This window comes from Tubulanus polymorphus, chromosome 1, assembly GCF_964204645.1.
Source record: "Tubulanus polymorphus chromosome 1, tnTubPoly1.2, whole genome shotgun sequence".
Classification (NCBI taxonomy): Eukaryota; Metazoa; Nemertea; class Palaeonemertea; order Tubulaniformes; family Tubulanidae; genus Tubulanus; species Tubulanus polymorphus.
The window spans coordinates 10,082,070-10,301,716 of record NC_134025.1 but is presented as its reverse complement, the minus strand read 5'-3'; the positions used below and the strand labels follow the sequence as shown (position 1 = coordinate 10,301,716).

General features: G+C 38.3%; 23 protein-coding genes and 1 non-coding gene across 35 annotated transcripts in view; 9 read left to right on the top strand and 15 right to left on the bottom strand.

The window, feature by feature from the left end:
- The window catches only part of LOC141901502 (uncharacterized), a 10,809-nt gene extending 6,673 nt beyond the window's left edge, over window positions 1-4,136 (top strand). The window contains exon 4 of the mRNA XM_074788821.1: window positions 2,206-4,136. Coding sequence (XP_074644922.1) covers window positions 2,206-4,136 — 1,931 coding nt within the window. The remainder of the gene's footprint in view (window positions 1-2,205) is intronic.
- A 7,897-nt stretch (window positions 4,137-12,033) lies between these two features.
- Window positions 12,034-16,072, bottom strand: LOC141914860 (LETM1 domain-containing protein 1-like). Its single transcript, XM_074806185.1, has 9 exons — window positions 15,984-16,072; window positions 15,349-15,602; window positions 14,745-14,857; window positions 14,300-14,382; window positions 13,981-14,164; window positions 13,311-13,412; window positions 13,018-13,152; window positions 12,839-12,935; window positions 12,034-12,448 (listed from the first exon to the last, which is right to left on the bottom strand). The coding sequence occupies exons 1-9, from the start codon at window positions 16,067-16,069 to the stop codon at window positions 12,360-12,362; spliced, it is 1,143 nt and encodes a 380-aa protein (XP_074662286.1). The 5' UTR covers window positions 16,070-16,072; the 3' UTR covers window positions 12,034-12,359.
- Window positions 16,073-17,563: 1,491 nt separating this feature from the next.
- Window positions 17,564-24,248, top strand: LOC141915002 (transmembrane protein 163a-like). Its single transcript, XM_074806358.1, has 9 exons — window positions 17,564-17,682; window positions 20,148-20,344; window positions 20,767-20,895; window positions 21,097-21,140; window positions 21,585-21,679; window positions 22,099-22,195; window positions 22,719-22,830; window positions 23,528-23,669; window positions 24,053-24,248. The coding sequence occupies exons 2-9, from the start codon at window positions 20,227-20,229 to the stop codon at window positions 24,141-24,143; spliced, it is 828 nt and encodes a 275-aa protein (XP_074662459.1). The 5' UTR covers window positions 17,564-17,682; window positions 20,148-20,226; the 3' UTR covers window positions 24,144-24,248.
- A 13,759-nt stretch (window positions 24,249-38,007) lies between these two features.
- Window positions 38,008-44,242, top strand: LOC141910850 (NAD-dependent protein deacetylase sirtuin-2-like). Its single transcript, XM_074801704.1, has 15 exons — window positions 38,008-38,097; window positions 39,194-39,244; window positions 39,454-39,481; window positions 39,570-39,740; window positions 40,255-40,361; window positions 40,451-40,507; window positions 40,708-40,776; window positions 40,898-41,021; window positions 41,359-41,418; window positions 41,753-41,808; window positions 42,337-42,413; window positions 42,630-42,684; window positions 43,005-43,072; window positions 43,154-43,220; window positions 43,315-44,242. The coding sequence occupies exons 2-15, from the start codon at window positions 39,194-39,196 to the stop codon at window positions 43,426-43,428; spliced, it is 1,104 nt and encodes a 367-aa protein (XP_074657805.1). The 5' UTR covers window positions 38,008-38,097; the 3' UTR covers window positions 43,429-44,242.
- Window positions 44,243-45,158: 916 nt separating this feature from the next.
- LOC141898291 (NPC intracellular cholesterol transporter 2 homolog a-like) lies at window positions 45,159-48,506 on the bottom strand. The gene is made up of 4 exons (XM_074784138.1): window positions 48,349-48,506; window positions 47,145-47,261; window positions 46,241-46,419; window positions 45,159-45,754 (listed from the first exon to the last, which is right to left on the bottom strand). The coding sequence occupies exons 1-4, from the start codon at window positions 48,425-48,427 to the stop codon at window positions 45,668-45,670; spliced, it is 462 nt and encodes a 153-aa protein (XP_074640239.1). The 5' UTR covers window positions 48,428-48,506; the 3' UTR covers window positions 45,159-45,667.
- Window positions 48,507-48,872: 366 nt separating this feature from the next.
- Window positions 48,873-58,306, bottom strand: LOC141898281 (sorting nexin-6-like). Its single transcript, XM_074784127.1, has 14 exons — window positions 58,208-58,306; window positions 58,069-58,116; window positions 56,995-57,099; window positions 56,370-56,480; window positions 55,920-56,041; window positions 55,367-55,490; window positions 54,995-55,096; window positions 54,179-54,284; window positions 54,017-54,092; window positions 53,752-53,791; window positions 53,463-53,645; window positions 53,100-53,163; window positions 52,628-52,713; window positions 48,873-52,332 (listed from the first exon to the last, which is right to left on the bottom strand). Exons 1-14 carry the CDS (start codon window positions 58,211-58,213, stop codon window positions 52,279-52,281), a joined length of 1,227 nt encoding a protein of 408 aa, XP_074640228.1. The 5' UTR covers window positions 58,214-58,306; the 3' UTR covers window positions 48,873-52,278.
- A 1,953-nt stretch (window positions 58,307-60,259) lies between these two features.
- On the top strand, window positions 60,260-62,240 carry LOC141901429 (mitochondrial genome maintenance exonuclease 1-like). The gene is made up of 5 exons (XM_074788690.1): window positions 60,260-60,350; window positions 60,470-60,686; window positions 61,325-61,457; window positions 61,800-61,945; window positions 62,228-62,240. Exons 1-5 carry the CDS (start codon window positions 60,260-60,262, stop codon window positions 62,238-62,240), a joined length of 600 nt encoding a protein of 199 aa, XP_074644791.1.
- Window positions 62,019-78,693, bottom strand: LOC141901350 (cysteine-rich motor neuron 1 protein-like). Its single transcript, XM_074788580.1, has 15 exons — window positions 78,313-78,693; window positions 74,414-74,668; window positions 74,018-74,132; window positions 72,581-72,705; window positions 70,748-70,936; window positions 70,016-70,121; window positions 69,941-69,984; window positions 69,652-69,768; window positions 68,679-68,939; window positions 65,752-65,979; window positions 65,071-65,283; window positions 64,719-64,937; window positions 64,108-64,293; window positions 63,575-63,622; window positions 62,019-63,061 (listed from the first exon to the last, which is right to left on the bottom strand). Exons 1-15 carry the CDS (start codon window positions 78,608-78,610, stop codon window positions 62,694-62,696), a joined length of 2,772 nt encoding a protein of 923 aa, XP_074644681.1. The 5' UTR covers window positions 78,611-78,693; the 3' UTR covers window positions 62,019-62,693.
- Window positions 78,694-79,106: 413 nt separating this feature from the next.
- On the bottom strand, window positions 79,107-88,175 carry LOC141904755 (dihydroxyacetone phosphate acyltransferase-like). The gene is made up of 14 exons (XM_074793411.1): window positions 88,000-88,175; window positions 87,147-87,352; window positions 86,554-86,730; window positions 85,881-86,010; window positions 85,212-85,415; window positions 84,415-84,566; window positions 84,120-84,250; window positions 83,428-83,648; window positions 82,783-83,043; window positions 82,306-82,385; window positions 82,054-82,194; window positions 80,949-81,145; window positions 80,740-80,801; window positions 79,107-80,099 (listed from the first exon to the last, which is right to left on the bottom strand). Exons 1-14 carry the CDS (start codon window positions 88,049-88,051, stop codon window positions 80,017-80,019), a joined length of 2,097 nt encoding a protein of 698 aa, XP_074649512.1. The 5' UTR covers window positions 88,052-88,175; the 3' UTR covers window positions 79,107-80,016.
- On the top strand, window positions 81,524-81,610 carry Trnastop-uca (transfer RNA opal suppressor (anticodon UCA)). Its single transcript has one exon. It is a non-coding gene; the product is annotated as a tRNA-Sec (tRNA).
- A 216-nt stretch (window positions 88,176-88,391) lies between the features above and the next one.
- Window positions 88,392-93,379, top strand: LOC141904774 (adipocyte plasma membrane-associated protein-like). 3 transcript variants are annotated; one of them, XM_074793440.1, is made up of 10 exons: window positions 88,392-88,426; window positions 88,496-88,736; window positions 89,087-89,188; window positions 89,276-89,391; window positions 89,506-89,604; window positions 90,096-90,218; window positions 90,713-90,884; window positions 91,021-91,155; window positions 91,435-91,627; window positions 91,753-93,379. In XM_074793440.1, the coding sequence occupies exons 2-10, from the start codon at window positions 88,549-88,551 to the stop codon at window positions 91,963-91,965; spliced, it is 1,341 nt and encodes a 446-aa protein (XP_074649541.1). In that variant the 5' UTR covers window positions 88,392-88,426; window positions 88,496-88,548; the 3' UTR covers window positions 91,966-93,379. The 3 variants fall into 3 exon arrangements, with proteins under 3 accessions (XP_074649541.1, XP_074649550.1, XP_074649532.1); XM_074793449.1 differs by having other exon boundaries at window positions 88,401-88,736; window positions 90,099-90,218; XM_074793431.1 differs by having other exon boundaries at window positions 88,401-88,736.
- Window positions 93,380-93,788: 409 nt separating this feature from the next.
- LOC141904766 (2-oxoisovalerate dehydrogenase subunit alpha, mitochondrial-like) lies at window positions 93,789-99,851 on the bottom strand. Its single transcript, XM_074793420.1, has 9 exons — window positions 99,743-99,851; window positions 98,386-98,592; window positions 97,955-98,150; window positions 97,333-97,494; window positions 96,895-97,039; window positions 96,425-96,486; window positions 96,039-96,180; window positions 95,333-95,504; window positions 93,789-95,033 (listed from the first exon to the last, which is right to left on the bottom strand). The coding sequence occupies exons 1-9, from the start codon at window positions 99,830-99,832 to the stop codon at window positions 94,854-94,856; spliced, it is 1,356 nt and encodes a 451-aa protein (XP_074649521.1). The 5' UTR covers window positions 99,833-99,851; the 3' UTR covers window positions 93,789-94,853.
- A 239-nt stretch (window positions 99,852-100,090) lies between these two features.
- LOC141904787 (deubiquitinase DESI2-like) lies at window positions 100,091-107,481 on the top strand. Of its 2 annotated transcripts, none has more exons than XM_074793462.1 (6): window positions 100,091-100,193; window positions 100,807-100,989; window positions 101,074-101,146; window positions 101,438-101,531; window positions 101,644-101,785; window positions 102,377-107,481. In XM_074793462.1, the coding sequence occupies exons 2-6, from the start codon at window positions 100,912-100,914 to the stop codon at window positions 102,590-102,592; spliced, it is 603 nt and encodes a 200-aa protein (XP_074649563.1). In that variant the 5' UTR covers window positions 100,091-100,193; window positions 100,807-100,911; the 3' UTR covers window positions 102,593-107,481. The 2 variants fall into 2 exon arrangements, with proteins under 2 accessions (XP_074649563.1, XP_074649571.1); XM_074793470.1 differs by lacking the exon at window positions 100,091-100,193 and adding an exon at window positions 100,221-100,303.
- A 727-nt stretch (window positions 107,482-108,208) lies between these two features.
- LOC141905844 (autophagy-related protein 2 homolog B-like) lies at window positions 108,209-146,413 on the top strand. The gene is made up of 39 exons (XM_074794908.1): window positions 108,209-108,441; window positions 108,821-108,998; window positions 109,481-109,630; window positions 109,933-110,035; window positions 110,356-110,563; window positions 111,148-111,300; window positions 111,389-111,485; window positions 111,762-111,950; window positions 112,993-113,118; window positions 113,335-113,439; window positions 114,208-114,478; window positions 115,128-115,317; window positions 124,594-124,707; window positions 125,188-125,358; window positions 125,756-125,859; window positions 126,110-126,279; window positions 130,856-130,967; window positions 131,733-132,047; window positions 132,532-132,701; window positions 132,941-133,104; window positions 133,680-133,830; window positions 134,145-134,344; window positions 134,737-134,817; window positions 134,934-135,040; window positions 135,443-135,535; window positions 135,632-135,702; window positions 135,799-135,866; window positions 136,574-136,732; window positions 137,231-137,602; window positions 137,900-138,274; window positions 138,785-138,952; window positions 139,431-139,532; window positions 139,737-140,017; window positions 140,113-140,182; window positions 140,314-140,396; window positions 140,477-140,598; window positions 140,688-140,842; window positions 141,186-141,332; window positions 143,697-146,413. The coding sequence occupies exons 1-39, from the start codon at window positions 108,274-108,276 to the stop codon at window positions 143,928-143,930; spliced, it is 6,297 nt and encodes a 2,098-aa protein (XP_074651009.1). The 5' UTR covers window positions 108,209-108,273; the 3' UTR covers window positions 143,931-146,413.
- On the bottom strand, window positions 116,366-121,717 carry LOC141905853 (uncharacterized). The gene is made up of 2 exons (XM_074794921.1): window positions 121,456-121,717; window positions 116,366-120,946 (listed from the first exon to the last, which is right to left on the bottom strand). Exons 1-2 carry the CDS (start codon window positions 121,472-121,474, stop codon window positions 118,266-118,268), a joined length of 2,700 nt encoding a protein of 899 aa, XP_074651022.1. The 5' UTR covers window positions 121,475-121,717; the 3' UTR covers window positions 116,366-118,265.
- On the bottom strand, window positions 126,207-128,723 carry LOC141905862 (UDP-glucuronosyltransferase 2C1-like). Its single transcript, XM_074794934.1, has 2 exons — window positions 128,634-128,723; window positions 126,207-128,197 (listed from the first exon to the last, which is right to left on the bottom strand). Exons 1-2 carry the CDS (start codon window positions 128,721-128,723, stop codon window positions 126,617-126,619), a joined length of 1,671 nt encoding a protein of 556 aa, XP_074651035.1. The 3' UTR covers window positions 126,207-126,616.
- Window positions 129,107-130,701, bottom strand: LOC141905866 (UDP-glucuronosyltransferase 2C1-like). The gene has a single exon (XM_074794946.1). It carries the CDS (start codon window positions 130,697-130,699, stop codon window positions 129,107-129,109), a length of 1,593 nt encoding a protein of 530 aa, XP_074651047.1. The 5' UTR covers window positions 130,700-130,701.
- An 809-nt stretch (window positions 146,414-147,222) lies between the features above and the next one.
- On the bottom strand, window positions 147,223-154,822 carry LOC141907120 (uncharacterized). The gene is made up of 5 exons (XM_074796694.1): window positions 154,639-154,822; window positions 152,275-152,637; window positions 151,414-151,542; window positions 149,894-150,123; window positions 147,223-149,420 (listed from the first exon to the last, which is right to left on the bottom strand). Exons 1-5 carry the CDS (start codon window positions 154,664-154,666, stop codon window positions 148,176-148,178), a joined length of 1,995 nt encoding a protein of 664 aa, XP_074652795.1. The 5' UTR covers window positions 154,667-154,822; the 3' UTR covers window positions 147,223-148,175.
- Window positions 154,823-155,022: 200 nt separating this feature from the next.
- On the bottom strand, window positions 155,023-166,369 carry LOC141913139 (serine palmitoyltransferase 2-like). The gene is made up of 13 exons (XM_074804602.1): window positions 166,240-166,369; window positions 165,467-165,640; window positions 163,421-163,575; window positions 162,603-162,748; window positions 162,002-162,126; window positions 161,054-161,147; window positions 160,829-160,934; window positions 160,097-160,316; window positions 159,891-160,017; window positions 159,667-159,802; window positions 158,512-158,641; window positions 158,239-158,346; window positions 155,023-157,692 (listed from the first exon to the last, which is right to left on the bottom strand). Exons 1-13 carry the CDS (start codon window positions 166,357-166,359, stop codon window positions 157,660-157,662), a joined length of 1,674 nt encoding a protein of 557 aa, XP_074660703.1. The 5' UTR covers window positions 166,360-166,369; the 3' UTR covers window positions 155,023-157,659.
- A 530-nt stretch (window positions 166,370-166,899) lies between these two features.
- Window positions 166,900-184,353, bottom strand: LOC141913857 (delta(14)-sterol reductase TM7SF2-like). 2 transcript variants are annotated; one of them, XM_074805025.1, is made up of 11 exons: window positions 184,263-184,353; window positions 176,942-176,978; window positions 173,878-174,183; window positions 173,175-173,351; window positions 172,902-173,088; window positions 172,198-172,392; window positions 171,307-171,530; window positions 170,925-171,093; window positions 170,163-170,243; window positions 169,949-170,071; window positions 166,900-169,389 (listed from the first exon to the last, which is right to left on the bottom strand). In XM_074805025.1, the coding sequence occupies exons 2-11, from the start codon at window positions 176,954-176,956 to the stop codon at window positions 169,229-169,231; spliced, it is 1,638 nt and encodes a 545-aa protein (XP_074661126.1). In that variant the 5' UTR covers window positions 176,957-176,978; window positions 184,263-184,353; the 3' UTR covers window positions 166,900-169,228. The 2 variants fall into 2 exon arrangements, with proteins under 2 accessions (XP_074661126.1, XP_074661133.1); XM_074805032.1 differs by lacking the exon at window positions 176,942-176,978 and having other exon boundaries at window positions 184,263-184,347.
- On the bottom strand, window positions 181,626-183,805 carry LOC141901271 (uncharacterized). The gene is made up of 2 exons (XM_074788453.1): window positions 182,126-183,805; window positions 181,626-181,631 (listed from the first exon to the last, which is right to left on the bottom strand). Exons 1-2 carry the CDS (start codon window positions 183,803-183,805, stop codon window positions 181,626-181,628), a joined length of 1,686 nt encoding a protein of 561 aa, XP_074644554.1.
- Window positions 184,354-185,310: 957 nt separating the features above from the next.
- LOC141915538 (uncharacterized) lies at window positions 185,311-209,929 on the bottom strand. 4 transcript variants are annotated; one of them, XM_074807106.1, is made up of 12 exons: window positions 209,692-209,929; window positions 198,198-198,363; window positions 197,121-197,286; window positions 195,495-195,684; window positions 195,283-195,359; window positions 194,915-195,103; window positions 194,412-194,575; window positions 193,779-193,931; window positions 193,156-193,310; window positions 192,792-192,836; window positions 191,627-191,766; window positions 185,311-191,113 (listed from the first exon to the last, which is right to left on the bottom strand). In XM_074807106.1, exons 1-12 carry the CDS (start codon window positions 209,694-209,696, stop codon window positions 191,091-191,093), a joined length of 1,473 nt encoding a protein of 490 aa, XP_074663207.1. In that variant the 5' UTR covers window positions 209,697-209,929; the 3' UTR covers window positions 185,311-191,090. The 4 variants fall into 4 exon arrangements, with proteins under 4 accessions (XP_074663207.1, XP_074663208.1, XP_074663205.1 ...); XM_074807107.1 differs by lacking the exon at window positions 209,692-209,929 and adding an exon at window positions 209,410-209,477; XM_074807104.1 differs by lacking the exon at window positions 209,692-209,929 and adding an exon at window positions 200,177-200,696.
- A 201-nt stretch (window positions 209,930-210,130) lies between these two features.
- Window positions 210,131-211,507, top strand: LOC141908129 (signal recognition particle 9 kDa protein-like). Its single transcript, XM_074797995.1, has 3 exons — window positions 210,131-210,271; window positions 210,428-210,496; window positions 210,602-211,507. Exons 1-3 carry the CDS (start codon window positions 210,200-210,202, stop codon window positions 210,698-210,700), a joined length of 240 nt encoding a protein of 79 aa, XP_074654096.1. The 5' UTR covers window positions 210,131-210,199; the 3' UTR covers window positions 210,701-211,507.
- A 360-nt stretch (window positions 211,508-211,867) lies between these two features.
- Window positions 211,868-217,559, bottom strand: LOC141908104 (carboxypeptidase Q-like). Of its 5 annotated transcripts, none has more exons than XM_074797963.1 (13): window positions 217,453-217,515; window positions 217,013-217,092; window positions 216,631-216,696; window positions 215,984-216,115; window positions 215,832-215,893; window positions 215,349-215,516; window positions 214,977-215,141; window positions 214,737-214,821; window positions 214,168-214,271; window positions 213,922-214,080; window positions 212,841-212,961; window positions 212,273-212,452; window positions 211,868-212,089 (listed from the first exon to the last, which is right to left on the bottom strand). In XM_074797963.1, exons 2-13 carry the CDS (start codon window positions 217,071-217,073, stop codon window positions 211,983-211,985), a joined length of 1,410 nt encoding a protein of 469 aa, XP_074654064.1. In that variant the 5' UTR covers window positions 217,074-217,092; window positions 217,453-217,515; the 3' UTR covers window positions 211,868-211,982. The 5 variants fall into 5 exon arrangements, with proteins under 5 accessions (XP_074654064.1, XP_074654073.1, XP_074654083.1 ...); XM_074797972.1 differs by lacking the exon at window positions 217,453-217,515 and adding an exon at window positions 217,354-217,427 and having other exon boundaries at window positions 217,013-217,074; XM_074797982.1 differs by lacking the exon at window positions 217,453-217,515 and adding an exon at window positions 217,147-217,311 and having other exon boundaries at window positions 217,013-217,074.
- Between the last annotated feature and the right edge of the window lie 2,088 nt (window positions 217,560-219,647).

The window sequence follows — 219,647 nt, the reverse complement described above, 5'->3', positions numbered from 1 at the left end:
TAGAAATAATTCTGATTTCAAGACTACGAATCAGAATAATCTATAGTTCATTTTCAATGAAACAACTTATTTAAACAACTTGTGTCATTTTCTCATTTTTGGGCGGAACCTACTACAATTAAAGATTCAGCAGGTAGTTTAGTCTGGTCTGCCCTCTACGTCTCTCCACCTCTCTTATTCCCCGTCCTTCCATATCCCTTCCTCTCATCGGTGAATTAATTTAGATCGTCGTTCATTGTCGTTATACTAACAATACCTACTAGACAAAGACCATCTCGCCGGAGCCAGTCATACACAAACACACAAACGCTTAGGTTTATGAGCCGAGGAAAATCGATAGATTTTAATTTAGTGTTGAAATGATTTTGTATTCGAAATCAAATCCTTTTGAGTGAATACATACGCACTGTGAATACAGTTGAGTCCACTTAGTGCAGATTGGGGGATGTTGATCAATAGTTGACGAGTATCTATTGGATTAGTAGGGGAAATACTATTGTTGAAAACAGGCCATAAATCTTCGTAAACCGTAATATTATAGCATAAAGAACAACTTAAAATCGTGTGACTATTTCTTCAAATAAGCAGGGGCAGTTCCAGGGGGACTTGTGACATTTATACAAGTCCATCAAATTTTATTTCTATGAAGATGATTGGTGCGTTTCAGTGCAGGAGTGCGCATTGCCTTTTTGGACATCGAAGTGCTCTTTTGGCCTCAGACAAGTCGTTCAAAATTGGCCTATGGATCTGCTCCTGAATTAGGGAACATATGATTTCATACCACATACATTTTATTTCCCAGTGATTTTCAGGATTATTTACTTATTAAACTGTATTAGGGCCTATGTATATCTGTTCCCAATATTGCTGTTCCCGTTAATCGCTTGCTATTAGGAACATAAGGCTGTGCAAAAAACAACATAATTTTGCATATTTCTAGTAAGGCATCTTAAAAATTGGCATAATTTTATCGCATATTCTCGTTATCGTGGTGATAGCTCTCGGGCAGATTCTATTTCATTTTGCGTGGGCTTTTGTTAAATCGTCGCTTTGCGCGCGCTTCGAGAGTAAATAAACGCAATAGAAATCGACGTATATCTTACTAAATGTAAACATTAATTCATTTCAATTTCATTTTGCGAACGCGACCTGTGCGTCTGTACAGGTATAGATTTTTATCCGAAGAATTTCCGGTATTTCGTAGTATGTACGTCTGGTCTGGTTTTTTTTTTCTTTTAAGTTCTACGCACCTCGGTATGTATGAGTCGATATACCTATACTAGTTTTGTCTAACATTCCGCAAAAAGTTATTCTGATCCAGTTTCTAATACATGTACAATGTAATAAGTAATGAATCTTAGCAACTGTGGCGCTTGATTTTAAGAATTTTGATATTGGTCACTCCGTTGTTTATTTATTTTTCTCGCTTGGCTGTGCATTTTTTCGATCGATTAGGTGTCTCGAAATTCAAAACGGCTTACTATTGTCTAAAGAATAATATATCTATAAGCGGTAATGATATTTTCGTTCCCTCCTGTCTCAATATTTTTCATGTAAACTTAGTGTGAATAGAATGGAAAAAACACTGCCGCCTACTTAACGATCGAACTATTATAAATGTCGGCCGAAATAGTAGGCCTATAGTTTTTGTGTTGATTAAATTAGTTACCAGTTACCCCATAACCCAGTTTTTATCTCTCAATTATATGTAACAGAGACCAATGTATTGTATTCCGTCCATCACTGACAGTTTTCATTGAATCATAAGAAATTTTTGAAAAATATGATTGTCGTCTCTAGGGGGTATCTTGAAGTACGTTCCCATATATCACATGATATCACAATCGTTCTATAGGTTTTAGTCTGAAATTATGACTACAAAACAAAATCTTAATGCACCGCCATTTCGATATGATCTTGGTCAATTGTTAGAGATTCTTATTGCCTCAAGACAGTACGGAAGTCTTAAGATTATTCAACTTTGGTTTTAGGAAGATGGATATTTTGCTGCGATGGGTGTTTCATCAGTGCATGTGTTAACATGCCCTAGTTTGCCCATCTCTCCCCCCCAAAAAAAAGAAAAACGTTGCAGCTTATTGAGGAAACTTTTATAGCGGCAACAGGGTGGAATCTGAAAACTGTTCGGGAACTCGGGTTTCAACCAGTACTCAACTATAACCGAATCTATTCCTCTCTGAATTTCAGGTATGGAAAATAAGCATTCTCACCGACAGGACTTTACGATGGTCTCGTACAATAAAGAACAGAAACAGCTGCACAAGTTGATTCTACAAGAGCACCAACGACAAGGACGCATCGCGCCGAAATCGAACTTGAACGGATCGAAAAAACCGAAAAACGGCGACTTGAGCGACTCGGACTCCGATTTAGAAGTCGACGATTATTACTTTTTGCAACCGGTGCCGACTAGACAGCGACGTATTTTGCTCCGCCAGTCGGGGATCAAGAAGATCGACAACGTCGAAAAAGAGGACTGCCGCGACATTCGAATATCGCGCGAGTTCTGCGGCTGCGACTGTAAAGTGTTCTGCGACCCAGAGACGTGCGCGTGCAGCGTCGCTGGCATCCAGTGTCAGGTCGATCGGCTGTCGTTCCCGTGTGGCTGCACGAAGGACGGCTGCGGCAACGTGACCGGCCGCATCGAGTTCAACCCGCTGCGCGTGCGCACGCACTTCATACACACGCTCATGCGGCTCGAGCTGGAGAAAAAGGGAGAGGGAAAGTCGCCGCAGGTAACGGAGAAACCGGACGCGTTTAACAGCAACGAGCGCGGCAGCTGTTGCGATTGTCAAAACGCCGAGGTGAACAACGTCGTCATGCGCGACGTTCAGTTGACCAGTCACCTAGACTTAGACATGCCGATGTCGAACGCGGACTTCGGTGCGCTTCACTACGACGAGCACGGTTCGATGGTGCAGGCAACGAACGCGCAACAGAACGATTCGTTGCCGCGTGTCATGTTGTTCAACGACGCGAACGACGACGGCGGCGGCGAGTTCCATCAAGGCGAAACGGCGATCTACGACTTCCAGAAAGACGACAGTTCGTATTCAGAGAGCAGCGACTGTTCGAGCGATGCCTCGTGCGACGGACAGCAGCAGCAACAACAACAACAAAATCAGCACCATCATCCGCAGCGGCAGTTTCAGAACTTTGCGGACGCGCCAGTAGCAGGGGTGTCGAATAACGGCCAGTTGAACGGCGCGCGGCGTGATTATTGCGAAAATTCATCAGGTATGTACCTTCCTCCTAACGATAGTAATACGCGTAATACGACGACTACAACGTCATCATCTCCATCATCATCAGCGTCGTCGTCGTCGTCGTCGCAACAGAAATACATCGAGTTAAACTCTTCTTCTTCTTCGTCTGCGTCGAATTCGATGTATAAGTTGGAACCGATATCGGAAATTCTGAGCCCGATACGATTCAATAGTTATCCGGTCTCCGAGAACGGCGGTCTCTGTTCGACAAATGCGTGGAATCCGAACGCCTCGTCGGGCGGCGCCGGCCCCGGGTTTTGTTTCGCGGCGGTGAAGTCAGCGACAACGGCGACCGATAATTACAGTCGGATCTCGTGCGCCACGAATTCGGATTTGTTGCATCGGCATAATTACGAATCGTACGGCGGTGGAACGAACGGCTCGGCTCCGTGTTATGAAGACGTGGCGACTTTGGACATCGATAAAGTCTACTACGATCAACAACAGCCGCACGGCGCGGCGGCGAACGGTCGCGTCGACCACGTCGCGATGGAAACAGTCGTCTCGTCGTCGACCGAACCGACGTTTCACGAATTACGGACTAGTCTCGAGGCGCAGAAGACGAAGCAGACGGTGCGCCGGACGAACATGGCGTCGGCGTTCACTTCCGGTCAGTTACAGCCTTATTGCGAACATTCGGAGTTCGTCGAGTCGACGATGATGGCCGACGACAAGGTGGGCGCGTCGAAGACGTCGTCGACGACGATTAACGGATTCGGCGGTACGAGCGGCGAGTGCCCGGTGGCGGTCGCAGCGATCTGCGACAATCTGGAAAACTCGAAAGAACAAAACAGCCCGTCGAATTTTGGAGAAATAATCAAAAAGTCGATCGTGGAGACTGTATCCGCCTAGTCCACGTCATCGGTATCCCTGCGAAGAATTTAAACCATCGAGCAATATTTGTCTCGCCGCGTATGACCCGTATCGACGACGTAGCAACCGGTTCGTAATAAGAGAGGTCGACCTCTGAGACGTAGTAGTAAAACAGTAGTGAGAATGCGTTTATGGGGATGAAAACCGTTTTTGAGGAGATTTCACTTGCACGATTCTCGAGAATCGCGTGGAGATTATGTTCGGTCAGTCAAATCATCAGGATCTCAAATAATCGAAATCTGAACTCTCGATAATAATGATAATTATTTTCACGGAGAATAAAACATGAATATTTGTAGTAGTATGTATAGATTGTCTAGCCCAGCTACTTTGTGTGTCGTTCATTATGAGTATACGTACAGGTATGTTCATGTAACCGCTGCGCGAGCAAGCAAGGAGCCTGGTGCTGTAGTATTATGATTTTTAAAACGTGTGTTTTAATATCTCGTGCGTCTAGGTGTTCATTTTTGAAAGATGATGTAAACATTATTATTATTATTATTATTATTATTATTATTATTATATATATATACATAAGTGTATGTATATGTTATGGAATTGTCATTATTATCGTATCGTGCACGTACGTGAGGAAACCTTGCATCGCGTTTACTTTTATTGTTGGAGTCTAAAGGCCGTATCTCAAAAACATGAACCGTTCGCCTACATTTCAACAACGATGAGCGAAAAGAAATTGAAAATTTGTGTACCGGGTAAACTGACGAATACCGAGGTTTTGTTTGCGCGCGTTAAGTGAAGTTGAATTCGCGAACTGTTTACGTTTTTAGAATGCTCCCTGACGTAAAATTATATTCCTAAAAGATTATGTGTGTAAATTAATGAATTACGGTTTATATATATATATATATATGTATATGTATTGTTTGTACCGTGCAGTCATATTTTTTGTGAGAGATTGCGTCAATTTTTCCGAGAAAAGTTTCGCGCAAGCGCGCGTCGCCACTGTTTGGTTTTTCGTTATTTTGACGATAATACGTAATAACAATGCAACAATGTGTATATAGTTATATATAGTTATGTTATATAATGTAACTATATCTTGTTCTCTTTGACGGTAACAGTTTATACGTAAGTCCCCCCTCCAACCACCCCCTCCCCCCGCAGATCAAGATATGCATCGTCATCATCATCGTCAGCGCTGGTGATAACGGCAACGGAGATCTCCTAGGACGCTGATGACAAACACTGTCGGTTGCCATGGATACACGAGAATTAATCTATGCTGTATTCATTGCGTATCGATCCGTTGCTTTTCACTTGCGCGATTCAGTTTTTCTCCGAAAAAAAAAACCTGGCAAAGTAGACGCAGAGAAATTGGTTTTTACATCAGCGCGTCTCATTGCTTCGCCCGTCGGCTGTCTAGATTATTTTTCGAGTTCCCATATACATACACGTGATTCGTCGGGTATATGTCAATTCTTACGGGGTTCGTACAGTCACAGTGTTTTCCGTATGCTGGAATTTTAGAGGGGCTGCATTCATTGTTAAGCATATGACATCGTGGCTGCTGAAGTAGCAAGGCTTTCGATCCCACAAAAAATACAGAAAAAATTTAAGCTTAATTTTGATGTAATCTTTGTATTTTTCACTTCGGCTCGATGTATTTTAAAGTTGATAATGTACCAACATCCACTCTGGTATGCAGGGATGAAAATCTTCCGACCATAGACAGATTTCTGACCTTTTCTAACATTTTCTTAATTCCTGAGAACAGTGTAAATCACCTCAATCGCTTTAATCACCTCTATCGCGGGCGTCACATCGGAGCGCTCCGTAGTTAGGAGTGCTCCCTAAGACGGTTTTCGGCAGTTGTTAGCACAACTGTGGAGTCGGAGAAACCAATATGGCGTCTCATTCAAAAAGCGGCTCTAATTCAGGCCCAAACTATTAACATTTTGACCAAAAGGAAGTAAGTTTTTTGGCTAAAAGTTACTGATTTTTGTTCCCCAAAAAAATTCTTTTTTTGAAAATATTTTCCGACTTTTTCAATATGGGCCATTTTCATCCCTGGGTATGGGCAGCGGATATTCTATTAGGGACAACAGAGGGGTGGCTGCCCCTCTAAAACCTGTTGCGGAGAACACTGTGTCACGCTCGCGGGAAAAGTCATGAAAACGAGACTTCGAGAATTCCGTTGTATCTCTCGTATTTATTCAAACGTAGCAAATATAGATTTAAAAGTGTGGTAAATTTCATGCGAATGCGCGTCTTTTCATGTGATTACAGGTGTTTTGGTTCAGTGTCACAAAGAAGAAAATGAAATGATCGCATGTTTTTTCGATCCATTATACTCGATGTGATTTACTATTTCCTGTCTTGTGTGTGTGTGTGTGAATATGAAGTGAAATGCCTGTAGTTTTTTTTAGAATCATGACTCTCGTATCGTAGTGTGCGTTGCTCTGAACCCGGTTCAACTACCATTGTTACAGGGAATATGTTATTTTCAAAAAGTTCATTTGAACTACCTACTCGATGTACGAAACGAAAGTAATGAATAGCATAGTTTTCCAGCACGGGGAATTATCTTCAATTCCATGATGACCGCCTAGATTTATTTCTGCAGATTTGGATGAAAATGCGATACTCATGGTTTTCACGTCGAGAAGTTTCACTAAAGAAATTGCCATTACCGGGTATTGATTGCTTTTAGTTACTTGGTTTTCCAATATCTTAATCAATAAAAATGAAATTTCTAATCATCGTAGCAGAAATGTTTAGCGTGTATTTGTCGAACAGTAGTTCTTCGGGTTTTATTTGCGCACGTATTTCGTAAATGTTTGCCAATTGAACGTTTTTATCATTTTTGATCGATATCTTAAGATGACTTGTCCTGGCGACTGTGAGGCGATTCTCAGTCGCGACTCGACCTACGCTCGCATCGAGCAGTTACACGTATCCATATGTCTCTCCGCGGAACAACAATAGCAATACCAAAACCGATATAAAAACCAACCCACCAGTGATTTTAGATAAAACCAGATTTTGTTATACTTTGTTTTTTCTTTTTCGTTGTTGTTAGTTATTACACTATAAACCGATGTTAAATGCCTTTTTCGTTCAAAATATTCTTGTCTCCTGAATAATGTATTATTAACGAGGTCGGTGACCTTTTGTTGGTTAGCAGTCTATTCTTTCTAAGCAGACATCTATATATATATATATATATATATATATATATGTATATGTATATGTATATGTATATGTATATGTAATGATTAATGAATTGTATTATTAGCCGGTATCAATCTGAATCCCTGTCTCCTCTGATTAGATATGTAGATAAACATTAGCAAGTCTCTTCAGTCTTTAGGTTTTCGCGTGTTCGCCCGGTAAGGTTGAGTCATCCCTTAATCGAGATGTCCGCCCGCGTTTTAACCTCGAATCTGTTTGTTCCATGTTACGAACATACATCTCATTTGAAAGGCAGCTTTTGGTTTTCTCACCTACGTATGTATTTTTTGCCACGCGAGCGATCGGGAACCGCGCGTGTATTAATTACTGTGTTATATCGAGTTGTTAGCTTAGCTTCGTTGGATTCTGAATTTGTTGTTGTGTGCGTTTTCAATGCGATCAGTGATTTATTATGATAATGATTATAGTATTGATATTATTGTATGATAGTTACCATCGCGCGGGGTCATATCTGAAGTAAGCATGAATCTACGGCGGGAGCGGGCAAAAAATTGGCCCCTTCTCCATATGTATCTAATGCTTAAAATAGCGTACATGGGTGTTTGAGGGTGGTTTCATATTCAGAATAGCTGTGCACGTACTTCATGAATGGCCGTGCACGAGAAAATTTGTTGATTTCTATATGAACCATATAGAAATTTCCATGATTATATGTAGCCGGTATTATTTTGTTGAAATTACTATTTTTATTATCAGTTTTTCGTTCGTGTTTCGAAATGTTGTTTCTTTTCATAATTTTTTTTTCTATTGACCCTCGACGTTTACCGTTATGTACAATTGATTTTAAAAAACCATTCGCAGTTATTTTCAAGCCAACATAGATGGTGGATATAAAGCTTTTATCGATCGGTTTAAACATACGATAAAACTCAACTATGAATCGATTCAGTTAGCGCCAAGGGGTTAGAGTTTAAAGCGTAGTATGTGTATGAAGCGTATCGCTCTGTCTAAAGAACACAAGCTCTGCCTCGTCCTCATAATGTGAAGGGACTCGCCATAATATCACCATAGCGCTTGTTTGAGTACCCAAATTATAGAATTCACCACAAGAGCCATCAGTAGAGGTAACATTCTTTATCTCGGCAGGAAAAGTGCCATGGAACTAGATACGTCCGTGGTTAGGCTAATATGCCGATATCAATCTGCATCTTAAGAAATAGTTGTATGTGCCATGGAAAAGGGGGAGTGGAGTTGTTCATTGAAACAGGATCTGTACTATTGTTATGAGATGTGACAACTGCCTGTTAACCCACACCCTTAAATATTCAACACTTCAGGCTAAAAAATGATAGCTTGTTTCTCCTAATCGGCCGGGTACCTTTGGAAAGCTGCAATAAAATTTGTAATCTGTTCATTTCTGTAGCTGGCGGGTCTGTTATAGTAAGCCTGATCATGATTTTAACACAAAAAAAAATATGTACAGGGTAGATAGCTAGGTGGCCAGCCGGGTCAACTTGTAAGCTCGGCAGAAATGAGAAACAAGGTATTAATTTTTGCTAGCCTAATCACCATTCTTTTAATCGATCATCTAGGCTTCGTATGCGTTCTCGGGACTCGAATGGACGAACGAATCTGTAATAAACATTACACCGGCATACTAGGAGACATCACGCAACCAATTGTGAATGTCTATCTTATAGATTGATTGATAAGGATGTAAGGATGTATCGTAGCATTTCGTTATTGGCTTCGAATCTCAACGACTTCTGTTCATCACTGCCTTCTATATCGACTGTAGTTGTATATTTATTTTTCTACTGTGTATTTACTGTCTCTCTTCGATCTCTCTATCTCTTGAATACGGTGCCGCAAATTAAATATTCGTATTTAATTATGTATTGATTTATGTTTTTCGAGGCTGGACCTGTTGTTAAAACGCATGTGTATTTATTTTATCGAACCGCGATCCCGTTCGCGAAAACTCGGTTGAATATCCGAAGTTGGACTTTTTCAAAATGAGCTGATTTTAACTCGTGAGTGAACTCTCAGAGTTGAGTTCTTCATGTGTTGACTTTTTTGTTAAAGTATGTTTGCATTTCATTTCGTCGAAGGCGCGTGTAAAATTGCATCGGTTTGTCAATTTTCATTTGCACTTGTTTATGCAGCAAAGTTCGATATCGTTGTATTTATCTATTTATTTGAATGTTTTCGAAAAAATTTTCCGGGCCTAGTTCTGTATTAATGATATGCATTCTACATAGGCTTAAGTCATTATAATGAAAGTTATATTAACTTGATGATGAAACATCAAACTGGGTCCTGACAGAACTTATTCGCAAATGTATAAGATACTCGTACGGTATTTGATGCAATGAACATATCACCGAATCATCAGGAAGGCTGGTCCCTTCGTGTTTGATTGTCTTTTGATCGAAAATGTTCATAAAGTATACATTAAAAAGTGCGATTAGAGGGTTTGGCGAGAAATATTCTCCACTTTATCTGTGTACTTAGTATGAGTGGTTGAAAACTTATACTTAATGAGCTTTCCGTTAAACATGAATCATCGAAGTAACTGCGTAAGATTATTCAATTCATATCTTATCGATATGGGTTGAATAGCCGCACAATGACGTGGAGAACAGATAAAAAGTTTAAAACAAGCTGTGTACAAAATTTAAAAGATTGAAAGCGAATTTTATTTATCAAAAATTTAAATCAAAAGACCGGACATTTCAAAGTCTCACCTGACGATGATGTCTAGTTAGAGTTCGAAATGTGTCTTTCGATCTTTAATTTTTGATGAATAGAATTTGCTATCAGTCTTTTAAACTTGTTTATATACATGTAGTGGGTTTTAAACTTATTGATATGGGTCTTTTATTTTGTATGTCGTACAGCGTAAAACCCACTTAATCCGGATTATTTAGGACAGATCGAAACGAATCCAGATTATATACAAATCCTGATTTAAAATCATGTTGTACATACGTCGAAGCTTTTTATATTGCCACCCGGTTTAAACGCCACTGCTCGCTTGGCGCCTACATTTTTCACAGTGCATATGCCCGATATAACTTGTGTTTCGTTTATTTTCTTAGTCGCAGTGGTGGCCTTAGGACTTAGTTTTAAACACAAGTGACCTTTAAAAATGTGGCTTGGATTCGATAAGGTTAAAATCTGCTTTAAACCGATCCGGATTGAGGGGCGTTTTTTTTCTGTAATATCGATTGACGTGTTGTTGAGATTTTCAAATCATGATGCAATTTATCGAGAGCTTTGGTAGCTTCTGCTATATTCACGAATTCTGCTATAACCATTTTACTCTACGGATCGAGATTACTGTTATTATTTGTGATGAAAAAATATTGCGACCAAAAACGGAACTTTTTTCGAAAAGTTTTAATTTATAACATTTCTTTTTTTTTGTTGAACCAGTACCATTCAAATGCTGTTTTTCTACGAATGCTAGGAAGTGTGTGGATCTTACCGAATTAGATATTCGTTTGAACTGTACGATGTAATATTTCGTCGGTATAAGAAAGCGTCACTTTCTGTAACTTTTTTGGTGGAATCCCTGCATGGAAATTTATCGTGATCATTTAATCAATCGATGTGAACCTATACATTCATGTTGTAACCTATGTCAAATACGTATCAAAGGTGGTCTTCTAAAATGGCAACAAGGCAGCCTTTATCTCTCAGTCTATCGCGTGCTACTTTCGGCTTCAATTTCTCGTAATCGATTCTCGGCAATAATTGGGACGGAGACGTCCGACTTGGTGTCATGCGAAGGCTACCCAGTTGTTTCTCTCTTTATAGCAGATTAGTTCCATGTAAAACGAAAAAAGGAATTAAATTCTTCAGTGAACACACAAATTATATTCTTTCTCAATATTGTATTACATGTGCAATAATAATAAATGGATTGGCATTTGAAAAAAAAATCAATGTTCTTTCAATACCTAGGAGTGTAGTATGTCTGATGAAGTAATGGAAACATATGTTGATGCATTACCCCAGCCGTGTATTATACTGTAGTACCTACTGGTATCTGGATATATTTCTATCGTCACGGCATTCCATGGTTTGACATTTTCTGTTACAGCACTTTTCTGTGGCGGCGTAAAGATATTGATCTGTACGTGTATGTGTATGAAAAAAGAACAGATGATGTAAGTGCCATCTATCCATGATTTCTCACAATCCAAGGGCTGAAGACGAAGGAAAGGCTGAAACTCGAAACCAATTTCATAGTCCCATGTACTTGGTACTATTACTATCAATTTCAGGGTGGCCTGCTTTTCCGACATGCACATTGTTTTCCCCGACTCGATCTGCTAAGAATCCAATCAATTAACACAGTCAAATATGTACAACATAGACAGAAACTGTTGATTATATGCATGATATAGCAATCTCCACAAATTTCCTTGACTTTTTCCCTGATTTTTAGCTTTCTAACGAAAGCTGGGGTCCGGACTTTAACTAAGGCATTCAAACTAATAAGATCCAAGACATTGAAACTGATGAATTGACTGCATATGCCGGATGACATAAGATATTTAATCATCACACTTTCAATGGCATTAATCATCTAGATTTCACACATGAATGGCAGCTTTCTCTGGGGACGGTACCAGGCTTGAAAATGTACCAGCACCGCACGAGTACCTGCACCAAATTTGATAAACTGAACGAATGTATCTACAATTAACCGGTATTTTATTCTTTGAAATTCCTTCGTCTAGCAAATCATAATACTTTAACAAAATATAATCTAAATGCACCGGACTAGAGCGATGCAAACTATCGACAATCCATCACAATTAAGACAATCACTAATCCGCCATAAGCAGACGATCAACAATCACTTATATATTCCACAACCAGAACAATCAATGATCATTGATTCACAATCAATAATCCACACGCAAACAACCTCCTCCAAGTTCTGTGTACAGAAAAACGTTCATAACTGTATCATATCACAGACGCTGCCTTTTCAAGTACGGTAAGAAGTGTCCCCGAGAAGTGTCCTTTCTTTTGTCAAGTTTTTGGCTCGATATAAATCACGTGATTCGGATGGTTTAGAGTCAGAAAACACGGTAGATGAAGTAGTAGAGAAAGACTCTGGTCTGAAAAAGCAAAATCAAGAAATAGAATTAGATGACAAAATTAAGAAAACATCCAATATGGCTGGATATAATTATGTGGCCACTGTGAGCATGCATATACTACATCAGGGTCCCTACAGATCAGTCATTTCTGGATATAAGGAGTTTGAAAGGAGAAAATATCGAAAAGAACCCGTCTTCACCACTTTGATATGCCAATAACTGTAGACTCGCTCCTAAATCGGTACCGTTTATCTTGGTAAAACCATCAATTTGATGGTTTTCTAAGCAAATTTTTATCCTTAACACTACCTTAACCTGGTTTTTAATTGGGATTTTGGCATAGTTTCAAGCACATTTAAAAAGCATTTTCTGTTCACAAGGAGTTGTAGGGACCCTGTATATACATACCGTCTAATTTCTGTGATATCGTGGTCCACTGTTTAAGATAGTTCAACCTTTCTTCACGGCTGAGGCTGACTGGACTTAAGCCTCGAGCTATACACAGCTGAAAACGAGCAATAACGAATAATATTTCAATGAAAAATTCTCTTGATTTGGGTCTAATCGGATCCCAGCAGCAATCTCACCTGTTCTAATTCCGGGTCAGATATCGTCGACCAGTCTTCCCGTAGCAATGCTTTATCCATCTGCGCAAAAACGATAGCGTCTTCTTTCAGCTTGTAACGAAAGAGTGGCATACCCATACTCTTCGAAAGATGCCTCTGAAATGGAGATTTCGAAGAAGCTGAAGAAATGGTTTTTGAGATATCTGTTTAACAAATTGATTGTAAATTGTAGATACAGTAGAGTATGCATTTCTTAACATAGAAAAACATTTTCCTATGAAATTATAGATTCATTAATGGGGAATTGAACTCACCGAATAAGTTAAACTGATTTCATCGAGGCTGAAAGGTTCAGCCTTGAACATTGGTTTAAGATCTAATATCTCTTCTGTCGACGGATGTTGACCGCTTTCGAGCTGAAATTGAAAAATCACCAAGTTGATTTTAACCCCACAATCTATTTGTAGTGGGTAGCAGATGATCCATTTAACATGGTTCCCACAGTTATAGTTATAAAAGTGGCTTCCCAAGTTTTTCCCAAATAGTTCATAGGTAATTTTGCAATTTTCCCAAATGGAAATTTCATACACCATCGTCCATCATACTACAGTCAATAAAAATGTGATTTTCAAGAAAGATTTCTTAAGAAGCATACTTGCCCTTGGGCATCCCAGAACTATACTACTCGTTGTGTAAAATGAATTCACTAAATATTTCCTGGATTGGACAACAATCAAAATCCCAAACATTTCCAAACAGAACAGAAGAATATTACGTATTTTAAATTTACAAAGTTTTTCCCATAATTAACCTGTACTGTGGGAACCATGATTTATACAGGGCTACACAATGATAAAAGATGAAACTCACACACCATTACAATAGGGAGCGACCATTGCAATTGGTGGTGGTGGCGGTATATAGGTCCATGGAGAGGTTCAGTTGAGCCTATATTACGCACATAAAGCTAATCTTGCTACGAACCTTTTCTAGGATACTCCAGAATTCGTCTTGCAATGGTTTCGGAATGGTTTCGGTGTTAACGTGCAACGCGTTGCAGATTGCGCGATAATGATGAAGCCGGTGCTTTAATGTACGCAGCGTAAAATCCCGTTCCTGATCGGCCGTCCAAAACTGACGAGACAGCAGAAACCTCGGGAAAAAATATCTGGAACATCCGAGAAAAGAAGAAAATCTAAAACTTGTTTTACTATTTTCAAACATAATTGAATAGATTTTGGCAAGATATAGGACAATGAATCAAAAGTGCGAATTCGACACCTGAGTAGCACTGTTTACTTACGCAATCGGGAAAATGAAATATGGTCCGAAAGGTAGAGCAGAAATAAGTAGAACTGGGGCAACTTTCAGCATATCTCTTGGCATCTAAAAATCAAACAAGGGGTTCAGGGAAACCGATGTCCACTTGGTGAAATGCTTGACAATCTCATTATTTCAATATTCAACGCTCCCTGGTGAACAAACGCAGAATCCAATGACCTTGAAACTGATCACAATTATAGAAAATGTCAAGACTCATGACATTTTCTATGAATTATCGTTAAAATTAGTATCAACAAAAAATAATTCTCCAAAGTGTGTAAAAGTTGATTCTAGGAACTGAATGTGATAGCTTTACTCTAAAGGGGACTAAAAAGGTAAATGAACGGAAGAAGTTCAAGGGATGTTTTAAGTTAGTAATTTGTGGCCACAATTCCCTGGGTCATCAAACGATTTAAATGATTTACCTTGCGATATGCATCAAGTTGTCGCCAGGTAAATGTATTCAGCGGTGTCGCCGACCAAACCCCAACTGACACTTTATAGAATTCTTTGAAATCGTTGAAGAAATCTTTTATTCCTGAAATTTGACATCATTGAATAGGTTAGTTTCAGTTTCCTGTACAATACCATCTTTCAATGTGGGCTTTGGGCCTGATGGCATCTAGATACTCATATTTTACAAATCCTGCTATAGTAGATTTGCAATTCAAAAAGGAAACCCAATCTGATTTTTATAATTCTTATCTGCTCTGCTTGAAAGGAAAAACGATTTCTAGCTGCGCACCCGTATAACTAGGGCAGATTCTCCCTCATGATGCCATCAGATTCAGTTCCCTCCAAAGTAAGTACATTTAGTCAGCAGTAACCTGACTGTGGTTTAGTTTAATAATTTTGGATATTTTCACATTTATTCAGCCCTAGTATCTTAGCGGACCTATAAATGGCTTGAGCTTTTTAAATACCTTTCGTTATAGCTTACAGCTTTGGATAAGTAATACCACCAATTACAGGTCATAGTAACATAGTACAGGATAGTATAGTAGGCTACAGAGCAACTAATCAACTTACCGATCTTGAATACTTTAAACATATTTGACGCAGTTGGGAAGCGTTTTTCGAGGAATACCTCTATATACCAAGTGACATAAGACATGTATTTAGTAATCGCGAATTGCTTGAAAGTTTGCTTCTTCTTCGACTTTATTTCAATCTTTTTCGAGGTAGAATCTGCAGTCTGCGGCGACGATTTTGATGGTGCAGCCGCAGCAGGGGAGGATGCTGTTTTATTGGTTTTCGAATCGATTTCATTTTGACAGTAAAACCTAGATGTCATAAAAGATAATCGCACATAGTATTATAATTCAGTCCCTTTGGACAGACATCCATACAATAGCCTAATGTACCGGCATAGGCCTATGCTATAGGTAACTGGGCGGAAGCTGGGGGTGCAATGAAACAATCTGTAGACAGTTGTAGGCTTACCTACTACCTTCAAAATTGCACCCCACAAAAAGTTGCCTTCCTCATTTTGGGGTACAATTTTGTAGGGACTATTTTCTTTTAAAAAAGGCGAAAAAGCTTGCCTTTTGTTTTTTGACATGACAATCCTTACACGGGAGGTTTACTCGCGACTTGGCCTTAAACAAACATTGTTAGGACCCTCAGATATTACACCTGGGTGAATTTCTAAATAAAATAAGAACCTGAATTGTAATAAACGATTTGCCAGTCTGGTTGGCGAATTTAAGCGATGAAATTTCCTCGTAGAACACCAGAATAGTCGGCTCATGGACAGCGCCATTTTGAATACTCGCTTACCACAGTTGGAGACTACATATTCGCGGGATCGAATCCCGATTTCAACTTCATTACAAAATCACTAGAAGGTCCATATTTGATTTTCGCGATTTATTATTCACTTTTTCATCTTATATATTAAACTACTGGTGTTCGTCACTTTTTAGATGAATAATGATGAACTGACGAGCTGATCATTGTTCTTATTCATCTGGATCCCCTTTTTTCATCCAACAGACTTTCAACAATTCAATTCAGTTGCTACAGCGGCCCCGTTGGAAAAATTCGAATCCTGGGAAAAGGACCGTTCTATTGCTGGTCTCAGATTACTCGGTATAGATAATGCTTGATGGAAAATCATAGGAATGATTTTTTCCTCAATATCTAAAGTCTCAACGCCAGGTGAATTGTTACTGTCCTACTAATAATAGATGTTTGATTAATTGAAATATCGTCACGACAGCTTGCTTGCTATATAACGTCGAATTGAATATGGGTAAGCTAGACATGTAGGCCCTAGGCCTACTACAAAATAAAAAACACAAAATCGTGTCAAGTTTTACTAGATTATGTTGCTCTTAAAGCGGAGAGCCCTCGACTGTGCTTTCTACAGGTCGAGACTCAGTAAAGCTATTGACAGAATTACTGAAAAAAAATTAGGCTTAGGTCTGCAGGTCTATCATAGCTCCGTTACTATAGGCTAGCCTATTAAATATGAATATGAATGTTCGTGTAATGGTAAGTTGAAATATTTCATCACTCATTTAAAGAGGAACCGTATAGGTGTGAACACTGTGTGTAAGTGTTTTTCCGCATTATGTTAAATTGCTAGAGGAGATTTTATTTTCAGAATAATGCGCCTTTCAGATGTGTAGCTTTCCAATCAAGAAATAGGGAACGTTGTGAACACATCAGAAGGCCTGATCAGGTCAAAAAATTAGTTTGAATCAGATTTTTTATTCAGCGTTTTAATAGATTGGTTTGTACAAAAATAAGTCGTGGGACTATCCAACTTTATAACATCGACGAGCTAGAGACCCCGGGGCGACTAACCAATATTCTGTCGTATACCGACCAGTAGGGCGATAAAAAGACTGAATTGCATCAACATCATAAAAGGCGTGCATTTAGGCCCCTTTAGAGCCCCTGCAACTGTGGGGACAAACGAATTACTGATAAAGCACACTCTTGCCCACCGGGTAGGCCTATCCATAGAACTTTTTTTTCCACTGATTTAGATGAATGCGTTTTGAAAAATCTCATATTCTGTTCATTAACGATCGATCAATATAAGCAATTCGATCGATTGACACCGGATTAAGCCTTATGCCACAAATTGTAATTATTTGAACGACGAAATTGGAATAGTTTCGGATATGACAGGTGTCCTGGGCGAGGAGGAAATCGATCTAAGCCATTTTGATGAACAGCTAAACATCTGTCCGCGTCTCTCGAGAGCCACGCCACGCAATTGTTACTGCTTGCACAAGCGTTATCATAATAATCATTGCTAAATCGTGAACTCGGTTCATACTAAATTCATTCCGATTTATCACATAGACACGAGAACAACGGGTTGACTATTCGGTTACATTTTCTTCCGAGGTATGTTATATTTGTGCTTTTTTATTTTTCTCATTTATATGCCCAGTTTTTAGGAGGGTGCTATTTCCTCCTCGTCCCAGGCCCCACAAAGCTAATCAAGCTTTAGTTCCAATTTGTCCGAATCTTAGATTTTTGAGAATGAAAAGTTGTCATTAGATATCATCATTATCATTATCATGGATCCAAGGGGAGGGTGCAGGGGCTGCGCAATCCCCCCTGAAAATATCAAGTTGCCCAGGAATTTTACGGCAAAATGAAATACATGTAAATTGAACTTAAACTGATGCCTAAACATGTTTAAATCCATAACCTTTATCTCTTTATTTCCAAAAATGAGTTTATTTTGTTTTTTGATTTTAAGATATGCCCTTTGGGAGTGCGCCTCTCCCTGAAGGCTCTCACTGCTACTTCATTCAGCTGTTCAATTTTCTCAACTATCAAAATCCACGTAAACGTAAATCAAATAAAAAATGAGTTATCATGATTACAAGAGTTGAGCCCATCTTCCGCATCCACAAACTGGTTCCAGGATCGGCTGCACAGACTTAACTCATTTCAACTCTGTTAAACACGCGTTCCGCAATTACTTGAGATACTCGCAAAATTGAGGCGAGGAAACACGTGCAATAAACTATAACATTCCAAATTTCTCTGAGGCTACGACAAACATGAATGATCCGTGATTAGATCCAATAGCAGGGTTTCTTTCATTAAGTCGATGGCGCAAATTTAACTAGTTTTTTTACATTCGATATCGATAGTCGTTATTCAAAGCTTTATCACTTGTAAACAACTTTATCCATCCGTTATCGAAGTAGAATCTAATGTAAATATCGTGGGATTTTATTATCAGAATCGGATGGGATTAGTAAGATTCAGACTTAAACGTTTTGATTACCGAGATGGGACTCGTACGCCACAATTGAAGATAAGTGGAATAGATGTACGCAAATGCTTCAAATAAAATTATGTAGAAAGCAAACCACATAGTGTATTATAATTTGAAAAGCTGAGGTGAGGTGTAGTCCTTTGAAATTTAAGTAGGTATATACATGTATTCCTTTGTAATTTAAGTTGCAAAAATTAATATGGACTGTAATGAATAGACAATGTGCGTGTAAACTTTGAGTTGGCGCCTACAAACAGTTTGATTCCAACCGATAAGGGACTGCGCGTATTTTTTTAAATACATTACGACGCCGTAATCATCATAATTTTAGAACTTGATTATAGAAAAGCCAAGTATTGTAAAAGCGAACAAAATCACAAAAATCCGATGAGGATATTAGAACCTCATGAAATCATACATCCAAATATCAATTTTTACGGTTGGACCACCAGATTGTCAAATTATCGATAGGCCGCATCGTAATGAAAGATCCATATCACCAGACTAACTGCGGAAACGAGACGCAATACACACACATGGACGCGCTTTGTTAATGTAGATTTTATGTCATCAAAACCTGCGTACAGCGCGCGATGAAATCGAAATAATTAGTTTTTTGTTTCGCTATTCATCGAGCGCTTGAGCGTATACATACGCATTGATTTATGCAAATAAATTACTATTCATGAAAAAGAAAAAAGAACAGTACAAATGCGGCCGCAACAGCCACAAGATTCTTGATGATTGTTTGTCTTAAATGAATTAAAAATGAATTAATGACTTTAAAAAATATTGCGTATGCTCTACTTTAATATCGAGTCTTTATTTTCAGAAACCAACGTTCAAACCTTTTATTAAAAGAATCCAAATACACTTACGTATACATTAAAGCATACATAGCATTAAAAATTCATAAAGACTGAATTTTAATAGCATCTATTACTTTACATTTTTACGCTTATCAGTTGAATTGCTGGTAACATATTCAGAATTATGGTCTCTATTTCTACCGCGTGGTCCTGTAAGATGGTCATGGTAATGATATTGCTCATAACGGATATAGATAAGATATTTCGTTTATTGTGTAGGCCTACGATACGCGGATGATCAAAATGAAAATACATATTGTTGAGACAGCTGAATACACTGAAGCCTATTACTGTTCAATCATAATCAAATTATAAACTGCAAGTTTAAAGAAAGATGTATAGGCCTATACATATAGACAGACCTATTCGTGGTCCACCTATTCGTGGATTAAGTTACTGGCCCAAACCTCCTGGCTGATGCTAGTCTAATTTGTACATCATCAATTTATATGCCAGGGACCCTTTGGCGCTCTGCAATTCGAATCACAGTGACCAGATCCGCACGGATCAATATTAGATAGTGAGAAATTCGTCTTCAACTTTCTGACCTGCGAGTTTTTACCATATATATGGCGATAACGTAGTTAAAAGGCGAATGTTATATATATATTACATAATGTGTTTATTTCATGTAAACATATAGCGCAATAATGATGACATCAGTGGTTTGGGAGCCAGAAGAAACTTGACATTTCGTCCTATTTCAGATGAACACTGTCATGTAGTTGCGAGGCGTTACACTTACCATTTCGTGCACACATTCTAATTCACACGCGATCTATATAAATGTCACAAAATAGGGAGAATGACAACAGCAGCAAGGTGGACGAGGGTAAAGGAGCAGCGGCCGTAAACGAAGGCGATGAGAAGAGCGAGAAAGGGGATCGTAGTAAGTCCGAAAAAGGTAACGAGGATTGAAATTCCCAGCTCTATCAGAACTCTTGCAAGATGACGTCATAAATTCTAATTAATTCTATAATTGGAGAAAACATGAACTATAATCTCTTATGAAAGAAAGGCCCCTCGTTCATTGATCATAACATGCTTTTACACCAGTTTGCCTAACTTGTATATCTTTTTATCGAACTTCTGAATTAGATTATCAATGGCGCTCACGAGAGCTCTTTATCTGATTTTGAGAAAAATTACATTCTCGTCAGTCACATTCGATTTATATCTGAAAGTTTCAATCTTTCTTTAGCCGCGCATACTGATAATGTACGCACACATTATACGCGGACATATGAAATAGTCATTTTGTGAAGGAGCAGGTGTTCGTGCGATCATATTCAACTCTGATGATTGATTATATTAATATGATTTCAGATCAACTGATACGGGGTAAAAGTCGCCACAAACTCGACACGAAAGGTGCCGATCAAATGAGGGTCGCCGCGTTGATCGTGTCCTATACATCGATCGTAGTCACGCTAGTCATTGGTATATTCACTTTAGGTATGAAAATGTGATTTCCAAAAAAAAAAGAATCCACGATAATAAATCTACGCGCCCTCTCGAATGTTCTCGTAATGTTGCCTGTGGTTTATAGGATAATTGATCTATATTTAATGATCATTAGTCCGTTCTCATGCCATATTTTTGTCATTGATATTTGTCACATAGTATCTAAGTGCCTATATATTACATGCATTTCAGTTCTGGCCATATTTGATAACAGTGCGGCGTCCTATGCATTTGCGGTAAGAGATATAGCCTCTGCACATTTTATTGAATTACACTCGTGAGATATCGCGAATAGAATTATCGACAAAAAAACTTTCATCAATTCGCCAACTGAATACTATACTGTCGCAAAATTGCAATAAAATCGTATATACGTATATAGAAGCACTGAAAGGTGCAGAGCAGAAGGACAGATGTTAAATGTTAATCAATGAAGATTTGTATAAATTATAGAAATTAAGCATTATGTGAATTAATATTTGCAGGAAAGAAAATTTAAAAAATTAACAAAAAGAAAAAAAAAACATCCTCCACAACATTTGGCGGGTGACATAGGGACAAACATAGGCACGATAGATAATTCCTCAATTTTTAGAATGAAACTTTGTTGAAATCGATTTCGGATTCCCTAAAAAATGATTGATTTATTTTGGTTTACCAGGTTTTTTTTTCTGGTTTAGATAAATTCGTTCATGGACTGTTTTACTTCTGCTGTCGTTTTGTGGCGATTTCACAGTAAAGAAAAGGATATGTACGCGTCGAAACGAGAAGTTGTGTGAGTGAAGGGGAAGTTCTATTTTGTCGTATACACACCGTATATCTTTACATCATTAATGAAATATATTTTAATTTATAAAGTAGAATTTGATTAAATGTTGAGAAAGGCCTTGGCAAAATTAACATTGAACCCACAAATGTAAAGAAAAAACTAAGAGAGTATTTGACATTTCGACTCAATCCTATATTTCTACATTTCAAAACCTTGGAACATTTTCAGTTTTGATGGCTCGTAGAGTTGAGTACAAAACATCTAATACTCTCTTAGTTTTGTCTTCGTGGGTTTTTTACCACTTTTACCTTAGTAAAAATTCGGCGAAAACCGCTTAATTCTGCCCAACCCGAATCGGGCCCTGGGCCAAATCTATAGACCATATAAATCGTTGTTTACTTGTTTTGTTTGTAATATTTTTACAGTGCATGTATCATTCTCGGCGTTTTGTTTTTGTTGTCGTTTTTATCAACGTTCATAAAATCACTACACGATCTAATAGTACAAGTTCACACCGCACGGGTACGTTTTGTTATTTTCTTTACGTGTAAAACAGTTCTCCAATCCAGTTTTTACCATAGTTATCTTATCAAAGGTCGGATCAATCACAGTTAACCATTTTGGAGTAAAATAAGTCAAATCCTGTTTGAACTGAAATTTGATTCGTTAGATTTGACGCTGTATCCCCAACAATTCCCTGTTATTTAACTAATCATTCATATTCCCATAGGCATATTGAAATGAAGTATTAAAGGCACATTGGCACAAAAACACACCCATAAGCCAGTGATTCGGGTCCGGCGTAATTTTTCTGGTTTCTTATTACACCCATCTTGCGAACCATGTATGGTTTATCAGCTCAATATATTAGGTGAATGCGCTTTCTCTAGATGTTGCCACGGCCGAGATCGTTCCATAGTCCAAGACCCGGTGCGATACGGGTTATTCATACATATCCACGAATCTACAGTTCTAAAGCGTATTCGTTTATTTTGTTCAAAATAATACAACATTTTTACTCGCGTATCCCTTCATTTCGGTCTAGGATGCAAATATTTGGCACTTGAGTTTGATAAACGCAATACTATGTTTCGTACTTGCCGGCATGAAGCTGTTCATCGGTTACAAAATAGAAAGTGCGGCAATGGTAACAGACGGTAAGAACGGTCATGGGTGGTGGTTTAATTACATATGAATGAATGCTATAGTTAACAATCCTTCACGATAACATTTATATTCATACATAGATAATAGACTATAGACAATTCTTCAAACATCATTGATAACACATGTTGTATAAGTGTTTGTTATTCTGGTGGACGGCTTTACTGTTCAATAGAATTGCCGATTATCGATCGATACCTATGACGAACAAAACGATGTGAAATGAGTTATCAGGGGGAAACGGATTTTATGATGATGAAAAATACCCTTCTTTGTCCATGAAAATCATTTGTATCATTTTTTTCTATTCTTCTCTATGGATATCGACTACATTTGTTGGTGCATGTATTAAGTCAATTGAGGCGCAGGGAGGCTGCAGGGGCGGATCTATGGTCTGATTCAGGCAGGGTGCACCTCGGAATAGGGCATATCATATAATTAAAAGGGCACCCCGAAAAAAGCTGATCGGAAAATATTAACTCATTTTTTGGTTAAACAGAGAAGCTGATGAATATAGACTTTTTTAGGTATCAGTTTAATATTTTTCATTTTCCTATTAAGTGTCAGGATAACTTGACAATTTTGAGCCGGGCGCACCCTCTGCACTTTCCCCATTGGATCCGCCCCCTCTGAAAACTTAACATGAAGGTATAGATCTGCTCATACAAACTGTGTTCTTTCGAATTTCAGCTTTGAATTCATTTATCGGGTTCATCATCGGTTTAGCCATAGTTATAAGCTCTATAGAATACGACGAGAATACATCGATCTGGTATTTAGATTCGGTCGTCGGTCTTGTCTGTTCGATAGTCATTCTTGTGTACGGAGTCAAGTAAGTTTTCCGATGAAATTCTCTATACAGTTACGTAAATGTCCATCATAATAAAAAACCCAAACGGTTTCGCTTTTTATGTATCTAACTATCTGAACCTTCTACCGAGAATATTCTAATGATATACAGGTAAACACCCGTGAAACTATCGGTTATCTACCAACCTCTACCAACCTCTGAAAAGTGCTATCAGTAACAAATTGAATAAAGCATTTCTTGTTATAAGATAGTAACAAATACTGAAAATCAGGAACTGTTGGCAGCTCTGGGTTACAACGAACATATTTTCTGATCCCGTGAAGTTCGTTGTAACGAGGTTCCGCTGTGTTGTTTTTTATCACGAATATTGTGATCTACCGATTCATCATTATTTCTACTTTCAGGTTACTAGTTGTCTCACAGATAAATTACAAAAACCTCGGTGATAACGCGAACGAAACGGTTCCGATGGTCACGAAGAAAGACAATACCTAACGAATGTTAAACAATCAGACTTAACTTTTTTTCTTGCAAATTGATTTCACTCAAGTCAAGTGATAAATAAGTTCCTATTCTCTATGTAAATTGTGATAAATTATTTTCATCCTTCTAAATATATGTATATTGTATGTTTGCATGTTAATCGAATATTATATTGATATGGGTTTATTTCACAGGGCCACTGATAGTGTGGTTTCTGGATAAGAATCTATGAAAGATTATGCGCATTCCAGGTAGATCTCTAGGCCGAACTGATTCGTGGTCAGTGTAGAATTACAGTGCAACCTCGTTATAATGAACTCGGATACATCGATTCATCGGATACAACAAATTAACAGAATTTCGTCCCTGGTAATACAATTTGAATATTTTCATACTGGATATAAACATGGACTCTAAATTCGTTTTAGAGTTCACGATATGACGAACTATCGGTAATAACGAACAGATTTTCCGGTCCCATGAAGTCCGCTGTTACAAGGTTCCGTTGTATTTCTTCTGAACAAGAATCTATGATGAATTACGCACATTCCAGATCCAAACGTCTCTAGGCCGAACTGATTCGTGGTCAGCTTGGCATTAGCAAGAAATATTTGTCCAAACCAAAGGGTTCCTCGCGGGTGGGGGGGGGGGATATCGCGGGAATATAACGACGTTTCATCGAAAATTTATTCCATCTCCGAAAAAGATTTTTCTTTTTCATCCTCGACGTACCGGTTACGATCGCCAATATCGGATTATCTTAATTTTGGAAATCACTGGCCGATCTGCAGTTCGAACAACGTAACAAACCTTAAGAGAAGAAATATATATTACACAAGAGAAAAAAACAATCTATTTGATTATCGTGAAAGCAGGAAAGTGTATATTTACTTCAACATCAGCCACCAAACATTTCTATATAAAATTTACAATCGTTAAATGTTTAACAAGGTTTTTTTCGTACGAGACAATTTTCGTTACAGCAATATAGAGAAGACCAGACCACATGTCACAAGAAACAGAGGAAAAATGCCACACTATCGTAGTAATACATGTACATTAGCATATAGTAGTGAGATTACGCGGATATTTGTGATAGAAATCCAATTTTCACGCGTCACTGAAACAACAAAAAACAACCACGGGGATCGATTCGGCAAGACACTTAAAACTGGCGTCAGATTACTCCAAGGACATAATACATGGGATAATAATATAGATCAAAAATAATGTAGGAATGGATGTAGATGTGCACGTGACATCACAGTTCGGCAGTTCAGCGCGAATGGCTTAGGCTGAAATGAAATGATACCTCGTTTCTCCTAATTGGCCGAGTCACTTTAGTAAACCGCAATAAATTTTGTAATCAGTTCGTTTCTATCACTGCCGAGTCTGTTATGGTTAGCTTGATCATGATTTTCAAATAAAAGTAATGTACAGGGTAGATACGCTGCCGGCTGGGTCAACTTTTAAGCTCAGCAGAAATGAGAAACAAAAGGTATCAATCTTTTTTTTCGCCCAAGTTGAGGCGGCCATTATGACGCATGTAAATACGTGTAACGTCTGCGCAGTACCACAGATACATCCATCGAGAGATATTTTGTTTCTCCATATTTTTCGATTACAAAAAGAAATTTCGAGAGAAATACCGCCGACTAAGACAAGGGGGAGAGGCTGGCGATCTTTCAGTCGCGAAGAAACAATACTGAATGTAATGAATTAAGTACGCGCAGAATGACGAATGAAAACTATCACAGTAATGGCGCTGAAGGATACTGAAGAGTCACTCTCTGTGACAGCCTGCAGGCAACTGTTCACAGGTCTGAAGCAACTATTAAATTTATGTGACCCAGAGTTCCTAAGCAGAATAGTCTAACCAAATATACTTTGGTGCATTCCGTCAGGGTTAACTCAAAAGCTTTCCAGTTCAATTTCAAAAACTGTTCTCTCTTAAACGACAACACTATGGGACAGGCAACTGAGACAGAACAGGACATGGAGTTAAATGCGCAACACGTTTGGCATCTCAAAGGTTAAGTTCAAACAGCCCTACTAAAAAGTCCACTGCAGTTGATTCAGTTGTTCAACTCTCTAGAAAATTGAACTACGTTTTTAGTGTCTAGTGCACTGACAAGGAATTCAAAATGTTCATGGCGGCCATATTGGAACATGAAACTTGATTTTCATTAGGTGTCATTGGTGGGCCTAACCCATTATGCCTACCATATCAAGTTTAAAAGAAATTACCGGTACACATAATTCAGTGTATGTAGGGTGCTAACAAGGAATTCAAGATGTCCTCCACAGTGGCCATTTTGGAATAGCGAGAAAGTTGATTTTCAGGCACATAGTTACCATCTTTCAAGAAAAACCCTCATCATTTGTAGTGTCTAGAGCACTGATAAGGATTTTGAAAGCGCAAGAAATTAGATTTTCGATAGCTTTTATCTACGGACCTAGTAACATCATACTTGCTAACTTTCGAGGAAATCACACGCCATTTGTAGCGTGCCCAGAGTCTGAAGAAGAAATTCAAAATGCCCTACCGAGTGACATAATAACGCATTCATTTACAACATTATTCAGTAGCGGGCACTGACATTTTACATGAGAGAAACCTTAGAAAAAGAACCACGTTAACGAAGAGGACCGAATAATTTTCTGATAATCAAAGAATCAAGGAATGTCGTCCTGGTCAATTTTCTATACAAATCATCACAACAAAATAAGAATGAAACTTCCATTCACTTGGGACTGATCATGGAAACTATAAATAATTCGTACTACAGTAGAACTCGCTTGAATCGGAATTTTCAAAGCGGATTTTCACTCCTTTCATACTTGGTCCATTAACCCTTTCAGTGCGTCTACACCGCAGTGCGGTGAAAGAATCAGTGATGAATTTTGCTAGTACACCACACTGCGGTGTATTGATTTAATTAGTAATTACTAATTATCTCTCTTGAAAGATGGCAGCACCTGTCGAACATAGTGAAATATTAGTAACTAACGATATACCGCGCCAGGGTGTAGACGCATTAGAGTGCTATTCCCGTTATTCAACACACTAATGGTGGAATTTTTCAGAATTTTCAAATTATCTTCAGCACTATGGGGTATTAATTAGCCAGCACTGAAAGGGTTAAACCTGAAACCATTCTAAACTATTATTCATAATTCTGACAAATCCGGACAGTCCCTAGCAATCCGAATCAAGTGAGTTCTACTGTAGAGTAAGCTATAATTCTCGCCAGTTTTAATTTATAATCATATAACATGCATATATAATGTATACATTGTTCAATGAATTTTTCATAATCTTTAGGATTAAATATTCAATATTCAAATAAAATTAATGAGACCATGTGAAATAAATCACAAAAAACAAATGCACACCTCCTAAATACAACGTGATGGGAAACTTCCCGCTAATTCGATCTACATATCTATACCGTAACTCTCTAGAAATGTGTAGAAAAACCCACAAAGGAAAAGGAGTAACTTCAGTAAAGACGCTCACTGCACCTAATATTCGACCCTAACTTTCAAGTGGTTTTAATTGTCAATTATACACCTGTTAACTTTATAACTTTTTAGCAACTGACTGGATATCTTAACCTTATAGTTGACTGCGCTTGCCTTTCATATCGCGGGAACAATCAGTTGTCCCGAGACATGCAAATTTTGGGTACCCGTAATTCCGAGCAGAGATTGGTCATCATCACGATGAATTGGAGTAAGAATTTCAAGAATTTGTTGTATACCTATATGCTGGGCACGCGATAATCAGAGGCAATCGACTTTGGAACTAACCACTTGCCACGGTACGAAACCCTACCACACTAGCCCCACAGCTTAGGACAAATTCGGTTTTCGTATCTAGTCGACTAGTGGTCGGAACTAATAACCGAATGCGCTTGATTTTCGAACTATTTCCGGAATATAGTTCCGACTAACGGACATTCGTGTTTAGTTCGACCATAGTCGACTAACTCAATGATGATGTCAATATAAGCCAATCAGAAATGCCGTTTTATTTAAGCCCGGGTTTTTCCATTTATAAATTATCCACAAAATTTGTCTTGATAGCCATTATACAACGGGCAAGTTTTCTTGTGGTGGAGATAAATCGAACTCCTAAAGTTACTCTTTTCGTTCGCAAATTTTCCGCTGCATTTCCATATTTGCTCGATCATTTGAAAACCGCAAACAATTTACACGCGAACATAGCAGTGAATAATAACATATAAACTACAAAAAACACGTTTTTTTAAAAACATACACCATTCACGAATCACTTCGACCGAGATAAATATCTTATTTTCTTTATCATAAAGCGGAGGAAACTCAACAATTATCATCATCACAACAGAACGCGAAAACCACATATAAATCACAAACGCACGAACATGCATATAATAATAGTAACATCAGTTGTCGATTGTATACAGGAATGTGAAGAGTAGTTTTAAATATATAGTATCCATACATGATAGCAAATCACGAATAATTTTTTAGGGATCTATCAATCTATTCTATCGGATTGTTCATATCTGGAGGCTGCGCATGAAGTTGAAGGCTCCAACAAAATCTAGCGGCCAGTGTTTCACACAGCAAAATCATGATTAATAACTCACAGCAACCCTATCATTTCAATGACTTCAATAATGTGATATGATTGTAATTAGCATTTGAAACCAGCCGCCAAGTGTTCCCCACTTGGCCAGTACACATTCACGTTATCGATAGCTTTAACCCTTTCTGTGCGTCTACACCGCATTGCGGTGTATAAATCGGTGATGAACTTTGCTAGTACACCGCACTGCGGTGTATTATGTAATTCGTTAACGTTTTTATCTCTAACGAAAGATGGCTGCACCTGTCAAACACAGCTAGATATAAGTAACTAATGATACACTGCACCGCGGTGTAGATGCATTAAAGTGGATGCCTGTTATTTGATACACTTGGCTGAAATTTTTCAAAAATTATAAAATCATCTCCAGCACTTTAGGGTATTAATTAGCCAGCGCCGAAAGGGTTAATGTAGTCTGGATTTTGTGTACGATAGAATAACAACTAAAGGAGGCATCTCGCTTCCTACACAGCTCCCGAAACAATTCGTTTTAATTAAAGAATAAAATCTTCAAATCTAAATGACATCCTCCCGTGTGCCTATTAACGTACGGGGTACGCAATATCGTAATCATATCGGAAAAAAGTATTTCAAATAAAATCAAACGTTATCACGCAACGAAAATCCTCGTTGAAACCGGTAAAATTTTGAGCTATAATAATATAATATCCATATATTACCGGCGTTAACCCATTGAACATCAGCCAGCCAAACTACGCAGCGAAATTTTCATTTTCTATATCCTTATAAACATTTTCCAACCTTGTGGTACGGTATCGTTATACCAGAGGCATTATTGTCCATTGAGAATTCAGTTAGGAACACATTTTCTCGTCAACTTTTACTCGCAAACAGCTACCGGTAAAAGCAGCCATTAAACGAGGAAAGGTATTTTCCGCTAGTGGACGTGCTCGCATTCAAAGGGTTAATCTTAATACTGAGCTAATAATATATAAGAATATATATATATATCTATATATATATATATATATATATATATATATATATATATAGATATATATGAGCTTATGCAAATATAAGTAAGGACTACTACATTCATAACGTAGATGATGACTGAAGATTCTGAACACAGCTGATAGCGTATACATAAAACAGATGATAATAATGATGATATGAGGAAAGTTCATAATAATCATAGACGTACAAATGACCACAGCTAAAACTTGATCCCATCACAATTGTGCATCGACAACCACAGATTACATAAATTACCTTCATTGTATAACGGATTCTTAATACTACAGGAAATTACGGGTATTATCATCTTTCACTGTTGATATGATGTACTCAAGCATTTCAGGGCCGGGTTGCAGTTTCACATCTTGAACCTTAAGAGAGTCGTTTGCAGCCTATGTCTAACCTTTGGCTGAGCCACTGACTTACTTTCAGGTGCTTAAACCGTAATTCTTTTCTTTCATGAATCTGACTCTAACAGAGTCAGCTAAAAGTTCAGTGTCAAAATATAAATGTTACTGCCCCAGTACAGTTTTCTTTCAAGGTTTTTTTAAAGTATTTCTCTACACCGTCATGAAAATTCGAGGTTAAATATCCATGCAAATTACATTAATTACCATATCGATATTTCATGGGTATATAACATTCTTGATTAATTGTCTAAACATAATTTTCAATAGCAAGATAAAAGAAAAAAAAATAGCTTAATTTTTGTCATTAATATATAATCGAAAATAGACCCATGGGGCTAAAATGGATTACACGACCAAATCGACGAAAGATTTACTATTCCATCTTCGATCTAATTTTCACATATTCGACTCAAAACACACCTGTGTAGTAGATACGTACACGTACGCATCATGCGGTTAACGTTTACGGAAGACGTTAATGCAAGACGGTCAAACAATGAAGGCAACAGAGTTCATACTTTCTCTTACATACGTGCAATGAGTTTTCGAGATATTCACAATCAGCATTGTTCGATATACACAATAATTGTCGTTCCAATTGAGGGAAGCTGTCATTCGGGCCGAAGGATCCACCAGATGCGCGCCAAGTCTTTCGTGATATCGGTTTCTTCTACTTATATATTTCAATAAATATCTGACTAGTATTTGAGTAGGCATACATCAATTCCGATAAACAGAAAACTATAGTATCAAACGCCGTATTAAAAGGTCAATCTTAGGCAGGATTCACATACTGAAGTATACGCTATTCGGTGTTTGTTTGACAGGTCAGGAAATTCAACCAGTGCTGTATGTGGACATTTTCTAATCCAACTTATGTAATTTTACCACCATTTTTTAATTTCTTATCACAAAAATGCGAAAACAGCCAAAAGGCAGGAATTTCTCAACCCTGGTATACTGTCTTTCGTAGATAGAAATCATTAGCGTGATGATGAATAAAAACATAGGCCTACATTAAGTAGAACAAAGACATCTCAGCATTTGAAGAGCAAATTATATTTAATTGGCTGTGAATATGCTCGTATAGCAAATACTTCGACGTGAACTCCGCCTTAGAATCAGGGTTTGCACGAAAATTCAGGCCTCGAATGCCAAAAAATCCACTTTTACTACCGGTTATCTCGTGTCAGCTTGCCGATTATCAAATTCTAAAATGTCATCGCGAATGAATTTGTAGTAAAAATACGAACTATTCTATCACGTGAAAACGCTACCGATGTCATGTCGGGTTCTTCAGAATACGTTTCTGTCGGAAATCGTAAACGCGTCGACAAATGAAGACGTTTTGCGGGTCGGAGCTCGTCGGAAGATCGCTTAGTTTCATGTCGCTCGGATGCGGCACCGGTGGCAGACGCTTGCGCTGCCAGTCAGTCTCCATTTTCAAGTGCGCACGGTACCTGCAAGAGAACCAACCGAAAATTATTTTCAACTCAAAACGATAAGATGTTCAGTGCCCAAACCAGGTTTTCACGCATAAAAACACACCTGCAGTACTGGTTAAACGTCAAAACGAAGCATTTGTCTTCGATGCAAGCAATACTGTTTTCATCACGATGTCTCGAGGCGAACAGCTCGCACGCCATATGCGAGGCTAGTCGTCCGGCCTCAGTGTGCTCAGGTCGATAATACCACAGCAGGCTCATCATCATATCACCTAAAAAACATCGCAGTAACTGTAGCTACAGCGGGGTCCCTACGGATCAGTCATTTCTAGATAGATGTAAGGAGTTTTAAAGGGGAAGATTTCAAATTTCGAGGAAGTATCTGCACCATTTTCATATCAAACTCAGTGCTGTTTATCTCAGTAAACAATTAATTCAGTGGTTTCATAAACAAATTTTTTTCCTTTAGCCTACTAAACTCGGTTTTGCTGAATTGGTAAACCCCTAATTGGGTAAAAATAAGCCTGGTTTAAATTGTACCAATTTGGCATGGTCTATAAAACATGGTCTGTAAAATTCTCGAATTGCCTAATTGGTATCTATGAACTTGGTCTGAACAACATTACCATATTACAAGCTGACGCCAAGTCTTGACTTTCAATGACTCTTCGTTTGACTTGAAACAAATGAAGTCAAATTTGGACTCTTTTGATTAAAAGTCTGCAGTGTAAAATGATCATTATCATATCATTTTCATTGCTTACCCTCTGGGCTCTCCCAGAAGCTCGTTATCTTCGCGATATACGGCAAATCTTTCTTCCTCGGCCCAGATTTGATGAGAACGCAATCCCGAACGTTGATAACATCGCCATCGGTATGCTGAATTGCCGAATAACAAAGTTTCTGCACCGGAGGTCCATCAACCTGTACATTAGAAGAGAAAATTGAAGACGTTACAAATACATGGGGTACGTTTGCCAATATGGGGGAAGATATAAGTAGCCAAACAACCAGAAGTAACTTACTGCAGGATACACCGTTTTAGTTTCAGGCTGATCGAGCCACTTCCAACAAGACAACTCGACTTTCTTGCCTAAATTCGACAGCTCCTTCACCCTCGCCGAAGTATTTTTCTTAACGCCGTTTATGGCGACTTTCTTCATCGATGGGAGTTTGGATTTTTTGACAGAGGCAGCAGCAGCAGCAGTTCCCGATTTCTTACCAGTAGAAATTAGATCCTTTTTCGTCGCAGCGTGCACGGTTTTCCTATTCGCGAGCGCGCCGTTTTTCTTGCAGATCGATTCGATTTTCTTACGTACCCGTTTCCCGACGACTTTCTTCGTCGCCAACTTGCGATGATTCGAGCAGGTATTTTTCATCGACGCCGACTTCGACGACGACTTTTCAGTCTTATTGCCTTTCGACTTAAATCCATCGGTTCGAACGACAACTTTGTTCGCGGCGCTCTTTTTTGACTTAGATTTGTCCGACGATATCGTACGCATTTGTGACTTATTCGCGGTTTTCGTTTTCTGCCCGAGAGGTAGTTTAATATTATTGTGAGAAGTTTTCAGCAACGAGTTCTTCTTTTCAGCGATTTTGTTCTTACACGACTTCACCGTCTTTTTCAACTTCGACAACAATTTCTTTTCGTCGCCATCGTCGTGTTTCGGCTTCGTCGCGCCCGTATCCTTTTTCGCGAGCGTTTTCTCCTTTTTGGCGTTGTTCGCTTTTTTCACGCGAGTCTTATTATCATCGTCTTTCGCTGCGGAAGAAAAAAACAACTTCGTACGAGATTTATTAGTTTTACGCGGTGCGACGCACGATTTCTTATCGTCCGTCTCTTTCTTAATCGTCCTTTTCAATTCGACGACGACGGCGCCGCATTTAACGACCGATTTCGAACACGCCTTCAACGAATCTTTCTTCGTCACCTCTCGTTTGATATTCGAACTATTCAACATAGGTTTCGCGCTCGATGTCATGGTTTTTAGCGGTTCGTTGTTACGAAGCGGTTTCATCTGCGTTTTGTTAGCTATGTTTTCGCGCGTATCGGTCGGCTCGCGTACTTCTAATTTGGCCTCCGACGACGTTTTCGAATCATTCGAATCTTTCTGCTTACGAGCGCACGTTTGAATCTTACATTCATCCGTACCGACGACGTCGATGTCGATATCGCTCGACTCGTCATCGACGCAAGTCGGCTGAAGACGTTGATATGGATTTTGTTGTTTGGGAAATTTCGCATCCGCCACCGCCGCGCTCAAATTCATCGACTTCGCCGAAGCTTCGGCCGGTTCGGATACGTTGATCATACAGCCAGCCGGCATACTGTTATACACTTCCGTATTTCCGCTCTGATGATACGAGCTCGTCGACCAATTACAGTTCATTGCTTGTTGTTGACCGTTGTCCGGCTGCCAGTTACAATTCGAATGCTGACTAGACGGCTGCGATTGTTGCCACCCGTACTCGGAATTCTGCAGTTGCCAGTTACCAGGTTCTTGCCAATTGCAGCTCTGTTGTTGAGAAGGCGGCGCAGGCATTTGCCAGTACTCGTTGTTGCCGCCGTTCGACCAGTTACAGTCGTTATTCGCTTGCTGTTGCCATTGGTTACATTCTGCGGCAGTCGCCGACGGAGCCAAGCCCCAGTTACACTCCCCGGCCGGCGGAATCGGGGCCGGATAGTTATTACCGGGGTGCTGGCCGAGCCCCGGCGCGTTTTGGTGATACATTTGGTTCGAACTGATTTCGACTTGCGGATTATACACCATCGATTGTATCGGTTGGTTAATGTTCGACGTGTACTGATGAGTCATGAGGTGGGTCGGCTGTTGCGGAGGTTGCGGTTGGATGCCGGCGGCCGGGGGAATATTTTGATTCGCGTGCGTGTGGTAGACGATCTTCATGTCGGGCTGCGACACGGGTATCGGAACCGGGTGATGAACGACGTAACTCTCCGGCACCGTCTGAATCATCGGACCAGCCGGTTGGAAATAACCTGAAAACATACATAAAAAATTATTTCAAAAGCTTCAAATACAGTTGAACCATAATCCAAGTCAATCTAATCTAGATTACGAAGTATCCACTGGGTCCCGAATTATAGATTCTTGAACTTAGGCAATGAATTTACATGATGCAAGAACAAGTCAACATTTTGAATTACAGTATAATGCTATAACCCTTTCAAGGTGCGGTGTATAAATCGGTGATGGAATTAGCTAGTACACCACATCGCAGATTGATTTTACTAGTAATTAGTTTTTATCTCTATTGAGTGCTGCCAAACATACTGAAATATTAGAAAGTGACTAACAATATACCGCACCATTGTAGACACCCTAAGTAAATCTGTATGCCCATTATGCAATGCACTGGGGTGGAATTTTTTAGAATTCTATAATCATATCCAATGCTATCAAGTATAAATTAGTCAGCACTGAAAGGGTTTTAAACCCGTTGATGTTTAGAAATCATATACATTCTGTAGGGTAGAAAAAATAACAGATGGTAAAAACCGACTTACCATGTTGATAGTAAGGACTATTACAGGTAGCAAATGCACTCTGGTATGTTCGTGGATAGGTGAGTATAGTCGATGGCTGTTGCATCGAATAATTACCGATACTGCCCATCCCGTTGATCGTAAGTCTCTGGCAGTGAGTTTCGCTGGGCACGACTCCCGTCGCCGCCGCTCCGTGCGTGTATGGATACAGCCCCGGCGGCGCCACTGGTGGCGCGTTCGGCGCCGTTGAATTATTGACGAGCGACGAGTGCGATCCGGAAACGGTCGAACAAGGCGTTACTCGAGCGACGTTCGTCGTCGTTTCCGTCGTCAACGACGTCGTCTCCCGTTGCTGCTGCTGTTGCTGCGCGACGACCGGACTCTTCGTGACGCCGCATTTCAGCGTGTCGTTGACCGTGTTGCGCGAACTCGAAGTCACCGTCGACCGTTCGACCAGTTTCTTATTCGACCACTTGATCGTATTCTGTTCGCCTCGTCGCACGAGCGCGCCGTTCTTGCGCACTTGCTGCGTCACCCAGTGGCCCTTGATGCTGTCCTTCGTCGTGATCTTCGTCACCTTGTAGACGTCGGGCACCGATTTCTCGACGGTCGTGTGCATCGTTTGAATGACGTTTTCCGACGCGACTTCGATCACTTCGCGCGACACGGTCGACACGCTGCTGCTGCTGCTGCTGCTGCTGCTGCTGCTCGTGCACGTACAATTCGCCGACGACTTGTTTTCGATTTCGCGCTGATGTTTCGCGACAATCTGCGACGGATGCTTCGTCGATGGCAGGTACTTCTCGCGGCGGAAATCGATGTCTTTACTCGCCGTTAAAATCGCCTGCGCGTTCAAGCTTGCGATCCGGCGCTCATGCGTCCAAACGCCCGGCTGCTTGTCGAACGTTTTAATGAAATGCTTGTCGATCGTTTGTCCGCACGGCAACAAACTCTTCAACTCCCTCGATCGCTTCAGTCGCTGCGTTTTCGTCGGCTTCAAGCGTTTAACCGGCGATTTTGCCGCCGTCTTCGCGTCATTCTTCAAATTCTCCTTTTTCACTTTCACCGTTGACAAATTGAGATTTCTCGGTTTATTACTCGTATTACTACTATTATCGTTTTCTCTCTTCTGCGGCGAAGCGTCCCTGCTCTTCGACGGCTTCGTCTTCGCCGGCGACATGTAGAGAAGATTCATCATCGCCGTCGCGTTCAGACTCGCCTCGCGTTTCACGCGCGATTTCTTCGGCTTGAGATTTTTATACTTGCGCGACAATTTCTTCGCCTGCATTTTCTTCGCCGCGTCGTCGTTGTTCTTACAATCCGATCCGTTCTTTGAGTCGCTCTCTTTTGTTGTCGATTCTTTTTTGCTTTTAATTTTTTTCGTGTCTAACTTCGCCAAACGTATGACGCTTTTACAGATTTCCTTGAAACAATCCTCCAACTGGCTTTCGCGTTTGATGCCTTTTTTCTTCGGAGACTTTTCCGCGTTACACCCCTTCTTGACGGCGCTTCGTGACCGAACATTCTTTCCCGGTTTCAGCGGCGAATTCAGCTCTGTTTTGATAGAAGCAGTCTCACTGTTTGATTGTCTTTTCACGGCAGGTTTCTTCCAATTGCTTACATTATGGCCGATGTTTTGCTTGCTTTTTACGCCCTCGTCTTTCGACGGCTTACACGATTTATCGTCGTCTTCGGAGACGACAATTTTTCGTAATTTGTTCGACGGCGATTGCGACCGCGAGCCGGTACGGCCTCTTTTCAACGGAGTAGCCGTCGTCTGCGACTTCAAAGCCTTGAATCCGAGATTCCCGATATCGTATTCCGAATAATCGGTATATATCGGTGAATCGTAGATACTTCGTCCGGATTCGCTGTAGGTGACCACTCGGTCTGATGCTTGTCGGCTGCCGATGTTATGCCTAGTTTTGTAGTCAACTTTTGTTTTTTTCTTTTTCGTGGTATTGCCATTTTTCACGTCATTCAGACTTCTCGCATTCGGTTTCATCTGTAAACGGAAAGAAATGTTTTATAAGTTTTCGCGGGAAATGGGTACCGGAATTGAAACAATAGGAAGACGTGATCAAATAAAAACTCAAATTTCGTCCCAGTTTCGACAATCTAAATCCTCAAACTGCATTTTTCAACGCACTGTCGGTTATAACAAACTGATTTTCTGGTCGCTTGTGGTCTTTCTGAGGTTCCACTGTATAATTGCAAATTTCCCAAATATGATGGAAAATAGAGTGCCGAAATTGAAAACTAGGTTTTTTCGTCATAATTTGACTGCATTAGTAGTTTGAATTCAATCATTGGCTACTAATGCCAATGATATTCATTAACTCCCTGTGATGTAAATTTAGTGGAGCCTAACCTGACCGTAACCCACAGCTGTCTACGACTAACGATACGTGGATTTGCGAGACGAGAGGTAGCAACTTCTCTCGGATAGTCACAGGGAAGTAAAAAGGCAAAAGTGCGGACAATGTTTGCTTACTTAAAACCGAAGTATTTTGCAAATAGAAGCATAGATATTTGACAAAGAAATATCTTTTAATAGTCAATCGACGCAAGTTTCGCCATTTTTGACGAATATCAGCACCGGCCGGTGCTGCCATCTGTAAACAAAAATCGATATTCTTTTCGGGTCGGGGTCACATATTTTAACGTTTTCGTTCGCAAAAATCGAGGCTACAGGCGCAGATTCTTCGATACACGTAATCATTAATTACCTCAATAGTTTAACTGGCCTTAAACCGGCTTCAGAAGCTACAGCTTTTGGGAAATTCCGAGAAACATCGTGATATTTCTTGGGTTTTTAGCGCGGAGGAGGAGGCCGCCATCTTTGATATAATTCCGCTAATCTGATTGGTCTAAAGTTTTGCGCAGCGCCATCTGGTAGGGCAAAAAATAAACATCAGCTGTCATTTCACCACAAGAATACTCAGAAAACGAATAATCTGCAAAATCTCGGTTTATTGAACTCAAAACGGTAACGCAATTGTCATGGTTATTACCATGAGAAGGCTTGAATTTAGATAAAGATGATTTTGTACCCTCCAGCAACTTGCCTCCTCATGGACGTCAATAATATGTTTCTCTTTTTTTATTGATTTTACATATGTTACTTACATGCTTACATCTAATACATATTATACGTTTAGTTAGTTACCTAATCGTTGGTGGTAAGCTTTTTATAATCGGATGTGGTTTGTGATAATATCCGATCGTGCAACTAAACCACAGTCAGGTTACTGAATAATTAACGTTAGGCCTACGTTTTCTCATATTTGCTAAGACACCATTCAATCATATCATATAAGGCAGGCTATGTCAAAAACAAACTTTTTTCAACTTTGGTGCGCTGTTTAGAAAGGAAAACAAACAGCATATGACGTGAAATATCGATTAATGCTAGGCCTACTACAGCAGAGAGAGAGAGAAATGAGAGGGTGGGTGGAGCGGTCGATGCAGTATCTCACGTTTGCAGTCTGAATTGATGTACCGATTATGATTCCCTTACAATGACTGGAAAAACAACAATGTCAATGGCTATCTAACGGCGATTAGTAGTACCGTACCGGTACCCATTTCACACTCTAGGAAAAACTGGCGCCCTGTGTGGACGGTCACAGTATAGAATCCAGTAGGCCTATATGGCCCAAGTCAGTCATCTAATTGTATGGGGCAATGACCAGGGAGCTTCCACCTTCATAGCATACGACATCCAATAGGCCTACTGTGGCTGTAAAGATGGCCTAGCTAAAGCTTCTTTGCTTAAGAATAGCCTTTACAGCCATATGCGGTGTTCTTATATTCTCTTGGATGACCCCTCACTGCCCAGGTAACGACAATATACCCAGAGGGTTGAAAGTTCTTGAATGATTTTTTTTGTCAATCTGCTCATGTTGAAAGATTTTAGGCTGAATGCATCTGTAGTACCTGCCCACCTGTCGAGTGCATACCACCAAGAATATTGTCTTATCCTTGCGATTCAAATTTGATATGTTTCTTCAATAAGTAAGGCCATAGAACTCGTGGTCATTTTTGCGAATTGATTTTCATATTTTCTTTCTATTTCTGTTCAGATGGCTGAAGCAAATAAAACACCACCAGAGCAAGAAGTTCCTGAAGATGAGGTAGGCAATTTGAGATCCTAAAACGGATTACCGATATTAAGCTATTTCTGAATAAGCTGTTTGAAAACTAGCCTACATTATTTGTTTCACTTATGTTAACTTGTTTATGGTTATGGTTAACTTAACCTGAATTGTAAGGAAACAAAAAAAACTGAATCAGGGCCATTAAAGATTATGTAAAAGTATATCTTTTTTTTTGTAAACTACAGGATACTGATGAAAAAAGTGATTCTATAGGTAGGTCTAACACCATAGAAATGAACTTACTGGTAACTGTGTCAGTAAAACCCAGGTCTAATGAAAATTATAAAAACCGTTTTTTAAGCTGCAATGTTGGCATCTCTGATGCAAAGGCATACATTGAGTGGTGCAGAAGAAGAAAAATCTAAACCTAAACAACTGCTGGAAGAAGTGACGTTCAAAGGCGTGAGTAAATATATCAAAGATGGTTGCTGTAAGAACATAATCGTGATGACCGGAGCAGGGATATCTACGTGTAAGTACGGCATTTTAGTAGCCTGACATGTTTTATAGCTATGTATGCTGATTATACGCTTAATATGATGGCGAAGTGTCGGCTTGCATACATACTTTATGAATTGGTCACCTTGGGTTTAAACATTGGTGATGAACTTATTTTAACTCTTTTTTAAATTGTCAGACTTCAGAACTGTGGAACTTGGTTCTCTTGTATATTTTTATATTACTGAATAAAACAATTGTCAGGGCCCACTTGAATTAATTTTTAATCTTTTTGAATTTTCTTTGCAAAATCATTTTTCAAGACATTCTGGGGGGAACATTTGAATTTTGAAGGGGGTGGACCAGTCCATGTCCCTAAATCCGCTCTTGATATGGTCTGGTGCAGTAAATGGCTGTTAAAAAAGATCGAGTGTATAGCTTTGAGCTATAACAGTTACATTTAGAGGCACCGTCTTAAAACCATTAGGTTCAAATTCCTCCAGAAGGTGCATGAATTACCTGACCTGAAATGAATTTTTCTATTATAGCTGCTGGTATTCCTGACTTTCGAAGTCCTGGATCTGGTTTATATCACAATTTAGAAAAGTACGACCTGCCTAATCCTCAAGCGATTTTTGATATAGGGTTTTTCAAAGTAAGGCTTCCCTTTCATCAACTCTCCATACTCGGGTCAGTTGAAGCAAGCACCACTGTTAATATCCATTTGCACATTGTATTTTGTAGGAGAATCCTGAACCATTTTTCATGCTTGCTAAAAACCTTTGGCCGGGCGTATTTAAGGTTTTTATACTTTTTATTACCTTTTATTGCATATTTGACAATATTACACTACTTCGTAGCTATGCACCAAAACACTTATGTAAATTATAGATATAACTTCGATTTTTAACTACTGGTAGTCAGTATGTGGAAAATATTGCTAGAAATAATGTACCTATGTCGCGAAAGAAGAGCCTAACAACACAGATTTTTAATTTCAGCCTACACCCTGTCATTACTTTATTCGTTTGTTGCACGAGAAAGGAATGCTTTTGAGGACATTCACACAGGTAAATATTCACGTATCTTTGTATTGAATATTGAAAAAACTGTTGGCCTATCCTGATCCCACTTTTAAAACATGGTTTAACTGAACTCATGAACTTAACTGATATTATCTGCACCTTATAGAATATCGACACACTCGAACGTGTAGCCGGAATACCGGGGGATGAAATTGTCGAAGCCCATGGAACATTCCATACATCTCATTGTCTGGGCTGTCGAAAGGAATATTCACAGGATTGGATGAAAGGTAGTGTTAAACTTTTGTATAGTAACAGTTTTAAGTCGTTTTGGTTCTTGGGGCTCAGTTTTCAAGATTTAATTTTGAATCTAGAGTACAAATGCCTGGTAATCGAAAATTAACTCATGTGACTATAGAGTTAAATCCTACTGAATAAACTCAGAAGTGTGTGCAGTTCAAGTTTTACATAGAAAATTTGTTACAAATGGCAACCTTCTTTAATCGCCAATTTCTTCACAGCAATCCTAATTTGCATCATGAAACTAGGTGGTGACCATTAGCAATGAATCAAAAGATGTGAACAGTATACTTTGTTACAACGATTTTCTACTATTTTGTCCCTCAGAGCAGATATTTACCGGTGGGGTTCCGAAATGTACTGATTGTGAAGGACTAGTTAAACCAGGTAATTATAACTTTATTTTATACAACACACGATTTTAAATAGTGAAGTTTTATCTTCTGGTGATACTCAAGTCAACCAGATGAATAGCAAGAAAATATTCTTTATATCCTTTAGACAAAAAATTATTTTGTAGTACAGTATAAGCTTAACTCATTTAATTCGTATTTTCACCTTATTTTGGACTAGAATTACAGTCCCCACTAGGTTATTTCTATTAGGATGAGAGCACATAATTCAGATTTCGTTTAATTCGGACAAAATTTTCCAGTTCCAGGTGATCCAAATGAAGTGAGACTGCACATTCATATTTCACTATGTTCTATTGTGGTTTCAGATATTGTATTCTTTGGTGAGGCACTTCCAAATCGCTTCTTTGAATGTGCAAAATCGGTATGTTCAACTTCAGTTGTAAATCTCCCGGATTAATTTTATGGTCTGTTGACCCCACAGCGGGCTATTGCGTTCACTTTTCATTCAGCTGTAATTGGAATCCAGTTATTTTAAGAAGTCTTGAAGCAGCTTCAATGGATTGTCTTGATATTTGGTTAATGCATGTATCTACACTAAACACATCTGCAGCCTGAAAATTGGCCTGGTCAGAATCAAGATGGCTGTCTGGTGGTCATTATTAGTCTCTGAAATCATCACTTTTGACACATTTTTGAAGTTTCAATTGGAAATGTTTGATGATTTGAGGATGTTTGAAGTTTCAATTACTTTTCTTGGTGTTTCATACGTATATGTGCGGTAATTTCCTTTGGCCTATCATGGTAAAAAAAATTGTGTCTTATTCTGTACACAAAAAGGTCATTTGTGGCCTGAATTCTGAGACCTGTAGTGTCAAGCATTTCACCAAATGGGCGCCCTACTCGTTTCCATTACCACTCGTTTCCGTTACCACTCATTTTCTTAATATAGGATTTTGAAAAGTGTGATTTGCTGATTATTATGGGTTCATCATTAGTTGTACAGCCATTTGCCTCGATGGTTAACAGGTAAGGTTACAGGCTGGGGTCAAAACCCAAATGTTTGATTTGTCTCATTTAAACTTTTTCATACAGTTTCATACCACCAACATATTTGAGAGAATGTTTTTGTGGATGAGAGCTTATGATTTTAAGATCTTGGGCTGAATGCATCTGTAAACCTGTCCATCTACTGAGTGTGATTACCGCCAAAGTTTATAGAAATTTATGGTTGCTGTTTTCCAGAGTTCCAGAAACAACGCCTCGCTTGTATATCAATTTAGAGAACAATGATAGTGGGGTAAGTTGACTATATCTAGTAGACGCAGTTGAACGGTTTTGGGTTGAGATTTTACTGTTTTCCCCATGATTATGTGTAACTTACAATGAATTTGTTCTTGTGTTGCATTTAGGTTATATACCCATATACATTATGTTTGATTTCCTTATAAAAGTTAAGCCTTAACTTGATCTAACTCTTACCCTGGATGAAACTTAATTTTTCAAAAACATTTTATTTAACAACTGCAGAACTGTGTCCCAAAATATCAATTGTTTTCAGTCATTAAGTGGATGAGGCGGTCAATAAATGTTGAATATATCCTTGGTTTATTATTATAGGGTGATCCATTTATGGTAATGCTTGGCTTGAGTTCAGGATTTCAATTCGAAGCTGAAGATAACTATAGGTAAATCCATATACGATATTCAAAATGCAAAATACTGATCAATGCATTGTGCTGTGTCTATACAAAACATTCTATTTCTAGGGATGTATTCTGGCAGGGAACCTGCGACGATGGTGTTCAGGCACTTGCAGACTTAGTTGCTTGGGGGGTAAGTCGGTGTTTATCTACGTATAAGCAATGACTTCTCTTAAATCGACAGTCAATTATTCTAAACTTCTTGCGTTTGCTGTGCATTATTGTAGGACGAGTTGAAAAAACTAGTCGAGGAAGAACACAAGAAAATAGACGCTACGAGTGGGTCAACGACTAGTCTTAAAAAGAAGAGTACAGTTAGTCCGAAAAAGAAACAACTGTAAAAAGAAATTTATCTGCAACGTTATAACTCTTAGGTATGCATACCAGACAACATAGTTCTGACTTTTTCGGAAAGATGCCAATACTTTTGCCCGTTGGTTCGGCTGGTGCACCAGGTCATGGCTCATTGCATTTGCGATGCTGTCGCATTCTTATGGTGGTCAGAATTTTGTAATGATATTTCTAGTTATTTTCATCAAGGAAATATCTGGAAACATCATAATAAATAAGGCCCGATCAAAAATAGATTGTTTTATTTGATCTAAATTGCTTTTTAACTTTTTGACTTGGGGACCCCAGCACACTGCAATGCAACTACGCTCGCAGCAAAAGGGTTAGAGAAATACCATGGATTATAGACTATGATCCACATACAAAATTTTAACTAACGTGTTAATAGCGTCTCCCTTATAAGTCAAATCTAGGTCCGCGTGGAGAACTTGATAGACGAGATATAAGGTTTTATTGTGTAATAAATATTGCTATATCTCGTTTGCTTTTGTTGGTATGGGCTTACTGTTTATTATAGTCCTATAATTTATGTCAAAGTCCTATAATTCATGTCAAGTGCAATAATGATGAAAAATACAAGAATATAACATCCTGTTTCGTTTATGTTTGTTTTGGAAATGGGAAAGCATTATTAATACATGTATAAGTCTGAAAGTAGGATATTTTAGTATTCAGTGAAAATTATAAAACCCCCTGAAACTGATTTGATTATTTACACGCAAAACATTTTCATGATTTACAAGAGGATTGATTTTTCTTTTCTTGAATTAAACAAAATTAATGGTATTTTAACTGCTTCTACATAATGTACTTCAATTGAAATATATTTTTATACATTGAAAAATATAAAAGGTTTTTTTTTAAATTAAGTCTTAATTCTGTTCTGGTGAGGATTTAGTCAACTAAAATTCCATTTCAAGAGACTGCTAGCATTTCAACATCACATCACATGGATTTTTCATCACGTATGCATGCATTGGGTATCAAGCAAAATATATTACTTCAGTACTACGCTATACTGGCAGCAATGCATTTTATTTTGTACTTTAGTTTAACTGGATCGGTTGAATCTTTACTTCATCAAATCTTGATCCTCTAAACAAAGTGGAGATTTAGCTTATTGTTATAATACTCCGGGCTGCAGAACCTCTGAAAAGTGCTATCAGCAACAAATTGAATTCAGTAACATTTCATAGAAATATGGTACATGTGTAGAAAATGTTCAAATTAATCAGTAATCAACAGTAAGACCCTCTGTAACATCTTCCATATTTCTGTTCGAATCAAACAATCAAATGGGTATTTCTCCTTACAAAATAGTTACAAATACTGAAAATCAGGAGCAGTCAGCAGCTCTGATAATAAGTTTTAGTAATTTAATGTCTATGGCGCCCTTGCCACTTAAGAGTTTGACACATTTTTCTATTGGTATTATTACCCCTAGCCTGTTGTAACTCTAGCACTAACCAGTCATCCCTCGCAGTGAGGACCAAGCAACTACTAGGCACTGGAGTTACCATCAAACCAGGTACCCATTTACTCCTGGGTGGAGACACAATGAGGATAACCATGTGAGACCATCACCACTCATCTAAGAAGACTGTTGTTTCAATGTATGACTGGAGGCATCCTAAACCCTGTCGCCATCGTTATCCGTGTAACAGAATAGTCCCATATAGCCAGTAAAATGAGGACAACTACCAATCTATGAAACCCAAGTAGATTTTATTTCTATAAATCGTGGTACAAAATTTGTATATGATAAATAATTGTAGCATCATATACAAAGTCGAACATCTAATAAGAAATAGAGCAGAAGAAAATCTAATCGGGTTACTCCACAGTTGACCATTCGTAAAGTACATACAAAATATAACCCATTTGAACCTCCATTTTATGCATTATATGTGCATGGACAGACAATGACGAACTCTGATTTATGAACTTTACGCATGGCCCCAATGACTGAATTGACATTGGTGGGCTTTCAACATTCAAAGTTCTCTTACTAAATTCCAATTGGGCAAGTCAATAATAATATATCTTATCTTGTTAGTCAGCAAGAGGATAAGACACATGATGTCTCTAAAGTTCATGCAAGTACTGATAACGGTATTCCTGTTAATGTTCTCGATTAGGTATAAGTCATATTTCTTCTGTACAGTGTGTATTAAAAACAATTATTCCGATGATGTACATGTTATCACAGACATTTTGGTCCGTATAAACTTATTGAAGTTCTACCGGGAACTCAATACAAACAATTTCTTCGTTGTCACTGGCTTGCTCTAATTCCCATTTCACAACAGCTTTCACCTGCAGAAAAATTGAACAAGTATTAATTAGAATAACAGTACACATAATATCTATAACCTGCTAAATAAGTCAGTCTACTGATTTGGCAGTAAGGTCAGTCTACTGCAGTTTAATCCAGATTCTGATCTTATACGGACATTATTCCGCGACGATCAATCTATATAAATAGATACCAGTATGCCCGGTATGTAAAATATGACGGTTAATCTCGATTTCTAGTGAATGATTTCATCAATCACATGTACTTCACCGCCTAGACTACCTGATACTGATATCTCTAATTGAAGTAGTTTTCATCAAAAATGTGATATCAAAAATAATCAAAGATGAACTAGACATTATTCTGATTTTGAGAGAGTAGTTTGATATTTTCGGGAGTAGTTGAACTCTTTAAAGAGTTTGCTATTCTCAAATAGTATAGTCCTATAATTCAGGTCCGCACGTAATCTTCACTGGCCAAATGTACTTAGAACATGTAATACTTACCGAAGGATATTTAGACGAGACGAGAATACCCGTCGTATAAGAATATGAAGCCGACGGTTTTAACGGGCACACTAATCCTGACTGGGTGCATCCATCAGTGTGTACACCAGGCCACGGAATCGGTATACCACCGATAAGACCATGAACGACAACAGTAACACCACTTATGGGAGAAGCATCTAGCAAAAAAAAAAAGTTTTACAATTATACTGGTCAAGTGGATACAATAATTCAGGGTATCTTTACGCCATATCAGTAATGAATCGTAAAATAGGGGCCACGTCTAAAGGCCACAAGCGGGTCCCACCCTCGATGTAAGCTTATTTTGAATACACCTAAAAAGACACAATTTCAGTGCGATGAGTATCAAATTTGCAGATTTAAACGAACTCTGTCATGACGAAAAGGACAATTTCAACGAGAAGGCAGGGCTCGGATCGCGATACCCCCTTACACCCGGCCCTGACGAATAAACTAAGGTTTATCTAGTTAATGAACTTCATGGTCCTCTGACATCGGAACAAACGCCGCGCGTCACGGCCATTAATTGTTTAGACTGGCGGGAAAATAAATCGCGCGGCCGCGGCAAGCTCAGTGGCAATATGACTGACGAGTAATTGATAAGCTTGCCAATCCCTGCCAGCAGGCGGAACAATGGGATTACGAATTACGGGCCAGTCACGTTTCCAATCGTTTCTAAGAAAAGGGACCGTGGATACGGCTACGATATACGAATTATCCGAAGCAAGTTAAAGGGAATTACGAAGGTAAACCAAAAATCTGGACCTTTCATTAGGTAGTTATTCGAATTAACCGATGATGAATTAAAAGCGAGGTTGACTGTATGCTCATCGTGAAACTAAGATTGATTTCCACCACGAAAGATAATTCATCCCGTACTTACTTTTAACCATAAAATCGATGGTGATACTTTCATTCGTTCCTTTTTTGAGTATGCATGGGTTGTCAGTCGGTTTGCAGCCACTGATAATTACATCCTTCACAGCTCCGATTTTAGAACCTGTTATATCGTAGAACATAAACAGTTATTACCTGTAACCAAAGGGCTTGAGCCTTCTAACCTAACGAGACGAGTTGGAAACTTGAGCATGCAGGGCTCGATCTAAGCACATGTCCAATTCGGCAATTGCCCGGGACAAATATATTCACATTAGGGCAAGTAGGTTATCATTATCACTTGTCTACCGGGGTAATGCATTTTTATGTCTCACAGTATGGTCCATGGAAAAAATAAACAGCTTTTATAATTGAAAGGGCTCGGAGCATCTCAAAATTTCAATAATTGTGTCAATTAGAAAAGGCTTGTCTAATTTCCCTTTCTAACCTGTCTGTCACACATGCTCTTCGTGCGACGTTTTGGTCCGTAATTTCGTTAATAATCGGTTGATCTGTAAATATTATGCATCAATTTGTTCATTAAGGAATTTGCATTCAGAAATAAATCATGAACTGGCAGAAATTTGTTTGTGTTTTCTTCTATCAGCGATAGTTTACCTAGCATACGCTCGCGTAATGCCGAAAAACGGCTTTTATGGCCCGTCACGTGGCGTCACCTACTGTATTTTGATATGCTAATGAGCAGGTGATGACGTCACTGTAACGTTTCCGAGCGTCCGCGGAGCGGATTTTTCAGCATTACGCGAGCGTATGCTGAGTAAACTATCGCTCATAAATGAAAACAAAAACAACTTAAGTGAAAATTGTTGTTTATTTCTGAATGCAAATTCCTCACTGAACAAATTGATGCGTAATAAAGGTAGATAAACCGATTATTAACGAAATAACGGACCAAAACGTCGCACGGAGAGTAGGTGTGACAGACAGTAACCACCCTTTGATTAGACACATTCCTAAAGCTGAACTAGGCCTACTCTACTGATTTTTTAGAGAGACCACAGACAGATGAGTTCTCTTTTTTAAATACTGACTTGACAACTACGTCACCCAGCACACTTAAAAACAAGTTAGAATATCATGTCATTGATTGATGTGTCGTCGACGTGATGATTGATCTTATTATTACGAATTTATTTAATTCCCTCTTCTGTGCCGTGCCCGTGACTAAAATCGCATATAAAAATACTTACCACAGTCTTTGTATACAGCACTAACTGTCGATGTTATAGATAATAACGATAACAAAAAGAAAATTGCCGAATTCATCATTGTATCGGACTGCTGCAGGCGGACCGACAGGTTCACGAAATATATGAATGAGAATGGCACTTTGTATCGTATGATTGATCATGTGACAATCATGTGAGGTGTAATAAAGTTATTTTGAATTGAATATTTGCATATCTTTGGGTTCGAATGCTAATTTATTTTTTTCTCATTTCTAGAAATACGATCTAATTCGTATAATATCCCACCAAATTTAATATTGGGTTTAAATTGTGTACCAATATTGTGTTGTCTTAAGATGCTACAATGTACTCACTGTAAAAATGATTAAAACATTGTACGTTCTATTTCTAGTATTAACCTCGCCCTGCTGCTTTATGGACCTTAAAAGATTTCATGCACAGTTTCCAGAGCAGTATCCCCATCCAGTAAAAACAAAATCAAATATAGGTTTGAAAAAAGAAAATAACACAAGTGAAAATTTACAATAATATCATTTATCAATTATATTTCATGAATTTTTAAGAGCCTGGACACAAGTGATACCAATAGTTTTACATAAACATGGATGGCTAATTTTCAAATACTCCCAAACTACAGAACAAAGTGAAAAAAAACTCTATATAGATAAAATATTCACCGTAGAGCCTCTTGGATTCATCAAAAGTATCCAAAAATTACATCACTGCGATAAGCTACAAAAATAGGTAGGCCTACATGTCAAAAAATATTGCGCAACTGTGGAAAACTAAAATTGTTGAACAGTCATTCTTGTGTTGAAATTTCAGATATCTATTTTTTGGTGTACTGGTAGGCCTACTTGTTCCATTTTCAGTTCTAGCACATTTCATAATGTTTATCATTAATCATGATGAAAAAACAGAAAAATAACCTGAATGTCTGAAACAATCATTCAAATTCAATACGGTCACCTCAGTGCCAGAAAAAAAAACTTTAACCCCAAAAAGTTTACTCAAAATATCAATTTAGGTTTTAGATACCTTATGTTTTCAAGTAATTAGCAAAAATCCAAACTAAACCTTTTTCATGGGCCTAACATTTATAATCCAAGCAAAGAAAGTACATACAGAACATGTATTCTAATCGTTAGGCCTACTACCTATTCGAAGTGAAGATTTGTAGATGTTTTTTTTTTGCGAAAAGAAGAAATCTTACATTGTTGCGTGGTGACGTGAAATGGCAGTACGTATACAAGATATCACATAACCACAAACATTTAGCACCATAATATATTGCGCAAAAAAAAGAAGATAGGAATGATTCGAATGTTTTACTGCAATATCATTCAATTTTGTATAAAGCTACGATTTAAAAGTTATTATATACAGGCAGAATCATGAGTTACCGGTACTAAGTAACGAGAAAGTGTACAAGCATATTAGAAAACTGTACCCAGTGCGTCTAAAAGAATAAGGTTTTAAGTGTTCATATAGACACTAGCACGTAAATTCTACTGATTGTTTTCCGCTTGTGATTTCTGCGTTGAAGCATCATTCATTACGATGAAAGTTTTCGTGCTATCTTTTCAACTGAACATAGCTCCAGGGGCAGATTTAGGGGGTGGTCTAGGTGGTGGCTTTGCATCGAGGTCGCCCTTTTTGCCAAGACAGTTATTGTATAAACTTACATATCTGACTTTCATCCTCTCGAAAATTGCATCTTTTAGAATGGATTTCTTCAAAAATATCTAACCCTCGATGAAGGTACCCCGCTAGTGGCCCTTGACATAGCTGCATTAACCTGCTTTAACAAAATGCCTTCTCTGGACCCCGGCCTTCCAATCTACCTATATCCGCCTCTGGGCTCATTCCAATAATTTTTCTAAATATTCATCTATCTATAGAAATAACGGTCTCTTGTGGATCGATTGAAAACTGTCGAATGGTTTTTAAGTTCTGGGCACAGATCTACACTGTAATAGCAACTGTAATTGGCATACAGAAAATTAAACATCCCTAAGCTAAATTTAATGATGAAACTGTCTGATACCTAGACAAGAAATGACACCGCACACCCTAAGAGACTAGGCACAAAGAAAACCCATTCATATGTCTGAATTCTAACAACAAATTTCTAGTTTTAAAACTTTGTTGTTTAGAACTGACCCTCATTATACGTTCACAATATAACAATACATGTATATCAATTAGTTAAACATGACAACCTAGGCTGTAGTTACGCTAAAACTGCACATTTATCCACCAGTTCCACAGTTTCGAGATAGATTTTTGACTGTATAGTTAAAACTAATTCATTTCCAATGTTTTTTAAACCCTTCTCTTTAAGGAGTGCAGCTATTCACAAAGCACAGAATAATATGAGGACCCAGACTTGGCTAAAATAAAATGATACCTCGTTTCTCCATATCGGCCGGGCCACTTATATAAACTGTAATAAAATTTGTAATCAGTTCATTTCTATTATAGCTGCCGGGTCTGTTATCTTTTAGCTTGACCATGATTTTTTTAAAAAGTAATGTACACAGTCAACTTTAAAGCTCAGCAGAAATGAGAAACAAGGTACGATCTGTTTAAGCCTTTGCTCTACTTGACTTTCTCACCAATGATTACTATATTCTGGTGCACAAGTAGCTCCATAATACTACAAGTTAGGAGAGTGTTTGTAACATTAGCTATTCATCATGATGTCATGTATGATTCCGAACTAGAGATGCTCAAGTACATGTACTTAACTATCAATTTCGGAATAACGATATCTTGGATAACGATAATTTGTGTCCATTGCAAGCAGTATACAAAAATAAAACAGATTGAACCTAACCACAGCCTATGCAGTCGCATATCGGTCTAATATAAACGTCTTATTCACATAGGATTCTATAACAGACAAGTATATTTATAATAATAATAATAATTATAATTATATTTCAAATAAGTAAAATATACAAAACAATATTTCATTTCATTCGTTCCATTTACAGATTTTCATTTTTATAGAATTTTCCCCCATTAAATTCTCAATCGAATATACATTATTTACAAAGTAGTACTTCACCAGGACAGTCTATACGTAATAATTACAATGCGTTATTAGATTTTTTTTCCAATATAAAAGATACAGGTGGAGCGTCGTCAGCAAAATTCGAATAATGGCTAAGATGTAACGCACAGTGGAACCTCATTACAACAAACTCAACTCGAGTATCATGCCAGAACTTATCTATCAAATATCGCAAAATAGATCTGATTTTAACTCAGGTAGGGTTTACCAAACTGATACTCAATGATTGGATAAAACTGTAAAATGTAACCTTACTGCGCCAGAGCTTCTTGAGATTTGAAGGGGAAAAAATAAATTGATTCCATCAGTATTAGTATTGCCATTTTTGTGTTGTAGCGTTGGTAGCAGACACATTTTGACTGCAACGCAATGACAAAAGTGCTTTAACAATCAATGATAGGCCTACTTAGATTATTAATATCAGTTTCAGGTTCTACAAAGTTTGTAGTAATGTTGTTCCACTTTTTAGATTGAAAAAAAAATAATATTCAGATTATGTTTAAATTATCAGTTAAAATCAATGGTCAACTGAGTTAGAGGTGATGTCCAATCCATTCATGATATTTGAAAGACTTAACTGAAATATATGTGAAATAGAAATTATCTAAATATTTGGATTATCTAGTAAAACATGATTAATACTTCGATAATTCATCCATTTTTTTTCAATAATGATAACAAAAATAGAAGCAAGCGCCTAAGTTTAACAACAAAGTCGACCATGGAATTTCTGTTAGTCGAAACTCTGCTCGTATACAACAGTTCATCCACGCTGCGATTTTTTCCCAGTCGTCTCAAAGTGATCACAAATTCCAGTCCACGAATTATTTTCATCGCCGCGGTTGGTTCATTCATAAATCCTCTTTTATGGAAGCAATGCAATTGCGAAGCAGTTGTACTTGAGCCTAGAAAAAGTACAGACATGAATTTAATTCAGGGCTTCCATCTTCTTCAAAGCGCTATCAGAGACTAGTTTTAATGATTTCAGGAATATCTCATTGAACATGTTAAAATTAATCAGCAACGAATGGTCACACCTTTTCAGTAGCAACTTCCTTACATATCAAAAAAAATCAAATTATTATTTTTCAGACCAAAAGCAGTTAGGAATTTTCATTTCCCATGTCTGCTGAAGTAAAATACTGAAAATCTCATTTCATGATATGTTTCCTGTTACGCAAAATAAGCAAGATTCTTTACCTTGGCATGTCTAAGTTCTAATTCTACTAGATCAGCCATATTCTTCTTGAAGTGTTGGATTCGTCTGGCTTTGAAATCTTGTAATTCTAAAAGATCAAAGAGAATGGTAATTCAATAATGGTCATTGTCTTATTACTGGGTAAAAATCAAAAACCCTCCTTATGCAGTAAATTTAGGCATATTCTTCTACTACAAACTAGACAAAAATTTCTAATTGCCTGAGTTTTTAAAGGAGCTTTGGGGATTTTGTTCAAATTAAAGGAGTTTCAAGCACCGTTAAAAGCATTTTCTGTTAAGGAGGTTGTAAGGAATCAAGGGACCCTGGCATATGTTGAGTGAAAATCACAATTTTGACTGAATGGTATACATGTACTTTTATGTCTACTCACAGCTTAAATACATGCTAAATAATGGCAACAAAAGTGCAACAAGAGATCACCCGCGATATAGGTGTTAAGAAACTAGGCCTCACCTTGACGTGCAGTCTCAGATATATGCTCGAATTTTTCACAACTAATTTGTTGAGCATTCTCAGCCTATTCAAGAAAAATAAATACGCAAAATTAAACAACAATGAACAAATGTAATTGATGCTCAAAAGTGAGTATCATTAATTGCCAGTAATACTCAGAATTCAGACCTGAATTCCCTGATATTTCATTTTGGGGTTGATATCACCACAAATAGGAATAATTTTTTGATACAACAAACTCTTAATTTCTATTGAAATAATTAAGATTTTGAGTATTTCCGACGAATTGAGCTCTTCAAATAGAAGAGAACAAATACAGTAGTGAGGTCTGCAAGCCATTTACGCTAAATCAGCGTGACATACCGCTTGTACATCTTTGTTCTTAGTTCTAGCCTTGTCCAAGGCCTTGTTAGCGTTTTCGTAATCGGCCAACGATCTAGTACGGCGATACAGTAAATCTTTGGCGGCAGCAGAATCTCGCATGTAATATCGTAATGTATCCGACAATTTCAAGTCTTCGTCAGATGCGACTCTGCCCTCTAATTTCTACAAAACAACAATTTAATCAAATATCTTTCTCTATTTCAAAACAGCTCAGCCAGTCTTATCATTATTGTTAAAATTGGTAACTTCATTTAGTTTTCATACTTACACGAGCTTTTTCGAAGCATTCTGCAAGTTTACTAAACAATCTGTAGGAAGAAATACGTGTAAATTATGGTGAGTATAGGATTATCAAAATAAAATGTAAACGTCAAAATGTATACATGTAATTTAAAAATACATGGTGAAAAATATTTGCTACACTTAGAAAGTGGATATTGATCTCCGTGCGATCCCTTTCGTACTAGTGAATTTGTGTCAAAAACCTTCAAAATGTTTTCAAGGACGGCTTAAGGATCAGCAAAACCACTCACTTATCTAATTCGGTATTTTCTAATGTAGCTAACTGCACGAAACCTGACGATATTTTTATGTATGTGTCAGCAACACCTTGAAACGAGAAGAGCAACAATATTACAATATTTTCATTTTCATGAATTTAAGAAAATAAAACAACCACTTTAGCCAGTACTTACATTTATGAGCTCTTGTCATTCGATCTGATTTCATAGTACTGTCTTTTATTTTATTGTAGTATTCTATCAAAAAGCCTTTCTCGCGTTCGAAGAATTCATCAACGTCCTACGAAGAGAATGATCATTTTCAATTATCTGGAATGTTTATCATAAATCTTAGCCTAATAGGGCCTCCTTTTTGTTGCCTCAATCAAAATAACAAAGGCAACACCTATCAATAATGCAAGATTAAATACAGCAAGGAATGGAAAGGCTTGGCTTATCAACTACCTACGGTAGAGTAACATGAATTCATACTTTCTACAAGATACGGTAAGTAAAATTTCCTTTAATGGTCTCAAGATAAATACTACACAATTTTGTATGGTTTATTTTGCCAGAGAGTGAAATTACTAAATTTTTCTTCCTAGGTTCCCAGCCAGATTTAATGATTTATTGTATTTCAGCCAGATATTGAATAGTTTCATTTTTCAACATTTTGGTACATGAAAGGAAAACAAGAAAAGCGGGTTCATATCAAGTAGGCCTGCATTCTTCTTATCATTTTCAATCAAACTTCTAGCTATCCCTAACAATTCAAAATTGTTAATCCCTTAAATCGAATTTAATGAAACTTAGGTGACACTCGTCTATTGTAGGACCTGTCTTTCCAAACTACAACATACCGTCCGTACATTGAGGACATTGAATGTGTCGGTGGGGAAATGGCAAAATGGAAACAATCATTTGAATGGGAATAATTCACACTTATAAAGAAAAACGCAGAGCCTACTAGGATTTCACGCAAACTTACGCACAACATGGGTGACTACGTACAGATACCTTTTGAGATGATAACAACACCTCATCAGCTGATTTTGTGACGCTTTTGAAAAATCCAGTCAGCTTTTCCTTTTTGTTCTTTCCTCTGACGCTCAACTGAAATAGAAGAAAACGTTAAATAAAAGAGAGTAATCTTCAATAATCTTTCTATTCTATTTATTCCATCTTTCTTCTTTATTAGCCAACTACAAACGTATAATCGAGGTGTACTATGGATATGGATTATCAGCGATTAAAAACTATTTCATATATTTACGATTTTTCACAAATGTGTTACCCCCTAAACTAAAATCATCGTATTTAGCCCTGGCCCCAATAACCCTATATATCTACTGTTTAATCTACATTAGGGAAAACAGTACATACTTCTTGATCGTATTCCAAAAATACTTTGAAATTCATGTCATTCCTGAGCACTGGATGAGCGGCTAAACGTTGTAGGAAAACTTCATGCATGGCGACAGTCTTCTTGAAAGTGGCCAAATATTCACTGTAGAAAGAAAGAGCGCAATAATGAGTGAAGCGAATGTTTAAACTAAATATCCACTAATATTCATATTCAGGGCCTCATAATCTACCAAGATTTAAAGACCCTTCGTCAAGTACCATCAACGTTTAATATACAACATTCACGATAGGAAGCAGAAGTAAATCAGGGTCCTTACATATCAATCATTCCTGGATATAAGGTCAAAGGAGTTCAAGTAATTTAAAATCTCGAGGAAGCTCTTGCACTAATTTCATATCCCTATTACACTAGACTCCTAAATCAGTACTGTACTAAGTAAACCGTTAATTCAGGGGGCTTGTAAGCAATTTTCCTTTACACTGGGATTTCAAGGAAATAAATATTCATGGAAATGAAAAACCAGGATCCGATTTTCAAGAACGAATGATATCATTATCGTATCAAACTTACGCCTCTAATTCCTGTTTCATCTTTGTAAATTCCTCTTTTGTCATGGTTCCTTCTCCTTCGCCTAACTTCTGTAGCTTCTCCCGAGATGCATCGAAATCTGGACGGGGAGGGGCTGGCGGAATCTGAAATGTCGAAATAACGTTAACTACGCTGTGAATTGAGCTAGCACAGATAGGTAAAAACAATGAATCACTGAAAATAAAAATTTCTAATCATCAACGTTAGATTATCAGGATCCAGTGGCTCTACTTGACTCTAGTGGGTTCAAACATTGGAGGAAAACCACCAATTTTAGAGCCAACTTTAACTGAATGACATGAGGAACTCGGACCAGGGTCCAGTTTTATGAAAAAGTTCAAGCATAAATCTATTAAGTCTGAATTGTTGTCCTCGTTATTGTCCAACGTGAAGTAGTCTCGAGTTAGTTCGCGTAAATTTCATTAAACTCACTATGATACCGGCGTAGTCTTCGTTTTCTTCATAACGATCATGCAACCACGTAAACTCTTCATGTTGGCGCACCACCGAGAAATCGGGCTCGCGGAATTTCGCCAAAGTCGTCTAAAAACAAGTGCACAACATTCGAAAACATTTGAACGATCACAAAAAGCATATAACAGTATTCTTCCAATGTGTGATTTTAAGTGGCAAGGAGGTGGGGTTCCGGAAGAATTCCGATGCTGCCGAGCAAAGGCTCAGAGACAGACATGCATGGAAAACATACCTTGCGAAGAATAACCAGGTAACTGGGGGCAGTATGAATCAGTACAATACTCGGTTATCGGTAATTGGAATTAGAAGTTACCCCTTTCAGTGCGTCTACACTGTACTGCGGTATATAAATTGGTGATGGACTACACAAGTACACCGCATTGTATCGAAGTGACTAACTAACTAACTAATAAGTAACTAACAATACACTGCACTATAGTGGTATGCCCGTTATTCAACACTGTCACACTGTGGAGGAATTTCGTTAAATTTTCTAACTATCTCCAGCATCTCTTACGGTACTAATTAGTCAAGTGTTGAAATAGTAATGCAATACACTATCGAGGATGAAGAATTCGCTTACCTTCGTGTGTACGGTAAATTTCACTTTATCACGTTCACTCAGAGCATCGGAGATGTCGACCATCAACGATGAATCTTGCGTGAGATCCACTGTTTCTGAACGTGTCTAGGAGAGAAAGCAGATTGTTCGACCGACTTCAAGAGAGCATATTATTACATCATTGCAGTTCGAAATATGAAATCAGTTTAAGTCAGATAGGCTACAAGGGAATTGGCACAAATGTCAGTGACCTCAGTAGCTCAGTGCATCCACTATCAGTGCTGGGTGACAAGAGTGGGTTCAAGTCCTGTTGGCTGCTTATAGTGTGCGGGCAACACTTCAAAGGCCGTCCCGTCGTGAGGTTAAATGAATAATCCAATAGGGTTAGTCCCGGGAAACCAAGATCCAAGCGACGTTAAGCCAAAAACAAATGTCACTTTTAAACGTTCTAGCACATGCACATTCACAGATATAAACATGTCATTTTTTCGATTCAAATCTATAAAATCAAAGAAGCTTTCCATGACCAACTGGAGTAAAACTAGCCTCAATGTTGGCGGGTACGGATAGGCATGAAGTCGGAATACTAACGATAGTATGGATTCGCCAACAATAGGAAAACAGCTAGATGCTCAACTGATAGGCTAATAGTAATCGGCATATTACTCGGATTGAATGAATATTAGAGCATGTAATGCGATATTACGCCAGGGTATGACTGCAGTTTAGGTGTCCCTAATGGTTATGTACCTTACCTTACCATAACACTATTCTTGGAGCAACTGCAGTTTAGGTGTCCCTATTGGTTATGTACCTAACCTGTCCTAACCTAACCATAACACTATTCTGACACTAGCGCCACACAGTGGAAAGGTGACCTAAACTGCAGTTAGACCGAATAGAATAGATATCGCAGTCGTACAGATCAGACCCTTAACTCAGTAAAACAAGTTTGTCCTACCCTGTCCTGACCACAGTACAAACCTCTGTCCTCTCTGGCAAAACAACTCGACTTGTGGCTGTGCTGTGGATTGGTGAACAAGATTTGAACACTCTAGTCTTTAAGTTTCGTTTTATTAACTTGCATATGCCTACCTTTTCATTGTGATCATCTGCCATCAGATCTGGGCTTTCTACTCCGTCCTACAGTAAAGAATGTATAAATCTATGAGGCACGAAACTGATGAAAATCGAAAAATATTTTGACAGAAACAGGAAAAGTTTGTACACCCACCATCATGGCTGCTGCCAGTTGATCATGTGACCTATTCTTGCAAAGGAACTATAAGCTTAATTTCAACACTTTACGTAAGCGTTATCAGACCTGGACACCTAAATTAGTGATTTCAAAAGAATTATTCAATTTAGGGATGTGGAATTAGTATCAAAACTTGAAATCTATGCATTTTAGACTGACCGTCACAGGAGATTAAATTGCAAAATGGCGCCGCCCATGTAGAACCCGGAAGTGAAAATCGCCGCGCTGAATTTATTTTTTGTTTTCCTTAATCATGGAGTTTGGTGTTAGGTCAGTATGTCATTGAGATAATTATATATTGGTTGTTAGAATTTTGAACGTATGTTTGTCTGATCGTTGTACAAATGTGCGAATCTACTATCCATGCTATCCTTTAAACTTTTTCAGTAGTGCTGCCTAATTATTTGTCCAGTCGTTGTTACGGTTCCTGGAACGACGGCTAGGAAATCGACTACCTAATTATCACCCTCTGCCGGGGCCTTACTTGTCATAATTAGTAGGTAGGCTAGTGCTGGAGATAACTTGAAAATGTTTAAAGAACCCCACCCGGGTGGGTGTGTTGAATAAGGGAGCATCTCAAAATTTCAATAGTTCTGTCAATTAGAATAACTGTCTAATTGGTTTTACCCCCCACCCTTCCTTTGATTAGACGCATGCCAAAGTTTGAACTATTGATTTTCTAATGAAAGACCACAGACAAAGATAAAACATTCTCACAAATGTATTTCGATCACAACTTTCAATTGAAAAATAAATTAGCAAAATTACAAGTGGAAACCTATTAAACTCTAATAGACTTTTTTAAACAAAATCAAATATATCTAAAATACCAACAGAGCATACCCCACAATGTATCTACACCGCCCTTTGGTGTATTGTTAGTTACTAGACCCAACTGTAGGTAGGAGCTGCCATCTTTCATTAGAGATAAAATCTATTTACCCGGTACTAATTACATTCAATTCCCAGTAAGTATATCATTGTTAAATTTGCTGATATGAAATATAGCATTTTGGTTGATTTCTTAGTATTATGCTTTGATGCTTGAAATCATACTAGTCTATAGTTTTGATAAATACCGTCTGGAGTTTGGTGACTATAGATACATAATGTAGGAAAAAATGGCCAAGGAAAAAATGGCCAGGAAAAAATGGCCAGGAAAAAATGGCCAAGGAAAGAATGGCCAAGGTATTTGCCTAGGATAATGGCCAAGGAAAAAATGGCCACGGAAAAAAGGCAATTTTTTCCTTTCACCGTCGCTACATACCTACTAGGCTAAGTCTGATACCTACTTGAACTTACCCATAGGCATACCTTTTAGAAATGAAGAAGAACTACTATACGGTAGAATCTGCTTGTTGGCTATCTAGCTTTCAGGCTCTAGTTAATAGACTACCCTACTATCCCTATGTCATACTGCCACTGAGATGGAATCTTCGAATGAATTCTCTTGCATAAATTTTTTATTTTTCTCATTCAAGAATAATGATGATTCCCGAAATAATCAGTAGAAGAACAAATTGTCTCACAGCCGGAAGAAGTGGAATAAACATTAAACGTATGGTGACTAGCTTATTTCAGCGAAATGTTTCATCAAAATCGAATAAGAAAATCCACAAACAGCCAGCTGAAATACACCAGATCAAGGCATGGAACACGGAATCTCTTCGTCTTCATGGAAAACTTCTCGGCAGGGTATCTACATACAACGCATCTAAAGCTAAATCGAAAGGCGTTAAGATCAATTCTAAATCGACAGAATCAACTCAGAACAGTAAGAAACAACTGAATCATGAACAGAATGATTTAAGTCATTTGCTTTTAGGGATTAAGGATAACAATATTAATGCATCGCCAGTGTCTCCAAATAGAGATTTTATGTGCAAATTGAATTTGGACTTTTTGAAAACGATTGAGAGTGTACCATTAGCACCCGGAACTCAGGCTTTTTACTTGCCATCTGACAGTTCAGAGGATCACTATTTGGTTTATAGACGTCCGAGTGTTTCTAAAATCCTCGATATAACGATGCCTCCAGAAGCTAGGGCGGCGTTAGAGAGATGGAAAATGAATCAAATAAGTATTTTAGGATTGGACGGCTTTAACAAAATGCAAATGGGTAAATATCTACATGTGGTAATATAAATTCTCGATTTTTCATTCAATAGACAGGACAAGACAAAAGTGTCCATGCTTCAATGTTTCTCCAAAAAATCATCGATCGCTTGATAATTTCAGAAACTCTCGCACGTGGAAAGAATTTGCATTCAGCCATTCAAGCATTATTCAGTGGCCAACGGGAAGCAGAGCTAGATATTTCTGAAGAACTGTCTCCGTATTGGAATAGTTTGCAACATGTATTTATGGAAGCTCGTAGTGTGAAGCATTTAGAAGGATACGTCATCCATCCTACCTTACACTATGCAGGATATTTTGATTGCATTGCCTACTACAAGTAAGTGCATTTGTATGTAAGCTATATGTATTGATCTATAATTGTTTAGAAAACTTAAAGAATGCACATACAAATCCATAGGGGACTGATAAGTTAATTAAGTCCAGTTTTGTAGGGTGAAGGGTACTTACTTGGCAGTAGGTCAGCAGAGGTTTTGGAATTTTCGATATGTTCGAAAATTTTACCTGGGCTCTGTTGTACAGTCGTTTCTTAATTCCAACAGTGTCCCTATGTTATCCATATAGGAAAAGCTAACTGGCCAAGTGGATTAGTTCTATTGATTTACTGGTTAGCATGCTTGCTTACCATGTACGAGGCGAGGGTCCGAACCCCAGTGGATGCATGTAATTTCACTGTCACCTCTTAATCATTGTTCTTAGATCATGTTAAGTTGGCTTTTGTCTCCTGTGTTAAACTTAAAAACCAATCTCTATGTAGCCTGCGACACTAGTTTTCTTATTTTCGATGTATGCTCTTTTTAATGTACTTGTCATATATGCTGAGCTGTGGGTGAACAAAATGTTTTTTCTTCATGTACCTAGACAGCCTTATGTGCAAGCCCCGGTACAGCATTGTGTATCCAGCTCACGCTATGGCCCTGATTTTCATTTTGTGTATTCTAATATCTTTTGTTACAGAGATAAACTTTGTTTAATCGACTGGAAAACATCCACTAAACAGAAACCATATTTGTCATCAACATTTGATAATCCTCTACAGCTTGCTGCTTATGCCGGGGCTGTTAATAGCGATTCACGTTATAATCTTCAGGTAAACACCTCTTAACTTCTTGCTACATGAAAATACGTTATCAAAGTAGCATATATGTATCAAGAGTGGATACAGGGACCAAGGTTGAATAGTCACATATCCTTCCTAAATGAGTACCGACATTAATATTGTACATTCAGTCCCAGTTCCATATAAGTGAAATCAAATATATTTTAATCTAATTCAAAATTAGAGGGTAATTCCATTTCATATGGATTTGCCTTGTCGATTTTACCCACTTCAACTTCAGCTGAGGGACTTGTCAGAGACACATCTATGAAAATATGTAGTCTGTGAGGTTCTGTATATGATGAGAGTTCTGTTATATATTCATTCCCTCAGATAAAAGAGTGCTTGTTAGTTATCGCGTATGCTGACGGGTCTCCAGCGCATGCACACTTGATCTCGGAGAAGAAATTGCAGAAGTACTGGGAGAAATGGCTTCAACGAGTGAGGGAACATTGGCAACTCGTGATTCCAGAAAGAAGGTAGGGCAAGTTATGCAATCCTATTCAAAGCTTATCCGGTTTCGAAATATGGCAAAATAAGCAAACGTTATCATTTACATGAATGTGTTTTTATTGAAGAAACGTTTTTCTATTTACATAAGAATTTGTTGAATGTATGATACGTAAACGTTATCATGATTATATGAATTATCACTAAACATTATTCATTGAAACCTCAAACAAGATTTCGGCTACAATAACTGCCATTATCAGACAGTTAGACTACAATTAGATCTGATGATGTCTTGAACAATTTTTTAGGCTGAAAACATGATACCTTGTTTCTATTTTCTGTTGAGCATAAAAGTTGACCCGGCCACCTATCTGCCCTGTACATTACTCTTTTCAAAATCATGATCAAGCTAACCACTACAGACCCAACAGCTATAGAAATGAACTGATTGCCAATTATATTGCAGTTTACAAAATGACTTGGCTGATTAAGAGAAACGAGGCATCATTTTTTAGCCTTATCTATGCATAATGTCAAAGATTCATAAGATGAACAATCAATTCTTAGTGTGGGGCTTTGATGATTGATGATTGTGTTTTATGATAAAATACCAGCCAAGACGGTTTTTAGCATTGGAGATAAAGAAAAATATTTTGATGTATGTCCGGAGCTTGGCAAGGTTAGCTATAGATATCATTTTTACATTCTTTTTAGTACAAATATCTGAATTTATCAAAGTACCGCCATCAATTCAGCTCAATCTTCGCCTTTTATTTACACATCGTCGAACTTACTTTTCGATTTGTCATTTTTCGAATATTTCACATCCAAATCGCCTAAGCTTATTTTGCAATAACTGTTCGTATTATTAGCGTCTTTATCACCGTTCAGTATAGGATCGGTTCCTTGTAAGTGCAAATTCGTCGATTTCGGCGGGCGTCCGAGTAAACTCCGCGATTGGTGGTTGTGAGTTTTCTGCGTCGTCAAGTGATTGTGATTCAAAAATTTGATATTTTGCTTGACGAAGCAGTTGTCCCGTCGTGCGAGTCTCGTCACTAGTATGACGATGAGCACCATTAGTATGATGATAACCGACACGAGAATCGATACCATCGTAATATGAAGCTGATCAGATATTCCCCCTGAAAAAATTGTGATGGTAATAGTAATAATATGTAGAGAATCCCACAATAATAATGAAAAGAAATAAGTCCAAAAAGTCTGAAAGCAGGTGACCGTTAGGATATAGTCGAAAACGTTTGAATAAACTATTAGCTGAAAGAAACATTTTCAGACTTTATATTATTCTTTTTTTTTCATTATTATTGTAGGATTCTCTACGGATATAGGTTTTTTTTAGCTATGATTAATGACACGGTATTAATCTTGAATTGGATGGTAGATGGCACATTTCTGGACTTGTTTTGAAAGGGCATGCTACAAACTATGTAGCTGGGTTATTATCCAAAGTAACAAACTGCAAAATGCGGACATGGTATAGAAAAATATTCATTCAAAGGGACTATTTTCGTGGTCTATAAACTATCTCCTAGATTCGCCTCTATGATCAAAGTTTATGAAAAGAAGAGCATTTTATGGGTGCAAAGGAATGTAGCTATGTAGTATGATTGGAAATGAGCGTTGTTTCTACTAACCATGTTTTTCAATGCCTGTGATGTTTCCGTTCACTTTGTAATGTTCACCTGTGTAAATATAGGTATCTATTAGACTTCCTTTCTTTGAAATGCAGTTTTTCTTGTGTAAAGCATTAAGCCCGCAGTGCACTAGTGACAAGTTCGCCGCAACAGGTGCCGTGCAATTTATCAGCAATATTGAAGGTGAAAACTGTTTCCCGCAAACTAGCTTTGCACCTTCCACTATTGTAGCTACAGTGTGTAGTTGGTGCTAGGGGCTGGAAATATTTTCAGCATCAATGTCGCCAATAAAATGCTGCAGCGTATTAGTTGCAGTGTTATGTGGCATACTTGTCACTTATGTGCGGCTGGCTTTATTCATTAATCTGTGTTAGGATTTCAGCCACACTGATGCATTTAAAGCATAGAACTTTGATTTGAGTTCTATGATTTAAAGCTAGTCGGCCCCGGTGCTTTTCTGGTTTGCTTGACTTACAACCCCTTTGTCATTCTATTAACGTTTAAAGCTATATTGTATGAAACGAAAATGTTACCAGTGCAGACTGGACAGCAGTGTCCCGGCTTCTCGACCAACAATTTGCAGTTCGGCGGCGTGCAAACTTTGTGCGTGCATGTGACGTGTTTAGCGTGGCATCGGCAAACGGTGCATTTATCGACGATCCAAACTTCACCGTCCCCGAATACATCGCGCCCGTCAAAGCAGCTATTCCAGTCTTCTTCTTAACACATGAAAAATCATTGATTTGTTGATAATACATTACAATCCTCTGTTCTAAAGTTTGTGAGTAGGATTTTACTATTGATTGTCAAAAATTTGTACATTTGAAGTTGTAGACCTAGGATTAGTATATCAATACACCAAGTGCCGGTTTTATAGACTAGTATTACCATTAACGCGGGGGTCAATTCTTTTTCAATTGAATTAGCCCCGGAGTCTAAAACCAACTTAGTTCTGTAGCCAATCTAACAACTGAAGACCAGTCTTAAGATCTAAGACCACTTTTGGACTTAAGCCATGACTGTGCAACTGGCCTCTGGGTTACAGGTAATACCATTCTATAAAACTGGCCCCTAGACATTTTAGTTTAAGTGGGACCTACCGGTAGTTTTAAGTAGGTCACTGTCGTTTGATTTGTCCACTTACCTATACAATGAGGACAACACTGGCCTTTTTTGAGGACAGAATTTTTGCAGTTCGACTGTTTACAGGATTGTGTATAACAGTGTATCTGACCGTGGCGACAGGTACAACTCTGGCATGGGTTTGATTTCCAAATTTCACCATGTTCATGAAGCTGATGGACTTTTGAGTAACATGGGGTTCCAGGCATTGGTAAGAATGCTCCCAAGTTTGGATCTTCCTCTGAAAAATTCATGTAAATGAGAAATGACTTATTGTCGATTAAAGTGTGACCTGATCTAGCCCTTTGTCCTGCCCTGAACTTTTTCCCAGTTACTGGGTTAATGAATTTCTAGAAATCCAATTCGACGCTTACCTGTGCAAGAAAGACAACATTTCCCTTTGATGGTAACAGGCTTCTGACATAGAACTGGCGGGCATGTCTCAACATCACACATCGTGTTACCGCGATGGCAGACGCAATACGTACATGTATCCATCATCCAGGCTTCTCCCTCTGTATAGTGTTTATTTCCAGAGATGGAGACACAGATTTGTTCTTTTCTAGTGAGAAGAGGTCCTTTTTCAGCTGAAAGATAAGACTTAATCTAAATTCAAAGCATAATCTTGACATGTTGCAATTTTTCTCAATATTCGAGATAGAATTTTCAATACAAATTCGTTATTAAAAAGCAGATGAATTTCACGGGTATTCACGGGCAAATTATGCGTTGTTGATGAGGGCTTACACTTTTTAAACCCAATCAGTAGTTAGAAGACTTAACCCTCTCAGTGCTTACCCAAAAGTGCTGGGGATAATTTGAAAATTTTGAAATCCACCCGTGCATTAAATAACAGGCATACCACACCACATCTACACCACAGCACAGTGTATTGTTAGTTACTAATATTTCACTGTGTTTGACAGGTGCTGCCATCTTTCATTAGAGATAAAAACCATTAACGTGAATACACCATAGTGCGGTGTACTAACAAAGTTTATCACCGACTTATACACCGCACTGTGGTGTAGATGCATTGAGAAGGTTGATCTTACCTGGACAAGACGGGCAGCAGTCTCGTGGTTTCACAATCGGTTGGTCACACTGCAGCGCTGGACAGTGGATGAGAGCGCACATTTCTAATCCATTGTAACAGAAACAATGTCGACATCCGTCAAACCATGACTCTCCGTCTTCAAATATGTCTTCGCCATCAGCTGCTATACACGGCTGCCTGGTAATCGGAATGATTTCTGTAGTGTTACTGCCTTGTTCTTTCGGATCTTGATGGTTAGATGGAAAAATATGAAAACGAACCCGATAGATTACAAATAGATTACAGTTAAGTTTACACGGGGAAAGATTAACTCTTGAGTCAAGACTAATATATTACAGAAGAACGATAACTCGAAGTCTGTTAGATTCATGATTAGGGCTAACATGCAGGCAATATAATGCTATATAGATTACCATTTTGCCAAAGTAAGGAAACCGTATATTCGTAAATATTGATGATAGAAGAGAGATGTTAAGTCGATATGTCCAATAATAATCTCCTAAGTATATACCAGTATACGATTATCATAATTAATGCAGATGGGTTCCGTGGAATTTTGAGATGGAACTGATACTGAAAGATACCGCAGCGTGAATCTACCCGATTAGTAATGAATATATACTGTAATAAGCCATTTTAAAGTTGCTAGTCGCCATGTTGTTTTGGTACTTTCGTCCTGCATTGTTGGGTCGTTTTTTCGCTTTTTTTCAAAACTATTCGTGATGCATGTTTTATTGTATTTCACCGGTTATTTGATGGATTTTGACAGCTTTTTGGCAACATTCAAACCGAATGATTCTCTAATTTTCACTTATATGAAATTAATTTCTCAAATTTGCAACAATGTGATGAGAGCGCGATATAGAAAAAGATCTTTGTGGAAGATGCGTTATTACTAAAAGTATATATATATATATTTTGTGGTGAACAAAAATAGACAGACATGGACTAAACCGCAAAAATGTTAAGTACTCAACCACGATATATACCAGGTATTCATTACAACATAATTAAATACACTACTTGTACTATTGTTATATATATGTATATATAAATCACATTCATTATCACACTTGCATTTCCACACATGTATTGACATAGAAAATTTTAGAAAAAATCCAAGTATCCATGAATGAATGTTTAGTGTATTACGTATATCCGGATTGTATATCAATCCTGTTACATGTTGCAAATGTGTAGAATCTATAATGAGAAGCATGCTTTAACTCGAAATCATGGAATTTTATTTAAAAAAAGCTAAAAATCAGGGATAGGTCAGGGAAAATTTGTTGAGATTGCTAGATCGCACGGTAAATTAAAACGGTTTCTGTCTATGTTTTACTTATTTGACTGTTTGTTGATTGATTGGATTCTTAGCTGAAAACCAACCTCGCATGTCAGGGAATAGTCAGGGCCGGAAAAGTCAGGGAAAAAGCAAGTCAAATATAAGTGGCTACCCTGTTTTTTCCCCATTCTACCACCCATTTTCACTTGGAAAAATATCAATTTTTATTTGGGAGCCCCATATCGTCACTGTTTATGCACCCCCAGTTATGAATATGATATTGAAATTTTCCACAAGGTTTTCACATCACATGGGTCGATCCACAGCTGTAGATTGAGGGAATTACGACTCCAAAAGGGCGGGAAATCGTTTATTCTAGGGAACAGCCATTATTATCAAAAACGTGCATTATTCTAAGCCATTCGGAATTATCTTAGATAAAAAAACAGGGTCTAATTTCCGGTAGGCGGGAAAAGGATGGTGAAATAATAATTTCTCAGAGTAAAAATAGTCGAACTAGGGCAACGTGAGAGAAACTTTTAAGAATACCCTGCATATGATTTAGTCTAGATGAAACTGGCATCGAAGTATTTCATTTTTGCTCGTTATTGATTCCAACACGGATTTGTCCCTCTTCAAGTTATGATGTTTCCACTTCGATGTTCGAAAGAATTTCGTTTATTTCGATTCATAGATCGGATTACGTCGAATCTCTGACCCCTAATTAGGTAGACCGGGGCGCTTCGCATCTACGGTTACCCGATTCATTGTTTTTAAATTCGAGATTAAATTCCGCCGCGGTTTCGAATGCGAAATTCTCCACGCGTTTCAGATAGTTCCGGTTAGGTTTCAGAACATCAATAAAACTTTATTCTAAAAGGTAAACAGGGAACCGCGCTTAAATCACGCAGTTCTTCCTTTGAAATTGATCGGCGTCTGCTCCGGTGGTTGGGGATGTTTTTTAGCTGCGAACGCAACGTGTTCGGCACATTATTGACTTATATACATACCAACGAAAATAGGTGTATTTTTGATACCGGCTATAAACAAATACGTTTTTTGTAAAAGGTATACTGTACAAGCTTACCAGTTACTTGACTCGTCCTTGCTACGAAATGTTTTTAAATGGAAAATTTTTTTTAAATCTTATGTTCTTCATGGTTAATACCAGCCATCGAAGGTGGATCAATCAATTGAGATAAATCAGTTAAAGTCAGATCTTCGAATGTTTCATAACTACCGCAAACATCAACAGACTTACTGATTTACACATGTATAAATTATAAAGCATGTAAAAGATTATATATTTTTAACAATATAATTTAATCTCTTAATAAGAGATATACATGCTCACTTGGCAGGCAGTTTTAGGTTTTGTCAATGAATCGTTTAGATTGTTGTATTTTAAAGGCAATAATGAATGGGTTTTTCATAGGATATATGATCAAATTTGTTTTCTTGGATCTTGGATCATCACTTGAACAAGTCTTGAATCATTTCAAATAAGACTTATATCTATGAAAGTCTTTAATTTAAGCTGCAAGTCTAAAAGGCTCTGAAAGCTTCTCAAAGTGTTTGAATTAAAGTGGTCAGTGATGTTACGGGCATTGTTTTTCTATACCAATACATAGTAAGTTTACCTATACATTTGCAAATTGAGCAGCCATCTTTGTTTTGCGTGTATCCCATCGGACAATGTTGCTGACAAACGAATGGTGGACACGGATTGCAGTGGCAGGTCAAGCAGCCGTTTGACTCGGACTTGTAGCCGTACGTGCAATGTTTATTACAGGAGCTGATGTTCGAACATTCGTAAGGACCTTCCTTACAACGGCACAGTTCCGCATTATTCAGGTTTTCATCTACTTCGAAGCCATACGGACATTCTAGGCTGCAGTTTTCTGGGGGAAAAAAGTGTGAAGAAATTGAAGGAAAGAATTGAGAAATTTTTGGTTTACACAACGAATGTCATTTACACAATGAATCCAAATTAAGTACAAAAAATAGTACAGGGTTCATCGTTCCCATGACCAATTTCATTTAAGGACTTTCAAGGACTCATTTGCCTCTGATTCAAGGACTTTCCCTATACACTTGATTTCAGGTTTTTTGTAATAGGTCACAAGATTTCCAATTTACATTGGGTTGGGTCTATCCATCAGACTAGTAAACTAGACCAAGAAATACCATGATCTGATGAACTGTACACCTTAGCTGATATGCGACCAGAACCTTCAAATTGTAAACACGTGGTGATGTGATGCCATTCCAGGACCGTGACTATGATTTAAGCATTTTAGAACCTACTCCATGATATTGAAGGCCTTGAATTACCATCTTAGGACTTTCAAGCACCGCTATGAACCCTGATAGTGTTTATCATTAATAGTTGATAGCTTCATTCATGAATATCATCTATGCAATTATTGCATAGGCTGTGACTGAATTATATGTTATTTTATGGACTTGCTTAATAAGCTCTGTCAATATTGCTCTTGCTACTACTGGATGGGCACTTGCTGATTTATTAATTCTGAGCAATCTAACTAACTGTTTATTGGCAGGGAATGAGTCACAGAAAAAGTGATGAAATTGATGAATTGCGGATCGTACCAGGTCTGCACTGACATACTGCACAACCCTGACTGTTTTCCATATATCCATGCAGGCACACCTCTGTACACTTGTCCAACGATGTACATAAATCCGGAACGCTGATAATGCTCAAATCTGTAAATAAAATTCCGTGCAATCTTGGCTCATTCTTTATGGGATGGTAGAAAACATCTATTTTTTTGTCATGAAAAAATCCATGCGTTTCATCTATGCGAATGATTTATGTTCGTTGGCAGAAGAACTGTTCGTCGTGGTTACATGTTTCTCCGCCAATCATTTTACTTACTGATGCATACCATCACAAATTGGACAGCATTCGCCGTCGATCCATTTCGGGTACAAGCATTGTGCCGAACACCACGTCGATTGGCAAAAAGCTTCGCCGTCCAAACAGCGACATGTCGTGCAGGAATCTTCTTTCCAAGTTTCCCCATTTTTCCATGTGCTTCCAGATTTCGATGTACATCCTATAGCAGAAACAGTCTTATAGTTTTCAGAAATAGTTCATTCAGGTAACTTGTAAGAGGGTTTATTCAACCCCTGACTACTCCCGACTTTGGACGAGATTATCACCAAGAAACCATCAGTATTTGAGATGAAAATATCCTATTAGTCTCAAATTTCCGAGGCCTTCAAATTATATACCAGTGCTCTCCATATGCCGGAATTCTAAAGGGGCTGCATTCATTGTTAAGTGTATGACATTGTGGCTGCGAAAGTAGCAAGGCTTTCGATCCCCATACTCTATTTTTCAAATTAGTTCAATATGTTTCAAAATAATTATCAGCATTGATAGAATATTGACATCCACTCTTGTAGGGACAGCAGATATTCTATAAGGGGTAACTGATTTTCAGAGGGTGGATGTAAAAATGAAAGGGGTGACCGCGCCTCTGAAACCTGTTGTGGAGAACACTGATAGACCCATCTATATATTGGCCGAGCCTACAAACTTCGTTTACATCGAACAACTAAGTTTATACCCGAGACAAAAGAATGCGTTTTTAAAACAGAAGGCAAACCGAAAAATTTCTAAACATACGGCATCTTTCCTATCGATTAATCACTTACGAAATTTAGCGTACTTATTCACCTTTGCATACTGGGCAACAGCTGTCATTTCGTACTTCCATCCAACTACACGATGAACTTGTGGCCGAACAGGATTCAGTTTGGCAGCGTAATCCTCCGTTTTTACACGTGCATAATGTACATCTATCCGTATAGATATTGTCTCCTTCGTTTATGATGATGCCATCGCGTTCACAGTTCGTTGATATGTCTGTAAAAGAGAACATAAGGTTCATATTCACATCTACCATCGGTATCATCTTTTTTAGTTTTCTGGTGCTGTCCATTTTGCTGGATTGAGATTTAAGTTGATCTTGGACTTCTCTGAAACTGGGCCACTGGGCCACTGGGCCCACAGGATCTTGTCATATCAGGACTACAATTCTAGCTCATATTGGTCCTAATTAGACATTTTCACATAAATAACATTTTATTTGTGATCTTTATCGAAAATAGTCTATTTGAAATAATAAACTATGAAATTTGAGTCGAACCGTTTTTGGGCTCCTGGACCCTAGGTCGGGGTTTAGGGTAGAATGATTGCTTTTGCCATATAGATGATGGGATATGGCTAGAAAAGATTTATACCTTGTTTCTCCTTTCTGCTGAGCTTGAAAGTTGACCCGACCGGCCGCCAAACTACCCGCTACATTACCTTTTAAAAAATCATGATCACGCTGACTGTAGCAGACCCGACAGTCATAGAAATGAACTAATCTCAAATTTCATCGCAGTTTACTAAATGAGGCGGAGGATTGAAGAAACAAGGCATCATTTTCTAGCCTAAACAACTAAATCGAAATGATTTAGCTCACGACGAAACTTTCCACACCTATCAGAATGAAATTGATTATCTCTATAGTGTCTAGATTCTAATGAAATTTAGTTGAACTTTGTACAGTTGTGTACTACTGTACTTCGAAAAGAGAAACGTTAAATCTAATGGCCTCTTATCAAGCAGTTTAGCGCGAATAAGTTGCAGTTCAGGTTACATGTGAAAAAATAATGGGATGATCGTCTTCTAGACTTCTCGCTGTTCGGGAGTTGTTTACTACGTTCTAAACAAGTCTTTCGCTCAAAACATATTTAGATGATAATCTTGATAGCGAGTTTAAGAACAAGTTGACTGAGCATCCATCATGCATTTAAGAAGAACGCCTGCCTCACCAACATGTATATACTTTTTTAGAATTTCAATGATTTTTCTTGTCAGCGGCAAATCTAAAATCACATGGTCCATGGGCCGGTGTTTTGGTTTCATGTTGTAGGGTCATGTATGATTTACGAACTGGAATTATCTAGACAATTTTTCTTTTATATTTCGAATATCAAAGTTCACTTTGACTTTCAGTTTTTTTGACCAGTTATAACTTAATTCCTTACCATTACTCATCTACAATGTAGAAATTACATTATTTTAAGAAATAAGCTCTTAACCCTTTCAGTGCGTCTACACCGCATTGCAGTGTATAAATCCGTGATGAATTTTGCTAGTACACCGCACTGCGGTGTATTAATGTAATAATGGTATTCTCGTCATTCAACACACTAGGTTGGAATTTTTCAAAATTTTCAAATTATCTCCAGCACTATAGGCTATTAATAAACCAGCACTAAAAGGGTTAAGGTTACACCACCTTCAAAATCCTCTAATAGTTGCAGTGTTAAGACTCGCCTCATTGGTAAATTTTTTTAACTCGACTTGAAATGTGTTTTTTTTTCTACTTACAGGTGTGCTGTAGAAGATATAGAACAACAACAATGATGAGAAATTCCACTCTGTTTATGTTCTAAGTAAGAATAAAGATGATAAAAGTAGCGTGAAAACTGAGTAATGAGCAGGTGAACGACTTACTGGTTCTACATTCTGTGATACCACAACAATGCCCCGGTTCTACCAGTGGAGGTATTACCTCGATTCGTAACTCGTCCTCCTTGCATATCACTGCCACGCAGTTTGATTGTTTTTCGCATTTACAACTGAAAAAAAAGATTAACTTGAATTATCATTAGTGATGAAACACTATGTCCTGGATGCCCTTTTTCACAGAAAAATTGGCCCCTGATTGGCTTCTCGATAATTAGGCCCAGGTCTTGAGAAAATTGACACTGACCGTGAATATGTACATGTATAAGTAAGCATCTCCTGATGAACAATTTATTTAATGTTTATAGTAAAAAACATTCTGTTTTATGTTGATGTTTTATTTACCTAGGATATTTTTATTTACACACATAGACCCCAGGTATCGGCTTGTAGTTTAGCAAACCCTTTGATTATGCATTTCCAATACGGGGTGATCTCTGGTTATTGAATCAGAACAGGTTAACAGAATAAACACCGGCTGAATTTCATTTGAGAAAGCTTAGACAAGCATAGAAGTTCAGTCAGTAATAATCATTAGAATATTGATACCGGTACTCTACTGCTAGCGAAATGCTTCAAAGCTCTTTTCCAGTTCAACTTTTACTTCCTTGATTTGGTCAATATTCTGTCAAGAATGCTGAAATGTGAAATTAAACGCTCAAGAGGAAAAAATGTGTCATTTACCGCTGTATATGTACGCAAACGTCGATATATATGAACTAATTAACATGGATAAATAAATTACTGCCTCAGATATGACATGCTGTCGAATCATAAGTGCTCACCGCTCAAATGCTGTGATGTTGCGTATAAAAAAGTATACCTAGTTTAGTAGCTTTCATTGTGTTATTTGTTAACATAGATAGTCCTCTTTGACTGATCCAATGGTCTTCTGGCTCAAATATAAGTCCCTAAGGATGATATTATGTCTCCCTGTGCATTATAGTATTCTAGTTGTAAGATAACTAACTATCAAAAAGGTGTGCCAACTAGGCAGCCACTCCTTTCATTTTTGCATCCACAGCTCTGAAAATCAGCCTTAAAAATATCTTCTGTCCCCACCAGAGTGGATATCGATATTCTAAATAATACTGATAATTGCTTTGAAAATATATTGAGCTTATGTAAAAAGTAGAAGCTTACACCAAAATGAGCTTAATTAACTGTGTTTTTTGGGGTATCGAAAGCTTTGTTACTTCAGCGGCCACAATGTCATGAACTTAACTAAGAATGTGTCCTCTAAAAATTTCCAGCATATGGAGAACACTGAATACATATGCATTTTCAACAGTAATTTGAAGAAAGGTCCAAATGCCATTGCCTGGGGGAATACAAGTTCCTAGACTTGTTTGATGTTATTCTGTTTTTGTTATTATTGAAGACATGTATTTTTGCATTTGGACAATACAGTTTTTGTAAATTTACCCGTGAACAATTTCGCAGCACCCATCATCTGACACGGTGTTTGGTAATTCGACGCTGTCTGCGGGACACTCGGTTTCTTCGTTTTCGGGGCACTTCACATGGTCGCATTTATCTCCTAAACATATGATGCAAAAATATCATTGAAAATGTCAGAAATGTTTGAAAGAAATACCGATTAGTGTACTTTTTTGTCTAGTTTTGATCGGTTACTCTTCAGAAACGTTATCTTTGAATAGACCCTCTTCAACAAACAAACCAGTTACTCTGGAGGCTATTGGAGTATCAATTTCCAGTAGATGAAAGAGCATTTTTTTCTGAAATTCCCCTACTTAAATGAATGCATGTCAAGTATTGGCGTACACCTGAAAAGAAGTGGAAATCAAATACTAAACTCACCCATTTTCCTACATTCGCTAATATCACAGCAATTTCCCGATTCACCCGTTCCGTTTTTCGTGATGATCTTTTCGTAACCATTCGTGCAATTGTGCTGCTCTAAACAGGGTTTACAGACGCAACGCGGAGGGCTCGGGCAACAGGAGCCGTCTGGAATGTTTCCACCATGGACTAAGGAATCTTCGGGACAAACCGGAGAAAATACCACTCGGCATTTTATATGCGCACAGCGCTCTTTTTGTGAGCTCTCAGATTCTGAAAATATCGGATGAATGATTTAATTTTCATGATAATTGTTTGGCTAAAAGCGGGGTCGTTTCAACGTTGTAGCTTATAGAATCACTAGCTCCTAGGGCAACTACAATACTGTCACCCTGATATAAGTCACACATTTTATGATAACATATATCTACAATTTCATAACAAGATGTTCGCAATATTTTATATCTCTTACTACATGAAATACTTAATAATAATCGAAATAATAATAATATTAATATGATATTACTAAATAAAGTATTATTATTATTATTTTGATTATTATTAAGTATTTCATGTAGTAAGAGATTTAGAATATTACGAACATCTCGTAATGAAATTGTAGATATATATGATTATAAAACGTGTGGCTTTTATCAGGGTGACAATAGTCCTTTAGGGACACCTTTTATTTGAAAATTTTGACGATTTCCAGCTGAGAAACTAGGTTAAATCTATCGAAAATACCCGGATTACTTCATCCCTCTTCTAGCGCGAAAAAAATAGTTGGAAAAGTACTTCAGAAAATTACGCCAGTCCGAAAAGAATTAAAGAATTTACAATGTTGTTTCTAGGAATCGCTTAATCGATTCTCGACTCGGTATCAAATGTACAATTCTCTGAAATTTGGAGCGCATGAAATTCGGGTGTAACGTAGGAATGTTGAAATGTAACACCGGTGTATACATTGGATTCATCATCATGACCATCCTTTATCGAGCTTGAATGTTAGAAATGCAAATTCCCTCGAAATGGTAAAAAAAACGATTTTGAGATGATAGCTAAGGATATTCAATTTCCGGCAGTAAGAGCAGTAATTAATAGCCTTTTGTCAGCGCGTAAGAATGGAAGGAATCTCTTCTGCTCGCACTTTTCCATTCATCGGCGGCAATATGAGCGAGCGCGTAGTTTATTCATCCGGAAAACATCTCATTCACATGCTGTATTTTTAGCTTGCGTTGAAAAATTATAAATGATAACCAACCTTGTACAACAAACTCTAAAATAAACAGGATAACAAGTGCGCTAGTTCGTTTAGTTGTTGTATCATAAATACGGCTGACGTTTAGAGAAAAATAGAAAACTCGATGCTTTGATGTCCGAGATAAAAGGTTTGTCATTTTTACGGCGTGACAATCGAGCAAACACAGTAGTAGAAACTACTTCGCGATGAATAATGAACGGGCAATAATGATATAGCGTGGTTTATTTTTTCCTTCGTGAAAATTTCTACGAGCAAAATAAAACGCTACTTCGTGCAAGAAGAAATGAACACTCATTTACGGAATGAAAAGTCAAACGAAATGACAACCTGCCATGTTCACGAAACAACCTCTTAATGGCTATTAGTTAAAGAGTCTTGAACGCTTTCAAATGCTTATCTGAAGTTTCTCTTCGGCTTACATGCGCATGAAAATTGTAAGATTTTCAGGAGTTCCACAGTTGAAACTTAGATTTCGTCTTTTTCGTCGTAATAAGCTTTTATAACGATCATATTAGCAAGGGTTTCGATATTTAGCAGTTCCAGTATGTTGATTTTGTGTTATCGGCCTATTTAGATTCGGAATCATATAAATGATGTCTAGACTCAACACTAGAATCTTTATTAAACCCGAATTAATTTGTACCAGCCGAACTAGATGTTATTATACTTTTACAGGGGTTCAGTCGGTAAAAGATTCTGATTATGCAATCATTGATTCATTATCGGGGAAACACTCTCATTTCCTTATGTCGATTCCGATAATGCGTTGTTAACAATGTCAGGAATTTTGATCTGTATTTACTCCTCGTTGTCACAATAATTATCTGCTGTGATTATTAAGGCAATTATTGCTTGTGGAAATATTGTTATAAGTGTTCACTTATATGGATATCTGTGAACGCATACTAGATAATATGTTACATAATAATCTATACTGTGTACTGTGAATATATTATTTGTTTTTTTCATGAAATTCTGTAACTTCTCGATATGAGGATAGCACAGTTGTCAATGTTTAAATGGTCCGCATTAATTTTGATATTCATTAGTCCAAGTAAAAAAGAATATACGATTTTAAGAATGAGATTACATTTATCAATGAAGATGGATTAGTGTTTGATTTTTAATGGTTATGTCAAGCTTGTGTAAGTCAGACTATGTGACAAAATAGGTACGGCAAAATGTGGTCAACTGAGAAATAGTGCACGCATTCATATAAGTAGGGGAGTAGAGCAATAGTAATTTAAGGATTTTTTTGGAGAACTCTGATGAAAATTTTAAACTTTTACCCGCCCATTTCAGATTAATTGCTCCCTTTTGTTTGATATAAGTTTAGCTTTTTTTCTGTGTACAAGGGAACGTGTTTCAAGAAAAAATAACAAATGTTTAATTTTGAATATGATTACTCGAATGTAATTTACTTTAGTTTAGTATTTTTGCGATTAAATATTTGTCAGATTTAGGGGTGTTTTTTACTTCCGATCAAATTTAGAGATTAGAATTTATTAGGAACATGAATGAGAAAATTCTTAACCTCATTATTTTGGCCGATTTGCTCCGATTAAGGCAGATCCAACTAATGCAAATTTTTCTGTGAATTACAGTGTATAAACTCTGTCTTTACTGAGTAGCATTATTGGTCTGTAAACATATTTCACCGGGTTGCTACAAAGTACGAATTGAAAACCGGATATAAAATGACTTGAGCAGTTGCCTAAGTGGACAACCATCTCGTTGTACACTAGACTCTTCACAAAAGATTTAGTTTATGTGTCTCATGTAGATCAAAGCTATAAGAGCATCGTGCCGATGCTATTGTAAATTTTTTGTGCACATTGTTGCGTTACGCGTCTTTGAAAAAAAGACATCAAAAGAACGAAAGTGAAACACTGCTGTGACTCTCACTTTTATCTTAATGATGCTTTGTCTTCGAGATATTTGTTATGGCACTCGGCCAGATTACCACGTATAATGTAGCCTAATTTTTTCTCATTACGAATTCCTTCCTGTATGCGAAATACGTTATTTTTTTCCTACTTCTCATGAAGAATTTTGTAACAGAACAGTTTTGTATTATTTCTTATTTGAAAAAATGCTTTTTTGTAATAAAATTACAAGAATATTTTCCTATTAACTAATAATGATCTATTGTCTTTTTTAGTTGTCTATGGAAAAATCCTAATTCAATAATTTTCCCAATCAGCAGCTGAGATGAATATGATCGGAATTAGTTCATCAATTTGATGAAATCAGTATAAACTACAGGGCGGCCACTTGCCATGGAAAAAGATAGGGTTTCTTTACTTACAAAAAGTCAGGGAATTTTGTAAAAAAAAGCTAAAAATCATAGAAATTTGATGAAAATTGCTAGATCGTGCGTAAAATCAAACAGTTTTCGTCTTACATCTTACGTATTTGACTGTGACAATTGATTGGATTCTTAGCAGATCAAGACAGGAAAACAATGTGCATGTCAGGAAATAGTCAGCAAAAAAAGCAAGTCAAATGAAAGTGAAAAAATAGAAGTTTGTTTTGTTTTAGCATGCGCACCAAAAATGGCAGTTTCATCAATAAGCTGATGTTGGCCATAAACTGGCTGAAGTCGAAGTGGCCCGCCCTGAACTAAAATTTCGTGACTTTTCCATACTAGACCTACCTTTATCAATCTTCCTACAAATACCACCATTTTCAAATCCATCTTCGTATGTACAACGCAACGAATGGTTACAATGTCCGAAAATTCCGAAGTGTCCTCCGCAGGTTTCGTTCTCTTGCCGTGCGCATTCAGAGCAACAGGCACAAAAATCCAACGTTACTCCACCGGGACAATCGACCGGTTCAACGCATTTCAGCTCGTCACACGCTTCTGGACATGTAAATCCGTCAATGTTGAAATATAAACCACTAATTGTTACGACGAGAAGAAAATATCCCAAAGTCGTCGACAGTTTCATTTTTTATTCGAAGTTTATCGTAAGATGTCAAAAAAATCTATCTTAAAACTAGTTGGAGTCGGGGTCGAGCGCATGGTAGACTGCTTCATATCTCTGCCAGTCTTGTTTGCTTTCATGTTGAAACAAGAATGATTGCTTCATAAGAATGCGAGCCTCAAAACATTAGTTTTGCTTTGTAGAGCGTGCAATTATTCCTAGATGGCAGCAGCTGCAGCCCACAGACTTCATACACACACACCACACAAACCAATACCAAGGTGGCCACTTACCTGGCAATCAGGGAAATGTCAGGAAAGTTTCATTTCTCTAAAAAAAAATGGGGAATAGTCTGGAAATTTGATAAAAAAGCTGAACAAATCAGGGAAATTTGTGAAGATAGCTAGATTGCGCATTAGCAGATGGATTCGAGGAAAGAATTGCGCATGTCAGGGAAAAAGCAAATCAAAGAAAAATGGCCACCCTGTTCGTAAAATAACGAATACAAAATTTTCTAGATGAAAATTAGTTTTATATTTATCCCTTTAAATATTATAACATCTCATTCAAATAGTATAAATAACATCGCGGTTGAAGGAAGCACATATAATATCAAGCACTAGTACCACATACAGACACTCATGTGAAGCAAAATAGTCTTAAATGTTAAGCCATTTGATTTCATCATCAATGTAAATAAAATTGTATTTTTTCGCTGAATGAGAACACAAACGGTAGACAAAATAAAATCAAAACTCATTTGACAATAACCAGTAGTTGATACAGTCAAACCTTGATATACCGCCCTCCCATATACCGAAACCCCGCCTACCGCCAGGTTTTCACGATGTACATCTCTATACAAATACATAGTAAAACACCCCCGATATACCGCCAAACAGTCTCTATACTGCCAAAATCATTCTGCACCGATGCAGGCAGTATATCGGGGGTTGACTGTATAGTAAAGCAGAAGGTATTCTGTATAAGAAAAAGAATGACGGCAGTGTTCAGGAACTTACGTAGAACACACTTAATTCGGACGACTAGACACTGCCTAGATTTCTTCGAATTAAGTAAAATCCGAATCAAAGAGCTAGGTTAAGTAGAACAAATATTTCATCCGAATTAAGTGAAAATCTGGATTGAAAAAACTGAATTACCCAGTAAGCGAGATCTGCTGTGTAATCAGTGGTCAATATATATGTGGTGGGAAGAAAAATATGTGCACGAATCGGTTATATTCGATCCATCAACGACGAAATCCCTAGAAATCAGGTATCTCACATTAAAACGTTCTAAAACATTTTAAGACGAATTGTGAACAAAAGTGAACACGAGTTGAAAAGCTGGAATTCAATCGTACGCAAATCGCCCACAATTCATCGTATTGGAATGTCTCTTTCGGTTCGAGCGATCAGAGTTTTATCTTAAAGCTTGGCAGCGATGCTGACAGAAGTGGTTTTCAGGAGATCACTGGATAGCGTAACGTCTGCATTCTCTATGTATGATTCTGTAACAGAAGAATAGTTTTCATAAGCAACAAACCAGCGATGCCACAACAAGTAGACACAGTGCAATTTATCAGGGACATTTATGCTGAATACTATTTCCCGCAGGAAAATGGTAAGGCATTTCTCTGATAAAGCAGCCATGTCAAAGGCCACAAGTGGGGGTCACACCCTTGGTGTTGATATAATTTTGAAGATACACCGTAAAAGATACGAATTCCGAGAGGATGAGCATCAGATTGCAGGTTTAGAGATGATCTTTGTCTTGGTGAAAAGGGCAACCTCTGGGAGGGCAGGGTACTGGACGCCGAGACCACCCCCTAAATCCACCCCTGATCAGGTAATAGGTACATGACGCATGTGCATTGATACTAAATCTGGCAGCAAGAAAACAGAATAACACGCACATTCAGCATACTGGTTGTGTTGTGATTAAAATATCAAACATGTCAATGATGCAAGTGACAAATAGGCTTGAAAATGTTGACCCCTACACACTATTGACTTCTACACAAGGGTATATGTCATGTGCTTGTCCGTTTCCCAGGGGTTATTTTGCCCAACATCTACTAAAATTCAACTAGCATTGTGAAAAATTCAAATTCAAATTGAGAAAGCAATAAGGAAAGAATGTTTACTAACTGATTTGTTCGGCTATTTTCGGCAATTGCACATAGTTCGCAGATACTTGCTTGACGCCGTTCCTAGAAAAAAAAAATATATAATGAACGTCATATCACGCGCTATTTACACAAATATCAACATTTCGTTTTCGATAACAAGAAGGTAAGCGTTATCGGTAAACATGGAATCTAATAATAATCAGGCGGGTGTGCGTTGTTTTTTCTTACCTAGTTTCCATTATCACAGCATCCATATTGACTAGAGAATGAATAGCGTTGTTGATCATGTCCAACGACAACATTTCGTAATGTTTGACGGCGCACTGTAGCAATAGCTGAGTGATCAATGACTGGACACTACGAGCCATTGTCTTCGGCGGTTTCATTTCATTCGCGGGTAAAAACATCAAATACTGGCAAGTTATCTGAAAGTATGAAAAGTATGAGATTACTGGTAGATATCTCACTCTGATAACGTGTTCCAGATATCTAGACACAGATAGTTGAACTCGTATAAAAAAACTGGTGGACACTACGCCACCTTCAGGAGGTTAAGAACACTAAAGAAGATGTAATAACATCTATAACTGCAGTTACGTGGATTCATCAGCATACGATACGCAGATTGCCGTGAAAAACTGTGTTACAAAATAACATTTAATACCCATGAGGAAATGGTTCAACCGTATCATGCTTATGAAAATATTTTCTCAATGACAATCAAACGTCCGAGAAAACACTTAACAGATCAATCATTGAAAATATAACTATTATATATAATGACCACGGCACCCTTCTAGGTTGCCCGAATGACCCTCAGTGGTCTGGGGTGCAGGCTTCAAACCTGTAGCTGACTAGCGTCAGAGTGGTTCAATTCCACCTTTCGGGCGATTGATAATATTCACACATGATTGGTTGACATTTTACTAGTTAACAAATAGTTTTAGTTCTCAAAAAGAACCCTCTCGACGAAATCCCCGCTTTATGATGGCAACTCTAGATTGAATTCAAGCTAAAGAAGGTTAATCCAAGTTGCACAGGGATTTAAACTTGATGCAATCGAGACCTGGCCACAACATGAAATTTTTTCTTGTGGCGCCAATCAGATTCCCTGGTGATATATAGCTGAGGCAAATTTATGGTTGATTTGTACATAGAAAAACTCAGGTAAAATAAAACCCGATTTCTGATGGGCCAATAACGACATCATCCTGAATCAAGCTGCACATGTACCTGCACACTCGGGCTATTCAGGCAGGGTTTTGTGCCGTGGTGAAGTCTTGCAGCGCCATCTGGTTCAAAACCTTGCCAAGGGATGGCGGATGATTCTTACCCAGTAAGCTAGCAAGAATGGCTCAAACATCTGACTCAGGAAAGTGTTGTATTTATTCGTGGATTTTTTAACGACCACGGAATCGCCTTCTAAAACCAGAACATTACTATTGTTCAAAATCTTAACTGCATGTTCAAAATCCTGTAAATAAAAGATACAAATATTTGCATGCGAATCTCTTCTAAGTCTGTAGTAAACTGTGGACACATTACTACAATCATAACTTTTAGACCAACCGTTTTGAGTACCTACTTGTTTTCTATGTTTAGGGTGGAAGATGAAATCTCTGCCCAACAGCTTTTCCAGGAAACAATATTTAGTGTAAACCTCATCTGCGAATAAGTAAGAAGAGGAACATTTTTTGTTTAAACCCAAATGTTTGATTGTAAGTAAAGTAAACTCAGTAGGGCCGAGGCCAGAAATGTTTCTAGGCGATTCTCCGAGAATTGAGAAATTGGGAGTGCAGCTTCATGTGTGTTCAGATTTAAAGGAGTCAAACCTTTACAAATTGTCAAACGGTTACAAATTTAAAGGAGTCAAACCTTTTTGTGAAACTGGGCAGTTTCTAAATGAAAATAAACTGTCAAAAGGACTACACTTGCCAGATATTCAAAACCATTTAAGTGATTGTCAAGATTTCGCGCCTACAATAGTGTATGTCTTGATAAGGGAGGAAGGTGTTGTGTTCCGGGCTGTAGATTAAATACTGGCATAGATTCACACACCCACCTAAAGGCAGTCTCTCTTGCGTCGAAGCATTGACAATAATCGCCACGAGACCGACATGTACGAAGCAATGCACGAGTTGATTCCTGTAAGACGCCAGAGCCAGATGCGTAGCGCCATTCACCAGGATTTCATCCCTGGCCGCCCTCTTCGCGTGACTGGCGACGACCCGTTTCAGTTCCAATAAGCCGTCTTTGTTCATCGTGACTAGATTTTCGTGCGTTTTGATTTGCTCCAGTGCTACCTGTTCAGGTGTCATGCAACCTATAAACATTTTGTTAAAATTTGTCAATTTAAATGAACAACCACTAGTTTCAAACTTACCAAAACTCAGTAAATTTCTTTCACAATAGATTCAGATCATGTCAGATTTTTAGACAGGCTTTCAAGCATTATTATTCATCTATAGTGCTACCGAGTAAAATCTCATTATCAATTGAAGAATTTATTAAGTATCAAAAATCATCCATCGTTTGTCCATAAAAATCTAGAGATAAAGTGGACGTGCAAAATTTTGTCATAATTCATTTCCATACCAAAAGTGCGTTCAGAGCTAGTTTTAGCTCTAAACTTTTGGTTTACTCGAATTTGTAATTAATGACTATCAAAAACGAATCGCCTTTCACAATGAAACCTCCGCATACTAACCCGGCCAATCAACGTATCCATCGAGGTTGATCACACTGCGTTTCAACCACACAACTTCTCTCAGTAAGTCATTCAAATAAATGCCGTCTTTATTCTGTAATAGTATCGTCGCTATCAACGCCCACGGTGATATGCACATGTGCTTCTGGTGTTCGCGAACTAACGTGTACGCCAAATCTTGGCACAAGTCGGTCTCGGCCTTAGTGACCTTCGACAAATGTCTGCAAAAGGTAAATACCAAGGAAAAGATACAACGATGGTGACAATCAAAAGAACTAGGAATAATTACAGCCAATTAATATAACACATTCACATATCTTTTGCTATTTTTCCAAATTAGGCTGCATTTGACCTTTAAGATTGTTAAAACAACTTATGGTTTAGTCTGGTTTCACTGGGAATCTTATTTACGAAAGTCTATCCATAAAGCATAGAATGGATATCAACAAAGGTATTCTGCTCATTCAGAGACTAAGTTTCCTAACTCCCGGTGGTGAGAACAACTGGTGAGAATACTGTCTAAGAACAACAATACACTGGGCAATCCCAACCCCATGTGAGGAGATGTGTGCTGCGACAGTGCAAACAATTAATTATCGAACATCAAGACTGTAAGTTAAGACATTTTTCAAGACGCACGAGAACCGAGAGCCTAATGATTCTGAATCTTGACCAGAATATACGGTACTCACCTCGGTGAAAGAGAATGTGAAATCCGATCAATTTTGCCATCCGAATACTGTCGAATTGATATCGGATCGTTGAAGAAAAAATGAACTGATCCATAATCCTCCGACAGAATACTTCTAGCTTTGAACAAACCCTAAAAAGTTATATGATGCCAAGAAGTAATTGGACCGTAGAAGAATAAAATGGTGAAACAAATTGCATATTGAATGAAACTAGGCAGAACAAGTCATCACATGCAAAATGTTAATTCATAGAAAACAACAGCTATACTCTGTTTTCCATGAACCGAACACTTACCGATGTGGATTCTTTTGGCTTCGGTATCCCTAACAGCTCATAAGCGTATAATCCTTCCTCGAGAATCCTATCGTGGCTTATGCTGACAGGGAATATCATTATGTCGGACACCTCTGCTTTGAAGTAAGGCTCGAGAGCGACAGAGAGCATGCCTGCGATAAAAAGTCATTTAACTATTACAGAAATGAGAATTTTTCCAATGGTCAGAGCTAGGAACTCATCATAGCAGGAAAACGAGTAGGAATTCACAGTCCCAAAATAAAAGACAAGGGTGTTAGACCTAATTAACCCCAATCAGAATCCATATCTATAACCTGTATCTTATTTCTATGGGCTTTAATTCTTTTATGATAATTATTCTCAGCAACTATACTATATCTAAAAGATCTAACTTCCTACCCAGGGCTCAGTTTTCAAGGAGAACTAAAGGAGAAAATTTCATATTTCGATGAAGGGTCTCATCATTTTTATATTCCAATTACGATATACTCCTAAATCAGTATTGTTTATCTTGATAAACCGTTATAACAAAACTTGGTTTCTAAATTGGGAACCACCTAATTGCGAAAAAGTATCCTGCTTCCAATTGTACTGATTTAGGTGTAATCTAATATAAAATTTCTTAGTATCTGATTGCTTATTTCTCAAAATTGATAAAGTTCTTCAAAGCTTCAAACACCACTAAAAGCATTTTCTGTTTAGTGGTAGTTTCTATGGAATCAAGGAATCGTAGGGACCCTGTTAATGCAAGCAGACAATTGTTTCGGGATGGCCTTGAGGTTGCAATATAACCTCACCTCTCTTCGGGACGTAACTTTTACTAGTTCGGCTTCTCGTTCCTTCGACGAAGAATTCAAGCGGTGCGTCTCCGTTACACAGCTGTGCCTGCACATACTCGGTGAAAACGGCCCAGTATAGTTTATCTGAGCCGAACGTTCGCCTGATGAAGAAAGCGCCGCAACCTCGCAGTACATCACCAACAAATTTCATCGACATAAAATCTAAAATTGACATGATGACGTCTCAATTCCTTCAAGAAGCCTTCAGTTTTTGCCTACCGTGCTTAATGATTCTAAGTAGCCTCCCAGATTCACATTGAAATTCGAAGTACCTCAATCTTAATCGTGTAGTACGTTAATATTTATTCAAGATAGATTTCCAATTTCTAATTGACATTCATTTCTTATAGGGATGACGGATGAAATGGTGATTAAAGGTCGAGTTAAGATTCTCAGCGTCAATAAATGATCAAACTTTAGAAAGGCTGAGGCCTAGAGGCTTTAACAATGGGATTTCATGAACTGGATTTAATGTTATCGGGATGAGTAGACTAACTGAGATACCGCATAGTTTAATTGAATGAAAGCATCAAAATCAGTTAAAAGAAGTAATGCCCTTTTAGCCTACCATCGTGAATATCAATTAACGTAAAGTCAAGTGCATTTATTGAAATACAATGAACTTACCCATGGCAGCAGCGATGACCGGCACTGGTAACTCATAATGATAGCAGACATAAGAGAGCAACAGGAAATCAGTGTAACTGCGATGAGTCGGCATCAATACAACTGGATACTCTTTGATCAACGCCCGTAACTAGAACAGAGAAACCAAAATAATGGTGGACATGAATCCAGGCTAACACTAGGCGTTTACGGAATTTATTCCATCTTTTTTGAACGTGAATTATTCAAGTCTTTCAGAATGTAACGGGTATCGTGCTTGAATAAGGCCATGTTTTGGACGAAAGCTCACCGCTGAAAACCATTTCCCGGCGTATTCTCTAACCTCCTTAACCCTTCCTCTCGCCTATATACCGTAAAATGGGGTGAATTGAAACAGAGGGGAGACTCCGAGTCTTAATCTGAATTCGGCACCAGCGCAGTGCGGTACTTCATAAGCGCTGAATCTAGTGTGAATGCGGTTAATGTAAAATGCCTAAGCTACAGATTATCTGTGACTAAAAACTTCAAAATCTATTCGTGCGGTAAGGTAGATCGCTATCAATGACCACGAACATGAATCAATAACTTTAGAGGCAATCAATGACTTTCAAGGCCTTGAATCGACCCATTTCCATTTCATGACTTCCAATGACCGCTATGAACCCTGGACTCGACACGAAGATCGACTATTTACCTTTTCGATGCCTTCAACGTTTACGTAGATTTTCTTATAAATCGATTTGAGAACTTTCGTCAGCAAATAAGCTACGCCGCGAATAGATCTCATTCTGAAATTGTGCGCCATCTCATTCAGAATGGATTCTGCTTCTTTCGCCACATCAGCCAATGGAATTTTCTTCTCTTTACTGATCTGAAATTTACAAACTGAAGTTTTGGACTTTTTACCAGGCATATACGATAAAGGATTAAAAACTTTATACTGTCTCAGCCTTCAAATCCAGATTGAAAACTTTTCTTCTTGTAAACACCTATGATCAATCTTTTAACTTCTTATAATGTAGCTTCAGGATATAAAGCGTGGTGGTTAAGATTTTGTAACTGCGATATATAATAAAATATATTTTTACTATTATTATTAACTTAGGTCTAACAGTAATTTATTGAATAGGTCTATCTATAAAGTAATATCTAACAGTGTATAAACCATACAAATTCTAGAACAAGGTGCTAAAATACTTTTGAATATTCAAACCCTCCTTTTTGTTTGACCAAAATAGCTCTTTAAAATTCTGGATGCAAATGAATGCCTCTAAATAAATCACGAACCTGTTCAGCAACGTGTGAAACCCTGTCACTTTTCAGTACATGGTCTATCAACTGTTTCGGCGTTCTGGGAATGTTGTATTTAAACGACGGAGCGTTCTTATGGGACCTCGTGACGAAACGGATGTCACTCGAGTGACGCCTTTCATCCAGAATATCTTCATAAGCGTCTTTATGTCTGGATGTCGTCGATGCACGAACCGGATCATCTGAAAATAACAAAACAGATTGACTTTCAAAAAATATTCCCCTCGGCCTCCCTACCCTTTTCACACAATTTTAATCAACTCCTTTTTTCTAATAGGTACTTGGTAGGCCGTTGTTTGTATTGTACCATGGACACAAAAAATCCTCTAAATCAATTTAAGAATCACAAAGAATTCTATCAGTTGAGCGAAATCAATTAACCCTTTCAGTGCTGAGTTGATTGATTCCAGAAAGTGCGGGAGATAATTTGTAAATTTTCAAAGATTCTACCACAGCGCATACCATCACTCATGTGTCTTACACTGAGGCGCGGTGTATCATTAGTGATTTAATAACAATATTCCATGTTTGCCAAGTGCATCCATCTAGATAAATACTCAATACTGATTTAACATCAATACACTGCAATGCGGTGTATTAAATCAGTAGGCCACTGTGCTTAGCAAAGAAAGTCTATCACCGAATTATACACTGCACTGCAGTGTAGATGCACTCGAAGGGTCAAAGCTTTTCATGGATGGGAAAAATCAAACGTTGGAGGAAATACAATCTAACAGATGCAGCATCCCTTAAGAATTACCTCATCAAGGTACTCAAAATGTAGGGTAAGCCTACCAAAAAAAGATTGGAAATTTCTGTCATCATTTACCTTCTCTAATCCAGCTGTCATTCGCTGTTTTTGGTTTGGCGTCATTCACCATTGTGTCTGTGCGAAGTAAGAGAGTCGCCGATATAAATCTAGGACATTCTCGGTGGACTATAACCGGTCTAAGGACAGTGAACTTCACAAGAAAAATCCACCATTACTTATCAAGGGCACCAGAAGGTGCTGCCACCAGCTTAAGACGGCTAACAGTGAAACTAACTCAAACTATCGGGCCTAGCTCCGCTCTTTGTTCAAAACTAGCTTCATGGTTATGTCTATAATGAATATTATTTTTGATGCCTGTAACTTAAATCAAATGTAACATTTTGCACTTATGCTTGTTGCGTTTCGACCATAAATTGATATAGTACAACGCACTATTTCGTGAGCGGTGCGACACTCAGCGGATGTCCTTCGGTCGACATCAAAGGTGTCAAAATCGATGACAATCTTCCAGCAATTTCTGCATCTCTGAACGACACGTCTCTTTTATTTCCAGTTTCAGCCTTTCCTCTTGTCTTCGCTCGTTCTTTCTATCCTTTCGTGACCACTATGGCCTCCGAGCACGACCTACGCCAGAGGAAGATCGGCGGCGGCGGGAGTGATAACACCAGCAATGCCGAAAAGATGAAGGAACTGAGAAAAAAAGAGAAAGTGCCTTACAAGAAGGCTCCCAGGAATGATGACGATGACATTAGCCTGATGAGTCTCATGCCGAAACTCTGTTTTTGGATATTCAAGTAAGTATAACTGTATTCCATGTATCCGATTTTCGATTAATCTATTTTTTGTTAGGCTTTGCCTTTTTTAGGGCTAAGGCCGTAATAAAAAATTTGACAGCTGATATTTTCATTTTGCCGATTCAGCATTATTACTGTTCATGCTGTTTTGCCGATTACTCATTTTGATTGGCTAACTAATACATCGCACGTGCACTCAGGTGTGCGACTAAAAAGTTCGAGGAAAGTGTGGAGAACAGAGATAGAGAAAATAGAGCAGAATATTAGATGTTGATTCTATACGTATAGGCCTGTAGCCACTTAGATTTTAAAACTTCCACCAACTAAACTTATTCTTTTCATATTTTCAGGAAAATAGTCAAGCTGAATATCTATCTATTCCTATTGTCTATAATAGGCATCATACTAGCGCTGTTTCTTGTCACTTCCCCTATACAGCCTGAAAAATACAAGTACGTATTCAAATAGAAATACAATGTAGATTAGTTATGTATGGGTGAAGGTCCATATATAGTTATTGTCTTCGATAATCTTTTCAGCTTAAAACGACCGCGGAGATTTGAAGGCATTCTGAAACCGAACTATATTTTAAGCCATGCCCAGAGATTGTTCGAGTATAGGATCGAAGGCCCGGAGTCTATCGCTGTTCATCCGAGTGAGTTTTTTCTGGAGAAATTCTTCGCTAGAATTCTTAATTTTCGTGGTATCCATATACGATAAAACTTTTGAATCGCTCGTCCCTGAGAGGTTAATATCAATTCATTTTCAGTAACAGGGAAGTTGTATACGGGAACTGCTGACGGAAAGATTTGGGTGTTGGATACGAATGAGATGAAGATTTTGGCAGAACTCGGAGAACCACCTTGCGGTACGGAAGTCAATGCATGAAATGAATATCCTATTCTGTAACCACTGAGGCAGAGTCTATCATCACAAGATGCTTACTATAATGTCATATGATATAAGTTCATTTTCAAATATTGGCCATGATATTTCTTGGCTAGATACAAAAGTTATCGAAGGCCCTATAGTGTATGTATACCGATATAGACTGACTTACCTAATTACCTTTGGTTATATTTTCATATTCACAATCGGAAGATAACAGAATAATAGAAATGTAGTTGAATCCTATCATTAGGAGAAATATATAGGTTTGGTGTTGTTCACTGAATGTGAAAAAAAAATATGTGAAAGACATCGAGTTCACACTAACACTCCTCGATGGATCCTCGATTGCTGTGATAGTATTTCCAGCTGTTCAGTACTGTGTCAATACACATCAGTGAAACAAACGATTTAGCTCCATAAACTTGTTAGTTTCGTATGTAATCAAATGTTTGTTTTTGAATTAATCAGTAGGAGGCGGATGGCATGATGAACTGAATTGTGGCCGACCCCTGGGTATGAGATTCGACGTGACTGGCAGATTGATTGTTGCTGACGCGTATAAAGGCTTATTCAGCATTGACAGAGATAATGGTATGTAAATAGAATTATAGTCATTAACTTTCCTCATTGTTCAGTGGCAAATCTAAAAACGATATAGATAGGGTCCCTACGACTCCTTGATTCCTTAAAAACTCCTTGACGGAAAATACTTTTATAAAGATGCTTGAACCTCCTTTAATCTGAGCAAACTGCCCAAAACTCGTTTAAGATAACTTCACTTCTGAGAAATAAGCAATTAGAAATGTTTGCAGTTGTACAGTAGACTATGTCGAAATCGGTACCGTTGGGACCAGAAGTTTTATTTACCCAAAAATTTGCTTACAAAACCAATTTAGGAGAAAACGATGCAGACACTTCCTCAAAATTTGAAATTTTCTCCTTGAAACTCCTTATATCCAGGAATGACCAATCAATTACCGTGCAAAATTCTTTGGAAATACCTTAAAAAGCGAAAAATTTAATCTTTCAATATCTTAAGCCAGTATTTTTTAGTGTATCCAATTTTTTTAACTATTTATCTAAAGGTGACTTCATCAAGCTTTATTCCTCGAAAGAACCAGTTGATCATAAGAAGCCGAAATTCTTGAACGATCTCGACATCACATCGGATGGTAAAATATATTTCAGCGACTCGAGCGTCAAGTGGCAAAGACGTGATGTCTCCTATTTGGTTTTAGAAGGAAAAGCAGACGGAAGGTAAAAAGACCCATTTTGTTACAGTTGAAAAATCGCGATCATATGTGGTAAAATATCTTGGTAAAAATGAAACTTGTATGTTTTTCCCATTCATTCTAGAGTTGTATCGATTTCTGATTTTTTTTTGATTTTCCAGGATCTTGTGTTTCGACCCAAAATTGAACAAAACCGAAGTGGTTATCGATAATCTTGTATTTCCGAATGGTGTACAGTTGTCGCCGAAAGAAGACTTTCTGCTCATAGCCGAGACTACCATGGCTAGAATAAAGAAGTAAGTTCTAGTAAAGGAAGGTTTGGTTCGGTTCGTTTTATTTTGTTGCAGTGTGCGAAAGTTCATTGAAGTGTCCTAAAAATCTAGGAAAGTTGAACGAAAATTATCTTTTAGATTGTGTCAAATGTTTTTATTATACAAGCTGATAGTATTGCTTTGGCAACTGTTGAAAATAGATGTGTTTCATTATCAAACGAGGGCTATACTGAACATGCTCGGCATTTTTGCACCACCGAGATATTTTCCTGTTTTGATGAAGTTCTACCTCGTTTTTTACAGGTTTTATCTCACCGGTCCGAAGAAAGGTAAACTGGAAACGTTCATCGATAACCTACCTGGATTACCGGACAACATCCGCGCGAGCAGCTCTGGTGGATATTGGGTTGCGTTTGCCGGTGTCCGGCGAAAGGAGAAGTTTTCGTTGTTGGAGTGGGCTTCAACGCGACCCTGGTTCAAGAAATATCTAACTAAGGTAGGCTTTATGCGCGAACTGCATGCACATACCTATTCTTTTACTGTTCGTGCATTGGATTATAATGTATTTGCCTTCACTGCTGTAACTCGTCATAAATAAAGATTCTATTTTGGATTTTGCAGGTGGTTCCTCAGGTGCTTTTGTTCAAAGCGGTGCCGAGCTATGGGCTAATCGTCGAAATAAACCAGAACGGCAAAATACGTCGCAGCTACCATGATCCAGATGCGGAGGTTCTGTCGTCTGTCAGTCAAGTGACCGAGTTCAACAAGGTTCTATATCTGGGATCGTATTATTTACCGTATATCAGTATGGTTGATTTGAATACGAAACCCTAACCACCCGGTGAAACCTCTTATAGCATCTTATTAGCAATTCATGCAGATATCAATCCAAAACAGCCTCGCAGATGTTCACCGTTTGAAACATGAAATATGGACGATTACCAGTACCTTTGAAAAAATAACAGTCAGAAGGCTGGCATATTCAATCCATAACATTGTCTTGGACGAAGTCCATGTAAAATTTCCCTTGCGAGGAAGTGTTCAAAAGTCCTAGAGGAATATATCTGAAGTCAAAGCCTGGATAATTTGAAATTGGAAGATCGGAGAATTGTATTTGAATTTCCATGAGAAATATTCCAAGCCTTGATAATTAGAAAACGGAAGAATGGAGATAAATTTAAGTTTTTAAATGTCTGATGGGGTGGGCCCTGGCTGCATATCTTTGATATCTGCACATTTGCGTCTTGAGGATACATTTCTTTGTTACCGTATTCGTTGATTGGTTTGTGTAAAAAGAAAAACATTGTGAATCTTTTAGACACACTTAGTTTTTTGCATGTTATCTAAATAATTTCATGGTTATCTAAATCATCAGAAGTGACTGTGAAATTGTGAACGAATCCCAACTATAAGAACTTGAAGACCTCCCAAAAGAGACCGAGTGCTCTGAGTGTATTTTAGACATCTTCATGAGCAAGTATCAATGCATGTTACTATATAGGTTTTATTGACATTCCATTTCTTAATTGTTTTGTTGAAATTGATCGGAAAAATCATTGCGCATTTATTTGCTAGAATGACTGAGATTGATGATATCGTCGAGTGTAAACGAAGGTTTATACATAGGTCAAAAGATCATTGACTATTTTGTAATCGAACAAAATAACATGGTGGAGTTTTTTTACATCTAGGTAAGTAATTAATTGCCTATTGGTCAACTCATTTGAATACCAACATTTTTGATGTTACTAAGTAAGACAAAGTCTAACGTAACGAATATCTTTAATCAATTAACATTTGTTTAGGAATAAGCTAGCTTGAAGCTGATTAATAATGTATATGTGTATATGTAATATATTTACATAAATAGCATGGCTATACTAGTAATCAAAAGGTTGCCAAATTTAAACGTCAATTGTTGTCAATATTCTGGGATCCAGTTTCAGAAAATATGCGTCTTAATTCCGTTTATTTTATTTAGTTTTTACGTTAAATCTTTTCTGAGTTCAGACACTGGATCCTGACTGTTAAGTGTTATCACTTTTATCGATATTTTGTTGAAGATTAATTAGTTAATCATGTATTCCGACCCTCTCTCGAGGGAGGATGGTATTCAATTCAAGAATGCATTTAATAAATGATTATATATGTGTATTTTTGCAACTATGCATAACATTTTCATAACATGGTCTATACATATATGCCACAGCAGAATTTATGAAATAAAGATCAACAAAACACTTAATTTATTTCTCGCAACTGTTTGCCGTCTCTTGTCGATTTGAGGATGCCATCATGGGAAATCTTGTTGAATTCCAAGGAAAATTCACTCACTACACTGACGACTTTTGACGAGGAATATTTGTGCCGGCTTTTTATCAAATCAGGTTCCCTACAGATCAGTCGTTCCTGGATATACCTAAAGGAGTTATAACGGAGAAAATTTAAAATTTTAAGGAAGCGCCTGCATCACTCATATCACAATTACTGTAGACTCCTAAATCAGTACTGTTTATCTCTGTAAACCGTTGATCCAGTGGTTTTATAAGCAAACTTATCCTTAAGACTACCTAAACTCTGTTTCTTATTTGGCACTGCCTGAAAGGGTAATAAATCGCAACTGTACCGATTTAGGCATCCACGGTTTCAAGCACCTTTAAAAGTATTTTCCGTTCGAGAGTTTTTAAGGAATCCAGGAGTTGTATAGAGACCCTGCAAAGCTGTAGATACACAATGTAGCAGCACTGTCCTCAATGTTCGATCCATTATCTTCAAGGTATCTTGTTCAAATCCCTGCAAGGGACGATGCCTTAATTCGTGCTTTGATCCATTTGATAAACATATACAACTACTTCTATCATATCAGTAAGAATTCACTAAGTATTAAAAAGATACCTTAGGTTAATTTATTTCCATGGAAAATAACATAATTTACATACTTGAAAGTATCGACCCATGATTTTTCATGTATTTTAATCGAATACAATTACTGTACGTAGAGTACGTTAACTGGCATATTCCTAAAAATCATCACAGTCTTCTTTATTAACTAGTTCCAAATACCGACCTTTTTTTGAGAAAACATCATATTAGATAGAAAGGCTAAATGCTATAACCTCAGGTGTGATTAGATTCAATGACTTTTCAAAAATTAATACTAATATCCAAACAATTTCAGTGCCAACAGTCAGCAAGTAGGAAATTCCTACTTCTAACTATCTCATCTCAGCTGTTGTTCTCGGCCTTGTTATTATAATTCTGATATCGCAAAATTGTTGTAACAAGGCCTTACTTGATGTCTATACTAGAATTTAAATACTATGGACAATTGTCTTAGACAGAAATCAGAATTTTGCCTCAGGCTTATTAAACCATAATGCTGTAGTGAATGGTGCTCTTGACCTGATTAATCTTACCGAACATTTGCATGAAATATTGCAGAAAAATTAACTACAATATTCAAAATTCGACGTTTTCAGATAGATGAGAAAAATTCTTACTTCAAAATACATGTAGCGTTAGAAAATACACCATTTCAAGACGATGAAATAAACCAGGGTTGAAAAAATTCTAGTACAGACGTAGCTTAAAAAACAAACGCCAAGCAGCACATGAGCTACTACGACGACTCTGCAATCACTTAATAAAAACCCACACTGCAATGTTCATTTTTCGTTAAGAAAATGAAGTCGATATTCTAATCAAACAGCGAACGTAGTTCATCACGAAGACATCGGCTCATGTTTATCCAGAGGATAATGTTCTTTGTACATTCTCACGTGTTCTTTCATTTCGTTCATTTGTTGTTGAACGCGTTTCGGCATGTTCTTGTAAACGTCGGTGAACAACAACTCCGGATTCGGTTTGAGATTTTTCTCCGCTCGGCTAAACGCTTCCATCACCTGAATGAGATGCGACGTAAGAAACTTCATTACTTAGGCTAAAAAGATGATACCTTGTTTCTCATTTCTGCCGAACTTGAAAGTTGCCCCGGCTGGCTGCCTATCTACCCTGTACATTACTTTTTTTAAATCATGATCAGGCTAACGGTAGTTATCCTGGCAGTTATAGAAATCGAGCGTTTTATCGACCGCAAAGTTTTTGACATCAAACTGAGTGAAAATATTGAGTTTACTGGTCAAGTCAGTAAAAGGGTAAACCTACATGACATGACCGGAAGCAAAGGAGAGATTGATTTTACCTTAGCTCGACAATCTTTCATCCACACTTTCTCTTTATCGTTATCCCACCAGCCCTGATTAGTCATGTACATGCGTAGCCGCGATATCGGGTGGTCGTGTTTATCCCAATACGACACCTCGTCGACAGATCGATACGCCGAACTGTCGTCCGACGTACTGTGATGGCCAATTCTGTAAATACCAATAACCGTGTAGTGTATTCATCGAAGCTAACCATTAATAACAACTTAGAGCATGCATGAGAGTATATACAAAACAATGGTATTCATAAAGATTCCTCTGGAATCTGCAATTCCCGACTTTTCCCTGATTTCAAAGGAAGAAGCCCAGATTCCCTGAATTCTGAAATTCCCAGATTTTTCCTGTTTTCCATGGTCTGTACGAATCCTGACAAATGAATCACAGCAGATTCCATTTGATAGGCATCATTTGGGACCAAGGAAAAAAGTCTGTTTCGCGGATATAAGAAATCCTGATTTTAATTCATTTTTTACATTCATTTACGCAGGTGGAATTCAACAAATAGTCAGTATTACGGTACATCAAAATCCACTGCTGCTTAAGCTCAGTGTCCTTTATCCCAAACTAAAGTCACATAATTTAAATCAGAAATTTAAAACCCGGAAATTTAACGACCTGTATTGGTTAAAATGAAATAGATATCCAGATCCCCTGTATTCCGTTGCTTCAACTTACTAATCTTACCGATAAGTCATAGCTTCGATTAAAACTGGTCTCGACTCGTTAATAGACATCTCACGAGCTGCTTTCGTCGCATTGTAAACAGCAAACACGTCATTGCCATCTACGCGAATGGTAGGCATGCCATAACCTGGTCCACGAGACGCTGAAAAAAAACATTTCATAAATTCAAATTTCGATTACCACTGCGTGTATCCTCCTTACTTGGTAGGTACCAGTTAACCCTTTGGAAGTCAGGGATTTCTAAAATTCTTTCGAACCTGTCAATTTTCCCAAATTCTCAACTATGTAGTATTTATTTACAGTCCCCCCAGATCCTGCTGTACATGGATAATGACTTCAGGTATATATTACACTGTAGGCAAAGCAACTGCAATGATTTTACTTACCTATTCCATCACCTTTATACTGTTCACTGACTGGTGTGGAAATTGCATAGCCATTATTACGACTGAAATACAAATATTTCCCTACATTATCAGTCCACAAACACACACACACTTCTACCGTAACCTCCAAGAAAATTAACAACACATCTAAAATTTCTGAAACTGCCTTCTACCTATGGCATGAAATCTATTCACACAAATTAATGAAAAATCTCATACTAAAATAAAGGTTTTCTGCCATGATAATTTTGAATCAGGATATCTGGGTCTGCAGCTGTTGCCAGTAGGTGATATCTCACATTTTGGCATCTGCTACTATTGCCAATGGAAGCAAACTCTGTTCCAACCTCATTGAACAATGTTAATACTCATTGCGAAGTATGGAACAGTCAACATGTTGTTGCGACAAGGAAGGAACCTGTCAGAACAGTTAATATCCAGTAGGCCTATCTTATGTGAATTAAACCTACCAGAAGAATATGACTGGACATTCGAGAGTTGCGGCAAAGTTCAAGGCAGCGTGCGCGTCGCCTTCCGATGCTGCTCCGTCGCCGAAATAGCAGACAACGCAAAGACCATTCTGGGCTCGTTTAAATGCGTACGCCGCTCCAGACGCTATTTGGATAGAAAAGATACAATAAATTTATCTATCAATAGCTTCTTCATGGGTTGATAAAACATAATCAAATCTGATGATTTTCCTAATCAATATCTATATATGAGTATCGATTAATGTATCACAATCGTGGTGTCCGCTTAAGATTAGCAGGAATGGTACCAGGATGATCGAAATTGACTTGCTTAAATTCTCGGTTTCATCAAAATTCTTAAACCAATACGCATGTTTTTTTTTTCTTGAAAGCAAGTCTTCAGGCATTAACAGAAGGAGTAGCATTTGCTATACGTACCGTGAGGCATCTGCGTGGCCAATGTCGATGATATGGTGACAAAATTTAGATCTTTCGAGCCGTAGTGTACCGGCATTTGACGACCTTTACCCCGATCTTTGGCATTCGCGTAACACTGGTTCATGAAATCGTCTAACGTGAAACCTCTCCACATTAGAACACCTGGAAATATTCACAAAACCAACACTTACGAATCATCTCAAATGATTCATCAAAAACAAGAAGCGCATAGGATATTGAATTCTTATTGAATTCATAGTATATAAATTGAAAACTTAGTATATAAATCGAAAAACAACTTAGGCCCATGAAATATTTATCTTACAATAAACCCTTCTCACCTAAGGTTTAGCAGTTTGAACCGGTAAAATCTCGCTATGTGTTGACAAGTGTGATTTGTAGGTTTATAAATTTAGAGGATAATGCAGAAAATAATATTTCAACGGACAATGAAAATATATTCAAACCCGGTTCCACAAAAAATGGTGTTTATTTAACACCCATAAAATGCATTATTTTGAATTCGCCTGAAACTAAACTAACTGTAAACTCCTATCCCCTTCCATTAATCAGGAATCACAGAGAAAAACACGATGTCGATTGACGCGAAAAAGATAATTACCCGCTTCTCGATATTGACCGAATAGAAGATCTTTAGGATTAAGGGCGGCAGCTGATCCGATATGTGTACCTTCCTCGCCGTAGTTAGTCATGTAGAATGAGATGCGACCTTGTCTCTGTGATTCGTACAGTATACGATCCATTGTATTGAGCATTGTGGCAGACTCGTACATCTTTATCACGAATTCTTTCGAAAACTATTTCAACAAATAAAATAAATACATTCGCTAAGGAAGGTTTTACTCTAATTTCCTGTAGTAATTTTTTCCATTTGTCCTCCCACTATTCTAATGAAAAAATCTGTACCCCAAGTAACCTGAAAGGCCTTAGTTACGAAAAATAGGCTGGTACAAAACATTGATTTGATCTTGAAGCATCTAGGTCCTATAACGATTTTAAGTTGTACCTCATCTATCCAATGCACATTTTTACCTTAGGATCTTGACTGGGATCAATGATGTTTCCTTTTTTGTCCATGACCCGGTAGACTGGAATTCCTTCATACTGCTCTGGTAAAATGAAACTACACTTCTCGGTCCATTGCGACCTGGATCCTGGAAATACAGGACGGTCTTCCGGTTCAATGGGCGACGATGAACTTGTAGAAGAATGTCTGACTGCACTGGAGAGTGTTACAGGCTGAAATAATGATTGGAATACGATATAGGCCCTATTACTGCGCGACTCCAGAGGAATCAATACTTGAGTGCAAAAAAACGGTCGCAGTCATTAGGTTCAAGCATCACTTGAGGGGATAACCCTCCTCTGATAATATATGAAATCGCTGATAATTGTTTTATAACTTTCAGTTTTATACAGCAGAGGTTAGTAGTGTGCAAGGCGTAAGCGGGCATTAGGCAAGCTCAATTTTCATTCACCCAGTCCTGAGAATGGCCGGTTCGCGGAGCTCCGTATAGTGCCTATAATAAAGAGCTCGCGTGAACCACCCACCCAGTCACGTAGTCGTTATTTTACGTCGAAATTGCCAACTGGCGCTCAGTTGGCACTTTAACCACTCGGTACTCGGCAACTACTCATCCAATTTCAATAAATAAACTACCTACACTGACCTTATGTTGTAATCTTTTCATTGTTTACACTCCAAAGAATATATTTGAAGTTCAAGTGGCTGGAAATTGCCTCTAGAAATATTTTAGTACCGCTTTTGTTGTACTAAAAAACGGTTCCTCGCGAGACTCACCCGCATGAAAAAATCAATATCTTAGCGACACAACAATAGATACCGCTCTGCGCAACTAGTGGATATTTGAAAAGTCATGAAAAATCGTTTCATACACAAAATATGATGATAAAATGACTAAATAAACACAACAGTAAGAACAAGAAAGATCAGAGGTTTGCAATGATGGTTTATTTTTTGAAATTGTTTGAACGAGAGCTGAGAAGTGATGATATAATTAGAGTTGAATTCAAAAGAATTTAAAATCACACTATATGGCTTCCGCGACTTAGTGTCAGGGGTAGCGTTAGCGATATACCACTAACACTCTAAGGTTCTAAGTGAAAACTTTCATCGAACACCTCTGGGACATCAACATGATGCTAGGGCCCAAGGTTTGTAGCAATGGACTGTGAGTGGAGTGACTCTCGTGGTACATCCAATAAAAAGCCAGTTGTTGGCAATTGATTGGGTTATTTTTTGACTGACTTTTTTTGGAACCGCTACACGTCTCTAGCGAGTGGGTGGGAAGGTGACCAAATTGCAGTTTAGTCCGCTCACTGCGCGCGGTATATAATAAACAATATTAATAACATTCATTTTACTTACCCGAAAGAGAGACTTCGGGGCATTGCGACAATGAACAAAACCTCGACAGAGAGTAGAAAAACAATTCATTCGCACTACTACTGCAGCCATCCTTACTACTTTACACCGTGTGTGAAAAACGTCATCGAAACCGGGAGAAAATTAAGACTTATCAAGGTTCTGAAACGGCTGATGAAATAAAACTAAATATTTACTATACAATAGCAAATTTTCCACTTCTGATAATTTTATAATTAGTAAAATACTGATGTATATTATCTTTTATTCTTTTATACAGTTTTTGAGAAAAGACTATCAAAAAAGAAATTAACAGCGTTCCGTATAATATATTCGGATTTAGTAGTTACGCGTGAAGACGGAAATGACGTTTTTCCCAAAGTACGCACTGGCTTGATTTTGCTGTTGATTCACCTTTTCTCCTAAATATCTACGTCTTTCAATACTTTATGAGGTAGGCTTAGTCTATTTTGATGAATTTTCACATTTGGATTTACTTAACGGATTTAGCGGACTCTTTTGTAATTAAGAATTGTGAATTTCAGAGTGAGCTAGGACAAAAAAGTATGGTATTTTTTTCAGTAGGGCTAGGTCTAGGAAGGACAGTCTCATTGACACTTTAAAAATTGTGAAAAGGTTGGAGGCCAAACCTAGGGTAGTAGAAAAGGCTTTCCTTTTATGATGGAGTCCTGAGGCAAGGCAAACTTTGATCAATTCCAATATTTACGATTTACAGACTACCTGAAACCCAAGTCGAAGTCTAGATCCATTATTTAATAGCGAAGATAATACGGTAGCGAAAATAGCGAAGAATAAGTTGATTGACCTAAAAGTCAATGAGTACTATGATAAAAATGCATAAGATCAAATTATAGTCCATTTGATTTGTTAGTCCAGTCCTGACCACTAGTTGATTTACTATGAAAACACAAGTTTGCCCGGGACGAGCTGAATTTAAGTGAATATGTTCTTCATGTTCGGACTGGCAAATATTCACTGTGAACGGCTTAACCATCTTCAGTGAATTCTAATTCAGTTTGATAATTAGTTATCTCTATATTTTGTAGCAAATAAGATAACGTCAGACAAAAGATCGCTATTGGTAAAAGGGCAAATTCGTACCCGTATGTGATGGCGAATCAATAAACTTATTTTGTGTTTGTCAATGTGCAATGAAGCTTCGTCTCAACAATAGTTCTAGATTATCTGCAATGTCTGGAGAATCGATTTATGTGAATGTCTATGATATGGTGAGCGTTTTGAGAAATGATTCTAATAACGTCAAAATTACCTCGATTGATCCTAATCAAAAGTTTGTTTTGTCAAATTTTCAGTACTGGATCAATGAATACACAGCTAATCTCGGATTTGGTGTTTTTCATTCCGGTGTTGAAGTTTATGGAACTGGTATGTATAATAGAGTAACCAGATATAGGCCTACTTTGCTACCGGTAACTCAGGATTCCTGCGACTCATTGATTCCTTAAAAACTCTGTCTAAACAGAAAATATTTTTGAAGGTGCTTGAAACACATTTATTTAGAGCAAAATACCCAAAACTTCAATTATGAGAAATAAGCAATTGGAAATGTTTGAACTTATACAGAAAACTACGCCTAAATCAGTACACTTGGGACCAGGATTTTTTTCCAAACCTGTTACTTTTAGTTTTGAACAAGTATAATGAATTATCTTGCAGAATATGCTTATGGAGGCCATCCATTTCCGTTCAGTGGCGTTTTTGAGATTGAACCTAAGGACGCTGAAGACTTGGGGGAACATTTCAAATTTAAGTAAGTACTAATAATTATATATTGGAATTGAAAAAGTTGTAAAGTTCATTGCTCTTAGAAGTTAGTAGAAGATCTACAGATTCTATATCAATTTTTTTCCGTCGCATTTTAGAACATCCATTTTTATCGGGCAAACCGATTTTAATCCGGAAGATGTGAAAAACATTATCGAACAACTCGGAAAAGAATTCCGTGGCGATCAGTATCATCTGCTGAATAAAAACTGTAACCACTACACAGAGGCCTTAATTCAGGTCAGTATTTTGAGAAGTTCCGTTTTCATCCGGTGATTACTGGACCGTTATAACCAGTTTGTAATGGAGCTTTTAGGGTGGAAATAGTGACAATGTTGCAGTTGTATGGTAAAATGGGTAGCACAGACACTTTTGTAACGCTACATACTGATAAAAGTGCACCGGCTCATACCTATGTATTACATGCATAACGTTCATTGAAAAATTAATGATATTACTGTTCTCCACATCAGGTTTTAGAGGGGTGGCCACTCCTTTCATTTTTCACATCCACCCCTGAAAGTCAGCAACCACTTATGTAATATCTGCTGACTCTACCAGAGTGGATGTCAATATTCTATCAGTGCTGATAATTGCTTTGAAATCTATTGAGCTTAAATATGTGAAAAATAGAAGATAACACTAGAATTTAGCTTAATTTTCTGTATTTTTCGGAGGGATATCGAAAGCCTCGCCACTTCAGCAGCCACGATCTCATATAATTGATGTGATGAATGCAGTCCCTTCAAATTTTTCCAGCATATGGAGAACACTGAATCATTTAAGCATTATACCACATAGAAGATAACCAGTTGAACATGTTATTTTCAGATCTTGTGCGGTAAAGAGCTGCCGAGTTGGGTGAACAGATTGGCTTACGTCAGTTCGTGTATACCGTTCATCGAGCGTGCGATACCCAAAGAATGGCTGACGCCGGTCGCTTTACAGACGGTGATCAACCACCAAGAACAGCACCAGCAACCAGAACAACAACAGCAACAAAACCAGTCTGATACGACCTCGAAACGACACTTCACGCGTCTATAGCAATAGGCATTTGTTATATTGAGAGAAGAATCCGCCGCATTCGTACGTGAAAACTTCGTGGCCTTTTTCACGTGGTAATGCGCGCAGATTGTTATTCTCTTTACGCGACATGCCATCCCTCCCTGTGATTGCGAGTTTGTTTATTCATTATCTATCGCGCGTCGTCAAAATTGTGTTTTATTCGGAAGGTTTTTAATCCGTTCTACCCACCTTCTACGTCCTGTGGTTCGACAGGTTTATCCGAATGTGGAAATCCGACGATGGAACGTATGTATCGGAAGGATATGAATCACTTCGGAATGCATAGCGATAGTAATTTCCTACTGAAGCGGATACTTCAGATACTACAAAATGTTACTGTCAGCGCCATCTAAATCTGAACTGCTCATCATCTAGTCATTAGTAGTTATACAGTTAGTATTTGTCTCCTACTAAGCTTTTCTTTGAAGCCTGGACCCAAAAGTATTCAGATAATACAAACAAAAATTTCACTGTATATATTTTGAGTCATTTGTTCGGAATCATGGGTCATGAACATTTCAGGGTTCTTACGGGTTTTGGAAAATGGGAATTTTTTCAAGTCCTTATGGAAATTTTTTTTTTTTCGCTATGGGTGTGGAAAATCCGAAAATGGTCGCGTCCTTCTATTTTAAATTCTAGGCTATGTGCATTTTGTCTTACTAATGATTTGATTACAACAGGGAGTTGTCACTATACAGATGAAAATATTTTGTCATTAGTATTGATAATTTGGCACTTATTTACTTTCAATGGGCCTACATTGCCTGTTCTGGTTGGCGATGTTTTGTTATTTAGGGGTATGGAAAATTTATAATCTGGGTATGGAAAGGTATGGACAATCAAATTGGACAACCCATAAGAACCCTGACGTTTGAATGCTACCGGTAATACATGTGTCTCTGGAAGATAGGGTAGGCCTTAGTTTTCACGACAACAAGGCTGCATTAGCTTTCGCTTGTTATTTTCGCATTTGATAGTTATTATAGTTTCCGTAGAAATCTAGTTTGAAGTTTGAAATGTACGTATACGTAGAATCGTTGGAAATAAATCCGATCTTTGATCCTTTTGGTGCTTTTATGATTTACTATCAAAAATGTAGCTTTAAAATATGAAGTATTAATCATGATATTTTAATTTAACAATCAATTGATGTTCATAAAGCTGCGATTTTTCGTGCTTCAGCTGAATTTATTAAGCGTTGAGGCTACGACATCTACGTATTTGTAAACGCACTTACAAGGTATTAATTCGGTAGTTAGGTGTACAAATTCATTATAGGTTAATAACGCTTGTATTCAGCCGGATTAGACAAGATCTTTGTTTTACTAGTACTTGATCTCTAAAATTTCTCGGCTGTATCCCCGAATGGATAAACGAATCTCATTTCGTAATATATCCCGAATTGTCCGTTGCCATTTTACTTGATTTCAAGTCTTTTTGATGAATTTACCCACTGATATTATTCGATCGCGGTCGTGTGAAATAACCGACACATTTTTTGACGAAATGAATGAATTCCCCAGTGTTGAATTCGTTTGGCAAATTGGTACGCAGATGTACACGGATTGTGTTATTTCAGAGCGATGCTTTATTTTGACTTGTCACAAATTCGACTGCATTTACTTATACAATCTCAATTCGTCGTGTTTTTCGCGTTTTGAATCGAAGAATTTCGTTCTGTATTTTCGCAGCGGTAATCTTTTACATGATTCGAATTTGAACTGTACATATATAAGATGGAACTGAGTAGAATAGTACATATCCGAGCACGCGAGGGTTTAGGGCTGTATTTTTCGAAGCTTTGTAACTGCCTGTCATGGTGGTGACTTATAAATAAAAACAATCTCAGGAACTGAAGTCATAGATGAATGGGTCGGTGGGTTTTGTGTAAATCAAAAAAATGATGATAACTATAAACCCATTTTGTAATCAGTTTTGTAAAGGTAAGCCTGGCACTTCATCAGCTTTTCTAGCTACAGAATCATAGGATAGAGTGTTGATACAGTCAACCCTCGATATACCGCCCACATCGGTGCAGAACGTTTTTTGCGGTATAGAGAGTATGGCGGTATATCGGGGGTGTTTTACTATGTATTTGTATAGAGATGTACATTGAGGAAACCTGGCGATAGGCGGGGATGGTGGTATGCAGGAGGGCGGTATATCGGGGGTTGACTGTATTTGATGAACAATAACCAATTGCGGTTTACCATAGGGTAAAACTGTGTCCTGCTAGAAATATACTGTAAAATCTGTTCGACGTAAATGGAGTAGATGGTAATGCTTTGAAGAATGCTGCCTTAAACGCCTCTCGGCACACACGTGTACGTCGTAAATCAATGTTTACCAGACGCACAGTAAGTTGAACCGTGGACTCAGTCGAAAAGGAACAAGACACGCATAGAGCTGTAGAAATTCTGTGTATCAGTCTTCCTTTGGTCACTGGACCTTCATCAAAGCATCTAAGAAGTGCTTTGGGGGAACCCCGGGAAATGTTAAATCTTAATTCCAAGCGGAGAAAATCAATATACGGTAAACGACCTTTATAATGCCACTGTCGGGACCAAGTGAAAAATGTGGCGTTAAAACGAATTCGGAGTTATTAAGAATGGTATTTTCATTGAATTTGAGTTGGATTAAAAAAATTTTTTCTCCGTAAATTGTGGGCAGCATTAGTGAGCAATGGCGTTATAATGGACTTTGACCGTAGATGCTGATCTTAGCTCCGATGACATTCACGTATGGCAATATCGTTAGGGCAATCGGAATATCGATTCTGGGTTCCGTATATATTATGTCTGGTAAATGAAGCTAAATGTAATCGGTATTTTTATCTAGAAACAGAAAGATAGTTTAGTACGAAATAAATAGAAGTAGCTCAAATCATTAATAAGCGACAGAATATTGTTCGTTCTGTCCGAGTCTTATTCATAGTCGGAAACTGTAAACTACACCGGTACTGAACGCCGGGACTGGCTGCAGAGTTTTCGTAAAACGACATATATGTTTTAAATGCTGCATTTTTATGAAACAAAGATCTGTACATATATATATTTATATGATGACTAGGAGTTTTCAAATACTGTCTAACGAACGAACGCGGACTCTTTAATAGCGAAACAGGAGGAGTCCGTGGTTCGACTATGTTCGGTATGTGTGATATTCGTATAGAATATCGTCGTTTCCTAATCCTTAGATGCGTTTATAACAGTACCGTCTTCATCCAGATCAATTCCATCGGCATTTTTACCAGATCGGCGCATTGAATTGTAAACAAAAGAAAAACTATTTTCAATTACAGATAGCATTTCAGATCCTATCCTGTCGTAAGTTCCATTATCGATTTTTGATAAAAGCTAAAGAAAATTGAAACCTTGTTTCTCCTTTCTGCCGAGCTTAAAAGTTTACCCAGTCAGCTGCCTATCTAACCTGTACATAACTTTTTACAAAATCATGATCAAGCTAACAATAACAGACCCGGCAGCTATAGAAATGAACTGATTGCAAATTTCATTACAGTTTACAAAATGATCCGGCCGACTATGAGAAACAAGGTACCATTCTTTTTAAGCCAAAACATTGATCGCTAATGATCTGGATTAAGCGGAAATTTACTTAGCATGAAGTTTACACAAAAAGTACATTGAAGGGGTAGTAGTGTCAGTAAGTAAAGTGGATAGTATTTCACAATGTACGCATTGGTCAGATTTTATATTACATTTCGAAAATCACAGAGTATAAAACAATGATCACAAGTTGTCGAACGTGTGCCAGTGGTGAACTACGTACATACTGTTAACGGCACTTAGTACAATCTGATTCACCTTCAAAAAATAGAAATTCGTCAAACATTTCCAGAAGAAAAAATGATCCTCAATACCACGCTGACCTCACACATCGTGGCTGGGTTACTGGCGATGTTTTTCACCTCTAATCGGCATTCCCCACTCTTGTTGTATATTTGTTACGTGGTAGTAGTTTCTATAATAACTCGTGATAACTATATCGAAGTGTATATCGGTTTCTCTACGTATCGAACCTTAGTGTATTTTATATCGAGAGTATGTTTTGTTTTAACGTAAAAACCAGCTCCCGAAAAACACTTCCATTTAAATGTAGATCGCGATCTGGAACCACTGCTCGGAGACGTTCATCATTCATAGTCACAGTCACAGTGTGGAAGTCTGGAAAGGAGCTTCCTTGAAAGTGCGGTTATCAAATTGATCTTGTTCATCTATCAAACCAGAACCACAGATTACCACCAGATATTCATTAACCCTCTCAGTGCGTCTACACCACAGTGCGGTGTATTCATCAGTGATGAATTGATATTATAAGTAATTAGTTTTTATCTCTAATGAAAGATGGCAGCACCTGTCAAACTTAGTGAAATATTGTAACTGATGATGCACCAAATAAAAATTGGAGGAATAGTGATAGAATGACTGAGAGGTGGGTCCGCACAGCGAATTGATATCTGCATTAAGGGCTGATGATGCGTCTGCCGGTATATCATGCCCCGATACTGGTTTGGAATCATCGATGTTCAAATAGAATCCTATAAAATGAACATCCTCATCGTTTACTGCTGTTGATATTTAAAATCAGTATGTTATCAATTCACTTCCAGTATTTGTGCTCAAAACGCGTGTACACCAATTTCGTAACCAATTTTGGGTCGGGTCTTAAATCGAAGGAATATCAAACTGATCGTTCATCTGTCTGACCATTAGAAAAAAGCAAAGCACATAGAATAGAAAAATAATTTGTATAATCAATGTAATTGTAACCTAGCACAATTCGGAGAGATGTAAATGTTTGAGATGTTTATAATCTTATAATCTTTAAATCTGTCAACTTGGTGTATAGTTTGCCATAATATAATAAAGTTAAGTTATACAAATAACTATATTATTTGAAAAGGTGTTTCTTCGCTGTGATGTTTTGTTGATGGATGTTCTTTTCTTCTCAGACCAGCAGGACTTAAACTATATATATTTTTTTGCGTTTGGAAATTATGGTCGCGCTATGCCCCAAGGATTTTCGAGCACACATCACTTGAGTTGAAAAAGTCAAAGAGGCTTGTAACATGAAGTTTGGGAACATGAAGTATTTCTGCTGGTATCCAAGCATACTATAAGAAAAATGACATCTCAAAATTTGATTAAACATTAATAACTGTCTAACAGACATAATACACCCAGATGAGACATGTAGCGTGAAAGGGACATCGCATTCAAGACAATAGCATCCTAGCAGACACCTAAAAAAGTAAGAAATTCATGAAGTCTTGATATCTAAACACCAATGGTAAGGTCATTTATTTGATGAGCCCGACTAAGGCAAGCCCTTCTAGAAAGGTCACAGTGGGTCGATAGCAGTAGCGTTGGGAAATTTACCAGTTAGGGTCACAGCTGTTTAAGGTCAACTAGGCACTACTACTCAGGCGTACAAGTGCGTTTGACAGCTGTTTGTTTATAAACAATAGCACGTGCTTCGCCTTACAGCGCCGCCTGGTGGGTTTGACGTCAGATGATATTTACAATATGGCGTAACTTTGTTTTGACTTGGATTGTGGAGAACGTGGTACAAAAAATGAAACGTTTTCGAATATTCGACGAGTTTTAGCGCGACACCTGATAGAAACTAGTGATAGAAACATGCCTTGGTTCTTCCCCTGGTCGGAGTCGATCAAGAAACGCGCCTGCAGATACTTGTTACAGCACTATCTAGGCCAGTTTCTGCAAGAGAAATTGACACTCGATCAGCTGAGCGTTGATTTATACAATGGCACTGGTACAATTAAAAACCTCAACTTGGATGTTTGGGTGAGCAAGATTGAGAGTGATTCTCAGTTGACGTTGATAATCATTTTAGGCAGTAGGGATTTTATTGCTTCTGTCATCAAAAGTTTGAAGTGGTTGATCCTATTTCTCCGTAGTTAGTTACTCAATCCAGCCGGAAATACCAGAAATATGATATTTTCTTTTGAAAACTAAGACAACATAGGTTTTAAAAAAAATTCCTTTGTTTTTGGTGGAATTCCCATGGCAGAAGCTCCAAGAAATATTTTTTAAAAGCCTGAATTATAAATAGGCCTAAAAAATTAAGTGGTGCGATTCAAGAATAGGGGACTATTTAATGAATCATGAATTAGCCACATTTACATTTGGCCTCTTTCTATTCTTTTTCTTAATTGTTCTGCAGTCCCTGAATGAACATCTCGAAGCTAACAATGTACCTCTGGAGCTTGTCGACGGATTTATCAGCAGTATTTGCGTGTCGATACCTTGGTCGGCGTTGACCAATGATAATACGGTGATGGAAGTGACCGGTTTAGAGCTGACGCTTCAACCGAAAGAAAGAGTCGAAGCCGGTCCTGCGAGTAAGTAAATGATAGGCCTGGCCAATCTAGCAAAGCAATCCCCACTTAACTGTTGGCTAGAAAGCCTGAAGAATTCCCGCAGTAGAATTTTAGATGATAGAATTTATTGAAATGAAACCAAACGTTTCGGACGGATAGTTGACATTGACAAAATTCATTGTTACTATGGTATTTATCTGTTGGTTATCTTTAACCATCTTGTGAGCTGGCTGTTGACTAACAGCCATCTCAGTGCACCATGATTTCATCTTCATACGTTATTGCAAATGCGAGAACAAGTCGATTTTTGCGCCCCAAAAGTAAAATGTACTCAATTGATCCTGATTGTACTGACCCAACATCCTTACATCCTTATATTAGGCCTATAGGTCTACCAGCAGTCTACACCCATACGGTTGAACCAATTTTTGAACGATTGGCCCCTGATAAATACGGTGCTGGTCCAATGAAAAGTCATGTTATCGATTCCCGTATTTTTACAGCTCCAATGTTCGACTCGATGATGAGCATGACAAGCAGTCTTCAGTTAGCGCAGGAATGTCTGAAACAAAACACAACTGACGGTGAATACCAAGCAGAGGCAGCGCAGCCGTTCGAGGGTCTAGAAATGTTCGCTCAAACTATAGAATCTGGTAAGTTATCCGCTTGTTTTTCTGTGGATGGACCCCATTCATACCTAGGTATTCATTTTTAGTAAGGCTATATGATGGCATTTCTTTACCAAGAATTTCAATTCAATGAATTGAAATATCAATTATGCATAGGCCTATATGCCTCCGTGGGTTCATATTAGATAGGTGAAGGATAATGATCGTTTGATTCGCGTGTACCGGTAACCCACAATTGAGACGTGATTTCCGTTCGGATAGCCTAAGTTCAGATTGGGTTTTTCATCGATTAAAAATGATCTGTATGTCGTTTTGCATTTTTGCAGTGTTGTCTCGCATCAAACTGACGTTTGTCGATACAGTGATAAGAGTAGAACATCTACCTAAAGACAGCGCTCTCGGTGTAGCGTTAGAGATTCGAATTAAAAGGTATATCCAGAATATATGTAATATGCATGTTCGACAAAATTGTGGAAATGCCTACAAGAGCTTAGATTAATGAATTCTATATACTTCTGAAAAAAAAGAAATTTACATCAAAAATTAGGAGCCCATGTGTTTTAAGGCACACCAGTCCATAGTTTGATTTGATTCTGATAGTAACTATTGAATGTTTGTTTCCATGCTATTGAATCGGGAAAAACCACCCCTGCAAAATAGGTCTTTAAGTCGACAGTGGTACTTTTATAATCTGTTCCTTAAACCTGCTTGCAATTATAGTGGTAAAACTGATACTCGTTTCATTCTAGGTTTGACTATTTCGATGATTTGGCCGCTGATCAAGGCAGTTCCGTCGATCAGGCATCGACGAATAGTAGGAGTATTTATGAACCGGCCGCCGTACAACACAAGAACTTTCACCTGATGGGAGTGACGTTCTACTGTGATCAGTTTCCCGAATCTCATCGCACATTCTCGAAAACATCGTCCAGTTCATCGTCACAATCACCGACTAAAGTAAGACGTTGATTAGTTATTAAAACACTCTGGGGTCAGTTGCATAGTCATGGCTCAGTCTAAGGCTATCTAACAATCTAACGACTTAAGACCAAGATTTAAGACAACTTTTTGGCTCAAGTCACGACTGTGCAACCTAGCCTAGGTCTTAAGTATCAGTTAAATTTTAACCTAAGTGGTATTTCCATTATTCATGATTGGCTTACGTTAGGTTTTGGCAGTTTCGGTTTTAGTGTCCATAGTTCGATAACGAAATATGAAATTGTTTTTTTCGAAATAACTTCACAGGTACCGGTATCGTAAAACCTAATGGTGCCCCATATTTTCACCCATTCGTCGGACTTAAGTTTCATTCATAGGCTTAAACCTAATACTTACCTGATTGAAAAATTTGACATTCCAATCAGAATGAATTCACGACATAATCTACAAAAAGGCTTATGATAGATTGCACTACTGTGGAAAAATGTTAGGATGTGATGTAAACGCAGCATAATTTCTAATATATCCCCTTTGCAGTGACATTTTGTTATAGGTTCATTTTCAGCCTGTTGCTGATGATTAAATCGCACTTGTAATTGCAGCTATCTCCACCGGTTGTGTCTCAACAGCCGGCGCTGTCCAGTTCACCGCAGGCCCAACAAAAAGACGAAGATCCGATTAAAGTAGCGACTTTATCGGGCCGCCAGGAACTGAAACTCAAACTGAAGCAGAAAGATTCGTTGCCCGGTCCAAAGGTATATTATGATCGAACTACGGTACAATTTATAGTTCACAGTGATGATGATGAGCCCTGAAATTTGAATGATTTTGATTCGTTTTCAGCTGGAAATCGATTGTCACCTGGGTGCCTTCAACGCTTTTCTATCTCCGAAAAAAGTGCACATTTTACTCGATCTTGCCAATGGGCTTTCATCACCAGGTCTGTATTTTTCTGCTACGGGTAAACCACTGATTGTTAGTCAAAGTTAAGTTCAAATTTGAGTTTACCCGGTAGACAAATGGAAATTATTTCCAAGTTGGAAATCAGTTAACTGTTAAGTGGCAACTGTGGACTTTGCGTCTGGCAGTTTGCTTCACTAGGTTTCATCAGTATTTTTGCAAAACATGCCCTTGGACCAATGAAGCCTAATTGTTTATTTTGTTGTGGTAGTATCATAAATTTTTCCATTTCATTCTCCCTTCCTGACTTTTCTAGGAACATGTGATAATTCCAATGTGAAACCTCGTGGTAGCACGAATAAACCGATGCTGCCGGACGACTATCATCGGGTCGAACAGGAATTGCAGCGTCATCTATCCGCTTCTGAAGAACCCGAATCATTTCTCAGTACAGTATCGAAATTTGCGTCTGGTCAATGGTCGAATACTCCCATTTCAAATCAAGGTTTGTACAATTTCAGAACTTTGTGTGGGAATTATTTCTTGATGTTGCATGACTGAATATCTACAAGTATTGAGTAAAGTTTTGAACCATTTACACGCTGGGTTCTATTTATGTCAGAGATGGGAAATTTTGCAGCATGATCGGTTGACTCAATTAGGCTGAATAGTTTGTAATGAAATAGTTTTGTTTGAATAGTTGTGTTATTCATTTATTTCTATGTGAGCACTGTTAGTTAATGTGCTATGTGTGTTATACGTTTTTCTATGGAACTCCTGATTCTAGATGCTGCAGTTCTGCCACACCAGCTGCCCACTACGAATAAACGCAGAGGTATTAGGAACCATTTGTTTCAGTCCTTCTCGTATTCTTAATAACCTTTTGATTTACTACTAATATGGCATAAAGATGGTTCTTAACAGTAGTTTCTTGTATCTGATTAGTTAGTTCATACATAGTTAGTTTCACCTCTTGACTACCAAATAGCTGTAACTCGTCTGGACCAGAGCTTTTGTGGGATTTTGTTCGATAATGGGCGTTGATAACCTGAGTATATGCTTCTGGGTTGGTAGATAGGATGTTTGACTGATCTATTTAATTAATTAATTAATACCCTATAGTGCTGAAGATAATTTGAAAATTCTAAAAAGTTCCACCCTAGTGTGTCGAATAACGGGAATACCACTATAGTGCGTCTACACCGCGGTGCGGTGTATCGTTAGTTACTGATATTTCACTATGTTTGACTGGTGCTGCCATCTTTCAATAGAGATAATTAGTAATTACTAATTAAATCAATAAACCGCAGTGCGGTGTACTAGCAAAATCCATCACTGATTTGTACACCGCACTGCGGTGTAGACGCACTGAAAGGGTTAAAAGCTACTGCTGATATGGTCAGTGGTTGCGGCGGTATTTGAGAGGTTAAGAAACACAGTTCTTCAGCTTATTTTAGTTCTTCTGTTACAATAATACATAATGAATCGCAGAAATACCACATTCTATGCGCCTAACAATATGTAATCAATATTCTTCTGTTCTGTAGATAATTATGACGAAGAGTATTTATATTTTTCGATGAGCGCCAGCAACACAGGGCTCACAGATATGGAATCGTCCCGATCGAGTCAGTGCAGTAACAGCACGTTTAGATCTTCCAGTTCTGCATCTAGTGAGTATGACACGTCTATTACCTGGGGTATTATATTTGCATTGACATATTGCATGCATGCTTATAAAAATTCGCCTCATTCCCTAATCAAATGATACTGATTTACTGGAAATAGGCATAAGTTGATTTCATTGGGTTAAACTTATTGTTCTTTTGGGAATCATTGCTCGTTTTACTAAAACTTAAACTTCATTCTATTGTCATTACTTATCGAAGGTTTACAGTACAACTATGGTGTGGGGTATCATTTTAAACCTGATTCCCCTTTTCAAGCAGCTATACCCAAAGCAGCGCGGAATCTACCGTCGAATAAACCTCGAGGTAAGAAACAAATCCCCTGAAGTTTTTTATTGTATCAGTTTTATAATGTGGGCTTAAGCCAGGAGCCTGTTCCACAGCCACCGGCCCAGATTCATGGACTCAGTATCGAAGTTATCTAGTGTACAACATCTTTAGATTAGATTAAAAACTAGGAAACTAAAAAAACCTGGTAGTAAATGACTGAAACATTTGAAAACATTATTTAACCCTACCTCTGTATGTGACTGTAAATATAGTGCCTGGGTTAGAATTTTACTGGAGATTTTGATAATTGAAAATGAACTAGTCTACAGCTAATTTTATGGTTGACTGTGGAACTGGGTCCTGTTGCACTTAACCTTTTACATAAGCACTTGCAGCCAATGTTTTGCCTGTATAAGGAATGTATACTATAACTAATGTTACTACACCACGATGCAATATACTAGCAAAGTCTATCACCGATTTATACACCACACTGCGGTGTAAACACACTGAAAGGGTGAACCTGGTGTAGACTCAGTAAGCGTAAGGACAAATTGTACTTTGAAGTTTGACTATAGATTCATTTGAAGTACAAGTTATCGCTACTACTGTGTAGCAGCTTCACCTGGTAATGAGTGACGGTTGTTTACCTGATGATGCAACTGTGTTCTAGTATCAAAAGCTCGTACCGGTACTTCAAATAAATCTTGTTATCCTTCAAAGTACAATTTGTCTTTTACGCTTAATGATTCACATATCATATTGGAGTTTAAATTTCAACGAATTCATGGCTTTTATTTTAAGATCCGCTACAACGACTGCTGGACGATCCCGCTGCTGAATTGACGAGGTACAAAGTGAAACTCGCGTTCTTCTCGTTGACTGTTCTACACGAGGATCCGCCGACGACACCGTCGGACGGAATCGATCCCGAAGTATCGTCACAAACGAAACTATCGAATATGTCGCGGAAATTCTTCGACGAAACCTCCAGAATTACGCTCGGAGGAATGGCCGCTGATGTCGCGTCGCTACGAGAACAGTTTTCACAAGCCTGTCCTCATGATCACCTCTGGTATGTCTTATCAATAATTAAAAGACCTTCCCTATTCAATCTTAACTAAATTCAATTGCATTGAAGTCTCATATCTCACATAATGAGAACGAACTTACTGAGACCAAATGAGCTCTCTGTATCCAGCACAAAATGATCCAAATTTTGGTAAAGATTTTCTGTTATTGGCATCAAAGTTTGTCTTAAAACGATGTAACATTGTTACATTAACGATTAAGAACTGCCCACACTGTTGTAGATTACTTTCCGATGCCCCTGCTAATAAATGTTGTAAGGGTATGGGTGTGTTATAATTGTCGACTCAATTCAGTGTTTCGAATCTAGTGACATTATTGGTAGGTGCTGACATCTGCTCGTGAATTCTATAACTATTCATTTAACTAACTTAGGGAACTGCATTGCATTTCGATTTTGAAAGTAACCAGGGGTCATTTGCTCAAAAATCGGCCAGAGTTAACCAGTGGATAGTTGACATAGTGACCGTTGCAAGTTCATTGTCGCTATGGTATTTATCCACCAGTTACCTTTAACATACTTTTGAGCAACTGGCACTAGTAGGAAGGTCCTGCCGTGATATGAGCGTTTCTTTCTCGGCATGTAGATATTGTTAATTGGTTATGCTGAAATGTATTTGTAATTTGTGTTTTAGTTGCGTTGGTAAACCGTTATCACTAGAGTGTAATCAGAAGTCGTCCTCATCGCATACGACGTTGAGCGTTGATTTGACCGTTGGCGTAATCGAAGTCATCGAAGCTCTTTTCGATCGAATAAACTTCACAGCCGCCAGTCCGTACGGTTTCAGTCTTCCTATTGATAACGCATTGCCTTATTATAGCGAGGTAAGTCTACTGTATTACCGCTTCAAAGATTCCAATGCCTGGTAAAAATAAGATAAAAACCCACTATGTAAAAATTAAAAGAATTTTAAAATCGAGAATTTATTTTTTCAAACAATGGGTTTTTATCTTATTGTCTGTTCCCTACGTTTGAGTTCGGTGATCGCACTGCCTGGTAAAAATGTATTAGCATCAATACGCGTGAATTATCAAGAGCGAGAATATTGACAACTAGCAAAGAACCCATCCAAGGATGTTTAAAGTACCCACACTGTTTCTGTATTAACCTATTAGCACCCAAGCCCCCCATATCCGCCCTGCCTATTACTGCTCAAGCTGCTCAAATCTGCCCTCTCTTTTTCATCTGCTGGATGCAGTGGGATTTAAACCAATAAGCTCAGGATAAACTTGACACTAAAGACATCAAAACTTGAGTATGTTAGGTGTGGTACCATAAACTTGTTGTACTGGTTGTACCATAAACCATAGATTTGTATACTTAGCCATTTGTATCTTTAGCCCACTTGGAAGTTTAGACCCAGCGGGCTATTGTGTTTACTTCTAGTTTTCCTGGGAGGTTTTTAAACACTTTGCTGTAGGTCTATGGTCTTGATATTTGGTTTTTGTATTTTGTATGAGGTATAAAGCAGCCCCAGACATGAAAACTTTTTTCTTATTGTAATTATAAAAAATGTTGTCTTTTTAGAATCATATTCAATGGTATAAAATTGAAAATAATTTTTGTGTGCGTGGGATTCAATTTCCCTTGGTAACATTTCTTTGATGTCAATCAATAGGATTCTTGTTAACCCCAGTTCACCCCTAAGCTAGGTACCTACAATTCCTTGCCAATGAAACTTGTTCCGTGTATTTACTTGCGCACAATGTCAACAATTTGTATTCAAGATAATTGATGTAGTTATACAATGTGTATATTTGTTACCATGGATAGATTTTCTTCGGCATTCAGGTCAGCATTGCTTAGGCTATCTGGCCGCATAGAAGATCGTATCTATTTAGAAACTACCGATGAAAAAACGAAAATCTTGATTAAAACCGATTCTAATTTTGTTTAAATATAATATTATTTCGCGTTTATTTTCGTATCATCAAATATCAAAACAATATATACAGTATGATAAATACTATATCACAGGGGTTTATAACATATAAAAACAAGTAATTATAATAACATCATATTTACAATTTCATTTAGATTCTTATGGACTAAGCACGATCGATATCCGTGCAGTCTGCAGTCCTTGCTTAGATCTAATGTTTAAGATTTGAAATCGAATAACTCTACTATTAGGTAAAATGTTATGTATCCCATAACTCTGGCACCGGGTACATGCCTATTACATATGCCGCGATCGCACAAGCATTTTTGGCCCGAGCCAAATTTTGCGCGGGTAAAATCGTTGCGTGTGAATTGCTACAGGTTCTGAGAAATGACTCAATTCACTTTGTTTAAGCATTGTTCGGTATCGAGTGAGTGGTTTGCGCTCTTTAATTAGGCACAGGCCTAATCGGTGCCAATTTGGCTTGGGCCAAATCATCGCTGCGTGTGATTGCGGCTCCAATGTATGGTACTATTACCTGTCCTTAAAAGAATTTAGAATACTATTCATGTAACATTTCTATCATTTACACTGTAAAATTTTATCTTTTCAAATTTTTAAATTAGAATTTTTCCTCTTTTGACTAGTTTAGAAATATCATGTTTTCAATATCCATCATTTCGATCGCTAATTTTAGCAAAAAAATAGAAATAGATTTCGAGAAAAATATTCTAAGATTACCGTTAACTAAAATGTTTATGTTACACGATGCTTTACAACATAGATGAGTAGCTATCTTATACATTAAATTATGCACAATAAAACAATATTAGAAAGAATGTTAGCAAAAAATTAATAGAACTCTAAGCAAGCCAAATACGTATATTAATACCAGTTTAAACTTTAAAGTTGAAACTGTGTAATTGGGCATTCTATCAGGGCCTGCTTTTGATATTGGCAATTTCGACTAAAACTATGAAAAGCATTAGTTTTCAAAGCAAATATTAACATAGATATGGCATAGAAAATATTTTAAGATATCAACTAATAAGTAAAAAGTGTTTTAGTTAGTGTCTCAAAGATCGAGAAATAAATTATTTCTTAATTGCAAGCACGCTAAACACATTCTATGGAATGTTGTAGAAGGTTGTTCCTTTTTTTTTCTATACAAAATACAATAAATCACTCGCTAAAAATGGCTGGAAATGTTCGTTGGATGGAATGCCGAAAACACTATTAACAATCTGAAACGTTGAAATATACAGTTTTTAAATCGGATGGATTGCCGTTGTTAACACTCAATATATTCGGAAAAATACTGTTCATTTTTTGGATGGGTTTAAGATGATTCATGTACAGTCAAATCTCTATAATCCAGATTGGAATAATCCTATGATATCGGCTCGTTTTAATCCACGTCTTTCAATTACGGAAAAACGTTTAGATTACGATTGTTCTTAATTAGATGAAATATGTACCGATTTTTTGATAGTTTTCTTGATCGCGATTGGTCCGCGCTATCATAGTAAACCATATTTTAAGCTTAACTCGAGTCACGCTCCTGCGGTCGCCTACAATTTGGTCTTCGAGATCCGCAATCATTTTAAACGGAACGCTTAAGTCACGTGATGTGTACGGCGCTGTTTGATGGCTACGACCTTACGATCGGTCGTAAGTACACTCAGGTCACATAAGATCCATTCTGATCCGATCCGATGGTTGTGAAAATTTAAGATGTCTGATTGGCTTACGACTGATCTCCGCGATAAGTTTTAACGATTTTAAGTACACTCATGTTGCAAAAGTTCCCCAACTGAAAAATCGGCGACTGGTTGCTGATTCCTTATGATCCAATGATCGGGCCGGATCTCGTACAATCGGCGTAAGGTTTTAGAGATGGATTGAAGCGGTGTCCTCGATACGACCTTCGTTGTCGTAGTAAACGATTTCGTCGTCGAGGCTGTACTGGAACCGACTGCCGTACGCGCTTTCGTTGCTGTCGCAAATCTCGTCGTAAAGATGTGTGCTGCATTCGCTGCGCGTGTCGAACGACCTTCGACTGCCGGCTTGACCGCGCAGATTGTCGAGGCAAACTGACAACGTGCGAACTCCGTGCGGCGGAACGGGCGGAATCGGTAACGGGTCGTGCACGAAACGTATGCTCCTCTGCGATGCGCTCAAACCCGTCTGACTGTTGCTGACGGGCAACGTCGTATTTCTGAACAAATCCGCTTTCATCAAATCGGCCTCGCTGACAAATATGCGTTTTTTGCATGCGTCTTCGACGACGTACGGCGGCGACGGTACGGAGATCCGCGCCACATCCGAACTGCTGTGACTGCCTTTTGAATATCGCTGCGAGCCGTCGGTCGTACGCGACTCCAATTCCGACGTGACGATCGCCAGTTTCGACGTGTCGAGTTCCGTACGGCGGCGACGCACGCAAACGATGATCGTCGTCATGATCACTATGAACACGAGTATTCCACCGGCCGCGCATCCGGCGATCAGGATCAAGTTCGGTTCGCCGATCGGCGAGCCGTCGCCGATTCGCGCGACATTCGTAGTTTCTTTGCCGGCCGTACGGACCGTCCGACAATTCGGCCATTGAAGGTAGAATCCGTTTTCGGTGTCGACGTGTATGCAAATCGTGTATTCGGTGTTCGGTTGTAGATTCGTCAGCACGTAGTCGCGCGTCGTCGGATCGAGCGGCACGCTCTTCGTGAAGTCCTTCTCGCCGATCACCTGGTGGTATATGCGCAGGAAGTTGATGTTCGCCGGCGTCGTTTTCATCAGCTGCCACTCGATATAGATCGAGCGTTTGCCGATCGACTTGAACGCGATCGTCTTCACCGTGGGCAGCGACGGTAGGAACGGCGCCGGATTGTTGTTGACGGTCAGTTGAGCGTTGTACGACGGCGGCTGCTTGCACAACGCGTTGTGGTCGTGTTGCAGACCGGTGTGGTTGCAGCGGAAATCGTACGGCATGATTTCGCGGAACAGTTTGTTCTTGTTTATCGACGGCGCGCTGCACGTCCAGTCGATGCCGAGACGTTGCGCCTCGTTCAGATTGCTCACCCAAAGTCGCAACCACGACAAATGGCAATCGCACTGTAGCGGATTACCGGTCAAACCGATCGAGTTCAACTCGGTGAATCGGTAGAACGTGCATTGCGGAATCTTCGTAATCCGGTTATTCGACAAGTCGATGTGTTTCATCGATTTGTCCAGTCCGTAGAAGCTCTGTTGCGAAATCGCTTCGATGTTGTTGAAACAAAGCGACAAGTGGGCCAAATTCTCCAAGCCTTGGAACGCGTTTTCGGGCAATAGTTTCATGTCGTTTTCGCAGAGGTTCAATACGACGAGTTGTTTCAGGCTTTTCAACGTCGTCCACGATCGGCCGCCGAACTTTGTGCGGTCGAGGAACAGCGATTTCAACGTGTTCTCCAGACCGAGGAAGCTGTCGTTATACAAACCGTGTCCCAACGGATTGCCTTCGAGATACAGCGTTTCGAGGTATCGGAACTTTTCAAAGGTTTTCGGCGGAATTTCGTTGATTTTGTTGTCGGACAGTAGCAAAACGGTCAGTTGGCTGTGCGGACCGTGTAGAAGGCTTTTCGATATTTCCCCGATTACGTTTTCTTGCAAATTCAAATACGCCAATTTGTTCAGTTTCGAGAATACGCCCACGGGTATCGCGTCGATATTGTTCATAGCTAGATTCAGTTGCTCGAGATTAACGAGCGATTCCAACGCGTGTAAACTGTCGACCGTAAGGAAATTGATGTGCAAGCCTAAGTATTCTAGGTGTCCGAGGCCGTCGAATGCCTCCCTCGCCACGTTGCTGATGTGATTTTGCGAGAGATCCAACTCGGCTAGATCGTGCAAATAGAGGAAGACGTACGCGACCAATTTTTCGATTCGGTTGTTGCTGAGCGAGATTTTTCGCAGCTTCGTCAGTTTCCACATCGCGTACGTCGGAATTTCGGTGAGCACGTTCGCCTTCAAGTTCAGCTCGCGCAACGACGCGTGAACGCCGAGGAATGCGCCGTCTTCGATCGTGTCGATTCGACACGATTCTAGCGTCAACTTCTCGAGCGCCGTACCGTTCATGCCCGCCGCGTAGAGCGTCGGCACGATGAAATTTTTCAGGTGTAGCTCTTTGAGTTTGTGGAACTTGCGAATTTGCTTCCACGGGAATTTGACGGTTTTTGTTTTATCGACGTTCAAAGTCAGCGCGAGTAAATACGGCTCGAGGCCGGCGAATGAGTCATCGCTCAGCTCCGATAGCGGATTGTCGCGTAGGCTTAATCGTTTCAAGCGGAATTGCCTGAACGCGCCAGGTGTAATCGTCGTGATATCATTGTTATCCAAAACGAGCGATGAGTAATCCTCGGATATTCTGACCTGGGTCGAGTTGAATTTCGGAACGGTTTTCAAGCCCAGTCCGCTGCAGTCGATTTCGACGCCACCGTCCTTCTTCACGTTACACTTACACGTCGGTATTGGGCAGGCGTCGCCGATGCTCGCGATCGTTAGAATCCCGAAAGCCAACAGCTGGAAAATCGTCGCTGAAAAGTGACGAATATAAAAGGGCCGAAAATTAATTGGCGTTATTCATGAAACATTCATTTTACAAAAAAGTGTGTTTGATTTTTGTTTCATTAGAATTATCGATTTAAGTTCGAAAAAGATGACAAGAATGAAGATAATCAGTCATTTTTCTGAAGATCAAATTTTCGAATGAGTATCTAATATTGAAAAGGCCAAAAATTAATTAACTCGTGAAAATTCATTTCACCACAAGGGCTTTCGATTTTTCTATTCATTGGAGTTTAGTTAGAAAAAGAGGAAAATCATACAGATAATCAGTCCTTTTTCTTGTGATCAGATTTCTAATGAGTCGCCGTTGAAAAGTGTTGAAAATTTGGAATTTACTTGATTCGATAATTAATATAAATCAGTTACAAGTATATTGAAAACCAGTTGTTTTCGATTCAGTCGAATCTCACATCGAAAAGAGTGAACTGAAGATAAATTGAATTAAACGCACGAATGAAACGTATATTACGCTGCTCACCTTTTGACTCCGTTTTCATCGTGTTGCCGGTTACTTCTCGCTATTTCGAAAATCTCAGCAGTATAAAAATTATCCAAAATTTTAAAAATCAAAAATCGTTTTCTAGTTTACATATTATGAATATATCTATATCCCGATGTTTGTTTATCGTCGGCGTTAGAGAGAGATAGAGGACGGCAGACGGGGACGGACAGACTCATGTGTCACCTAATACTAGTCGGGTGTGTAGCGCACTAGCAGATGACTGATCGATACCGCCTGTGTGAGTGTGTGTGTGTGTGTGACATGAACGGCGCTGTGATGTCACAATATACCGCGTCGTAAATATTCGCTGATTTCGCGTTTTAATTACGTCGTAATCCACCGGTGTAAACTTAATGAAATAACGAAGTCTCGAGTAGAGGTATACACGATTCTAAACTGAATCTACGCAACCAAGTCGCGCATGTCCATTCGACTTCAGCAGCCGAATTTTTCCAGTTTTCGTCGATATGATATTTTCGAGTCACGCCGGGTAATATCATTATCGGCAAGCGTAGTAATCGCCAGATCCATTGTCTAATATGCTACATAATAAACATTGACGTTGATCCATCGTTATTTTCGATCGGGTTTAAGGATTATTGTGATTGCTGCGCTGTTTTAGTTCGATTGATAACAAATAACGCGATGATAATCCGTCGTATTATTACCTGTACCTAACCGAAACTTGTCAAAAAACAAACGTATATGATTTTTTATACATAGCTCATTCTATGAGTAAGGTTGCTCTATTTCAAACTGTCTCGTCCATTCTCGCCTCATTTATGTCGATGACGTCTGGAATACAGTCGAAATTTTGGAAATGGTGATTCAGAAATTCTACCTTAGGCTAAGAAAAATTGATACCTTTTGTTTCTCATTTCTGCTTAGCTTAAAACTTGACCCGGCTGCCTATACCCTGTACATTACTTTTTTTTAAATCATGATCAAGCTAACCACTACAGACCCAACAGCTATAGAAATGAACTGATTACAAATTTTATATCAGTTTACAAATGTGACCCGGCCGATTTTGAGAAACAAGGTATCCATTTTATTTTAGCCTGATGATGGGCGCTGGTTCACAGATGAAGTGTCTCTGTAAATCTATTAATATTCTCTACACCGGACATCTTCGAGATAGACTTCTCTCAAAGTTTTAATTAAGTCAATGGCATGAAATTTCGAAAAATTTAAAATCAATTTTTCCACGGTTAGACGACAACAAATTTGAATTTTGATGCGAGCGAAATTGAAATTCATGATTTTAGATGAATATTGCAAGTGCCTGGGCAAACAGAGACTGCCTGGCATCGAAGTTTTCCATATTACAAGTGTTCATGAAGTGTTCATTAACAATGGGCTATAAAAGCTTGTGAGCTCATAACGGCCCTATCGCCATTGTACACAGACATATGTTGCTTAGCGACTGGTGTGAGTCATTTCTCTCCGAGGGTGAGTCATATATTATGAACCACACCCATTGATAATGCCGTATTTAACCACCGATATCTGTTATTGAAATCAAATGATTAATTTATTTTGAAGTCAACTCTGAACCTGCCGTTGTTTATGTATCGAGTCTTTCAGCGGCACAGAATGGTGTAAATCTGTGTTGATGTTGTTGACGTCAACAAGTCGATAGTTACCCGGAAAATGGTATCGATCGATAATATATACTAACTGACTCTCGAGACAGTACTTGTATCCAATAGAGTTACACAAGCCCGTAATGCCGTATATGCCGCGTAGTGAGATAAAGATAATGTACATTATTTTGATGGAAATAAAACTTATCTGTATTATAAATAAAAAAGTTAAACAAGTGTAGGTAATAATCCCCCTCGCTGGGTAAAAATTCCCCTAGTGAAGAATCGCCCGGGTAAAAATCCTAAGTAAAATTTCAATGGAACTAAAGTATAGAATTTGATGAAGATAGATAGTAAATACTTCAGGCAACAATAGGGAATACCTAAGAGCATAGATATCCGATTATTACTTTTAAACTATTTTGCTTCATAGATTCAAAACTACGATAACGTCATTTTTTATGCTCATAGCCGGGGCTGCTAACTGTTCTTGATTTTCAATATTTGTTACTATTTACTGATAAATACTGATTTGATTATTGTTACTTTTAAGCGAGTAAAACATTTTTCTCAATGAGGAATAAGACGTATCGTAGTGAACTAAAAATAGACGGTAGAAAGAGCAAAAATATATCATATCGCGGCGCATGATTATTTATACAGTCGTGGTTGACAAATGCCCTTTATGTGTAGATCGGGTATAAACAATGACGGGTGACAGCTGTGACAAGATACCCCTACCCCCTGATGATACCAGTACAAGCGAAGTTTACTAGCATCCATCTGTTTCGTACTTATAACGAGCTGCGTGTAGCAGCTTTGTTCATTTGTTCATGGAAATTTAACTATGACTATGATTCGTTGAATAATCTATCATAGATTTTGAATGCGTAGTATTTCACGCTCGTTGTGCGCGAAACCAGCTGCAATTGTATTTTTTTCTGCGCGACTACGGAACATTTGTATTTTGTATGATAAATATATCGTAAGTCTTTTCGTGCAGACTTATTTGTGATGGAAATTACGCAATAAAAATCAATTCAATAGGGCCCGCATTCAAAGCCCATTTTATCCGCAGACATACGGGTATTCTATTACGTGACGGTCTCAATCGGGCAACAATCCAGAGTTCACTGGGCCCGGATCCAGGGACCGCTGTTGGGGGTAGCGCAATTCATAAAAAAGGGCATCATCCATGAAAATTTGGAAAATTTACTGCTTTATCGTGCGATTTTCAAGCAATAATGAAATGAAAAAAGGCATGAAGTTCTTGCAATGGTAGCATGAGCCTACGTTGCTACTGTCTGAATCCATCCCTGGTTCATGTTTGATTCAGCATTTCTGGGCCAACAGTTTTCCCCCATATCACTTAATAGGGAAACTTGGAACCCGCTGGCCTTGTATGGGTTGCTCAATAAAAAGGAATGTGTAAGAAACAAATAAGGTTTAACTGTTCTTTACAGTTACAGGGATCAATATTTCACATTTCAATTCAAATAAAACCGTAACGTCTCATCTCTCTTTTCAGATACTCGTATTTGAAACCAATACAGATAATAAACGCCATGATTTCTCGACTCTGCAACAGGCGGCGTCACCGTGCGTCAAACTGCGCTTACATAACTACGAACGAAACAGTCAAGTAAGAAAGAAATGCAAACTACTGAGAATCTGAACACAAAGTTTTCATCGAAATCTCGTTTTATTAACTATAAATTCTATTTTTCATTAACTATAAATTCTATTTTTATTACAACTATGAGTTGGTCTACTCGACATCAAAATTTATCAATTCTATCAAAAATAAAAACCATCTTTCAATCGATAACAATGAAGATAAAAATCACATAAGCATAGATAGTTTAATCTGTAAGGGGGTAAATTTTTCCTTTCGTGCTAGCATGGACTCTAAAACGAATAAATTGTTTTTAGAGTCCATGGTGCTAGTAGATACCGGATAAATCTTCGATGATATTCTGTAAGATAAAATTATAAAAGATACTATAACAAATCTAGAAAGCATATTTCTAAAATTAAAACTCTTTTTTCTAAATTCTTCCGATTTTCTTTATCATTTTGACCCGTACTTCGTTAAAAACATCGCTATTTTTTCATCCGATAGAAAACGAACAGATCGCTGCAATTGCCGAAAACAGACGTACGCGTCGAACTCGGCAAATTCAAGTCGGAACTCGACGTAACGATCGTGGATCGCATTAACTCTCTGTTGAATCCGGAACCATTGGCGAAATGTAGCGATGGAAATTTCACACGGTCTTTCCATCCGCATATGGTGAGAAACTTTCTTCCCGAACTCTCCCTGATTAGTACTACGGGTTCACAAAGCTAACTTGATTATCAGGCGCCAGCTGCTCAAAAATGGTGTAGATTTAATCAGTGGATAGTCGCAATTGAAAGTTCATTGTTACGATAATCCACTGGGGTTATCTTATACCAACTTTTTAGCAACTGGCCCCTGAGGTAGTTTGAGTTTTATTGATGGCTTAGAACTGTTGAAGGCTGTATAGTCATGGCTTTGCTCGTGAAACATGTACCGGGTATATTTTTTTTGCGTGTGATTAGTCATCGATTCAAGGATTATGTGACTATCGTAAATTTAGGGAAAGTAAAGTCATTCGCCAAAAATTTCAGAGAAAAAAACTAATATTGAATGTACTTCATATTTCCAGTCAAGACAGTCATATTTTAGCCAAGCTATTGACGAAGGAAGTATTAGTAGTGATAGGAAATATGACATCAACATATCTAGTCCAAATGCAACTTTGTTTGTCAGGTGAGAACCGAAACATTACTACTATGTAGCATCAGAAAACGTAATCTTTGACAGGCCTACAACAATTTCAATACTTATTTACATTTTCTACATACCGGGTAGTTAAAAATACTATTAGGCTTATGTACTATACCTAATGGTGAACTATGATATCAGATGCCATTGGGTTCGAATCCCTGTCATAAGAATGTAACATAATATCTGCCCATGACACCATTTTACGACATATTTTTCTTCACCGTCTTTACAGATTTCCGATTCCTGATCTGCGTACGGGACAAGTCGATAGATTTCCGTGGTGGAAACGAGCGTTGCGCAATGAAACAATGATACTCGAATCGAGCGACGCGAGTTTCCATTCGTCGTTTTCGTCGAGCGATGTTTGTCAATCGTTTGACATCACGTGTCGTGAACTTCACGGTAAGTCGAGGCAAGTTTTTGCCAAATTTTCTAATTTCTTGCTCATAAAATTGTAGTATGGAATTTTTATTGTTAACCACTAGTCACCAGGTCGAAATATTGAAATTTGAAATTGAAATTTGTGAATTTCACTGAACATCTTGGAATTTAGACTAGTGGGGGGGCCTAGTTGTATATGGTACATAACCAGCAAGCGCGCAAGGCCTTTTAACTGCAGAAGCCTACCATCATGACCATCATGATGTCGTTAAAATCTAATCATTTATCGTATTGAGTACCTGTCACAAGATAGAAAAATTATCTATGGCATAAGTGATTGTCTGGAAAGTTGTCATGATTATCTTTGTTTCTGTTTTCTTTTTTGTTTGCCTGATCTACAACAATACCGTCGGCAACATTTGTAACATTTACTCAAGCAAAACCCGATGATAAATATCACCACAAGTGTAACGATCAGTAGAAATAAAGCGACGTCCCACATCAGCAATTGATACCATTCGAGTTCTACCGCCGGTGAACGTAAATGATCCGAACCGTGTTCTAAAACGTGTTCGATAGCTTTGGCCGCGCGTTCGATAGCCGGCTCTTTCAACCAGTAAAGAGCGGACGCTTTTCGGATCGCCCGCTTGTATCGAGGATTCAACGTCATTTCGACGATCATATCCGTGAGCATCGGCGTCGTGAACGTTTTCAAATCGAGAAATTGGCCGAAGCCCCTTCTGAACATTCGTATTGCGTTCGAATGTTGGTCTCCGAAGAACGGTATTCCCAGCATTGGAACGGCGCTGTATAGAGCTTCGTATTGTCCGGCGTTACCGCAGTGAGTTATAAACAGCACTACGTTCTTATGAGCGAGAATTTCTCTCTGAGGTATCCAGTCGAATATGTGAACATTCTTAGGTGGATTTTCCTTCGGATGTTGTTTGATCTTCCAGATGAACGTGAACTGCGGCAGTTTCTTCAAGGCTTCGTAGATTTTGTTGTAATATTCATCGTCCATTGCTTTAACATTACCGCCGAATGAAATCAGCACTAAGGAGTCGGTAGCTTTATCGGCGATAGCTTTAAATTTCGACTCGAGCTGTTTAGGTTTTGAAATAGATAGACCGCCTACTTGAAATACATGAGGCATGATTGGTTGCGGAGCGTCGAGCGAACTGTCTGAATCGATCAGCCAGATTTTCGAATCGCGCGCCAATTTTTCGACGGTAGTCGGCGGACGCTCAGGAACGAGGTACGCGAACTGATTTTGATTGATCGTAAACGACTCGACAAGTACGAACATCACCGATTTCAAGGCGTTTTTCACGCGCCATACGAACGTGCCTTCGTCGTCGCCGATCACGGCGTTGACGGTCAGCGGCTCGCGAATTGACGGCAAATTCAGAACCGACGACATCATGTCCGGCGCGAGCACGGTGACGACCGTCGCGTACGGAATGTTCAACCGGTACGCCATGAAGTACATACACCGGCAAAACGATATGCCGTCGATGATCGCGAAATCGAAGTTCTTCGCTTTGACTTTCGCGAACAATTCTTGATCTTTCAAAAAACTCGTACAGGCTTCATAGTTGAATTCCCTCAAATTACGTAACATTGCCCACAAATTGCCTTCTAAAGCCGTTTTCTGCCATTCTTTTTGTATATCGTCGTCAGTGTCCATCCGCTCCGCCGCGGGACTGGCCTTGTAAGTTAAAACGTTGATCTTGTCATTAGTCAGTATCGGCGAATTCTCGATGTGCTTCGGCACCAGTACGGTTATTTCATGACGCCCCGACTTCACCAATTGTTTACCGATGACGTAGACTTGTTGCAGATGGCTCGGGCTTCCCGGTGCGATCAAGAGTATCTTCGCTGCTTCGCATGCCGCAAAATTGAGCATTAGAATTGCCGCTAATTTCCACAGACAAATCATCTAAAAAAGTGACACCTTATCAATTCAAGCATTTTCATTTGCATGTCATTATACATGTACAATGTTTTTGTAGGTGACTTACTTGTAAGTCTGCAAACAATATATAGTGTTCATAAGAAAATTTTTATCAAACTTTTTATGTTTACTTAACACAGTGAATCATTAATTCATGGAAAACCATAAATTATTCAATCAAATTATCATTTATAAAAAAGATAGATGACTTAATGTTTTTGTAGATGACTTACTTGTAAGTCTGCAAACAATATATAGTGTTCATTAGAAAGTTTTTATCAAACTTTTTATGTTTACTTAACACAGTGAATCATTAATTCATCGAAAACCATGAATTATTCAATCAAATTATCATTTATAAAAAAGATAGATGATTTTTTAACAGAAAAATCAATAGCATCGTTTAAAATTACAGTCTTACCATTTTATGCCCTGTACTGATTGTTGCTCGTAGATCATCTGACTGATATAACAGTGGTATATATGCAATTTTTACCGGTAATGGGGTCATTCATTCTTATATGAATATATTTCATGTACCGTATGGCATATCTATTGATCGGCTCATTGAGAACCAGTATACGCTGCTCTATTCCTGTAAATATGACGTTATCTTTTAACCCCGGGACATAATCTTCGTTTGTCGTCTTTTGAAAAAGAATTCAAATTTAATACCATACAGTATATAAAGCTTTGTCTGAATTTTCGAATGAGTGAATCACTATTACAAATATTAAACGAAAGATCTTGGTAATGATACGACGATCAAAATTATCATCAAAGTACCGGTATTGAATATTTATGACTTTTACTTGATAAGATATAACGCAAACAAAAACTTAGATCAGTAAGTATATATGGTACAACTATACATCTTTGCCAGACTTGATCTGTTTACTGGGATTTCGGTTTTATTTCTTGTTTTCTCGTTTGGCTGCACTTCCGTCGGCAACATTTGTAACATTTACAAAAGCAAAAACCGATAGAAAATATCAGCGCATGCATCGCGATCAGTAGAAATAAAGCAACGTCCCACATCAGCAATTGATACCATTCGAGTTCTACTGCTGGTGAACGTAAATGATCCGAACCGTGTTCTAAAACGTGTTCGATAGCTTCGGCCGCGCGTTCGATAGCCGGCTTTTTCAACCGGTAAAGAGCAGACGCTTTTCCGATCGCCTGTTTGTATCGAGGATTCGACGTCATTTGGACGATCATATCCGCGAGCATCGGCGTCGTGAACGTTTTCAAATGCAGCATTCGTCCGAATCCCTTCTTGTACATTCTTATCGCGTTGGAAGCTTGATCGCTGAAGAACGGTATTCCAAGCATCGGAACGGCGCTGTACAGAGCTTCGTATTGTCCGGCATTACCGCAGTGAGTTATAAACAGCACTACGTTCTTATGGGCGAGAATTTCTCTCTGAGGTAACCAGTCGAATATGTGTACGTTCTTGGGCGGGGCTTCTTTCGGATGTTGTTTCATTTTCCAGATGAAAGTGAACTGCGGCAGTTTCTTCAAAGCTTCATAGATTTTATCGTAGAATTTTTCGTCTATGAAATCCAAATATCCGCCGAACGAAATTAGCACCAAGGAATCGGTAGCTTCATCGGCGATAGCTTTGAATTTCGACTCAAGCTGTTTAGGTTTCGTAATAGATAGACCGCCTACGTGAAATATGTGAGGCATGATTGGTTGCGGAGCGTCAAGCAAACCGTCTGACTCAACCAGCCAGATTTTCGAATTACTGGCTAATTTTGTGACGGTCATCGGCGGACGCTCGGGAACAAAAGATGTAAACTGATTATCGTAATTCATCCAAACGATCATAGCGGTGACCAAGGCATTTTTCAAACGCCAGATGAACGTATTTTCGTTATTTCCGTCGTTGATCTCGGCGTTGAGCGTCATCGGCGCTCGAAGGGACGGTAGATTTAGTAACGAAGACATCATATCCGGCGACGGTATGGTTGTAACCGTCGCGTATGAAACGTTGAGTCTGTACAGCATGAAATAGTAACATCGAGCCATCGGAGCGCCGTTTATGATTGCGAAATCGAATTTCTTAGCGTTGAGACGATCAAAAAGCTCTCGATTCCGAAGAAAACTTATGCACATCTCATAATTCAGTATTTTCATCTTGCGACCCATTTCAATCGGGTCTCCTTTCAGTACCATTTTCTGAATTTTTAAGTTCTCTTCTTTGCTCAGCGCCTCCGTGGCGGCATGACCCGGATCGAACATGACGACTTCGATCTCTTTCGTATTCAGTAGAGGTGAATTTTTCATGTGCTCCGGTACCAGCGCGGTGATCTCGTGACTTCCCGACTTCAGTAGTTGTTTACCAATGGTGTAAACTTGTTGCAGATGACTATGCCCTCCCGGGCTTAGGACAAGTATCTTCGCTGCGTCGCAAGCGACAGTACCAACCATCAGAATTACTGATATTTTCAGCGAAAACATCCTTATAAGAACTATGCCAAGCATAATATACATTAACTTAAACTATGGCACAATAAATGCCTTTACGTAGAAAAATATGAGTTAATTTTTAGGTCAATATTTATCTCATTTGCGATCGGATTGATCCTTGATCTACTGAATGCATTTTTGTATCGAAAAACTGTTATCTATATTTTGCAGGTCTGTTCCAAAAGAAGGAAGACGAAGCGCCCGTATCATTTCTGAGAGTAAGTTACGGGTTAGTTGATGATGCTGCTGCTACTGATCGAGAAGATGGATTTGACTGGCCCAGGTATGTATGCAGTTGAACATGCTGTGGTTTTTGAATCTTAAACTTCGGGCCTAGTTAGTTTTAACAGCAACAGTTAAGTTGATGATTAATGAGATTCTTGCATGGTGAATATAGCTAGCTCAGGTATGCATTGACTTGGTGAGACCATGTAGAAAATATGCGGTATACCTTATATCTACTGCACGCCCCGGAGCGTGGCTGTTTCAACCTGTGAACCGGTAATGAAACACCTATTTGAGGTTAGAATTTTGCAAGAATTTCTCTTAATGACTAATAGCTGTAATGGGCTGAGCAACAGATAGTTTGAGGAGTCTGCGAAATAAAGCCTGTGGTTTTCCCCCACCGAACGGGATTGTGTGTAGACAAAGCCCAATAGGCTGGGTCCAAGAAAGGGAATGGGTCCCTATGCCCAGCGAGCCTCACAATATCCTCACTCCACACAACGGTCTACACTTCAGTAATCATACACAGTGTGACCAAGGGCGGATCCACGGAGTCTTGTACAAGTCCATCAAATTTATGGACAAGTAATTCAAAATTAGCCCCTCTGTGTGGATGAACACCACCTAATATTGCCTCTTTGGACATCTTTGGGATGTGACAAGTCTTTCAAAATTGGCCTCTGGATCTGCCCCTGGTGACCTTTTAACTAACATGATTTGACATATATTGACTAGATCATGATTTTACCAGGTAACTTCATTGTAATAAGGATTATTGTTAGTGAAGTTACATTTCATACTTTTCGCGCGGTGTTTGTTATAGGCTTGTTGTACACATGCTACCTAAAAGAGGAGCGTCGGTGCTCGAAGATCCGGACATCGATTCCGAGGACAATACACCGCACGACTCGCTTGACGGCGCGTGCCAGTTCGCAAAGAACAAACCGGAGCCGTCGCCGTTCTCGACGAAGCGCGTGCTGTACGAAAATGAAGAGATGGTCATGCCCGGCGATCGACAGGAGATGCAAGAATTCCAGGAGAAATCGCTGAGCAATACGCGCATGTCGTTGGAAATAACGGCTCCGAATATCAATATACTGCTACCAGATCGAGATTTCTACGAGCTGCTGTATAACAGGTACAGATCAATACGAGATACTGTCTTCACTTGGCAGGGAATCGAACCCGATGGCATTGCTTGTCTCGGGCATGGCACAAAACCTTGGCACACTAGACTGGGTGAGCAGTTACACGTGCAGGTTTGCTGCAGCACCGATCAGATTGCCTGTTTTATAATCGCTGAAGCAAATTTCACGGATAAACTATGAATGGTAAAACTGGGGCTAAAATAAAATAGGATTTCTGATCGGCAAGTAATGACATCATCTAAGCCGCGCATGTAGCTGTGCCCTCGGGCTACTGTAGCAGGGTTTTGTACTGTGGCGAGTCGCGATGCCATCAGGTTCAAATCCCTGCTGGGGAGACTGATGGAATACGTATATTTGGTATGACTAGCTTATTTCAAGTCTGTAGATGGATATTAGATAAGAGATATCCGCATTGATCATATGTCCACAGAAAACTCGGTTTTTGTTCAAGAGTTTGTATTTAATTTTTTGCAGAATTAACAGTGATTTGTTATTATGGGAACCGCAGGCTCCTGCTCCTATTGATCCTCAGGAGCAGTTCGCTTATTCTCTGCCACCTTACAGTGTGGACCTTGCCACTCAACTTATGCAGCCCGATGCCTTGGATGAACGATTCATCATGTGCAAATCGGGCATTCAATATGGTAAGCGTTTCGACAATGAAGGTTTTATAGCATACATATTACATTATATTATAGCTTACTATTCTTTACTTCTGCTTAGATTTTTTTTCGAAAACTGATGATTTTCATGAAGACAGTGTGAAAATGCAAAAAATCTCATACTTAGAAAAGTGATGTTTCCATATATCCGGTCAAATGTTTTATCATTTGTGATATCTGAAATTGTTGAAATTCGTAAATGTTATTCCAACATTTTACAGATTCAGATTCAGACTCTGAGAGTAATTCTGGCCACTACACGATCCACGACCAGTATCACAAGATTCGGCGAAAGCAACGACTCGAACAAATGCAATGTCAAAGTCAACTGTGCGTTACGCTGAATATCGGCCATGGAAAGATCACTGTCGGTTTGCCTTTAAAAGTAAGTTCTAAGTAATATAGAGGAATATCGTTTCATTTTAAGTACCATATCTGATGATATGAATACCTAGTAGATCAATTTCTATAAGCCATCACTTACAAATCTTAATCCAAAACTCCAGTGACATAATAGTTTTAGGCATCATGTATAATGTACACAAAAGAAAATGCTTGTTTCTCAGGGCCCCACAAAAGAAAATGCTTGTTTCTTTTTTGTATAAACACTGATGAATACTTTTCCCATTAAGTTACAACAGTTCTTGATTTTCTGTCTCGCTCTTTCTTGATTAATGATTAATCTGGATTTTGTCTTTCGTATCTAAATGGACTATTTTGGAAAAAAATCTAACTGACTTCCTCATCTCCTTACTCAATGAATAATCTCTTTTTGTTTTTCATATATCTAAGCGAAATGTTCATTAGAGCATTCTAACTTTCTTCCCCATGTGTTGACTATTAACATTCTGATTGAATAATCCCTCATACAGAAATGAAGTTCTGCAGTATTCTTCGAAGTATCATCGTAGTATTCGTTGGCGCCATTTTTCTAAAAATATAATTTTCAAACTGATCTAGGATGAAGAAGGCAAGATAAGCACGGAGAAACATGGCCAATTGATGTTAGATGTCGGAGATGGAATGTTATTCGCTGTAGTGTCGTATAACGGCGATCCAGACCTTCAATTTGTGTGTATCCAGGCAAATAGAGCCGCTCTCTTTCATAATGGTACGATCAAATACTTCTTCCTCTTCTTATATTTTGATAAAGGCTTCAGTAAACCTTATCATTGCCCTCCATCATTGCCACCCTTTATTAATCACAGAAAAAACCATCATATCAGAATCATAAATCAACTACATGTAATAGAAGTCTTGAGTTCACAGCTGTTTGACTTAGCATTTATAGGGTGGCAACCTGCTTTAGGTATTGTAGAAATGAAACGTTTTAGCTGGAAATTGATCTATGTTAGGAATGTCCTTGTGAGGCACGGTCGATTATTCCATATTCATATTCTAATTGATAGTATAACTCTTTTTCAGGTAATGTTGACATAGTCAAAGAAATCCCAGTAATCGAACGAGCTTCTCTCGCCCGTCCGTCCTATCTGGAACCAACCATATATCCGTCTGAACCCGGAGTGTACACTAAATTATCCGGATCAGTCGGTATGGGAGGAGACAGTCTCGATATGCTGTCAATCGCCATGAAAATATCTATGGAGTCATTCAGCAATGTAAAGGTAATTTTTAAACGCTAAGAAATTTTGGGTAAATATATATTTCTTGATACCAGTGCCCCATTTGGCAAAGTACACTACAGTGCAGTACATATCTCCCAGTAATGCATATAAGTTTTATATACATGTACTTGCAATATTTACATTTGATGTTAGATCAAGAAATTCTGCTTTTCCTGCTCATTACTAAGGTTATCAGAGACCAGAAAAGATCTCTGCTTTCCCTGGCTGCTGAAATCTCTGTGTGAAATATCACTTTAATGGTGACATTAGTTACCAGTTCCCAGTTGGCTTTTCTTATCTCTTAGCTTATGATTTTGTACGTCAACTAACTAGCAACTTATAAGGAATTTTGTTTTTTCCATAGAATATTCATTTATTACTTGTAATTTTAGGAATTTTTGGTTGCTGTTGGTGCCCGCGGAGCAACATTACACCACGTCATGACAAAACCAGAATTCAATTGGCTTAACCAGGTAGTACATCGCATCGAGTCATTTAGATCAACCTCATGATATTTTGATCATGAAATCGAAATACGTACTCATTGTTACTGGCATGTTACATGATAGAGCTTATCGACTTTTTGTAGATCGTAGAATTTCTTGATGTGCAAGATTATCCGATACTCGGGTATACACTCCCTAAAGTTGTTACTGTGATGCATACACATTTATGGAGCTGCTGTTTAGATTACAGGTAATTAGGGATGATCGCTTGATGGCCAAGGGGATCGCCAGACAACTATCGCAGCACTAAAAATCAAGGAAATTGCCATCAAATTTTGTTTCGCGGTGATTAGAAATCAACCTGACTTTGAAATCGACCCAACACTCAAAGACCATAAGCCCAGCATGGTTCAACAGCAATATAACAGCAATATTATCCTTTATGAGTGGGCCAGTACACCAATCCATCTGGGATCATTGCTTGCAGTAAAACTCTGTTTTAGGTTTCAGCTTAGTTCTTTGATTTAGTATATCGAAATCATGACTTAACTGGGCCCAGGTGTATTGTATAATAGTGTACAATGTTATATACATGTTGAATTTCTTCTATATTTTGTATATTAGATAGTTGTCATGTTACATTGTATTGTAGACCGGTATTCTTACCTCTACGCACTTTGGTGACAGTTGAGTCGTTCAGCGTTTCGAGTAACATCATCGCGAATTCTGACACATCTCTTCTCAGGTAGGCTACATTCCGCTTTTGGAAATCGACTTGCTTACTTGGAATGAATAGATCTATCTAACAGTATCTGAATGTTGTACGGATTTTGTATTGTAGATTCATAGTCGATGATGCAGCTTTATTTCTGTCCGAAAAATATAAAGCACACGGCGTTGACTTGAAAAAAAGTAATACATATTCTTTCCTAAAGCGATTTCAATTAGTGAATGTCTAGTGTCTTTTGTCGTGTACTTTGTTAGTAATTCTTTTTCATTTATTTACAGATTATGTTTGCGTGATGGACATGGGTTCATTTGAACTATCATTGATCACCAGTGATGGAAATAATTCCGTAAGTGTCTGTATGAACTAGAATCTGAAAATCATGTTGGTTTCTTGTATTAAAGTGATAATGCTGGGCACAACGAGATATACTTAGGTGGTAGTTTTATATAGGGCCTACTGGTTCATATGTCCAGTAGCCTCCTTGCTAGCTTGTATCACTTCTGTCCTTGGCTGCTAAACGTCGACATATCCTAACTCATTATTTTAACCCTTTCAGTACTGATGAATTAATACCCAGAAGCGTTGGAGATAATTTGAAAATTTTAAAAAATTCCACCCCATTGTGTTGATTGATGGGCACACTGCTATAGTTCATCTACACCGCTGTGCTGCGTATCGTTACTTACTAATATTTCACTGTTTGATATTTTTTGCCATCTTTCAATCGAGATTAAAACTAGTTACCAATTAAACCGATACACCGCGTGACGTGGTGTACTAGTTAAGTCCATCAGTGATTTATACATCGCACTGAAAGGGTTAATGTGATACCTGGTCATCTAGGTGAAATAAATATTTACCAGTTGGCAATTGGTCCCATTGAGTAAGGCTATAAGTTTATAGTCGAAACATTGAATATTGAATAAACTACTCTAGTTCAAGAAAAACATTTTCAAACTTTTTCGTCTTTCTTATGGGATTCTCGTAATATGTTTGCTGGCGTGAGTATCTGCATATCTCTTCACGTACTATCGAATGAAATTGATTTTGCAGAGACATCCGAAAATTGATTTACGAGCGTCGAATAATATCATCCATATACGAACGTGTAGCGACTCGATGCGAGCGTTGTTACAGCTCGTGCAATACGTGGCTAGCGACGGAGATCTCAGCGACGACATCGAAAACCTCCGTGATGATTCCAGCTCGAAGGTAAATTCGGAGTTGTATAGGTAGATTTTATTTGAATTCTAACCGCGATACTCTTTTGATACTTTCTTACGACCAAAATACAGGATAGGCCATTCATCTAGTTGTGTATTATCTGTTTAAGCCTGAAGGCTTGTAGGCACTTGTAATCTGTTTCCCTTGACCCCAGAATTGACATTCTTAAATACCAGAATGCATTTGCTTTGGACTTGCGTGATCATGATATGATATATAGGCAACTATGTAACTACCGTAACTGCATATGCAAAACTCATACCGGTACCTAACAGCCATAATAAAAAACATTCTGATTCATGTTAGCTTCCCATGAGGAATTTTTGCTGGTAATGCAACCAATCCAGGCTAAATTTAGAAAAAAAAGTATATTACTGCATTGTTTTTGGTGTATTATGTAGTAATGTGATTGAAATCAAGGTCTCTTCTGCAAAATATGTGGTCATGTAGAAACCGATTGAAGTTGGTCAATGACATTCGTTTCAGAGCGGCCAGTCGAGGCAGAATAGTCTATCGAGCAGTCCATCGATGACCCAGTCTCAAATGGAAGAGATGCACAGCATGATGGAAGACGCCATGAAAGAATCGACGTGTCCGTCGAGCGCGTCGGAGAAATCGACCGATGACGCAAACTCGGGTCGTCGCGATTCGGTCACCGAGGTTTACTTCTTCCCGGACGAGACTCAAGCGACAGTCCCGGCTGACGGGTCACCCTCTTCACCCGTTACGAGACAAATTACAGCGGTGATGGATGAGAGCCAGGATTCGTTTGCGAACAGCGTATTGTCTGATGCGTTCAGTGATGAGGAGGATGAAGAAGAGTTTTGTATTATAGACGATCCTGGACTCGGAATCGGGGTACGTTTCATTCATCTATCATACCCAGTAGATATTATGATTTCATTTGATTTGAATAACTTTTATAGATAACTAGTACAGAACAGATAGTCTTTAGTATATATATATAAGGTTTATTGTCAGTGGTTCCGAGGTGTTTTTTATTTTCGATATCGATAGTCAGGAGAGGTTATTTGAGCCTGCCACCCTGATTCAACCCGAAAATTTCTTAGTCTTTAGGAATATTTGTTGAAACCCGTGATGTAACCGAATACGCAAATACGTTTTTAAACTTTTGAATTTTCACTTACGTTTCAGCCTCGAGATGGTGAACCGATTGTTCGCATGTTATCCGACGAACCGATAGTCATCAAGGAAAATCATTTCTCGATACCTCTCGGAACGCACAACGTCTTAAAAGCGCCGGAACACTTTCCGCAAGCCGTCTATCGATACACGTTACGTGAAATGTCTCTCGTTTGGCATTTGTATGGCGGCAAAGACTTTTCCGACGTTGATCGAAAAAACGAGAAATCCAAAGTGAACATGTACGGTACGACGCGTGTGACGTATGGTAAAAGTACTCCTATTACCACTCAGCGGGATTCTGGTGGATTCGGAAAATTAGCCTGGCAGGCCAGGGGTGGACCGGATAGGGACCATAATGTTCTCATGGAACTTCAGATGAATAAGGTAGGCTGGCCTTTATATGGACTAATGATTTACGGTCTATGTTGCTTTGCTACTTTCATTGTTTAAGGATTTTTTAATAAGAAATTTGGAATTGGAAACGACAAGAAAGTTTATTGATACCTGGAAAGATAACACATAAATTATTTTGGATTCGAATATATCAAGTATTGAATTTAATTGACCCGCAACCAGTCTAGCCCCAATGTATTGAAGACTAAGTGCACATCAACGTAAAAACAATTATCAAAATTTGATCAAAGATAAGAGTTTTGAAATAATATATATTTCATCACAAAATAAATGCCAAAATTCACAATTGTAATTGTTATTTTGAAATGCCAATATATAGATTTTACGGCGTCAAAAAATTCTCATCTGTATGTGATTTGTCACAGCTCATCATACGCTAGAGATTAAGTGCAAAATAAACTATCTCTGCTTTCTGTGAAAGGTACGCTATTATATGTGCATTTATGTATGTTGCTAATACACTGATGTTGTTTGACATAGGTGCGGATGCAGACTGAGATTTACCCGGACACCACCGAACAGGCTTCGCGTCAGATATTCCTCGTAAACGAATTGGAAATCCGCGACCGTTTAGTATCGTCTCAGATCAACAAGTTTTTGTACCAGTATACCTCAGAAGCCATGCCGAGACAATCACACGCCAACATGGTAAGATATCTTTCGGATGAACCTGTTGCCGTCGGGCATATCTGAATTTTTTTAATACCTTTTTATAAACTGTTATTTCATGCTTCTAATTTGACAAGTTATTCATTTTAAAGAGATTTTTGGATAGATTTAAATTGAATGTTGGCAGTCTCTTTTGCCACATACACATTGGGCGAACCAGTTTTTGTAGTTATTTGAATAGTGGTCGGAGCTAATAATCAAATGTATCATAGTTTGGACTTACGCATTTCACAGTGTCTAAGTTCCAACTACAGCGAGTGTGCTCAGTTGAGTGGTTCACTATTTTCGGACTTAGGTACCGTACTGACTAAATGACATTCGGTTTTACTTATTTCACAAACAGTTGACTAACCCTGATAGACGAAGTTAAACACAAAAGGAATCCTCACTTATTTTCCACAATAGCTTTCTTTCCATGTATCTCCTTTCATGTATATTGCTTTACTATGTTTTTCAGCTGTTGGTGAAAGCCTTGCATGTTCGACCGGATCCTCAAGTTCCGTCTCAGGAATGTTCTGTAAAAGTTTCACTAATGCCGCTTCGTCTGAACATCGATCAGGTAGGCAACATCATTATGTCTTTCAGACATCTGTTACATACAAAATTAGAAAAGATTTTGATAGATTCAATTAGTTGAGACCTTGTTTGTGTGAACACAAGATCATGGCAACTCTTTACCGTTTACATCTAAAAGTTAGGGATCTATATTTATACATACACTGTAGTTTACTATGCATCTATTAGAATTTGGTTTATTTTGCAGGATGCTTTGTTTTTCTTGAAGAACTTCTTCGCCTCCGTAACCGGCGAAACCTCCGCATCTCCGGTGAATATACCGTGTCCGAGTCCGGAAATATCGAGCAGCCCCGGGAAAGCGTCTTCACCGCCACCCGTAATGACGCTCGGAGGGCCCTCGCCGGAACATTCTTACATTGATACTCAGGAACAGTTGATCATGTTTGACGAGATCGCGTACGCGCTGGAAGAAAAAGACGACGAACTTGAAGAAAAAACGGAGGAACCTACGCAACCTGTATACTTCAAGTGAGTACCGTTATTGTGTCCTCGGTTGAATTTCAAAAACGACTGGCAAAAGAGAAACATGAAATGGTATTCATTTATTCATGATGTATTTGTAGGACATTCGTTTTCTCGCCAGATGTACCTATTCGGTTAGATTATCATGGGAAAAGACTGGACATGGGGCAGGTAATATGATAGAGACAGAATTTTTATGTTGCATTTCATTTTATTTACCATAAATATAGGGTACTATGAAAAATACATATGTATTTTTGGTACCATTCGAAATACTTCATGGCCTTTTTATGCACTTATAGGGTACTATAGCTGGCCTTCTAGCTGGTCTTGCTCAGTTGAATTGCTCAGAGCTACGTCTGAGAAGATTGAATTATAGACATGGGTGAGTAAAGCCATTCTAGGGGGTTACCGGAATGTTGGGTAAGTAGGACGTACCATATGTACATTTTACTTCTGTTGCAGTGTTCTTGGAGTTGACAGACTAATGATGCACATCATCAATGACTGGCTTCAGGACATCAAGACTAATCAGCTCCCCAGCATTCTAGGCGGTGTAGGACCTATGCATTCATTTGTGCAATTATGTAAGTACTGTTGTTGTAGGGTAGAAACATGCTGAGATAGTAGATGTAACATTCAAGGAAAAAACCATCCCATGTTTTATCATTTTCAGTCCAGGGAATTCGAGATTTGTTCTGGTTGCCGATTGAACAGTACAAGAAAGATGGTCGTATAGTTCGCGGAATACAACGCGGAGCGCATTCGTTCACTACTTGTACAGCAATGGCCGCTTTAGAACTGACGCAACGATTAGTCCTCAGCGTGCAGGTAGGCTACACTTAGAAACACTTAGATATTGGTGTTCATCGCGTTATAAATTCTTGATAAAAATGCAATAAAAAAGGCATATTTGCCTTGCTGAATTGTGTGGAGCAATTTACTTTTGACCAAAGATTTAACAATTTCTGGAATGCGGTTGCTGAAAATCTGGATTACAGATGTGGTACAGATCAGATTTATTATAGATTTTCATATTTGGCAACAATATGTTAGAATAGAATTATATGAACATATGTTAAAAATGATCTTATGAAAATTTGCAGGCCTAGCAAACAAGCACTCTCTTTAGTTGCTTACTTCATGCGCATAAATGTTTGCAATTTGATTTCAGTATGCTGCAGAAATGGCCTATGACATGGTATCTCCTGGTCCGAGCGTACGCTTGAACCGAATCAAGCGTTATAAAAGACATTGCCGATTGGCTCAACCATCTGATATCAGGGAAGGTGTTTCGAATGCAATTATGGTCGTGAAAGAGGTAAGTAATAACAAAGTACATCATATTGTATGGGAAATTAAGGACTTTGGGACTTTAGATTCTAGGATTCTTTGCTCTTAGAATAACAGTAGGCTTTAAATCCATTCGAATTTGGTTCGAGGATCTTTTCAGCACCAGTTCCTATTTCATTTCTTGAAACGTTGATTTTCATCCATTCAAAAATAAGTCCATTAGGGCTGGTTGCGCAACTTGTGTTGATTGCGGGTTGAGAGACTTATTTTCAAATCTATGTGAGAACCCAATTCATTGTTGTGTGTTATTTACAAACAGATCTCACTGATTTTAGTAATTCAATGATATGAAAAATTTGATAGATATGCCGAAGAAGATTTTTTACCTTATTAAATATTGCTGCATTAGAGCAAGGTTCTGACTGCTGAGTTAGATACTTGTAAATGAAGTCAGAACATAGGTGCAAGCAGGTTTAGAGAGTGCTAATTTTAGATCAAGATGTTGACCTTCGAATTTTATTTTTCCTTACGCCTGAAATTGGGACAATTGCTACGGCGACATTTACAACCACAATGGCAAATTTGAAATAACTCAATGAATGCGGTACGGAAAACAGGCAGCGTGTATAGGTATATGAAGAAATTCATGAAATGCACCGCCCTTCGGAGAATTCTCGCAAACTGATTAATCATATTTGGATATGTATACATGAAAAGCATTGCATAAGCGAAGGTTTTCGTCCACTGGCGTTTCTTATCATTATATAATAAGTATCTGAGACCATTAGCAATATTGCCCAAATTCCACGTTACTGTTACAGGAGTGATCATTATCAAAAACATGAGGATGACACATAAAAGCGTTTTACTCGCAGTTTTCGAGAGTTTGTTGTCCGAAGAAATAAGGGCTACGCCTCTGCTTCGGTTTCTCATAGTGGCTGCCGTCAGTAGTGAGAATACGATGACGAATAGAACTGGAATAGCATCTTGAATCAATGAACGTGGCACCTGTGTGAAATAAGTCAGCTTACGATTTCGCGATATTGGCGACATCAACCACAGGGACAGAGTCAAATTTCTGGATGCGATGTATCGGTCAATTCTAATCATCTTGAAGGCGATCTGTTCAGCATTCTGCGCGTACGATATAAACAGTACTAGAGTTGTAACAAATGCGCGTACTCGCGTCGTGTAATGTCGCCGGTGAAAAAATGGTGCTCTTATCGCGACATAACGCTCGATCGCTATAGCGATGATGATCCAATTCGAAAATGACTGCGCCGGATCCTCGAAATACGGATGAAACTGCGGTATTTTAAATTTCGGTATGATTGTCATGAAATAATGAAAACGGTAAAACGGGCAGGATGGCTTTGCGTGGAAAAATTCTTTCTGCAACAAACGACATCTGTTCGCATATAACCGCAGAGTTTTGACAAGAAAGTTAAAAATGTCGAACCAGAAGTCTCGTAGCTCGCATAGAACGACGATTTCGTCGGAAATGCCGAGCGTAATCAGATATATGAACGTAGTACGTACCGATCTTTGACGTTGACACTTGAACAAAAGCACGATCGTTATCGCGTTCAATATGAAACCGATCAGTCGGATGAGCAATCGCAGAATTCTGCCCAACGTGAATCCAATCGGTCGAGAACGCAATAGAATTCTAGGTTTTCTATCCCAAAACATGCACCAATAAATCCGCGAATCTGTCGTCTGCGATGTAATCGTGGTAACCACGGTCGTGTTCGTAGATGATGTCATCATTGCTGAATCCGTCTGCTTCGAATGTGAATATGAACTGTAAGATAATCATTGAAATGAATATCCCTTTTTGTAATCGATCGTCAAAAATCTCTTGGCAGTGATATTGATTTATTTACCCTGCAGTTACAAGATTGATTAATCAATTATAATGAAGATTTTGGTATGTTGATAATCGATTTAATCCTAGGTTACAACAGTATGTTTTCACAAAATACAATTATTACTTACTGATATGAAAATCATTTGGCCTTTCTTTCCGAGTGCATTTGCGATAGTACCGGTAATCAAAATATGAATTTGGGGAATTGATCATCAATTCATTTTTCACTTTTCATTTTCTAGTAGGTCTTTGTTGGGGATTAAAATCGTCATACATTGTGTCGATAATGAATTTTTGAAAAATTCTGGATGGTTGCCCTGATCAATTGCCATAGGGTTGTATTTCCAGAAGGTTGTAAAGTATTATTTAACGGTCATAGGATGTAGGGATGTTTTCCAAAGGGGTTTTTGTCCTGACAGTAATGATGGGTCAAGAGTGTATTGAATATAGGTACAATGTGTCAAAGATTGGTCATAGTCTCATAAGTGGTACTCAAAATCGAAATCTTTTTCTATTCTACAGGGTGTTACCGGTACCGCTGATGCTATCGTCAAAGTAGCAACAGAAGAACACGAACTGAAAGGTGTCACTGGAGCGGTCGGCGGAGTGCTACGACAAATACCGCCGACAGTTGTTCAGCCGTTGATACTCGTGTCGGAGGCTACATCCAACGTGTTAGGCGGAATGAGAAATCAACTTCTACCCGATGCCAAGAAAGAACAAGAAGAAAAATGGAAACAGGACGAGAGTTTATGATTGATTTTGATGATTAGATACGAGTGGATGTTGGACATGTTGCTTGGATGTGCGCGCACTGTTTTTGGTCTTGTGAATTATTAGATTATTTTAACTCGTAATGAACTACTTAGTCATTGTATCCGGTGTACTGAAAGGCTGCTTCGTTTCTTCGATATTTTGCATTTTCGGTTCATCGTCGATATGCAAACATGGAGCGTGTACATTTTAATCGAGTAATTTTTTATTTATTTATTTATTCAAAGTGTTTTGCATTCAATTGATGACTCATTGTTCGTCGAAGAATTGTATTGATAATTAACATATTTTTTCTATTGGAATCAGATTACATGAGGAAAAATATTTCAGTAGACATCTCCTCATTTGATAGAATTTAAATGGTTTATTTTAGAAACTTCCAATATCTCTGATTGTAAACACGTGGTGTAGATGTATGTTCCAATGTGACTGAGTGAGGTTGAGTCCTGTACTATAATTCTATACTCGGAGGCGGATCTAGGAAAATTGGAAGGCGAGGGTCCAGAAGAAAATGAAAGGCATTTCTCTGAAATAGGAGCCATGTCAAAGGCCATTAGGCAGGTCCCACCCTCGGTGTTAAGACTTTTATGAAAAAAATACATCTCAGAAAATGCAAATCCCGAGAGGATGAAGGGTGTCAGACTTACGGGTTTTAACGATCTCTGTCTTGATGAAAAGGGCAACCTCAGTGGGAAGGCAGGGTACCCGACCCCTGAGACCTTCCCCTAGTTCCGCCCCTGTCTATAATAGATAACTTAACTCCACGTCTAAGGAGAAATGTTTCCATGTCATTTAAAAAAATGTGGGCCTAGTAATCGATACACAGATAGAAAATACTTGGTATTATCAAATACGGTATTTCGTTATAAGGCTTATATACCGTAGATAGATATAAGTGCTTCGGGGCTGTGTTGCTGAAATATAGTAAAAAGCTAAAATTAAATTGGTTTGAACATCTATTCACTGGTCACTGTAACTGAATATCCGGGCCTTGAAGAGGGATTCAAGAATTTGATGTGTCTATGATAGTGGCTACCGGTATCATAAACATATGAAACTTTTCCTGTGGCGTTAGCGCGGTATTTATGAGATCGTTCAGTGCATCCCAAAAAAAGGTTGTCTGTTAGAAAATTGATAACTGTGTGCCAATTACGGGTATAGTATTTATAAGGTCCCACCTCCCTGTCAAAATCAGTTGAATGCTGCTCAGTCATCACATGACTAGGAGATGTGGATAAAAGAAGATCGGATATAATCATTACATGTACAATGAAATCAACATTAAAAAATTTCCTGACAACCTTTTTGTGGGATGCACTGTACAGAAATTTATGTGAATTTTCTGTGTAGTAATCATTCATAGATTCTGACTGGAATTTGTAAAATATTTGTTCCTTGTATCTTTTAAGAGTAAAATTTTCATTCACTTTGTTGCGTCGAGGTTCTTCATTCATCTATTCATCTTAAAAGTAACTCACAAACTCGAGCTATCCCCTTGAAACTTGTATTTCTAAGCTGCTTGTTGAACTACTATGTGCCAAGAGTCGTAAAATTTACAATCATACAATTTAAGCTACTTTCGTGATAAGAATGAGAAATTTCTGTATCCTCTAGAAATAGTAAGGTTGGAAAACTGTTGACCATGATCAAATTCATTGAGTGATTGATAACTGATTATGATCACAGGGGCTTGAATTTGAAGTTTGGGGGTGAATAGTTGCGTAGATCATCCAATATCCCAGGTACTGTATGTATAAAAAGAAATAGTACCTGGGATACTGGATGATCTAAGCTATTATTCCCCTCCAAACTTCAAATGCAAGCCCCTGGCGATGTGAATGGATTTCGAGTTGGGACGGCTGGATCCGACTTCAATGGAACCTGACTGTGCATGTATTACATTAGCTGACCAATCACATTGCATGTCGAAGTCCCATCAACCAATCACGCTGCGCGATGAAGGTGGCTGTATTTCATTTATTTTCATGTGCGTTCTTTGACTTTTTGTTTGGTTATATATATTATATATAAATCAGTTGACTGGTCTATAATTCAGTCAGTATTTGCCATGCAGTCATTATTCAGTTTACAATCTACTGGTATATCAATCATTTTTTCTCATATTTTAAACAATTTGAATGTATTGTTATTTGTTTCGATGTTACATAATAACCTGTAGAATCATCTTGGTGCTTAAGAAACTGTAACGCTGACATTTGCATCATTACCTAATTGTTCTAGTGAATATTCGGAAACAACGTCTGAAATGTTACCAGTAGTTTTCTTCTGTCGTGCTCTAAAGAGCGTGTTATTTCAAATTCATCCGAAATATATTTACGAATGAAGTGTCTAATGCAATGAAAAAACGATTATTAACCATTTAAGAAAAATGTTGTGTATATACTATGTATGTATAGACGCTTTGTAAAAATGTATAAACGGCTAATGTTGCAAATACAAGTATTCCAGAATATCTACATTTACACCGTCATTGTCTTCATTTACTTCAAGTGAGTCCTCTTCACGGAATACAACTGATCTGGTTACTACATAAATTTACCGAGAGTTCTGGTGGAGCTATGAAATGAGTTAGCTTGATTCGTAGTGTTTCGATGCGCTCGTCAATGGTCACCTGGTGCAAAGCACTGAATTTGTAGTATGCTTGTGTAACTGTTCACTATCCTCGCTTGCCAGGGTTCGATTGGAGCTCGCTGGGGCTCACGGCAACACAAACACGTTTGCTCTATAAATACCACGCAGATGATTGGCTAGATACTGGCCAATCAGACTGGTGGGCGCTGAGCAGGAACTTGTCCGCCCAAGAAATTGTGGGCGATGTACTCGACCGATGAAGGGTCTGCGGCCAGGGTTTGTGTTGGCGTGAGCTCCAGCAGGCGGCAATCAAACAAAGATGCTGTTCACATGAATAGCTCTAATAAGATGTACTCTATACCTGTCTGGTGTTATGCATGGGCCCAACTGGTTGACATCACACTTTGGCCAACTTTCCACTGCGCATTTCATCACTACCATTTAGTCATCTTTCCCTGGGAAGCTCAGCAGTTTAGAAGAGTCACACCCAACGGCTCTTGGGTGAGCGATATGTGGACTTGTATCTTGCCTCTAGGGACACTGGTACTGACACCACCCCATCATACACACGCAATCCAATTCAGCTTGCTTGAACAAGGAATGTAATGCAACAACCCAGGACAATAAAATAGGTTTTCGAACAAAAATTGTTTATTACAAATTTTCAAAACTTAAGGTAGAAATGATATTACAGAATGAGTCGAACAAACGTAAATGTAGAAATCTCTTTACCGATTGGACTGGTGCTATCTAACATGGACACGGTTGAGATTAGCACAAATTGAATTACAAAACCATCTTGCATAACTAGGGGTACAAATATAACAGTGGTCTTGGGACCCACATCGGCATAAACTATCACTATTGCACCGAGGAGCGACAAGAATTGAAGACGTTATAATACTGAACAAAGGGTGGATGTCAAATCTGAAATCTATTTACAGAACATACAAGTTGGGTAATCTTTCGGGAGACCTTTTAAATCATTGAATCTACGAAACAAACAAAAAATATAAAGTATAAATGCATCAACTCTCAATCATAACAAAATCATAGAAAATTCAAACTAATTCATATACAACGACAGAATATAATGTATAATCTTTTTATAATAATTTTCGCATTGAAATATTCAATTTAACTTCATGATTATATATTTTTCTTAATGTGCCGTACGTATGAAAATCTAACTAAATCCAGACAAAAAATATCCAATTTAAGCGTAGCAGGACCAATTTCCAACATCAGAATTGAAAATTGCATCAATGCCAACATGGAATTGTAATACAATGTATTGATAGCATACAATAATTAAGTAGTTTAGTTAGCACAACCTCTTCGTATGCTTTCATTTCAAATTAGGAAATATGTAAAAGAAATCAGTGATTTTCTAAGGTTTTTATACCCTTAAAATTGAATTTTGAAATACAATATGGTTTTTGAGGTATTTGAGGGACCGTAGTGCTGAAACATATTGATAACCATGTTATAGCTGACAATTAGAGAAGATAATTTAGTTATCAGGAGAAATTAGACGAAATTACTTCAGCCACCTCGATACTCTACAGCACAGAAAAGCTAATACACCTATCAGTTTATTCAACAGCCATGATAAACGCTGTAAAATTCCTTAGCTCAATCGTCTTTGTTCGCGGCGCTTTCTTTTTCGGGCGAATGTTGTTGCTTATCATTATCGCTCACAGTCGGCGGTGTGTTCAACGTTTTCTGCGCGTTCTCCTCGTACAGCGGGTAATCATGCGTATCGATGTCCAGATAATGCGGCGGCGTCTCGAAACCGAGTTCCGTATGAGCCGGTGCAGCCGGCGGAGCAGCGGCGCACGCGGGTCGCCACGAGTTATACGGATGGAAAGCCGACACCGCCGAAGGCGTCAAACACGCCGACGACGTAGCCGAACCAGGCCATAATACCGGAGTAACCGGACGCGACTTCTCCGAATGGTCATCGTTGAGAATATCCGAATACAGATGACATTTCTCTTCGTCGGGCAAACTACCGAAATATTCCCGAGCTGGCGTCTCGTTACCGCAAAGCGACGGCCGAGGAGTCGCCGGACGACTCATTTCCGCCGAGAGAGGTTGAATACCGACGATGCTCGGCGTCGATGCGAATCGGTTATTGTTTACGTCGACGTCGTCCGATTCGTCGCGAGAACCGTTATTTCGCGGCGACGGTTTCATCGACAGATCGAGCACGTACGCGTTCAAATCTTCCGGGTACGGCTTCGCGTTGTAATACCCGTAGTGATTGTAATACGACGAACCGTCGCCGGTGCTGTTGTACGCCGCCTCGTTCCACGATGCGTGCTCGGGTTTATCGATGGCGGTCGACATCGCCGCTTGATTACCGCAACACATACCGTCTAAAACGCCGGTTTCCTTCGCGATCGTAAACAACGGATCGTAATGCGGCGAACAATGCTCTTTCATATGGTTCGGGTTACCAGACGACGACGGTGGCGGCGGCAAAGCGGCGTCCCCATTGGTCGAATCGGGTTCAGGAGGCGTTGACGAAATTTCGCTCGTCGTAGCAGTAGCGGTAGCGGCAGACATGACCGGCGGCATGAAAGCGAAGTTCACGTATTGGTTGTAATTCAACGCGGTGTTAGACGAGAATGTTCTATTCTGCTGGGCGGATATATACGACTGAGGTAACATAGGTGAATAATACACCGGATTAGGCAGTAATGGCCGGTAATACTGGTTGTAAATGCGAGGGTTATACATGTACGAGTTTTTCAGGTCTTGCAGCGTCGTCATGTTCATCGCCGGACGCAGCATTTGGTGCAATGGTTTGACGGCATGACATTGAGTCTTGACGAGTTGTCGACGTTCTCTCGCGCGACGATTCTGAAACCATCCCTACAAAGAAAATACAAGAAAAAATTTCAACAGGGTGGCCACTTGTCACATGCATTTGATTTGCTTTTTTCCCCCGAGACTATGCCCGGACATGCACGATCTGCAAAGAATCCAATCAATTAACACAGTCAAATACTTAAGACATAGTCGGAAACTGTTTGATTCTACACGAGATCTAGAAATCTGAACAAATTTTCCTGACTTTTCCTTGATCTTAAGCTTTTTTTATACATAATTCCCTCATTATTCCCTGACTGTTTTAAAGAAAAGAAAATTCCCTGACTTTTCCCCGATTTCCAGGGATTTAATACCGGCAGTGGTCGGGAAAACTTATCGTCAATATTTCTAAATGTACATATAAAAAGTAATCAAAATATAATGTTTAATCCAGATTTCTCATAAAGTTGATTCATTCTCTGATGATCCATATATTAAGTGTGTACACCATCTATTAAGCCAGTTAGCACACTTACTCTGATCTTCCTCATCGGAACGTTATGCTTCTTCTCAAACACCTCCATGAATTCCGTTGATGGATATTCTTTCTCTTGAAATATCTCTTCGAGTTCTTGTCGCTGTTCAACGGACAGACGCATGCGCTCTTGAATACGTCGGCGTTTTATCTGCTGTTGAAGTTGAGTTAGAGGCGGCCGAGGCGGCAACATTAAACCCGTATTCACGCCGAAAGTTGAAAAAGGCGGACCTAAAATATATATATATTCATTTCTCGCTATCTTTGAATAACTTTATTTTCAGCCCCCCCAAAAATGTCACTGTTTAGGCCCCGGTACAGAAAAGAACTGCTGTCATGCTGAAAAATGATATACCTACATTCATTTCTATGATTATCGATTAAAATTATGCATTTCTAATGATCTTTGAATAAAGATAAATTTTACACCCCTTTTAGGGGCCCGCCTAGGCCAAAGGTACAGGCTATGACCCGGCAGCAACGTCATTCGTTGTTACTCGGGTGGTTTCCTACAAATTGGGCATGTTAAACAATTTTTCTCTCTTCCTATGAATAAAATGTCCGTGGCTCCTGGTCTAATAGGAAGTGTCTTATAGCCGAACGTGGCCAAACATCGCTTATGGACAATCAAAGGGTTTTTGACTCGTTGAACTCGAAGTACCAGGGCCAGTTGCTCGAAAGTGGTTAAGTTAGAATAAAATGATACCTTGTTTCTCCTAATTGCACTTTTGTAAACTGCAACAAAATTTGTAATCACTTTATTTCATTCCTATAACTGGCGCGTCTGTTATTGTGAGCTTGATGAAAATTTTAAAAAAAGTTATGTACATGGTAGATAGGCGGCCGGCCGGGTCAAGTTCTAAGCTCAGCAGAAATGAGAAACAAGGTATTTTAGCCTTAACGAGGGGACAGACGACATTGTGGTGGTGGCAACTTCTTTGTTACATTGGATATATCCACTTGTTACGATGGATGTATCCACTTGTTGAAACTCTTTCACTGCATGTACCACAGCTATGGTGTACAATTGATATGAATCAATGGCGTGTAGCCCACAGCATTGTGTATAACTATAATTTAGTCAAAAATCCCTATTGAAAGACAGCAGCAGCAGCAGCAGCAGCAGCACATGTCAAATATTGTGAAATCTTTGTACTGAAGATATGCTATGCTGCAGGGCCCAGGAACGGATCTAGGTACCGATTCAGAGAGAAGAGAACCCCCAAAATAGGGCAATTATATAGGGCACCCCGAAAGAAAGCTATTTACAAAAATACTATATTATAACTCAATGTTTGGAAATGTAGAGAACAAGTTTATGGATTAAAACTTATAGGTAAGCTTTCAATTTATCGTATTTTCGCCAGCAATAACTGGAAATTAAAAAGATTACTTAAATGATGGACTCCATGAGTTGAGTCCAACTTTAATTGAGTCCATGCTTTATTAACTATTATGAGTGACTGCCCCCGGTTACGAATTATAGCAAGGAATAAAACTTGATACGTGAGACCAACTTACATTGTATTTTACAATCTGTAGCTGCGATCGTCTGATAAGGCCACCAGTCCGTCTGTCGTTGGTACCTCGATGCATCCATCTCAGTCGTTAAGTTACTATACCTCGGATCCATTTGATACATTCCGAAACCTTAAAATCACCAAATAGTGGTCCCGGAACACTATGCCCACTTGGAAAAGTGGTCTTAAATGCTCGAAAATTTGACAATTTTAAAATTCAATGCCCCTGGTGAACATGTACAGACGCCAATTAACTTGAAACTAGCCACAATCTCAGAACATGTCATAAGCTACAATTCTGCAATTGAATATGGTAAAAAAGATGGCAAAATTTTCTCGAATTGACCAGATTTTTTGTGATGCTAGGCCGATACATACAACACATACCAATACCAAACCTCATGATGATTTAAATCAAAACGTCTTCAAAATTTCTCATGATAACTTCAAAAATATGCTTTAGCACTGAAGTGGCCACAAGTTGGCCAGCTTGATTCCGATAAAATCAATTTTTGGGCTGCAGATGAAGGGTAGATATCAACCAAATATTGAGACCACACATAAGCATATAAGCGAAACTTCCTAAGATTTGATCAATAACAGTTGGAGTGACGAAAAGTGAACATAATAGCCTGCTGGGACTTAAATCCCAACTGGGCTAAAAAACTTCGCAATATGTTACTCAAAGCCATGAGTTCAAAATAAAAAGAGCTTTATCTAGGTTTAACCCTAGGAATCGTCATTCATTGTCGATTGAATTGTTGGTACCTGTAACCCAACAATAAACGCCATGGAGAACCAGCATACCTCAAGGTCAAACACAAATCGAAACATCCCGCAGAAGATTCAAACTTAGGCCTACCTTTGAATGGCGTCGGAAGAGTGGTCGTGTTCGGAATCGTATTAGGTTCGACTTTGACTTGCTCAATTTTCGTAAACGGACTCAGACATTCGTGCTGCGATCTTTTCGTCGAGTTTTGTTGACCAGTTTTGTCATCATGGGTCCTTTCTGCCGAAGTCTTTGAACCAGCTCCCGTGCTCGTAGTCGTGCAGTCAGAGTCTACTGGGTCGTCAGTCGCTACGCGGCTGATGTCAATATTTTGATCGTCATTATTTTCAGGTTCGTTTGTATGGGTTGTCGTAGTAACTGCTGCGACGTGATGTCCAGACGTATCGCTATCCCGGTGCTGTTTAACGGCCAGCTGCTGCGACCCCTCAGCTAGGCCTATAACATCAAATTATTACATTCCAGTGATAAGAAATGACATTTTCTATTTATGTACATTCCTAGTCCCCCCCCCCCCCGAGGCACAAGACTGACCTAGAGTTTGAATGGGTGAATTCAATATTCTCCAAGGGTTAGCATCGATACACATACTGTATGGATGGGAAAGGCCAAAGGAGCAGGTGCGACCGACCAACTTTGCTGGGATATTGGATAATCCGAGCTACTATTCAACGCCAAACTTCAACTATTGAGTCGGGTGAGGGAGGGATCAAAATTCTTTCGTGTCAAGTCCCTGTGGTCAGTGGTTTTAGTCTTAGAAGTGCAGGACTGCAGCAGTGAAAGCTGACGGTTTTGTACTTTGAATTGAAGTAAATTCGCCATGGCAAAATATCAAAATCTTAAAATCAGCAAGCTGCGGCAACATATAGGCCTTTTAGAAACTGTCAAAAATCGGCAATTATTCAAGCGGCGGCAATTCAATAATCACAAACTAAAATTGCGGAGGCTTCCCAGTTCCACAGTCAGGAACACTTTCCAAAAACGGCTTATTCTGCCAATTTCGGCGTTTTCCGCCAATAACAGCAGAATCAGCCATTTATGGATTACTCAGTTTTAAACTGCTTCTGCCAATTTAGCCGAAATCGGCGTTTTCTGCCATTTTTGGCTTGTTCTTAAAAAACGCCATTTCCGCCGTTTTCAGCTGTTACAGTTTTTAAAACTACATCGCCAGAAACGGCGTTTTTAGCTTAGATAGTTTTACAGGTGCTATTTATAATGCTTAGTTCGATGGGAGTCCCTATTATGACATCATCGCTTTTCTGCTGGCATACATTTGTTTGGGCCGAAAAATTGATCTCATTGATCCGTTCCAGGCTTCAAGAAAGAATTAAATATAAATGTATGGGTTTCCGATGGCAAATGTATTTGAACTCTGTTCTTTCTGTATACCTGTATTCTATGAAATAAATATATACATACATGTATCCCAAATTGTTTCGAAAATGTTTGTTGTATTTTGAAATGAGTCTAGATACAGCTGTATCGATTTTGAGTTGTAACGTCATCGGCCACCAATTCATTCAATCACTATCCATCACAAGAATCCATCAATTAGCTTGGAGGCATCGAAGATGTTAATTACTTTCAATTAACCAACATCATATGCAGTCCAATATATCCCTCAACCATTCTATGCTTTATTAGGCAAGATAAGACCATGGGCATAACTTAAAACTAGATTTTTGATACACTAGTTTATACATCCATGATTGATTTGTCTTATGAGAATGATAATTATAATAATAATAATTTTATTTTTATTTTTAACATATAATATTTACACATCCGTTCACCTCAGCAAATTAATTATTTTATTCCGAAAAAAGTACCGCGTAGACACTAGGGGAAACGTCTAAGTGGGTGGGGGAATCCTCATATATAACAAGTGGACTGCCAATAATGGCTTAATAGTTTACGATTATAAAACTAACTACGCCAAAAACGGCGGAATACGCCAGTAATGGCGAATGTTTTTATGTGTATCCATGGCAACGTTTACTTGAAAACTTTATAATAGTTTTTAAAATTAGTTCCCAAATCTATTTCTAACAAAAATCATGATTAATAAACTTGTTTCATGCTGTAGTAGTTTTGAGAGTTTTCCCGGAGTTTTTGGGCTTCATATGACGTAATCATTTAGAAAAACGTAAATTTGACCACTTTACCTAGCTCAAAAATTTCCATCCTAGCGTCATATGAAAGCTTATCGTCTGCTCGAGATTATGACGTCATCGGCACAATGCGCTAATTGAACCGGAAGTGCGCAAAAAAACTATTTGTGGCTGATTAAGCCATAAACGACTGTGAAAGTTTCAAAACTGAGTGATCCATAAACGGCTGATTCTGCCGTAATTTGCGGAAAACGCCGAAATTGGCAGAATAAGCCGTTTTTGGAAAGTGTTCCTGACTGTTCCAACGCGCATGCAAATTGTTTATTACCGGTAGTAGTGGGAGTTGCAGCGCTCATCTTTCAGTTCAAATGTTGCAATGTTTCGCTTTTTAAGAAGACATCGGCGCCAAATGTACACAGAGCTCACTCTCAGTCTCAGTTGACAGTTGATTTTCTGGGGGACTACACAGCGAACGCGGTGTGATTTACCGCCACACCACACACACGTGTGTGTGTTCCCTCAACCGAATCACTCGCTTACCATTGGTCAGCATTCAATTAAATTAATTTCACAAATTTGAAATCTCGATTTGCTTTATTAAATTTGAAACAAGATGTCATTTTCATAATTTTATAGGACCATCTTTTCATACACTGCATGACCCCTTAGTAGTATTCAAGCAAAGCCAATGTTCCCTCTTCAGAAATATAGACTTTGAAATTTTTGAGTTTCACAAAAAGTTAATTCCCTAGCTCATGTCATATATAGGGTTAAATAAGGCTAAACTGGTTTTTTCATTTCTTAATAATTCATCAATGTAGATATTCCTCGATATCGCCATCCATGATGAAATAACAATCATCAAAAATTCACTGCAACCATAAAAACTCATTTCAGATCAAAAAGAAAATCAAAGCCTTCTTTATTCACAACTTAAAAATAACAATACACTTTAAGCAGTCAACACTTGTTTATAAAATTAATAATGATGATGAGAATGGTATACAAATATATCTATCTAACATTAATGTGACCATAAGCATGCAGGTTTTGTCAAAATCCCCACTCCAGGTCTTAACCTCATGGATCTGCCCAATTTCCAGCCAGTAGTTCTTCGAGTTAAAACTCGACCCCATAAACTTATCAAGCTATCGTTAAGAGTTATACACATGCACCCCCTCAGACTTTCCACCTGTGAAAACATATTGTTTTGTGTCATCCGAGGAACTTCTTCATTTTAAACCCAACAAACATCACAGAAAAATTGTCAATGTTTGAAGGGGTGGTTCTATAAGATAGCGCAGCACTTTGGGATAAGTTGAATAAAACTAATGTTAACCATCACGGAATAATTGGTCCAAAGAAACATGTTACGCTAGCTTCATATTCTTAAGCAGTATCATTACTGTAACTCATTAGCGACACAACTATTGAAAAGGGAATTAAAGAATTCTCACTAACATACCAATTATAGCTTCTTTATGGTATTCAAACTTTTGAATAAAAACTTCAATAACATAACTTGACATAAATATAATGAATGATATGGATCTTTGTTAACACACTTGAGTATTTTCCATGAGAAATTTAAATTCCTGGAAAAGCAACATAATGTGCATATTCATTACTGCGAAATCTAATCTTCAATCTATATTTCAGTACTTGTTTTTGTACAAGGCTACCAAGACTTTGAAGAATTTTGGTGAAACCACATGCAAGTTTGCTTTACGACAGCCAAAAAATACAAGCGCAGATGATGGGTTGTGGCCAGGAATTTGCTTTGAAATTCATGAATGAAACATAGAATGTAAACATACGTAAAATATATACATAAAGAAATAAAGTAAACATGCAAAAATGGCTAAAAAACTCTTACATTTCATTAATTGACATAACACAGTGAACCTATCGAATTGTGAACCCTTCACAATTTGTAAAACAAGTCCATCGAAACAAATGCCAACATTTTGAAATAGCTGTAAAATATCAGCTGTGCCGTGTGTAATAATACACTACAATTAAAACCCAAGATTATGCATAAACCCAATGAAAGACAGCAATCTCAATGGACGACTTCGGTAATATATAGTTTTATACAATATAAGGAGCAGTATTCGATCACGTTAGTTACATAGAAAAAACTTAAGCTATACGTATAAAAGAACATAATGCACACACACACACGTATTAATGTCAAAGTACTAATCGATTCCCGATGCTGCCAAATATTCAAAACAGAGCGTAACAGCTTGACCAGATGAGTTATGGAAAGTATTTAACATTCCTGCATTTTCATCAATTCGTAGGCCAAATGAATGTATACAAAATTTCAAGTTTCAAAATTTTGAATTCGGGTATGAAATACAAAATACCGTCATGGAGACATATAACTAACTACGTCTATAGGTAATTTCAATATTACATACTCTTCAAACCGCAAGGACCACTGTAATGAATACATCGGATCTGAAGTGGCTCAGGTGAAATGTCTTGTACAATGAAAATCCAGATGTAAACAATATCTCTGGATTGACTAACCTCATTATTATGTTATATAGTGTCTCTTGAATAAATATCAAAAAATATACGTACACTTAAGATAGTACCTGTGCATATAATGATTCTCTAATTTACAAAGCAATATATTAAACGCGAGTTTCGTCATTTCTTACAAAATCACCAATCATCAATTATAATTTATAGAAACTATCAAAACATATTTTAATTAGTTCGTTCAACGTCATAAAGATGAAAACCGGTACCATAAATTTATATACAAATTCATCTAATAACGTCAAAAAACACCTGCTACGATAAAATGTAGCACATAAGTAGTTGAACATCATGAATAGTTGCCAAGCTGTGAATTGCTGGTTGTCACAGGAAACTTCTAAGAAACAATAACTAACAAACTCCGAAGAAATGAACTGCCTGTATTTTACGTGTGAATAAACAGATACTAGAATTAAAAGTTGTCAATTTTAATGATAGATGTATTATGATCTGCTTTTCAAGAGTTCAAGCATAATATATGCTTAAATCTCAAGTCTGCAAGACTGATTTATGGTTGCCGATATGAAAATGACATGTAAAACCCAGGTCCCAGTGCTTGGTCCTGATTTACCCAACAAGGTCTCAACATGCAGTTCGTAATGAATATGGAAATATAAGGTAACAAATGGAATGGTTTCAGTCCTAATGTATCAAACATTATTCAAACATGATCGTCGGGAGAATGTAAAACAGGTAACTGGTAAACCTTAGATGAAATATATATAAAATCCCTAATTCCCTTTGATTGAAAATATTCTGCAGAAATCATGATAAGCACGGAGTGATGTCTGTCACATTAGGCTGATCGCGATGTCACGGTTTTCGGTGTCTGTAAGAAAAAAAAAAGAACTTTGATAAATTCATATTGCTATAACCCTTAACAACAATTTGAACGGTCAATATTTTTCTCAGTCATAATCTCAAGTCGACAGCACTGAGCAATATCTCAAGTTGTACCCAAGATATATATAATGTTGTAAGGCCAAAAAATTGATACTTGTTTCTCCTTCGCGCTGGGCTTCAAATTTGACCCGGCCAGCCGCCTATCTACACTGTACACTACTTTTTGCAAAATCATGATCAAGTTAACTATAACAGACCCGGCAGCAAAACAAATGAACTGATTACAAATTTTTTTCGAAACAACCCAACCGATTAAGAGAAACAAGGTATCATTTTTTTAAAGCCTAAAATCCAATCTCGTTTGCATAAAACATATTACTCTCATAAGATAAGCTTATATCTAGATAAAGTAGATTTTCAAGTGTTTATATTCATTCATATACATTTTTCGTATGATGCACTGTCAAGGCACTAAGTTTATTCTGAACAGTGCCATGACAAGCAAAGTGCCATCAATTACGCTACATCTTACCAAATGAGCTGCATAGAAATCAACATCAGATTCTGAATATGGGACTTTCCGGATATCAGAGTATTTCAGTTGAAGAACGTCCCCAACTTCGCTCACAATTTCTAATGCCTGCAATTCAAATGTATTCATTCTTTTTAAGGATTAATGTTAACTGGAACAAATTTTAGCTAGCTTGGTAGGGAATTTCTTTAAACATTTAAACAAAAGATGCAATGTATTCACTGGGACTGAAGAAGTCCCGAGCCGGCTAAAGTGAAATAAAAAAAACCCAACCTTTTCAATATCTTCATACGTGTGAGAAGCGGACAAACAAAATCGAGCTCGCGATTCTATGATAGGCGTCGCTGGAAACCCGACGACAACAGTAGCTAAACCGCGTTCCAAAGTTTCTCGGCCGAATGCACTGAAAATTACAACAAAACGCTATCAGGTGAAACATCGATAACATCGACAGCACTAGGTTTTTCACTGTTCAGCAGGGAAACGACAAAAACAAAATCTTAACCTCTTCATTATCACTTGTGACGAATATTTAAGTCACAAATAATGACCTTCTTTCACCATGCATTGCGTATATTTACGTCGCAAGTATACGTGATTACTAAGATTGCTGGTGCGGTTGGTCAATATGCCGTTGGTGTGTAGCTGTACTAAATAATAGTTCGCTTCAACTAGTTTTAATTTTTACGTATGCATGGAGGATTGGTAGCTCATATATCCAATTGATTTGAATTGAATGATGTCATCGGATTCGAATCCTGGTGAGGGTTGTTACATTATCCGTGGTAGTGAAGAGGTTAAGTACATACAATGTATTATTTCCAACGCAATTTATGAGATTGTTAATTGACTACATAAAATAATTTATTGATAATTCAAAATAGACCATACGGTGGAACCTCGTTAATATGAATCTTGTTGGCAAAAGTGCTGACTAATTAATACCTTATAGTGCTGGAGATAATTTGAAAATTTAAAAAAATTCCACCCTAGTGTGTTGAATAACGGGAATACCACTCAAGTGCGTACACACCGCGAGGCAGTGTATCGTTAGTTACTAGTATTTCACTGTTTGACAGGTGCTACCATTTTTCAAGAGAGAATTACTAATTACTAATTACATCAATACACGGCAGTGCGGTGTACTAGCAAAATTTATCACTGATTTATACACTGCAGTGTAGACACACTGAAAGGGTTAAACAGGTTTGGTAATATCCAAAGCTTGAATGAAATACATATGTTAGCTGGGACATGCTGGAAATGATCGTAGTAAATAGGTTTCATCTTAAACAGAATCGTATCGACGAGGTTCAACTGTAGTTCTCTCCTAAATCGGGTCTTATTGAAACCTTGAAAATGAAACACCGTAACAAATCATTCAAAGCATCGAGCCATAGAAAAAAAAAAAGTATACGCAAAACATACGCTATTTTAGCAGGCTTGAAAATCAACAACGGCACGACTGGCGAATCTTTATTTCCGTAAATAATGAATCCCATCTCTTGAAGTCTACGTCGGAAATATCTCGTATTCCACGCTAGCTGCTGAATTCGTTTTTGACCTGCGAATAGAAAAACGCTTCACTGTGTAAAAAGATTTCAAATTTCGAATACGCGAAGGATAGAAGCTACTCAGGCAGTGCTACCAACCCTCATCGGATCCGTCTTGGCCGGAAATAATCTTCATGCTGGTTAGTATTTGCTGCGCCACAGGTGCCGACATACTGCATGCATAGATAGAGCTATGGGAATGGGCTCGCAGATGAGAGATAATTTGCTGCAAATACCGAAAGAAAAATTAGTTTACCCGTGGTGAATAAAAGCCTTAAGCAGCGACAGATGTTTGTAACACTGACTTTTGAAGCCGCTATGTAGCCACCGGCGGCTCCGAAACTTTTTGTAAACGTTCCCATCATGATATCGATGTCGTTGGGATCCAATCCGTAATAGTCCACGATACCGCGACCAGTTCGACCCGTCGCACCGATACTATGCGCTTCGTCTAGGTAGATGTACGCCTTATATTTCTTTTTTAAGCGTACGATATCTGGCAATCTAACTATTGAACCTTCCATACTGTAATTGATACAATGAAATATCATTGATTACCCAGAGCACAAATGAACCTAGCAACTAGGGTCACAATAGAGGGGGGCCACTTTCCACCGATATACGAATCCCCTGAGTTTGCCATAATGATGACACTAAATTCCCTGAGTAAATCAGAGAAATTTCTACGCTTAAAATGTTACAATTCATTCATTTTCAGTGAATCACATACACTAATAAAGCAAAACGTGGGCAATAACATTATCCAAATTCCTTGAATGAGCTCCAGGTTTTTGGTGAAATTTTTCAAACTCCCAGAGTTTTCCCTGATTTTTATGATTCCCTGAGTTTCCCAGGTCAATGGCCACCCTGCAATCAAAAATTTGAAAAGTCGCAGGGGCCAGTTGCTAAAAGGTTGGTCGAAAATAACCAGCTGATAAATACCATAGTAGCAATGAGCTTTCAATTGTCGCTATGTCAATTATCCACTAGTTAACTCTAACCAACTTTCGAGCAACTGGTCTCAGGATTCTTTGTACCTGTAAATCCCCTCAATAATGATCAAAATCTTTTTCCAAGGTCGGTGAGTTCTCGGTTGACCATAGACGATCGCTTCTTGTAATTTCTTTTCTAGATTCGCCATATCTATAAGAAGTACAGAAGCCCGTATTACGACAACTTCATACATGAACGAGTTTGGAATGATTTCACCGGTCTCGTGAAGAAATGATTTAATTTCATTATCTGTTGAGAACGGTTTTTACCGTTGTGTTTGAAGGTTTTAATCGCTGCACCGGTCAGACGTGAACCCAGCACGAGCGACGCGTGGTTCAATTCATCGCTCAATATCAAACAGCCCTGAAAGTATATCAAAAGATTTTGTTGAATAGCCAATAACAGGGTATCCTTACCTTAAAATTTCTCAATACATAGAACGATAACCACCCACTAAATAAAAACCCACTATTTACAGATTAAAAGATTAAGGTGTGACACCTGACGATGATCTCTAGGGTGAGATCGAAACGTCATGCCTTGTATATATTTTAGATTGAATAAATAAATTCTTGTCTTTAAATTCTTTTAATCTGTAAATAGTGGGTTTTTATCTTATTCTCAATACATGTAGTTCGCCTTCGCAATTAGGGTTTAGTAGGGCTTACTGTTCAGAAGAAGAGGAACCCTATCGCTATTCTATAGATTCTTACTATCTATTTTACGCTGTTCTTCTACCATCAAATGTATATTCAGATTCCTAACAGTTTCTAAATGCTTTTTAAAAGTTAACAGAAATATAACAATCTAAAAGCATATCGACTTTCCTATACATGAAGCCTTTCCTAGTTGCCTTGTTCGAAAAAACCCAGAACACACTGGCCAGAATTGAGTAATTAAGTGCCATTCAAGTTCAGCGTCTGCTTGCTCATAGCTGATAGACTGGGAGTTCTGATGCCGGTGCATTTGTTTTTAACGGCAACTACTAATGCCTGCCAAAATAATAACAGCGTTCCTATTTTGTGGTCTAGATTTAAGATGGGCTCTCTGCGCAATTGAATTGTCTAGATACCAGTCGCGATTCATACCACATTACGCACTAAGAACAACCTCATCAACCTCTTATAGCCTAACCAGCCAGGCTTTTTTCATTTCAAATGTGTCTGGCGTGGTTATGCAGAAAACCCTTTGTATACTGTCAAATTTGAATTACTCACCTTTCCTACTAACGCCGGCAGATTCATCGAATTAGTTGCGAATCCCATTCCAAACGTGATTGCTGCTTCTTTGCCGACAAATTCTGCCACTTTCCGTTCCAGTTCCAGGTGAATATCCAAATTTCCTTTAAGGAAATATCGAAAATTAAACTAAGGGTCTAGGGACACAATGCCCACTTGGTTAAATGATTGATCTGGAAATTTCAATATTCAACACACGCTGGTAAAAATATTCACTAGACCATCGCCTTGAAATTCCCACGATCATAGAACTTGTCACGAGCTAGAATTTTGCTATTGAATGTGATTACAAAATATGCATAAGTATATGCGGTATATGGAAAATTGTTTAATTCAATAATTTACTTCAATAATTTATTTTTAAAATCTGGTAGGCCTAACCCCAATTCCATGTAAGGAGATGTTTCCTATGACAATGCTAACAATCATCAAACACCAAATCTAATCGTTAAAATCAGTTGATATTTTCCTTAAAATACCTTATTTTTACATCAAGCGTAAGGATTGATTTTTGAGACTAAGATGTCTATAAAATCAGTGTTCGCCTCAAGGATAAATCCATTCTAAGGTAAACACTCACCTAATTCCTGTCGTGACCCGGAAATTCCGACTCCATACGTTCTTACAGCTTTCATCGCATCATCAGCGCATGATCCCTTGTTTTCAGCGAACCCGAGATAGTTGTAAGAGCCAAAATTAATCGCTTTCGTTTTCTTTCCTGTGAATCTGTTATCAGTAGCAAAAAGGTAGCAATATCAATAGCAAGGTGCAGGAAAAATCCTATGATGATAATCATAATCAGATATCTAATGTTAAATATTTCTTATTTTTATCAATCAATTCAATGTTGATTTACAATGTATTGGGTAGACAGTTTTCAGAAAGTATTATCACAGGGTCCCTACAGATAAGTCATTCCTTGGATATAAGGAGTTTTCAAGGAAAAAATGACTAATTTCAAGGAAGTGACTGCATCACTTTCACAGCCCAATTGAAATAGACTCCTAAATCAGAACTGTGTTTATCTTGGTAGAACCATATTGATTTGGCAACCGCCTAATTGGGTAAAAAAATCCTGGGGCTGGTTGCATAGTCATGGCTTAGACTTAAGACCAGTCTAAGACCAACTGAGTTGTATAGCCAATCTAACAACTCAAGACCAGTCTTCAGATTTAAGACCACTTTCGACAGAGCAACTGGCCCCCTGGTCTCAAGTGTACCAATTTAGACGTAGTCTAACGTACAAACTACAAACATTTCTAATTGCCTATTCCTCAAAACTTTGAGTTGCTCATTCTCATTAGGATACTTTGAGACACATGAAATCGGCGACGACTCGAAAAAGCACGGAGACGGCAAAACTGGACGCCGCCGAATAAAATAAAGAAAACGCCTTACTTAAAATTCCAACCGTAATCTTCGGTGACCCTGTCGAGTAGTTCTACGTACGCGCCCGGCACCGAACATATGGGCCGATTCCAACAATCCCGTATACGCGTGTACAAATTACGTGTGTAGAAATTCTCGAAGCTCTGATATAGCGGAACAAAGCCCTGCGAAAATAAATGATCAATACAAGTCATAGGCGATAACGGTGCTCGGACTTGATCTCGAACCCTGAAATTAAGCCTAGCCTACATCGATAAAAGTAACTGGAGGCGACCATCCTCCCCGGCAGGGATTCGAACCTGATAGCATCGAGATTGTCAAGGTATGAAATCCTGCTACACTAGACCGAGTGCGCAGCTTAGGTGATGCAGCTTAGGTGATGGTATTATCAGCCAATCAGATATCCTGTTTTAATTAAGCCTAGGTTTAGGTTATATAGTTCTTCCTTGAAATTTACCTCAGCGATTATACAACGAGCAATCTGATTGGTGCCGCAAGTTTTCGTGCGGCAAAGCTGCGCATGTAGCTTCGCACCCGGTCTAGTGTGGCAGGGGGTTGAACAAGGCATGAGTGTAGTCATAGCACATTTTTTATGAAAAACATTGATTACTGTTGAATCAAATATGAAAATAAACGCTGATTAGAGCGCATAGCCAAAGGCATAGACACTTATATTAATTTGCAGTCGCCCTAATTGAATACCATCAAGGATATCGAAATCCGTTTGTTATGAATTCAAACGACACGAATGCCACCACATTTTTGGAATGATCAATAGAAAACTCAAATCCATGTTATAAATGCCACCTGTTACTTAAGTACAAACTATGCCACAAATGATATAAATTTCAATCCTATCCAATTGTGGGTATGAATTTCAGAATAATTCAAGGCATCTGACATGCATTCATCGATTGATTCATTTTAGTCGCAAAATTTGAGAAAAATATTACAATTACGTGTATAGATTGTACTGTACAATTTCGCGTTGTCTACTAGTCTATCTAAGATACTGTATTCTAGCAGTTATACGAAACTTGTCTTGTGGTCGCTTTCTCATTTCTAATGATCTCAACAACCACATTATTGCACTGATTAAAGGCCTCGTGAAACCGGTCCCTGGTATTCAGACTTCCCTATCCATGAACCCACTTTGAGAAAATGAAACCAGAAGAATGACAACTTGTGATTTTCACAACTAAAACCAATTACCAATTTCTCCATATCAACGCTGACTAATAGTTGCTTCCAAGTGCTGGGCCCAGTTTCACGAAAAAGTTAAACCCAAATTTTTGGTGTAATTGCCATTGGTTAGGCCTACTTTATGTTTTCAATGAAGAGACAACAATTCAAACCTTAAGCTAAAGATTTTGAAAAATTCCACCCCAGTGCTCTACATAACAGGCCTACCGCTGAGGACCGCTGTGCTGTGGTTTATCATTAATTACCGGGTAGGCCTACTTATATTTCAACACTTACTAGGTCCAACTTCCAAGAGATATTCACTAATTACTAGTAACATCACAAGTCCATAACCAGCCATGTTTTTGGGGAGTTTGCTTCTCGTGAAAGTGGAACTTTTTGTCCACGCTGATGTCGGGTCCGGGGAGTACTCAAAAAGATGCTAAGAGGAGAAATTTCACAACTAGTAATATTTGGGGTGAATTTTGCCTACGATTTGGCCCCAAGTTTGGAAGCAGGCAAATAATATGAAGGAAAACGAATGAGAAAGTGTTACCAATGGGTGAATCTTTTGAAACCGATACTCAAATTTTCTTAAGGCCGGCATCTGGGCGGAACTTCGTCAATGAGCAGGGCAGGCGTATTTGTTTGAACCCCCCCAAATACAGGCCAATATCAATGCACAATGATACGGCGTACTAGCCAAGTCCATCACCAATTAATACACCGCACAGCACTGTGTATGTACTGAAATGGTTAATCCTAGCCTTTTCATAAAATTTGACCCTTGGTTATGACAAGACCAGAATGAAAAGCTAAATGGCGTTGTCAAGTATAAGCCTATATCTCTGGACAACAATAAGCAATGTTTACCTCCTTTATCGGTTCCTTCATAGCGGAGATGGCTCGCGATTTCTCGATTCCCAATTTCCGTAGAATATCACGAAAATGCCCTAAAATGATCAAGATACTATAACCGATATACGTGATGACAGCGACTACCAGTGGGGTCTCCTCAAAACTTTGATAAAACATGCCACTTGAGTTCTGAAAAATTAATTTGAAAATTTGATTAGAAAAATGCAAAACAGGTTGATCTCATTTCCTAAACTCTTAATAAAAAAGGGGCTCTTGTCTTGTTATAGCATAATAAAATTACCCAACCTGGCTTTGGGAGGATCGACACCTCTCAGACTCAGCATTTCATGTTAAGGCTAAATGACAGAAATTCAGTTTCTTGATCAGATACTTTTTGTACAAACACAAAGCCCATCTCATTATAAAGAAGCGCAAAGAATGTGGAATAGGTAACAAACTTAAAGCGCAAGCAATTCAAACATGTCACGACTGTTATTCCTTCAAAATGACAAATATCAATATCATAGTTAAATTGTGATTTGACTAGTCACTAGGTAATTAGTAATTTGAATTCGAACAAATTTTACTTTAAAGAAGGCTTTCTGGGTTTAGCTATTTACAATCTGGTATTAGGCCTATGTAAAATCGACGACCAAACCATAAAAACATAGGAATTACATTCAGAGATGTGCGTAATTTGTACAGACTATGTTTTGACATGTCAAAACATATCAATATTACATAACTTTTCCAAATTATCCTGCCAATAAATCCAAACGCCGGCTTACCTCTTTCTTCTTAGAGTGGCATTTGATAGTACCGTTTTTCAAGTGATTCAATCCGTTCCTCGCGCCGCAAGAGCCGTTATTTATCAGCTCAAGCGTCGTATCGCCCTTGCCATCACCCATCTTCGCGACGAATAGCTTCCCTAACGCCCGACGTAAGGCGGCGCCACTAGCCGGTTCAAAACTAAACGCGATAATATCGGCGCTGCGCCGGACTCCAGTCCGACCGATATTACAAACTTCGTCTTAACCTGACAAAAACGAAATCAATTTTTCTGGTTTCTTAACATACTTTCCTATCCTTAAACTCGGATTTCACTTACCTCAATTTGGTGAGGTTCTATCAGCCAGTGCCGACCCACATGATTTTGGGTTTATTCAATCCTTATCAAAAAATCCCTAGTCAGACCAAGCAGATTTTACCTGAATAAATAAAATAATAAAAATACAACTTTCTAGTGGAGAGGCGATCTTTCTTTCCTGGGCAGCTGCCACTATCCTCATCCCACTGACATAAAAATGACTGTATGCACTTGAACTCTCCTTTTCTAAATGATGACTCTACCATCACGAAGAAGACGACACCGACACAAATATCCATTAGACAAAACATATACAACTAATTTATCTAAGAATCAGAGATGAAATTTAATACACAATTCTTTCATTTTGGTACGCTCATAATTCATTTCCAGTGTTCGAATATTTCTATACAGTATCATACATGAATAACTAAAATATGCATATAATATTCTTATTGTGTACGGTACTTGTAAATATAGGTATTCAATGTACATAGGCATGTTTCTTATCAACTACATAACATTGTGATAAATGCATCATGATCATATTTCTCATCATCTTTCCTCACGGAACCATCACTCTCAAACCCAGCAGGCCTATAAACTCTGCCTTATATTCACCCTGCAGCACCAAAAAATGAGTACACCCTATCAGATTTAATTTTTTATATTCTGTCATAGGAATTCTTTTATTCTTAAGTAAATTTACACACGTTATTCAAATTTCAATATATGTACACATAATATACATATATATCTATACATCTGTACACAGAGTGTACAGAATTCTTTACTAATAATAGGTATAATACCTGTATATTTCTAGTAATAATATAATGTAATCATAATCGTTATCGATAAAAGAAGACTGTCACAATATACAGGGTACGAATCATGATAGGACACATATCCTCGATCATACCAGTCTACTACGCCTTATATCGTATAAGTGTGATATGGTATAAAAGATGAATATATCGAAGAGTCTTATTTAGAACAAATGAAACATGGGACCATAAACATTTCTATGATATATGCAATGACAATACACAAGCGTAGTCGACTGTAATGACTTGTAAGTATGAGAAGCGCCTGCTGTCCACATGGGTACTACTGGGTACTACTGGTCTATTCGATAATCTGTTCAAACTGGTTTAATAACAAAAAGTGTTTCAATCCCTTGTGTTTGTCGATGTGAAAAGAAAAAATCCGAAAATCTACACCAGTAACATTTTGCCAGTCCTGGCCCTACCGCTATACGCCGAGTCTACTGTAAACAAGGAACAGTTCTAGGATCTTCGAGCCTTTTTCACTTCAACAATCGGATATCTGTGATTTTAGACGCCAAAATATTTCATACACACGATACTGCAGCGTCAAAAATTAACAAGTGACCATGATGGTTATCAGAAAGGTAGAAGAAAAAACAAATAACACACGCTATATGATTTCAACTATAAAAGGCAGGTTTAAATTCTCAAATATTCATCTGCTGCACAATGTTAAAACCGAATACTTTGAACATCTCATCAATGTGCAATAACCTGGAGTGGATTTTCCTGTAATTGGTATTCAGATGAACAAAATGTAACCCGTCAACTAATGGGCAGTAAATGAAATGCTTACTTATTAATACAAGAAATTATCTCTAACATAAAACAATTTTTTTCACTAACTAAAAAGCCTTTGCAATTATTAAAATAATTTACATTCAAGAAAGATAGTCTTTAACTATTTACAACACCAACTTATTTCATCAAAGTTCCCCCGTCCAATGGTCCCTAAATCAAGTTACAAAATTCGAACTTCAAATTTACAATTTACGTTACAATGATTGTAAATATTGTCAGCAAGAATTTTCTCATTTCTGCCAAATCAAGCAATATAACATTCATATTGCACAATGGTATATATTACAAGACTTAAATTTCATCTCGGTATCAAAATTCAACATTTTAAAAGATAGATGTGCTGCCCAATTTCTCATAAAAGCTAACGTAATCCTATTAATTCTTGTTTCATTTTCTTGTTTTCAATAATAGTATTTTTTTTTAAATAGAAAACTAGCCTTAAAAGTAATTATGTAGAAGTTATCCTATAAAATAAGACAGAGTAAAGGCCCGAACACACTATGCGATTTTATTAGCACAGCGTCTGCGATTACAGATTTCGCAGCAAAATTCGCATAGTGTGTTCGGTCGGCTGCAGGCGATTTTCGCGTGCGATCCGTCGCATGCAAAAATCGCACCGATCAAATATGTTTGATATTTTCGCAGCGAATTTTATCGCAGCGAATATTTTCGCAGTGTGTACTTGAGATACGAATTTCGCCACAAACCACTTGAAATCGAACCAATCAATGACCAGCAACAACAACAACAATTTTAAGTTTCCTGGACGCTGCCATCTATTTGATCACATAACCACGAACTCCGCATGAGGTCACTAACAGCTGATCGCATATGTGTGTCCGCTCCGATCTGTGCGATAAATTCGCTGCGAAATTCGCATAGTGTGTTTGGGGCTTAAATCCTTATAAAACGTTTCAACGAATACGCAATAAAAACCTAAATAACTTTTAAGATTTGTCCTTAAAAAAAAACAAGTGTACAAGTAGCACAGGTGCTTAATCAATATTTCCAATGAGGCATTCTCTTTCATGTTGATGCTGAGGTTGTCATAATTCAAAGTTAAAATATTTTCGGTATGATCATGTAAGGAACGCGTTGACGATAGCGGTCCCACGCGTGTCCGTATTTCTTCTTGTTGAAATGATCGTCCCTGTACGCTCGCGACACGAGTAACATGACGAGATACACGGCGTAAAAGTGCGGCAGCGCAAACTTAAAACCTGCAAAAAAATATGCAACAGATAAATGACAACCTAGAGAAAATTCGAGCAAAACCAAGTGATGTAAGAAAGGCCCTTTGCGATTTTGCTCTCACGGATCAAGGAAACATCTTCTCTATTTTGCGGAAGCTTCCAAACACAGCAATCGAGAAAGCTGAATTTTCTTCTTTTGATGAGCGAAATCAAATTAAAAGCTCTTGATCACCACACAATTGTAACACAGATTCGGGGTTTTGGATTTTTTAAGGTGGAAGGGAAATTCATTTAATCGTCGATTCTATATTCATGACAGGTATGGTCAGTTCAAACAGATGATCCCGAACTCGACCTGCTAAAGATCCGATCAATTAACTCCATCAAATATGTAAGACATAAACAGAAACTGTTTGATTTTATGCGCGATCTAGATGTCTCAAAAAATTTCCCTGACTTTTCCCCAACTTTCAACTTTTTTACAAAAGATTTTTCAAAGAAAAGGAAATTCCCTGAATTTTCCCTGATTTCCAGGTAAGTGGCCACCCTGAATTATCTATGATCACTTCATTTCAAAACTACTCACCACAAGGTATACTCCATGCGATGGCCATAATGATGTCGCCCAAATAGTTCGGGTGTCTGCACAGACCCCACCATCCAGAAACCAATAACCGTTTACCAGCTGAAGTAGGGATACTCTCGAGATCTAAAAATTGGAATGAAGAATTAGATCCTAGTCCGTTAAAAATTACTGGATCGTACAGAAGAGGGCTTCATAATGTTTGAGGAATACTCACGACTGAGAGCTGGGTCGAATGGGTTCTTGCGGAATTCGTTCTTTTGAGAGTTCGACCCACGGAATATGATATAGCCCAAAACTGCAAATGAAGTTACACGAAGTGTACGCTCGAGAAAATAAAGTACAAATATCTACCTAATATCTACCTAGTATCCCCTTGTTAGTACCTAATAGCATCATAGTCTAGTAGCCTAGTGAATCTGTGCAAAATTTTTAATAGATTAACTTTAGTTCATCCCAACTTTATGTTTTCATTTACGTGCGGTAGTAAATTATGTCAGGGTGGAGTTTAGCCAGCAAATCAGATAACACTACTGTTCATCTTTTTAACGCTGTTGTTTTTGTGCTAGAAATATTGACGCCTTCAGCTCTCATAATCTTTATCACAGGACCACCGTCATCGACTGACAACTCGGCTCGGAAGTGAATCGAGAATTACCCAAAAATTCAAGGAAATACAAAGAAGATAGTAGGTACTGGGAGGCAGGGATATGAAAAGGAGAGATAGAAAAAACTAAAAATTGAATAGGACACAAAGCCTCGAGATAAAGTTTCGAAATGAATAGAGAGCCGAATTAACAGCAAATGACCTTTTCCTCAAGTTTATTTTCTCATCATTAGGCATCAAGTACTTCAGCAATATTCTTATCTATTAGAGTAAGCTAATAAGAATTATCTCTTCCGTATGGACAGGCTAGTTGCATTATTATAAGTGTTTTCTAAAAAAAATCCATACATAGCTTCATTACACTTTACTTACGATTCAGAAACGCGATGGCAGCTAGAGCCCAGGTAGGCAACATTTGAGGATGCTCCAGTAAGAATCTAGTTGACAATGTATAAAGGAACGGAACCCAGGCGATATCGCCGAAACACAACATAAATCCGAATCCTTCATGCGTAATATCCATAGTTGTCAATATAGAGTCCTGCAATGCAATAGAATCATGTATTACTGATATATTTCTTTATCTTTTTAATACTTTTTTTCTACAGCAAACAATAAAAAGTTTAAATAGTATAAACCTTTTCTCGGAAGTTAAAATAATCATGAAATTGAAACTAAGAAGGTCGCCTTGGTTCAGACTTAATTACCGGGTATGCGATTTGTAGAGAAATCTACATGTGATTTCAAATATTACCTCAAACCACAAAGCATCCATGACGTATATCAGATGGAAAGCCGACACGAGAAGCAGAGGATAGCTCGGGAATTTGTTGTCCATGCAATCCCTGGCGATGAAACAAAAGTTCAACATCACCCAACCGATCAAACCGGGTCGCAGTTCGCAGAAGAACTTCAAGTCCAGACTGCCAATTCTCGGATTCAATTCATGACCCATGAAGAAATCGTATATCAGATATCCTGGAATGAAATGAAGAGCAATCATCATTTCATTGCACACAATTACACATTGGTTACAATCCCCTGAAATGAGTTTAGCCACCGGTAGCAGTACTACCCAGAATTACAACACAACGGCCTTCACATTTAATACCATTGAAATATTAAGGACCTCACAGAAGCAGCTTGGCAAACACTTTTGAGGAAAACGAATGATTTAGCAATTAGGGCCCCTCGGCAGTAGGGCCTTAATGACTGAGGGAAACTAACAAATCTTAACAGAAAGTTAGTGTAATGACGATAGGTGCTATAACTAATTCTGGGTTCATAGTGTCCATGACCAATCTCATTTAATTTCTTTCAAGGACTTTCTTGACTCCGATTCAAGAACTTATATATAATCGTGATATTTGCGTTGTGCAGAATCATTGCTGTCATTGGAGTTGAGATAAATCATCTGCCTAATGTACTAGATCAAACAATACCATGACCTGATATAATGTACCCCATAGATTATATGTGAACAAAAGCTTCAAATTGTAATCGCGTGGTTAGGCTATGTCATTCCAGGAACATGGCAGTGATTTAAGGATTTTAGAGCCATTCCTTGATACTCAAGGTATTGAATAGACCCATTTCCGTTTTTTTTTCAAACTTTCAACGACCACTATGAACACTGCTAACTTACCTGAGTTGCCTGCAGGGCTCAAGTCAGCGTTACGGGCTCGACGTGCTCTGATATAGAGACACAACGATGCAACGATCGAGAATATGACGGCCGACGTTAGAAGAGCGATGAAATGATCGTACACATAAACTACCGGTTTTTTCATGTAGACCAATCCGGCAAATGCAGCACAGCTTAACAACAAACTGATGAAACCTGCAAAACACAAATATACAGGTTAACTAGTTTTTATAATAATTGGGGGGGTCATACATTTTCAAGACCTCGATCCAAGCATGTATGCACTTCTTAAAATTTGAACTCATAAGTTAACTCTAACAACTATGGAACTGGATCAAGTTGATTTTCATTCATTATGTATGCATTAGTGGAGGAATCAGTGCAATTGCGTACAGTAATGCTCAATGTGTATGAAAAAATGGCCGAAAATTCAAATTTTATGTGTACGTAATAAATGAATGATCCCTTATGCAATAGACTGCACACAAGTCGGATCCTATGAACTCATATAACCGTTTAACTCGGATGTTCGTTGAAATATCTAATGACACTATATATCTGAAATACATCACATCAATCACTCAGATATCACTCAAGTCTGAAACATTTTTACTCAAAAGATCCGACTCTAAGTTTACTGTATAACTCTTTTCAGCGGGCTGCCCTGGAATTATCCTAATAAGATGCTACGATGAAATACATACCATTGCATCGATACGACAATCTGTGACCACTTTTCAGCACGACGCCTTCGACGACGCTACCAATAGGCAGCACAGCTAGCAATACTTGAAACGCCATCCAGCCGAAAAATATCAGAGTCGCGTTGAGATCGAAGTAAGTACTGAGTTTCGAGGGACACTTGGCTAATTTCATCACCGTACAGCTGTCCTAAAACATAATTTGATGAATGACTACTCAAGAAAATCACCAAAATCCCCGAATGCTTACGATAAGACGTCCAAATATCGACTTACTTTTTGACACATGAATGTCAGATAAAACACAGCGACTGGTAGGGACAACGTCATACAGCTTGCGCCGATCCAACCGCCGAAATCAAGTTCTTTCGTTTTACCGACCCGAGCTGTACTATAAGTTGACAGACCCACCTCTTCTAACGTCGGTTTTAGTACATGTATTCCTTCCTCCTCCTAAAAAGAAAATCAACCCCAACAATGCATCATAGGCTTTAACAGAAATTAAGCTCTTCAATTATTCTTTTTTTTGTATTAATCAAAAAATTCAATTGGATTGAGTTTATAGCTCATTTATTATTTCCCTTATCAAGTATTCTACTGAATAATTCAGTGCCTCAGTTTCTGCTGATAACAGTTGGCGTTTGAAGTGTAGTGACTGCAGCAGCGAAAGCCGCGGCAATAATTTACTGAATGACTTTTCTCATTCTTTCTACACTGGATGTTTTTGATGAAACTGAAGTAAATTCTCGACAGCAATATAAGAACCTGTCAATTAGTCAGCAATCAAAAATTGCTTCCAACACCCCAGGATTACCAAGTTGAACATTAGATTTTCACAATCCTCCGGGTACTATTTGATTATGTGCGATCTGACAAACTACCTCAACAAACTTTCCTTGAATTTCCCCGGTGATTTATATATTTTTCTTTCTACAAAATTTCCTGACTTTCCAGGTAAGTGGTTTTTGGCAATACTCACGTCATGTTTAGCCTGAAGTCTGGCCGAGTGACGAGTGGGCGTTTCCGGATGGATATGATTATCTTTATGGTGGTTGTTCTGCTTTTCGGCGGCGGTCGGTGGCTCCTCATCCGCGACTTTCGCCGTCCGTTTACGCGTCGATCGACCTGGCGAGGGCATGGCCGTCGTTTTCGTTTCCCGTGCCGGTGAACGCGATGTCTGTCTTCGACCGCGACTGCGAGAACGCGACCGAGATGTCGACCGCCTCGTTCGACTACGACTCGTGCTGCGTCGTCTCGCCAGAGACTTCTTGAAAGTAGATTCCGCCTGAAACGAGATATATACACCGCAACGTGTAGAGCCAAACTCACTTCACTCCCCTCACTGCTTCTTATGATATTGCATAGGTTTCTTCGCAGTTGTATAGTAGGTTAAAGCTAATCACATTATTAAGCACACACATATGTTAATAATAATCGAGCTAAATTTACGTATCTATCAACGAGCAAATAAAATACTGAAAAAACATACAATATCAATCGAGTTATTTGTTACACGCGTACACTTACACACAGGAATCTGGTTAGCAAAATACTCTCGAATATAGATTTATAACGCTAGTCTACTAACGCTGACAGTTGACGAGCTAATGAAACAAACATAACCAGGGCATAGTACAGGTCAAGAATACCACTTAAATACCACCTATAGTACATTCACAGACAGCAGTAGACAAGGCCGTTATGTCATTAGTGATTTGAAACGTTATGTCATTTAGGGATTTGAAGAGACATTAGCTGTTTTCCAGGTTACCAATATCTATTTCTGGTATTTCTTTTTGTTCACAGGCCCATAACCAAACTCACGGTCAGCCAGTTCAGAACTCCCTAGATTTCAGGGATTGTAAATAAAGAATAATTTCCGAAAAATTAGATTACCAGGTAGGTGTTTTTTTTTGCTTAAACGAGAACAGCAATCATTGTATACAATTACTTATAATCTGCATGTTTTAAATATCTATATTCACGTCAATGAAATACACCAGCCGGTTTAGAGTTTAAGTTCTGAAGACTGACGCCTCATTAAAAATGAATTTGAGTTCAGAGTAAAAAACCTCAGAAATTACATGTATTTGTTCCTAGGAGGGGGAATTGATTTTTTCCAGGGTTTTACTGTTATAGGCGCAGATCCCGCGGGAGACTTACCGGGAGCATAAAGAAATCAAACGGGGCATACTGCCGAAAAAGGTCAAGTTTCCACGCTGAGTGAGCAAGAAAGCTTGGACAGGGGTCAGGAAAATCGAGGAAATTTCCAGGCACTTGTATGAACTTTAAAGAGAAATCAAAAAGCAAAATTGTCCTGGAAAAAATTGCTTTTTTGTTTTGAAAAGGCTACAAAAGGATGCTCATTGTACTCCTGTCTGGATCCCATTCAGGGTCCCTATATGGGTCATACCTGAACAGGACTTTTCAAGGAGTACCTGTATCACTTTCATATCCCAATTAATGTAGACACTCCTAAATCAGTACTGTTTACCTAAGTGATTTTTGTTAACAAATTAATAAACTGAGTTTCTAATTTGGTAACCACCCCATTTGATTTATATAAATGGACTCAGTTCAGCGCACAACTACTAACATTTCCAGTTGCCTATTTCTCAATGTTGAAGGAGTTTTAGGCATACTGGTAAAAATAAAGGAGTTTCAAGCACCTTTAAAAGCATTTTCTGTTGAGGAGTTTTTAAGGAATCATTGGGACACTACAACCTTAGACTTCCGCATTACCAATGAACTGAGCATTCCAAGCTGGCTGCAGCAGTTAAAACCCGACACATCGACCACGCTCAGTTTATTAGATTACGACGACATTTACCTTGACGAGTTGCGGTTCGACTTCGTATTCTACGTTATCGCACAGAACAACGTAATCTTCGTCGTTACAATAACCAACGATGACACCGGGGAACCACAGATTCCCGCTGCCCTTCCATCGCATGTAAACGTTGTCGCCGATATCGTACTGCCGCGGCGCGACGTGAATAGTCTTTCGTTTCATTTTCATCATTGAATTTGATCAATTTCCGAGCAGCCGTGTACATATACGGATCGATGCCGATTACTGGAAATCGAGAAAGGCCTATTCACACATAGTCGATTTTCTCTGTCACTCGCACACAATCATCTTTAGGAGCTTCAACAGGGTCCGATCTAAGCGTTTGTCCGAGTGCCAGGGACAAGTATATTCTATAATTTGTTTCTAACGCGTTTCTATGCAAAATGTTTTTTGGGCAAGTACCGATTTGCTTGCAACACTGGCAGGCGGCTTTTATGGCTTAGATCATACCCTGTTCAAGGCGGCCAGATAGATTTAAAGGATATTCTGCAGGATTTAAAAGCACTGATATTTCTATTCTTATGCAAGCGGGGGTTAGAATTTGAGAAGAATTAAGCATCGATGACCCCTTTCTTATTTCTCATGCCGCCTGCACATATGGATTTTTGCTTGGGTTTTCCTCAAAACCTGTGACTCGGGCCGCCTTAACAAATGTGTTTGGTCGTGCACATTATAAAGCAAAATTCAACCGTAAATGCAGACCCAATGTGCATTCACATAAAGACAGAATGAAGAAATAAGAATCTTGAATGTATAGTCAACTGCCATTCATTAGCCAACCTTGAGTCGGAATGTTTAACTCATTGCCAATTAAAATGATGTTCAAGTTATTCACCACTCTCGAGACATTGTGGTCCTAACAGTGGCAGCAAATAAACTAAGAGTTGACTATACGTATAAGTACTCCAGCAAGCCTAGTGCACCAAGTCCTGCAAACACAGTAACAACAACTTTCCTTTATAGCATCTCCTCATTATAGCTTTTGTAGGCTAGGCTATTGTAAATATATCTCCTCATCCCAAAAAGTAACCCGTTGCTACATAGGCCTGCTTGAATCTTACAAAACCTAATACCATTAGAGCACGCGACAACGAACAAAGCACCACACGTATTATAATGTTTACGGCATATGATATTATACAAAAAAAAACTTTCACTCAAAAATCTTGCTGTAATCGGATTTACTACTAACCTGCGCGTCAGACATTTCTTTTAAAAGTAAATTCCAACTGAAACAAAAAATTTTTATTACACTTCAATCGTACATGGCATTAAGTATCGGAAATGCAGGTCAATGATACCGGAATCATAAGGCAGGTTTCGGTTGGACACTACCAATTCTGGAATTCTTTTCTGGGGCCAGCAGAATATAGAATACCTCGATCCAGAATAATATAAACTGTACAGGCCTATCTGAAGGCCCGGTAAAGACTTGATTTACAAAATAGGTATTCCTAAAGTGGGCATAAACTAACCACTACAAAACTGATTTATCAATGTTTAGGGTTAGTAGCAGTAGTAAAGATAAATTCAACGTTGCAACCATACCCTCATCATCAGGATTTTGTCAACAGAAATTATGTTATGCCCTTGTCCTCTGTTCATAATTTCTGCAATGTATTTCTACTTGGATTTATTTAAGCAGCCATAGGCCTTAGGCTATCATTTCAAACCAACTTTTCAAAAAACCAAGTTTTTTCATACTATCATTCATAGGCTAAGCTTGCTTTTCTTTTCTGTATCAACGACAACTTGGCCAAAAAGACTTCAGGCATGGTAATTCAACTTAGTCAATGCCAATTAATTGAACTTAGTCAATGCCAATAGAGTGATTAGTCTAACAAACCAGTTTGCAAACAACTCATGAGAAAAAGTAAACAAAGGCACATGTCATTGTTTTGATTCAACCGCTTGTCGTGAAAGGTTCGATTCGACCAGAGGGGACAGATCCGAGAGAAAGAAGCAACACGTCTGGTTACTACGAAACCTTGGAAGTGACTGATTTTATTTTCACATAGATGGAGAATAAACATAAACAAGATGTCATCCACAGTAAATATATAAACACAAACCAGATGAGCGGCTTAGTAACCGAACTTTCGAAACACTCCCGGCGGCGGGAAGAAAAGATAGGATGTATAATCAATTAGGAATACCTATGAGGTTAATAAGCCTACGTAAAAAATGAGAAATTAATCAATTTCCAATTTCATATCAGAATCACTAAATCTTCGATACATTAAGTTTGCATTACTCTTAATCTTCATTTAACACAAAACTGAGATTGCTTTGACATTAAACATTGACATTAAGCTTTGACGTTAAACTTTGACATTGCGTTGTGTCTCAACTAAAATATAGGTGTATACATGATAACTAGGATATTGTATAGCATTATTATGAGATAACAGATTACAATATTGATTGACGTATTCTTGAAATTAAAAACATGTGAATATCAGATATAAAAAGAACATTTACTCCGATATATATTCAGGTATATAATAGAAAGGAAATTACATAGTATTTCAACATTAATACAATTTGTGCTTGAATGTATACATACATGATTTTCACTGTTAAGATTCAACTTACATTTCAATTAACATTAAATTTTACATATATACTATGGTGATCGTCATTTACACATTTTAATAATTGAAAAACATAGAAGAACATGTTCTTAACATTATAAATCTTCAAAAATGAAATTAACTCATATTAAGAAACATTATGAACATAAGTTTGAATTATACTCTGATTAGGCTGAACCTGTGCATTAGTCGACCAGTTTGTCACACCAGTTTTTTATTTTATTTCTAGCGTTCAATGCTGCATTTCGTTTTATTTTCATTGGGGGTTGAATATTACTAATTAGAGGCGATGATTCATCATTCATTTTCTCGCCACTATCAGAATTAATTTCTAAGGGGTATAATTTTTTAAGGGGTCTATTCGTAATCCCGCTTTTAGTACGAATTACCGCGGATCTCACAAGACCGTCGTTGCCCTTGTTCAGACCTTCAATGATAGCGAGTTGCCAAAAGATTCTCTTTTTTGAGTCATCATGAACGATCACTATATCGCCTATTTTGACATGATTTTCCGTAATGCCACCCCGCTTTAGCGTCTGACAGTGGTTTTCCCTTAAGGTTGGCAAATATTCATTTCGCCACCGTATCCAGTAATCTTGGAAAAGACTGTCTAAGTATTTCATGCGTTTCTTCGCGTCGGAGAAACCGATGGGCGGTAAGTTAAAATTCGGATCAATTAGTTCGTTTTCTTCAACTACCGGTTGAGGTAACAGAGTAATCATTCTCCCACAAATTAAATGTGATGGAGTTAAGGGAATGATCTCATCGTCATCATTTGTCATGTACGTTAGAGGACGATCGTTTATTGTAGCCTCTATTTCAGTAATTAGAGTCGACAATTCGTCCAAGGTAATACACGCTCGACCAACTACTTTTTTCAAAGTGTTTTTTGTTATACCGACTAATCTTTCATAAAATCCGCCAAACCATGGCGCGCGTTTCGGTATAAATGTCCAAGTAACAAGTTTGTTAGACAGAAAGTTTCTGACTTTTGTTGATTTGAATATTTCTTTGATATCGTTTTCTGCAGACAAAAATGTTGAACCATTATCAGAGATCAATTGACTTGGCAACGACCTCCTGCTGGCAAATCTGCGAAATGCTCTCATAAAGGAAGCAGGCGTCAGATCAGTGACTATTTCCAGATGTATTGCCCTGGAAACGGCGCATGTAAATAGACATATGTATGCCTTGTTCTGTTTTGAGTGTTTCGTGCGATAATATAAATGGCCAGTGAAATCAACGCCTGTGATGGTAAAGGGTGGAGCTTCTTTTAGTCTACAGGCAGGTAACGGAGGCGTGATTGGCGCACGATATGATTTACCATCATGTCTAATGCAAACTGAGCATTTTCTAATAATTGGGCTAACTATTTGCCTAATTCTTGGTATCCAATATGATTGACGTATGTAACACAAAGTTGATTGTAACCCACTGTGTAGAACCATTTTATGGGCGTCACTAATTACTAATTTTGTGTATGGGTGCTTCGATGGCAATAATATTGGGTACTTAGCGTTGTAGTTAAGATTCGCGTTTTGAAAACGACCGCCACATCTAATTAAACCCTCTTTATCAGTGAATAGGTTTAATTGTTTAGTCAATTGGGTACCTCGTCCCCCTTTCTGAATACATTTAATTTCATTTGAAAATTCGTCATCTTGCAAAGAGCGAACCCACGTAGTACGAGCCAAACGTATTTCTGGCACGGTAATATGATTATGTCTAGGTTGACATGTCTTCTTCATAATAGAAATAAAGCGTAGTACACATGCTGTGACTCGAAGTAATTTATGCAGCGAATTGAATTGCTCGACATCTATTACTTTTTGTATTCCAGACGGTTCTGATGGAGTTGCGGTAGTTGATAGAACTGAGATAGAATTAGTACTAGCTAATTCTGCACACTGTTGAGAGTGCGATTCAGAATTATTTACTGAACAATATAGTACAGTTGAATTATTCAATCGATCAATTGGCCAATCGCCATTAGGCAGCCAAGTTGGTCCAAACCACCATAATCTACTATTATCCAAGTCTTGGGTATTGATGCCCCGAGTCAAGAGATCAGCAGGGTTGTCCTTTGTAGGACAATAATTGATTATGTCAAATTTGACAGACCGAATTTCACGGACTCTGTTTTCGACGAATGTGGGTAATTTCTTCTCACTCCGAATCCAATGTATTGTGATCTGACTATCGGACCAAAGAACACATTTTGTTAAACTTAAATTTGACTTGTCGAATGCATCACGGATAAATTTCGCGAGCCGTGCAGCGATCAGTGCTGCCAATAATTCAAGTCTAGGGATAGTAACCTCTTTTAATGGTTTAACCCGTGATTTTGCCATGATGATTGAAGTCGATTTGTCAGTTTTCAGATAAGCTACAGCCCCATAAGCATTGGGACTGGCATCAGCAAAAATGTGTAGTTCACATTCACTAGTCGGTTGACCAAAATATGGTCTTTGTATAGCTGTATGTTGACAGGCGTATAACTGCTGATGTATTTCAAACCAGAGTGATGATAATTCATCAGATAAGGGTTCATCCCAAGTTTGTTTAGATTGCCACAATTTCTGGATAAACATTTTAGCTTGAATATGCACAGGCGAGAGGAGACCAAGGGGGTCAAATAGTGACGCTGTTACGCTCACAACTTCCCGCTTAGATACCACAGACTGAGTGCACATAGCTGGGTCTTTTATGGCCTTTGAAAACTGAAGAGTATCACTAATCGTATCCCATTGTAACCCTACGACATTGACGATTTCATTATTCTCACCCATTGCCTGTTGTTTTATCAACGATCTTAGTTCTGGGTCGTTTGTAGCCCATGATCTCAAAATAAATCCACCCCTGCTCATAGTATTCGTGGCTTCTTCAAAATATTCAATTGCTTTTTTAGCGTTATGAGAGCCACTGAGAACGTTATCAACGTATATGTTTGATTGCATATCGATTGAGATTTCTGTATTTTCGGACTGTAGATGCGTTTTCACTACAGAATTTAAGATGAATGGTGAGCTAGTGGACCCGAAAAGTACTGATTTGAAACGATAGACCTTGAAGGGACTATCGGGATCCGTAGGATCTGATAGCCATAGAAATTTTGTGAAATTTCTATCGTTTTCACCGAGTTTTACATTTAAAAATGCCTTTTCAATATCACTTGTAAATGCGACGTTATTCGTGCGAAAGCGGATTAATATCTGCACAAGATCATTTATTAATGAAGGACCGCTTTCCAGACAGTCGTTCAAACTAGGATTATCCCCTTGTTTACAACTACAATCATAAACAATTCTAATCGGTGTTGTGATTGATTCCTTTTTAACCGAGTGGTGGGGTATGTAATGGCCCTGGCTCTTGTCATCATTTTCTACTATCTCAATAAATTCGCGTGAAAGTTGCTCTGCTATTATCGCATTATATTTCTGCCTCAGTTCTGGAGACAAGCGTTTAACCATAGATCTAGTTCTAGCGGTACAAATATCAAAATTGGTAGGGAGCGGTGGATAATCTTCTTTCCAAGGTAAATTCGCTATATATTTACCACTGGTATCGCGTTTAAGGTAATTGTCTCGATACGTTTCAAAATTCATTGTTTCAGATTTAATCGTTTCCTTGATGCCAATTACTTCAAGATCCCAGTAGTTAGATAATTTTGAGAATTCATCGTTTGAATGTATAGTATTCAAAAGACAGGTAGTATGGAGTACCGATGTATTCGCATTCAAATTGATGGGTCCTGATAGAAGGAACCCGAGTTTGGAACTGACAGCTGTCGGGCCAGCTCCTCTAACCACTTCATTCTCTACGATCGACCAGTAATAATCAGCACCGATTAATAGATTAATTTCACAATTGCTGGTGTTGACGTACGGTGCTAATGGTAAATTTCGAAGGTACGGGTGATTTGTCACAGCAAGTTTTACATTGTTCTGAATTGGTGGACATATTTCCGGTACAACTAATGCACGTAAACCAATTTCGCCTTTACGCGTACGAAGTTTTAAATCTATACTCCGTAGAGTACGTGCCCCAGGCGAATTGTCACCAAAGGTGGAAATATTTACATCTTGCTTTTCAAATTTGTCCAATCGGACACCTAATTCATTTACCGACTTTTTAGTGATGAATGAGCACTGCGCTCCTTCGTCAAACAAGATATTTACCGTGGTCGAATTCGAACCATAATTTATTTGACCAATAGCCGATTTCAAGAGAACAGGACTTGAAGTTGGAGCTATATTGACATGAATATTTTTTGATTCAATATGCGTATCAGTATTTCGATCTATATGAATAGCAGTGTGGTGTTTGCCTTTGCAAACCTTACAACGATATTTCGATTGGCAAGCTGTTACCATGTGATTGCCAAAACAGTTATAACACTTACGATTTGCCTTTATGATGTCTTGTCGCTTTTTTGGGTTAACGATTATATCGCATGAGAACGCCGTATGTGGACCCTTGCAGAACGCGCAACTGTTGTTTTTCGAGGCCGGATTTTTCCTCGTTTTAGTGCTTATATGAAGAGCGGATAATTTTTCATTATCGAAGTTGACGCAGCTCGCTCCTGCCTGTGTAGCTTGTATTTCCTTTCGGATCGCGTCGCGTAGTTCTTTAAGTGTCCAGGCGCGGTCTCCGTGCTCCCGTGAAATTTGTGTTTTGACGGGACTCGGTAGCTTATCGAAGACTACCGGAACGAGTATGTCACCGAACGCATCTTCCGATTTCCCGAGCGCGCGCAATCCTCGAATATATGTTTCCAAAGAATCGTAAAATTCGCGTAGACTCTCGTGATCCTGCGGTGGCTGCAAATCTAATAAAGCTCTGATGTACGCGTTCACGATCTTGTGAGGTTGACCGTATCTTTCTACTAAGATCGTCAGAGCTTCTTTGTAGTTAGCGCTAGTTATTTGCAGACCTTCTATGGTACGCGCTGCTTCGTCAGTGAGTTGTGCAACCAAATATTGAAACTTCTGGATATCGTCCAAATGCGGATCGCTATCGACGGCTGAGATGAAATTATCGTAGAAAGTAGACCATTTCAAAATGTCACCATCGAAATTTGGGAGAGCCAATTTTGGTAGATTGACTTTTTTACTGCCGGTTGAGGTAGTACTGCTTCGATTGATGGTACTTACAGATTCGTTTAGCGATTGTGGTTTTGGTATCTTCGCTAGTAGATTATCCAAGTTCAGTTTGAATCGACCGAGTTTGATTTGTATCTCAGTGAGATAATCATCTGATTCAACTATAGTGTTAGTTAACTCGGTTTCATCAGCGATTTCATCCATTAATTGTTGGTCTAATTGTCGTAAATATTCGAATTTTGTGAACAGCGCGTCGATTAAAGTGGAGAACGGTTGAACAGTTTCCAGAGTTCTTGAACTTTCATCGACGAGTAGAATCTCTGCTAGTTTTTCTTCCGTTTTTCCGAAAATCTTCGTCATTTGGCCCCGTTGGGCCCTTCTGATTGCCGTTAGCCTTCCTTCTGACCCCATCCTGGTCACGGCACCAAAATGTCGTGAAAGGTTCGATTCGACCAGAGGGGACAGATCCGAGAGAAAGAAGCAACACGTCTGGTTACTACGAAACCTTGGAAGTGACTGATTTTATTTTCACATAGATGGAGAATAAACATAAACAAGATGTCATCCACAGTAAATATATAAACACAAACCAGATGAGCGGCTTAGTAACCGAACTTTCGAAACACCGCTTAAAAATCGCCCTTCACCTTCTTCCAATACATCAACAAAAGAGCCAAGAAGGGTTAATCAACATGGCGGACAAAGAAATCCAGAACATTAGAAGATTTTAACGTCGAGTTGCCAATCAATTATGGCTTGAATACCAAAAATAACGATATCAAATAATTCTTCGATTATAATCGAAATCAATGCATACCTTTGAGTCGCTTTCCGGGGCTGGTTTCAGTCACAATTTTACAATTTCAGACCGGAAAACACGAGCGCGTTGTGTATGTTGTGTGTACTCGCCAACCGACGCTTGGCGGGTTGGCTTGTGATTGGCTGATTTAAATGTACTGCTTTTCGATTGGTTGAAATTAGTTCAACGACAACATGTGCCTGTTCCATTCATGAAATTCCACCTACCGCCGCGTAAGAGAACTAAATAGTGTAAGTCATGCGAGTTTTTAGTTCACGTTTCACCGCTATTGTTATATCTAGGGGCTACAGTAGGACGGTCGAGTTCGCTTTTACTGTAGCGTGCGAATTGTTTCGATCCAAATTGAATTTGGAATTTGGATCGAAACAACATAATGGAATTTTAATCCATGTAACTTAACGACAACGGGGACTTGGCAACAGATCCTTACGCAGTGTTCTCCAGTCGGTCCTGGCATGATAGGCTGGAATTTTGGCTGCATTCATTAATAAGCCGGCATATGAATGGGCCACTGCTGAAGTAGCAAGGCTTTCGATCCCCCAAAATACTGTACCGGCAAAGATTAAGCTAATTTCCTAAATTTTAATGTAATTTCTATTTTCCTTATGATTTTTAATGTACCGGTTGTAATAGATTTCATAAAGTTTTTGTTTCTCTAAATCGAAACTATATTTTGTTCGAATAAATGGCCGTCTATAAATGAAGAAGTCCCACAATAGAATTTTTTGATAAAATCGAAACTGCAACGTTTTGGCAGGCGGACTAACTTCAGCGAAAGTCGGGTTTATATCGGATGAATACTGATGGTCCCCACCCAATATTGATTTTCCCTTCTCATTTTCAAAGAAATCTATATTCCAAAGTCGGATTTCAAAAGTTGGAAACTCGGCTATCTCATGAGAGCACTTTTCTTGGTCCCAAGGTGGGCTTTTGGGTCTGTAGATACAACGAAATATTAAGACAATCCCTTGTAGTGTCTTCAAAACATCTGAAAATAACTGGTTCCAGACGAGGATTTAAGTCCCAAAATACAAAATTTTTCATGAAAGCATGTCACTGTTTATTTCTCTGACGACACATAATGATAAACACTGAATACAAGGTGCTTCCTCTTTTCTCTGGTATTTAACCATAAACTATGCAATTTACAACTTGCAACAATTGGTATAAAATAATTAAAAGCAAGAATTACTTACACAGCATGCAAAGAAATAATCTGAATGAGCACACCAAGAAGGCAATATATTATTATCATTATTACACAATACAGTTTATAGGCATTTTTGAAAATTGGACCGCAGTTATTACAGTTGTGAGTTGAATTTGACGGCGGGAGAGTTGAAAATAACTCTAAATTAAATTACATATTGCCGGGTATGGATGTAACTTCAATTTAGAAATCTAACTCTTATCACTGTCAAATTGAGTCCCATGTCATACACACCGTACGCACAGGAATCGATTAACCCGCACCAAATATCTGATGCCTCGCATTTGATAAAACAACCTTGATGAATTATATGAGTTTACGGTTGTCTTTTTGTGTCTGAACACTAAAATAATCAACAGTAAATAATCAGTAAAAATATGAGGCTTAATCAACTGCAGAAACGATTTCCATGCACCAAAACTAATTTCACCTTCTTGAAAATAATTTCCCTACAGCAGCATCCGAGCGAATACTTACCAGTTCGTCACAGGACTAATCGCTGGATATTGATGCAGCCGGGTATTTCAAATGAAATCGGTAGCGGCTAAGCGTCGATTTAGCTAATCGGTGAAACTAACGCGAAGGTTTCCCAGACACCAATCGCTTCACAGATTCATTCACGTCAAAAAAGGCTTCTTTTCATCATGACAAGCAGGCATAGCAGACAAAACATATAGGCGCGAGTTAGTACCCCATTCATGTCCAAACGAGACAAGGGATGTATGTGTTTAGTTATTACAGCTCAGGAAACCTTTCCTTTTAGTGTGGCGTTACCCTACGATGATTATTTACACGGAAATAGGGTAAATGGAGCAAACATCGATTACAAAATACCTCGAAAAAAAAAACGATACCATAATCGGAACTGTACAAATATGTACACCATATAGAAAAATTCTTGACAATTTACCTTTTTACACTATTACTATTACTATTTAATACGATTGTATCAATATTATTATCATCATTGTTGATATTATGGGAAAAGTTGACCAAGTAGAGAAAACCCGAATATGTATGTAGACCTTCTTGAACATTTATTGTATGCTTAAATGTAGTAGTATTCTTCGTCATATACAGGTATATCTTCTATTTTCATTCCAGTTATAAAAGGCGGATTTCATATTCGGTATATCCGTTCCCCGAACACAACAACAATTTCGCGCAAAACTATCCAGGACGAATCCAGGGGTATAACCATATGGCCTAGAATTCTAAGCGCCCTTCGAAATAAGTGGTTCATTCTTATTGCTGGTGATAGCCTCTCGGAGCCATCTAAATGTTCTAAAATGGTCTTGTAATTCTAAAATATTTTGATCCCCTTTATTTGGCATCAGATAAGATACTGGAAGCGCTCTCCGCCGTTTAGCCCTTACCCAGGATTCATCCCTGAATATTTTGCATGATCATCAAAAATCATAAGTATGAGCTGGTTTCATTGACTGGACAATATTTTTGAAATTCAAAGAACAGAAACAGTTATTTCCATTTATGTAAAAAAAAGAATTAGTTCACAACTTTGACGAAAACTCAAGTCTTCAGTCAAAATCAGCGCATTTCGAATAGTTATTCATCTCTTGAGAAAAAATCTGAAGCCACAATTTGAAACTTGCGAAACTTGGCCCACGTCGTTAACAACAAGATCCATAGCTGCTGTGAACTAGATTTAAAATCAGCTGTGGATGAACTCAAGGAAAATAGTTTGATCCAAATCTATGGAACGGACTCCAGAACATTATTGATTCAGGGCCTCCTAAGAGACACGTTACATATCATTTTATATTGCACTCACATGAACACACATGTACAATTTATGTCAAATACCTGACCCTTCTTGTCTAGTTCCAACAAAACCTTTCACATGCACAGTAAGTTTGAGGTAAAAGCCGTTTTTTATATTGCCAAGACCCCAATTACTGGCATTATGATTACAAGTAGTTCAATATCCATCACGCTTTGCTGGTCGAATAATCACAATTCAAGTCAATAAGACATTCATGAAACTGAACGAAATTCTTGCAATCTAAAGATACATCTACTGGAATTCGGAATTATGGTAGTAATTCATGATCCAAAGAGAATAAAACCCTCGAATAATTTTGATGTACACTCAAAAAATAATACTTGACTGCCGAGACAAGTCTGAATTGAGTATAATCGGGATAGGGTGCCAAGTCAGTCCCGCCATCTGTACGGTAGTTTCAAATGGCCTTACAGGCCTCAACCTCAGTACAAAGGCAAGACTCACTGTACAAACTTCAGCAGTCAAAGCGTTATCAGTATGTGTATACACTTTCCATACTATACAACTACTAAAATATATGATGATGACGATGAATATAAGTACTAAAAGCACCAAATTATTTACAAAAAAAATATACCGAAATACATTCCAAGTCCTGAAAAACTACTGGTAAAAACGATTTCTTAATGAATTTGATGGAATATGTACGGAATATGTGCAAATCTGATCTGTTTTCAAGAATTCTCTATCAACTTAAGAGGCAACATGTCCTTTTAACATTTTCTGCCGAAATATCGCCGGTACGTTTATTTGCAGGGACTCAACGATCATAGTCTCTCTCATTTGATGTACAATAGCGATTTTCATTTACATACCACGAGTCAACTGGCTGAAATTGTAGTTAAACCCTCGAGTCTTTCAGGTGTTCGAACACCGTCATTGAAGCAGTGAAATAGTGAAAAGGGTATGTTGTTTCCCGTCTGTGGATACAATTCGAATAGCTAAGAGTGGAATTAGTTTCGAAAATTTGTGGGATATCAAAGAAATACAAATATAGTGTATGTGAACATCGAAGGTGAGACATTTCATACAAATCAATAAATATCTACCGTAAGGTCATTTCATTTTTTTCCGGAAAGTCTACGGAAACGTGAAGGCGCTTCAAATTTTTCTTTTACTCTCGTCGTTAAAAACTTGTGTATGTAATAATAATAATACGTAATAAGATCAGCAGCTACAGTTACTCAAAAATTTACAGTATAGCTTCAAAACAATTGAGTCAAAATATGGAGAAAAACGAGTACTTTACAATGAAACTACATGTATCACGAAATATGTAGGTGTACATCTTTTTTCTCCATTGACAAAGGAGTCCATTTCAACTGCATACGGTAAACTGGATGAATCACCATTTTTCTATACAGCAGACTCTATCTACCTCAGTAACATAGGAATCATAAGTAGCCTATCATAGAACTAAATCAAATATCGAATATTTGTAAAATTCATCAACTCTTGAGCGAGTAAGGTCGAGTCTACTGTAATTCATTAAATCCTCTTTGGGGATTTTCAATCATAAAATATGCAACATATTTACCACGTTGTAAATACTTTGCTGGACTTACGTCGCCATTTTACCGCATGGATGAACTATAAAACCTTCATTCGTTTTACACAAAAAGATCCAATTTACGACACAATCCTGGTTAAATATCCACCGGTATTTTGGATATCACTTTTTTGTCACACTGAAAACCATCAGTTTTCCATTTTCTACAAATGTACTGCATTCAAAATGCGATGCATCAGTCCGACCAGGAAGTAGCAACCACAAGCCAAATATCAATCCAATGGACATGGAATATTCGCGAAGCAGATGAAAATGAATGATTGATAATTTCTTAAAATGCCAATATTCCAGATTTTGAATACTCCCGAATCATTCCACATCCGATTTATCAAATAACGCAAGGACTATTAATTGGCATATTAGAAATAATCTAAAGACTGAAAACAGAAATCATTCACAGTAAATAAATACAATTCTTGGTCTACAGAAGATTTTCCTTGTCTTTTTGTATTAAATCATAATATTCGAGTACCAGGGTGTCATCAATCTGAAAAGAGTACCATAAATGCTTGTAATCTATACTGGTACCGGTACATGTTCGTCTAACTTCGTTATACACACTTGTTATTTTTTCTCTCAAAACAATACTCAAAAGCCTAGCCAGCACGTCAGAGGTTTTCAACCATGAAAGGTTTAGTGCAGACACGAGCCATGAATTCATTTTTAATAAAATCATCGACCTAACATTAACGAAAGATCTCAGCTGAAAGCTCATGACTCTTGCGCGTAATGCGAGAATTTTCCTCACGAGAATAGCAGTTCACACCCAAGTTTTTGCCTCACCTTGTGAAGATGAATGGCAGCTATGGTGATACTGTGAAGCTTTAGCACGTGCTAGGCTTTAGATGGCCAATACTGTCAAACCTACCTACCAATTGATTTCTAATTACTTTTTAAACAAGTTACAAGTGTAATACCCGATAGTTGGCTGCACATTTAATGCAACAGCACACACAAACGAATGACAAGATGGTAGTCCTATTTGAACATATTAATAGGGGTGACGTACACCTAGTTTTTTCTTTTTTGAGTTTGATTCTTAATACCAGTCAGAGGCAAGCACACGAAAATATTTACAGAGAAATTTCCAGTTGTCATGATTTAAACACGATAATACATTGAATATTCAATTGAAGATGGTAAAAAAGTTACATCATTATCATCGATTAACATAAGCATTTCTACTAATCAATAGTATGATATTATCTGTATATTTTTCCTCTAACTTCGTATGTTAATTTTACATATTTCTTGCAATGCAATGTGCAATATACAGAAAACTTGATTGAATAGCCATCCTTGTTCTGATGTGTACAATCAATTCATGAGTATAAAATCACAGATTTCCTTTATGCATCCACCAGACAATGAACAAATAGACTAACATTCTGCATTATTAGAGCCGAATTGAAATCAAGCCAAAGAAGATTAAGTTGGTTTTTCATCTCTGAAATTTCCTCCCGTACCGTCAACAAGAATCGACGGATTCACTGCTAAAAGAAAATGATCATTTACCGGTTACGAATGAATTACCATTTCGGAATTTCATCATAAATATATAGCTTTGTGCACCTAATTTCAGACTCGCGTGGCAACATGACCGACATTTCGTCATAATCTGCATTGCTAACGCTATTTGAGCCCTTGAAAACTTGATCATCATCGCCAATCGACATACCAGGCACTCGGAACATTTAGATCAACTTAATACTGAATGGCCCAAGTTAAACTTCGATTAAAGGCGTACGTATAGATTTTCCTACACCGACCGACTTTCGATAGTGAACAACTGAGAACGCGTCGTCTACGTGCCATATAACAGGGTTCTACGCCTTAACAAACAAAATACCATTTAATGGTATTTACAAACACTGCTTCGTCGTTATATATTCGTATACTTGTCATATTGCTCTTCATAACTCAGACTTCAGTCTTTAAACATGCACCGTTAAACACAACAGACGTACCGTACGTATGCATTCTATATATTCTTATATATCTTCTTGTATAATTATCAATATCATATATTAGAATTATTATTATCATTATAATTATGGTAATAAGTTGTAGAAGAGAGAGATCTATGTACAGAACTTGGTCGCGCGACGGCGCGCGTGCGCGTGTACGCGTGCGAGTGTTTGTACGCGCGCAAACTAATCATCGTCGACGTCTGCGTGTAATGGAAATGTAGAAATAACAGCACCAACTTTTAAATCCGTAATTGACTATCCACTACGACAGCTACTTCAACTTCGATACTATAGCTACAAAATACCAACAGAAAAATCATGAAATGCAATTACGTGTATGTGCAGCAGTAACAATGTAACTCCGAAACTTAAGAACGAATATCTACAACATTTTGGCTACACGCTGGGTTTGGACCCACCCTGGGTTCGGACAAAGAGAGGAATCGCCCCTCAGATATTCATCAGAATTTGTACGATTTGTGATTGTTCAGATTTCACCAACGTACAAAGGCCAGTTGCTGAAAATTTGATTAGAGCTGGATAAACATCATACCATAGTTACAATGTAATTCCAATTGTCACCATAACCAACTTTTCAGGACTTGAGAAGTTTGAAATTGAAAACCAACAAACAAATGTACTACAAACACGAGACATTAGCCATTTTATCACCACACTTTCAAAAAGTGACGACATTTAACTACAATGGTAGGTGGTGGTGGCAGGCTTTCAAGATTGGTGCCTACTAATACGTAGCCAAGATGCTGCAATATAATGGATATTTGCCAGCCAGTTTGTGCACAATACCTTCTATAATTTCTTGTTTAGTCTTTTGAAGTTCTTTTCGCATCTCAGCTAAGATTTCCTGCTTAAGCATTTCTAGTTCTTGATTGTTTAGAGATCCGTTGAATAAAGTCTCTTGTCCTGTCAGTGACATGTTCCTGCGACTGAAAAAACAAACATATCGGTATACATTATATGATCTAACTTGCACAATCAATACTTTTTCTTTTTCAAATTGGCCTACAAACGGACCGCTTAAATCCATCTAGACAGGAACTTTTTGAGATCTTCAGAAAAGATTCCAAATAGGAACATTGATATCAACAGTGTCACAGTTGTACAACTGTTATTACGCATTCAATCGATGCATTCATGGATAGTGTCCACACTGACTTAAGCATTACTTCCCATCTCTTTCTACTTCTTGAGTGCATATGATACATTATAAAGCATTTTGTAAGATGGTTATTCACAACTGCATGCAATGTGACCAAGGAGATGTTCAGAGGAACTCGGTCCAAGCAATAATCATTTGGAGTGCCATGGACTATCGAAGAAGGATCTCTACCTCTTCTTTAGTTAACGGTGGTGCCCAATCCCTGAAGTCACATAATGTGCAGATAAGAAATAACTTATTCAAATCTTACACATTTATTTAGTGGCTTGTTAATATATGCATATTTTTTACCACATTGATCGCAGTTTTTCTACTGGAACTCTAGAATTTCTCTAGTTTCAGAGAGATATCCGGCCAATGAAAAGACCACCAATGGCATTTAATTCAAATCAGCGCTTCAAAGTTTGGAATACATCCAGATTCAATTGTCACCTAATCGAATGTTATTTGAACTGCAGATGAATATATGAATGCCGAAGGTCAATATCTATTGTAATGCACGAACAATCAATTTCTTTTTTTTCATTTTTCCGATCCAGGTCACTGGACCAGGAAGGTAACAGTCTTGATTTAAAAAACGCGAACGATTATGCGTCCAATTGAATTCAATCGATTCATATCGGCAATTATCAATTTCCAATGAAGAAAACTGAACAGGAAATTGATAACAATCGAGGATCGAATGACAAATGCCGGTCAAACTCTTTTAAATAGGCATTTTTCAATTGGGTCCATTCCGATTCATCATATAAGAACTGGTTTTCAGATAAACAAGCGTTCACCGTCACTTACCCGGAAAACGCAGTTTTCGCTTTGGTTACTGCTTGTATGGAAAAGCTATACAAAATAGTAGGATTAAACGAAATGGCCGAACACAACTGTACATAGCGGATTGCGAAGGGGTTACGATTAAAATTCGAACATAAAACAAAAAATTTACACAATAAACCAAAAACGTAAATCAAAAATTCATAATTCATATTGTTTCTTTAAAACTGTTAACCTAAAGAGTCCAGTACAAAACGACTCAATACATGAATGATCTTTACAACGAACTAAATTCAACCCCAGTCATTCAGGGAGTTGCGATACAATCTACAGATCGCGATTGAAAACTGTTGAAATAAGTGGAAATTATGCGAGGAAAAACGCGTACCTTCTTGTTACTTTCGGCGATTCTGATCCGTTTGGGCGGTTAGCGCTTCCGTTGCCATTTCTTTCCCATGGTTTTTTCTCGGCACTGTTGGGCGTTGTAGAGCTGTTCACGGTAGCAACTGACGACGACTGCGCTCCTTGCACGGTGTCGGAATCCTGAAAATGATAAAAAATTGCCCATCGATAACGGAGGCCGCATTTTTCGTGGCTAACATCCATTTATTGACCAAAGGGTTAAGTTTTATAGACTGGTGTTAATTTCAACCAGGGGACACGCTCTATTCACTTTCAATTGAGTTAAACCCTGAGTGAAAGAAAATACCAGTCCATAAAACCAGCCCCGGGAGGTAACAATACTCCTAAATATGGTAACAATGGGAATAATTTTGAAATATTCCAACAGCCGGATATAAGTTATCGCAACAACAGCCGTGGGGATAACTTAACTATCCCATTGGGAATCATTTGCGGGGATAGTTCTTAGTTCTTGGTTAACTTTGACCCTAGAGTTGAAATAAGAAAAATTTCCCATGTTTCAACCCTTGAGTCAACCAAGAACAAACTAAACATAGCACTAACTGTAGCATTTATATCTTCAAATCCTCATTTTCAGACACACCGTACCTGGCCTTCGGCCTTTTTTCGACGAGCCGCAAGTCGGGCGGCCATTTCACTCATCATGTCGCCAGCAGTAGGCAGCCCGCCGCCCATACGAGAACCACGATCCATCGTACCGCCATCAACTACTTTACCAATACCTGAATCACGATCTGAAGGCTGTAGGAATATAAAGAATTCATTAATACTCTTTACGAAATGTGTGAAATATACACGTATCTACATAATCATGATAATTTATTAACCAGTTAACTACACGTATCAAAATCACAAATCCTTGTAGAGCCTCGTTTTTCTTAAGCACAGGTGGTGACAGAGCCACTTCATTTAAGAATTCATTCAAGAGGCGCCGCATGTTCTACAAACTATTCTGTTTTAAGCCCGGCGTAAACAGATTTAGGTGAAGTTTTAGATCTCTTGCATGCTACTTGGGAACACATTTGCATTACCGGGCGTAGTTGTTGAGCTATCAATGCTTGAATGACATGACTCCAAAAATGGCATCGATCCGCAACTGCGCATTGCTTTACCCAGGTGATAAAGAATGGTAATGATTTCTTCTACTCTTTCGTTGTCTCATACTTGTTTGCGCCGGGCCTCAAATGTACGCTTATTGAAAAGATGACAGCCAACACTTACAACTGAACATTTCCGCAGTTTTTGGGCACGTAATGCTTGAGCAAATGGATTATCTTGTTGATTATCTTCGTCATCGTTGTTGTCTTGCTGAGGTGGGGGTCTTTGATTTGGAAGAGGCGGAGCTGGAGGGGCAGGAGGCGCTGGAGGAGGTGGAGGAGCAGCAGCTGTAATATATCAGAAAAATTGCAGAATCAGCGAAAAGTGGCTTCAGCCGACAGTAGTAAGTGAATAACAGAAATCAGTTAAAGAACTATGGCCTGAACCTATAATATGCCTCTCAAAAGTGCCGCACATCCCACGCCCCAAAAATAAAGATCGTATTCGCAAATTCATAAAATGGCCAGTAGGCCCTCTAAAATCGGAAAAAGAATTGGCAAGTAGACATAAATAAGCCTTACCGCTATAGATATAGATGAATTGTTTGAATATCGTAATAGTGAATAGTGTAGGTTTTCTTGAAAACATAAATTCCAATGAGATAAAAATTACGTAAATGTACTTACGTTGTGGCGCTGGAGTAGCAGCAGGCACTTTCATCGCCACTGGTGGTGGTGGAGGGGCAGGCGGAGCTTGTGGAATGGCTGGAGCCGGGGTCGCTACGGGGGCACACTCAGGCGGGGCTGCTGGAATCGTCGGAGTAGTGGCGGGCTGTAAATCGCCTGTCGGACCAAGCTGCTGCGGATCGCGATATCCTGCAACGAATTGATACACGAATATTTGTTTTTGTCCCAAAAACATACTAATCGCACCAGGATGTTTTATCCTGATTTCATCGTTCAAGGATACAGAATTCGGAAATATTTTCATTCACGTCATTAACCAATTAAACTGACAATACAAATGATTATTGATGAAATGTTATGTCAAGTACCTCCGGATCCGGAACTCCCTTGCGAAATTTTCCTCTGGTGAGTCTGGTAATCTTCCCTCTGATGCTGATTTGGAGTTCTATGTACAAATATATAATTTTGGGTCTAAGATAATGGTAATTATAATTCTCTATAGCGTTGAACCCTACCCATTGAAATTAGAAGCCACGTTACTATTAACTCTCTCTCCTACCATGACAATTGACCTACATACCTTCTGTCATCTTCAGGCTCCCCTTGAGGACCGTTTTGGAAATTCGGGGAATAATTTGATTGGTTAGTATTTTGGTTCTGCGGCTGTACATGTGGAGTGTGATATATTGACTGTTGTTGTTGTTGCTGTTGTTGTTGCTGATTCTGTTGTTGTTGCGGTTGCTGATTCTGTTGTTGGTTTCGGTGAATTTCTGAAACAAATATTCAAAATGATCATTTTACTGATTATCTTTGAAAATAACTTTTTCCAATTCTATCATAGATTTATTCTCAACTACGGTACATGATGAGGTATCGCCTTATATGTATTGTCCGGGAATTGTGACTGGGAATTGGGAATTGTCGCCTGAATATGAAAGCAATCGGCGACACAAATGGTACATCGCCAGTTTTCACCGGATGCCTAACATAGACTAACATCAGCTCGAATAAATGGAAATGCCATAGCCATATCAGTTAACCAACTATTTCACTCTCAGTTCCTTCGGAAGCATATATAGCGTATTCTAGGTTCCCGGCGAATGTCAGAAGCCAAGGTGTCAGTTATGCAACAAGGATAGATTGAAGGATAACTCGATATCAGATTATACGGTTTTAAATTGCGTATGAAAAACATGTACATTGAAAATACATGCACGCCTACGTGCGTATACCTTGCTTCTATTCAGCAATACTCGGAGAAAATAACACACGTAACATCCTCGCAAATGTTGTTGTTATTTTATGATAAAAAACTTGTATCTTTCTACATCATATCGATACGCACACCAGTGGATGAAGATATGATCTGGGGCTGGTTTTTTACGTGGAGTGAAATTATGATCGGTTACGAATTTTCAGTTCGAATTCAACGATTGAAATATCGATCCTCGGTTCCAATGTCATGAAAACGATCAACTCATACAGAATTAATTTAATTTCTCACTATTTCACTATATATACATGTATATATCAATTCAAGAGTTTATCATTTCTATGAGACTGTATTTTTTAGTAGTATTACGAATTTTGAAACTGGTCAAATAAACTGAAAAATCTCCGTGAATTCGTCTGGCAATGGGCTTAAAACCCTAAGCACAGTCTTGATTTGCAGGATCAGTTAGGGCCTATACGCACAAATAATCATGTGCTCAGTGTGGTTGAGAAAAAAAAATTAATAAATTGGTAAATTGGTCAGGGTCCCTACAGATCAGTGATTCCTAGAGTTTTCAAGGAGTTTTAAAGGTGAAAATTTCATATTTCAAGGAAGCGCCTCTTCACTTTTATATCCCAATTACGTTAGACTCCTCCTTAATCAGTACGGTTTATCTTGGTAAACCATTAATTCATTGGTTTTATAGGCAATTCTTATCCTTGACGCACTAAACCGCCATTTTTAATTGGGTAACCACAAAATTGGGAACAAAAAAATCCAGGTTCCAACTGTACTGATTTGGGCGTAGTCTAATGTACAACATCTAAAGAATCTTATTACTTATTTCTCATGATCGAAGTAGCTTTAAAGGAGTTTTCGACATATTGCTCAAATCAAAGGAGTTCCAAGCACCATCAAGAACATTTAAAGGAGTATTTAAGGAATCGATGAGTCGGTCCGACGGACCCTGTTGGTTACAACTATTGTTCTTACTATTCAATCTATCCAGCGCGTTGTGCATCGCACACGCGAAGCTATCGGCGTCCTCTTTACTGGTGAAATTCAGTCCGTAAACCTGTCGGTTGTCTCTCCATTGATGAAACGTAGGCGTCGCTTCGTTGTACTTCAATCCCCTCAGTATAGCACAGTTTATAACGACCTGCGGAAATAATAATAGGAACGTTTCATTTTTCATTCGCGTCGAGCTACGATTTGACGATAAAACGCACTCGAGCCGATATCGACTAACAGCCTTTTTCGATTTTAACCGCCGCAGCGACGAAGCCGGTTATCAATTGAAAACCCTGCACATCGATATTTCAAAGAATGGACATTAAAAAAAATGTCCCACAACAAGAACTGACAGTCGACGCTGAATCTATGGCCAGAAATTAAAACAAGCAGCCTTCCTGTTTTACCATCGGTGCTTTACTGTAGTGGACGATTTCACAACTGCAAATCATTTTAATATTTGCAACACACTGAGTGACGTTCAGGGGAATATCAATTAGTGGCTCTAAGGGTTACTTTCACTTTTTCAACTTAGAAAGTCTGCAACAACAAAGGATTCAAACACGGGCATAGTCTTAAACCACTCAGCAATGGAGTAACTGCAATGCTATTTTTGGCAAGTATTCCGCCGGGTTGGCTAGTGGTTACTCAGTTACCGTGCTTCAATTTCTTCCACATTTTAATCTAATTCGAGTCAAATTTTCTCATAAACGAATCGATCTTCAGTGAAATCTATGGCTTCCCTTGTTTGATAATTTTTCATCGAAAATGAACTGATTTTTCACTACGAATGACCCAATGTTTCATTGCTCCACCTGGTGAGTGCCATTACCCCATTGTACTTCTTAGCGACTTCTCAATTGGGAATCGCCTGATTGCCACTCAGAAGGTTATAATAGCAAGTTAGAGGTTTTATGAAACTGGTCCGCTCTCGCAAGCTATCTCGTAGGGCTGGTGTTAAAATAAGCCAGTTAATGACCACACAACTGTGGACAGGGATTGCCGAGAATATCCGGTTGATATATTCGATTTACAACAATCGACGAACGCTGCACTCACCTCGTGATCTTGCAACTTCCGTCCGACCACTCTGAACGTGTTATTCACCGAATGATGATATATATGCACCTTCGACAGACCTTGCGACTGTCCGCTGGCTACCCATCTTTTGTTGGGATCATCGTACAGCATCACAGATGCACGAGCATTTACGACTGAGTGCTCACTGAAAAAAGAACATGTAAAATGAGCTACTATAACAAAAACAATAATTCTAAGCTGTCCAGCAATACCTAATTTGCCAATATGATATTCATTTTGAGTGAACCTACATTTTCAGGTACTTTTTTGATATTCTGGTGACCAATTTTTAAGTTGGAAATCGTTTTAATTCTTCATAAAAAACAGGAGTATGCTCCCAACTGAATGACTAGAGGCCAGTGATATTTAGTTTTAGTTTTCTTTTGGTTTTTCTGTGATAACCATTTATTTTGTTTGGTGAACCGATAATTCCAGTTAGACAATAATAATTTAATCGATATTCTATCCTAAACTGCGATAATTCTAAAACTTGTATCAAGAGTTTAAGTATTCATTTGACTTAAAAGACTTCAAAGATTCAATAAACAATTTTTCTTCTTTCGATTGTGGGTTTTTCCCTGATAACCATAAATTTTTGTTGGTGAAACAATGATTCGAGTTAGAAAATTGAAATTCAATCAATATTCTAAACAGCAATGGTGCCAAGACTTGTATTCGGAGTTAAGTGTCGAATCTACTTTAAAAAAAGAGGAGACTATGTGTACACAAGATTCGAATTCCTACTCGGTGACAAAGTCTAATTCGTCGAATCATTGAAATTTTTTTATATTTCTCTTGAATAAAAATTGCGCTCTTTTTTCCCCACGTAATAGCTGAATCACCTCAACACGGTTCAAGCATATCTCGCATGTACTGGTGTTTTTAAAACCCATTCAGACGTTAGAATTCATCAGTAGTAAACATACGCGCGCGCGCGCACGCCAGTTGGTCAATGCATACATCTGTATCCATAAATATTATTTTCCCCCATATAATAGGATGAAATCTCTAACAACAGAGATTCAGTCAAACCCGGCTGTCAAGCGCATTCAGGCGCTGTGACAAATGAAAAGTAGGTTTTCTAAATTGACTGATGATGATGATGGTCGAAAATGTATTCGCCATAGCAGCGAGAGCAGGGTCCTGATGTAAGTCGAGCAAATGCTTACGCGAAATATTCCGTAAACCGAACTCGAACAGTAAAATCGATTAATCAAACTCTTTCTACCTTTCGAGAAATCACGGCGCATTATTTAAATATGGGTCAAATATAGCTATCCGAAATGGAAAACTAAACAGACTTTATCTCTTTCGAGCGTTGATAAAAAGCCCGCATATGATATCAAAATCATCCATATTCCGCATTGTTTCTACACCTATGTCCTATCTTTCAAACAGCAGGCTTTTTGCAGCAATTTCAGCATCGCCTATAGATTTCCGGCGTCTGCTGTATGAGCTAGGCGATTTCCCGGGCAATTTTCAATTTGGATGTTTAATCAATTATTAAGATAATGAATTTTTTCCGGCTTAACAAGATTGATACTTCCGGGTTATGGAACATAGTTTATTCGAAGTACATAAGATTTAATACTGCGTTGTTTACAGTTTCGATGATAAGCAATTCAGATCATAAAACATATACATATATCTGTACTTAGAGTATTGGTCATATTTCACTTCCCACATTACAGCTTATACTGAAGACGACGAAAACTGACTATAAATAAATGATAAACTACGGAGAGATGATTGTTTTTAATGGCTTCTGAACTATTTACACTTTATCTCTCTCTATCTCTCTCTATCTCTGCGCCAACGATTTAAAGCAAGTATGAGCAGAGAATAAAAATTGCTCGCGTTGAATGCGAAAACCTGATCCGACGCGCGGTAGATGAGGGATTATCGCCCCTTTCTTCATCGAGTCGAGGAGCAACGTATTTTGCCGAACACTGACTTACATCTCCGGTGACAAACTTTCTTTCGCTAACGCGCGTTTGTACTGAACAGTATATTTGAGCATCGCGCGTGGTCTCAGCCCTCAACAACTCAGTCGCGAGTACTAGTCGAGAATCACTTTTTTTAAAATCACCGCATTTACCGATGACGTCATCCCTGGTACCAGTATGCTTTCTTATCGCTGCATATCGATGGCCATTTAACGACCTAGTTTCGTGCATATATTCCTCAACGTTGACTCGCGCCGGTCAAATCGGTCGTGGAAATTATATATTCACCCGGAAATATGATCCGAAGCGAGGATACCGATATTTCGGGGCTTAACCGGTAGAATCCTAGAAATCGTGGTCTACAACGATTTACCCCAGCGATAGCAGAGACGCTAAAAGAAAACCTAACCCGGCACAACAGAAGTTGACTATATTATAACCTATCGCGTACGGCCGATACGAGCAATAATGACGATTTTAACATCCTGATTCGAATTTATGTTCGTACAACGACATCACAACATCCACAGATAGTCAGTACACATATATACACGTATAAGCGGCAAGAAAAATATCGCCGCGATTTACATAATTATGCGTAATCTATCCCGTTGTTACGAACAGAGCCCGAATGGACTTAAAGTCCCGATGATATTCCGTGCATGAGTCGTCGTCGGCCGGCTTCAGAGGCCGGCATTTTTTGGCATCGCCGATCTGTCGGCGGTTTAGACGATACGGCAAGCAGTACTGGCCTACGCACACGCGCCGCCGCATCGGAGAAGGTGCGATACGTTGAAAACAAACAACTCTCCTCTATATTATCCGCACGCATTAGCGAAGACAAGCACTCTTCTAACTAGACGAGGAGGCAGAAGATGTGTACTAGGGGGGGAATAGACGGATGGTGGAGATAGATTGGCGCAACAGTCATCTCTGAACTTAGCAGCAGATTTCGACTACGCAACTTATCTGGAATGTCGGTAGGTTCTCGACCCGCCGCCGTAATACACGGCGCTCTATAGAAATCCGGAACGCTATCTTTTGTCGAACGTTAGGGTCGAAAAACGAATCTTTTTAAATCCCTCAACCTGAATGCGATAAGCGGGCGAGAGGTTTTTTCCTGTCAGAATCATAAAGAGAGAACAAGGGCGGATCGAGGATTCTTTGAAGGATGTGAACCTTAGAATTGCAATGGGCATTTTTTTTTCATCTATCTATTCTATTTCTATTGTGTCTGAATCGATAGAAGAATATTATCCAAGGGTGGATTTAGGATTATTTGAAGGGGTGGACCTGAAAATTGGAATGGGCATCTGCTAACGAGGGCTGCAAGCGCGAACATTCTGGGGGTGAATCAATCGAAGATCACAATATCCGTGATAAAACGATATGAATAAATTCCCAAAATGAATTAATGATAAAATGTTTATTTTAGACAAAAAACGAAATTATAGTTCCTTTTGTCCCTTGCCTTGACAAATTCAAACCGGCTCTGCGTCACTTAAATACTGATTTCATTTACAAGTATGATAATAAAATTTCTAATTTTTGAGAAAATCTCTTGCCCTATATCAATTGGAACTATCCTGAATCTTTTTAAAATTATCATCACAAAAAATAATTTTCCAGACTTTTTGAAGGCATATTCGAATTTTTGATAGGGGTGGACAAATCCGGTTGGTCCACCCCCTAAATCCACTTGTTGAAAACCAACGGAATCTCGTGGCTTAAACCTCCAACTCCAACAAAATAAACAGCAATAAAAAAATATCAAATGATGTACACCGCGGTAGGTCATAAGGTAGTGTGACCGTTTTAATGTCAGTTTTTCCGAAATAACAAATACCCAGATACCAGGAAGCGCAGCCGATATTGTATATATAACAGTACATGGATTCATGAAATACATTTCGTAAAACTTTTCAAACTGGAACTCTACAACAAACAGTACAGTCAGTGCAGATAATGGAAGCGCGTGGACGGATCACGTTCGTTCAAACGCATGCAACTAGTAAACATCTGGCCAACTGAATAATTAGATAATTCGTAATCCTCCTCAGTAGCGCGACGCCCCGAGAGACCGGCGAATACATTAGGAGAGACGTTCGTGAATACCATGCCGAATTAGACAGCAGCAATTTCCATTATATCGAAGCGAGTAAAATTTGATCGATAGGTAAATTACCAGTTTGGTTTAATTTTCGACGTTGAGCGTTCTTCGCGGCGGAACGGAACATTCCTCGAAAACAATACGGCCGATAGATCCGGTTCGACCGGGGTCTTCCCCCTAGAGTTGAAATAGCGCACCTTTGGGTCGAGCGCGGTGAAATATTTCGATACAAAATTGCAACATTTTAATTCCCCTTCCCCATGTCCGCAGAATGTCCAACCCCTGTAGGAACACGGAACATATAGCCTATGCGACTGAAAGCGACTAACTGTTTTCGGTCATCAGGTGCTCAAAATCCAGTTGCTTCTGGTCCAGTCGCGTCATCATATAGAAGTGGCCCGAGAGCAGGGTCTTTTAAAGTTATAGATTATCATGAAAATAACCGAGCCCACCGAGGTCTGGTGGATTTTCCCCTAGAGTTGAAATAGCGCACCTTTGGGTCGAGCGCAGGGCTGTCTATGAAATATGTCAACACAAAATTGCTCAATTTCAACCCCCCTACCCCATGTCCACATTGCACCTTGTCCATCGGACAAAATGCAATTAAAGAAATCGGATATCCAGTCATGCAAAATAATGTTTTTTTCCATTCATTTATTACACACTCTGGACTACAGTTTGTTATTCCAAACATTATCTTGAAGACATAAATATCCGAACTATTTCCCCTCTAATTCAAAGGTGAAGTAATCATCCATGTAATGCACTAAATGATGATTAGGCCTATTTGTTCTAGCTTGCAGGAATTGAGACATCCAAACAACCTCCTCCGCTTGTCCACAAAAGTCCTAAGTTCACAACCACCCTCCCTTCGACCGTGGATGTCTTTTAAGAACAGTTCATGAGGCACGATTTTTGCAAAAGGGATGAATCTGGATTTAAATACTTTTTGAGGCGCCCCAACTCCATCAACATCAAATATCAACAATAGGGTAGGCCTACCTGAAACGTAACAGCGGCATGCGAAATTCCACCATTATCCACCAGGTGTCGCTAGTGTACCGTAAGACGCCAACGCTGGATTTCTTCTCAAACTCAATTAACAATAATATCTCAAATTCTATAGAAGAAGCATGATGTACGAAAATCATGCCACACATGAACTCTAAGAGACTAATCCGAGTTTATTTAGACCCGTGATTATAGCCTATTTTTTGGAATTTAATATCTTTTTTTGGATCTTAAAATAGGGATTGACCCCGTTATTTATTCGATTGGTACATATTGTTTGATTTTTTGAAAATGGGTGTCCCTTATAAACCCACCACACCTGCCGGACGCGAACCAGGGTTTGTTTACCGGTACATCAGTGGTGCCACCTGATGGGGGATAGTTGGTGTACCAGTGCCCTATTTAAGCTGGTCTGACAATGTTCAGACATTAAGATACAACGATTCTAGAGATGAATGTATACGTACTGCTGAAAGGCGTTTTTTTAATTTAATCCTAATTGCATATAATGGAAATTGTTTCATTTATTCCATTTCGCCTCCACGGGCGCGTTACTTTATCGGGTTTAAAAAAAAAATTTCAAAGATAGAATTTAATCGATTCTAACGACGCGGTGAACATCTGGCCAATTTTCCACAAGCCGCAACAGTTAAACATCCCGACCAGAAGAGAGGGAGATATTTTCCGCCATCGCTGAAGCATTTTTTTTAGGTACGGGCCAAACTTGGCCTGTCCAAATAGACCCAGAACTGTTTACGCAGGTGCCAATTCGGCCCGCGCCTGTTTGCTTTGGCCAAAAATGTTGGAACAGACCCTGGCCAAATTCTAGTGCAGGTGAAATTATTGCCTATGAATTACTACTGGTTCTAGATATGACTAACTTCGCTTTATTTAAGCATTGTTTGGCGTCGAGCGAGTGGTTTCCGTGTGAACACGCTCTCTAATTAGGCACGGGTCGAATTTGGCTCGAGCTTGATCCCGGCCAAATCGTCTCCGTGTGATCGTGGCTATAGAAAGGGAAGGCAGGGTATTATCGAAGAATATACGCTGGGGAGATACAGTAGGTTGAGGCACGTCGCTACGCTCAAGCGTTAGACGATTTAAGAGGTTTTCGATCGATTTAAGATTAAAAGATCGTGTTACGTATCGATTACGACGAGGTAAAAACCAGAGTGAGAGAGAAAATTCGTAGGCGGTATTCATATAGCAAAAAAATGGTAAGCAGGAAGATCATTTATTTACGACGCTATGGTCACGATATAGAAAAACTCTCAGATTTATCAGAAAAAACAAGAAAATTCTCAGATTTATCAGAAAAACTAGAACATCACAAAGATGCAACCAGAAACTACAAGACAGCGATAGGGAAAACTTACTGGTAATGCGAACACCTACTGGGAATGCGAAAACCTACTGGGAATGCGAAAACCTACTGGGAATGCGAACACCTACTGGGAATGCGAAAACCTACTGGGAATGTGAAAACCTACTGGTTATTCGAAAACCTACAGGGAAAGCGAACACCTACTGGGAATGCGAAAACCTACTGGGAATGCGAACACCTACTGGGAATGAGAACACCTACTGGGAATGCGAAAACCTATTGGTTATTCGAAAACCTACTGGGAATGCGAACACCTACTGGTAATGCGAAAACCTACTGGGAATGCGAACACCTACTGGTTATTCGAAAACCTACTGGGAATGCGAAAACCTACTGGTTATTCGAAAACCTACTGGGAATGCGAACACCTACTGGTAATGCGAAAACCTACTGGGAATGAGAACACCTACTGGGAATGCGAAAACCTACTGGGAATGCGAAAACCTATTGGTTATTCGAAAACCTACTGGGAATGCGAACACCTACTGGTAATGCGAAAACCTACTGGGAATGCGAACACCTACTGGTTATTCGAAAACCTACTGGGAATGCGAAAACCTACTGGTTATTCGAAAACCTACTGGGAATGCGAACACCTACTGGTAATGCGAAAACCTACTGGGAATGCGAACACCTACTGGTAATGCGAAAACCTACTGGTAATGCGAACACCTACTGTGGTAATGCGCTTTTTAGGTTGGAACGAAGGATAAACAGGTGAAACAAATACAGACTTAATTCAGCATTGAAACCGGGCACTTGAACACTTGATTTCGGCATCTACCCCTCTGTAAATCAGCCATCCGTTAAAAAATATCTGCTGCCCCTACCAGAGTGGATATCGATATGCTATCAATGCTGATAACTGCTTTGAAATATATTGAGCTAATGTGAAAAATAGAAGATTATACCAAAATTGAGCATATCATGATACATTAATAATGAATGCAGCCCTTTAAAAAAAGATTCTAGCATATGTAGAACATGCTATTCCAGAATCGGCTGAGACCAATCGAAACGTGCCTCAGTAGGTCTAACATAGATATATTATACACATTTCATGATGAACCCATTGTCGTCTATAGCAGGTATACTACCACGACAGGGATAAAGCCTAATAGTAAACACTGATGAACCAGTTGACTCCACTGACAATACTGTAGCGCACGTAATTACAATAACATTTCATCTGTAAGATCTGCTCTGTTATAAATGACTAATTTAACTAGATTGCCATAAACATAGAGAGTCCCACAACATTATTAACAACGGCGGCGTATCGTGGAAATAAAAATATGACTCATATTATAATACAACAACCGAGGCCTTATCGTTTGAAGAAAGAGGCATCTTGTACGCGAGCAATTACGGGCCTAGCTGTGATTAAGTTAGGGGGTTTTTACCGATAGATTTTCATCGTCCATATTTCTGCTAACGCGTGATGCAGACTTCCTGAAATGAACTGCTAAGCGAATCCGGGAATTTCCACACAGTACCGGTATGTGGATATATATTCTAAGAGATAAAACGAGACGAGGGCCACAGCTAGGCCTGCATGTCGAGGTTGATAGAGCCGAAAGGATCGGGGGTCTATAGTTTTAAAGATAGGATGGTTTTAAAAATGTCAATATCACCGATGCAATCCGAGGCTCGCAGGGATTGAGCCAGGCCGATACAATATTTTCAAAGACCGAAATAGGACACTTTGGAATTCAAGACCTGGGGCCAGTTGCATAGTCATTACATGACATGGCTCAGACTTAAGACAAGTCTAAGACCAACTTAGTTCTATAGCCAAACCAACTACTCAAGACCACTTTTGGCCACGACTGTGCAACTGGACGCTGGATCTATATGCCCACCCCCCACGGGATATCACATGACCCGTCTCGGCACTATCCGCCTCATTTCATTAACGAAGAATTATGCATGGCAAAATTATCACTCGACAAACAGACAGTGTTTGGGAACTCGTACGATGACAGATGCTCGCGCTACCTCGGCAAGTGATTAATAATTTAAAAGGTTTCTTTATCCGATATACGACAATATCAACAGACCTTATTCATACCCCCAGACTATGATAATATAATATAAAACAAAAGATAGTCATGGTTCCCGAGACCGAGGGTTGGGGTTTATGAAGGCTGGGTAGGTTCAACTGCTGTGGAGTATAGGCGGATATCAACAGACCTTATTCGAACATGGAATATAGAAATATAATATAAAACAAGAGATAGTCGTAATTCCCAAAACTGAGGGTGGGGGTTTATGAGGGCACGAATCGGTCATTCCTGGATATAAGGAGTTTTAGGCATAAAGGAGATAATTTCAAGCAATTTTCTGCATCGTTTTGATATTCCGATGACTGCGGACTCCTCCTAAACTGTTTATATTTTGGTAAAACCATTAATTCAGTGGATTTGTAAGCAGATTTTTATCCCTCACACCACTAAACTCAGTTTCTAATTCAGTAACCGGCTAATCGGGTAAAAAGTAATCCTGGTCCCAACAGTAAGCTATCTATTTGGGCATAGCTTTCTGTACAACTACAACCATTTCTAATTACCTCTTTCTCATAGGCCTAATTGAAGGGGTTTTAAAGGTGTTCCTGGCATTTTGCTCGAATGAAAGGAGTTTCGAGCAGCTTTAAAAGCATTCGCGGTTTTGGAGGTGTTTTTAAGGAATCAAGGAGTGGTAGGCACCCAATTGATACTGAAATATACTTTTTCTATCGAATGTTTAGGCCGATTGCGACACCGTGCCATCATCAGGTGCAGAATAAGTCGATGACGTAAAATCCGTAGTAAAGCATGAACCAACAGATCCCTATTACCACGGAGAATGCTATCGATCCCAATAAAACGGAGCATAAAACATTTTTTCGTCTGGGTTAAATGATTGATCGTCGAAATAAATGCAATTGGAATAAAAGCTGAATTTGCGGAGGAGTTCGATGTCTGTCTGTGAAACGGAGCAATTCACGAACGAACGTACGAACGTATTCTAGCAGAGAAACGCGCGAAAATTCTTTCAACAACGTCGCGTAATCGCCGGACGGTTGAATGAGTCCCTTTCAAATCGGCGAATTTTCAAACTTCGGGTCTTTTTCTCTTTCGAACAAAAGCATTGAGATCGAGGATTGATCCAATTTATTCCGTTGTCGCTGCTGCAGTAGAATTCAACTCGTCGCTTCAACAGAGGCTATCCATCATGTATGGGGTACAGAAACCGACTAAATCCAGATCGAAGCTAGAATTCCGTTTACAGTCCATACTTGAATCAGGGTCCCTACAGATCAGTCATTTGTGGAAGGAGTTTTCAAACAGAAGAATCCAAATTTCGAGGAACTGTCTGCATCACTTTTGTCCTGTTGAAGCTGAATTTTTTACTTTCCTGCCGAAAACCTTCAGTCCAGAATTGTGATATGATGTTGATATTTCTTTAAGTTGTTCAAGCGTAATTTTGGCTTCACTTCCGAAAATATTCGGTCTGGCAGCTACAGTCACCCTACTATCCGCGGCTGCGCCCGTGCGATGCAAGTATTACAACTGGGCCCGGTTTCACGAAAAAGTTTAAGCCTAAAACGGTTAAGTTTGAATTGTTGTCCTCATTGAAGATATGAAGTAACCAATGGCAATTACACCGAAAATTTGACTTTAACTTTTCGTGAAACTGGGCCCTGAAAGGCAAATCAACCGGTGAATTTACCTGGCGAATGGTCCTCGGTGATTCGGGTAAAGTCGGCTTTACTTTCGTCAAATAACACCGAGTAGAAACCACCGGATTTTGATATTTTCATACGGATCATCATCAGGAGGTCCAGGAATGGTTTATCAACAGCTGTCGGGGTAAACTGATAAACAGTATTATAGCAGTTCGCGTAAGACAGTTGCTCGTTCCGTTCCCCCCGGGAGAAGCTATTTCTATTTCAGTTACGAAAATCAGATACTTCTCTCAAATCTGAATCAATATCGCACGCCCTGGTGTGAGAGAAACGCACCATTACTAGTCGAGATTCATGATCAGCACTATGGGGCGATTGTTTTTGATCAAAGAGTTGAATAACAATAGAATGTTTAGGGGCCTACAGTAAATCGACTGTTGAGCCTAAAACAGTTGCGCTCAATCCAGATTTTGATTGGTCCAGTGGATTTTTTAATAAGGGTAGTGAATATGTAGTGAATATTGCTGAGCATCTCAAAGCCTATCGAATACAGATTGTATGTTATCTGGAGTAATCATTCGTTCAAATAATTACTCCAAGATCTAATCCAAAAGATTCTCAAATAGAGTAGGCCTATTACCATGAAGTTATCAATAATAAAAATAGATGTCTAAAATCTCTTAAGCAGCTTAATTTGAATTTTCAGCCCTGGTCCAGACCTGTCCGTCCAGCCAGCTAAGCAGTCCCGTTCTCTGCAGAGTAACCACTTTTTCCCATACTCCTCCTTCTACCAGCCCAGGATAGACTGATAAACCGTCGTAATTACTCTTATCATTGGTGTTAAGCTTTAATAATTGGATAGGATTATACCAACTTATACCACAGGTTTGATGTGACATATCTGATCATGAAACTGAAACCGGTATCGTCCTACCTACTAATATACTAATAATACTAAGCACTATAGCAGTTCTTATCAATTCCTGGGCTGTTCTATTAATCTTTGTTTTATTAGGTAGGCCTAGGAACTACTGAAATGTAGTCATCATACGTAATTATTCAACACATATTACCTTGGCTTACCTACTCTACATTACATAGCCAGCCAGCAGTAGCGACAAGCAAGTGCACTGCTACTGGTCACTGACAGCTCGACTCACTGGAGTGGTAGCAAAAAGTTATAGGCCTAAGACAAGTACACACGCTATGGATTTTTTTGCAAATAGAATAGATAAACCACAAAATAGTCTCCTTTGAAACATATTCAACACGCAAAAACCTAAGAATTCTACGATCTAACTGATAAAAAGGACCACATCTGCACATATAGGCAAAATAAATACTCTCTGACTCACCTCATTCTGTCAAATCCAGTTTTCTAGACAGCGGCCAATTTTCACGTTTGTCTTTTAGAATATGCTACGGTTTTCGATAGAGGTGGTACACCCAGATATTCTACTTCAATAAATTACTGAAAACCTAACAAATCCAGTTATCCATCAGCGATCCACACAAGGGAAACGATAGACAGTTGATAGAGATGTGGATGGTGTAAATGAGAATGTAAGACTTTCCCTTGTCAGTCCGACGCCATTTTGTTCATTCGGATGCGCACAGAACTTTGGGAACTGCACACATAAATTAGTTAGTCACTGTCTGTTTCACTTTGTTTCATTACAATATGATATTTTTCATCCGGTTGAAATATTTTTTTACGAATAAAAATTGTCCGCAATTGTAAATCGGTGACCGTCGTAATTTTGGATTCCCAAGTTCTGACTTGACCTACTTTTCTGGTAGATTTTACTTCCGGGTTTCCCCAGCTTTGTGAACCATATTTCAACGTCAATTTACGTTTCCACAATGACTTATATCACTTCTTGGGAAGAATTCGCTAAAGCTGCCGAAAGACTCTATCTCGCGGACCCGACGAAGGTATTCAGTCTGTCTAAACATCTGTGGTGTCGTTATTTTCTGCATTTTTACGATCGTAATAATTACCACCATGTGCAATTCTTATTGAATGTAACTGTACGTCACCGTCGCCGATTTGGCGTAGCATATTGTAAGGATGTTATTTTTTTCCTCCAGGCACGATTTTCTATGAAGTACAGACATTGTGATGGAAAGCTTACCGTGAAACTAACTGATAACCATGTAGTGAGTTTGGTTTCATTTTATTTTTGTGTAGGCCTATCTAAAAAGGCGCCTTCTTGCTTAAGATTTTTTTAATCGTAAAAATTTCTCTTTTTTCTCTAATTGCAGTGTTTAATGTACAGAACGGAACATGCTCAAGATGTTAAGAAATTGGAACGTTTTACTAGTCATTTAATGCGTCATATGTCATCAAAGGAGGGGCGATAAAATAAGACCGTGGAAACATATGTTCGAAATTTAGAAAGACTGACACTCCAAACTTTACAAAATTGAAAGCAAATGGTGATGGCTTATTTATTCTAACAAGACTCAGCGAGGATTATTTGGATATTTGAATCAGTGTTTAAGTAACATTTTCCAGAGTGAGATGGTGTTCCTCTGTTGGTGCAGCGTTATTTGATGGACCTAACCTCCGTAGTGGTAAAACTGATGCATTTACAAGTTTTGTATGCGATTAACTTATATTAACCAAATTTCAAGGTGAAGATTTTATTGTATTGTTCGAGTTGAACATTCAAGCTAAAACACTAAAGGTATAATTTCACACGAAACTGCGGAATTATATAGGGCAGACAGTCCCACTGAAAAGTATAACCGATTGTCAAACAGAAATTTGGTTATATCAATTTTAAGTTTGATTATGCTTGTGTTTACATCTAATCTATTTCGTCAAATGATTTTGTATAATGTTTCAATCATTATCCTATGAATGAATGTTGATTTGCATGTTTTAGTGTTACAGTGGAACCTCGTTGTAACAAACTCGGATACACAACGATTCATCGGATATTACAAATATAGAATTTTATCCCCAGTAGGAAAAATTAATTTCATACTGGATATAACGAACTATCGGTTATAATGAACATATTTTCTGGTCCTGTAACATTCGCTGTAACGAGGTTCCACTGTATTTCATTGCATGAGTTTTTGCGCCAGTCTCAAAACGTTCAATGATCTGATGTGCCAGATAAATGCAGTCAATAAAATACAGTTTTCAAAATAAATTACCCTCTTTAAAGAATTTATGGATGTTTGTATGAAAGCGTATGTTTTCACATGGCTGAAATAAGCTGCACTTGCCAGGATCACCAGACCTATTGCGGCTAGTCTTGGTTCACTAGCTTCCGCATGTGTAGATCATCAGTGCAACAATAAGCTCTATTATTGCGACATTACCATACTGGTTAGGGATGCCAGGTGCAGACCGAAATGCAGACTACATACATTTTGTCAGCAAATAAAGGCATGCGCTAATCAACAGAGTCAGTCATCCGTAAAGTATTTAGTCATAAAATTCTGTCCTCTGGAGAATGAGTAAAAAATACTTAATGAAAGTGGTTTATTAAACTACAGCGCAGAAATGAAGAACAAATTTTCTTTTGATTGTATTTTCATTATATCTTTGGAATTTATATAAATACTCTTGTGTATATTTGGAAAACATCAGTTACGAATCGGAAAATATCTACTTCAAAAAAATATTAAGTTATCTGGGTAGCATCTCTGTCAAATCAGCTGCCGTATATGCCACCACTGCCCATAAAGCCGAACACAAATTCATTTCATGCGGATTTTGCACTGTCATTGTGTCTCCTGAAATGATTAAGAAAATAGTTATTCACTAGAGAATATACCTAAATGGTATTCTAACAATGTAACGCGCAAGCTATGTGAAGAAAGCCTATGTCCTAATGAATATAAGGCCTTGATCAGGCTCTTATGCTATACGGTTATCTGGAGATTGACTAAAATTAAGGCCGCGCATAACTGTCTTACCGTCTGAATGATGATAGTAGAAATATTTGCGATTGTCATTGTTAAGGCTTAATCCTGGTACACCCGCCTTCACCCAAAATAATGCATCTTCTCCAGTGTAGCCTGGCGATATTTTTGTTGCACCGATCGGGGACATCAGTTGCATCACATTCTTCATGATTTCATATGCCTGAGCATTACCTGTAAGGATTATATGAACATGCAGGTTAGAAAAGTTGTCCCTAGCCACCAGTCTATATATCAAGCCAATCAGATGCTTTTTTTTTCATCAGCAGATTTGCTCTGTGCTGGTGGTATAGACCAATGAAGGGTCTACGGCCAGGTTTTATGTTGGTGGGTGGTAATGTGATAAGATCCACCCTGCAGGACTTATGAATTATAACCATTAAGATTCTATTGAAGAAAACAGGTCCCGTTTCATGACCAATATCATTCAATTGACGCACTTATCGGAAACATGAAGTAACTAATTGCAACTAAACAAGAATTTTGTATTTTTTATGAAATGGGCCAAGCGTGCATAATCATGTTGATTTGTTTTGATGGGAACGGTAAGGAATAATCATACCGGTAAAATTAATCCCTATTGGTCTAAATGTACCAATATCTGATTCCATCACTAAGTTGTACTTGGATATGTTTTGATGATGCAGATTAAAATACTGCTGTCCTCCCCACACGCCAACCTCCTGGAGCAAAATAATGCCATCAAATTGTTAAGTAGAATTGATCATTAGAATAAATTCAAGCAAATAGAGTAGACTCCTTACTCAGTAACATGGAATCCGGAAATCAACTCAAGTTTGTGAAGTTTACCGAGATTGATATTCTAGATGATTCGAAAAGGAGCCGTGTCAACCTGGTGTAGAATGAATACAACAAGACGAATAGTACTTCATAGTTTAACTAGTTTATTTGACGCACAAGCGTTCGCTGCTAGTGTATAGAAGCTTCATCAGGTGAATTAGTGACTCATTAAGATAGACACATTTACCTGATAAAGCAACTATCATTATACATTAGTACCAAAAGCTTGCACGTCAAATAAACTAGCTAAGCCTATAAAGTACTTTAAAGACTTTCAATTTTTTGCATCCTTAACCCGGTATCCAGACACAATATCTAGTCTGTCCCAATGCTACTGAGTAAGGCATTGTCTAGAAGGGTTTGATTAAAAGCTTAGCAGTACATCATAATGGATAGATAATTGATAACTTCATTGACAAATCAAATTTAGGGATCCTACACCGTGACATCAGCCGTACCAGTAAAATTAATTCCGATAGGCCTGAATGTGCCCAAGTCAGATTCCATAACCAAGTTATACTTAGATATGTTCATTTTGTGTCGATTAAAATATTCTTGCCCGCCACAAATGCACGGTTCCTGCGGAAACACGAAAACAATTTTCCATTTTCAATAGTTAGGTTCCCTAAATAATCAATTTTGTTTCTAACATTCTTCCACGTGCGCTGCACAACTTAAACACAAGATATTTCAGTTCTGGGTCTGCTGCTATTAGCACTAAGACTGAAGAGTTATGTCATAGCTGATCCATCTTCTTAACTGTTTAAAAATTTCTGCATGAAACCATGAGATAACTGTAGTAGCAGCATGAAAACTGGGAAGAATGATCACAGCAGTCTCACCTCTCCTGTCCACATAACCATTCTCAGAGTTCGTCTCGGTCGCAGTTTTAGTTGCTTAATCAACGATAAAACCTGCCACGAGATGAAAGCACCACCTCCGTCATCCATGGCTCCTTTACCCACATCCCAGCTGTCGATATGCCCTCCAAACATTACAACCTGAATCAGATCAACACGCGCGCATCATAAAACCATGTTTTAAGTTTGTAAACACATACCGGTACTTCAATTCTATACATGCCATACCTCATCCGGTTTTTCTCGTCCAACAATTTCAGCTACAATATTCCTAGATGTTGTCATCGGCAGATTTTTTGCCTCCATATTCAAATGTATTCGCAGTTTTGTGCCTGAAAATGAAAAATAAATATTCCTTTGTTTTGAACTAGATTTTTCTGGTTCCTTGAGATTTCCAGGTGTGAAGCCAGTGTTCTCCATACGCTTGAATTCTAAAGGACTTGCATTTGTTGATAAGTGCATGATATCGTGGCTGCTGAAGTAACAAGGCTTTCGATCCTTCGGTGAAATCTTCTATCTTTTCACATTAGCTCAATACATTTCGAAGCAATTATGTGCATTGATAGAATATTGACATCTAATCTAGTATTGGCAGCAGATATTTTATAGGGGCGGCTGATTTTCAGAGGGGTGGATATAAAAATGAAAGGGGTAGCTGCCTCTCTAAAAACTGTTGCGGAGAACAAGTCAAGTTCCTTGACTTTTCCCTGATTTTTTCTAGATTTTCTGATTCCCTGAGTTTTCCAGGTGAATGGCCACTCTGTGTATTGTATCATTCAAATCATACATCTACGCACCTCTATCGTACATACGGTTCAACATTTCTGCATCTTCAATAGTTATACAAGCAGTTGGAACTGGTTTCACTCCATCCATATGATCCTAGAAACAATATCGAACAAACTTGGATAAGCAATATAACTGAATCACTTCCATGGAATTCATGTTTTATTTTGTTTGAGCTTTGTGATTGTGGAACTTATATTTGACTTCATTCGCGACTCATTGCGAAGTTTTACTTGTCATATCATACTCACTTTCCAGCCTGTATGAGGGCTGTATATACTATAGGGAGTAATACTACGAACTAACGCAGCCAATCCACCAACTTTGGATGCTTCACCAGCGCCATAATCCCGATATTTTACAGTTTTACCGTAACTGACAAATGGTTGATTATAAACCACTATTTTACCTTTTGCCTAGAATAGAAAATTGAATGTGTGCAATAATAATCAGGTGGATAAACCTCGGTGAGATTCGGGAAATCTTTGTGATAATATACAGTTGAACCTCATTAATTAAAATTCTGTTTAAAGTTTTGGATGAATATTACGAAGCCTGTTTGATACAACAATTTCACTTTTGCCCACAAGATTAACAAGGTTCCACGTTACATGGTCACCTACCTCTGCAGCTTTTTGATGCAGTTCTTCAAATGAGCGTACTACGATGACTTCAGCAGTTATACCCGATGGAGGTGTTCCGACGCTGCCACCGAGACCTAACAACCGCAATTTTTGGAGTCTTGGACTGATCAGGTAGGCGCTTTCATTTCCTCTCACCCACCGAGGAACCTAATTTATTAAGAAATTCAATGATTTTATGCAGCAGTAGGTATATTTTACAGGGGTATAGCCCAGATTTCAGTAAAACTGATTTTACGGAGATTATTTTTCAATGAAGATGAACCCTTAAATCATAGATATTTGATGAAGGCTCAAGGTATGCAGTAAACAAAAAGTAAAAGGCGAGAAGCCACTCAAGACAAAGATGTTCAATTTCCCTGAAAAACATGTACGGTATCAAACTCAGTGAAATATCAGTTCCAGTACAACTGAGTTTCAAGTTAGAGTCCATTATACCACTCTATCGACGATATGTGACATTACCTTAACTGGTTCGCCGTGAACGTTTTCTAGCCCTTCTTTTGCCAGGTTACTCAAAATATAATCTGAAAGTTGACATTCAATGAGAAAAGCCTTCAAAAATTTGGTTGAATGGGGGTTTCTTGAATTTCAGTTATAAATGCCAATAGTTGTACCTATAGAGTTTTCTAGGTTCTTAGATCCAGCTATTCGGTTTCCGAAGGTATCAGTGAACAAGGCCAAACGGTTGTAAGATTGATTCTGCAATTTTCCGTAAACTGCCATATCAATAATTTGTTTCGCAACCTCTGAAATTTAGATTTTTTATTAGCAATGCATGTATATATAATATCGTTGAGGATAAAACATGGAAGAATCCGAGTACATGATCCTGGTTAACCCTTTCAGTGCTGACTAATCAATACCCTATAGTGCTGGAGATAATTTGAAAATTTTGAAAAATTCCGCCCTAGTGTGTTGAATAACGGGCGTACCACTATAGTGCGTCTTCACCGTGACGCGATGTATCGTAGGTTACTAGTATTTCACAATGTTTGACAGGTGCTGCCATCTTTCAATAGAGATAAAATCTAATTACTAATTACACCAATACACCGCAGTGCGGTGTACTAGCAAAATCCATCACCGATTCATACACCGCACTGCGGTGTTTACGCACGGAAAGGGTTGAGAAGAGTTTTTATTAAATAAAGTATGCACAGGCCAGCTACATGTATATATGAATAGTATTTGGACACTTGATTCGATTCGACGGAGATGATACCGGATAGGCCTATGGTACATAATGAATTGTAGATCATACCTGTATGTTCTTTGATTTCTTTGAGGATGTCATGGTTTATCCCAACAACTGTGCTGATGCACATGGCTGAAAATATGGACAATACAAGATAGCGAGTTGGTTGGATGGTGAGATGGATTTAATACTTTGAGTATGATTTCACAAGCATTTCAATGGAATTTCCAAAATTCTTTGAGGAACTTCATGAATCCACAACTTGGGTGGGCTCCAACTCAAAATAAATTGAAATTTGGAGAAATGTTTAGAAAATTAGAGTTATGAAATCTTGGATTATATTCTATTCCATAGCATCTTCCAAATGCTTTGATAAGAACGCACCTGTTATAATATCTAATCTGATCGGATATTTTGCCAGGCTTATGAAATCAAACCACATACTTACCATATAAAAGCAGTAGGCCTATAGCAGACTTGTCAACTCTTCCATCATCGTGGAACTTCATGCTGCAAAAACAAAATAGCCTTATGCAGGCGGCTGCTAATAAAATAGCTGTTTTTTATGATCTGGCATATTACCACAACTGATGAATGAATGAACAGAAATCATGTGAACTTAATCATGTGATGATTTTTTGGCCTGAATTTTTCCAATCTAGCCTATTAAAGAACTGATCTATAATCAAACTAGTCTACCCCCTTAGATCAGATAATGAAGATAGTAGTGTTAGGCCTATGTACAATAGCCATAGGCCTATTTATTGATATAGGGCCAAAACGAACAACTTCAAGCCCGGGCCTCTCGACTCATCCTTGGAAATGTGAATGATGTCTGGCTGCAGAGTTTCCAGAACCTGTCATGTCAGGTCTTATGACAGGTCTTACCTGTCATCCCCTAGTCATTCCCCTGTCTTTATTGTACTTAATCTTATAATGTTTAACTACGTTACGGAACAATAAAGAATTAATTAAATTGAATTGTCAGGTCCCGAAAAAATCCAAACTCACAACAATATTTGACGAAACGGCGAAATATCTAGGCATGTGCTAGACGAATGGAAGCACATTTTGAGTTGAATGAATATTCTGATCCGTCGTAAATATCGAAAATGATTCAACAATAACGATAAGGAAAATGTTCTGACTAATAATTCATTTGAAAGGTTGATTTATAAGAAGAAAATATTTATGTGTAAAATGACTTATTTCTGTATTGAAAAAATAAGTTTCAGGCATATGAATTAATTAATGTAGAAGAGAATATTTTCGATAGCTGAATCGAGGTCTTGATATTTCGTTTCCGCAATAAGACACTGAAAAATATCTGCTCACTATCACAGTTCGGCGGCATCACTCCTCACTGTCCTGAAGTCTCACTATTTATATTCATTGTTTTTATGATGTACATGTAAAAGAGCCGAATGCAATATAGAGACTGATTTTATTGAGACTGATTTTAAATCAACTCATCAATTTAAAGCAAAATTTAAAGCAAGAAGTTTTTTTTTCTATTTATATCAGTTTTAATGCAGACCTGTCACCACAGGTCGCGAGAAATTCTGCAAAATGGCGCGAGCTGCCATGTGAGCAGGGGTCTGGCTTCATAATTATTGTTTTATAGTAACTTAAGATTTAATCTATCTATGGTAAGCAATTGATATTATACTCATTACTATAATGAGACCAAAAAATTAAAGTTTTCCTTCATTTCATCAGTTTAATAATGCAGACCTGTCACCACCACAGGTCTCGAGAAGCTCTGCAAAATGGCGCGAGTGTGAGGTCTCGCTTCAACAGTCAGGAACACTTTCCAAAAACGGCTTATTCTGCCAATTTCGGCGTTTTCCGCCAATAACGGCAGAATCAGCCATTTATGGATTACTCAGTTTTAAACTGCTTCTGCCAATTTAGCCGAAATCGGCTTTTTCTGCCATTTTTGGCTTGTTCTTAAAAAACGCCATTTCCGCCGTTTTCAGCTGTTACAGTTTTTAAAACTACATCGCCAGAAACGGCGTTTTTAGCTTAGATAGTTTTACAGGTGCTATTTATAATGCTTAGTTCGATGGGAGTCCCTATTATGACATCATCGCTTTTCTGCTGGCATACATTTGTATATTTGCGCCGAAAAATTAATCTCATTGATCCGTTCCAGGCTTCAAGAAAGAATTAAATATAAATGTATGGGTTTCCGATGGCAAATGTATTTGAATTCTGTTCTTTCTGTATACCTGTATTCTATGAAATAAATATATACATACATGTATCCCAAATTGTTTCGAAAATGTTTGTTGTATTTTGAAATGAGTCTAGATACAGCTGTATCGATTTTGAGTTGTAACGTCATCGGCCACCAATTCATTCAATCACTATCCATCACAAGAATCCATCAATTAGCTTGGAGGCATCGAAGATGTTAATTACCTTCAATTAACCAACATCATATGCAGTCCAATATATCCCTCAACCATTCTATGCTTTATTAGGCAAGATAAGACCATGGGCAAAACTTAAAACTAGATTTTTGATACACTAGTTTATACATCCATGATTGATTTGTCTTATGAGAATGATAATTATAATAATAATGATTTTATTTTTATTTTTAACATATTATATTTACACATCCGTTCACCTCAGCAAATTAATTATTTTATTCCGAAAAAAGTACCGCGTAGACACTAGGGGAAACGTCTAAGTGGGTGGGGGAATCCTCATATATAACAAGGGGACTGCCAATAATGGCTTAATAGTTTATGATTATAAAACTAACTACGCCAAAAACGGCGAAATACGCCAGAAATGGCGAATGTTTTTATGTGTACCCATGGCAACGTTTACTTGAAAACTTTATAATAGTTTTTAAAACTAGTTCCCAAATTTTTTTTAAACAAAAATCATGATTAATAAACTTGTTTCATGCTGTAGTAGTTTTGAGAGTTTTCCCGGAGTTTTTGGGCTTCATATGACGTAATCATTTAGAAAAACGTAAATTTGACCACTTTACCTAGCTCAAAAATTTCCATCCTAGCGTCATATGAAAGCTTATCGTCTGCTCGAGATTATGACGTCATCGGCAACAT

Coding starts and splice junctions, on each gene's coding strand:
- LOC141914860 (XM_074806185.1), bottom strand. CDS start 16,069: ATGAGCCGACTATTCTGGTGTTCTACGAGGAAATTTCATCGCTTAAAT. Junction 15,603..15,983: donor AATCGTTTATTACAATTCAG/GTTCTTATTTTA, acceptor TATGACATCTAG/GTTTTACTGTCAAAATGAAA. Junction 12,449..12,838: donor GATATCACAGAAATTAGACG/GTATGTATATAC, acceptor TTGCTTTTTCAG/ACCAGAGTCTTTCTCTACTA.
- LOC141915002 (XM_074806358.1), top strand. CDS start 20,227: ATGTCACAAAATAGGGAGAATGACAACAGCAGCAAGGTGGACGAGGGT. Junction 20,345..20,766: donor TCGTAGTAAGTCCGAAAAAG/GTAACGAGGATT, acceptor ATATGATTTCAG/ATCAACTGATACGGGGTAAA. Junction 20,896..21,096: donor CATTGGTATATTCACTTTAG/GTATGAAAATGT, acceptor CATGCATTTCAG/TTCTGGCCATATTTGATAAC.
- LOC141910850 (XM_074801704.1), top strand. CDS start 39,194: ATGGCTGAAGCAAATAAAACACCACCAGAGCAAGAAGTTCCTGAAGAT. Junction 41,022..41,358: donor TTCACAGGATTGGATGAAAG/GTAGTGTTAAAC, acceptor TTTGTCCCTCAG/AGCAGATATTTACCGGTGGG. Junction 43,221..43,314: donor CAGACTTAGTTGCTTGGGGG/GTAAGTCGGTGT, acceptor GCATTATTGTAG/GACGAGTTGAAAAAACTAGT.
- LOC141898291 (XM_074784138.1), bottom strand. CDS start 48,427: ATGATGAATTCGGCAATTTTCTTTTTGTTATCGTTATTATCTATAACA. Junction 46,420..47,144: donor CATCGATTTTATGGTTAAAA/GTAAGTACGGGA, acceptor TTTTTTTGCTAG/ATGCTTCTCCCATAAGTGGT. Junction 45,755..46,240: donor TCTCGTCTAAATATCCTTCG/GTAAGTATTACA, acceptor ATTTTTCTGCAG/GTGAAAGCTGTTGTGAAATG.
- LOC141898281 (XM_074784127.1), bottom strand. Junction 53,792..54,016: donor GAAAATACCGAATTAGATAA/GTGAGTGGTTTT, acceptor TTCTTCCTACAG/ATTGTTTAGTAAACTTGCAG. Junction 53,646..53,751: donor AATGCTTCGAAAAAGCTCGT/GTAAGTATGAAA, acceptor GTTGTTTTGTAG/AAATTAGAGGGCAGAGTCGC.
- LOC141901429 (XM_074788690.1), top strand. CDS start 60,260: ATGCCTCCAGAAGCTAGGGCGGCGTTAGAGAGATGGAAAATGAATCAA. Junction 60,351..60,469: donor CTTTAACAAAATGCAAATGG/GTAAATATCTAC, acceptor TGATAATTTCAG/AAACTCTCGCACGTGGAAAG. Junction 61,458..61,799: donor ATTCACGTTATAATCTTCAG/GTAAACACCTCT, acceptor TCATTCCCTCAG/ATAAAAGAGTGCTTGTTAGT.
- LOC141901350 (XM_074788580.1), bottom strand. CDS start 78,610: ATGAAACTGTCGACGACTTTGGGATATTTTCTTCTCGTCGTAACAATT. Junction 68,940..69,651: donor AGTATGTCAGTGCAGACCTG/GTACGATCCGCA, acceptor TTTTTCCCCCAG/AAAACTGCAGCCTAGAATGT. Junction 65,980..68,678: donor CTCAATTTGCAAATGTATAG/GTAAACTTACTA, acceptor CTAACCATCAAG/ATCCGAAAGAACAAGGCAGT.
- LOC141904755 (XM_074793411.1), bottom strand. CDS start 88,051: ATGGTGAATGACGCCAAACCAAAAACAGCGAATGACAGCTGGATTAGA. Junction 83,649..84,119: donor TCACATTCTCTTTCACCGAG/GTGAGTACCGTA, acceptor TACCTTTTGCAG/ACATTTGTCGAAGGTCACTA. Junction 83,044..83,427: donor TGGATACGTTGATTGGCCGG/GTTAGTATGCGG, acceptor AAATGTTTATAG/GTTGCATGACACCTGAACAG.
- LOC141904774 (XM_074793440.1), top strand. CDS start 88,549: ATGGCCTCCGAGCACGACCTACGCCAGAGGAAGATCGGCGGCGGCGGG. Junction 89,392..89,505: donor GTCTATCGCTGTTCATCCGA/GTGAGTTTTTTC, acceptor ATTCATTTTCAG/TAACAGGGAAGTTGTATACG. Junction 90,219..90,712: donor CAGCATTGACAGAGATAATG/GTATGTAAATAG, acceptor ATTTATCTAAAG/GTGACTTCATCAAGCTTTAT.
- LOC141904766 (XM_074793420.1), bottom strand. CDS start 99,832: ATGGCTGCAGTAGTAGTGCGAATGAATTGTTTTTCTACTCTCTGTCGA. Junction 98,593..99,742: donor CCCCGAAGTCTCTCTTTCGG/GTAAGTAAAATG, acceptor TCATTATTTCAG/CCTGTAACACTCTCCAGTGC. Junction 97,495..97,954: donor CGGTCAATATCGAGAAGCGG/GTAATTATCTTT, acceptor GAATATTTCCAG/GTGTTCTAATGTGGAGAGGT.
- LOC141904787 (XM_074793462.1), top strand. CDS start 100,912: ATGAAGCTTCGTCTCAACAATAGTTCTAGATTATCTGCAATGTCTGGA. Junction 100,990..101,073: donor ATGTGAATGTCTATGATATG/GTGAGCGTTTTG, acceptor TCAAATTTTCAG/TACTGGATCAATGAATACAC. Junction 101,147..101,437: donor TGTTGAAGTTTATGGAACTG/GTATGTATAATA, acceptor ATTATCTTGCAG/AATATGCTTATGGAGGCCAT.
- LOC141905844 (XM_074794908.1), top strand. CDS start 108,274: ATGCCTTGGTTCTTCCCCTGGTCGGAGTCGATCAAGAAACGCGCCTGC. Junction 110,036..110,355: donor TTAGAGATTCGAATTAAAAG/GTATATCCAGAA, acceptor GTTTCATTCTAG/GTTTGACTATTTCGATGATT. Junction 114,479..115,127: donor TGTCCTCATGATCACCTCTG/GTATGTCTTATC, acceptor TTTGTGTTTTAG/TTGCGTTGGTAAACCGTTAT.
- LOC141905862 (XM_074794934.1), bottom strand. CDS start 128,723: ATGACCCCATTACCGGTAAAAATTGCATATATACCACTGTTATATCAG. Junction 128,198..128,633: donor TCAGTACAGGGCATAAAATG/GTAAGACTGTAA, acceptor TCACTTTTTTAG/ATGATTTGTCTGTGGAAATT.
- LOC141905866 (XM_074794946.1), bottom strand. CDS start 130,699: ATGCTTGGCATAGTTCTTATAAGGATGTTTTCGCTGAAAATATCAGTA.
- LOC141907120 (XM_074796694.1), bottom strand. CDS start 154,666: ATGAGCGCTGCAACTCCCACTACTACCG. Junction 152,638..154,638: donor TGCAACTCCCACTACTACCG/GTAATAAACAAT, acceptor TTGATGTTATAG/GCCTAGCTGAGGGGTCGCAG. Junction 151,543..152,274: donor TCTTCCGACGCCATTCAAAG/GTAGGCCTAAGT, acceptor GGTGATTTTAAG/GTTTCGGAATGTATCAAATG.
- LOC141913139 (XM_074804602.1), bottom strand. CDS start 166,359: ATGGGTGATGGCAAGGGCGATACGACGCTTGAGCTGATAAATAACGGC. Junction 160,935..161,053: donor TAAAACCTTCAAACACAACG/GTAAAAACCGTT, acceptor TACTTCTTATAG/ATATGGCGAATCTAGAAAAG. Junction 158,642..159,666: donor TTCAAGCCTGCTAAAATAGC/GTATGTTTTGCG, acceptor TGTAATTTTCAG/TGCATTCGGCCGAGAAACTT.
- LOC141913857 (XM_074805025.1), bottom strand. Junction 172,393..172,901: donor ATTGTCGTATCGATGCAATG/GTATGTATTTCA, acceptor TGTGTTTTGCAG/GTTTCATCAGTTTGTTGTTA. Junction 170,244..170,924: donor TGCCATCGCGTTTCTGAATC/GTAAGTAAAGTG, acceptor CTTCATTTGCAG/TTTTGGGCTATATCATATTC.
- LOC141901271 (XM_074788453.1), bottom strand. CDS start 183,805: ATGACGAAGATTTTCGGAAAAACGGAAGAAAAACTAGCAGAGATTCTA.
- LOC141915538 (XM_074807104.1), bottom strand. CDS start 200,238: ATGCTCAAATATACTGTTCAGTACAAACGCGCGTTAGCGAAAGAAAGT. Junction 195,685..197,120: donor CGCGCTGGATAGATTGAATA/GTAAGAACAATA, acceptor TATTTGTTTCAG/AAATTCACCGAAACCAACAA. Junction 192,837..193,155: donor TCGCCGAAAGTAACAAGAAG/GTACGCGTTTTT, acceptor TATTTTGTATAG/CTTTTCCATACAAGCAGTAA.
- LOC141908129 (XM_074797995.1), top strand. CDS start 210,200: ATGACTTATATCACTTCTTGGGAAGAATTCGCTAAAGCTGCCGAAAGA. Junction 210,272..210,427: donor ATCTCGCGGACCCGACGAAG/GTATTCAGTCTG, acceptor TTTTTCCTCCAG/GCACGATTTTCTATGAAGTA. Junction 210,497..210,601: donor AACTAACTGATAACCATGTA/GTGAGTTTGGTT, acceptor CTCTAATTGCAG/TGTTTAATGTACAGAACGGA.
- LOC141908104 (XM_074797955.1), bottom strand. CDS start 217,073: ATGAAGTTCCACGATGATGGAAGAGTTGACAAGTCTGCTATAGGCCTA. Junction 215,517..215,831: donor TTCACGGCGAACCAGTTAAG/GTAATGTCACAT, acceptor TTAATAAATTAG/GTTCCTCGGTGGGTGAGAGG. Junction 214,822..214,976: donor GCCCTCATACAGGCTGGAAA/GTGAGTATGATA, acceptor TATTGTTTCTAG/GATCATATGGATGGAGTGAA.